Raw genomic sequence first — 277555 nt, 5'->3', positions numbered from 1 at the left:
TGCCTTGGGCTTTGGTATTTAGTCCAGATGAGATAAACAGTCACCTCACTGTGCCCAGGGCCTCAGAAGGCAGAGGGACAATGCTCAGGGATGGAGCCGCTCCTGCCTCCAGTTTCCTGCCCTTATCTGTGTGTGAATGCTTTGTGTCAGTTGGAAGGGCAATGGCTACTCGGCTTAGGGCTCAAAGCAGACAGCCTGTGGGGAAAGCTAAGCTGCTCTTTGTGGGGAAAAGGAGAAAGTGTTAAGTTTCACGGAGAAAGGCAACTGGCTTGGGAAAGCAACATAGCTTCTCTAAACATTTCTGTAAGCAGCTTCCATTTTAACTTTGTAGCAAGTCATATATAAAAAAACAAAGGAAATTAAAATGTTTTTATTCATTTGGGTTTTCTTGAGGCAGGGATTCATGTAGTCTAGACTTGGCTTAGAAGTTTCTCAATAGTCAAAGATGACCTTTAACCCTCATGCTAGGATTACAGACCTGTAATCCCCACACGGGACTGGATATTAAATATTGCCAGTTGTGGTGTTATAGTCCTTTAATCCCAGCACTCAGGAGGCAGAAGCAAGCAAATCTGAGTTCAAGGCCAGCCTGGTCCACAGAGTGGGTTTCGGGACAGCCAGGGCCACACAGAGAGACCCTGTCTTTAAAAAGTGAGGTACAGCGGTATAGTAAGAGACGAGCAATAATTTATAGTGAAACAGAATCCATGTTTGTTTGTTTTTGTGTTTTTCAAGACAGGAGTTCTCTGTGTATAACAGTCCTGGCTGTCCTGGAACTCTGTAGATTAGGTTGGCCTTGAACTCACAGGCACCTGCCTCGCCTCTTGAGTGCTGGGATTAAAGGCATGAGCCATCATGCCCAGCAAGAACCCAGGTTCTATTCCCAGCATCCACATGGCATCTCAAACCATCAGTAAATACAGTTCCAAGGGATCCAATACTCCCCTTCTGGATGTGTGCTACATGGACATACATGCAGGCAAAATACCCATACACATAAAAGGAAAATAAATCTCAAAAGAATTTTTAAAAATAGAATTATAACTCTATTCTGTACTAGCCTTGTGAATCATTGTGTCTCAGGTGCCAGCTCAGTTAACTGCTGCTATCCCAATGTTCTTTTCCGTGACATTATGCTTACTTAGTCACAGTTGTAAAGAGCAAGACAGGCAGGGAATGCAGTCAGATCTAAGAAGCTACTGGGTGTTTCCTTTAAGTGATGGAACACTCTTGCCTTAAGAGAGGAATCACATGCTAAGGTTGCTAAGACCCACAGTAAAAATAATTCTTCCATATGCAAAATTGCAAAGAAGGAGAAAGTCATACAAATTTTCTGTTTGGAGGCTTTGTGTGTGGGTATGGAGGCCAGAGGTCAGTGCTGGGTGTCTTCTGTCCTCTGTCTTCGGAGACAAGATCTTCCACTGAACCTGGAGCTTCCGATTAAGCTGCACCTGCTATCCAGGAGCTCCAGGGACCCACCTGTTTCTGAACTTGCTCCAGCTTTGTTATTACAGGTGTGGGCCACGGAGCCTGGCTCTCCACACAGATGGCTGGGGTTGGAATTCAGGTCCTTCAGGCTTGCACAACAAGTACTTTACTGTCTGAACCATCTCCCCAAATCCTGGTTTGTTTGTCTTTTTGTTGTTGTTTTGTTTTTCTTTTTTCAAGATAGTTTCTTTGTGTAGCCCTGGATATCTTGAAACTCAATGTGTAGAACAGGCTGACTTTAAAATTGGAGATCTGCCTGCCTCTGCCTCCTGAGTGCTAGGATTAAAGGTGTGTCCACCACTACCTGGTCTTGGGGGGGGGGGTGGAATCAGTCTAACTATGAAGTTCTGGTTGTCCTGGAACTCAGTACATAGCTTAGGCTGGCCTCTAACAGTGGTCTCCTGCAGTGCTGAGATTACAGTGTTTCCTTCCACCTTTAATTGATGCCAACTTTGCTACTTTACTGACTTGAGGTCCCTAAAACTGAAGAAAGCCAAACTGTGGATAAAGAGGACAACAGAGTTACCTAACACTGTTGTTGGGGTGTATTCTCTGCAACACATAAAGTACATGTGATGGCTCACACCTGTAATCCCAGCATTTGTGGAGTGGAGGCAAAGATCAGAAGTGCAAGGTTGTCTTTGGTTGCACGGTGATTTCAGGGCCAGTCTGGGAATATATGAGACCCTATGCTTTAAAGGGGAAGTGGAGCTGGAGAGATGTTTCACAGTGAGGAGCACTTGCTGCTTTTTCAGAGGATGTGAGATTGGTTCACAGCACCCATATCAGGTGGCTCACAACCACATGAAACTCCAGGTCTAGGGGATCCAATGCCGCCTTCTGGCTCCTGAGGACACCCGCAGACACTTGGCACATACCCACACAGAATATGCATAAATAACATTTTTTTTTCTCTTAGGCCAGGCAGTGGTGGTGCACACCTTTAGTCCCATCACTCAGGAGGCAGAGGCAGGCAGATCTCTGTGAGTTCGAGACGAGCCTGATCTGCAAGAGCTAGTTCCAGGACAGCCTCCCAAGTCACAGAGAAACTCTGTCTTGAAAAAACAACAAACACCCAAAACAAAACAAAAATGTTTTTTCTTTTGAAGGGGGAATCACTGTATTAGTTAATTTTTTTGGTTAATAAGACCAGTATTATTTATGTCTATCAAGAGAGCAAGATTTAAAACATTATGTGGTACAGGAGTTTGACCTGTCTTTGTACAGTGTGTGTACAGTGCCTGCAGAGGCCAGGAGAGGGTGTTGGGCCCCCTAGAATTGGAGTCACTAATGGTTGTGAGCCACCATGTGGGTGCTGGGAATCAAACCCAGGTCCTCTGGAAGAGCAGTAAGTGCTCTTAACCATGGAGACATCGCTCCAGACCCCTGAAAGAGCACGATTTTTATGGATGGCCCAACACAGTATTTCTTTGTCCTACTTTAAGGCATAATGCCATTTTGGTCAAGTAACTGAATAAATTAGATGTGAAGACCAGGATCAGCTGTGTGTTTTAGGCATCTATTGCTTTAAGAATAAGAACTTTGTGAATGGCTTAGCCATATATAAATCCCGTTGGTATTGGTGTCTCTCCACGTCCAACTGCTATAACAGGAAGTATTACAAGTTCTTTACAGCCTGTGCTTGGCTGGCATCTTGGCTCTCTCAGAAACAATGACCCCATTGAATAAATATTTATTGAACACTGACTACCAGTTAGGCACCATGTACGGTGAAGAACAGAGTCCAATGTTCTCAGCTCCAATAAAACCATGCCACCTTTCCTTTGTCGTCCCAAGTCCCTTCAGCAGAGGAATATCCATGGTGTGATCCTACATGAGCAGGCTGAAGGAAGGATTAGATTTTTTTCTAAAAGCTAAACTTAGAGATGATGTAGGTTTATAGGTATTTGTGAGCAATAATGCAGAGCTGAACATGGTGGTGCACACCTTTAATCCCATCACTAGGGAGGGAGGCAGAGGTTTAAGATCTGAGTTACATGGTAGAAACCCTGTGTCAAAAAACAGATAATACAGAAAGGTCCCATGAATTCTCTGTGCAGTCCTTTGATAAGATCCTGTGTAAAGCTGTACCAGAAGCCTGGGAAAGTGCTCAGCAATTAAAGCACTTGTCTTGAAAACATGAGTCCAATCCCCAGAACCAAGATTAAAAAAAGAAGAAGAAGAAGAAAAGGTCAGGATGGATGGCACTCACTTGTAATCCGACTCCGGGGAGAAGGAGATGGGTGGACCTCTGGCAGCCTAGCCCCCTTGGTGAGTTCCTTACCAGGAGAAGGTTCTGTCTCAAGAAGAGGGGCACCTGAAAAATGACAGCCAAGGTTGTCTTCTGCACACAACACTCATGTACACATATGTGCGGGCACACAGCTGTGACATTAGAGGACAGCCAGGAGACTGGCACTGCTGGAATGCGGTCTTCTAGACTGAAACCCACCAGGAGGCTGGAGGTGTAGTTCGGGGATCTAGTGTCTGCCTAGCATGCACAAAGCACCGGGCTCCATCTCTAGCACTGCATAAATTGGGTGTGATGGTGCATGCATGTGCCATCATCTTAGTACTGTCATCCTTACCTACCCCCACCCAACCTGTTGATCTTAACATGAATAGAGTGCTATAGTCTTTGCAGGAATTTACAAAATTATTCACTATTTTTCTTGTATATACACAACTTTACCTGTGAACTTTCAGCCTTTTAATCTCTTGTCTTTCTAATGTTCTCACCTTAAGGAATGATAAATATTTGAGGGATGATATAAGCTTAACCTGATCTGAACATTATACAATTTATTATCAATACATTATTCAAAACAATTAATTTTGTGTCAAAACATCATATACCAGGGCTGGCGAGGTGACTCAGTGGGCCAAGGGGCCTGCCACCAAAACCCAACAACTTGAGTCCCATCTCTGAAACCCATGTAGTAGGAAATAAATGACTCCCCCAGATTGTATTTGACCTCCACACACATGCTGTGGTGCACGCACACTCACAAAAAAAAATGTAAAAATAATGAAATAGTACCCATAAACAGATACAGTTTTCAAGCACATGTTAAAATAAATTTAACTTTAAAAATAAAATCTTGAGCTGGGCAGGGGTGGTGCACACCTTTGATCTCCAGGAAGACAGAAGAAAGCAAGTTCCAGGACAGCCAACCTTGTCTTGAAAAACCATAAAATAAAATTTTGAGCTGGAGATGGTGGTACACACCTTTAATCCCAACATTTGGGTGGCAGGGGCAGGTAGATCTCTGAGTCTGAGGCCAGCTTGGTTTACAGAGGGAGTTCTAAGACAGGGCTATACTCAGAGAAACCCTATCTTTTGTTTTGTTTTGTTTTTCAAGTCAGAGTTTCTCTGTGTAATGTCTCTGGCTTTCCTGGAACTCCTTCTGTAAACCAAGCTATCTCAGTACTCAAAGTGCTTGTCATGCAAGATTGAAGACCAGAGTTTGGATCCCCAGAAACCTACATAAAATCCTGAGAAAGCAGTAGCCATGACTCCAGCCTTAGAAGGCAGAGACAAGGGATCCCCTGTGCAAGCTGGCTAGTAAGACTGGCCATATACTCAAGTTCTGGCTTTGACTGAGAGATCCTGCCTCAGTGAATAAGGTAAAAGCGATTGAGGATAGCTCTTGACATTAATCTCCAGGCCTGTACGTGCACTAGATCATACATACTCTTACTCATGTTCTCTGACACATGAGCATGGACGTGCATATCACATACACACACACAGAGAGAGGGGGGGTGGAAAGCAGAGAGAAACAAAAAAACAGAAGTAGGTTTAACAGTTTGTTGATCAGAGGGGAGGCTGCTGCCCAGCTCCCTCATCATTCTCCAGAAACGTCTGTGCATCAGAAGTTTGCATTGCATCCCACCCTTGACCAGTGCCTGTGCAGTATGTGTAAAGGGCTGAAGGAGACCAAGGCGAGTAGGGATTGACTGAGTGCACGTCAAGCACTTCCAGAGCCTGAAGGGCCCATGACACCACTTCATCAGCAAAAATGACTCCCAGAAGAGCAAGGCTTACTCTCTTACCACACACACACAGTCACATGATGAGTTCAGCAGTAGGACAGGTCCCAGGGAGGAGGTGAGCTAAAGGCACCAGCTTTGGGAACCCTGGTTGTAATTTGGGACATACGAATTAACCTCTCTGAACTCTTTCACCTTTCATAAGATGGGACATGTTAATGTCTGTTTCATGGGGTTGTATGAGGATTTAATGAGCCTTTGCACATAAAGTGTGCAAAGCAGCAGGGCCTGTAAATCCCAGTCACTTAGGACACTGAGGCGGGAGGGTGGCAAGTTCATGGCCTGCCTGGCCAACTTATCAAGACCTTGTTTTAGAGAGTTATTTTTTTCTTTTCCCTTTTTAATCTCTTTGTCCCCTCCATTAAAAAGTTTTTGTTTTTATTTGTGTATATATGTGTGTGAGACACTGTATGTGCACTGTGTGCATGCAGACATTCAGCTTTGCTCCAGCCCATTGTAAGTATTTCCCAGGCACCCGGTCAGGGGAGCACAAGCACAGAGCAAACACAGTGTGAGGCGGTGCTGGTGGTTTGTGCAATCATGCCCTGATTTGCCAAGTTGCAGCACAGAATTTCCCGCACAGAAGCAAGAAGGCAGAGTCAGAACCAACAGAGCTGGAGTTACAGGTAGCGAGTGAGCTGTCCTGTGTGGATGCTAGGAAATGAGTCTTAGTCTTCTGTCAGAGTAGGCAATGTTTTTAACTGCTGAGCTGTCTCTCCAGACATCTGTCATGTATTTTGTCACAGCAAGGAGAATAAGCTAACATGATGTGGATGTGTTTTATATACGGCCTCAAACTCTCCATGCAGCTGAGGATGACCTTGAACTTCAGATCCTCCTGTCTCCATTTCTTAAGTGCTGGGATACTGGCATGTGCTATCATGTCCAGTTTTATGTTATGCTGGGGATCAAACCCAGGATCTTGTGTATGCTAAACAGGCACTCTAACAACTGAGCTATAGCTTCAGCTCTTGATACATTGAAATGAATTTTACCTGGGGTGTGTGTGTGTGTGTGTCGCTATGGACTAAGCCCAGAACAATAGATAAGCATTGAGTTACATCCCCAATCCTTTACTTTTTCAAATATTCCTATTAGTTCATTGTATATACATATATAGCCCCACTATATTTCACTAAGACTACACAATATCACATTTCCATCTGATTCACTCTAAACTCCACCCTGCTGATCCCATGGTAGAGCTGACAGCACCTTCTAAGGTGTGCACATTCTACATTCTTTGTTATCTCAGTACATTCCCCTCCTCTTGCATCATAGCTTTCCTTATCAAATAAAAATACTCAAATATGGAACCAGGCAGATAGATCTCTGTGAGCCCCAGGTCAGCCAATGCTACATAGTGAGACCCTTGTCTCGAAAGTCAACCAACAGTGGGTTGCTGGCCAGCTCAGCTAGTTGGATCAGTAGGCTCTTCCAGAGGTTTTGAGTTTGCTTTCCTGGTACCACACGGTGCCCTCTGCAGCCTGAAACTCCAGTTCCACGGGATCCAGCTCTCTCTTCAGGCTTCTCTGGGCACCAGTCATGCATGTAGTACATACATTCATGGAGGCAAAACACTCATACACGTATAATAGAATCAATTCATCGTTGAAATATAAGGTAGAGAATGCTTGAAGAAGACACCAGATTTTGACCTCTGGCCTTTGCCCACACATGCACATGCAGACCTACACACACACACACACCAAGGAATAAGAAAAACCTTAAAACAAACAAATAAAAAACTTCAATTGAAAGAGGAATCCTAGCAGCTGGGGTTGGTGGCTGCACACACCTTTAATCCCAGCACTTGGGAGGCAGAGGCAGGTAGATCTCTGTGAGTTTGAAGCCAGCCTGGTCTACAGAGCTAGTTCCAGGACAGGCTCCAAATCAATACAGAGAAACCCTGTCTCAAGAAACCAAAACAAAAACAAAAACAAAAAAAAAAACCCAAAAAACAAAACAAACAAACAAAAACTAAAAAAACAAAAAGAGAAAGAAAGAAAAGAAAGAGGAACAGTGGGTACCTGAAGTAAATAGCCAACCCATGACCAAATGTTGTGTTAAGTTTGTTCCCAGGGCTGAAGGGATGGCTCAACAATTAAGAGCACTGGCTACTTTTCCAGAGGATGTGTGTTCAATACCAAGCACCCAAGTGGTGACTCACAAGCCATCTTTAACTCCAGTTCCAGGGGATCTGATGCCTTTCTCTGACCTCCAAGGGCACCAGGCAGATATATGTGGTGTAGGCACACGTGCAGGCAAAGCACCTATACACATAAAATAAGATAAACATTTTAAAAATGGGATCCCAGACGGGTATACTGGTGCACACCTTTAATCCTAGCAAGGGGTAGGCAGAGGCAGGCAGGTCTCTGAGAGTTCAAAGCCAGCTTGGTCTACACAGTGAGTTCCAGGACAGCTGGGGCTACATAGTGAGATCCTGTCTCAAAATAATAGATACATAGATGATGGATGGATAGATAGATAGATAGATGGATGGATGGATGGATGGATGGATGGATAGATGGAACCATCAAGGCATGGTGGTGTATGACTTTAATCCCAGCACTTGAGAGGTAGAAGCAGGTCAATTTCCACTACTCCAAAGCTAGCCTGATCTACAGGTTAAGTTCCAGGCCACCCAAGGCTTCATAGTGAGACCCTATCTTAACAATAATAATAATACTAATAACTAATTTTTAAAAGCATGTTCCCCCTTGGGAGCTGAGGAGTCTGTCCATCATGGGTGGAGCCAGGAGGCTCTTCATAGTGGCTAGTGCCAGGGCTTACTGGTGAGGGTGCCCAGTGGAGAGAAAGCTGATGCTGATGTTTTGGGGGGACTGATGAGACATATGTCTTCTGCTTCTCACATTCACTATCAGTTCATGGCCCTTGATAGTTGCTTGCTGGTTAAATAGTTCATATGTCCAATCCATTCTTGTCTCCTTGGTGAACTCACACCATACATGTGTTCCATACATGTTCATGCAACAAGCACTGATCCAATTTCTAAGCCTGTTCCTGTCAGACATGTCTGTTGTCCTTTGAAGTGTTTTCCAACAAGACAGACAACTGAATGGATGACTATGTGGTCTCCAATGTGGCAGTATTACTTCCTTTCTTATTACTACAATAAAATACCTGACAAAGGGAACTAGAGAGATGGCTCAGCAATTAAGAGCACTGACTGCTCTTCCAGAGGACCTGGATTCAATTCCCAGCACCCACATGGCAGCTCACAACTATCTGTAACTCCAGTTCTAGGGGATCTGACACCCTCACACAGAATATATCCAGGCAAAATACCAGAGTACATTAAATAAATAAGTCTTAAAAGATACCTGATAAAAGCAATATCAGAAAGAATTTATTCTGCCTTATAGTTCAAGGGTATCCAGTCCATGCTGGCCAGGAAGCATGGTGGCAGGAGCAGGAAGTGGTTTATCACATTTCCTCCCCAGTCAAGAATCAGAGAGAGATTAGGAAGTAGGGGCTGGGCCATAAAAGCTCAAAAGGTACCCCATGACCTACTACCTCCAGTAAGGCTCCACCCCTATGGGTCCCACAATCTTCCCCAGCAGCACCACCAGCCTGGGAGCAAGTGCTCAAATACCTGAGCCTGTGGAGAGTTCACATTTAAACCATAGAGGAGTCAAGGGGAACAGTGAGCAGAGGCTCCTACTTAGGCATCTGGAGAAAGAGTCCACTGAGGAGGGAAAGCTTGGCTGTGGGGATTGTGTAACTCCGAGTGATTGGTCAGTACCAGCATCATTTGCGATAGAGGACAGAAGGAAAAAGGAAGTTTAGCCCACAGCCAGCTATGGGATGGGAGCCTGTCATGCTGAGTCTCTGGACAGGCCCCACCCTTGGCCAACACCAGTTTAGTCTCTAGGCTCACATTAGGGTGAGAAGAAAATGCAGAATCCAAGTTAACCTTCCTTGGTGCATGGGTAGGAAAAAGCAAGCACTGGCCACATTTTCTTGCCTTTGAATTTTGTGTTTATCAAGGGAAATCTTGTTTTCATTTTTTTATAGTAGGTATTTATGACTTTGAACCAGGAACTTGCCCTCCTGGTGTTCTGCTGGCCCCCTGCTTTATCCTGTTTCCCGAGTTGCATGTTTTGAGGTTGTGTAAGAACTGTTAAAGGGTTTGCAGCCACATCAAAGGACAGGAAACCTACCTGAACCCCAGGGCTGCTGGGGCACATTCCTCCCCCTCATGTGACTTCCCCCTGGGAATTCATAGCTCTGCACACCACAACCTGGCTCATGTTCCTCCTCCCAACGCAGGCATCAGAAGTCTTAATTTCACATAAGAAACATCATAGATCGAAGCACAGTGACCAGCTCTGCCAGCCTCAATTCCGGCGGAAGGAATATGTTGCCTGTATTCCGGTGGCTCACAGAACTGACCAAAGGGCTAGAGAGCCAGGCCATGAAAACAGCCAATGACCAAGGACAACTGTGCAGAAACAACAGGAGACCTACTCTGAGAGTGTCTTGCCTATCTATCGCCATGTCACCAAGAGGCCCTCATTCTGGCAGGAGCATCAGGTTGGCTAGACCTGGCTCTCAGAGTGGAAGGAGAGGCTCTGTACTATACATTCTACAATCCATCTCCCTAAAAAATGAGGTGCTCAGCCCTGTTGGGGACCAGGGTGTGAGCAAAGCTGGGCAGTACCCACAGAAGACCCTCTTGTTTAAACCAGTGTCCAGATAGGACACTGCTCTGGGACTGACGTTAGGCTGTGTAGGGAGTGCACAACACATTAACTGATGGCCTACTATGAGTGTAAAGCTGGAGACCTAGAGACCTGCAGACCTGGAGACCTGGCCGCCTATCCCAGTCCATCTTTGCCCAGCAGGTATGTAGCAGGCTCCCGATTTTACTAAGAAGGAAGTGGAGGTCAGGAATGCTGGGATATCTCCGGGGCCAGAGAGCTGCTGGCATTCTAATTACGTGTGCTTTTCTATGGCCCTGGCTTTCCTAGCCCTGGGACACTGAGTTGTAGACAAAATACTTGTTTGTCCCTGCTCTATCATGAGGAATCAAGGTTGAGCAGTGAACTTGTCTGGGGCTCCATGTCTGCATAGCAACGGGGGTCAATTGCCCTTTGTATCAGAATTCCCTCAGGGTTTCCCGGTTCATAGACACATTCCCCTTTTGTCTTGCTAGGTGATCTGCCAGGAGAGTCACCAGTGACTTGTGACCTTGATTTATTTTTTGCTTTTTTTCTGTGTGCACGAGGGGCTGGGGGGCTGTCTTTGAGACAGGGTCTCTATATAGCTCTGGTTGTCCCTGGAACTTGCTATGTAGACCAGGCTGACTTCAAACTCACAGAGATCCCTCTGCCTGTCTCCCAGTCTCTGGAATTAAATGTGTGTGCCAAGCCAACACCGGGATTATTTTTTGCTCTTCTTGGAGTTCAAAAGGTACTAATTAAACTCTTTCTCTGTGGTGTGTGTGTGTGTGTGTGTGTGTGTGTGTTGTTGTTGTTCACAATCATCCCTGGGATGGCAGAATCTTAAAGATATTACTTGGAATGTAGGTCTGCCGTAAAGTGCTTGCCTGGATTTATTTCCAGTTTAACATAAACTGGGCATGGTATCTCACACCTATAGTCCCAGCACTCAGAAGGTAGAGGCAGAAGGATCAGAATTTCAAAGTCATCTCTGGCTATATAGAAAGTTGAAGGTCTGCTGGGTGGTGGTGGCTCATGTCTTTAACCCCAACACTCAGGAGGCAGAGGCAGGCAGATCTGGTCTTTCCTGGTCTACAGAGAAAGTTCTAGTACAGACTGAGCTACACAGTGAGACACAGTCTCAAAAAACAAAAGCAAACAAAGAATAGAAAAAGAAAGCTCAAGGCCAGCCTGTGTTAGAGACCCTATCTTTAAAAAAGAAAAAAATAAATACATATGGACCATGATGGAAGCCAACATATTCACACCTATGTTTCAGAGTAAAGTCTGACTAACTGCAGACCCTTGGTTAAAAGCAGGAAGCTTTTCCCAGTGAGCCTAGGAACCTTTATTCACTGTTTCCAGAGCCAACAATCAAAATCCACCCCACGAGTACATGGCATGCTGTCACGAAGTTCTGTGCCAAAGTCCAGCACGAAGTTCTCATGTGCAGCCTCAGGTCGGAGCCTCAGAACTGGATCATTGTTCTGGGTCAGCTGGGTCCTCAGCAGACAGAGGTCTGGGAGTTTTAGCTGGAACAGTAGGATGCTCTTCAGCAGAAGGGCTTTGAAGACATGACCCCATCTTTTTGTAGGTAGGAGACTGCCTCTGAGTGAGTGTATAGATGCAGTGCAGTTCAGATTTAACTTCCTTTTCTTTTTTGGAGGGGTGGGAGGAGTGACATTGAGACAAGATCTTACCATGCAGCCTTGGCTGACCTAGGACTCAGTATGTAAACCAGGTTGGCCTTGAACTCACAGAAGTCCACTTGCCTCTGCCTCCTGATGTTCTATGAGTGACGGTGACTTTTGGATTTCTTGCCTCCTCTTTCAGAATGCTGGGATTACAGGTGTGATCCACCATGCCTGACTTGATGGAATGCTGGGAATGGAACCCAGAACCTCGAGCACGCTAGTCAAGTACTCCACCTAGTGAACTACTTTTCCCAGCCCCTAAATTAGTTTCTAATTTTGAGAACCAAAATGAATTGAAGGGGATGTGAATTTCATCTTGGTGCCAAAAGACAAGAAAAACAAAGTTGGAGCCACTGGAGCTGACAGAAGACAGAGGCCCGTGTTCATCTACCTTGTGTGTCTCCTTTTGTGCAAAGGCCTGTGGATGATGCAAAAATGAGGACAGACCAGGAAGATCCCAGGCCTGGGGCTGTGGGCCTGGCTGGAAGAGGAAAGCTGACTCTTATGATCAAATCGAACAGCATCTGTAGGGAAAAGGCCATATGCATGTACTCAGCATGTACCCAGCACTCCTTTGGAACTGCCAACCATGCCTCACTCCGATCTTGGCTGTTGGGAAAACCATGGAGGATGACAAGCTCCATTCTTCCTCTACTCTCTTCTTAGGGCCAAAGCCCTATCTTTGGATAAATTTAGTGAACTGAGTGTGTAATTCAAAAGCAAAGAGATGGTTCAGTGGGTAAAGCACTTGCCATGTAAGCATGATCACCCAAATCTGATCACCAGCATCCACATATAAAGCTTGGTGTGGTGGTTCACACTGGTAATCCCAGCAGTGGAGGGGCAGGGGACAGCAGATTCCTGGGGTTTACTAGTCAGCCAGCCTGGCCTAGTCATTGAGTCCTGGGATCCAGAAAGAGGCCTTGTCTCAGAAAATAAGGAACCACATCCAAGATTGATCTCTGACCTCTATATGTACACACACACACACACACCCAAGTACATTTAAAAACATATAATAATTTATAAAGAGCAGAGCCGGGTGTGGTGGTGCCTTTGATCCCAGCACAAGGGATGGCTCAATAATTAATAACATGGCTGCTTTTCCAGAGGACCTGGGTTCAATTCCAAGCACCCACATGGTTGACTCACAAGCCATCTACAACTCCAGTTCCAGGGGATGTGATGCATTGTTCTGACCTCCATGTGCACCACGGCATATATATCAGAGACATACATGCAGGTAAAACACCTATATACAAAATAAAATTAAAATCTTAAAAATGTGTTTCCAGCCAGGTGTACTGGCCCATACCTTTAATCCCAGCACACAGGGGTGGGGGTGGGGGCAGAGGAAGCCAACCTGGTCTACACAGTGAGGACAGCCAGAGCTACACAGAGAAACCCCATCTTGAAAAAAAAACAAAAAACAAACAACAAGTGTGTGTGTGTGTGTGTGTGTGTGTGTGTGTGTGTGAGAGAGAGAGAGAGAGAGAGAGAGAGAGAGAGAGAGAGAGAGGTGGGGGAGGGGAGAGCAAACAGCTGGGTGTGGTGGCTCAGCACTTAGAAGCTTGTCTGGAGGTTCAAGTCTGTGAGTGCAGCTGCTCATAGCCTTGATCAAAGACTGCCCTCCACCTGTGTGAGGAAGGGCCAGACATGGAGGATGAGAACATCTGCTGCCTAAATCAGCTGAGTCAACTCTGTCGATCAATGGAGTGACAAATGTCATGGCCAATTGCCCTCACATCCTTGGCTTAGCACTTGGGAAGGTAAGGCATGAAAATTGTGAAATCAAGGCCAACAAGGTCCTGAGACTTTCTCAAACGAAACAAAAAGTAAACAAATTTGCCCTGAAGAAGTATTTACAGTTTAAGTAGATATTTGGATATAAACAATGAATCATGTTTTGTTAGAATTTCAAAAATAGACATTTGGCAGGAGAGACGGTTCAGAAGTTAAGATTATGTACTGTTGTTCTAGAGGACCCAGGTTCAGTTTGCAGCACCCACATCAATCAGTTTACACAGCTGCTTTCAACTCCAGCTCCTGGGGATCGGATGCCATCTTTTGGCATCTGTGGGCATTTGCCCTGGAGTGCATAAGCACACCATCTACACAAACATCCACATAGATACAAAATAAAAAATATAGACAACATGATTTTGTTGAATTATTTCTGGATTGCTTTTTGTTGTTTTTTTGTTTTGTGAGGCAGGGTTTCATGCAGCCCAGGTTGGCCTCAAATTCACTATGTAGCTGAGACTGGCCTTGAACTGGTTTTTTTTTTGTGGCTCAGCTGGAGAGAGAAAGAAGCCATTGGACAGATTTTAAACAGTGGGGTTTTTTATTAAGGGAAAAGGGTCATAAAAGGGAGAAAGGGGTGGGTGGGGGGAGAGACTGGCCTGGGTGGAAAGGCACAGCAGGAAAGGGGGAGTGGAAGGGCGGTAGGGCCCTTTTAAAGGGAAACATAATGAATGTGCACATCTTAGTGGCTGCAGCAGAGAGCACATCTCGTCAGAACTACAACAAGCCAGTACACCGCCATGCCTGTTATAAAGGTTTTTCTTTTGTCAGCGCAGATGACAAGTGCCCAATCCACAGGCTTCTCACTTTCTCTGTGTGTGATGTATGCATGTGAGTGTGTGTGTGTGTGTGTGTGTGTGTAGGACAGAGAACAACACTAGGCATTTTCTTCTATCACTTCTACACTTTATTTTTGGAGAGAAGGTTTCTCAGTGAATCTGGAGCTCATGAATTTGGCTAGACTAGCTGCCAACTCCAGGAATCTACCTACCTACACACACACACACACACACACACACACACACACACACACCACCACCACCACCACCACCACCATGTCCCGTGCACAGGGTAACAAGTGTGAGCTGTGTCATCTGGCTTTTTCCTTAGGTGCTAGAGACTCAGCTACTCATGCTTGTGTGCCAAGCACATTACCCCCTGATCATTGCTGCATTATCCACCCATCAGCTTTTTGGTCGGCAAGCTCTGTGACTCTAACCCTGGCTAAGTCACAAAACAGTAGAGACAACCAGACTTTCATTTTTATGAGACAGGGTCTCCTTACATAGCCCAGGCTGGCCTAGAACTAGAGTTACAGACAGTAGTGAGCGGGCATGTGGAAGCTGAAGTAAACCTAGGCCCTCTGTTAGGACAGCAAGCACTCCTAACCATCTCTCCAGCCATATATATGAGAGAGAGATTGGTTTGATTTCCAGGGATTAGATTCCTTGGCTGTTTCCCCTATCACTAGGAGACCCAGGGAACAAAACCCGCAGACTCTCTAGACCCAGGACTGGCAGCCCTGACTCCTAGACAGAGCTCTAGCTTCCAGTTATTATACAGGCAAGAGTTTTTGTTTTGTTTTTTATTTTGTTAGGATGCCAGATCAGGGAACACAGTCTTGTCCCTTGACATGCTCAGACCAAGTCAGAGCAAGTTGGGAGCTGGAGGGGTTCGACAAATGGCCGCAGCTACTCCCAGTGTAGAGCAGCTCTTGTCAGAGTGGGTACTCAGAATTCAGAAAGTTGGATAAGAGAGCACAGTGGGCAGATGAAGACAGTATTTTTTTAAATTTTATGTGTATGAATGTTTTACTTGCATGTATGTTCACCATATGCATACCCTCAGAGGTCGGGACAGGGTATTGGATCCTCTAGAACTGGAGTCACAAATGACTGTGAGTCACTGCTTTGGTGCTGGGAGTCGAACTTAGGTCCTCTGCAAAAGCAACAAGTAATCTAAACCACTGGGCCATCTCTCAAGGCCCAGCAGAACAGTCTTTGGGGGTGAGGTGGTCTCAGAAGGGGAAGGAGTATTATGCCCAGGGTTCTGTCTGGTTCGGGTCTGGTAGAGAGAGAAATGGGAAGCAAGGAGACAAAGACAGGAGGGAGAGCCTGTGGGTTGAACAGAGAGCTGACCAAGTAGCCATTGTCATCTAAAGCACTCGCAGAGGAAGAGCATGAGGCAAGAGCCTGGGGCGCATCTGTTTTCTCCACAGAGCTTAAGAAAACAGGCCAGGAGAGATGGTCTAGTGGATAAAGGTTCATGTCACCAAGCCAGATCATCTGAGTTGGATCCCAGGACTCCACAGGGTGGAAGGAAAGAACTGAAGTTGTTCTCTGACCTCTACATGGGAGCCTAGACACACAGACACACACGCACACACACCCATACACCCAGTAAGCAAGTAAATAAATGAAATTTTTTTTTTTTTTAAAGGAAAAAGTAAGAGGGAGGTGAGCTTTTGGTGCTCCAGGTCCAGTGGACGCTGAAGACTTGCCTGCAGATTCAACAGTGCTAGGAGTGAGTGCGATCGCCCTCCCGGGTTCTCTGCCTTGGTAAGAGATCGGGGCCTCGGATTGGGGCCACGCACAGACTCGCGCTAGGAAGGGGCGCGGCTCCCGAGCCCTGCCGCCACTCGAGGCTCCCTCCCCCCCCCCTTGGCCGGAGGTGGCGCCTCCCCTGTGGCGACCGGAGCCTGGAGTTGGCGTCGGGACCTGGAGCCCGGGGCTCGAATGTCACCGCGCGGCCGGTCGCGGGCGCCCTGGAGCGCGTCTCGGGCTAGAGCCACAGGTACGCGGCGGGGCCGGGTGAGGGGACGCGCAGAGCGTAATCCACAGGAAGAGGACCAGGACGGGAGGGTCCGGGCGGTGACAGTGGTGGCCGCGAAGCAGTCAGACTGTTATTCCCTCTGCGCCTTCCGACTTGAGTTCAGTCCGGCTGTGCCTGCGGAATAGAGCCCCTGTGCACCTTTACTCTTGTCCGGGCCTGGCAGGGGACAGAGCGGTCCAGCTGACCCAGCTGTTGCGGGGACTCAGCACATAGTGGCGTCCGCCCGGTGGCCCTCTGTTCTTGAGTTCGGTTGCTGGAGAATCCTGGTCCCTCTCAATCCTTGGACCAGGAGCCCCATAGGGAAGGCCCAGAAATACCCTGGTCAGAAGCTATCCACTCTCCTAGTGTCTCAGGGGCCTACTCTCTCGCCTCTCCATGTGACTCTGCCGCCTCAGCGCCTCAGCGTGATCCCCAGAGGTTGGCTCCAACCCCCTTTTGAGTCCATTTGCTTTGATTTTGAACCTGGGTATGTGCTCTGTCCTTGGCAGTGACTGTCTGTACCCAAGTGTCACAGGCATCCTGTGATTTTTGCACACCTCCTGGGAGTAGGGTCTCAGCAGGGGCCACCCCAGGGCTTTAGAGACTGGCATCTATGTCACAGAACAGTTGTTGCACAGGGGTACAAAGTCATCTACGGCCTTGGAGACTAGGAGGACAGAAAGAACCAAGAAGTTTGACAGAAACCTCACCCATCAGACCTAACTTGGGGTGGTAGGACTTAAGATCTAGGCTCTGACTCTAGGAGATTCATCAGGGTGCAGTTACAGCCCTCATAGCACTAAGGGGAGGCCAGAGGCAAGGAGTGGCTAGCACAGGTCCACACAGGAAGTCTGATGGGAGGTGGCCTTGAAAAGGCAGTTTTATTCTAGATGAGGGATGGTGGTGTTTTTTCTCCTGCATCTCTCCTGTCACCTACCCTGGACTTGCATGCATTGCTTTGGTATGGTTTTAATCCTCTGAAACCTGTCTTCATCCCCACAAGCCTTGACTGAAGTCTTGGGTCTGATTGCTTGCCTGGGTCCACCTTCCCTCTAGAGCACCCAACCTGTATCCCAACCACTGCTAGACTTGCCATGGCCATAGGAAAGCCCAGATCCCCCAGAATGAATGAGTGCTGCACAACTTGTCTGGTCTCCAATGCCAGTCTTGCCCAGTCTCTGGAGTTTCATCCTCGAGATGTGGTGTTTCCACCCTCAAAAGCCTGAGCTCTGAATCCTGAGCTCACTTACTCTTTGTTCTGGTGTTCTTCCTCCATCCCCAGGACCCTAGGCTACTTTTCTAGCTGGCTATGCAGCAATCCCTGCTCTAGGGACAATCATGAACATTCCTTATTGCTTGTGCTGAGGCTCCAAGGCCCTGGTGGCACACTGGGTACAATATGGGAGTCCTGTATGGATAGACACCTGCTTGGGCCACCAAGGCGACAGCATCCTTAAGACAAGTTACAGGCACTAAGAAAACACATATATGTACACATTTAACAGTTTACTTACTTTATTTAGTGTGTGTGTTAGTATGGGCATAAGTGTCACATTGCGCGGTTATAGAAATTAGAAGGGAACTTTCAATAGTCCGTCGTCACTTTCCACCTTGGTGAAGCAAGGTCTCTCCTATTTCTGCTGCTGTGTAGTGTATTTGAGGGTAGCTGGCCTGCAAGCTTCCAGACAGTTCTCCTGTTTCTACTTCCCATCTCATGGGAAATCTGAAATCACCAATATGCACCACAGCATCTGACTTTTAAAAAGCATTTTATGTTACGTATACGTGCCCAGGCACATGCAATAGCCTTTGGAGGGTGTTGGATCATCTGGAACTGGAGTTACAGTTCCCCTGTGGGCTACCATATGGGTGCTGGGCACCAAACCCAGATCCTTTATAAGAGCAGTCAGTGCTCTTAATTGCTAAGCCATCTCTCCAACCCCTAAATCTGAATTTTCATATGCATCTTGGCACCCAAACTCAAGTTGTCAGGCTTCCATAGTGAACAGTTTTGTCCAATGAGTTACCTTTCCATCCCTTAAGATGTTTTTGTTTATTTTTAAGATTTATTTTTATGTTTTTGTTTTTTATGTGTTTTGCTTACGTGTATGTACGTGTACCATAAGAATGTCTGGAGCTCATGGAGACCAGAAGAGGGCGTGGGATCCCCTGAAACTCTAGTTACAGATGATTGCTGGCTGCCATGGGGGGTGCTGGGAAAACAAACCTGGATCCTCTGCAAAAACAGGTTTTTTTCAAGACAGTGTTTTTCTGTGAAACAGTCCTGGCTATCCTGGAACTCACTCTGTAGACCAGCCTGGCCTCAAGCTCACAGGGATCTGCCTGCCTCAGCCTCCCAAGTGCTGGGATTAAAGGTGTGTACCACCATCACCTGGCTCTTCTTAAGGTATTTTTATCTGGTGACTAGATAATCCTTTGTTGTGGCAGAAACTTGCTAATATAAATTTTCATGGCTTTTTTTTTGTGTGTGTGTGGTGTTGTCCTAGAACTCACTCTGTAGCCCAGGCTACCCTCAAACTCAGAGGTTCACTTGCCTCTGCCTCCCAAATGCTGGAATCAAAGGTATGCAACACCCCCCCTACTTTATGTCTTCTTTCTTAAAAACATTTTCTTATTTATTTGTGTGTGTGTGTGTGTGTGTGTGTGTGTGTGTGTGTGTGTGTGTAGGATAGAGAGGGAGGGAGGGAGGGAAAAAGGGGGGGAGAGAGAATGAAATGTGTGTGTCACAATGACAATGAGCATGTGGAGTTAGTCCTCTTTTTCTCACATGTCCCCAGGATAAAACTCAAGTTGTCAGGCTTGGCAGCCACTTTACCCACCGAGTCATTTCCACAGCCTCAACACCTTCTTTAAGGAATTATCTTTGTACTTCATCACCTCTGTATTTCGGCATGCAAACATGGACAGACATGGATGGCATATGCCTGTCCATAGGTTTAGGAAGATTAAGGAAGTGGGAAGTTGGGGGGTGGCTTAGTAAAGTGCCTGCTAGACAAGCATGTGGGCCTGAGTTCGAATCCCCAACACCCAAGTAAAGAACAGGGCATTTTTGCTAGGTTTTGAGGGTGGAGTAGAGTTGGGAGGATTCCTGGAACTCATTGGCCAGTTAGCCTGGCCACGTAAGGTTTAGTAAAAGAGCCTATCTCTAGAAACGAGGCTTGGCAGCATACACTTTTAATCTCAGCACTTGGAAGGCAGAGGCAGGTGGATCTCCATGAGTTCAAGGGCATCCTAATTTACTTAAAGAACTCCAGGACAGCCAGGGCTACATAATTGAGAGACCCTGTCTTAAAAAAAAAAAAAGGAGGCTAAAGAGATTGAGGAAGATGAGGAAGACATCAAGTCATCAGACATCAACACACACACACACACACACACACCACTTCTTTTTGTTGTTTTGTTTCAAGTGCTCCATAAAAACCAAAACCAAAAACCAAATCAAAACAAAAACCTCTTTAAAGAAAAGAAAGGTTAGGAAGAGAGAACTGGTGACTGAGCAGCCAGCCAGGGTAGACCTTTTAGAAGAGCTGACTATCCTTTTAGGCAGCGGTTCTCAACCCTGTGGGCTTGTCTTGCTGGGTATGAATAGGCACCCAGCATGGCCACATCAAGATGTCTGGCCCTAGGTCTAGTGAAGGCTCACTTGCCTGTTGATTATAGGAAGGCTTTAATCTCCTGGACTCACTCCCAGCAATTATATTATCCTGCACCTCAGAGAGGTGGATGTAGGATGGCCTTGAATTCCAAGTGTCTGGGAAGCTCAAATGAACCCACTTTTGGATCCCTAATCTCTGCACCCCACTCCCCAAGCAGGTCAAGGAAGACAAATTTCCCCATAGATCCCCAAGCCTTAAAGCTGCTCTCAGCCAGACCCAACACAACTAAATAGTCCTTCCTTTTGTTCTGCCTCCTGGCACTGGGGAGGTATCAATTTCCAGCCAGTCCTGCTTGCATGCAGGCTCTGTTTCTTCCTGATAATGTATGAGTAACCCAGTTATATACATGGTGGCCAGAGCCTCCTTAACCATTCTATTGCCTTCCCCAAAAAAGACTAATAAGGATGGAAGAGAGGAGGCATAAAACATGAAGCCTTCTCCTTTCCTGCTAAGGCCACCCCTCCAACAACTCCCCACACCTCTGTCCCTTCCCTTGCCATTCAGTAACTATTTATTTAACATTGACTATGTGCCAGGGCTGGTGCCAGCCAGTGGGTGACAAATAAGGGCAGGACCTGGCCTTGGGAAGCTCAGGGGTGGGAATGAGAGGAGGAAATGGCAAACAATAGCAGAGTAGGTGGATGAATGACACTGGAGATCCCTAAGAACCCAAGACCTCCAACTCCTCTTGGCAAAGCATGAGGGAGGTGGGTGTCAGTTCATGGTTCCTACACAGAAGACAAGGTTGCAGAACCATCCAGTGCATTATTTTGGAATTTATAAATCTTAAAGGTGACTTATTTCCCATTTGGAGTTTGGGCTTTGTCGGGGAAGGGGGGCAGTGGCAAGGCCTTTGGGCAGGGTTTGCCTCTAGGGAATTGATTTTGGCTGCAGAGAGTTTGGAGGCATGCCTAGATTCCAACCAGGGCTCTGCCACTTAGGACCTGTGTGTGCCTCTGGGCCAATCACTTCCTCTTCAGAACTGCAGGGTTCTCATCTGTAAAAAGCACATAGGGGGAATGAAGATTGAGAAGAGCATTTATATGACGCATCTGGACAATTAAGGACTCAGACTAGGGGTGGATAGAGATTGTGAAGCTGCCCCTGTTCCTGTCTTGCCTCTTGTCCTCCTTCCCTGGGCTTCTCTGTGATCTCAGAACATTCTTGATCGTTGTTTATCAGGGAAAGATCACATGGAGAAGCCAACAGAATGGCCAGGAAACAGCCTGGGTGGGACTGGGGTTTCAGCATGTGCCTGTTCTCAGCAGAGATGCAGCTCATGAAGGTCCAATCCCCCCAAGGCAAGAGAATGAGCCAGTTGTGTCAGAACTGAGGATCCCAAACCCAGACTTGAATTCTACAAGTCCTATTGCCCAAGCCATCTCAACCTCCGAAGTTTTTCTACCATACTGAAGGGTTGGAGGAACATGAGAGAGCTAGAGATAGTCCAACCAGGAGGTGGATACGTTAAGTTCCCGGTTCTCTATGGTTTAGGAGCTAGCAGGCTGTCATAACCCTTACCTGAACTATTCACCCAACAGACAGCTCATCTATTTTTAATTTTACTCTCATTCATTTGTTTGTTTATTTTAGTTTTCCACCAGGCCTGCAGGCCCCAGTCTTCAACTGCACAACCATGGAGGCCCTGGGTACTGGGAGCGACCGCACCTCCCCAGCCTCGGCCACTGGAAGCCTGGACTTGAGGCGGCTGTCCACCTCGCGCACCGACTCGGCCTACAGCTCTTTCTCCGCAGCATCTGGTGGTCCGGAGATGCGCACACCGTCCCCTGGCACCGAGCTCCTCCCTTACCTAGACTGGGACTATGTGCGCGTGGTTTGGGGCAGCCAATCCCCTACCCCGCAGGACATTATCCTTCCAACTACCCAGCGGCCAGAGCCGGTAGTCGCTGAGCACAGTGGTCTGCTGCCCTCAGAGCTCCAAGGAAGCCCGGGATCCCTGAACAGACAGGATACCCCGCTCTTGTACGCGCTAGCCTCCGAGGCTGAGGCTACGGCTCGCACCACCGAGCCGCCCAGCCCTCCAGCCTCACGGGACGACTACCGTCAGCGGCTACAGGGTGCGCAGCGGCGAGTGCTGCGGGAGACGTCCTTCCAGCGAAAGGAGCTCCGCATGAGCCTGCCCGGCCGTCTGAGACCCCTGCTTCCCGCGCGGCCGCCCACGCTGCACGCGCGCTCCGCTTCCAGCAGCCACGAGGGAGGAGAAGTGGATCCGGCGCGCACCGTGGTCCCCGCGCTGGGTGTAGCTGGCCGGGGGCGTCTGGCCAGCCAGCAGCGAATGTGCTGTTTCTCCGAGCCAGGCAAACTGCATCGCGTGGGCTGGAGCGGCGGACCCACTGGCGAGGGCTTGAGGGAGGCTTGTTCCACCCAGGAGTTGCAGCGTGGGGAGCACGCAAAGTCCAAAGGGCTGCAGGAGACTCAATCCCTAAGCTCAGTGGAGCTGGACTTCCCGTCCGTGAATCTTGGCAATGGTTGTAGACCTGTGGGTCGGAGTCAGAGCGTTTCAGGTGTGGTCATGGGTCCCCGCAGGGGTTCAGGAAGGACGGTGGCTGCCTCTGTTCAGGTATGCAAGATAAAGGCTAGTTGGGGAGGGCAGTATCTGGGAGACCGCTGTATTTCAGGTTACTGTTCCCCTTTCTAGGCTGTTGCTCAAAGGACAGAAACCCCCAGACCATTACTTCAGATGAAGCTTTCCAGGTGAGAGACATGGGCCTCTCCCAGGACAGAGCTGTCAGAAGTCAACTTTCACAGCTCTTGCTTAAAAAAGGAATCATGGGTCCTGCATTCATTACTTTTGCTATTGTCGTGACCAGATTCCTAACAGAGGGGACTTAGAGAAGAAATACTTATTTTGGCTCTGGGTTGAAAAGAGTAGAGTCCATCATGGTGGGAAAGGTGTGAATTCAGCAAGCATGAGGCTTCTTGGGGAACAATTTCCTGCGGGTGCGCAGCTCTCTTTTTCCTTTCAACTTTTTGTTCAGTGTAGACCCCAGTCCATGGGATGGTACTGCCCACATTCAGGGTGGGTCTCCCCTCCTCAGTGACACCTCTCTGGAAACCCCCTCACAGTCAACCACAGGTGTCTCCTAGGTGGTTCCAAATCCAGTCAATGGATTGACCTCTAGGAGATAGTCTACCTGCCTCAGCTGGTGACTTGTGTCTTGAAACTGCATGCTATTATTGCTATGGTGCAGTGGGACGACTCTCTTTCCTGATCACTGTAGGGTTCCTGCCTCAAGGGTCTTGACTCAGAAAGAGACTGCGGTGGTGTGTCCTGCAGAGGTCCTCCAGGGCAGCCCAGCTGGCTCTGGTCAGGGGGTCCCTGAGACCTTCAGGGTGTCTACTCCATGCCCCTCCCTCCCCGAGGACCATGTGTTCCTGGAAGAAGCAGAGATACCACCGCCTCAGGATTCCTGTACCCTCCAGAGGCTCCCAACCAGGTGAATCCCCACTGTGTCCAAGCTCAGAGAGACACTCTCCACACATATATGCATCTAGAAAGTGCTACAGGGGCGGGAACTCTCTCTTATAATGCCCATGTGATGGGGGATGGGGGGAAGGCAGGCCTTGAGAAGCCAGCTGTTGTCTGAGCATTTTCTGATTCAGTAGTTCTTCTAGGGAACTTCATGCCTCTGACCAACGGAATGAAAGTGACTTAAGCAAAAAAGCTAGCCAGATTACAGTCTCAGCAGAGAGTCCCTTTCACGAGGAGGGCTCAGGGACCACAGGAGCTGATGACAATTCGGAAGAAGGGATAAACAGTTCTGTGGGTTTCTCAGGACCTACAAACTGTAGCCCTCCTGGGACTACAAATGATGACATTCCAACCGCTCACACTACGGGACCGCTGACCACCGATCCCTCTACAGCTACAGAAGATAACCCCCAAGAGCCTCCCTCAGTCGATGGACTGCAACCTTTAGTCTCTGAGACCCCAGGACCCCCTCACTACACTTCTCTGACCTGGGGCCAGCCTGCTCCTAAGCCAACCTGGCCTAATCGGCATTTTGAGGAGCTGGTTCAGCAGCTGGCCAGACTGGATCCTTCTTTGAGTGACACTTTTGCTGCCCAGCCTGGTCCAGAGCTACCTCTTGGTCTGCTGGATGGGCTCTTTCCTGCCACAGAGGTCTGGGCTGCAATGAGGCCAGCCTGTGAGGCCGCTGGAGAGGAGGCCCCTGGAGCCTCAGAGGCTGGAGCTTCGGATTCAGGGTGAGCGACAGCCACTAGGGACTCTCTCCTGACTCTGAGTCTGCAGTCTACAGCAGAAAAACTCAGAGAACTCTGGTTTTGTCCTCAGGTCCTCTGGAAGCCACTTTGCCCAGGAACCACCTACTGCTATGGAGGCAAGAAGATCGGAAAACACCACCTCTCACTCTGTGCCTGACCAATCAAAGGGCCAGGGACTCCCAAAACCAAACAGCACTCAGGCCAAGAAAGTGAGTCAGGAGTGGGGGGGGGGGCACCTAGGGGAAGGGGGAAGGTGGGGGATAGAGGAAGCTTACTGTCTAGGAGAACTCCCGAGCTTGGCCAAGTTCTTGAATACCTAGGCCCTCCCTGCAGGTGGAGCTAGCCCGCCTCCTCCAAAAGATGCTCCACGTTCTTCACGCTGAGCAGGAACGACTGCGGGGTAAGTCTGCAGACTGGACCCGATGTCACGGAGCTCTGGAGGCTGCAGTGAGCCAAGCCTGTACACCCCGGGAGCTGGAGCGATTCCGTCGGTTCATGACTGATTTGGAGCGCGTGCTTGGTCTTCTTCTGCTGCTGGGTAGCCGCCTGGCCCGTGTGAACCTCGCCTTGGCTAAGGCAGGCTCAGATAGCGACCCCGATGAGAGGGTAAAAGAGGTTGAGGTTGGGGGAAGAGCTGGGTTTGTAAGGGTCTGCGGTCTACAGCCAGGACTACCCCAGGAGACTCGGTGCTCACTGCGCCCTCTCCCGGTGCTTCCAGGCCTCGCTATTGCAGCGACTCCGGCTTCTGCAGCGACAGCAGGAGGACGCCAAAGAGCTGAAGGAGCACGTGGCTAGGCGGGAACAAGCCCTGCGCCAGGTGTTGGAGCGGGAGCTGCCCACAGAGCATCTGCACTCCTATTGTGTGCTGCTGGCCGCCAAGGCTAAGATCCTGTCCCAACAGCGCAGCCTGGATGACCGAATCCGGTTCCTTAAGGACCAGCTGGATACCATCTGGAGCGACCTCAGTCATCATCATCCCCTTTCTCCCAGACTGTCCTGGGCCCCAGGAATCCGTCCTCTGGACAAACCACTTTTTCCTGCTACCCCTATCTAGTTACAGGTAGTGGAGGTGAGGAGTATTGTCCTAGCCTCATCCTCAACTGGGGTCAAGCTTTATAGAGAGAGAGCTTTCCCTTGAGAGAAAAGGGAGGCCTCAGACCAGGCTTTCCCAGGATACATTTTCCCACAGTGCTCTGCCGCCTTACTCAAGCTTTCAATTATTTGGGAATTAATTTATGGGACTTAAAAACTGCAGTTTTCAGCCATGTGGTGGCACACACCTTTATTCCCAGCACTCTGGAGGCAGAGGCAGGCAGATCTCTGTGAGTTCCAGGCCAGCCTGGTCTACAGAGTGAATTCTAGGACAACCAGGACTGTTACACAAAGAAACCTTGTCTAGAAAAACCAAAAACAAACAAAACAAAACAACAACAAAAAAACCCCAAGAACAAAACAACAACAAAAACCACAACAAAACAAAACTACAATATTCGTGGAACCCAGTGTGCTGTTATAGCTATAATCCCAGCTACATGGGAGGCTGAGACAGGAAGATTTAGAGTTCAAGGCCTTACCTGGGCTACAGATGGAGCTAAAAGCTAGCCTGGGTAACTTAGGAGACTCTACCTCTTAATAAAATGTAAAAAGAAAGCTGTAGGGGGCTGGAGAGATGGTGGCTCCATAGTTAAAACCACTTGCCATTCTTCCAAAGGATCTGGGTTCGATTTGCAGCATCCTGTTGTATGGCTCACACCCACTTGTGACTCAAATCCCAGGGGATCTGATGCCCTCTGGCTTTCACACAGGTGGTATGAACACATACAAAACATCCTCAAATAAATAAAATTTAAAAATAATTTAAAGAGGAGGCTGCAGATATAGCCGAGTGATTGCTTGACATATGTGAGACCCTAGGTTCAATCCCTGATACAGCATCAACAAAAATAAAGCAGGACGAATGAGTACAAACCCTTGGCACATCTCTTGTGGTGGCGAGCCCCTCTGCTGAAGTTGGTGGGAGGCAGAGGGGTCAAGACAGAACACTGCAGCTTATAATGCAAAACAGTATTGTGTTTTATTTTCTAATAAATTTTCTGGGAGAGGCGTGTGTGGGATATTCCTTCACACTGTGAATATGAGTCACCGTGATTGAATTAATAAAGAAATTGGCAGTGGTGGCACACCCCTTTAATCCTAGCACTAGGGAGGCAGAGGCAGATGGATCTCAGTGAGTTTGAGCCCAGCCTGGTCTACAAAGTAAGTTCCAGGACAGCCAAGATTATTACACAGAGGAACCCTGTCTCAACAAAAACCAAACCAAATAAAATGATAAAATAAAATGTGGAGCTAGTAACAAGCCCGAGCTATTGCCTGAGCATTTATAATTAATATGAAGCCTCTTTGTGTTTATTTTGGAGCCAGTGGTCAGACAAAAATTCCTCCTGTGACAAAAAACTCCATCTACAGAGCATGTTACCTGCCAGGGTTGGGGAGGAAGGGGGAGGGTTCTCCTTGACAAACTCCAGCAGCAGTCCTGGCTGACTAGAGTTGAAGAGGAAGTTGGCAGAATAGAGGCACTCCACCAACTACTAGCAACTGCTAACTGCCCTGATCACTGGATCACCACCACAAAAGTTTAGGTCTTGGACTAATGAGAAGACTCCGATGGTAAAAGGGCTTGCTGTCTAAGCCTGATAATATGAGATCAAACTCCAGATTTCAAAGGAGAGAGTCCACTCCCAGAAGTTGTCCTTTGACCCAACACTAGTGCCATGGTATTCATATACCCATACTCATACACATGTTTTTTTTCCCAACCATCACCAACAAACGATAACACACACACACACACACACACACACACACACGCTCCAAAAAATAATAATAAAGCCCACTGAGTTTAGGTGCTCTCATTACAGCACCTGCAGAGATGGGAGGTTTTTCTTAAGAGCCATGAGTTACAGGCCAGCACAGCAATGGATTGAGAGCCCCCAACACAACTCAAAACACAAACAAAACTGACCTCACCCAGCTGTTGGTCTGAGACCAGCTCTGGACCAGCCAGGCCAGAAGGGAGCAGAGGATGGGAGCTGAAGATGAGGAATGGGACATCCAGGAATAGTGGGTGTGAGGCCCAGAAAGGCAGTGAGGGCTTGTACTATATTCAGCCAACCTCGGTGTGGCCCACGGTGGTCCAAAACACAGAACAAATCCCTCTCCATTTGGACAGGAGCCCTGAGCACACAGAACCAGTTTTGCAGATTAACATGAGACCAGCTTCAGTATCCAAGCTTCGAACACTAGGGATAAGAATATTTTCTCAAAAAAGCTCAGAGTGTTTTTGGAAGTTGGACACATTTAAAGGCTCGCGTGCGTGCGTGCGTGCGTGCGTGTGTGTGTGTGTGTGTGTTTAATACCACTGACCCCAAGGTGAGAGATCTCTGTTTTTGGGCTTGTTGTGTGATGTGTATTGTCACTCAGTGCAATGGTTGGGAATGTTAAATGGTCGTATTCATACTAAAAGCATTACTTGCAACAGTTGAGCTACTGAGCACAGAACAATGTTCATATTGTTTCATTTTGTAAAAAAAAACATATGGGGATCCAGCTGATGCCATCGCGGGTTCTAACAATATGCTTTGCTTTTGTTGCTTTGAACCCTGTGGGGTGGGCCTGGGCTCCAAGGCCATGGTGGAGCCAGCTGTCTTGGAGGAGCCTTCTGCATGGAAGTTGCTAATTTCTGCCCATTGCCCTACACAGTGCCCATTGCATGCTTCCGTTGTGATATTAGAAATACATCTAACACCGTCCACTAAACCAGTGGAAAATTGTGTATTTCAAAGCACTTCGAGTTTAGGGGTGGGTATAGTGACGACTGTCATCTTCCGGCTAAAAGAAACTTGGCTCTATGTTGGATTTTTCGAAGGGGTGCTCAACTCTGCCAGTTAGCGAGAGCTCCCACAAACAGAGACACACTTTCAGAGTTCGCCCTTATGTCTATCATGGTCTTGTCTCCTTCTTGCCTCAGTTTTTCTCTGGCCCTATTAATGATTTCTTCTGAAGATACTCAGGAGTTCACGACAGAGATTCTGTATTGACATCCCAGACTTCAAAATTTTGGGGATACCTGTATTGACCCTGTGGTGCGCCGCCACCAGAGGGCACTGTTCCCTTACCATGGAAGCTTCCACCCACACTGTGGCCGCCCACAACCTGGCGAGCTTGCAAACGCTCCAGGCTCGCCATGGGGGCTTGGCCTGGCTTTAATGAGCAAAATCCCTCTTGGGCTTGAAAGCTGGAACTGAGCCTTTTGCTTCTCTGTCGGAAAGAAATTCTGGCTAATTAAGAAGGAAAAGGCTGGCTCGATTTTCACTGCCACCAGGCCTATGTTGGAAAATTGTTGAGTGAATGAGATGTGGTGGGGAGGGAAGCTGGGGATGTGGACCCAGAGCCTACATCCTAGAGTGTATCTGTCCGCCGCCTCCGCAGTTTGACTCGGCATCACACACGCCTTCGGCTACTGGAGGCGGCGCCCTGGGCTTTGCTAGATATTTGGCTTGAGCTGTTGTTGCTGGGCAACAGGCATCACAGCGGCCTCCCGCACATCCCGCCCCCGCTGCTCCTCCTAAGAATTTAATTGCTGTACTTTTTACTTTCATACTGTAAATTGGAAATGGGAAGCTGTGTTGCTTGGCTCCCCAAGCTGTCGAGAACATTCTGCTCGTTACAAAACGTACCTAGGCCAGCCACTAGCGGAGACTCTGAGGGTCCTCGCTGAGGCTGTTGGAGGCGCTGGCCATTCAGATGGCAGAGGCTCCAGGGAGGTTAGGGCAAATGCTCTGTACCCACGAGAGGTGAATGGTGGGGGTTGAGAAGGAGAGGACACTTACTGTGAAGAAATTCTCTCGAGACACCTACCACCACTGTCATAGCCCTGCCACACTCCTGTTAGCTTTGGTATTTACATCACTCTGCATTTCCCATCAAGAGAATTTGTCTTTCTTCCGTGGGAGAGTGATGGATTAAGGCACCTTTTCCCTCTCCCTCTACCCCTCCCTTCCTCTGCTATGCCTTGCTTGCTCTCTTCTTTATCTTCTTTTCCTCCCTTTTCACTTTCTACATCCTCTCCTCCATGGCTCCCTTCCGCTTTCCTCTCAAGAGGTTCAAGTCCAGAGGTGTGGCAGTTCCCCCACGGTGAGGCCAGTCCCTAAGAGGCCAGTTCCTGAAGACAAAAGGCCATCTGAATAATGAGTCTATTTATGAAGCCATTACAGAAGATTTGTTTATGTCTGTCTATGCACTACACACATGCTTGGTGGTGCCTTTAAAGGAGAGAAGGAATCAGATTCCCTGGATCTAAAGTTATAGATGGATGCTGGAAACAGAACCCAGGTCCTCTGCAAGAGCAACCAGTGCTCTTAACCACTGAGCCACCTCTCTAACCCCTGGGAGCATCTTTAAAAAGATTGGCAGATGCTTTCAGCTCATGTAACAAGCAGTTTGGGTGGATAAAATAAGGCTAGTTGATGAATGTGAGTTAAGAAAGACAGTGCTCATTTGGGGGGCAGAAGCAGGCAGATATTTGTGAGTTCGAGGCCAGCCTGGTCTACAAGGCAAGTTCCAGGACAGCCAGGGTGACACAGAGAAACCCTGGCTTGAACCATCCCCCAAAAGGAAGAAAGATAGCTAAATGGATAAAGGCACCAGTTGCCAAGGCTGACAACCCTTGCTTCATCTCTGGGACCAGCACAGCAGAAGGAAAGATTCCTAAAAGTCATTATCCGACCTCCACCCCTGTGCCATGTCACATGCATGCCCACACACATACACATAAAATAAATTAAAATACTAAAAGGATGAGGCTGCTGATTCTGAAGATACTAGTTGTTATTTTGAGACAGGGCCTCAAGTAGTCCAGGCTTGCCTTGAACTCCATATGTTGCAACACTCAGGACATTGAATGCCCATCTTTTGTCTTCAGCTCTTGGGATTACAGGTATGTACCACCAGACCCACCTTCTGTTGATTCTGTTCTCTTACTACATAGCCCTGGTTGACCTGGAACTTGCAATGTAGACCAGGCTGTACCAGGACGCGGGGATACTTCTGCGTCTGCCTTCTGAGTGCTGGGGTTGAAGACAGACACCATCATGTCAAGCTTAGATTAAAAAAAATTTTTTTTTAGTATGTAGTGAGTGTATCAACTGACTACATGACGACTCCAAGGTACGGTTAAGTGGAAAGTTTCTATTGCAGACACAAGGGAGAGTACAACCAGAGGCATCTGGAAGAGTCTAGAGCAGAGAGAGAGAGTAGTAGACTGAGCATGGCCAGCAGACTGGGCCTGCCATAAGAGGCGGGAGAGGGGGAGAGGGGGACGTGAAGACAAAGAGAGTGTCAGCAAAGGACACCAAGACAGTGCACCGTTGAAAATAGGGTTATGAGAAGAATGAGAGGGTGGGGTGGGGAAGCCCATGAGCTGGGGAGGTTCAGGGTAGGGTGGGGTGAGAAGAGCCAGGATGCCAGCGTGGACCTGGAAATGTGTAACAGGTATTCGTGATACTATAGGAGCCTGGAGGCCAGCATGCTTGTTATTATATTATGCTTGTAGCCACCACAGATAGCCATCTGTCCCTTTTGACAGTGAGAAGGGACTGGCTCCTTCTGTAGTTTGTGAGGAATGCTGAATTTGTCTAATTACCAGAATTTGGCCCTGACAGTGAGACCCCGTCTCAAACAAACAAACAAAAACAACCCCCCCCAAAAAAAAACAAAAATAAAACTCTATTTTTGTATGGGTGTTTTGCCTGCTTATATGTCTGTGCCTGGTACCTGCAGAGTTGAAAGAGGTTGTCAGACCCCATGGAACTCAAGTCACAGATGGCTGTGAACAACCACATGAGTGCTGGGAATAGAACCCAGGTCCTCTGGAAAAACAGCCTGCTCTTAACTGCTGAGCCCCCTCTCCAGCCCCGTTGACTCTCTTTTAATTAAAGTGCTGTCTGTCATACAAAGAACTCAGGATAATTTCCCTTCAGTGGGAATCATTTTTTCCTGGTAGCATGAAGCATATTCATTTGAAAACATGAATTTGGTAAAAGGATGCTGACCATGTTAAGCAAATCCAAATGTCAGTGCAGTATGGTCTGGGGAGCAGTCTCACACCCACAGAAGCAACTCAGCGCCTCTGGCTCCACACTGGTGCACTGATGATCTTCAAGTTCTAATTATTCTCCCCGAGTGCCTCCTCCTCACAGCCCGTGTGATGAGTACTGCCAGTCTTATGCCCCAGAGAGTAAGGAGATGGAGTGTGGAGAGTAGCCCAGAATCACTGTGGGTTTTTGTTCATATGATAAAATGTTCTGACAAAAGTGCTGTAAGGAAGTGAGGATTTCATCAGACTGGCAGTTCCAGGGTACAGTCCATCTTGGCAGAGTATTCAAAGGCCACGGGAGGCTCAAGTAGCACGCTGTGTGTACAATCAGGAAACGGAGAGAGATGGAAAGCACAAATGTTGCTGCTCAGCTCCCTTTTCCCATTTCACTCAGTCCAGGATTCCCTGCCCAAGGAGTGGTTCCACCCACAATTAAGATCAATTAATACAATCAAGGTAATCCCACAGGCACGCCCAGGGATCCATCTCTCAGTTGATACTAGGTTCTTACAAGCTGCTAGCACTAACCATCACAGTCAATAGGTATCTTCCGGATGAGGCCAAGATGCTACTCTGCCACTTACTGGAAGTGAGCCTGGACAAGATCTTCCGATGTTTGCAGCCTTCACTTTGCTAACTTAAAATCTAGACACTGATGGGCTGGGGACATGCATGGCTCAGTACTTAAGAGTTTGCTGAGCAAGCACAAAGACTAGAGTTCAGATCTCCAGAGCCCATATTAATGCCAGGTGGGCATGGTGGCCCACATGTAATTCCAGCCTCGGAAGGCAGAGACAGAGGATCCTGAGGGCTAGCTGGCTAGGGTGAGACTAGCCACATCCATGAATTCTCGGTTGACTGAGAGACCCTGACTCACTGCACAAGGTGAGAGAATGACGGAAAATTATTTCAGCTGTCAACCCCAGGCCTCCACATGTATGTGCACCTACATGTATCACCCATATATGTGCCTATACACATGCAAATATGTATGTACATGCATGTGCACAAACACACACACAAATGGGGTGAGGAAAACATATAGAGACTATACCATACACAAGGCTTGCTTAATAACTGTGACATATTAAAACTGTGCCTGGGACATACTTAACAGACACAGCTTACACATGCATTACATGTGCCTGAATCTTCATCAGGCATGGGAGGCTTGTTCAAGAATAAGCTCCACCCCCATCAAAGGCAATGTAAAACACATTAGCAAGTTTGCTGTGGTGTGACTCACATACATCTACAACAATTAACTTGTCTTCCACTAAAAGGGCTCATTTTCCTCCTCTGACAACTTTTACCACCTAAATTTCCTTAAAAATTCATTTTTCTGTTACATTTATTTATTTATGAGCATCTGGGTATACTTCATGGTGGGTGTGTGTTATGTGCATGTAGGTACAAATGTGTGTATACATGCACATGTTTTCCCATGTATATGGTTGCCAAAAGACAATCTCGGATGCTTTTCCTTAGATGTTGTCCACTTGTGTTTTTTCATTTGTTTTGCTTTTTATTCCCTGTGGATTTTTGTTTTGTTAGTCAGGGTCGCTCAGTAGCCTGGAACTCACCAGAGGCTAGGCTGGCAAGCCAGTGAGTTTCAGGTTCCCCAGCACCGAGATTACAAAGGCATGCTACCACAGCTGGCCTTTAAAATTTATTCAGATTGGGACTGGAGAGATGGCTCAGCAGTTAAGAGCACTGGCTGCTCTTCCAGAGGTCCTGAGTTCAATTCCCAGTACCCACATGGTGACTCACAATCATGTTATGAGTTCTGGCTCCCTCTAATGGTCTGCAGACATGCATGCAGGCCTAACACTATACAAAATGAAAAAATAAGCTTAAAATTATTCAGATTTTATTTATTTATTTAGTGCATGAGCATTTTGCCTGTATGCATTTGAGTGTCTGGTGCCTATGGAAGTCAGAAAAGATGTCTGATCTCTTGAACTGAAGCCACCATATAGGTGCTGGGAACCAAAGCTGGGTCCTCTGGAAGAGCAGTCAGTGCTCTTAACCCCCGAGCCACCTCTCCCACTCCGGCACCGAGACTTTGTTTTGTTTTTTGCAACAGGGTCCCTCTATGTTGCCCTGACTCCTGTAATTCACTCTGTAGACCAGGTTGACCTGAACTCACAGAGATCTACCTGCCTCTGCCTCCCAAGTGATGGGATTAAAGGCAGGTGCCACTATACCGAACTACCTTGATTTTTTTTAATGTGTATTCTTAATCTAATTTAGGCTCATCTGTGTACAAAGCAAGCATGTTACCAACGCAGTGCTCTCTCCCATCCCCAACTTATGATTTTCTTTTAAAAAATAAATAAGCCAGGTGGTGGTGGCACATGCCTTTAATCCCAGCACTTGGGAGGCAGAGGCAAGCAGATCTTTGTGAGTTTGAGGCCAGCATGGGCTACAGAGGGAGTGCCAGGATAGGTTCCAAAGCTACACAGAAAAACCCAGTCTTGAAAAACCAATAATAAATAAATAAATAAATAAATGGTTCTTTGAAAACTTCCCACATGCTGTCATTCTCACTGACTTCCCTCACAGTTCCAGAATAGTCTTGGCCTGTAAGGAAACAGTAATGGTTCCTAACACCTGAGCTGTGGGTTTATTCATTCTTAACTGTTAGCAAATGATTTATTTCACTTGGAGGTTTGCAGAAATATGAAGGTTCTTATGGCAGCTAAAATAGCTCTCCTGGGAGGCAAATTCTCAGTAATTGCTGCTTCTTTTTACTGGGATCTTGTCTCTCAAGGTCTCTATGCCTGGGACCTTTGTCAACCCATCCCAGTCAGGCTTTTCCTTCACCACAGAAAATCTCTAATGTCTCATTCTGTCTCCTGGAACTTCAGCTATGCAAATTGCTATGATTATTGCCTCCCCACAATTTTTCTGCAAAGGCAGAAGATTTCATTTGCATTTTAAAATAATTCATGCCAACTAGTGTTCCAGGTGGGGGAAGTAGAATGGATCAACCAAGGGCCTGCATTTATCCATGATTTGTGGCTCTAATGCCTGTGTGATTGAGTCTTTTGCAGAGAAATCTGAGCTCTTTAGATGAAGAATGCTTGATAGTGGCAGGGGAAAGTTAAGGGAAAGGGAAGGCATTACACAGACAAAACAGGATCAGGATGTGGCTAGTGGGTAATGCTTGCCTAGTAAGGGAGACAATCTCTAGCCCCAGGTAGCCAGGGTGGGGTGGGGTGGAGGGTGGAGGTGCTGTGTGTGGTGCATCATGGTCTACAAGGTAAAGTGCTTGCCCTGCAAGCCTGACAACTTGCATTGGATCCTGGATCTCACAGTGGAAGGAGAGAACCCACCAGTGGAAGTTGTCTTCTGACTTCAACAGGCACTCTGTGACACATGAGTGTCCACAGTTCCTCCTTCTCACATACAATAAGACAATAACATTTTAAAGGATAACATTATTTTTGTATGTGTGTATGGGTGGGTGTGTGTGCCTATGTAGAAGTATGAAGTCCAGAGTTACAGAAGGTTGGAGATGCCTTACATGGATGCTGGGAACCAAACCAGAGCCTATTGCTAGAGCATTATATGCTTTTAATTGCTGAGCCAGTTCTCCAGGCCCAATAATAACATCTTTTAAAATAAGGAAAAGCAACTGTAGCTAAGAGAAGTGCACCTCACACAAGCAGAAATAAAAACAGGAACTGTTTATTTCATTGCTTAAAATCATTCTTTGAATGATTGCTGGACTATCTTTAATGATTTCAAAGGTCTCACTAACGAATATTGGTAGGGATGAAGCCACACGCCCCTGTGCCACAAGAACCATTCAGTATGACTGATAGCATGCAAATATAATTTTCAAAAACAGAGCAATATCATGATAGGATACAAAAAGTTGACTGAGCAAATAGGTTTCACATTTTTAAAAAAAAAAGGGGGGGACAGGGTACTAATAGGATTCTACTATGCCCAACCAGAAATCTTGGGAATACCCACAAGCCTGCCCCATTTATAGGAAGGAACAACGGTCCAGAAGTCACACTGCTCATTCTAGATCACTGGACTAAGCTTCTGCATTTGCTATTTCAAATGTTGTTGGTTTTTTTTTTTAAAAGACATCATACACTTATTTATTCAGCACTTTTATATAAAAGAGTAACAATTACTATTAACCAGATTTTTTTCTGTAATAATTTTTTTGAATAGTCACCCATTGCACTAAAAATCACAGATTCAAAATTCACAATTAAATCACAGTTAAAAAAATTAAAATTTCATGCCAAATCAAAGTAGCCACCAGTTAGTGGGAAACACATTTACATTTCATAGTAGTTTACCATTATTTACCAAAATGTCTCTTTTCTCTGTTAAAGCATGTTTACCCTCAAGATGTAATTCTTTCAGGGTTTTTTGTTTGTTTGTTTTTTATTTTGTTTTGTTTTGTTCTGGGAGAGATGGGGGGTTATTTGTTTTGGTTTGAGACAGTTCTCTGTATAGCCCTGGTTGTCCTGGAACTCAGTCTGTACACCAGGCTGGTCTAGAACTCACAGAGATCTGCCTGCCTCTGCCTCCGAAGTGCTAGGATGAAGATGTGGCCACCACGCCCAATCGCACACTTGTTTTTTAATATTTGACATTCACAGTACATTCATTAGGGCCATGATGGTTATTTTGGGTTCAATCTGTACTGCCTACAATGAGGTAGATAAACTTAATTCGTGCTGTTGGCTAGAATTAAATTTCCTTTAGACTCAACCATCTCTTTTTAAAAGATAGATTTCCCAAATAGTCAGCAAAAGACTGAAAATGTCTTTCTACTTTGCTTAAAAGTAGAAAGAAAAAAAAAAAAGAACTTCAAGAAGGTATTATCAAAGTTTCTGTACCTCATTTCAATTTAAAAACAGAATAAAAGTAGCAAGCCATTATAGACCTTAAACTCGTCATCTTTGAACATCTAGAGAGCCTGGTCCTAATTCTGATTTAGGAATCTGTCCACGCAGAGGCCTCTGGTTAACACCTCCAGGGGCCAGACCAGCTGCTGCCCCTTAACCTTTGACCCTAAACTTCAAGTCTCCTCCCAAGTTCAGGCCTGACTGCTTGGTTTCTTCAAAGGGACCTCTCCCAGGGGACTAGAATCCCATCTGTAGGCACATCAAAGTTCAGACAGACATTAGAGCCTCATCTGGGTACAATAGGCTGCACTGGGTAAAGTTGGAAGTGAGACAGGCTGCAGGTGCTGGGCCTGTCTTGGACGGGCTTAGATGGTATGGCACAGGCCCTGGTAGGTCAACCAAGGCATTGATAGCTACAAGGCCATTCAGGTTGGAGGGGGCAGACTGGGCACTAAACCAGCTAAAGGCCCCGGGGTATGTCGACGAGAGATTTCAGTGAAGGATGGTAGGCCACCACGGATCTTGGTTTTTTTGCGGGGAGCCATGGGCGAGGCACCCAAGAACTTGCTGAAGGAGCTTGACTTCTTCAAGCCACGGGCCAGGTCCTGGAGTATCAAGTCGTCAGCCAGGACGCCCAGAAACGCGCTAGTAGTGGAGCCCAGGATGGTGGCAGCCACCTGCACAGGGTGCCGCGACACAAGACTCCCACTGCCACCACTGGCTGCTTCAAGCTCGGTGGTAGCTCTCAGGCGGGGATCACCAAGTAAACGCCGCAGCGCGTAGGAGGAGCCAGGCCGCAGATACTGGTAGGCGCGACGGCCGCTGTGGTCGCGGACGTTCACTTGGGCGCCCAGACGCACCACTAACAGCACGGCTGCATCCTCGTGGCCGTGCAGGGCCGCCAGGTGCAGCGGCGTGTAGCCACCGTGCGAGCGCGCGTTCACGTCCACGGGCGCGCCCCCACGCCGGGCGACCTCCACCAACTGCAGAGCCATCTCCCGGTCGCCGCTCTTAGCTGCCCAGTGTAGGGCGGTGAAGCCCGACATGAAGTCACGCTTGGCAGCCAGGCCGCGGTCCCGCAAGAGCAGCCCGTGCAGATGGTGGCTCCAATGGCCGCTGGCCGTGCGCACCAGCCACTCATGCTCCGTGGGCTCCAGGGGCACCGCGGGCGGCGGCGGCGGCGCGGCAGGCACCTCCTCCATGTCCGGGCTCAGCAGGCGCGGGCCCGCGCGCGACAGGCGCCTGAGATGAGGTGAGCGACCAGGTCCCAGGTGGAGGCCCAGACCCGACTCCTCTACCGAGAGCCGCCGCAGAAGCATCGGGGAGGCCCGCGGGCTCGGCTCCTCCGACCGCTGCCGGCGTAGGCCTTGCTCCTCCGCGCGGATCCTCAGCGCCGCGGGGCCGGGGACCACGCAGCGCACCGGTAGCATGCAGGGCTTCTGCGGTGGCACTTGCGCCAAGGGAGGTGCAGGCTCTGGGTTCGGCGACTCTGTGCTCGGCGAGATTGCCCCGGATGGCACATTGGCCGGTGCGGCTACCTCGGAGGCTACCTCCGAGGGCGAGGGTAGCTCCTGATCCTCGGGTCCCCCGGGCTGTGGCGCTGAGCCTGATGGAGCCCCAAGCTGGGTGACCCCTGAGGGTGGGGTCCCTGAGGGATTCGGTAGCTCCGATGGTGCGGACAAGTCCTCCAGCTGTTCCTCGGACGGCTGTGGGGAGAGGGGAGCTTCAGGAACGCAGTTGTCCTCCGCTGGGACGGCAGTGCACGCTACCTGCGTGGCTGGCACCCCAAGGCTGGAGGGGTGCGGGGGCTCTGGTTCTTCCGGCGGCCGCGGCTTCTTTCTCAGCACCACGAATTTGACCCCGTCCAGCTCCTTCACCACCGCCACGTTGTTGACGAACTTCTTGAAGCGGTCCCTGCGGGCTGCGCGGCCGCGCGGGTCCCCAGCGTCCAGCAGCGGCTTGAAGCGGCTCAGCAGCTCGGAGTTGCGCACCTGCCCGCCGCGCTCTAAAAGGAAGCCCAGCACCGCCGCCTGGCTCACCCCTGCTGCTGCGGCGGCGGCAGCGGCTGCGGCTGCCAGCGCCATGCTTGGTTCCTGCGGCTCCGGGGTCGCCCCAGTCGCCTCGCCAGGCTCACCTGAGGCTCTGATCCCCGAAGCTGGACTGCAGTCACGCCCTCCCTGCTTCACTGGGATGTCTCCGGGCGAAGGGCACTTGGGACTCCTGCCCTCTGCCTGCTCCTGGCCGGGCACCCAGCCTGGGGGGTAGGTTGCTGCCCAGAGGTCCTGTCCAATGGGTGCTGGGCTCCATGCCCCTGAGCGGCGCTCGGCTTACAGGTGACAGCTGCCACTGGAGGTGCGGAAGGAATGGGGGAGCGGAACCTCTCCGGGCTGCCCCCACCCCAGCCACGGAATTAAAGGCGCAGAGCTGCTCTTCTGCTCTGCTCCTGGTTGCTAGGTGGGTGTGTTCCCTGGGGATGTTGCCTTGGATGGGCGAGGCATGGATATTTATTCCTTTCAGCAATGTTTACCACAAAATAAAAGCAATATTTTTCACAGTATGTCCTTGCAATATACATTGCATCAATACCGCTCCAATTTCTGATGCGCTTCATCCAGGAAAACGGATTTATAAAATTCACAGGAAGAACGATTCGCTCTGTGATGTTGAATACAAAAGGTTTAGAAAGCAGTTCTCATGATAAAATAATACTGTTTTAAATGTGGAGCTTTGCAATTTGCATTTTTCTTTATTATTCACTAAGTGGTGTGTGTGTGTGTGTGTGTGTGTGTGTGTGTGTGTGTGTTGTAGATCAGAAGACAACATGAGACAGTCGGTTCCTGCTCTCTATGGTATGGGCCTCCGCAGCTCGAACTCAGGTCATCTGTAGTGGTGGTGACGGGCACTCAGTTACTCACTGAACTATTTCAAACACGCTCCTTGTATTTTGTCTCTATTATGTACCTCAAGTTGGTATGGAAATTGCGATGCTGAGTGCTAGACTATAGGTGTGCACTAGCATGCTTCCCAAAAAACAGCCCGTTTTTTGACATAGGATTTCAGGAATAAATCCACAGGAAAACACAAAGAAGGGGGAAAAAACCGGAAATGACCATTAACATTTTGAAATATTTTCTTCTACTGTGTATGCATATGTCTGTTATACTTTAAAATAAAAAGGCAAAGTAGGAATTGTATTGAGGCGTTAAGCATGGAACCCAAGGTCTCCCAAATGCCTGACTACACCACCACATCTCCAGCCCAAGCTGTTTTTAAAACTTCAGTTATTTCACAAATATTTATTGAGGACATAGCTTGTGCTGGGACCTTTTCGGGCTCTGATATATGTTAGCATAGATAAAAGCGTTGTCCTAGCAGAGTTCATTTATCAGGAGGAAACAGATGTGAGAAAGCTGCTTAATATGCAATGGGAGCTATAGCATATACTACAAACACTTTAGGAAATCCAGCGTGGTCAAACTCAATGGGGACAGGTTGGGAGTTTGAGCCAGGTAGTCAGGGCAGGACTCATGGTGATGGTAAAACTTAAACAAGAGCTTCAGGTTAGGGAGTTGTGCAGGTACGAAAGAGCTTTAGCCCTCCAGGAAGCCAGTAGTGCAGGGGCAGGGCTGCCAGTTTCTCTTTTGTTGTTTTCAACTTTTATTTATGTGTGTGAGCCTGGGGAGCACAGGCATGCCAGGGTGCAGGAATGGAGGCTAGAGACTTCATCCAGGAGCTATTTTACCATGTGGGTTTTGAGAGGACAGATCTCAGTTCACACACTTCGGTGTCTTGTTTGTTTTCTGAGAAAGTCTCTCCTAGGACTCATTAAGGCCTCAAACTCCTGCAGAGGCTGTCCTTAAACTCCTGACCATCCTGTCTTCACTTAAATGCTGAGATTGCAGGCTTTGACACCATACCAGCCGTGTGTGTGTGTGTGTGTGTGTGTGTGTGTGTGTGTGTGTGAGAGAGAGAGAGAGAGAGAGAGAGAGAGAGAGAGAGAGAGAGAATCCAACTAGAATATATGTATTTCCAAGCTGTCCTGGAACTCACTGTCCTTCTGCTTTCCTCTTCTAGTGCGGGGAACTCAGGTGTGTACCATCGGGCTGAGGGGTTCTTGTTGTTTTTATTTGTTTCTGTTTTTGAGACTAGGTCTTACTGTGTAACCCTAACTGAAACTTACTATGTAGACCAAGCTAGCCCAAATGTATAGAGCTCTATAAGCCTCTGCCAATGCCTGAATGCTGGGAATTAAAGGTATGTGCCTTCAGGCCTGGCCAACTATGCTGGGGGTTTGAGTATGTTTTGCTGAGACAGGCTGTCTCTGTGCCTTGGCAGTCCTGGAACTCACTTTGTAGACCAGGATGGCTTTGAACAGAGATATATGTCTGGTTCTGCCTCCAGAGTGCTGGGATTAAAGGCATACACCATCATGCTAGGCTAGGTTTTGGAGTTTGTTGTTTTTCTTTTTTGTTGTTGTTTTTTGCTTTTTTTGTTTGTTTCCTTTTTTTTTTTTTAATGTGCACTGATGTTTTGCCTGCATGTATGTCTGTGTGAGGGTGTCATATCCCTTGGAACTGGAACTACAGACAGTTGTGAGCTGCCATGTGGGAGCTAGGAATTGAACCTGGGTCCTCTGGAAGAGCAGTCAATGCTTTTAACTGCAGAGCCATCTCTCCAGCCCGTTGTTTTTTAACTTAAAAAATTAATCTAATTTTATGTATATGAGTGTTTTGACTGCACTACACACATGCTTGGTGCCAACAGAGGCATCAGATCCCCAGGAACTGGACTTATGGAAGGTTATGAGCTGTGTGGTGTGGGTGCTGGGGACTGAACTGAGGAAGAACAGCAAATGTTCTTAACCACCAAGCCCCATCATCTCCTAATTCTCTGTTATAAATATTTTTCCAGCTGTCATTTGTCTTTTAATTTGTTTTCTGATGATACTCATTTTAGACAACTAGATTTCTTAGTAATTATTGCATTTTTTTCCACTGAAAGATAAATACAAACAGGAAGACATCTCTATGATGTAAAAGAACATTTAGGACCAATTGTCTTCTGTATTGTCAAGCAATCAAATAAGAGTGATACCAACATGCTGGGAAGAAAGTTTTGTGTCTCAACAGAACATTTGTTTTATCTGTTTTGTTTGTACATATGTGTGAGTGCAGGCACCTTCATGCCTCTGCATGTGTGTGGAGGTCAGAAGGTAATTCTCAGGAGACATCGATCCCCTGGGGGACAACTCTCAGGAATCAGTCTCTCCTGCTACCATGTGGATCCCAGTAACTGAAGCTGGTTCTGTAGGCTTAGTGACAAGCACTTTTATTCATTTGGCCATCTTGCTAGCTGGGTCTATATGGTTTTTGCAGTCATTTTTACCTTTTAAAACATGTTATGATCCTGGGACAGGAAAATTATGAGGACAAACAAAGGAAAAGAAACTTATCACCCTGAAGTCTGGCTGAGGTCTCTTACTGGTTAAGAATCAATAATTCCTATACAAATAATATTTGATATGAAGATTGAGGACAAAGAGCTAATATTATTTTCATTTATATGTATTTTGCTTTACAATAATAATGAAAAACCAGGTGTGATGGCAAACACACCTTTAATCTTAGCGCTCAGGAGGCAGAGGCAGGAGGATCTCTGAGTTTGAGGCCAGCCTGATCTACAGAGCAAGTTCTAGGACAGCCAGGGCTACACAGAGAAACCCTGTCTCAAAAAAAAAAAAAAAAAAAAAAAAAAAAAAAAAAAACCCAAAAAATGATAACAATAAATAATAATAGTGAACCAGTAGGGCCTTGTTCCTCTCCTCTCCAGGACATTTTCTGGGATTCTCACCAGTCAGGTTTTGCTTACAGTAGAAACATCCTGTTTCACTACATTCCTGTGACCCAGGTGCCCCTCAGGAACCACCTGTGACTTCACTTAGGTTTCTGACAAACTCATTAAAGACAATAACTTCAGAAGTCACCAGAATGGTGTACCTGACTATTGTAAAGACAATAAAATGCTATTTTTTTTAAACTTTTATTGATTTTTTTTTTTTTGTGGATTTCACATCATGCATTCTGATCCCACTTATCTCCCCATCCCCTCTAATCTACCCTCTCTGCTCATGCAACCTCCCCCCAAAACAAAACCAAATGTGAAAGAAAATCCCAAAACCAAACAAAACAAAGAAATGAGGGGGGGGAGGAAGGAGAGAGAGGGAGAGGGGAGAGAGACAGGGAGAGGGAGAGGAAGAGAGAGGGAGAGAGAGGGAGAAACAGAGCGAGAGAGGGAGAGGGAGAGAGAGAGTGGTGGGCGAAGGAGAGAGAGAAGGAAAGAGAGGGAGAGAGAGAGGAAGACAGAGAGAGAGGGGGAGAGAAACAAGGAGAAGGAGAGAGAGAAGAAAGGGAAAGAGAGGAAGAGAGAGAGAGAGGAGGGAGACAGAGGGAGGGAAAGAGAGAGAGGAAGACAGAGAGGGAGAGACAGGGAGGGAGGGAGGGAGGAGAGACTCTTGTCATGGAAGCTATAGTGTGGCCCTTTGAGTCACACAGTTAGTTACTCTTTAGTCCATTCATCTTGAAAGTATTCATCACCACAAGTCATTGGTCTGGCTGGAAGCCTCTGGTTTCTGCTATGCTACCAATAATGGGCTCTCACTGGGGTTTCTCTTGGCTATCCTGTTGTTTGTTGTCCTTTGTCATGGAGATCCTGCTGTTTTGTCCCCTTAAATGCCCCTGCAGTTCACAGTTGAGGTGGATGCTGGGGTGGGCCAACTCTTAGCCCTGGTTCTGGGCCCCGGGTGGTAGCTGGGTTGGTCAGCCCACCAGCTTTCCCTCATCATTATTACCAGGGCGAGCTCTCCAGCACTACCTCCATTAGCTCACCCAAAGCGGGCTGGCTGCATCGCGGAGCGGGCCAGTTCTCAGGCTCTCAGGTCCTCAGATCCGAGTTATCCACACTCTCACCACCAGGGCCAGCTCTACTTTTCTTTTGAGAGGCCCTGTCTTAGTTTTTTGTTCTGTTTTGTTTTGCTTTTCCACCTTGACACAAGCCAGGGGAATCTGGGGAGAGGGAACTTCAGCTGAGAGACCGCCTCCATCAGATTGACTGTAGGAAAGTCTGTGGGGGTTTATCTTGATTGGTGGTTGATTCTGGAGGGCTCAGCCCACTGTGGGTGGAACTGCCCCTGGGCAGGTGGTCCTGGCTTATATAAGAAAGCAGGCTGAGCAAGCTTGTAAAGCTTACATGGGAGCAATCCAAGTAAGCAGCATCCCTCCTTGGCTTGTGCATCAGTTCCTGTCTCCAGGATCCTATCCTGAGTTCCTGCCCCGACTTCTCTCAAAGAGTGTGTACCCTTAGACATGAAAAGCAAGCAAACCCTTTCCTCCCCAAATTCCTTTTGACCGTGATCTTTATCACAGCAGTAGAAAGCAGATTAAGAGAGACCCACACCCATGCTCTTGGTTGGGCCTTACTTTCTCTCTGAATGTGACACTATTCTAAACTTCCTGCTTAAAAGCTATATGAAAACAACTTCAACAAATCCACACTCTGCCTCATCCTGGAATTCTTTCCTACATTGAAGCCAAGGATCTGGCTTTACTGAGTTGAGGTCCCTGAAAGATTAAGGGACTCTTCAGACTGCCATGGTGACCCTGTGCAACCGTGCTGCTGACAATAGTGTGATCAGCTGTCACTCTTGTTTCAATATTACCAATTTTTTTTATCTTATTCTATGTGTTTGTTTGTTTCTATGTGTTTGCTTGTTTCTATGCGTGTATGCATCACTTGGTGCCCACAAAACCAGAAGAGAACCAGTAACTTCTGAGCCATCACTCCCTTCCCACATTACTTTTTCTTAAAATCTACCCCTTATTAAGTCACACCTTAATAAAGCCTGCTGTGCCTTCCCTGCATCTATGGCACTCTGCTTTTGTCTGCAGTGGACTCTATCTGTGGGTGTGAAGCTGTGAGCCAGGGCTCTGTGAAGGGGATATAATCTGCCTTGAGGAGCTCACCACTCAGTGCAGCAGAGGCAAGCTGCCAAGCCATTCTGCTACCTAGTTCAGGTGCCCTCTCCAGGTGCTTGCTGGAATAGTGACTCTAGGGCAGCAGATGGGGAATGTGGGAAGTCCTGGAGGACAGATGAAGACTTGGAAGGAGGACTGAAGGCCAAGGCAAGGCGTACGGAGTCTGTTAGCAGTTTAGGGTGTGTCACTGCTCCAGGAGGAGATAATACTGGGTGAGCCCTCCAACCGTGGGCGAGAAGCCCGGGGTGTTAGTTTGGACTTTATCCTGTGTATAATAGAATTCCAAGGAGAATGTTCTTTCTTTCTTTCTTTCTTTTTTTTTTTTTGTTTTTTTTGTTTTTTTTTTTTGTTTTTTTGTTTACTGAGTTGGAGAGTGTTTAAGAGTACATACTGCCAGAAGGGGCCATCAGGTCCCTTGGAACTGGAGTTAACAAGTGGCTAGGAGCCACCATGTGGGTTGTGGGATCTGAATCCGGGTCCCTAGAAGAGCAGCCAGTGCTCTTAACCATGGAGCCATCTCTCCAGCCCTGCTGCTTCTTTTTTCTTTATTTCTTAAAATATTTTGTATTTATTTATTTCAGTGTGTGTGTGTGTGTGTGTGTGTGTGTGTGTGTGTGTGTAAGAACCTCAGTATGTGTGTAGAGTGCTGAAGACTCGTAGGAGTTGATCCTCTGCCTCTACTATGTGGGTCTGGAGATGGCAATCAGGCCCTCAGTCTTGGCTGCAAGCCCCTGTGCCTGTTGAGCCATCTCACTAGCCCCACATACCACTTCCTAACCCAATCTTCATCATAGACTGGTTTGATCAATGCTGGGATATATGACAGATAAGTTGGTGTATGACAGCAGGTCCTGATGAGAAACTATGAGGGCAGTGGTATAGGAGCCAAGAACATGTCAGAAGCAAATGTGGATTACTTTGCTTTGCTTTCATTTTTAAAGTTAATCCTTTTTTTTCTTCTTCTTCTTCTTCTTCTTCTTCTTCTTCTTTGATTTTTGTTTCAGAAGCTACTTGGAATAATTTTCTTGGTCACTCTCCACCCCCTCTCCAAGTTAAATTGCTAAATTGCTAGAGTCCTTGGAAAATCTTTCCCATGATCTCATATGTAGGAAAGCCCCAGTCAACTTGGATAGTTGTTAAACTGGGGGTGCAATTCATTTGGTAGAGAGCCTGCCTTATATGCACAGGACCTGGCTTCCATCCCAGCCCTACATAAGCCAGGCATAGTAGCGCATGCCTATAATCCTAGCATTCAGGAGGAGGGGCAAGAAAAGTCAGAAGTTCAAGGTTATCTTAGGCCGAATAGGAAGAGACTCTAGCCAACTCGAACACAGCAAACATGGCTCTAGCAGCCCTTGCCTTTCTCTCCCAATCCCTCTGCCTTGCTAAACCATTAGATTACATCCCTAAAGCTAGTCCCCAAGAACTATTCATTATTGGGCCACTTCCTCCTCCTCCTGAGGCTGACCACCAAGGTCCAGCTATCAAAGCATTGACTCCAGCAATCAAAACCCCCCTTTGGCTCACCTAATTAACATGCCCAAATTAAAATTAAACATCTCATCCTAATGCAGGATTACCCCTTTACCTTTATAAGCTACCATCTTCCTATGGGTCACATCTGACTCCTCTCTATCCAGAGGCAGTCCTTTGTTCCTTCCCCTCCAGGACAAATATCCCTCCACAGCCTGGTGTGACTTAATCAGACAGGTGGATCACTGAGTTTGAGGCCAGCCTGGTCTACAGCCAGGGCTACACAGAGAAACCCTATCTCAAAACAAACAAACAAAACCAATACAGATATACACACACCTTCCCACTCTCTCTTGCTCCCTTCCTCTTCAATCTCCTGTCTCTATATTGTATTCCCTGACCTTTGTCCCTCTGGGACAAATAAATCTCCTTTGTGTTGAGAAGAACCTGGTCTTGGGGGTCTGAGTTGATATTGTTCTCTTTCAATATAGCTAGTTCAAAGCCAGCCTAGTCTGCTTGAAATCCCGTTACAAAACAAAACAAAACAAAACAAAACAAAACCTTAGATATTTGTTACAGTCCCCTGCCCTCAAATGCTGGAGGGAAGCAGGGAGGGCCACTGCTAAATCCCATCAGCATTGATGTGTTTTGAACTCATTTTGACAGAGTCCACCAAGAAGAGACAGGGGATTAAGTACTGATTGAACAGGAATTGCTGCCTCAGGCAAAGTGAAATGACATCGATCAGCAGATGCCAGACTTTGAGCTACACAAAGAAGCTCACCCAAGGTCACAGATCATAACTGAATGAGTGTGACTTGAACCTCAGACTGCCCTTGCTTGTTTACCATGAAGCGTTAGATCACCAAGTCTTTAAAATTGTCCTTCTGAATGTTCAGTAAGTAAATTTAGGGAAAGCTCCAAAGAATTAGCTTCCGCCTTCCCAGGCATCTGAATATACTCAGCTTCAATATTTGAAATAATTTGTTTCTAATTTGGGTAAGTATCAGGGTGAGGAGGCTCATGGTATCATGTTCCCCAGGCTGCTTTTGAATTTTGGTGCCATTGCCAATAAGGCCACTGAATCAATTCATTGAGTGACTCAGCAGCTTGCCCACAGGCATTAGGAAAATCAGATACCAAATGTGTATTTATGGCAAGAGTAAAATTCCACACTGTGCCTTGAACATGGTAGAGGCAATAAAGAAAGCATTGTCTTCAACTCAGTGGTTTAAGCTTGAAGCCATCCAGTTGTAACTGTCAAGAGAGGAGATACTCAACATGTAGATTGCCAACCCTCTCACAGGGGTCACAGATCAGATATCCTGCATATAAGATATTTATATTTGATTCATAACAGTAGCAAAATTACAGTTATGAAATAGCAATGAAAATTATTTTATGGTTGGGGTCACCACAATATGAGGAACTGTATTAAAGGGTCAAAGCACGAGGAAGGTTGAGGACCACTGCACTAAAGAGATATTTGTGCCCCTCTTTTTGGCTATCAGACTAGTGTAGAAAAAGAAGGAAGGGAGGGAGGAAGGAAGACAGGGAGGGAAGGAGGGAAGAAGGAAGGAAGGGAGGGAGGGAGGGAGGGAGAGTGTTCCAAAGAATTAAAATGTCCCCAGGAATCCCAAGCTGGGGGAAAGGAAAGGCTCAAGGCCTGATGCCATCTGGGTGAGGACCCTGTCTCCCAGGAGGAGCTTCTGATAACTTATCAGACTACCTTGGAGACACACTGGAGCCCAGACAATGATGGGTCACTAATGGGAGGGACCACGCCCTGGTTAGGGCTGTTTAATTATGTGTGCATATACCTCTTTATTGTGTGGGAAATAAGATTCCGGAACACAATATAGGCTGATGATGTTTATTTGGGGAGAAATCACTTACACCAGAAACAGATGACAGCCTTGGGTTCTCACTCCAAGGATGCTCCCTGAAGCTGTCTGTCTCCGACCAGGAAGCAAGAGAGTGAGCTCAAGTCCGGGACCCCAGACCTAGCCCCCACAGGTCATGTCCACACCTGTTTCCACGCCCAAATGGGCATGGTCAATGCACCAGGTCTGGTTGGGGTGGATATATCACTATACCTCTTGCCTTCAGTTTAAAACTGTCAGTATCAGAAACGTGAACTCGGGAGGAATAGGCACTGAACCTATTTAGTTGCTCCCTTGCCAGTGTTGACACGTGGAATAAACCTCTTTCCCTATACTTCACTATTTCTTGTCTCTTTAATTGGTAAAGTGAGGCTAGGTGGGTGATCTCTGTTTGGGGGGTCTGCCAAGGCCCAGGCTTACACCCTAAAATTTCCAGCAAGTGTAGAAGGCTCTTTGTAGTTGCTAAGGTTATTTAGTTAAATAAACAAATAAATAAATAAATAAATGTAAAGATAGGGGCTGGAGAGGTGGCTCAGCAGTTAAGAGCACTGGCTGTTCCTCCAGAGGACCTGAGTTCAATTCCCAGCACCACATGGCAGCTCATAACTTTCTGTAGCTCCAGTTTCTGGGCATCTGACACCATCACACAAATATACACATGCAAGCAAAACACTAGTGCATATAAAATAAAAATAAATAAAATGGTAAAGTTTAGAAGTTTGTACTAAGCAGAGTGTTATGATGTCCACCCAGCACTCAGGAGGCAGAGAGGCAGGTGAATCTATGAGTTTGAGGCCAGCCTGGTCTACAGTGCAAGTTCTAGGACAGCCAGGGTTACTCAGACAAACCCTGTTTCAACAAACATCTACTTTTCTTTTCAAACATCTTCAGGGATTAGTAACATAGATCCACAGTGGATAACCTGAACCTGATTACGAAAGTTAAATTTCCAGGACCCACATGGTAGAAGGAAAGAACTGATCTCCACAGTTCTTCTCTGACCTCCACAATCACACTGTTACACACACATACAAAATAAATAAATGTAATATAAAAGCTCTTCTTAATTCAAATACATACCCACACTGGCCTCTGAATTCTGCGCCTACACTCCGTTGAGCGGTGTGGGCGCTTTATGTTTTTGACTATTCTGTTCCTGTCTCCGGAATATCTTGTGGTCTCTCATTATGGGTCCCTTCTGCCCTCTTGTGTCTCACCAACAGGGGGAGTCTCAAGCTAAAAGCAAGAACTCCAGGGACTTGAGGGGGATGGGTGCCCAGCAGTTGCTGCAAAGGGATTTTGCCCAGATAGCAAGCTGTTTTAGTCATGACTTGCTTCCGGAACAAATCATGTTTTGTTCTTGCTTACTAGCCCGGGGGAATGGAGAGGGCTGCAGCCTGTTGCCTGGTCTTCATTGAGGTCCTAGTTCTAAATCCTAGCAACAAACATCAGGTCACATGCCCGTGAGGAAAACTCAGTGTTTGCATCTTCGATTCATTTTTTTCCAGGCTGTTTCTCTGATTGGTCAGACTGGTTGCTTGGTTGCTAGGTAGGAAAGCAGCAAGCTTGATCCTCAGAGACTTGGAAAGCCGGGTACCATGACTCTGGAGAAGCTGTCCTCTGCTTGCTACCTTCCCCTCCTCCCCCAGTCCTTTTCTGCCCGGTTAATTCTACTATATGAGGTATTTTGTTGTTGTTTTAAAACAGGGTTTTATATGGTTCAGGCTAGCCTCAAACTTATGATGCAGCTAAGGATGACCTTGAATTCTGTATTTCCTGTTTCTCCTATCCAGTGCTGGGGTTATAGGTATGCAGCATTATACTTTATTTATGGGGTGCTGGATATTGAACTTAGGATTCTTTACATGCTGGGCAAATGCTACATCCCCAGGCTTAATGTATATGCTTTATTTAGTGTGTGTGTGTGTGTGTGTGTGTGTGTGTGTGTGTGTGTGTGTGTGTGCAGGTACCCAAAGAAGCCAAAAGAGGGCATCAAGTCCCCTGGAGCTTGAGCAGGTGGATTGTCAGCAACCCGATGTGGGTGTTGTAAACTCAGCTGTAGTGTTCTGTAAGAGCAGCAACTGCCCTTAAATGCTGTGCCAATTTCCCAGCCCGGTGCACCATATGAGCGCCAAAAGTAGATCCTTCTGCCCATACTCCCTCCCATCTGAGGGAGGCCTAGTTTTTCTTTCTCATGAGGCTATGTCTGAGTTAGGACAGGCCTCATTTGAGAGGCCTGAAGAAACCTTGATTGTGAAGTGGTGCCCCTGCCTGGCCAGGCTGGATGATCCAGAGGCCAGACTTCATGCTGTGCCGATAAATACCAATTCAAATGGGCCCTGAGATTATAGAGACCTACCAATGGCATTTGCCCTTGGGACAGAGTTATCCTGGTTTTAAAGACAGACTGGTAGACACAGTTCAATTTGTCCCTAACCTCTTTCATAGCCATAATTAACTTGCCTTCTACTTAGATGAAAGACACCAGCTTGTCTTGATTTCTCTCTGTAATTCTAAGTGCTTATTAACAAAGAGGCCCCCGCCAATCATTTGAAGTAAGTGGTAGCAAAAGTCTGTGTCAGGTGTTGATGGAGACTGTCTAGAAGTAGTGTGTTTGAGAGAGGGGTCAGGCTGAGCTCTGTGGGGTGGGGGATTGGGTGGAGGTTAGACTAGCAGCAGTTTAGTTCCAGGTCCTTCCTCCTTCAGACTGTGAGCTAAGTAAATACTGGACAGATTTATTAAGAGCCTTTAGAGTATCTGTGATGTTGAACAATGAATGAGAACTAGAAAGATGAACTCCACCCCTGAGGTTGTGCAGTCTGCAGATGAAGTCCTCAATGACAGTGCTTTCATTTACGTAACAATGTATACCAAGGGAAGTCTATCAGTGCATGGATACAAGGGTGCAAGCTGCCAATGTAGCTCAGTATAAGTGGTGTATACTACAGGGGTGGGGTGGGGTGGGGTGGGGTGGGGTGGGGTGGGGGGTGACATACACCTTTAATCCCAGTACTTGGGAGGCAGAGGCAGGCAGATCTCTGTGAGTTCAAGGCCAACCTGGTCTTTAAAGAGAGTTCTAGGACATCTTCAAAACCTACAGAGAAACACTGTCTCAAAAACCAAAAAATCAAAAACAACAAAAGTGGTATTACATAGTATACTAATATAGCTCAGTTTTAGTATAACTGATATATTACATAGTATAGTAATAATATAGTATACTTTATAGTATACTAATGTAGCTCAGTATAACTGGAGTACTATATAATATACTAATATAGTATACTACATAGTATACTTATGTGGCTCATTATAACTTTTGCCTAGTGTTCCCAAAGTCCTGGCTTGAGCCCCAACACTGCATAAACCAGGTGTACTGTTGAATGCTTACAACCTCAGCTTTCAGGGTGGTGGTAGAGGCAGGAGGAACAGAAGTTTAACGTTTTGACTGACACAAAGAAAGGTAGTAGAACTTGTGGGGGCCTGGAGACTGGTGTTTTAGATCATGGAGACACAACTTCTTCAAGGGAGTCTATCTTCCGCTTTTGCTATGTTGTTACTGGTTAAAGGGGTCTTCACCAGGACTCTGGCTTGCTGTTTGGGCCCTCTAGCTACCAGAATAGTGGACCTAATAAAGCTCTTTAGGAAGTGCCTACCGAGGCTCATGCACTTTGTATTAACAACAGAAACTAATACATACAGTATCCCACAACTACCTCTAGTGATAAAGTGGTAAGGATTTGGCACATGGAAGTAAATTTCATCATTCTGACTTTTCATTTCAAAATGAGGTCAGGGAAAGCATCTTTGGCTGAGTCAGTAGTAGGTTATGTCACAATAGGTGAAAATGGTCTAGTCTCATTCCTTTAGGATCTAGGAGTAGGTTCTTCAAGAGGAATATTTCTCTGAAACTTTTGCTTTGTTTGAATTTTATTTATTTATCTATTTATTTGTTTTTTAGAGACAGAGTTTCCTGTAGAACAATCTGGCCTCAAACTCACAGAGATCTGACTGCCTCTGCCTCTTGAGTGCTGGGATTAAAGGCACGTGCCACTATGCTGGGCTTGTTGTGTCATGGAGCCCAGGCTGGTCTTGAAATCTCTATAGCCAAAACTGGCTCCCAACTCCTGACCCTCCCTCCAGAACATGAGTGCTGGGATTACAAATCAGCTCTACCAACGATATACTCTGAGGATGGCTTTGAACTCCTAATCCTCCTGCTTCAACTTCCCAATTTTTTCTGCAGGCAAATTTCAAATTGTCAATTGAACATAGACTTCTTAGCAACACAAAAACTCATTAGGCCAGATATGGCAGCTTACACAGTACTCAGCATTCAGAGAGCTGCGGCTGGAGGATCTCCATTGGTTGGAGGCCAGCCTGGGCTACAGAATGAAATCCTGTCCCAACATCTGTTCCTCTTCAAAAAAAAAAAAAAAACCAAAAAACAAAACCCCACCACATTAGCCTTTCAGGGCCTCAATTCTAGACAGAATGGCAGAAGCCAGAGCAGGAAACAAAAAAAGAAAATAGTGTTGAGGGAGCTTGGAAAGAGTAAAGCCTCATTTCATCTTGGGAATGTGCTCCCGAGAGAGGCCGGGCTGTGCTGGGTTATCTGTGTGTGGCACTGTTTTCTTTTTCCTTGTCCAGTCTTTCCCTTCATCAGCAGCAATCATAGAATTTCCCCGGAAAAAGAATCTTTTCTTTTTCTTTTCTTTTCTTTTCTTTTTTTTTCTTTTTTTTTAGACTGGAAAAAATTTGGCAAAATGTCACAATGTTCTCGTGTCCCAGGAACTCAACATCACTGGATCTCAGAAGCTCTCCAGGGGACAGACAATAAGACCACAGTCTGCACAGAGCCTTCTGTGTGGCTTCGACAGCTGGGACAGAAACAATCAGATTAATGTTTGCTAGAACTGGCCTCCCCCCCCATCTCTCCTTCTTTCTTTCTCTCTTTTAAACAGCTGCTTCTTGGTGATTTTTTCCACTCCAGTGTTTCATCTAAAAATTTTTTTAACCAATATTGTTTATGTTTCCCATTAACAGAGATTGTTTATTGAACTGGAGAGATGGCTCAGTGGATCTGGTAAAGACATTGCCACTCAAGTTGTGGACTGGGGTTTAATCTCCATAACTAACAGTTATCCTCTGACCCTACACACACACACACACACACACACACACACACACACACACACTGTGGCATTTGAATGCACACCAATAATAACAAGTAAACCTGAAATTTAAAAAGACAAATTGTTTTTTTTTTTAATCTCAAATACATCTATGTCCATTGTGCACTCAGAAGTTATAGCACCCCAACTGTCAACCTTCTAAAAGATACATATCACCAGATTCATGAAGGTGATGTTGCTTGAAAAATCTTTGCAGATATAATTAAATAGAGGATTTAGCACAAGACCATCTTTCCTTTGGGGTCATTCTGGTAGATTCTGAATACAATGAGTGTCCGTGTATGAGAGAGTGAGCCTGGAGGTGTGCACAGATACAAGGGACGAAGAGGAGACAAAGCAAGAGAAAAGGAGGAAGCAATTGACACAGGAGAGATGCTGCCATTGGCTGCCTGGGGTGTCTGAGGGCTGATAGGGGCAATGAAAGATGCTCATGTAGGAGATATTGCCTTTCTGGTCTTAGGAACTGTGGAAAATAAATTTTAGTTGTTTTAAGATACCCAGTGCTGGGTGTGGTGGTACACACTTGTCACCCCAGCCCTCAGGAAGTAGAGCTAGGAAGATTTTGAGGTCAAGGCCAGCTTCAGCTACATATTGAGCTTGAGATTGGGCTGCATTATGTAAGACTCTAACTCAAAAATAAAATTAAGGTATCCAGATTGCAAGAAAAGTTTTTCTCTCTATCCTTGTGTTGAGCCTGTAGGCCAGGAGTGGCGTTAGACAGTTGGCTGAACTGGTCTCTATCGTCTCTACTTGTGATGCCCTCACAGTTCCAACCCCTACCTTACATTGCCTGCATTCTTCTGGAATGGTCCACAAGTTAGCATCCAGGAAGTGTGACTATCCAGAGTAAAATGTGGTACCCGGTCCTTCTCCTTTACAAGAAAGCATATAAAGGGGGTAATTCATGACACTTCTGCCTTCTGTATTTTCAGCAGCCATATAAGCAAATATACGGGAGGGTGTATTCAGGATGGGGAAGCAGCCTGTGAGCCAGCTGGGTAGGAAGGAGGGAGAAGGCATATCAGAGCTGCTTGTGACCAGGACCTCACAGGGCCTGAGAAGGGAGAAGTGTGTACTGTGGGCAAAGTCCCGTGGGTGATTGTGCCTTGAACTAATGGTGGATGTCCTTCTGTATGCTGTGAATTTATGTTTCTCTTATTGGTTGATGAATAAAGCTGTTTTGGCCAATGGACCGGCAGAATGTAGCCAAGCAGGAAGAGTAGGTGGGGCTACCAGACTAGGAGAATTCTGGGAAGAGGAAGGCAGAGAATGAATTAGGAGAGATGCTATGTAGCTACGGGGAAGGTAGGACACCTGGGCATTCTCTGGTAAGCTTGGAGATACATAGAAATAATTAAGAGAGAGCTAGTCAATAAGAAGCCTGAGCCATCAGCCAAACAATTTATAATTAATATTAGCCTCTGTGTATTTATTTGGAACTAAATGGCTGTGGGACTGAGCAGGACAGAAACATCCATCCACATGTGGTACCCAACTTGGGGCACCAAAATGTAAATGGAGTTCTTAATTGATCTAATTAGTAAAAACTCAGAGTCAGATATAGAGGAAAATGCTGAGAGATCAGAGAGAAGGAGCAAACCACAGACACACCTTACCTCCTTAGTGTCTCAGCAGACAAGAGAATGAGTTCCTGTTTCTGCCCGTTTATATCCTCTCTCCACTAGCCATCTCCTTCCTGTCTGTCTGTATAGATCTCCAGAGCTCTATTGTTAGTTAGTGGCAAGCTCCATTCTCTGACCTTCAGACAGGCTTTATTTGTACAAGCTAGATATCACCACATTGAACAGCAGGGCACTCAGATTGACAGCTCAGGGTAGTTGAGCACAGAAATAGGTTAAAGAAGGTGCATGGTACCAGGCTGCTCGGGGCAGTACACATACTCCATGACTAATTGTCCAAACTAATTGTCCAAACCAACTAGCCATATTCTCTCTGCCCCTGCCCCAGGCTTCCCCAGTTCATGGAAGGCATCACTGCGACCCGCCCAGTTCCTGCAGACCAGGCCCTATGGCATGATTCTATACCTCCTGAAACCACCCAACTTCCCTGCTCCTACGCCAACCAGTCTCCAATTTCCTGGCACATCTACCCTGGGCCTTCCTTTCCTTTGTGCCTGGCAACTTGCCCTGGCCCTCTGCCTTGTCTGGTACCTAATAGCAGAGGGCTCCACTTAGAAAGCCATCTAATCCAGATGTCTGTGCAAAACACTATGAACTGGAGGGCCACAGGCCCTGAGTAACGCAGCTTTTGATGGAAAATGATACAAGCAGCAGCAAGAAGCCCATAGTAGAAGGTGGAATGTCCTGGTGTGGCCGTCCCTGGGGATTCAAGATACCTTTTTTCCTGAAACACTCTACAGTTGACTCTAAGATCTAGTGCTGAGCAGCTGTCAGCTGTGATTGTTTACCTTTATGTCCCCAGAGCCCCAGAGGAAATGTTGGCTTTTTTTTTTCCCCCAAAGACAAGTTCTCATGACCTTAAACTCACTATGTAGGTGTGGATGGAGGAGAGAGAAAGTTGCTTAGGTGGTCTTTTGGTTAATTTCCTCTGGTCTCTCACTTCAACAATGAACACAAAAGACTTTGTAATTGCAAATGGTGTGTGGATTTCTTCCCACCAACGAGCAAGCTGGGCTGGTTAGTCCTTTGTCATCTCACTACAAGCCAGGCTCCTAGGAAGAGAGGCATTAGACTGAGAAAATGCCTCTATAAAATTGGACTAAAGGCCTGTCTGTGGGGCATTTTCTCTCTTTTTTCCTTTCCATCCCTATTTCCTTCCTTCCTTCTTTCCTTTCTTCCTTCCTTCCTCCCTCTCTCCCTTCCCTACTTTCTTTCTTTCTGTTTGTTTTTTTGAGACAGGGTTTCTCTGTAGCTTTGGAGCCTGTCCTGGAACTAGCTGGTCTCGATCTTACAGAGATCCATCTGTCTCTGCTTCCCCAGTGCTGGAATTAAAGGCATGCTCCACCACCACCCAGCTCTTGGAACATTTTCTTAATGATTGATGTAGGAGAGCCCAGAGCATTGTGGGAAGTGCACACCACTGGTCCTGTGTGGTATAAGAAAGCAAACTGAAGACGGCTGTGGTGGTGTATGCCTTTAACCCCATCACTTGGGAGGCAGAGGCAGTTGGATCTCTGTGAGTTTGAGTCCAGCCTGGTCTACAGAGCGAGTTCCAGGACAGGCTCCAAAGCCACACAGAGAAACCCTGTCTTGAAAAATAAACAAAGAGAGAGAGAGAGAATAAAAGTTGAGCAAGCTACAAGGAGCTAGTCTTGTTCCTCTGCTCTCTGCTTCATGTCTCCAGAGTTTTTTGTTTGTTTTTGTTTTTCAAGACAGGGTTTCTCTGTGGCTTTGGAGCCTGTCCTGGAACTAGCTCTTTGGAGACCAGGCTGATCTCGGACTCACAGAGATCCGACTGCCTCTGCCTCCCAAGTGCTGGGATCAAAGGCGTGTGCTACCACTGCCTGGTGCCTGCAGGTTTCTGCCTGGCTTCCCTCAGTGGTGGACTGTGATCTGGAAGCTAATGGCAAGTTAACTTTCTTTCCCAGGTTGCTTTTGGTCAATGTTTTAACATGGCAGCATAGATGCAAATTAGAACAGAGCAGAAGTTCTGCATCAGGCACTGGCCAAGTGTCCTTAGTACAGTTAAGTTCTGATGCAACTGGTCTACCTGAGAGATCATCATATCCCAGAAATCAAGGGTCAGTCCTAGGACAGTTCCTATTTTATTTTAAGATCTATTTATTTTTATTTTATGGATGTGGGTGTTTTGCCTGCATATACTTCTGTGTATGTGTATACCTGGTTCCCTAGCAGGCCAGAAGAGGGAGTTGGATCCCCTGAAACTGGAGTTAGAGATGCATGTGAGCCACCCTATGGGTGCTAGGAATTAAATCTGTGTCCTCTGAAAGAACAAGTGCTCTTAACTATGGAGCCATCTCTCCAGCTCCCCCCACTCCCCTTCTTAATCTTTGCTTCTGACCTACTCACCAGCTGTAATGGAGTCCTGGGAAACAGGCTTACCTATTTATTATGAAGGATATTACAAAGAACACACGAAGATGAATGGCTTGAGGTTCAGAAGACAGGGTACAAAGCTTCCTTATCCTCTCTGAGTGTTCTGTCCTGCAGGGATCTCTGCCTGCCAGCTGTCCAAAAGCTCTCTGAATCCTGCCCATTGGGTTTTTACGAAGAATGCATTCCACAGGCAAGATGTGAACATGGACAATTAAGTACAAAGGTGATTGGGCAAAAAGTATGTCATCATATGCAAATAGGCTGGGTGGGGAGACCCTGCAGGGCCTGTCAGTTCAGATTCTTTAGTATTTGGGGTTGAGTGGGCTGTCACTCAGTGGTGGAGTGTTTCCCTAATGTGAAGCCCTGGCTGGGTGGGGGTGGGGTGGGGGATGGGGGTGGGGGTGTGGGAGGTGGGGTGGGGGATGTGAAACCCTGGATTCCAAATCCTGGAATTGAAAACACAGTATTGTTTATCCTCACAGGCAGTGGGCAGAACCTTCTGGGACGTGGGAAGCTCACTATTATCACACAGGAATGGGGTGTAAAATTTTCTTATAGCCTCTTCAAGCCAGGAGCTGGGGGGGGGGGGGTAGGGGGGGTAGAAGTCTGAGGATTATAGTTTCTGTAATATAGTCATGTCCAGAACCATGAATGAAAATCATGAAAAGAAATGATAATATTTGGGTCAGGCTAGTAGTGGCACACAGTTTTAATCCCAGCACTCAGGAGGCAGAAGCAGGCAGATCTCTGAGTTCAAGGCCAACCTGACCTACAGAGTGAGTTCCAGGGCAGCCAGGACTACACAGAGAAACCCTGTTTTGAAAACTGAAGGAGAATATATATATATATATATATATATATATAGAGAGAGAGAGAGAGAGAGTAATGTTTTCATGTAAGAAATTTTAATAATTTTCTTTATTCATTGTGGATGTGGGTGTGCACACGTGCATGCTGTAGTGTGCATGTGGATGTCAGAGAATAACTTGATAGGATCTGGTTCTCTTCCCCACTACGTGAAAGGTATGTGCCACCTTGGCCAGCTTGTGTGTGACAGGCCCTGGCTATCCTGAAACTCACTCTGAAGACCAAGCTGGCCTTGAACTCAGAGATCTGCCTGCCTCTGCCTACTGAATACTGGAATTAAAGGTGTGTGTGCCACCACTACTCAGCTTTGGTGTACATATTTCTTTCCTTTTTTTTTTTTTTTTTTTTTTTTGTTGTTGTTTTTTGAGATGGGTTTCTCTGTAGTTCTGGCTGTCCTGGAACTTACTCTGTAGAGCAGGCTGGCCTCAAACTCACAGAGATCCTCCTGCCTCTGCCTCTCATGTGCTGGAATTAAAGGTGCGTGCCACCACAGCATGACTGGTGTGTGTGTTTCTTAAAAATACAAAAAAGAAAGGAGAAGAAACCGAAAAAGGAAAAAAATTCATTAATCCAAGTGCAAATGAAGGATTTTAATTGTTTTCATTTAATTTCTTAGAGCTTATTTCTCCTTTCTTCCACACCTAATGTGAGACAAACTTAGCTATTCTATTTAAATTTTAAAAATTACATTTACCATTCATTCATTCATTCATTCATTCATCCATCCATTCATTCAATCCATGTGCTTCCCACCCTCTTTTTAAGAAAAGATTTACATGTGCACTTGCCTTCACATCTGTGTAGCTGCACTCGGAAGCCAGAAGAGGGCATCAGATCCTCTGGAAATGGAGTTACTGGCACTTGGAGTCACCTGATATAGGTGCTAGCAACACATGCTCTCTTTTGCTTGCTTGCTTGCTTGTTTGCTTGCTTGCTTGCTTGCTTGTTTTTTTGAGGGAGGGTTTCCCTGTGTAGCTTTGAAGTCTGTCCTGGAACTCTCTCTGTAGACCAGGCTGGCCTCAAACTCAGAGATCCTGCCTCTGCCTCCGGAGTGCTGGGACTAAAGGTGTGTTCTACCAAAGCCCAGCTGCAACAAATGCTCTTAACTGCTGAGCCATCTCTCCAGCTCCCACAGGCACCCATCTCTTGTGACGAATTGTCGGTGTGGCTTATTACAGAATTCTGGGTTAAAAATATTTTCCCCTGAGAACTTTGATGCATTTTCTTCTAAGCAATCAGTGTTCTTAATGAGAAATTTAAAGCCATTCTGGGTTTTGTTTTTCTTGTTATGTGGTCTACATTCTATATTTTGGTCTGTGGGTAGGTGGTTGTGTGGGGGTGGCTATGTGGTATATGCATGTGTGCTGTGTGCCTGTCTGATGTCTGAATCATTTTTTTCCAAGATTTTTTTTCTTTTTATTCATGTGTTCATGCTAGAGCCTTTGGAGGCCAGAAGAAAGAGTTGGATCCCCTGGAGCTGAAGTTACAGATGGTTGTGAGCCATCCTACTTGGGTTCTAAGAATCAAACCTAGATAGTCTGCAAGAGAGGTAAGTGTTCTTAGTGCTGAGCCATCTCTCCTGATGTCCATCTTATTTTCTGAGACAGGGTCTTGCTCAATCTGAAGGGTCAGCTCACTGATTCATCTAACTGGTGAGCCAGCATTATCTGCCTCTGTCTGTCTCCTGCATTGAAGTTGCAGTTTTTGCTGCACCGGAGTGTTTGCCTTGTGGTTGCTGGGCATTTGACTCAGGCCTTTATGCCTACACAGCAATACTTTACCCACCGAGCCACCTCCCTACCCCTTTTTTCTTTAAAAATTAAAAAAAAAAAAGTTTACTTCTCTTTTTCTAAGCCTTTATTTTTATTTTATGTGTATGAGTGTTCTGCCTGCATACATGCTTACACACCACATTTGTGCAGTGCCTGTGGAGGAACAGATAGATTTCACTTCTGCAAGTTATCCTCCGACCTCTATTTGAGTGCTGTGGCGCGCACGCACACACACGCATGCGTCTACTCACAAGAAATCAGTATAAGAAAAAAAAAGAAAAAAGAAAAAATTGTGTCAACCCAGAACATGGAGTGAGGTGATGGGGTTCCCCTCTCTTTCCTTTGTAGTATTTCTGATATAGCTGACTCCTTTTTTAATAGGTATATCAGATTACTGAGAAAGTGACAGAAGGGTCCTTCTTCAAGGTTGGAGTAGGATCAGATACTATAGGAAGCCATTGGACTTGGTTATTAAGGGGTCATTGATGGTTGTAACACAAAGTTTTCTTAAGGCTGTGACTCAGGTCAGAGATAAAGCCTTTGCTTTATGTGCTCCAAGCTCTGAAAGGACACATAAATACACACAGCTTCCTTTAAGGTATGTGACAAAAGACCAAAGACCCAAGACTCAAGTGCTCTGAAGAGCAGAATACCCAGAGGAATCACTGTCCTGAATTTGAGGCTAGCCAGGGACACACAGCAAGACCCCGTTGAATAGATCATTTCTTCAGGAGCTTGTCATCAAAAGGCAAAAGAATGATGAGAAGGGCTCAAAGAAGTTGGGGTCAACCCAAGGCTTTTTAGATGGTAGAGTCTTGGGGGGCATAAGTGTGATAAGAGGGTAGATGAAGGAGGGAAGAGAAAGAAGTAATTGCTGAGGCCACAGAAAGGAACAGATAACCCAAGAAGGACTGGGGAGATGGCTTACCAGAGTTTGGATCCCACAAATGCAAAGCAAATAAATTCATAAATCCTGGTTGGGTGTTTCGGCCCACCTGAAAGTCCAGTCTTAGAAGGTGGAGACAGGATCTCCCTGAGCAACACTGGCTAGCAACGCTAGCCATCTTGGCAAGTTTGGGGTTTGATTGACAGACCAGGCTTCTACAAATAAGATAGGAGAATGGTTGGGGATGGTTTTCACATCAGCCTTGGGTCTCTATATGCAAGTGCACACATGAAAAAACATTTGTGTAAATGCAGGTACATCACTCCCACACACGAACATGGAAAAAGAAAAAGAAGTAAACAATACTTTGAGGAGGAGTTGGGACACAGCTTTCATGGGGCCCAGGCACGGAGGCACAGTCCTAGGATGGGTGCTCAGTGCTAGAGGGGCTGAGGGGAAGGGGTCAGAGGTTAGCCTGGAGTGGCAGCTTGTTACAGCACAGCTGGCCCTCCTGGGCTTCCTGGGTTGTATTTTCCTGGCCCCCATTACCCTGTGAGGACAGAAACAAGGCTTGATTCATCCCTGTGTCTCCAGGGCCAAGTAGGGCCCTTTCTCATATTTGTTGACTAGATTTCAAGCCTAGGCTAAGTGCAAAGAGATGGAATGGTGGGTAACAAGGGTGGGGGCAGGATTAATCCTTGGGGCAGCCGGGTTGGGGAGTGTGGCCTGCTGGGCATAGATGTGAAGCTGTAGCATAGTCGGGAACCAGGCTGTGGTCCTTTTTCTCTTCATGCCACTCTGAGCAGCTCAGAGCATGCAGAGAAAGCAGATGGGTTTTTTTGTACTGCGATTTGACCTGCTGTCACATTCTCAGTGGGGACCTGGAAGAGCTGTGTAGCTCCCCAAGGCCCTGGCTACATTCCTGGAGTCTGTTTTTGCCTTGGGTGGGCTCATATTTTCTACTGGAAGCTGCTGCTGACCGCAGCAAATTAGTGTTGAAACCTCAGCTCAGCTGTCATGGCCAAGGGAACCTTTGGCCTCCCTATCCTTCCTTGTGTTGGCCTCTGGATGCTGGCAGGGGACACTGAGCCAGGGCACTTCCTGATCTGTGTGTGCCCCTGTCCCCTCAGGACACCTGGGCAGGCTGGAGGGAAGAAGTCTTTGCATGGTGGTCTCCTCAGATGTCTGCCTGTGGGCTTCCTGCAGCACAGCCCAGATAACAGGAACAGGGGCAAGGGTTCTGGAAGCATCACCTGAGGCAGGGTAGGTGAGTGAGACATAAAAGGACAAGTAAAGGTTGGTAGTGAGAAATGTAAACAGGCTGTTAGCACAAGGCAACTAGGGCTTCAGGCTTCATAATGCTGGTTAATAGTGCCCAGTGAGCTTAACACTTGGGGGGAAAACACTCCTTAAAATTCAAAACTAAGCTGGATGTTGGTGGTACACGCCTTTAATCCCAGCACTAGGGAGGCAGAGGCAGGCAGATCTCTGTGAGTTCGAGATCAGCTTGGTCTGCAGAGCTAGTTCCAGGACAGGCTCCAAAACAATACAGAGAGAAACCCTATCTCGAAAACCAAAACCAAAACAAAACAAAACAAAGTTTAAAAAGTACTTATGTAGCGTGTGCATCACAGAAGACAACTTGTGGGAGTTCGTTCTCTTCTTCCACCATGTGGGTTGCAGGGATTAAACTCAGGCAGCAAGCCACTTTACCCACCGAGCCATTTCACTAATCCACGAGAAAAGACTCTTAAAGGAACTGGGTGCACAGTATTTATTTATCTAACATTGTTTTGAGGCAGGGTCTCTCTTTGTAGTCCTGGCTATCCTGTAACTGCATATTTGGACCAGGCTGACCTGGAACTCAACAGAGATCTGCCTGCTTCTGCTGCTTGGATGTCGGGTTTACATGATGCTGTGTTCACATTGAAGTCTGAACTGTGACAACCAGTAGCCATGCCTTAACCATCTTTTTTTCTCACAGCATACAATAGGTGTTCAGTAAATCTATTTTTTACTTTTTATTTTTGTTTTAAAGGCAGGCTTCCACACTGTAGCTCAGTGCTGGACACAATCAGCAACCCTCTCATCTCAGCCTCTTGAATGCTGTGACCACAGTTGTGAGCCATCTCTTCTGGTTTATAAGGAAATGGTTGTGTAATGACTAAGTGACCTCAGTGTTCAGGCTGCCGTTTGGAGCTGGACTGTCTGCCTTAGGCCATGTGTTCAAGGCTTGGGACTATCCTATGAATCTTTTGAAAGATGATAGAACCTTTGGGAGATGGGACCTGGTAGAATTGGGTCACTGGGTGCATGCCCTTGAAGGGGATAGATATCAGGACTCTAGTTCCCGTCCCACTCCATACCCCCACTCCCAGGCCTCCTCTTACACATGCTCCATGACACAATGTACAGTGCCATCACAGGTCCCAAACAAGACCACGTGACGGCAGGCTGAAATTGTGAGCCCAAATAAACCTTTCTTCCCTGTAAGCCGGTCACCTCAGGCATTTGTGTTGTCACAGTTATGGAAAACAAACACAGTTCAGAAGCATCTATGGTCAGAAAGATCCAGAGAAGCCTGGCTGTCTCCTCCCCTACAGGACCTTCACTGATGACAACAAATTCTGAAGGCTCTATGCTGTCAGAGAGAAGAGTTCTTCCCTTTATCTAAAATGAAGTCAGGGTATCTAGCTTGGAGCTCTGGAGCCTTCAAACCTTTGCCCAACAGTCATTCTCCCTTTCGCCTGGTGAACAGGGCTCTGTTTTGTTTAGATAACCGTTCCCAGCCTTAGGGGATAGCCATTATTGTTTGTCACCAGTGGAATTATCTTGGTGTAGAATAGCCATGGAGTCCTCTCTCAGGCAAGCTGTCTAGAGGTCATGAAATACTCACTGACCAATTTCAGCTGCTTAAAAATTGCTAGTTTCCTCTTCAGACTCTCAGTGAGGGGCTATAGGCATGCTTCAGGTGATAGAGTGTTTGCAGACACGAAGCTCTTCAGTTCCCAGCACTGTAAAATCCTGGTGTGGTAGAAGTGCATGCCTGGGAGGTGGAGGCAGGGAGATAGGAGGTTCAAGATCATCCTTGCTTAAAAGGTGAGTTCCAAGCCAGTCTTGGACAGGCTGTGCTGCAGTATACCTACCTATAGATGATGAGTACCAGAGACCCACCTAGGGAGGAGACACAGCTAGGGAGGAGCTAGTAAGGAGCTAGTGAGAGCATATGGGGTCTCTGTGGAGTCAGAGGGGAGGATAACAATTGTCAGTCTAGAGTTGGCAGAGTTTTACCTCATCTTTTGGAGTTTCAGTGCCTTTCTTTTTTAAAAAAAAATTATTTAATGTGCTAGGCGGTGGTGGCGCACGCCTTTAATCCCAGCACTCAGAGGCAGAGGCAGGTGGATCTCTGTGAGTTCAAGGCCAGCCTGGTCTACAGAGTGAATTCCAGGACAGCCAGGACTCTTACACAGAGAAACCCTGTCTCAAAGCACCCCCCTAAATTATTTAATGCATATGGGTGTTTTGACTGCATGTATGTGTGTGATAAATATGTACTAGAAGAGGGGTGTTACAGATGGTTGTGAGCTGCCATGTGGATGCTGGGAATCCAACCTGGGTCCTCTGGAAGAGTATCAAGTGCTCTTAACCACTGAGCCATCTCTCCAGCTCCCCCCACTCCCCCCCTCCTGTGCCTTTCTACAAGTAAGCCTTCTCTGTACCGTATCTTCTTATCCATTTGACACCTGGGTTTCATTTATTTAGCGTCTAGTGGGTCTCACAAGTTGCCATCTTGCTGCCTGTACCAAACACAAATTAGCAACCTTGCCTGCTGTTAGCTGTTATTTGTTAGTTTATTTTTCTTGTCTTCTCCCTCAGACTTAAATATGCTCATCAGCACAGCTGGCAAGTATTGCATCAGCCTGGGCCTGCCTTTTGTAATCCTGGGACGTATTGTAGTCACATGGCTCAGCTCTGGTCTGGGAGGCCCCGTGGGACCTGGCTTGTTGCTGTGACAGAATGCTTGCCATACACAACTCTCTTGGTTTACTTTCAATTTTTGTGATAAACAGCATGGCCAAAAACAACTTGGGGAGGAAAGGGTTTATTTCAGCTTACAACTCCCATGCCACACTCCATCACTGAGGGAAGTCAGAGCAGGAACTGAAGCAGAGGCCAATGGAGGGATGGTACTTATTGGCTTACTCTCCATGTCTTGCTTTTTTTTTTTTTTTTTTGAAACAGGGTTTCTCTGTGAAACAGCTCTGGCTGTCCTGGAACTCTGTAGATCAGGCTGGCCTCAAACTCACAGAGATCCACCTGTCTTTGCCTCCCGAGTGCTGGGATTAATAAAGGTGTGCACCACCACACAACTGCTCTCCATGGTTTGTTCGGGTTGTTTTCTAATACAACTCAGGACCACCTGCCTAGGGGTGGCACCACTTCAGGGGCTTGGGCTCTGATGCATCAATCACAAATCAAGACAAATGTCCCACAGACAGGTTTATAGGCCAATCTGACAGAGGCATGTTCTCAACTGAGGTTCTGTCTTCCAGGATGGCTCTAGCTTGTGTCAGAACAACTCCAGGGAGCGGTTCACTTTGGTTCTAAGTTTCAGAGGTCTCAGCCAGTTGAGGCATGGAAGGCAGTGATGTAGTGGGAGGGGCTCTGAGGAAGTGACAGTAGATGGCAGAGCTCCTGCAGTGGCCAGCTGAGCAAGCAGAACAAGCTGAATTGGGACACTCCCAGTGACCCACCCCAGTCAGCTAGGCCAATGTCCTCCAGGCTCCATAACTCCCTCAATGACACCCCCAGCTGGGGATCAAGTCTTAAGACACACAGGAGTCTGCTGGATACATTTTACATTAAAAATTGTACCAGGAGGCATCTGGAAAAGCTTTCTTCTTCAATCATAGGAAGAGCAGGGGACTGGGGAGGAAGCTCAGTTGGTAATAATGCTTAGTGGTCAAGCCTCTGAAACCATGCAAGAAACACCAGCCATGGTAGTGGACTCTTGTCGTCCCAGCGCTGGGGAGGTAGAGACGGGCGGATCCTTGGAGCTCCTGACCCACCAACCTAAAATTTTAGGTGAGTTCCAGGCCAATGACAGACCCTGCTTTTGCTTTTGTTGTTGCGTTTTAAATAGACAGTGCCCAAAGAATGACACCTGAGTTCCTCTGTTCTCCACTGGTACACAAACACAAATGTACATAAGTGTGCATGCACATGTGTGTGCACACACACCACACAGACAAGAGCGATGCAAAGGAGAAGTCCTTGGCTCCTCTCCGTCTATGTTTAGCATCCAGCTTCCAGGCCTGAGGTTGGGTCCCCAGAACCCAAGGCCAGCCAGGTACAGTAGTTCACATCTGTAACCCTAGCATTCCTGTGGCAAAACAGAAGGTAGAGAATCCCTGAAAGCTCACAGGCCAGGAGGCCTGGTGTGCTTCATGGATGAGCAATAAGAGATCCTGTCTCAAACAAGGAACAAGGTTGTGTCTGACTTCCTCATTTGTGCTGGGTACATTCCTACTCATAGTCACATAGTCACATACACACACAGCAAACACACACACACCACAAACCACACACACACACACCACACACACACACCATACATACACACACACATACATACACACGGAGATGGGTGTTTAGTTTTAGTTCTAGTTTTTTTTTTGAGACACAGTCTCACTATGTAGCCATAGTTGGTCTGGAACTTGCTATGTAGACCAGGCTGGCCTGGAACTCACAGGGATCCACCTGCCTCTGCCATCCAAAACACCTGAAATCAGTAGTATAAACCAGACAGATGTACTATGGGGCTTTAGCTCCTGCTCCTCTGGCTGTCTAGGTGGGTCTTGTGCAGTAGTCAGATCCTCAGTTTTCTCCTAGGTCCTGTGCTGTCTCTTTATTGCCTATTGATTATTATTTCCTCTCCTACTTAGACTAATTCCTCCCCATCTTCCTGACCAACCCATGGGTGTCAGGTGAAACTCCTCCGGTTCACTCTCCTAACTCTGGCTCAGAAGTTCCTCCCAGATCCCTCCCTACAGCAGCCTTTTCCGGACTCACGTTGTCTCTGAATAACTTCCCAGGAGTCGCGGTTTCTGGCATATTTTTAGCTGTAGAAGAAGCCTTTGTTGAAGTGTGAGCCTGATGTATAAAGCAGATGGAGTAGTTATTTGGGGGAAGGGGAGGGCTCCACCTGCTGGGCCCTTTCTCTTTGCCTTTTGGCCTCTCTGGGCCCAGCTGGATGGCTTTGCAGGGCCTTCCATGTTGAAAGTGGTCCCACAGATGTACCTGCTCTCTTTTGAGCTCTTTCTTTGACATGACAGCGGCATGAAGCACTAGCTCTCTTGAAGGTCACATTTTCCCCCACGAAGAAAAACATTTTAACTTTCTCATCTCTGCCTAGGAGTGTCACTCTGTTGGGCAGCTTGTTGCCAGCTCACCTGTTTGTGCTGCAGGGTTGGAAGCTACACTCCAAGTCCTCTGTGCTATAGATTGCACTTCCTTGGCTGGACAGTTGGCTCTTCCCCACCCCACCCCACCCCACCCCAATCTAAAAGTTCTTTTTGGTCATAGTTAAAACAGGAGAAAGTGCCCACCTTGTGTTGGCCCAGAGTTCTAGTGAGCCCCAGGGCAGGGCAGGCCACAGACAGAGAATATGGACAAATTACACATGCCTTATAAAGTTCAAGGCTTCTGATGGGGCAGGCAGATCTCTGTGAGTTCAAGGTCAGCCTGGTCTACAGAGCAAGTTCCAGGATAGCCAAAGCTATACTGAGAAACCCTATCTCAAAACAAAACAAAACAATTTGAGGGCTTCTCTTAGACAGGCCTAGTTCGATGTTTCCTCCCTGCTGGGCTGCTGTGAACCATAGAGATGCTTCATCAGGATCCTCCGGAGCTGGAGGTCAGGGCCTTCTTTATGGTTCCTGGCTTTCTGGACCTAGGTAAAAGAAGGAGACTTCCATTTACAGGCTTCTCACTAGCAGGTGCCCCTTCCAGACCCTGTTCTATAGACCTAAGTTTTAAGTAAGTAGCTAATTTCATATTAGACTCTCTGCTGAGTTCTCCCTCCTTTCAGATGAGTGAGGGGTACACAGCTCTAAAGAGGGAGCTGCCCTCAGGGGAAAACAGGCTGGGAGGCAGTGGGAGGGTGGTCAAAAAAGCAGTCTCTCCTAACATAGGTAAGAAGTGGTGCTCACCTGTCCTCCCACATCCCAGCATGTAGGAGGTGGAGGCAGGAGGATCAGAAGTTCAAGGTCACTTTTGGGTACATAGAGATTTGAAGCTAGCCTGGGCTACATGAGAGATACTATCTCAAGCTCACACACATACGTACACAGAAAGAGAGAGACACGGACAGAGAGAAACACACACACAGAAACACAGATACAGACATAGAAAGAAATAGACACACAGAGAGAAAGAGAGAGATACCACACCAAACCAAAACAGGGCACATGGCAATAAAGAACAAATTACTAATGATTAATAATAGGGAAACAGAGGGCAAAAGGGTTCCTCCCCTTCCCTAAAAATCCTAATAGAAGGAGTTCCTTTTAATGACTTCATGCTATGAAGTCAGTTAATAAGAACATAAGGGCTGGCAAGATGGCTCAGCAGGTAAAGGTGTTTACCTCCAAGCCTGATGACCAGAGTTCAATCCCCAGGACCCAAGGTGGAAAGAGAGAACTGACTCTCACCTCAAGACACACACATATTGCGCACACATGCTCGCTCTCTCTCTCTCTCACACACACACACACATATAATAATAATTATAAAAATGTTTTTAAAATAAATAAATCAAAGAATTTAATAAGTAGAAGGCTCAAAGAGGGGGAAATGAGACAAAAAGGATACAAACTGATGACAAAAATCATTACAGAACAAATAGATCAGTTAGAACTAATAGAGCAGTTACCAAAAGAGTGGAGCCCACTGAAGTCAAATTACCAAAGCAGGTGAAGATATGCAAGTAGTTCTATAGAGATGAAGGGTAATGAAAATGACACAATGGACATTCTAGAAGAAACTAAAGTCAGGACCAAGGGAGGCTTCCTCTAATGGAGAAAACAAAAACACAACAAAATCTTCTACCACGACAGACTGAGAACAGATGATGTTCCAGAAAATGAGATTTGGAATATTGAATATTAAGACATCCCACGATTATCAAATTTTAAAAATGAGCCAAGAAAATGATGAGTCAAGAATGATGGCATACACCTTTAGTCCCAGTGCTTGAGAGGCAGGCAGATCTCTGTGAATCCCAGGCCAGTCTGGTCTACAGAGTTCCAGGCCAGCCAGCTCTATATAGAAAGACCCTGTCTTTAAAAAAACAAACAAGGGGAAGAGTAATTTTTTTTTTCTTCCAAAGAGAAAAGCATCAACTCTAAGGGAAAAAAATTAGGTTGGCTTCAGACTCTTCCTAGAAGGAAAAAGAGCCAACCAACCACATTCTGGCCTGGGAATAAAGTCATGCCTAACCTTACTGGCTAACTGACATTCTTTAAAGCAACTTTTCTTTATTACATGGGTGGGGGGCAGGACAAGCTTGTACTGTGGCACACACACACCTGTGGAGGTCAGAGATAACGTGTGATTGGTTCTCTTTCTGCTGGCATTGAAGGCATGTGCCACTCTGCCCAGCATACTTGACATTCTTAGGCATCCTAAACCTTCTTGGAAAAACAACTACATAGATTCCTCCCATTAAGAGCGGAATTGAGATTTTTTTTTTTAAAAAATTGCAAATGGAAACACATTGTGAAAGGACAGTTGATGAGCATCAAATTAATTAATTTAAACTTTATGCTGAGTTATAGAATTCTGTTTCCAGAATAGAATGTGATTGTTCCTAGTCCAGACACTGTAAGAATAACAATTAACAAAGCCAAGAAGATGAGGAAAAACAAGACAGCAATGGCAGCACATATTACAGGCGTGAACTTTAATCTCAGCACTCTGGAGGCAGAGGCAGGAGGATCTCTGAGTTCTTGGCCAGCCTGGTCTACAGAGTGAGTTCCAGGCCAGCCAGAGCTACACAGAGAAACCCTGTCTTGAAAAAGAAAGGAAGGAATGGAGGGAGGGAGGAAAAGAGGAAGAGGGAGAGAGAGAGACAGAGAGAGAGAGAGAGAGAGAGAGAGAGGTGAACTTGAAGAAAATGACAAGTCTCCAGTAGTGTTGCAATTTTTTTGTTTAACCTCGGTGGTGTCTTTTAGGAAGTAATATCTCCTGAGGTTAGGAAACACTCTTTGCAGTCTGATTCTTCCTTAAGATTTCACTTCAACTTTCTTTTCTATTAAGTTCGTATACCATTAAACAATGTTTCATATCAGTAGTGTCTGTGTTGCAGATCAAATATTTATTTACTTGGTTTTATTCTTTTTTTTCTTTTTTTGAGATAAGGTCTCACCATGTAGACCAGGTTGACCTCGAACTCATAGAGTTAAATGTATGTAACACTATACCTGGTTTACATTTGTTTATTTTATCTCTGGTATGTATGTGTGTATTTGTTCAGACCACAGTGCCTGCAGAGTTGGAAACAACTTTCAAGGGTCAGTTTTCCCCTTTTACCATGTGAGCTCTGGGGAATCATCAGACTTGGCTGCAAGCACCTCTTACCTGCTGAGCCATCTCACTGGCCCATGGTGGACACTTTCCTCCTGTCTGTAAACAATCACGTAAACCTTGTAAACCTTTCTAGAATAATACAATGATGCTTGTCATTCTTATAAAGTCTAGTGCGCTGACACTCACAGCACTGGAGCCACAGATGTGTGCTGCCACACTGGGCTTTTCATGTGGGTGTGGAGAATCTGAATTCAGATCCTCATGCTTGCACAGCAGGCACCTTGCAGACTGAGCCTGTTCCCAAGCCCTTTTCTAGAATTTCATAGAATGTTTAGCTATCTGTGTGCTGGGCAGAATAAAGTCCTCATGTCCCAGCTCTGGCTACTGCGGTGTCAGCAGAAGTACTAGAGGTACGCTGTGGCAGCCTCTGTAATCATTTGAGAGTGTTTGCTCATTTCCTCTATCATCTCCATTCCTGTTTGCTGCCTGGAACTCAGACACACCCAGTGTCACCACACTGGACGAGAGGGCAAAGCCTTGGGTACCTATAGTGGGGGCACTTCTGGGAGAGGAGTCAGCAAAGCACTAGGCTACTTCCCCGGACAACATGGGAAGGCAGGAATGAGGAGGGAAAAAACTTTAATGTGGTTGAAGTGACTGATCTAATTCTAACTGGTATGTGACCTACACACATATAGAAGTGTAGTTCCATTTGCATTGTTTATCAGTGGAGAATATAATGCAACTGGCTTGGCATACTCTTAGACACATCACCTACATTTGACAAAAGGAGATTTTTGAGACAGGATTATTCTGTGTGGTCCAGGATATCTTGGAACTCACTGTATAGACCAGGCTAGCCTGGAACTCAGAGTTCCACCTGCCTTTGCCTCTCAGGTGCTGGGATTAAAGGTGTGGGTCACATGGGGGACCACTCCTGTAACCCAGCAATTGAGGGATTGGCCCACAAAAGAAAAGGTCAGAGAGATGGCTCATCTGTACAAACACAAGAAAATGTGTTCAGGCCCCCAACACCCATGTGAGAAGCCTGGCATGTCGGTGTGCATCTGTAATTCTAGTGCTGGTGGTAAGGCAGGTGGGATCCCATAGGCTCTCTGGGTAGTCAGATCTGGTGGAAAATGGAGCTCCAGGTTCAGGAGAAGAACACACACACACACACACACACACACACACACACACACACACACACAAAGAGATCAAATCTCTGGAGTATGCCTGTACACACACACACACACATCTGTAACATGCACACACAGAGACAGCATGCAGAGAGAGAGGAAGAAGCAGAGGAAGTAGCAGCAGCTACACCTGTAATCCAAGCACTTAAGAGACAGAGGCAGGAGGATCACTACAACTTTAAGCCTAGTTGTTCTACAAAGGCAGGAGCAACGTGGTAAGGCCCGCCTCAACCCCTCCCTCAAATATATAATGAAAACAACAACAAAGTACAAATAGAACTTTAAAAAGAGACTTAGCAAGCCCACTGCAAAGCTGTGGGCTCGACAGTAACTACAGTACAACTGCTCCTCAGTGGTGCTGGGGATCAAACACAGGGCCCTGCTCCTGCTAGGCAAGTGTCACTCAGCCACCCCAGCCTCCCATCCTTTGAACATTTTATGAAATTGAAAGAAATATCAAAACCTTCTCCCCCTCACCCCCTGGGCTGTTGAGCAAACCCAAGGGCTTGTGTCTAGTCTTCAGCCCCCCACCCCAGCTACATCCCAGGCTTTTTATTAAAGAAGAAAAATGAAAGTCATAAACAAAAATAACAGGGGAACCATGAAAAATTTGAACCTGTAATGCAACACAAGAAATGACAAACTCTAGACAGACACAAGAGAGGCAGAGGCCAGGAAGGCCCTATTTCCTGGAGGGAGGTTGGTCTTGTTTAGATTCCTGCTGGTTTTGCATGTGGGTGGGGATGGATGGGGTGGGGGTGGGGTAGTCTGGTTTCTCTGTGACAATGCACCTCAGGCAACAAAGCTCTGATTGAAACAGGAAAGTTTCCCGTTGACCTGCCTCTCCAATCTAACCACTGTACTGCAACCCTCACTTTGTTTGTTTGTTTGTACAGCCTTCTCCTGTATTCTAGGTTAGCCTCAAATTTGTTATACAGTGAAGGATGGCCTTGAACTCTGAGTTGTCCTGCTTCTACCTCCCAAATGCTAGGACAATAGTTGTGCCCTCTCACATATGGCTTTTGCAGCTTTGGCGACAGAACTCAGGACTTCCCCAATGCTAGGCAAGCAAGCACTCTATCAACTGAGCTACTTGCCTGCCCCATTTCTTGTCAGAGAAATGTACAAGAAATAACAGCACGAAAGAGCATACAACAAAATAAAACATTGTTAAGTCCAGCTGGGTGAGATGCCAGTTCACCTTGGAGACAAGCTATGGTTTGCCAAGAAAGAAGGGAAAAGCCACTTCAGGGACAGAAGGTGAATGGTACCACAGCTATGGGGTGGGTGGGGTGGTAGGAAGTGTTCTGCAGCATGGGGGTGTGCCAAGTCCAGATGTGGTCTCCAGATACCTCCAGCAGGCACAAGTTTCCAATGAGTAAAAGGACAGAGTTGTTTCTCAAGAGGATTTGGAGGTGGGAGTGGATATTCGTGGGAAGTAGAGGGGCAGAGGTACTTTGCCTTATTATCAGGAAGACCAAAGTCTTGGGGAAGATCAAGGACTTGGGGAGAGCTGGATCTTGTATGGTCACTGGAAAAGATTACCAAGCCTGCTGTGCACTTTTTTGAGTGGTAAGATTTGAAAAGATGAGCATGCTGTGGGAAACAAGGTCCTCTCTGTATGACATAATTCCAAACTCGTGGGACAGGCAGGGTGAGGGTGGCCAGCAATATGCTATGTAGATGGTGGAGCTCCGCTTTCCAAACTGCATCTTTCTCCGGTTCTTCATTGCGCAAGGAGCCAAAGGCTGACTGGCCGGACGCACCGGTCCAGCCTGGGGTTCCCGCCCTAGCTCCTGCTTAGAGCATCAGGTGGGACACACCAGGCATAGGCAGAAGAGGCTGAGGGGACCTCTCACGGATCTGCAGAGCATGAACCCTTAGCCTGGTGGTCCCAGTGCATTTGCAGGTTCCAGCAGGGACAGTCAGCTTGGAGGCGGAGCCCCAGGGCGTATGCAGCACCCCTCAGTGCTGTGCACTGACCTAGCTTCCCAGGGACACGCAGCAGGCCTCGGGAAGCACTCCAGGTACCCCAGACGTGGCAGTCTGGGCCCCCCCACCTCGCGGACTACAAGTCCCAGCAGCACCCGCAGTTGCTACCTCCCGCCAGGCCGCGGAGACCCCCGGCCGGTCCTAGCCGTGGGGAGCGTGCTGCGCTGGGGCTGAGCCGGGTAGGGAGGCCGGTCCCGCGGGCGGGGGCGGGGCCCGCTCCGCGGCTTCTCCCGCCGCCGCCGCCAAGGGGAGTTTCCAGGAAGTGGCCATATTGGATCCATTCAGCCGCAGCCGCCCGGGCGGAGCGCGTCCCGCAGCCGGCTCGTCCCCGCCACGGCCCCGGCGCTCCCCGCAGCCCGCCCGCCCGGTGCGCAACTCGCCATGGCGGCCACCGACCTGGAACGCATCTCGGTGAGGCCCGCGGCGCGTGGGGACGCGGGAGGGGGCGCGAGGCGGGCTGTCAGCACCGCGCGGCGGGGCCTCGAACCCCGGGACCCGGAGCCAACCCCGGGAGGGGGTCTTGGATTTCTGGCTTCGCGCGACGCAAGCTCCTATCCGCGGGAAGAAGCCAAGACTTGGGCGGCTCTGGGCAGGTGTGAAGACAGACTCGTGTCCAAAGGGGAGGATCCCGGACACCCCTGACTCTCCTTCCCCACAGTGTTCCTGCACCTCTGGGGACTTGACTTAGGCGCACAGGTGCTGTTAGCTGGGTGCAAGGAGTGAGGATGGAGCCCCAGGGGTCCAGGGACTTTTCCCCTACCCCCTACCTCCAACACACACACACACACACACACAGAGAGAGAGAGAGAGAGAGAGAGAGAGAGAGAGAGAGAGAGAGAGAGAGAGAGAGAGAGAGAGAGAGAGAGAGAGAGACAGGGGAGTTGTAGTTGTAGACTTTAGTCCTGAAGAACCCAGGCCTGCCCCTCATCTCCCTCACTGTCCCCCAGAAGCCTGGATCCTGGGTGCTCCAGACAGGTCCAGGGCTTCAGTGGTAGGCTCTGGGTCTGCGGCAGCCATTCTCAGGAGCTGAAGTGATTCCAGAACCAAACCATTGAATGTTTGTTTGGGCTCCAGGCAGGGAATGCCTTCCTCTGGGCTAAAGGCTCTTGGTGGTCCTAACAGTGGTATCTGTTGACCTGAGCCAGGGTATTGCATGCAATCAGAGGGAGGCCTTTTGGGGGTTGTCTGCACTCTCTTAGTGTCTAAGGCTGGATTTGGGTGTGTCTGGGAGGCTAGGCTGTGACAGTGAAGGAAGCTGTGTCCTCTTGCCAGCATGTGAGGCCCTGGTCGGCTGGAAGGGGAGGAGGGGTAGGGAGGGAGGAGGTGGAGGAGAGCCCAGGGCTGTTGGAGGGAGGGAGAATTCTGAATGTGTGACCGATAACGAATTGGTTCTGGGGCTAAATAAGGGAGCCAGGACTTATATAATTATGCTATAAATACTGTCATCTGAATTTATATATGCAAATTTCTTCTTTAATCTGAAAATACATTTGTTGGTCTTTGGGACTATGCATGATAAAACAGGAGCTCTTGGTTTCATAATGTGTAGATTGGTGTGTTCTGTGCCCCTTGGGGAGGGGGGACTGTGTATCTGTTAAGTAAGTTTGACTACATGGGGAATCTGCAGAGGCTGAGCCAAACCAAGATCCACTTCACTCCCATGGCTGTAAAATGGAATTTATGTACTCCAGGAAAACAGCCGCATTCTTATAAACCTGCCGAGTCAATGGAGACCAAAAGATGTGTGTGTGTGTGTCTGCATGCTGCATTTTTTTGTGCCTAGCTGACCGGAAGGTTATGTCTGGGTTTGTTTTGAGGTCAGAGGCTTGTCTAACGGTTGATCTTGCACAGATGAGAGTGTGCGTAGAGCAACTGGAACCAGTGACCTGAGAGGGTTTCTTGAAATGCTACTTGTTGGTCATGGGACCTCTGGCGAACACCCTCAGTGTTCTCATCCCTCACAGAGCTGTGTGGCTTCTGTGAAGGAATGCAGGTGAGGTACTTAAGTAGTGTCAGGGACATGATAAGGACTCAGTAAATACCATGTGTGAGATGGCAGCAGGGAGTGTGTGTGCCTGGTTGCGCCTCCTCCCTTCCTTCATCACTAAGTGGCCAGAGACATCCTCAGAGGGTCAGCTGAGTGTCTATGCTGTACAGCTGTGCCTCTGTTTACTTTTGGGTCATTTCTGTGGGAATTTCTTCACATTATCCCCATAGCGAGCCAGAGCATAGGGAGGGGACAGACTCAGTGCAGCTGGAATGCTAGAATTCTGGGACCTTGCTTAGTATGATGGTTACGCTAGAGGGATGGATGCCTTCCCCTGCCCTCTGCACTCTGGGCCATCAGCCTCCTGGGAGGACTTGGATGGGATTGAATTTGGGTGTAGTTTGGCCGGAATTTAGAAGTCTGGTCTTTTTCCTCCCTTCCTTGTTATCCTGGGAAGGTAATGTCTTCCCTTATCTTGCTTGTAACCATACTGTGTCCTTAAAGAACTTTTTGAAGGTTAACTGTAGTCTTTGGATTATTGGAGACGCTTGGATATTTTGTCAGCTGCAAGGTTTGGTGATGCTGTGGCAGGTATCCATTGCCCCTGTGGCTTGTGCAAAGGTGGTCAGAGCAGCCCTTCAGGACCTGAAAACTGTCTTAGTCAGGAGCCTACAAGACCATATAGAAGGGTTTGGGCTATAAATCAGGGGTGGAGAGCTTACTGACTTGTGTAGGAAGCCCCCAGTGCTACCCGAGAGAAAATATGAACACTCAGCGATGTACTTTGAGATAGAGGTGTGTTGGTGTCTTGATCCACTCTTCCTGTCATGCTGTACACGCCATAGGCCTATCTTTATTATATTTTACTTATGTGTGTCTGTGTATGTATGTATGATGTGCATGTGAAGGTTGGAGGACAACTTTCAGAGTCTCTCTTTCACTATCTGTGTCTTGGGAATGGAATTCAGGCTGTCAGGTTCCTTTACCCACAGCCATCTTGCTGGCCCTACATCTTTGACCTCTGACTGGGTCCTGCTCAGCTATAGTCAGCTTGGACTTAGGTTGATGGCTGTTGTGTAGGTATGTGGGGGCATCCCTCAGCAGGTTCTGTCATCTCTTGCTCTCCTTGGGTAGTCAGGCTCCTGCCACACTCTTGGGATCCCTCTCTTGCTCTGAGGCTTACCCCCCTCCTCCCCTGACCAGCTCCTATGACTCTCCTGTCCGCATCTCATGGAGCAAGGTTCAGACTCCTAGGCAAAGGACCCAGTAGGTCCCAGGCAGAGTGAAGATGTGCGGGGGAGAAGAGAGAAACGTGAGGCCGCCTCATACTTGGCATTCTTCCCAGTCAGTCACTTACCCTCCATCTCCGCTTTATCCCCGGCACCATCTGTTACATCCGTTGTCACCCCTGTAATCTTGACACTTCCCCAACAAGCATGCTATCCAAGGAGTGCCTATTTTGTCCTAAAGCTAGGGATGTGGGAGGCAGGCTTCTCACCCAAATGTGGCTCAAGGCCCCTGTCCCCAGGATCTCCGTGCAACCCGTGTAAATGATCAGTAGGTGTGCCAAGCCTTTCTGGGCAGAAATGATAGCAGAGCAAACGATTATCTGTGTAGCTAGCTCCCACTGGCTAACATTGAGGGGTCACATGTGAATGCCACAGGCAAAGCCACAATTCTGTACCTTTCTCTAGGAGGTGGGGTTGCCCTATCCTTCCTTCCTTCTCTATTTACCATACTAGGGAACCAACCTTATGGTTGGACCTTATGGGATGGATCAGAGCTATGAGTCTGAGAAGGTGTTGAGGACCCAAGGGAGCATTTGACTATGGACTGCTTGGGGCAGGAAGAGAGAGGATGGCAAGAACAGCCTGACCATAGTACCAAAGAGGAGGGAGGATGGGTGGAGGTGGGGCACTCAGGGTCCAAAAGCTTTGGATGGTGGGAATGGGGGCAGGGGCAATGGATGTTTTGAGCTCATGTCTTTTAATGTCAGCAGGCTAAGGTTGGGTGAGGAAGCAAATTTTGGTTGCTGGTCCATCAAAGATGGGTCCAATACCCAGATGTTAGCTTCCACCTGATGGACCCCTTGAGGTGATAGACTTTTGAACCCTAGGATGAACTAGGTAGTGGTGTGTGTTTGGGACAGTAACTATCCCAGATGCCTTTATGGCTGAAACCCAGCTTCCTTGGGGCCATGCCCCAACTGCAGGATGACAGAGCAAAGAAGCAAGGACCACTGGCCTCCAGGTATCTCTCAGGACCTCTTCAGCTTCCTGCTTCCGTGCTGCCTGTAGGGTCTTGGGACTCCCAGCTGTGTTCTACAGTGCACTAGCTTTGTGAACAGCCAGGCGTGGAGCTGGTTATGTAGGACAGAGACATCTGCTTGGGGATGTCTCCCAGAATCAGAATGCCCTGTTGTGGGGCTGGGATGTTCTCTATTAGCTTCTATAGGAGTTTGTGCATCCTTGGGGCTAATGTAGGAAAGCCTGGCTGGGAAGAGGCAGCAGAGGACAGGGCAGAGAGCTTCTTGGCAATACCTACAGTTGTCCTGTTTTCCTGGGGGGCAAATTCTTGGGACTAGTAGCTTTGTTATAGAGCCAAGTTAGAGGTACAGAACCAGAGGAAGAGAAGTGAGTCCATCTCTGGTCATGCTGTCTGGCTGTTCTCTGTGGGGCCTTCTGGGTGTGGGCCTCCCAAGATCTTGGCTTCAGCAGGGCTGGGCCCAGGATTCTCTCTTCAGAGACAAAGCTGACCCTCAGCTGGGGTGGATGGGCAACAGAGATGCATAGCTGTATCTACACAGGTATCTCTGGCCATGTTGGTGCTAGAGCACCCCTCTGGTCCTCACCAGCACGACTATCCATCCTGTGGTGGTAAATAAGGCGGGGACATTTTGGAACCCACATTCCCCATTCCAGGACTGGTGTTTGGTTTATGAGGAAATGCAGTCTTCTCCCTTGAGTGAGGTTGGACCACTTGTGGCTTTCCCTATTAACAAATAGTGGTGGCTGCCTCTAGAGTCTCCAGCTGTACCTTCTGCAGGAGAGCGCCTCTTATGTGCATTGGCAGGATGGGACATTTCCTCTTCCTCCCTGTAACACATCAAAGCCTAAGAATGTGTCTGTCCCAGGCCTTGTGGGTGGCAGGGACAGGCATGGGCCCAGGAACTGTTCTTTTTGGTTTCTTGGAAACCTGCTTTTGGTAGAACTATGGATTGAACCATACTTAGTTGATGACCTGCAGCTTGACTGTAGGAAAGGGGAGAAAAATATCTTGAACGGAGAAGTAGATGTCCAAGTACTGGGGCCTAGGGAGAATTGGGGTGGTGGTGGGGTAGTTATGCTACCAGTTCCTGGTCTTCCTACAGGAGGGTGGGGAATGACTGGTTTAGTGAGAGTAGAGTAACTGGTGGCCCAGCAGCCATCTCCCCATTGTTAACCCTGTGGGTCACCAATGTCACACTATGAAGGTTGATCTGGCATTGAATCTTCCTCCCAGATGTTCAGTTGCTGCTGTCTAGGTGTCCTATGCATTGAGAACAGTGTGTCCTTCATCTGTTCTCTGTAGGTCCAGGATGACACCTTCTCTATCTTTGCCTTCCCACATACAACCTTTTAGTTATTTCTCGTAACCTCTGACCTGGGTTTAGAAGCTTGCTTGGAATCCTGGGACCAGAGCCTAAGCCTTTCCTGGGAAAATTCCTAGGATTCCTCTTGGGCTCAAGGACAGTTGTGTTTAACACCACAGTTCTGGCTGGAGGCCTCTGCTCTGGCTATTTTTAAGGCCCAGGCTACTTGGAAGTAGCTGAAGCTACTTTATGCCAGGAATATGGGTAGAGAAAGCTCAGTGTCCTGGGTCCATTGCTTAGGGCCTTCTTCCCCAGCCAGGGCTAATGTTCTCCTGGGGAGTGGGCTTCCTGTCTAACTGGCAGGGTGTACCCAAGATGCCTTGAGAGGAACAAGAGGGCAAAGCCTTCTGAATTTTAAGCCCTAAGATAGCCTGGGACACTAGTGGGTACAAGGTATAGGAGCCAGGGAACAGATATGTTCAGAGACCAAGGCATAGAGAAGTCTGTGGAAGGCCTGGCATTAGGGAGATATTCTTGATTCAGGGTTTAGAAACCACATTTCTTCGATTGAAAATCTGCTCTGATTCCCTCCCAGGTTTTTTTTTTTTTTTAAATTAGTTTATTTATTTTATGTGCATTGGTGTTTTGCCTACATCTATGTCTGTGTGAGGGTGCCGAATCCTCTGGAAACAGAGTCATAGACAGTTGTAAGCTGCCATGTGGGTACTGGGAATTGAACCCAGGTCCTTTAGAAGAGCAGCCAGTGCTCAACCCTCTGAGCCATCTCTCCAGCTATCACACCCCCTACTCGCTTCCCCCCCCCCCCACCCCTTGGGGTTTTTCATTCACCCATAGCTTCGCCAGTCTTGTTAGTATGGATCCTTGAGCTGATGATTTACAGGCTCTGAGTATTGTCTGCTTTTGTGTGGGGACAAACTCCGAGACCTGATTTGTCCCTAGATGCCACTTTAACTCTTGGTAAAATGGGCAGTTTTTCGTGTCTGTCAATTAGGGCTGATCCTGAGGGTTCAGACAACCATTCTGGACCAGGAGAGGATGTCCCAGTTACCCACTGGGCTGTATAGTAAACAGGCTCCTCTGGTTTGTTCTGGATGGTCAGGCATGCGGGACTGCACCTCTTGGGTTGTTTTCTCTGATGTACCAAAGAAAGGATGATGTGGAAATCCGAGGTTTGGCTCAGGATCCAGGAGCTTGTTAGTGATTAAAGAAGGGATCTTGGCCCATGGAGTTTCTTATTGTGTGCAGATCTCAAAGCTGCCAACTTTCTCTCTCTCTCTCTCTCTGCCAAGGGAGGGTCTTTGAAGATGTTTAGAGCCTCTAGTGAGCACCCTAGTTTTCTGGATACAAAAAGGGCTAGAGTGGGCAAGATCTGTGCCTGTCTAGGGCCAACCAATCTAAAGGTTTATCCTCCTGGAACAGTCTCCCATGGCCTCCATGACCCCAGAATGGAGTGGACACAATCTTCTCAGGTCATCCTACCAGACTACTTGTACAGTAATGTCTTTGCTCTAGATCCATTGTCTAAAATGCCAAAATACCATCTTTGACCCAGTATTTTCTTCCTTCCATTCTTTTGTTTTTATTTCCTTTTTTCCTTTTCAGACTCTTTTTGAGACAAGATCACATGTAGCCCAGGCTGTCCTCAAGCTTGCTAAATACCTGAAGATGGCCTTGAACTCCTGATTCTCCTGTCTTTTGCATCCCAGTGCACCCCAGAGATTACATGTGTTTCTACCATACCTGACATATATTAATGGGCTACACCTCTTGTTTCCTTTTCACCTTTTTGTTTGTTTGTTTGGGGAGGTAATAAGGATAGAAATTGGGGCCTTATAGATTGTTAAGCAAGTGCTTTACTATTGAGCTACATCCCTAACCCTAGGTAGTCCAGGTTGGCCTTGAAGTCATGACCCTCCTGTCCTAACCTCTTCAGCATTTGCTCATGGCACGTGCCACCATTGCTTATGTTTTGTATTTTTGCTTTGAGATAGGGTCTCTCTATGTCATTCAGACTGGCTTTGAATTCCTGATCCTCCTGCCTTAGCCTCTCTGAGACTGGGATTGCACACAGGTGTTGCTATACCCTGCTTGGATCTCTTGGGGTGGGGCAGGAGAGGGGGAGAATTGGATGTCTAAACAGACCTGCATTCCCACAGTTGACTGGAACCACAGACCTGTGGCCACCCTGGACCACATCTGAGCATGGGCTCTGCTATTTCCACCTCTTCCTGGAAGGGTTCTACACTTGACCATGTCAGTTGCTGTCAGGAGCCAGCAGAGGAATGTGGCCCAGAAGTATGAGTTCCCAGTCACATTGTCTCCATTCAGATCCTGAGCAGCATGGCCTCTTGTAAATGACTGTCTCACAGTACTCCAGTGGTCCTCATGGGGCTACCGTGTGGAGTAAGTAAGATGGAACTCATAAATAGTAGCTGTAACTGTGGTGGTCATCAGCATTACTTTATTGACCCTCTGTCCATTTATAGTGCCTCCTTGACCTCGGTGGCACTTGAGTTTAGAACAAGCCTGGGGTCAAGATGTGGTGGCCTCACCTCACTGGGGCTGTCCCAGTGCTTGGTGCACGACAGATGTGTCCAGTGACTACTGACTGTGATGGATTGGGAGCCTTCCAATACAGAGCAGAGTGCTTTGGCTAAGGGCTTGTTCTGTTTGCCATTCCTGCTGGGCTGGGCCGGGCCCTGGTTAGTAGCTCACCAGGTGGGAAACATTACATGAAAGACTATAGCTCTTTTGGTTTATTTCACACAGGCTTTTACAAAAATTATTTATTTATTAGATTTATTTTTTTAAGATTAATTTATTATATATGCCTACATGCCAGAGGAGGGTACCAGATCTCATTATAAATGGTTGTGAGCCACTATGTGATAGCTGGGAATTGAACTCAGGACCTCTGGAGTGCTCTTAACCTTTGAGCCATCTCTCCAGTCTCACAAGATAGTTCTTTTTTGTTGTTGTTGTTGTTTGGTTGGTTTTTCTTTTTTTGAGACAGGGTTTTTCTGGGTAGCCCTGGCTGTCCTGGAACTTGCTTTGTAGCAGCAGGCTGGCCTCAAACTCACAGTGATCTGCCTCCCTCTGTCTCGGATTAAAGATGTGCATCACCACGTTCAGCTTTTCACAAGGCTGTTTTTGGTTTTTGTTTGTTTGTTTGTTTTGTTGTTGTTGTTTTTGAGACAGGGTTTCTCTGTTTAGCTTTGGAGCCTATCCAGTCTGGCCTTGAACTCACAGATATCCTCCTGCCTCTACCTCTTAAGTGCTGGGATTAAAGTCATGAGCCACCACTGTCCACCTCCCCACAAGGTTGTTCTTAATGAGTGACTGCTATCGTCTTGTGAGCTCCATTCCTCTCTGAGGCTATAAACTCAAGTGACACCTTGGCCTTCCTTGCCTCCTCATAAGAGTTTCTCCACTCTCTCCTGTCCTGTGCATGCTCATTCTGTGGAGACCAACTGTCACGGTGCTAAGGTCCTATCCAGTTAGGGATATAAGCCAGACTCAGAAAAGACCAGAGGTAGGGCAGGCAGAGCTCTGTAACTGCTCTGCTGTTTTCTTGGCCCTGCTGCCTTTTCTGAGAAGGCTTTAGTCTTAGGCTGGGGCCACAAATGCCCACAAGGTTGTCACAAAGGCTCCCAGGCCACTTGGCTCTGCATCATGCTGACTGGCTACCGCCAGATGACAGGGCTGTTCCCCAGCTGAGTACCTGATATTCTGTCTGAGTTTTGATCACTGTATCCATCATGTAGGGGATACTGGTATTACTGGTTCTTTCTGTGCTATGACTGCTCAGGCTAGTGAACATCTGAGGGGAGGGTGACAATTTGCAGTAAGTAGGACACTTTGGGTCATGAGTTATTGATGCCAAATGTATGATCAGGAAGGCTGGCATTGATGAGAGTCATCCCTCAGTAGAGCCAGAAGGTCACATCAGTTTCCTGAGGACAGGGAAGGACACTGTTTCTGTAAAGGCAGTAGCCATTATTCTGTGTGTGTAGGTATACCAGAGATGAACATCCACTCTGGTCCCTGATATTCCTGAGTAGACACAGTGCAGCCTGGGCAATAACTTGGGGGTGATGACCTCCTTGTCCTCCACACACTTCCACAGAGAGAGCTGCATTGTGCGAGGGAAGAAGCAGCAAGGGCTGCTAAGTCTGGGTAGGTGGGCTTCTGCAGTCCTCTGTCCTCTTTTAGCCTCTAGAGCCCAGAACTGTCATTGTCAGAAAGTTGGGGAAGTGAGGCATGGGCTGGCCTGTTCTTTCTTCTCCTCCTTCAAGTGTTTTGCTGTGGAGTGAGTGAGTGGTGTGTGTGTGCGCGTGTGCGTGTGTGTGTGTGTGTGTGTGTGTGTGTGTTTGTGGTTTGTGTGTGTGGTATGTATGTGGGTGGTGTGGTTTGACACAGCTGACTTGGTCAGCTTTGGAGGCAGTCTCTAGGATGTTGGATTACATCCTGATTGTGTCACCCTTGGAAGGAGAGCATGAATAAATACGCAGCCTCCTCAGCAAGCACAGCATGCCCTCAACTTTGGAGATTTTCAGTTTCACCTAAAAATAAGCTCCAGACTATTCTGTCTGTCCTGCATTTGATCCTCATGCTGTCATAAGCAGGAAGGTAGATTGAATAATGAAGTTCTGTGAACAGTGGACAGGTGGCACCAATGTGGTAGCATTTGAAGATGGTGTTCGTGAACTTAAAAATGAGCAGGTTGGGTTTTTGTGCCAGAAGCCAAACTGGCTAGAGAGGTAGCCAAGGCAATAGGGTGTGGCTGCAGAGAGCTGATGTCTAGGTGCTGAGGAAGCTCTTGTGTAGCAGCAGCCACAGGGTCTCCTGTCTACCCCCTCCCCACTCCTTTGCCCACTGTGCTGAGTCCACATGTGCTAAAGGGTTGCCATGACACTGCTCAGAGCTCCACTGTGGAGCTGAAGACAGGAGAGATTCCTGTGTGCCTTTCTGTCCCTGATGGTGGTTAGGTCATAGATACAGAGGAAGAAAGAGGTATGGTTCTGCCCAACACGGAGCTCTGTGGACCTGCAAACCTGCCCTCAGGGTGGTATCTTACTCCCATTCCCAGGGAAGCCAGAGAAATTGTCTGTACAAAGTTGAGTCCAGCCTTGACTCCCTCTTTGGGCCTTATTGTTTCTCTTAACAGTTCTATAGACCAACTTCAGTGGTCCCCGAACACTTGGGGCCTGCACATTTCTGCTGAGGTCAGGTTTCCACATTCTCTCCCAGAATCTTCTTTCTAAATAGTAATTGCTCGGGTAGGATTGGAGACCCCTGCAGATCCTGAGGTCTCCAGAGACTACCACTGAGGAGGAAGCAAACTCCTCCTCTGAGTCCTAGACCTGGATCCATCTTCAGGAGTCTTGACTCTTCTAGCAAGGTCCCTGCAGGGACTCTATGTGATACACAAGCCATGGAATGTGGATGTGGAGGACCACCAGCCCAGCCTGACAAGGAGGGCCCTCTGATGGACTCAAGGAGGGGCTGGGAAAGGCCAATGAGGGAGTAGCAGCATTTCCACCTTCCTCAACTGGCTGCATGAATATACACTCTCCAACCTGTGCCTTTTGGGCTTTTGAAGATCCAGGGAGGGGCTGGGGATATAGCTCACTTGGCAGAGTTTCTGCCTATCATGCATTACACTTGGAGTGTCCAGCACCTCATAAACCTGGCACAGAGTGCATGCCTGTAATGTCAGCACACAGGCAGTGGAAGCAGAGATTAGAAACTGAATATTATTCTTGGCTATGTAGCAAATTAAGGTTATCTTGGACTACATGAGACTCTGTTTAATGAAAAGATCCAGGGAACTGGGTGGGGTGGCACACACTCATCATCTTAAACATTTTGGAGACTGAAGCAGTGGGATAGCAAGTTCAAGACCAGCCAGTCTCTAAAGTGTGGGGGTGGGGGTGGGGGGAAACAGGACTTGGGGCCCTCTGTGGGAGTGTAGCGGGAACCCTGGTGACTTGCAGTTGTGTCCTGGGTGGTGCTGAGAACTCAGGCACCAGCATCAGGGCTGGTCTGACAGCGATACATCTTTTCCCAGGGGGCTCACTGTCTTGCTGTGCTTTTCTTGGCAGAATGCAGAGCCTGAACCTCGGAGCCTGTCCCTGGGCGGCCATGTGGGGTTTGACAGCCTCCCTGACCAACTGGTCAGCAAGTCAGTCACACAGGGCTTCAGCTTCAACATTCTTTGTGTGGGTAAGTGGTGGCCTTGGCGGGGCAGAAGAAAGGTGAGGCTTCTAGAAGATGGTGCTCTGCTGTGCTGGCCACCTGTCAAGCTGGGGTGGGGGCTTCCCAAGAGCAGGAAGATCTTTAGTTCAGGTTTTTGCCTTGCCTCTGCCAGGATCAAGAGCAGGATTAGAGCCAGGACCTGACTCAGAGTCACCACAAAGAGGGAACAGAAGTGGTTCCATGAAAGTGCTGCCTAAACCACTGTGGGTGTCCATCACAGAAATTCCACAGTTACTAGTTCCTTCATTCATTTAAACGAAGTCACAGGCTGGAGAGGCAGCCCAGTGGTTAAGAGCACTTGCTGCTCTTCCAGAGGACAGGGCATCCATTCCCAGTACTGATAGATGTCAGATGGCTCACAACTACTTGTAACTCAAGTTCCAGGGTCTGGACTTCTCGCTTCCATAGGTATTCATACATACACAAACATTCACATACACATATAAATAAAAAAAAAAAACCCTTTTAAAAAATTCCTTCTTACTCTGTGACAAGGATACATTGATGAATGATACCCTGCTTTGTCACCAGATCACAGGGTAAAGCTCTAGTCCACTTTGGAACAAGCTCATCCTGACCAGGGAGACTCCATGTGTCCAAGGCCTAGGGACTGTCAGAGGCGTAAAGACTGTGCAGGACCCTCTGCAGATATCCCTAGGAAAGGAGACCAGAAAAAGCTGAGGCTGCTCAGACTCCAGCTCCTGGTGGTTTCAGGTCTTGTTCCTGTGGACCCATGGCCGCCTTGACCTAAGAAGGGTGATGCTCAGAGCAGGCTGTGTGTTTTGTGATTAGGTCCCTTTGAAGCCAGCATACGGTGGTATCTCTATAGCCTGCCTGGTACTGCCTTTTTCCCACTCCCTGGGGAAATGTCACATGCCCTGCATAACCACGTCTTACATCAAAGGCTTCCTTTATTTATGATTCTTTCTTCTGGATATTGTTTTCTTTCTTTTCTTTTTCTTTTCCTTTTCCTCCCCCCCCCTTAAAAATGTATTCATTTTATTTGAGGGGGCACATGACAGCGGAAGTCAGGGGACAACTTGGAGTCACTTTTCTCCTCCCAGGAATTAAACTTGGGTTGTTAGGCTTGACAGCAAGTGCCTTTACCCCTTGAGCCATTTCACAGACCTTTTTAGGGGTTGGGGTTGGGAGGTAGGAGTTGGTGTTGGGATGGAACCCAGGAACCTTATGCATGCCAGGCAAGTACTCTAAAACTGAGCAACAGGCCAAGCCCCCACACTTTTCAGAGACCACCAAGGATGGGCAGTGAGGAATGGAGTAGGCAGCTTCCTTCCCCTTTCTCATTCTGCAGCTGAGGGCCATTGACCCTCACCTCATCTAGCTGAACAGCCCTGGTTCTACCCTTTGATAGTTACTTCTCTCTCTGTTGTTCCCATTCACCAGGAGAGACTGGGATTGGCAAGTCCACACTAATGAATACACTATTCAACACAACCTTTGAGACCGAGGAAGCCAGTCATCATGAGGAGAGTGTACGCCTGCGGCCTCAGACCTATGACCTCCAAGAGAGTAACGTTCATCTCAAACTGACCATCGTGGATGCTGTGGGCTTTGGGGATCAGATCAATAAGGATGACAGGCAAGAGGCGGGAAGGGCGGCTCCACCCCGAACTGGTTGACCCCCATCCTAAAACTTCTCAAACACTTCCTGCTTCAAACTGCCCCATACATACAGCTCTAAGATGACCTGGGAAGGCTGCTGGCTGAGGTCTTGGGCCATTGACAGAGCACTTCTTCCTCTAGGAGGGTAGAGAAGAAGGGGTCACTCTGCCTCCTGTACCAGATAGGGCAAAGCTGTTCCCTGGGAGGAGGTGGGGATAGCCTGGCTTGGGCTCTGGGCTGCCCTTGCTGCAGCCAGTGTCTGCCTCCCAGGTGATGAATCTGTCTGTAGTTACAGGCCCATAGTTGACTACATCGACGCGCAGTTTGAAAACTATCTACAGGAAGAGTTGAAGATCCGCCGTTCCCTCTTTGACTACCATGACACAAGGATCCATGTTTGCCTCTACTTTATCACTCCCACCGGGCACTCCCTGAAGTCCCTGGATCTGGTAACCATGAAGAAACTAGATAGCAAGGTATGTGCCCTTGCTTGTCATCTGACCTCTGCCTTACACCTCTGGAAGGAGGTGTGGTGACTGCAGCTGGTTATCCTATGGTCAGCTTGGTCCTCTCCGGCTATTTCAGTGGCCCTTACTGAGTTTTCAGAGCCCTGTTCTCAGCAGCTTCCTTCTCATTTGGAGCCTAGCTTTCTTTTTTCCTTCTAACTAACCTCTCCAGCTGACTGTCTGCCCAGAGTGTCCCACTTCCATCCCAGCCTCTTAATCTCTAGTTCCTCCCGACATTTCTTTCCTGCCTGACGTGGCTCCCCCTTGGCTCTCTTCTGAGCCCACTAGGAGAGGAGAATGACTCAGAATTGGATTGTGAATGAGAGTAGAGGACAGTTTCATAGGGTATCAGAAAGGATTGGGGTCCTGGAGGACATGTGCCCCCCTTAGTTATATCTCAGCCCTTGTGACTGCCTTTACATCTCAGGAGTTAATTTTTACCATGAAAAATGGGGTGACCTTGGCCTGGGAGAGTTCTAGCATTTTTCCATGGCTGCTGCTCCCGGGTGATCTTACTTGCTTACTGTTTCTGTAAGACCCCAGGCCAGAGCATCCTGGGTCCAATTTGAATATGCCTAGGGTTCTGGATATCACAGTGGCCACAGATGGCTGGGTTTGGACTGTGACTGCTCATTGGAGCCACTCACTGTCTTCCTGATTTTCCACTCTTAGTGCGTGTCCATGGTCAGTGACCATTACTCAAAATAGCCAACCAACCCACTGCCCCCCTCCCCTGACCTTCACAGGTGAATATAATTCCCATCATTGCCAAGGCTGACACCATCTCCAAGAGCGAGCTCCACAAGTTCAAGATCAAGATCATGGGTGAGCTGGTGAGCAATGGAGTGCAGATCTACCAGTTTCCCACGGATGATGAGGCTGTTGCAGAGATCAATGCTGTCATGAATGTGAGTGTTGGGCAAGAGCCTCAGGGCTCCAGAGCCAGAAGGCTTGGAGACACCACTCTGAGACACAGCCCCTGGGGACTCAGCTTCCCAGAATGTTATCCTTCATGTCTCCAGCACAGGGTGGCGGGCGTTCCACACCTCCAAGGCCTGAATTCTGGGGGCACCAGACTAGAGGATTTGGATGTTGGTTTGCTCTAAGGATCCACTAGATCTGAGGGTCACAGGTTCTAGACTCAGGGTGGGAAAGTGATGCTTGAAGGAGCAAGTACATGCATGGTCAGGTTACAGGTCCTGTTAGCGAGCTCTACTGGCCCTTGAGAAGAATACCCCACAGGCAGGAAAACCCAAGCATGAGTATAGAATAGTTCTCTGAGAGATGGAAAGTGAGCCTCTAACCCCAGAGCCTTGTAAATGATTAGTGGCCCCTCCCTAGCGTGCAGGGGTGGTGAGAGAGTCTGTCCCCTCATTCCAGCACAGTGCTCACATGTATACCTGGGCCCCTTTTCAGGCACACTTGCCTTTTGCTGTGGTGGGCAGCACAGAGGAGGTGAAGGTGGGCAACAAGCTGGTTCGAGCACGACAGTACCCTTGGGGAGTGGTGCAGGGTGAGTGTGGGGCGAGTACTTCCCCAACTGGGGCCTCAACTCAGTCTCCTCTTGTCCTGCCAACTGAGGCCCTAACCACTGTCCTGCTGCCCCTCTGCCCATCTCATGGCCACCTCACACTGTGGATCTCCCTGAGACACCTGGCCACTTTCCTGCTGTTCCTCTGCCCATCTCCATGCCTAATTCATGCTGTGGAACCATGAGGCATCCAACCACTGTCCTGCTGTAGCCCCAACCATCTGCATGTTTGTTTTGCTCTGTGGACCACCAAGGCCCTCTAACCATTGTTTTACCTTTCCCCTGCTGATCTGAACACTTGCCTCATGATGCGTTGGAGCCACCAAGGTACCCAACTACCACCCAGCCATTTCCCCACCTACCTGCATGCCTGCCTCACGCCTCTCGCACCCCTGCTTTCAGTGGAGAACGAGAATCACTGTGACTTTGTGAAGCTGCGGGAGATGTTGATTCGGGTGAACATGGAGGACCTGCGGGAGCAGACCCACAGTCGGCACTATGAGCTCTACCGGCGCTGCAAGTTAGAGGAGATGGGCTTCCAGGACAGTGATGGTGACAGCCAGCCCTTCAGGTGACAGCCTGCCCTGTGCTGCCTCAGCCCCTCTTGTCATGCCAGCACTTGCTCTCTCAGGCCTTGTAAGCCAGACGGCAGAGGCTGGTGGGAGCCCTGCATCCTCTTGCCCCGGCTTCTTCCTGACCTCGTTGCTCTGATGGCCTCAGTTCTACCTTTGGCCTCTCCCTTGGGTCTCCACAGCCTCCAAGAGACATACGAGGCCAAGAGGAAGGAGTTCCTGAGCGAGCTACAGAGGAAGGAGGAAGAAATGAGACAGATGTTCGTCAACAAAGTGAAGGAGACGGAACTAGAGTTGAAGGAGAAGGAACGGGAGGTGTGTGCCAGGCTGGGGAGCTGTGGGGAGGGAGTCAGGGCAGGCTGGCTGATGTGGAGGTGGGGGACCGATACCGCCCATGCCCAGGTGCCTCCCTTCTCCCTTCCCCAGCTCCATGAGAAGTTCGAGCACCTGAAGCGAATCCACCAGGAGGAGAAGCGCAAGGTGGAGGAGAAGCGCAGGGAGCTGGAGGAGGAGACCAACGCCTTCAACTGCAGGAAGGCCGCCATGGAGGCCCTGCAGTCTCAGGCCTTGCATGCCACTTCACAGCAGCCCTTGAGGAAAGACAAGGACAAGAAGAAGTAAGTGGCATCTCTCTCCCTGGGCTCAGTCATTCCTGTTCTCGGCTTCTCCTTCCCTCTGGGTCACTGCTCACCTGTGCTCAGCCTCACGCTCACTGAAGTTTGCCCTCAACTCCTCACTTGCTCTCTGCCTGTGACCTCCATCTTGCTTTTGCGCTAGTCTTCTTTCTCCATGTCTCACCATCTGGATCTCTCTCTCTCTCACAGCTGTTTACTCTCCATCCAGCCTGCGCCCTACGCTCACCCTCTCCCCCTTGATCTCTCTCCTCCCTCATGCTCCCACAGCATCTTCATCCCCCCACAGCATCCTCAGCACCTGGTCCTCTTCACTGCTGTAGTGAAGGAGCTGGGTCACATGGAACGGCCAAGCAGGTGTAGCCACAGGAGACTGGGACAAGTCTGTCAGGCCAGGAGAGGGACCGATGTGGTACTGTCCTCATTTCCCGCCAGATTCCAAAAGAACCATCGCTTCTGCTTGAGTGGCTGTGGCACATGTCCCCTGGGCCCCTGGGGCCGGGGCTGTGGAACTTACATTAGCTGACAGATGATGATGACACATAACAGCAGGGACTCATAATGGCGGGCCGGTCAGCACTGCCCCAGACTGTCAGCTATCTCTACACAGCTACTTTGGAAGGCCTGCAGGGGTGAAAGCATGGCAGCTCCCTGCAGGCCTCCAGGGCTGTGGGAGGAAGCAGGGCCGCTCCTCTTACAGGGCTGGAGCAGATCCTACGGAGTAGAGAGTGACAGATGGACACGAAAGAATTCCTAACCATGTTTCCTCAGCATTTTCTTTGCTTGCCCCTCCTCCCACCCCGCTGCCTCCTTCTTTTCTTTGCCTTCTTTTAAACAAACAAGCAAAAACGCAACTATTTATTATTTATTGTTGTGGTTTTAGTAATAGAACCCAGGGCCTTGCACATGCTAGGTAAGTTCTGTACCATTGGTCTGCATCCCCAGCCATATTGGTGTTCTCCATTATTGTGGTTTAATAAGGATCAGGGGAAACAAATAGGCCGAATAGATGTTTATTCAAGGAGAAATAACTCACAACATAGACAGATGAACACCAGCAGGTTCCTGGTCCCAAGGATGCCTCCGGATGCTTGTCTGTCCCTGTGCTGCAAGCAAAAGAGAGCTCCTGGCCCCTTCTCCAGACCTAGTTCCCCCAAGTAATGTCAGCCCCTGTCCCCACGCCCCAATGGACGTGGTCAGTGCCACAGGTTCCGACAAAGTGAATATCTCACTGTACTCCATAGCCCTTTCCCACATTCTTTTGTTTGTTTGTTTTGTTTTTGTTTTTTGAGACAGGGTTTCCCTGTGTAGCTTTGGAGACTGTCCTAGAACTCGCTCTTTAGACCAGGCTGGCCTCAAATTCACAGAGATCCTCCTGCCTCTGCCTCCTGAGTGCTGGGATTAAAGGTATCTGGAGTCTGATACCCTGTCTTCAGTGGCTCTCAGTGTCCCACTCTACTTCATTCAGAGACTCAGACCCCCATCATACCATGGTGTTCCCATCTGCCTCAGCATCTGCAGCCTCTTCACTGATGTAGTAGCGAACGAGGCTGGGTTCCCTGGGCCTTGGCTTATATTTGGTCTCATTGTTTTCTTGCCAACCCCCAAAATAAGCAAGCATCCATTCTAACCCCCCATTCCTGGGCTCCTATTTTCCCTTGTATTGTTTAAGGAGACACGTACCTGGGTCTTCCATTCTTGGGGTCATGGAGTCTAGTGGTCAGGCCCACACAGTGGGCTGTTAACTGTCACCCTGGGATACATCTTGATGCATGAATTTGACTATGGTCCTGCCCCATCCCTAGGTAGCATTTACTGATGCATGTGTGTGCGCGGGCACGCGCGCGCGCGCGCGCGCACACACACACACACACACACACACACACACACACACCTCTCTCTCTCTCCCCCTCCTGCCTCAAACTTAAAGTGCTTCTCCCTGGGGGCAGATTGTGGTTCCCAAGGTTTGCTCTCTGCTTTGGGACAGTTGTTTCCCCTTCTTCTAATCTTCCCCCATCCTGATGCCTGACAGCTCACCCCAGCTTCCTATTCCCAGAGGACCCCAGGCCCAGCTCCCCCAAGCCAGGAGAATTTACAGTTTGTTTCAACCCTGGTCCCATGCCCCCCTCGGTTTTGAGTGTGGAGGTTGAGGTGCAACCAGTGTGGGCTTTAAGCTCCCAGCTCAGAAGTTTGCCTCCTGGTGAGGGGGATGAGGGGGCGGAGTCTCTATATTCACAGTGACTTTGCCCTGCTTCCTGCTGCTGTGGCCTAGGCAATCTTGTGGAAGTAGAGGTTAGTAGGCGGTGTCCCCAAATAAGAAACTGGGAGAAACCCCAGGGCCAGCCAGGTTCCCAGCACTGGGGAGGCAAATGCAGGGGGCTTGCTCTTAACTTTGAGGTCAACCCGAGCTACATAGTGAGTTGTTAGACTACCTGGGCCACATAACAAGGGCCCCGACTCAAAAAAAGAAATAAGTAAATAAAAAAGGAAAAAGAGACTGCAGATGGGTTGTGGTTGAGGGTGGAACTGTGCTGCACAGAAAGACAGCTCTCAGGAGAGGCCTGCCCCAGCTATCTGGTCTCCTGAAATATTGTTTCCCAGCTCTGGGTCTGGAAAGCCAGCCCTTTCTGTGGGGGGTTACACTAGAGAGCTTCAGTCCATTTGACTGAGAGAGAGGATGTACCTGTGGAGCTAGAGTTGGGGTTCACGGGTGGGCCAGGCATGCATTTGGGAAGTGGATTTTTTTCATGGCCATTTAGTTAAATGGCTTTAGTTGGTTTGTATTCATTCTTTAAATTTTAATCAATTTTTGCGAAATTACTTCCCAATCAGATTTTGACCCTCAGCCCGGGACACCACAAACTGAAGCGAGTTCCCTGCTTTGCTCATCACAAATGCCAGACTGACTGCCCTTTCCCAGTGTCCACCTTGATGTCTTTTGTTTCTGTTTGGTTTGGTCTGCGTATCTTTTAATGTGTCTGTTTTTGTTTTGTTTGTTTTATTTTTATTTTTCAGTTAAAGCACGCACAGACTTACATGTCAAGAGCGGACTTTAGACTTTCATGTGTTAAGTTGCTTGCGTTACACCTTGTGACCCTTCTCCCATAACATGGTGTGAGGATGGACTGGGAGCCGGTACAGACTCCAGTGTTTACAGCCTTGCCTTGTCCCCACCTGCTGGCCCCGGGCTGCCTGGGCCTGGCCAGCTACCCCTCTCTATGCAAATGTGTCAAAGCCATGAATGCTGGAATCCAAAACTGACAAGGTTTATTTTTTCCAGAGCCGGTGGCTGGTCTTCCATTTACAGTGTCACTATTCCTTGACGGAGCAGTTATGTGCCGCTCTAGTGATGGCCCCAGCCAGTGATGCTAGGCCTAATTGTTCATCGTCAAGCCAGCGACTCATATGGTGCCTAGGCGTGGCCTGTGGTCTGGTGTATACACGCTGCAGAATTCTCCTATTTCCCCTTCATTTTAATTTTTCTAACCTAGAGCTTAATTTCAATAACATTTGAAACACTTCTAAATTTTTATTTTGGCACCAGTGTCAAGACAAATAATATCTATCTTTCCCGTTATTTTTGTAAGTAACACAGATTGCCTGATTTTTTTTTTTTTTAAACTAAAAAGATCTCTAAACCTTCTTACGTAGAAAACACCCTATGATATCTAGGGAGAGGTGGAAATAAAGTTCCTATTCTGTCAGTGTTTGGGACTTCTTTACAGACTGAAGTGGACCCCAACAAGACCACGCCCAGCCTTTTTTCTGTGAATGTAAATGGAACAGCAGCCCAAAGCCCTTGTCTCTGCCCTAGAGGTGCTGCCCACAGTGACAGGGACCAAGTGCATGTGTGTGAAGTGTTTGACTCCAAATAAGCTGCCTGCTCCCGACCAGTGTGCTCAGTGGGGAGAAGGCTGTCATGTCATGGTCATTGTTACTTCTTTCCTGGCCGAGGCAAGGAAATAAAGGTGTCTGAAGTATTAGCAAAATTTGAGGTTGGGGTAGGGAGGAGAAAAAAAAAAAAAAAAAAAAAAAAGAAAGAAAACAAAAGCCTAGCGGCTAAGAGCTTCCTCTCCAGCCACTTAAAGTGGCTTCCAGGTGTGATGGTGCAGGCCTGTAATGCCAGTGCTTGGGAGGTAGGAAGCCAGAGACTGGCCTCAGTTACATAGTGAGGTAGAGGCCAGCTTGGTTTACATGAGACCCTGTCTCAAAAAATAAGATAAAAACAAGAAAAGTACTGCCAAATCCAATCTGCTCTGCTCCTGGTGGTTTGCAAGCCTCAGGGCTGAAAATGGGTGACACTAATGTCCTTGGTGTTGGTGCAGCTCCAGGCTGGACACCAGGCTCCCCAGAAACATAGACTTCATCCTGAGGAGCTGATCACCCAGTGGGCCACTCGCTGAGAACCTGAGGGGACCATACCTTCCTCCCAACACCATTTACCCCGTTCTGCCAGGCCTGCTTCTCTTTGTCCAGGACCAGTCTGGCTTCTTCTGTCTTTCTAAGATGGTAGTTGATTCAGAGTGAGCTTCGGGGGAAGGTTGTTGTGAATCCACTGAGGCACAACGCCCCTAAGGCCGCTGTACCTGTGAGAGGCCCCACACAGCCGGAGAATAGCATTTGTTGATGCTCTGAGGAAAAAAATCCTCCATGTCCAGGGTGGATCCTTGCTGCAAGACTGCAAGGCTGGACTCTGAACTATTTACCATGACTGTTTTAAGCAAAAGAATATAAAATTCGGTTCAGGTCTTGGAAGCCCTGTGAGCTTCATAGCTAGTCCACCTTTGGTCATGGCAGAACTCATGTTAGACTTTGGTGTCTGAGACAGAGGTGAACTGCAGGCCAGTAGCTCCTCTTAGGGAAACTATATCTGAAGGTATATTCACTTAGGTTCAAGCCTGACCTTTGGAGCAGCCTCCTAGCCAATATATTTAGAGACTAGGATGACCTAACAGGTCTACCAGTTGTATAAAATAGGACTGCTGGCTCCATGCTGGGCATTCTGGAGGCAGCAAATAATAACATTGTCTCCTGCATACTGGAAGACTATTATGGTCAGTGCCTATCTTTTGACCCAAAGCTTGCTAGCATTCCTGGGGAGACCTGACTTTTATTTTCTGGGTCTAAGTTGCCCCCCATGGATCCTGTCAGCCACAGCAAGCTTTTCTTCTGTTTTGTGGAATTTAGTTATCTGTAGCTGAGGTTAAATTAATCCTAGATGTGCAAGAAAAACAGGAAACTTGCCCCTTGGGGGATGTGACTCCCATGTACAGCTGGGATTTTCTCCTCTTCCCTGTCATCTGTTGGCTTCATGGGAACTGTCATAGGATCATGTTGACATTTGCTGTTATATTTTCCTTTAGTCATTTTGTGTTGTGGTAGAATCACCATATAAATAATGGTTCAAACCTGGACTTTGAGAGAAAAAAAGATTCTGTTAATAATCATGCCAAATCCCTAGGCCCTCAGGAGGCTGAGGCAAGAGAATCAAAAATTCAAAGATCCTGTATCAAATTTTTTAAAAATGCTGGGCATGTGACGACTCTTTGCTAGAGAACTTGCCTAGCATGCCTGAGGACTGAGTTCTCTCCCCAGCACTAAGAAAAGAAACCCAAGTCAACAGCCATCAAGCAGATGTATTCCAGGCCAACCAAGATGTGTGTTCTCCCTCATACTGGGTGGCCTGAAAATCCAGGCATTTTGTGATTGTGCACACTGACCCCATATATGTTCCTGTGTGTGTGTGTGTGTGTGTGTGTGTGTGTGTGTGTGTGTGTGTGTACTCCCCTTGTTTGGAGCTCATACTGGGTAAGAGACCCAGGAAAGCCAGCTTGCTTGTCTGTTATGTTACCATGCATTTCTAAAATCACTTCAGTTGTTAATCCATTTACTCTCTATCCATTGACTTGTTTCGGTTCCTTTCCTTCCACTTTGTACTCATTTGTTTTCATTAAATTTTGCATTTATTTTGAGTTTTTTATGGTGTCATTTTTGGGCAGTAGCTTTTCAAGTTTCTTGAGCATATTAATATTCTGTAGCTGTAGCAAAATACAGCCTGCTTCTGCTGTGTCCTTTGTGGGGACAGATCTCCTGAAAGAATTTCATTTCCTGGTGAATCCTGATGCTGGCACCTGTGAGTGCTTGTGGTATGAAGGAGTCACAGGAAGGAGATTCTGCAGTCTGTGGCTCTTGAGGAGTTAAAGGGTCCACGACAAAGAGAAGGCATGCCTGCCCTCAAAGTTTACATCTTTACTGAGGAAGCTTGGCTTAGGACAGCTAACACTTATGTGTCCTCAGCTCTTGTAATGACATGCTCTAACATCTCTAAGCCTCATCATCCTGTGATTAGATACTATTACCCCATTTTATAGGGGAAGTCCCAAAGAGGTTTCATAATTATCTAAGGCAGCACAGCAAATGATTTGAAGAGCTACGATTTGAATATTGGTTATCTGCGTCCTTAATGTCTGAGCTAAAGCTTGACATCCCATGGGGATCACAGGAGAAGAGTGGAAATGTGGGCACTGTTACAGTATAGGGTGGTGGTGTGGGATGTGGGCCTGAGATGGTTTGTGGAGGTGGGAAGCCTCGGGAGAGGGAAATGTTTGGAAGGAAGGGTGGACTGGTGGTTGAAAACAGCAAGCTACCTCCGGTCTTTCTCCATCTTCATTTCCTCTGGCCTCAGTCCTTCACTAGCCCCTCACCCTTTCAGGTGGGGACAGAGGAAGATGGATTGTGTTCATATTATCCAATCATAGGGATTCCTATTGTATGTTGAGGTGAGGTAAGTTCCTAGTAAAAAACTGAAGAGACCCCAGGCCCTGATGCAGTCTTTTAGCAATGCTCAGTGGTACATTGTTAGTGGGAGCGTTCACCACCCAAGAAGAGTTATAGGTGGCATAGGCCACCTCCTCATTCTGGTATGATACTCTCAGGGCTTCCTTCTTTCTCCATGAGCTTGAGAATAGGATCAGTGCAGGGGACATTTTACAGCTGCAGCCACCTGGTTCACAGGCCCAGGTGCTATGCATGCATACAGCAGACACCCAGTGCCACAGATACTGGTGTGAACCCTTGAGATAAACTCCCATCCCAACCAGTGTCTGCTCACACATGTTGGCCTCTGGATGGGAGCAGCAAGAGGCTGGTCAGCATGTCTACCTTGCCAGCCTGGTGTAAGTAACTGGAGATGTATGAATGTCAGGTTTCTGCACACTGCCAGCTCCCTACCCTTATCCCCATTCTTTCCTGGTCTTTCAGGACCTACCTGGAGGACAGTTATTGACAGGACAGAGCTCCAGGTATATATGACTCTAGTAAGAGATGTGCAAGAGTTCTATTAATGGAAAGTAGGTCTCCTGCGGCACTGAAATCCATTCCAAGTGTATTTTTACAGAAACCTCCAACAGCCAGGTGTGGTGCCATGTGCCTGTGATCCCAGTACTCCAAAGGCTGAAGCAGGAAGATTTTAGGTTTGAGGTCGGGCTGGGCTGCTATTTGGGCTGGGAAAAAAAGGTGGTGGGGGCTGCTAAAATGACTCATCAGGTAAAGACACTTGCTGCTAAGCCTGCCAAGACCATGTAGTGGAAAGAGAGAACTATCTCCCACAAATTGTCCTCTGATCTCCACATAATACAAAAATAAATAAATGTGTGGAGGGAAGCTCCAATAATCAAAAGGTAAAATGGTACCTTGGGCTCACAATGTGGCTCGTCTGGTCCCTGACCACATAGTGAGCATCTGGCAACAGACGGTACCCACTCCCCCATCCCCCACCCTATGGCTTAGCACATTTATATAATTGCTTCTCATGGTGACAAAGCTTCATGGACCACCTCTAAATTTATGACCTGGTCATTCAAGTTCCCTATTTGGGGACTGACACGGGTCCTGCTGGCATCTTAGCCAACTTGACTCCACGGTGTTGAGAGAGGCAGCTGACCTCTTGTCATGTGTGCAGGTCTCTTCATGGCAGCATGGCAGGCAGGGCAGGCTGGGCTCACACCCAGCCAGCAGCATGGGACTCTGCATCCTCTTCATATGTGTCACAGAAGCATCCTTAGCATGAAGTTCTCTGTGTGAGGACACTGTGGGGCTTCTGAGTCCACCAGGGAAATCACTAGCAAGTGGGGACACTCAGGTCCAGAAAGACTTCCATCTTGCTGGGACTGAAGTGCTGCTCTTGTGCTTGTGACAAGTCTAAGAAACTGGAAGGACCTGGCCAAGCCTGGCAGGTAGAACAGCAAGAATTGGTCTGTGAGGGAGCCAGCCATGGTGCACACACCTTTAATCCCAGCACTGGGGGTGCAGAGGCAGGTGGATCTCTGAGTTCTGAGCCAGCCCTGACCACACAGTGAGACCCTGCCTCAGAAAATGAAAAACACCGGAGGGGCAGCCCCATCCTTCAGGAGGAGAAGGTCTCACGCTAGCTCTTACCCAGCTCTGAGGGATAGAGCCAGCCCTAACTGAGGAAGGGAAAGTAAGAGTGAGCCTTTTCCCTGGCTTCCTGATTCCAGAGGCCAGAGGGGAAACAGGATCACAGCTTCAGGCCACCTTACCTCTTCTGGTCCTGATATAACTTATGAGGACAGAGGAGCTCCCCCGGTGGTTCTAGAACTTTCTCCCAGTCTCATGATGAGACACTTAAAGCCAAAGAGCTCACAGGTCCTGGAGGTCTCGGTGGTAGCAGAGGCTGACTGGGAGGTGAGACAGTATTGGTCTAGGAGGGTAACTACAGACTTCTCTAGTGTGGCTTCACGAGCACCTCACAGCCAGGTGTCAGCACAGAGTAGTGACAGCCATCAGGCTCAGGAATGGACAGTCAAGTGCCAAGACAATCACGTGAGGCACTTTGAGCACTGTGTAACTACCCTTCTTCATAGCATTAACTCTACCATCCTAGGAACCTTCACCTCCAACCTCAGTAACTATCATTAATCTATCATTCCATCTTAATCTGTCATGAGGGCTGCTGACACGGCCCCACCCTATGTCACCATACACTCCTGTAGAACGAAGGACTGAACATTATAATCCTCAATTTAAGCACTCAGATCCCCTGCCCATTCCACACCTTGGCCATCAAACTGCCTGCATTCTTATTCTTCATTGCCAAAAACCCTTCCTCGTGATTTCAAGGTTTGCCATACTGGGGAACACAAAGCATGACCACACACAGGAAGCATGAACTACAGTCAGACTCTTGCCGTAGCTGTCATGCTCAGTGCATCTTCTGGAGCCCACAAAGGAACAAGAAGGGCCATGGGTACTCCTTTCAGCACAGGACATGTCAACCAGAAGGACCAAGTTGATGTCTACCTGTGCTTTCTTTAGCAGATCAGATATAGGAGCACAGCAGTCGGGCATGAGCCTCTCCAACTCTAAGGTGATGATGACCAAAACCAATGTGGAACCTTTGAACTGCAGCAGCTGGTGGCCCGCCTTACAGTGTTGTGGCTGCCTGGTCAGGGATGCGACGTGGAGGGAAGGATTCCTCTGAGGCAGCAGTTCCGCCATATGGGGGCCAGCTCAGGACCATCAGGGCGTGGAACTGGAGACCATGGTTTTTAATGTTAGAACAGAGCCCCACCATCATCCCCTAGTTTTCACATATCAATAACCAAAAGTGCAAACGGTTTCAATTACCATCAGGGAGCATCCGGGGTAGCCCAACCCTTTTCATTCCCAGATAGTTTGATATGTGACATGGTCACTCTGAGGCTAAAGCGTATAGATGGCCATGTTTGGATTCTGAGAAATGTGATCCTACTGTTCAAGCTAAAGGGAGCGGGGAAGTTACCTGTAATCGCTTGACCTGAGGAGAAACCTGCATCCTTATCAACAGCACCAGTTTTCCATAATGAAACTGCCCTTAGTGATTTAATCTTCATGCTTCATAACAGACCAAAACACCATGCCATTTCCTCATTTGCATAATTTTGCCTTACTAACAGAAGCACATCCTGAAGGATGGCCTCCATCCCCCCAACTAAAACCAACACGAACCGGTGTCTGATATTTTTTAAGTGCCAGATCAGTACGGTCTAATGCCTCAATAAGGATTGTGTGTAGGTGAATAAAGACAGCTAAGTGAATGTGTGTAAAGTATAGCAAAGGCAGACAGATATTTATATACAATATTCATAGAATGGAAAGTTAAAATATTTTTGCAGTGTGTATTTAAGAGAGAAACTGACCATAATAGTGCCGTCCAAATGTCTTTGTCAAGTGACTTCGGTGTCCTTTAGACGTGAGAGTCTGGTGGAATGGTGTGGGATATAAAGATAACACTTCTTTCACTCTTCTGTATGTTGTGAGCCTTTGTGGATCACCTCGCCGTGGTGCATGTGCAAGGACGTGTTGCACGCCTGTGCCTTGCCTGTTCTGTGTTGTAAACAGCTGTTCCAAAGGCACAGATGAGTCTCAGGGAGACTCTATCAACTCCTGCTTATTATAACCAAGAAGCCCAGCAGTGTTCCCATGTTGGGGTCCTAGTGAAGTCTGTCCAGAGTAGCCAGCCCCTTCCTCCGCAGCTCACCCGGGGTCCAGCGAGAGCCATGATGCTCTGTGAAGTCTTTTACACGTGGAATTGACTGTAAAAAGAAAATAAAAGGGGCCAAAGCCCAATATCAATCACAGTAGCTTTTGTTTTCTTGTCCATGGGGACTGGGGCATCCACAAACTAACTGGATTTGTCTTCTAGTGGGCTGCCACTGAAAAAGCTTCTGGAAGAACAACCAGACCACATCTTGTGTGTCCGGCAAGTCACTAGGAAGTGGGGACTTATAATGGACTCCCTTTGCAAAAGGCCTCAAGCCCCCACTGCCTGCCAGCTCAGACTCAGAGGTGCTCCCTAAGGCTGGGCCCTCTGGGGTCAGGCCAAGGCCTCAGCCCAAGTTTCCCAGGAGCTGTGGGTTTTGCTCACTCCTCCCAGTCCCAGTGTGGCTACTTGGAGAAAGAAAAAAGATGGCTTCCAGCTTCCTGAACAGGCTGTAACAAACTACCCATGGTCTTCACTGTCCTGCAGCTTCGTGTCTTCCTTCAACCTTATTTTCCCGTGTGTGTGTGTGTGTGTGTGTGTGTGTGTGTGTGTGTGTGTGTGTGTGTGTGTGTACACTACACAAGCATGTGGAGGCCAGAGGATATCCTCCAGTGTCATTCTTTAGGCAAACGACCACCTGTTTTTTGTTTTTTTGGTTTTTTTGTTTTTTTTTTTTTTGAGACAGGGTCTCTTATCTCTTCGGGCCTGAAACTTGCCAAGTGAGGCTAGTTATCCAGCAATCCCTAGGGATGTATCTGTCTCCACTCTACCACCCCACGGTACCTGGCTTTCTTTTACAAAGTGGGTACTGGGAATCCAACTCAGGTGCTTACTTGCACAGCAAGCACTTTACCAACTGATCCATAGCCCCACCCCCTCCCTGCCTTCAGCCTTTACTGAAGATGGTTCAGTTCTGAGAAAACGGTCTCTGACAGGTGTGGTGCCTGTACACAGACCATCCTGGCACTTCAAAGGTGAAGGCAGGAGGATCAGGAGTTCAAAGTCATCTTTGGCTACCCAGTGAATTAGAGTGTAGTCTGGCAAGACCTGTCTCAGAAAGTCAAATCAAAATCAAACACAAACAACTATGCTTTGTCCTCAGAAGCCTTTGTAAACTTCTAATTGCTAAGGGCATTAATGACAGTCCTACACTTTTAGAGAAACAAAATATTACGATAACCTCCAGAAGTACTTGTTTTAAAGGTCATTCACTTGAGGTTTAGTTGGACAAAAACAAATTTTAGAGGACACAAAGTGTATCTTTTTAAACATTTTAAAAAGTGTGTGTGTGTGTGTGTGTGTGTGTGTGTGTGTGTGTGTGTGTGTTTATGTAGGGGTTTATGTACAGGAGTACAGGTAACCCTGGAAGCCAGAGGAAGAAGACAGATGCCCTATAACTGGAGTTACAGATGGTTGTGAGCCATCATGTGGGTGCTGGGAAAGAAACCCAGGTCCTCTGCAAAAGCAGCTTGTGTTCCTAACCTCTGAGCCATCTCTCCAACTCACAAAGGCTGTTATTATAAACATTGTATTGAAGATTTGGAACTAGACATACAAGCCATAGTTTTCTGCTTTCTTGGAGACTGAGATCAGCCAAGGAAGGCACCGGAGAAATGGCACCAGTGTCCCCATTCTCACCTTGGACAAGGTCAGAGGGTGTGTGAAGATCTGGGGAGTTGAGTGGGAAACCATCTCCCAACAGAGATCCATAGTAAATCTCTAATGGCCAAGCAAACCTGCAGCAAATCTGTAGATTCTGTTCTTCCTCCAGCATCTGGGCCTCCTGCTTCTCTCAGAGAAGGGGCTCAGAGTCACTAAGCACCAATTTCCTAGGCGCAACCTGGTCACAATTCTGGGAGTACACTTGAAATCACTTGTTCTAGCAACTGTCACCATCCCACCAAGGCCTTTCTACCTTCCTGAAACCACATGAGTGTGGGAAAATAGGAAGAACTAGGTTGAATGCAGCCTTCAAGGAAGGGCTGGAGAGATGGCTCAGCGGTCAAGAGTGCACATTGCTCTTGCAGAGGACCAGGGTTTGGTTGCCAGCGCCCACACGGGGGTGCGCACAGCTGCCTATAACTGCAGCTTCCATGTGATCCAACATCTCTGGCTTTCACAGGCACCTGCACTTACATGCACAAACCCACACTCAGTCACACACCTATATAATTAAAAATAGTCAAGAAATGGAAGTCATTCTTAGCTTTAGGAGCCTGGAAAGGATTTCCAGCAAGGTGTGGCACATTTCGACTTGTTGGAGAAAGAATGGATGAGAGTGACACAGAGGTCTGGGGAAGTCTTGGTCCAGCAGTGTCAGGAGTCTCCTGATTCAGGTGACCAAAGGGGCTGTGAAATCTTAAACCCAGATGAAATTTAACACCTGAGTGGTAGCCTGTTCTAAGGCAGAAACACCTGCTTAGCTATGTGAGGGAAACCGCTCCCTGGAGCATAGGGTCCTGGGTCCCTGAGAAGAGGTTGTAGTGAGATATGCACTCTGTGGGCACCTGTTGCACTGACCATGCCCATTGGGGGTGGGGACAGGTGCGGATGTGACCTGAGAGAACTAAGTCTGAGGTAGGGGATTCCCGGAACGTTCTCTTGCAAAGAGGTGATGGATTGTTATCAAGGTACAGGTGTGCATCATGTCTCCATGCAGGATGCTCATCAGTAGGGAAAGCTTTGGGCACTATGGAAGGAGAGACCAGAGATGCAGCATAGGCCACTGGCTGCTGGAGTCTGGCCAACAGGGGTCCGCCAACCAGAGGTGCCAGGAGAGCAAAGGTAATACAGGCCTCAGAGATAGCTAACACCTCTTACCCTAGGCACCAGCATGGTGGAGCCTACATCCAGGCTGTGACCTAGCCTAGCTTTTCACAGATGCATGCTGTGACCCTACAGTTGGGGGCACCAACGAGGAAGAGGTGGGGTAGGTGGGCGTGGGCTTGGTGGGCTCACTTGCCACTCCTGGCTGGCTGCATCTTAAGACTCAGCTGTGAAACTGGGTGTTAGGCACCTAGGACTGTGAAAGTCTGAACCTGATAGTGAGTGAGAGACTCCTCCCCCTCTTCTTCCCGTATACCCATGCTTCACACCTCTTCCCTAAACAGGCCTGTGCTCCAGACAAAATCCCTGTCTTCATGGGATATCTGGTGTGTCTGACCAGTCAACCTTCTCAAAGTACTGATCTGGGGGCATGAGACCAGATGGAGGAACATCTAAAAACTGCTCCTTGGTCTTGGGGTATGGCGCCTGACCTACAGTCTGCACTTCTACTGAGCCTTCTGGTTTCTACTTATCCAGAAGGGTGATAATCCCAGCTGTGGATGTAGCTCAGTTGGTAGAGTGTTTGCCTACAATTCACGACACTCTGGATTTGATTCTCAAGACCACATAAACCCAGTGTGGTGGTGCATGCCTGTAATCCCAGCACTTGGGAGGTGGAGGCAAGAGGATCACAAATTTAAGGTCATCCTCGGCTACATAGTGGATCTGAGGGCAGACTGGGCTACACGAGACCCTGTCTGGAAAAAGTGATAATCCCTTCCTCTAAGGGCAATTCAGTCAGTCACTTCTGCATTTATCCAGTTACATACTAGTTGTCTGAGTCAATGTTCCATTGCTGTGAAGGGACACCACGACCGTAACAATTCTAATAAAGGAAAACATTTCATTGGAGCTGCCTTACAGTTTCAGAGGATTAGCCCATTATCATCATGATGGGAAGCATAGTGACATACAGGCTGGAGAAGTAGCTGAGAGTTCTACATTAATATCTTAATGGCAGTAGAAAGAGAAAGAGACATTGGGGCTGGCTTGTGCTTTTGAAATCTCAAAGCCCACCCCCAGTGACACACCTCCTCTAGCAAAACCACACCTACTCCAACAAGGCTACACCTCCTAACAGTGCTTCTCCTTTGTGATCAAGTATTCAAATCTATGAGCCTATGGAGGTCATTCTTATTCAAACCACCACAGGTTTATTCAAACCTTACGGGTGTTACAGAAACAAGTTCTCAGTGTAGCAATACACGTGAGAGACCATAGTAATGGTGGTGGTAAGAATGCAATTCTGGTTTTACTTTAAGGCAGATGCTAAGCAGGCTGTATTGAAGGATTGGATATGGAGCCGGAGAAAGAGTCTGGGATTTGAGGCTGGGAATTCTGCTTCTATTTGTTGAGGTGAAGGAAGTCTGAGAAGGAGCCTTTTTGTGTATATGTGAAAGGGACAGCATTGAGTAAGGGATGCAAACTGGTCTGGGGAATCTGGGGAATGGGATTTAAATTTTGACATGATAAAATGTATGTTACATGGGGCTGGAGAGATGGCTCAGAGGTAAATAGCCCTGGCTGCTCTTCCAAAGGTCCTGAGTTCATTCCCAGTCACCACATGGTGGCTCACAACCATCTATAATGAGATCTGGTGCCCTCTTCTGGCATGCTGGGATACATGCAGTCAGAACACTGTATACATAATAAGTAAATAAATGAGTAAATAAATCTTTAAAAAAATATCTGCAACACATCCAAGTGGACTGATGCTGGGCTGAAAGGGGTGGATAACTGGGTCTTCTGGGCCAGGTTCTGTGTTAACTGTGGCAAGAAAGATGAGAATCTGAGCTAGCTCCCAAGGAGCCTCCTTTTTGCTGGTGGTACATGAACAAATTAACAAGCAAGGTCATAAGCAAGGTGAAGCATTTAACTAATAGTTCTTTACCAATAAAAAATTGGGAATCAGATATCGGGATAAGAACTTGAATGATCTGAGAAGCTGCAGAGCAGCCACCAGTGGCCTCCTATCTCTTCTCTTCCTCCAGTCAAAAAGGCCTCTCTAAGGCCTGCTTTACTACTTCCTCACTCTTCCAAAACCTCTAATTTTGGTTGGCTAATAGCAAACTCCACCCTCTGATTCAAAACAAACTTCATTGTCAGAATGTAATCAAAGTAGCTCACAGCATGAAAGGTCTTTTGCTCACCAGGTGGGACACAGTGTGCAATGGCAATTTTTCTTTCAGTTTTACTTTTGTATAGTATTAATAATTTGATTTTACACAATTAAGAACCTCTAAGTTAGTAGAAGGTATTTGAATGCAAAGCAATGCATTCAAAACAGATTGTTGCAGCAAACACTTTAATAGCATTTCAGAGAAGTAACACATCTAATCTCTAGCTTCCAGATGTTTATAGTGGCCTCTATATGTATGTAGTATGATGTAATATAACATGCATTTGAATGCAGGATTATACAAGGTAAAATAGACATAGCTAGGAAACTGTATTCATTTAGGATAAAGACATCGTTTAAAAACTTTAGGGGCCAGCATGTTTGCTCAGTGGATAGAGGTACTTGCCACTAAGCCTGTCTATCTTAGTTCCATTGGTGAGATCTCATAGTGAAATAAGAGAATAATTCTTGAAAGTTGTCCTCTGACCTCCCCACATACGAGTCTCAGAGCACACACTCACATGAATAAATATAAAACTTTAATAAAATAATGAGGGATTATCAACTATTAGCAACAGTTGTACAATGGTGGTCTACATTATCATAAAAAAAAATGGGCCTCTCCTACTCAGCATATTTGAAAATACAGAACATGTTACTAATATCCATGGCCAATTGTGTGATGTATTGAAGAGAAACATTTTTAAAAGATTTATTTGTTGTTATTATTTTTATAGTGGTTTTTTTTTTATTTTTATTTCTTATTTTACATATCAATCCCAGTTCCCTTTCCCTTCCTCCCTTCCTCTCTCCTATTTATTTTTTGAGACAGGGTTTCTATGTGTAGCCCTAGCTGTGTTGGAACTCACCATGTAGACCAGGCTGGCTTCGAACTCAGAGATCCACTTGCCTCTGCCTCCAAGTGCTGTGATTAAAGGCGTGTGCCACCCCCATCAGGCTTTTTTTTTTTTTTTTGGTTTATTTATTACATATACAATGTTCTGCTTGCACGTGTACCTACAGGCCAGAAGAGGGCACCAGATATCATTATTATAGATGGTTACGAGCCACCAAGTGGTGGCTGGGAATTGAACTTAGGACCTCTGGAAGAGCAGACAGTGCTCTTAACTGCTGACCCATCTCTCCAGCCCCCAGACAATTTTTAAAAAATTTTTAACTAAGTGTGTGTGTGTACCTGTGAGTAAATATATGCATGTGAGTATAGTGCCCACAGAGACCAGAGGGCATAGGATCCCCTAGAGCTGGAGTTGTGAATGCCTGACTTGGGTACTGGGCCCCTAGCTCCAGTCTTATGCAAGAACAATATGTACTCTTAACTGCTGAGCCATCTTTCCAGCCCCAAGATGAACTTTTGTTTTTTGTTTTTTTTTTTTTTTTGTTTTGTTTTGTTTTTTTGAGACAGAGTTTCTCTGTATTGCTTTGGAGCCTGTTCCTGGAAGTAGCTCTGTAGACCAGGCTGGCCTTGAACTCAGAGATCTGCCTGCCTCTGCCTCCCAAGTGCTGGGACTAAAGTAGTGCGCCACCAACACGTAGCCCAAGATGAACATTTTGAATGTTAACACAAAGCACACTTTATAATTATTTGCAACTTAAACTCTCCCATATCTTCTGGGCATGATGGAGATGCCTTTAATGCCAGCACTGGGGAGTCAAAGGTCTCCGAGTTCACAGTCAACATAGTCTACACAGTGAGACCCTGTATCACACCAAAACCAAAACAATTCTCCCATAATTGAAAAATCCAAACCAGTTCTGTTGAGCAAGTGGCTATTTAGAAGGAACTTTGGCTTTTTTTTTTTTTTTTTTTTTTTTTTTTGAGACAGGGTTTCTCTGTGGGTTTGGAGGCTGTCCTGGAGCTAGCTCTTGTAGGCCAGGCAGGCCTCGAACTCACAGAAATCTGCCTGTCTCTGCCTCCCTAGTGTTGTGACTAAAGGTGTGCGTCACGAATGACTGTCTGGAGCTTTGACTTTGGATACTGTTAGGGTTAGATCTCAAACCCAGGGACTAACAGCTGAGGTGCCCACTTAACATATCAAAGTGGACCTGGACATCAGGTTCTCCCAGCATCCCTCAGTCCCTACCTGTCATAGGGTATGGCTGACTACTCTACCCCCTACCCTAAACTTCTATAGCGCTGGGGCTTGGCTGCTGAAATTCCCACAGCTGCTCTTCCCCATATAATCTAGCCCAGTCTCTTGGTCCATGATACCCCTCTTGGTCAGCAATTCCTCTCTCCATTCCCCTCTTCTTACATGGCCCAGCTCAGTCTGGTCATGTCCACTCAGGACCTCTGGAAGGGCAGTCAAGTGCTGTTAATCTCTGAGCCATCTCTCCAGCTCCCACGTCATTATTATTATTATTACTATTACTATTATTTTCATTCAGATACGTCAGGCCAGAAATAAACCTCTGTCTTCAAAGGGTTACGTTTGAAAAAGGAGCATAGATCAGTAGTAGGGCTATTGCCCAGCATTCCTGAGGCTTAAGGTTCAATTCATGGCACCGCCCCCAAACAAAAGCCCTCACCTATCTAATGGAGCGCTGGACACTCAATTTAACGGTTGAGGAATGCACAGATGCACACGTGTGCGTACACACAAAGAGACGTGAAGGTCGTGTATCACAACTTTTTATTCCAAGTCTCAAACTGCCGGTGCAGGCAGATAGCAGAGATAAAGAGAACCCAACATCTGATATTCCTCATGAAATAGGATTAATCAGGATCTGATGCGCTACTATCCACTATTATTTTTAACACTTGGGATAGTGCCTGCGCCAGGAGCCCCTCGCAATCTGAGCGAGCCAGGTGTCCCCAGGGCTTTGGAGCATTGAGGACCTGCAGAACCGCGCAGGCGCTACCTCGGTCTGGCGTCCGTGGAGATGAACGCGAAAGCCCTTGCGCATGCGTACTTCAAGAAGCCGAGGGCACCCGAGATTGGGCGGGGCTAGCTCAGAGTGCGCCTGCGCACTACCCTCTGCCGCTGAGTGAGCCGCAGTCTCTAGAGCACCAAGGTGTTTCGGTCGCCTGCAGGCTACGTCGCCCGCAAACGCGGTGTTGTTGGGCTGCATCCCGAGCGGGGACATCGATAGATCACGGGACGCGGCCACCATGCCGGTGAGGACCGCCGCTGGGGCTCCTACTCATCGTGGCGGCCCAGCTCGGGGGCGCGGCCGTTGCCATAGAAGCGAGCGGCGGGCGGGCGGGCGGGGCAGGGCGGCGGGGCCGCGAGGCCTGGGCGGGGAAGGGCGGCGGGGCTGGGTCCTCCGCGCACGGGGTGGGGTGGGGGGCACCCGGGACCCGCCCTGTCGTCCCACTGCTTGCTGCATCCCGCCGGGCTCGCGCTGTCTGACTGACAGAAAAGCTCCGCCCGGCGGGGACTTGGTGGCTGCGCGCGGCCGCGAGGGTCGTGAGAATGCCCGAGACCCCAGAGTCCACTCTCGGTCCCCGACTCCCCTGGGTGCAAGCTGTCATTCCTCTCGGGTGCCTTAGCTCATGGTGCAAAATGTAACCTGTAGGGTGTCAGTACGCAGTGGTGATTTGGTTACCTTCTAAAATTTCATGGATTGTTATCGTGCTATATATATATAATAAGGGGGTGGTTGTAAGTCTCATTGGAGACGGCTTGAGCCCTGGAAGGTTATTTATTGGTTATGAGGCCGCCGACAGATATTCAAATTGTCAGGATCCTTAGTTTCTGCACAAACTTCTTGTGGTTTTTATCAACGCGAAATAAAATAATGCACAGGACACTTGAAGGACAGGGGTTGGCATTCTGCACAAAATGGTCAGCGTTTCTTTTTCTTTTCTTCCTTTTTTTCTTTTCTTTACTTTTCTTTTTTTTTTTCTTTTTGGTTTTTCGAGATGGGGTTTCTCTGTGTAGCCTTGGCTGTCCTGGAACTTGCTCGGTAGACAAGAGATTCCCTTGCCTCTGCCTCCTGAGTGCTGGGATTAAAGATGTGCACCACCAGCGCCTGGCTCAATGTTTGCTTCTGTTTATTGCTTTTACGACATTTGTAGTACGAATCAATAAAAGACCCAAAGACCCTGATCTTCAACTTGAAGATCAGGGAAGCAAAGAAGGCAAGCTGCCACAGAGCTCCTACCTCTAAAAGGGCTGGGGCATTCCTATTCTCAATGAGGCTGGAGAATGAATGCCTGATACTGAGACCTTGCTCCTGTCTTCTATACGTCCTTAATGCTGGGATTAAAGGCATGTGGTTCCAGGTGCTTATATCATCTTTGTGTGAGCTATTTCTCTTTAGGATTGGATCAATCTTGTATAGATCTGGGTGGCCTTGGACTCTTAATCCTGAGTACTAGGATTAAAGGTGTGTACCACCACCTTCTGGCTTCTGGTTGCTGGAATTAAAAGTGTGTGCCTGGCTTCTGTTGGCTTGTGGCTGACTTTGCTTTCTGAATCCTCAGGCATATCCACCATAAATAATGTATTGCCAAGGTATTAATTCAATAAATACTGGACATCAGCTGTATATATGCTAACCGTGTAAGTGGTAGTGTTGGTTGAACAAAACTTGCCAGGCATCTTTAAAATTTAATTTTATGTGTATAAGTGTTTGCCTGAATGCATATATGTGCAATCACATGCCAGGGGAAGGCAGAAGAGGGCATGTGACTCTTGGAACTGGAGTTATAAGCAGTGATGAACTGCCATGTGTGTGTTGAAAACTCCAACCCAGGTCCTCTGCAAGAGTACCAAATGCTCTTAACCACTGAGCCATGTCTCCAGCCCCATTTGCCAAGTTTTTTTTTTCCCCCTGTGGAGAAAGAGAAGCTTGCCTTCTGAGGCAGAGGTGAAAACCATACACACTAACAGAGAACAGACAGTCTTAATAAATGAAGTGGATGAGTGGAATATGATAGAAATAGGCTCCAGTGACTTGGAAGATGTTGCCATGGAAGAATGTTGGCTTACAGATACTTTTGTTTTCAAAAGACTTAAATTGCAGCCTAGTTGTGGTGGCACATGCCTTTAATCCCAGCAATGAAGAGGCATAGACAGGCAGATCTCTGTGAGTTCAAGGCCAGCCTGGACTACAGAGCAAATCAAGAATAGCCATGGCTGTTACACAGAGAAAGCCTGTCTCAAAACACCAAAAATAAAATGAAATAACAAATAAATAGTACATTAAAATAAAAAATAAGAGAGAATTCAAGACTATCTTTGGCATTTAGTGAGTTCCAGGCTGCCCTGTATCATGAGGCCCTGTATCAGAACAAAATGAAAACACTTTGAGCCAAATAAAAGAATTTTATGGGCTGAATTCTTGTTGGAACTCAGGTGAAAACAGAATATCAGACATCAATCAAGGAGCAAACAAGAGTAAAACTGTATCCTTAAAAAGCAGGATGTGCTCTCAGAGAAAAGAAAAAAAGCATTTGACCTAGTCAGAGAAGTGTTCCCAAAGGAAGTGGCTGCTGAGCTGAAAACGGAAGGATAAATAGATATTATCTAAGTGAAGAAGGACTCCAGGCAAAGATCATGAAACCCAGGCTGTTGTGGCTGAGAAGAGCTGGAGTATTTTGTGAAACCTAGAGACCTTTCTATACTGCCATAATGTTTTTTATTTTGGGCTTGTCATCTGTGGAAGAGTTTTCCATTGGAGAGTATCATGATTTGATTTGTGTTAACACGATCACGTAGGAGGACAGATTGAAAGGCAGCTTAATTAGATGCAGGAGCACAGGAGACAGTAATGCCAGGCCCAGGTGATGTGACTTAGCTTAAGGTGATGAAGGCTGAGTTGGAGAGAAGCATATTGATAGTTTTGACTTAGTTCCTTAGTCATGTAAGATTGTGAACATCAAAACTTTATACAAACATTCATTAGACTTTTTTCCTTGTATGCCATTGGCCTTCTCTGTGCTTAACTGTTATCTTCTGTAGAGATGGTAAGTCATGTATGGGTGTTTTATATGATAAGAATTTTACAAATGCATCCTAGGAAATGAAACTGGATGCCGTGGGAGAGCAAAGGACCTCATACATTGTTGGTTTGTTTTGAGACAGGGTCTCACATATAGGCTCGTCTCAAACTCACAGAGATCCACCTACCTCTGCCTCCTGAAGTGCACCATAGTGTCTATAATGACCTTTCACATTCTTGATAAAGCTTGTCAACCATGTTCACTTGTGCTTTTTTTGCAGGCAGGAAATTCAGAAGATGTCGGGGACTGTTGAGCACATGTCATATATACTAGTTAATTTTCTGCATTCAAAGCATTTACTACAGATGTAAACAAGGTCTCCTCTCTTGTATTGCAAAAGAAATTTCCTTTTGGCATCCTTTCTGTATATGTATAGATCTTTAATTGCATTTAACAAAGACTTGTGGCATCTTGGCACATTCAGGATGCTGAGGTAGAAAAGTAGCCTTTTTCAGTGATAAGTTTAGGGCAATATGAATGTTCATTTCATTCTTTGTAAACATTGTCTCCACCAGATCAATAAATCCGAGAAGCCAGAGAGCTGTGATAATGTGAAGGTTGTTGTTAGGTGCCGGCCCCTCAATGAAAGAGAGAAATCAATGTGCTATAGACAGGCCGTCAGCGTGGATGAGATGAGGGGAACTATCACCGTCCATAAGACTGATTCTTCCAACGAACCTCCAAAGACATTTACTTTTGATACTGTTTTTGGACCAGAAAGTAAACAACTTGATGTATATAACTTAACTGCAAGACCTATTATTGATTCTGTTCTGGAAGGCTACAATGGTGAGTGAATATGCGGCTTGCTTAAAAAAATAAAATTTTATTCTTGTAAAAGTAATACCTAGTAAGATAAGTTTACCTATTGCAACGACAGCTTGATGAGTTTTGGTAAACATACAGCTGTGAGAGCTCAGCACAGTACTGTTTAGAACCCTAATGTCATCCTCAAGAATTCCTTTCCAGTGTTTTTTCAACCTCCCACCTTGCATCCTTTGATCTGCCGTCACACACCATAGTTTTCTCTTTTTGAAATTTCATTTAAGTGACATCATAATATCGATCTTTTTATTTTTTTGTTTTTATTTTATGTGTGTAGTTATTTTGCCTATGTGTAGGTCTGTGCTTGAACTACATGTGTGCAGTGCTTATGGAAGTCAGAAAAGAACAGTCAGTCCTTGGGACTGAAGTTAAAGATGGTTGTAAGCCACTGTTTGGGTGCTGAGAATCCAGCCTGGTTGCAGCCAGGGTTTCTCTGTGTAATAATAATGCTGGCTGTCCTGTAACTGGATAGCCAGTTTGTAGGCCAGGTTAGCCCCTCCCCAGTGCTAGGATTAAAGGCTTTTGCTGCCATGCCTGACTTATTTTGTGATTTTTTTTTAATACTACTGTGTTTCTCAATTGAGACAGGGTCTCATATAGTCCAGGTTGACCTTGAATTTTTTTGTGGTTGAGGCTAGAATGGAACACCTTCCTGATTCTCCAGCCTCCACCTCTCTGAATTGCATTCTATTTTATGTAACACATTCTGCCCATTTACCAGTTGATGGAAGTATAGCCTTTTTGCTAAGACAAGTAATGCTGCTATATGTTTTTGTAAAGACGTAAAGTTTGTCTTGGATAGATCCCTGAAATTGGATTGCCAATGGTAAGCACACATATAGATATAGATATGTTAGATACCCCATTACTCCAGCATTGTTTGATGGTGGTGGTGTGTACCTTCAATCCTGGCAGATTGGGGGCAGAAGCAGGCAGATCTCTGAGTTTGAGGCCAGTCTGGCTACAAAGCAAGTTCCAGGAAAGTCGGGGGTACACAGAGAAACCTTGCTTCCCTCCCCCCACCAAAAACACCCAAAACAAAGCCAACAAGAAGTTCCTTCTTTTGCTGTTGAATTGGTTTTGGGGGATTGGGGGAATGTCAAAAAGCAATCTTCATGAATATGTGTACTTACTTTTGCACTACTTGTCCTATTCCATGGCCTGTCTGCCTTGATAGCAGTAGCTTTGTAGTGCTGTTGTAGTTAGGTAGCAACTACATCCTCCAACTTGGCTGAGTTTGTTTGTTTGTTTGTTTTGTCTTTTTGTTGGTTTTCAAACTTGGTTTTGCCCTTTGTATTTTCATGTAGATTTTATAAACACCTTAGCAGTTTCTGTAAAATAGCCTTTGCAATATTGATCCAGTTGTGTTGAACTGCTGTGTTGAACTGCTGTATTGACACTAAGGAGTCTTCAGTTTCTTTAACATGACTATCTATTTATGTTTTGCTTAATTAAGCTCTCACTTCTTCTAATAGTTTTCATGTTATTATTAGAAGCTTAAAAATTATGTTTACTTACTTGTGTGAGCACATGTGTATAGCAACCAGAAGACAACTTGGGGGAGTCATTTCTTGCCTTCTACAATGCAAATCCCAGGGATCAAACTTGGTTGTTAGGTTTGGTGGCAAGTGTCTTACCCATTCAGCCTCTCTCTTGCCCACTTCTCAGTATTCTATTGTAAATAGAATTATGTGCATAATTTTATCTTGTGATTAAGTATTGTTGATATACAGAAATGTGACGGGCAGTGGCACCCCTTTAATCCCAGCACTCAGGAGGCAGAGGCAGGTGGATCTCAGTGAGTTTGAGGCCAGCCTGGTCTACAGAGCTAGTTCCAGGACAGCCAAAGCTGTGAAAAGAAACACTGTCTCAGGAAAAAACAAAACAAAAACAGAACAACAACATACATGTGTATATACCTGTATGTATGTATGAATGTATATGAATATATATGTATATATATACAGAAATGCATTTTTTAAATATTTTTTCTTATTAAGATAAAATTGAAGTAAATCCATTCATCATTTTACAGCATAGGTTTTCAGTGGATCACAGTGTTCTTAGACTGTTTACAGCCACCCAGGAGGACTCTGGACCTCAGTCTCCGCCACTTTGGTCCTCTTAGTGCCACTGCTCTGTTGCAGTTTTCCTGCCCTGGCATAGTCTTTATCTGGCTTCTTTCATTAGCACAGAATCTTCTAGGTTCATTCTTATTGTAGAATGTATCAGCATTCATTCATTTTGTGAGCAAATAATATTCCATTGTATGGATGCATTTTATTTCTACATTTATCAGTTGAACATTTGAGTGTTAGGGATAATGTTGTTATGGATATTCTTGTACATGCTTTGAACTTTTCTGAACATACACACCTAGGAGTAGGAATCCCGAGTAATGGGGTAACTTTATTTGACCTTTGAAGACCTGCCAAATGGTATTGCATAGTGACATCACCATTTCGTATTCCTACCAGCAATGTGAGCATTCCAGTGCCTTCGTGTCCTTGCCAGCATCTGTTACTGTCATTTTGGTAATGTTGGTCTCTAATGGCACAAAGTGCTGTCGCATGACTTGCAGTTGATTTTATATATTTAGCAACGTTGTGTCCTGCAACCTTGCTAAACTTAGTAATTCTAGTTGATTTTTAGTATTGGCCCCTGAGTTGGGGGATGGAGATCAAATGCATACCCTTATACTTAAAAAAAAAAAAAAAAAAAAAAAACTACCATACTGGGCTTCTTACTTTTTGTTCTTTCTTTTTTATATATTTTGGAGCTCTGTGAGAAGGTGCATTAATGCTTAGAATTTGCCATCTTGGTGACGTGTGTGTGTGTGTGTGTGTGTGTGTGTGTGTGTGTGTGTGTGTGTGTAATTGTTCTTTCTGTTTTGGGTTTTTGTTCTTTTCTGCCCCAGGGCTTCTTGCTTGCTAGGAAGTGCTCTATGACTAAGCTACATCCTTAACCCTGTGAAATCATCCCCCTTACTCTTTGCTCTGGAACTGGCTGTGTCTGGTATTGATACAGACACACTGTGTCCTTTCTCTGTCCTTTTAATCCATTTGTGTTTTGATATTGAAAGCACATTTCTTTTCTAAAAAGTGTACGTCTCTCTCTCTCTCTCTCTCTCTGTGTGTGTGTGTGTGTGTATGTGTGGGTGATTGTGAGAGAGAGAGAGAGAGAGAGAGAAAGAGAGAGAAATAGGAGGAGAATGGCGTGTACATGGCCGCAGGGCTTGAGTGGAAGCCAGAGGACATCTCTGTGGAGTTGGTTCTCTTCTTGCGCCATCACAGTGGCTCCAGGGTTCAGGCTCAGGTGGCCAGATTAGCATGGCAAGTGCCTCTGCACAGAAGCGTCTCAGTGCCCTGAAAGTGCAGTCCTACTGGGGTGCCGCCCCACCATCATCCCAAGTATGTCTTTCTCCACAGTTGCCTTGAAGACTTTTTGCTTTGTTGTTGGTTTCACTTTATTTGATTGTCCTGTGCTTTGTCGGGTCTTTCTTTGTATTGTGGTATTAAACTTTTTGGATTTGTAGATTACAGATTGCATCCATTGTGGGAAATTTTCTGCTGTTCTTTCTTCAAATATTTTTAGTCCTCGTCCTCATTTCTTTTGAAAACTCCAGAGATATGTAGAAGCGTTGAAACTGTCCTGTGGCTGCCCGGTGCTCTGCTCCAGTTTTGTTTTCTGTCTTCTCGGTTTTTGCTTGTGTGATTATGTTTTCTGATGCACTGATCCCCTTTATGAGGCCTCGTTTGCCTGTAGCACTCTCACTGCGTTCCTGTCCCCCACACTGTGGGCTGTGTGGTCTGTGTGTCTAGATGCCTGGGGTCTTCATGCCTCACATTTGTGTCTCTAGCCCTGTTGATTGCTTGGGCACCAATTCTGGCTGCTCTTACTTTGACTTGGTTTTAGTTGACTGTTGTCTTTTTCTTTTTTTCTTTTATTATAAAATATTCTTTTTTTAAAAAAAAAAAGATTTATTTCTTTTATGTATGAGTGCTGTATCTGCATGTACAATTTTATGCCAGAAGAGGGCAATCAGATCCCCCTATAGGTGGTGGTGAGCTACCATGTAGTTGCTGGAAATTGAACTCAGGTCCTCTGGAAGAGCAGCCAGTGCTCGTTCTCAACTTCTGATCATCTCTCCAGCCCTGACTGATTTCTTTAATAGACATATCATTTTGCTTTTTTGTAGACGTGGCAATTTCTGGCTGGATGCTAGACATTGTGAATTTTACCATAATTCTTGGTCTTTTTTAGTTCCTATAAACATTTGTTCTCAGAGCAGTTACTTGAAAACCAGTTTGATCCTTTTAGGGAGACATATTCTCATTCTCTCTTATTTTTCCCTCACCCACCCCCTCCTTTTTCTTCCTTTCTTTCTTGTTGGTTTGGAGTCAGGGTTTCATGTAGCCTAGGTTGACCTCAAACTTGCCATATAGCCCAAGTTAGCCTCAGACTCACATGTAGCCTAGGATGATCTTGAATCCTCCTTTTCCTGCCCCTTAACTTCTGGTATCATAGACATGTGTCACCATGCCTAGTTTCAGATCTCTTTCAAGACCAGCACAGTGGTTCATCCTTCCCCACTATTTAGGTAAGATCCTTTTGTGTATTATACTAAACATCCTGTACATTGTGGGGTTTTCCAGTCTGTCTGTTCTTGGCTAGTGTGAATAGTGGCTGTCCTTTCCAATCTCTAAATGTGCTTCTCCCCACTCCCATTAGATGGCTTCCTTCCTCCAACTTGTATTCTGGTGGGTACTCATACTTGAGCATCCTCTGCTAATGTCCAGAGCTCTCCCTGAATCTCTTTCCCCAGGATGTTGCCTCCTCCAGACTTAGGTCACTCGAGCCTCATTTTGGAGTTCTCACTGTAAGTCTGCTGGCCTCTCTTTTTGTGGCCTTCTCTTGTTCTGTGACTTGGATTTGTTGGTCTTTCTTAAGCTCTGTGTTTGACCATATTCAACAAGCATTTTCCTGTGTCTGCTGTAGGCTAAGGAACTGGGATGAATGAGACCCACTCAGTCCTTAGGTGAGGTTGAAGAGGTGGCTAGCATACACCTCCCACTGTAAGCCCACCCAGGCCTGGCCAGTTTCTGGTTTTCAGCATAAGGAAGTTTCCTTGGGGCTTTAGTTAAGGGCAGGAGTATGGAAACCAGAATTTTGTTTGGCTTTTGAGGCAGGGTCTTCTCTATGTAGCTCTAACTGTCCTGGAACTCACTATGTAGACCCGTCTGGCCTCAAACTCAGACATCTATCTGCCTCTGCCTCCTGAGTGCTGAGCTAAAGGTGTATGACACCACAACTGGATTAGATTGTTTTTTAATTAATTGTTTTGAAAACTATTGCTTTCATTTTTTTTTTCTACTTTCAATTCTAGCCAGGGTGTTTGGTTAGTTTAATCTTTATTACTCCATCTTGGTCGGTTTCTTTGTGTAGCTTTGGAGCCTGTCCTGCTACTCACTCTGTAGATCAGGCTGGCCTCAAACTCACAATCTACCTGCCTCTGCCTCCTGAGTGCTGGGATCAAAGGTGTGCTGCCACCACCTGGCTAATACTTGACACCTATTGTACAATTTGATATTAAAGGTTGCATGTGTATTAGAATATGTTTTTGTTTTTGAGACAGGGTTTCTCTGTGTAACTTTGGCTGTCCTGAAACTTTAATGCCTCTGAGTGCTAGCTGGCATTAAAGGTATGCCACCACCATTTGGCTTTTGTTGTTGTTGTTTTGGAGACAGGTTTACTACGTAGCCCAGGCTGCCCTTGCAATGATCCTCTCACCACTTCCTTTCCAGTGCTGGGATTAAAGATGCGTTCCATTGTGTCCAGTTTTAGAATGAAGTTTTAGTTTAGAGAGTATCTTATGTAACAGCTTAATTTAGGATTCATTGTCCTGGATCATCAGACTCTGGAAATAACAGACTTTCTGCACCATTCTCAGGGACCATTTTTGCATATGGACAGACTGGGACAGGCAAAACTTTCACTATGGAAGGTGTCCGTGCCGTGCCGGGGCTCAGAGGAGTCATCCCAAACTCATTTGCTCACATATTTGGTCACATCGCAAAAGCAGAGGGTGACACAAGGTGAGAAAGTGCTTCCATTTCCTAATATTGAGAGGTACAGACCTGAGAAAGAGCTCAAGGCATCAAATTTATAAACTTATTTAAGAATCGAATATTCCTTTGTTCTTGCAGGTTTTTAGTTCGAGTGTCATACTTGGAGATATATAATGAAGAAGTTCGAGACCTTTTGGGCAAGGATCAGACACAACGGTTGGAGGTAAGGATGGAATTGGAGTTAAGATAAAAATTGGAGTTCATGTGGTGGTGGTGCATGCCTTTAATCCCAGCATTCAGGAGGCAGAGGCAGGTGGAGCTCTGAGTTCAAGGCCAGCCTAGTCTACAGAGTGAGTCCCAAGACAACCAGAGCTATACAGAGAAATCCTGTTTTGAAAAAAAAAAATTAGAATAGACTGCTGTACTTATAGACCAGTGCCTAGCCCAATTGTCATCAGAGAGGCCTCTCCTGGCAGCTGATGGGAACAGATACAGAGACCCACACCCAAACATTAGTCAGTGCTTGAGGAACCCTGCAGAAGCTGGGAAGGATTGTAGAAGCCAGAGGGGTTGAGAACATGGCCCACAGAATCGAGTAAGCTGGACTCAAAGGGGCTCACAGAGACTACAGCAGTAGTCATGGAGTCTGCATGAGTCTGCGCTAGGTCCTTTGCACACATGCTGTGTGCAAAGCTTGGGGTGTTTGTGGGACTCCTAACAGTGGGAGTGGAGGTGCCTTTGACTCTTTTATCTGTTCTTAGTACCCTTTTCCTCATACTGGGTTACCTCATCCAGCTTGGATATAAGGGTTTGTGTCTAGTTTTACTGCATGACTAGACATCATGACCATGGCATCTCTCTCTTTTGGTTTTTTGAGGCAGGGTTTTCCTATGTAACAGTTCTGGCTATCCTGGAACTCAGTTTATGAATCAGGCTGGCCTCGAACAGAGCTCCACCTGCCTCTGACTCCTGAGTGCTGGGACTAAAGGCAAATGTTACCACGCCCATCTGACCACAGCAACTCTTACAAAGGAAACATTTAATTGGGGTGGTTCACTTACAGTTTCAGAGGTTCAGTCCATAATCATCACTTTTGGGGAGCATGGTAGAATGCAGGCAGATGTGGTACTGGCTATGCCTTGGCTTGCAGGCAACAGGAAGTCAACTGACAGTTACATGAGGGAAGCTTGATCAAAAGAGACCTAAAGCCCTCCCCCACAGTGATATAACTTCCTTCAACAAGGCCACACCTCCTGCTAGTGCCACTCCCCCTTGGGGGGCATTTTCTTTCAAACCACCATAGTTGTTAATGCTGTGTTCAGTTGATATCACTGGGAGGCCTGCTCTTTTCTGAAGGGCCTGGGGAAAGAGGGGAGGTTCAGGGGCAGAGGGAAATGGGGACTGGGAGGAGTGGAGGAAAGGGAGGCTGTGGTCGGGATGTTCTGTGTGAGAAAAGAATAAATAAAAAGAAATATGAAAAAATTGGAATAGAGTGCTTACCAAATTAAGGTCCTTTTTGTACAAGGTACTTTAAAAAACTACCGCCATGTATCATTTATAAGTACAAACTCATTTGAGCATAGCTGCTGAGTTCGGGTGCTAAATTTGGGAGATATTGTCGTCTTAAAAATATTTTAAGCTACAAGACAAACAAGAAAAGATGAGCCTTTTAAACATTAGTATTGGAATGTTTTTATTTTTGTAAGTGCCCAGTTTGATTTTTCTATTTAAAGATCCTTGCCGGTGTTCTACACCAAATCAGTCTGCCTTCTATTTTTGTAAGTTTTAGGTTAAATATCACATGGCAGAAATTTGCCCTGTTCCTTTGGCTAGCTTGTCCTTGAATACATTCCCAGGACTGGCAAGATGGTTCAACAGGTAAAGGGACTTTGACACTAAGCCTGAGGACCTGAGTTTAATCTTTGGTATTCACATGTGGAAGGGGAGAACCAGTTCCCACATGTCTTCTGACTTCGTGTGTGCCCTGGCATGCACAAAACACACACATGCACGCACGCCACACACACACACACACACACACACACAGTGAACTATCCTCTCATACTGTCTTGTATATTATTCATGGCATCATCACAAACAATTTTGTGTGCAGTATTAATTTGTACTGATTTATTATCACCTTTGAGATTATGGGCATTGTTTACAACCATGTTCAACTATCTTCCCACATATAACAATAGATGCTCAATAAGTAACTGGGAAACTTATTGTTACAAATATAAAGCCATAGCATGATTTTTGTTTGCTTTTTAGGTTAAAGAAAGACCTGATGTGGGAGTATATATCAAAGATTTATCAGCTTATGTGGTCAATAATGCTGATGACATGGATAGAATCATGACATTAGGTCACAAAAATCGTAAGTGTGGTATATAATTGTGATGAAATGCCTATATTCAAATGCTGATTGAGAAGCAAATAAATAATGGCTTTTGCACCATAGAGGTTGAATTTTTTGTTAATCTTTATTATATATACAGTGTTCTGTATGCATGCCTGCAGGCCAGGAAAAGACACCAGATCTTATTATAAATGATTGTGAGCCACGAAGTGGTTGCTGGGAATTGAACTCAGGACTTCTGGAAGAGCAGCCAGTGCTCTTAACCTCTGAGCCACCTCTCCAGCCCCAAGGTTGAACTTTTGTTTGTTTCTTTTGTTTTGTTTTGTTTTGTTTTTAGAGACAGGGTTTCTCTGTATTACAGAATTTTTCTTTCTCTCTTTTTGGTTTTTCAAGACAGGGTTTCTCTTATTGTGGAGCCTGTCCTGGAATTAGCTCTGTAGACTTGGCTGGCCTCGAACTCACAGAGATTCGCTTGCCTCTGCCTCTTGAGTGCTGGGATGAAAGGCATGGTTCACCAACCCCTGTCTGCTGAATTTCTTTTTAAAGTTCACTTATTTACTATCTAGGGAACATATATAAGTGAACAATAACATAGATTGTTTTTCATTATGACTGAAATTTTCTTTTTATTAGTACTAATTAATCCTTCCTCCCTTTCAAGACAGTGTCTTACTATCCTAGTAAGACTTTTTATTTTATTTGTATGAGACTTTTGAGTTTTGCCGGCATGCATGTAAGTGCTGCATCACATGTATGCAATACCCACAAATGTCAGAAGAAGGAGTAAGATTTCCTGGCACTGGAGTTACAAATGTGATCAGTCAAGAGTGCCAGGAACCAAACCCTGGTCCTCTGAAGAACAGTAGACATGTAGACACTCCTAACTTCATGGCCACCTGTCCAGTCTCTTTGTTTGTTTGTTTTTGTTTTCTTGATGCAGGATCTCTCTACATAGTCTTGGCTGTCCTGGAACTTACTATATATACCAGGTGGGCCTGATACTCACAGAGATATGCCTGTTTTACCTTCTAAGTGCTGGTATTAAAAGTGTATGCCACCAAAATCCTCTCCAGCCTCTTAGTAGTGCCAGTCTTTGACACTGTCATACTGTTATGGCTTGCTCATTAAAATTGGTAACATTTTGATTGCCTACTTAGTTTAATGAGTGGGAGGTATTTTGTGCTGTATGCTTTATGGGGATGGTCAATTAGTCTTCAGTGTAGTCTATAGGGATATGAAGTTCCTACTTCATAAATAAGGACACAGATGTAGTTTAAATACCATGTCTAAGGTAATACAATTGCTAAGTGGTAGGGTGAGTGTTTGAACCTAGGCTATTAGTCTGAGTTAGCCAGAATATATACTGCTTCCCTTCTGGAAAAGAAAAGCAAAATTACATTTTCTCTTTCTAGTAATTGTTACTAGATTTTTAATCTAAAGGATACAAATCTTGCCAGGTGTGATAGCATATATCTTTAATCCTAGTATTCAGGAGGCAGAGGCAGATGAACCTCTGAGTTTGAGGCCAGCTTTGTCTACATAAAGTTTTAAGCCAGACAGAACTATCTTGCCCATGCTGTCCTCAAACTTGTGATCCTCCTGCCTTAGCCTCCTAAGTACTAGGATTACAAAAAATGAATTCCACACTGATTGTTTAGCATGAGTTAAAATTTGTTTGTTTTTGTTTTTAGCAAAGTCTCACATGTAGCCCTGGTTGGCCTGGAACTTGATGTATAAATGAAGTTGCCTCAGAGTTCCACCTGCTTCTGCCTCCTGAGCTCTGAGATTAAATACTCAAACCATCTATGCCCAGCTCTTCATGTTTTAACAAAGTTCCTGTGGGATAGGCATCTTTTGATGTTACTGGATATGGATCCACCTCATGTTTTTAATGGCTCTGTAGTGACTTAGCTGATTAACCAGTGTTGGGTTGGATCTTTCTGATCCTCTCTATTTCAGTGTGTGTAACCCTGATTCCTCCTGCATCATCTAATGTGTGTGTGCAAATCATTCTGTAGTTTGGAGTCCCAAACATAACTCTCTAGAGAAAGTTGTCAGCATTTTTTTCCCAGTTATTCAGCATGTGTTTCTTCTTGTGATATAATAGTTTTTGAAGAGAGGAGATCTTGCTATGTTGCCAAGGCTGGCCTAGGTTACCTAGCTTGATGTGTTCTCCTGCCTTGGTCTCCTAAGTACACACTACCACGTCCAGCTTCGTAGATAGTTATAATCTTTACATAGTAATATTTGGGAGTCAAGTGAAGAATATTATTATGTGATTATACTTTAATATTTGAGGATGAAGTGAAGAATGTTATGCTATGATTATGTTTTAATGTGAGTACAGATTCTTTAATTATAGTGTGAATTATAAAAGAACTGTACAGTGACCAAACATACCTGTCACTTATAGTTAGTCATAGTCAGTGGCTTTGACCGTGATGTTTTAAATGTTTCAGGTGTTTAATTAACAAAGGCACTCTCTGGGCTGAGAGTAGATCAATTGGTAGAGTGCTTATCTAGCATGCATCAAGGCCTGGGTCAATCCCCAGCACTCTAAACTGTGGGTGGTGGTACTCCAGAGGTAAAGATAGGAGATCAAAGTTCAAGGATAGCCTGGGCTACAGGACACCCCATTGAAACAAAAAACAAACAAACAAAGAAAACACACACACACACACACACAAATAAGCATAAGGGCATTCTGTTATTCTGTTACAGTTTTTAAGGATTTTTTCTTTTTTTTTAAGGTTCTGTTGGTGCAACTAACATGAATGAGCATAGTTCAAGATCCCATGCCATCTTTACAATTACTATAGAATGTAGTGAGAAAGGCGTCGATGGAAACATGCATGTCAGGATGGGGAAGCTGCATCTCGTGGATCTTGCAGTAAGTAGCAGGATGCTACTTAAGGGAAAGTTTGTCCCTGTGGTTTGTTTATCTGTTAATAAAAATTAAAGCCAAAAGGTGTGGTGCATGTGATTTAAAATTACTTGTTATTGTGGGGTAGCTGACAGTAGATCTAGTAGTAGTATCTGTACTGTTTCATCTCCTGCCTGGGCTCTTTGCCTGTTCCTACTTCTCCCCTCATTATTTTGAAGTGAATTCCAGACGTTACATGAATTTGCTTAAATTACTTTAAAACCCAGATTTTAGAAGTGTATTCTTGATTTTAAAAAACTTTTAGTTTATTTTTGTCTTTTTCTTGCCAGGGGTCAGAAAGACAAGCAAAGACTGGAGCCACAGGACAACGTCTCAAGGAAGCTACAAAAATCAATCTTTCACTCTCCACCCTGGGCAATGTCATTTCTGCCTTGGTGGATGGAAAAAGCACGCATGTGCCGTATCGAAACTCTAAACTGACACGTCTCCTGCAGGATTCTTTAGGAGGGAACTCAAAAACCATGATGGTAAGACTTCAGTCATGGCCAATTTAAGATTCTAATTTATGTCCATAGTTGATGTGAATAGCATTTTACAAATCAATTCCTTTTCTTTGTGTAATACAACATGTAATTAATTGCCCATGGTTGTACTGTTTCCATACCTGTATGATTGATTCTGGTTTTTAGAAGACCAGTCTGCATATGTGGTTTGAATGTTTGTTGATGGTGGTATTAGTGGTGTAGAATGATTTATGTTTCTAATTCAACAGTGTGCAAATATTGGGCCAGCAGATTATAATTACGATGAAACCATCAGTACCTTGCGGTATGCCAACCGTGCCAAGAACATTAAAAACAAAGCGAGAATTAACGAAGACCCTAAGGATGCTCTGCTCCGCCAGTTCCAGAAGGAAATAGAAGAGCTGAAGAAAAAGCTCGAGGAAGGTAACTTCTCAAAGATTACTGTCAGCTGAGGCATGTTGGTGACCACTGCATTTGCTTCCAAAACGACCTGCCAAGCAATAGCCTCTAGCGTTGGTATTTAAAGGATCTATGTGTGTACCTCTGTGTGTGTTGGACATGTGTGGGTGCAAACACACACATGCCATGGTGTATGTATGAAGATCAGAGGACACCTGTGGGAACTGGTTCTGTCCTTGCACTCTGGTTCTGGAGATTGAACTCATGTCAGGCTTAGAGGGCAAATATTTTACCTGTTGAGCCCTTTGTTGGACCCTAACATCGACATTTAAAAATATTTCTGAGGAATATGTGTCTTCTAAGAAAATGTTTTCTAAGACCATCTAGAAGGTTACAAATTTTGAAGTCCCAACCAATGATGGTGGTCCACGCTTTTAATCCCAGCACTTGGGAGGCAGAGGCAGGACAGTCTGAGTTTGAGGCTAGCCTGGTCTACAGAATGAATTCCAGGACAGCTAAGGCTACACAGAGAAACCCCATCTTGAAAAACCAAAACAATAGCAAAAGAAAGTTTGAAGTCCTGACGAATGGTGGTTCTGAACCCTCTATGACTGACGGAGAGCTCCCTGTGCAGCAGGTGACAGGCCAGGAGTCCAAGCCATTGGAGTCTCTGGAGAAAACCCAGAGGTGCCAACTGCCACTAGTGTGGGGAAAGCCAGGTTCTGAAAAAAGCAGTAGAGAACCACTTCACAGATAATAAAGTTGGCGTTTTTTTTAAAAAATGGCCACTAGGTGGCATTTGTAGTCAGTTTGTGCTCTAAGATCTTTCATTTCCCAGTTATTGCTGAACTGCATGCCTTCATTTTGATATTTCATTTATCTCTCTCTTTCTCCTCTCCCCCCATCTCCTCTCTTTCTTCAAGACAGGGTGGCTTTCTGTAGCCCTGACTGTCCTGGAACTCATTATGTAGGCCAGGCTGGCTTCGAACTTAGAGATTTGCCTGCCTTGCCTCCCAAGTGCTGGAATTAAAGGTGTGCGCCACCACAGCCAGGTGTTGCTGCACTTCTTGGTCCTTGTGAGTGGTGTGGCTGTGTGCATTGGATGCACATGTTCGAGTCCTTATGCATACTGTGCTGGCAGAGTCTTAAGTCATTACATTCTTTGTAATATGTTTCACTTTATTTGTGTCCTTCTGACTCTATGTTCTGTAGGCAAAGGCCTGCCTCTGCCTCCCCAGTGCTGAGAACAAAGGCATACAACACCAACCAGCTAATTATCGAATTTTTAAAAATGCAAATGCAAAAAAATGCAAATGCTAGCACATAAGACCTGCGTATGCTTACACCTGTACTCACAGTGGGTCAGATTTTAACTTCTCTTTTAGGGCTATAAAAATAAAATTTAAAGCTAGCATGAAGGTATACATCTTTAACCCCAGCACTCAGGAGACAAATGTAGGCAGAGTGCTATGAGTTCCAGGCCAGCCGGAGCTACATAGGTAGAACCTATCTCAAAAATTACTTTTTCTAAAAAAGGAAAATAAAATTTCTGTGTACATTGTACATGTGGTTGTATGTAATTATATGCATGTGCACATGCTTAGAGATGAGGACAGAAGGGGTGTTGTTCCTCAGATACTGTCCACTTTTTTGCTGAGCTAGGGGAAGACAGGCTTTCTCACTGACCTGGAACTCCCCAAGTAGGCTGGGCTGGCTTGTCAGCAAACCTCAGGGATCCTCAGTCTTCACCCGCTTGTCAGATACACTGTCTGTGACCATTTAAATAGATTTTCTATTTGTGTTTGAGCAACGCAAGCTTAAGAGAATGGATATAGACATTTTCTAAATAGCTGCTGACTTGGTACAGACTAAAATTGTTGTTAAATTTCTGTCCAAGGTGAAGAAGTTTCAGGCTCTGACATCAGTGGGTCAGAGGAGGATGACAATGAGGAGGGTGAGCTTGGAGAAGATGGAGAAAAAAGGAAGAAGAGAAGGGGTAAGTGCTGTTCACTTCTAACCGGTCACAACAGGTTAGAATTGCTCCCTGATGGTGCCCACTGTATGTTTGGTATTTTTAATTGTAGTAGTGGTTCCAGCAGGGAACTAATGCTGTGTGTGGTTAACTTTTACACACTCTTGTTTCTCTTACGGACTGACACAGGATGCCATATTGTCACTTGTAAAATTTTAAGTTGTAAAACTCTGTGGTGGTAGCTATACTGTCTTACAGTTTTGCATCTGTGTTAGGTCCCTACCAGCTTTTGAAGTTAGGATAATGTGGGCTTTTTCTTCAAGGGTTGTTAGCCTTTAAAAATCATTTGCCGCTGGTAGGTGTGAATGAGGATCATAGTTTTTCACTGAAGTCCTTTGTAAGCTGTGTATCATTCTCACCCTTCGGGGCAACCTCCAGCATGAACTAAGACTGCTGATGGCAGATGGCATGGAGAAAAGATGTCCCTACCTCATTTCAAACTCAGAGCTCTGCCCAGCTCCTGCAGGCTGCTGCAGTCATAGTTAATCCATCTTGTTGAAAACAAACCCATCACTGCTGTATAGGGAACTCAAATTAAAGACTGAAGATTCTATAGGGCAGGAGTTGGCAGAGTACAGTGTGCTGGCCAAGTCCATATGGAACCTGTTTTTGTAAATAAAGTGTTCTTAAAGCAGCTACGATCATGTGTTTACATGTGGTCTGGGGCTCTCACATCAAGTGGCCTAGTTGTTGGTCCTTTGACAGAAACTGTTTATCAGTCCCTGACTTAAAAATGCTTTTATTCATAGCTAGATTTTCAGAGTAAATTATTGTTTTCTGACTTGAAGCAGATAGTAGACTTATTAAAATTAATTTCATGTAGAAAAAAGTACCACTGTTTAATATGTTACAGTGTTTTAACTATGTCTTAACCCTGTGCTGAGAAGCTTAACATTTTTTTCTGAGCCTTATCAATTATCAATTATGCTGTCACTCTTTAGATATAAGCCATTAAGTCTGGCAATGTAATGTCTTGAGGGGATGGGGAATTGGAGACAGTACTTTGTCTATAATGAAAGGCAACTGATTTCTGTAACGTGAATTGTGTGATTTTTTTTTAAAAATACGTTTTAAAGCTGTTTCTTTTTTCTTAGCAGCTTAAATAGACTTGCATGTCATCAGATGACTTTTTTGTTATTTCAGCCCTCAGAATAATTATGTTTAGATGAGTAGTGGGGTTTACCACTACTGCAGATCTGTAAAGAAATGCAGTTTTGAGTCCCTGCATGGCTTTGTGACAAGGAAGCAGCTAAAGTACTTAATTTTAAAGTAGAGTGAGTTGCTCTTGAGTGCAGAGCTTGATTGTCCTCTAACTTCTTCCTGCAGAACTCAAGTTTTCTTCGTGTATTTTTGTTCATTTCCTGTCCCTCTCTCTGGTTCCGTGGGCTCGTTTCTTTGTCTTGCAGGCAGTAGCAGCAGCAGTAGCTCAGACTCCACATGTTCTGTCATAGAGAAGCCTCTGGATGAGTTCTTGCCTCGTGAGTGGCGGCCCTCACCTTCTCTAACAGAGCTCTGGCTTCTCCATCACTCATGGGCTTCATTTGGGAGATGGCTGCCTCACTCCCTGTCATGACTGGTCCATGTTGGGGTCCCAGTAGAAAAGCATGTTGGTCCCACCCTGCCATGGCTTCAGTTAACTGTGAAACATAGGCTGGAGCCTATGTTTGAGACAGTGGAAGAGAGAATCATGCTTTTGCTGCTGAGATAATGTAAAGAGAGCTAGTAAGCTGTAGGAAAAAATAATTCTCAGAGTTCTTTTTTATGCCTCATTATACGTTTTAAAACTCTGGTCAGTGTAAGAGATGTAAACAACAAATCTTGAATCTCTGTAAGTCCAAATTAATGTTGTATTGGTGCAGCAGCACCCGATGTAACAGGCCATACTGCTCCAAATAAAGAGATGAGTGAGGCCTAGGCAAGGGAAGGAGACTGAGTAGTGTTTGGCTCCGACTGGAAGCTTTCCCACCTCTAAGTTACCGGGTTGACTTTAAGACTATCCACAATGTGGTGAGAAAATTCAGAGTCACACAGAGTTCCTAAAGTCTGTCGACTTCTGCAGTCTTAATTGTTTTGTAAACTGTAAGTTGAAAAGCAATTTTAAATTTTGTCTATTTCTACATTGAGAAGAAAATGGGAGTGATGCTTGCTTCCTCCAGCTTACAGCTTGCTGTCTCTTAGAGCATTATCTGTGTCCTTACCTTTTCCAGACTAATGGCAGAAACCATTGCTTCTAGCTCTCTTAGGGGGAAATCTCAAGGGTCTCAAGACCCTGTCTGTTGACACTGTGAAGCAAGTTCCCAGAGCAGCTGACCTCACTGGGTAACTTATAAAATATATGACATTGTCCAGACACCACATGTGAAATGAGAGAGAATATCTGAGAGGAAGTATTGTAATTTAATTTTCTGTTCTAAAACTTAACCATTCTTAGAGAGTAGTTATATGAAAGTAGGTTATGAAATGAGTTGTTCATTATTCAATTCAAGACTTTTTTTTTTCCAATTCAACAAGCTTTAATTGCTGTTTTCATACTTAGCACCTAACTTTTGTTGTCATAACATGGATGTGTTGGGGAGGTGGAGAGGTGACTGTCCCAGCATGTGATTGCTGTGTGTAACTTGTGTGTATGTCCCCTCCCATTAAAAAAATATGAATGGCCGTTCAATGTCCCTTGCTTGAACCATCAGTTGTCATTGATTTCTCTAGTCATTATTTAATACCCAGAACTGTCAACCCATAGGCTGAATGTAATAAATTTGCCACTATACAGGTGTACTTCATTTTACGTAATTAGAGAAAGCTGCTTAAAAAATCAGGTTGGAAAATAAAATATTGTGAACTTACTGCCTTTAAAATTCATTAACCCTTTTGTTAATCACATCAGTATAAAGTATTGTGAAATAGTTTATCTGTTTGGTTGCTTCAGGTCTACCTGGTGGATTTTCTTAAAATGGGGGACACCTGTAATGGGTCTTTATACAGAAGAAACATTGAATTGGGAAATTTTGCAATGGACAATGAGAGCTTTGTTACTTTTAATTTAGTAATTTTAAAAATTGACTTCATTTTTGGTTTTGCTGTTTTAACATATTTTCCAGGTCTTGGTAGGTTCCCAATTCCATGTCTGTAATCCATCAGCATATGCACTGAGCTGTTCCACTTGCAGGGGGCATTGTGGGCATCTGGGGTTTCCAGGGCAACACAGAGTGGATGGAGTCTAGCATTCATGATTGTCTTCTTAGGGAACATGCTTTCTTTTTCTGTGGACTCTATTTCAGTTTTGATTATTTGATTCATGTCTTTGCTCATGCTAAATGAATGCTGTTACACATCTTCTCTGTTTTACAAAGGAAATAATGTTTTCCTTTCTTCCCTCCTCATCTCTGTGCACATGTTTCCTGTCTGCGACTCGCTTACCGCTTCTTTGCAAGACCAAGCAGGTTGGTGTGATTGGCTTGCACTCCACGTGGTGCAGTTACTCATTTCTCAAGACCTTTTATTTAAGTTCTTCACAGTTTTTTAATTTAATAATTTTTATAAGGTAAGTATGTCTTTTTTTTAAAAAATTCTCCATTTTAGCTACTTTAAAAAAACTTTTTCCCTAAATTCTTAAAGATTCACTAAGCCAGTTTTTGAAAATATACATTCAGACATTTTCCTTTTTTGAAGGCCAAGAGTCAGTTCCTGTTGCCCACACCATAGGTGCTTGAGATACAGATAACATGAATCTAGTTGGCCCTTGCTACAGAGTTACCCTTACCTGCCCTGCCAGGCCACCTTCATTCAGGGAGCACCTGGCCAAAGGGAACAGAAGGGCTCACTACTTCTCTTTGGCTAAGCTAAATACCTTTTATAATATCAATATGCCGTTTTAGATTTTTTGTTTGTTTGTTTGTTTTTTATTTTGAGACAGGGTTTCTCTGAGTAACAACCCTGACTGTCCTGGAACTCGATTTGTAGAGCAGGCTGGCCTCGAACTCACTGAGATCTCTTGTCTCTGTCTCCCAAGTGCTGGGGCTAAAGCCATGCACCACCACCACCTGGCTGCCTTTTTAGATTTATTTACTTAAAATATTTGTGCAAAATTTTATCATGGAAAACTAGAAAAGTTTCTGAGGTTGGGTTTTTATTTTTGTTGTGATTTTAAAATTGATTTGGTTGAGGAGACTGTGTATGTGTGTATTGTTCTGGGAATGCCCCCAGGGTGGCCAACCCCATCTCCTTTTTAAGATCTCTTCAGAAGTGTATGTAGTCTCTTACCCATGGAGGGATCAAAGTGCTCACTGACTGCACAGGTGGCAGGTCTCTTCGGCTTCTACAGGAGGCTGAGGCTTGTATCCAGGGAAGCACAGGGTAAAACTTCATTCCTTAAAGATCTATGTCCAGGTTACTCTTAGTCACCAAGGCTTTTACAAAGTCATATGTAGTTTCAAGTGTTATGTGAAGAAAATACCATGGCTTGTCCCGGTGATTCTGGCTAGAGCCACATGGACTTGAATGTGTGTACTTTTGAACTGAAACCCTCTTGAGCACAGTGAGACGCTTGCTTCTTTCCAATCAGTTCACCAAGAAACAGTGCTTATACACTTTTATACACAAACCCTTTCTGTAATCCTCCCTCCTGATGGGGTTTTGGAACTTTTTATAACTCTCAGCAAAACAAAACACTACAAGTCCACAATTCATACATTGATCCAATCATTTAGTCTGTCCCCTTAGTACCCATGCCTTCTACACACACTATTTTGGTTTTAATGTATTTGCAATTTTTCTCTAAACATTTGTGATCCTGAGTTGGAAGTTACATATTTTATTGTACATGTACTTCCTATAAACCTCAATTTAGACTTTTCTCCTCAAAATTTTAATGACTATTATTATGGATAGAAAATCTTCTCAAGTGATTCATTGGGGATAGGCATTAACTTATTTGTGAAAATTATTCTACAGTGTAATCCAGAATGTTCAAAGTAGGTGGCTGTGCCAATAGGCCCAGGCCCACCTCCAACACGGAGTGCAGTGAATCACACCACACCAGCCGCCTGGATCACAGCTCTTAGTTCCTATTTGGTTTTGTGCCTGAGATTTTGTTTTAGACTTTGGTTCTGTAGAAGGAAGGATGCCGTTAGACCCTTGAGTTTCTAATGAGGTTTTATCTCAAGAGTTGAAAAGGCTATGGATGATTCTGCCTTTCATGGTTCCTACAAGAATATACTCAGATCTGTAGTGCTGTCTTGATTGATTTTCAGTTCCTTTTCCTTATTAGCAGGAGAGGCTGGGATTGGGGTGGAGACATTAATCTACAATTCTCTGTCCTTGTCCCTTGGGAAGGAAGTTGAGAATGACAAACTCTCGGGAGAGCCTCAGGTCTGACAGTTCTATGAAACGCTTGTTGTTCTGAGTGAGCACGTTTCTAAGAATTTGCATCAACCAGAAATGAACTGCCATTGGCTCAGTTTCGGAACCATTTTAATAACCTAGCGCTTGTTTTCTCTTTTTTATTTTTTTCATATCGCTTCATGGTTTTGAGGTTCATTGGTAAACTTTGTGTAAACAGACTGCATATATATTTATCTCCATTCACGTGCTTGGACATTGCAGTCAGTTGGAAGCTGCATTCCAGCCTTATTAGTTGGTTCTTAGCATGTGTGATCTGAGTTAAGGACTTTGATGATCTAGTCTGACATAGTAAGTTACTTTGGTGGCTCATTTATGATTTGCCTGGGCAGCTTATCAGTGTAAAGCACCTGCTGCCTTAAATGAGTGACTTACATAACGAGTGTGGAAGTGATTGAAGAGTCACTTTCCTTTTTTGCCCCTGTATGCCATTTGGGGATCCACAAGCTCTGCTTTTTTTATTTGCCTTTCCTATTACTTTTCTTTCCCTTTTTTCTGCTCATCTGTTTTGTTCCTCTTTCATTTCCGCCCTTACATATCATTACACAGTTGGACAACAGTTTTAATTCATGTATTAACGAATTAAATAGTTCTAGGATCTACAAAGTAGAAATGGAAGTTTAACATGTGCTGTTGTATGACTGGGTGTGGACAGTGCTGTACTGAGATAATTCTTATGTCTGAAACATTGACTGCTTTTAGTGACTGCTGCAATTAAATGACTCAAATAGGTAAAAAGAAAGTTTCCCCAGATAAGATGGTGGAAATGCAAGCGAAAATTGATGAGGAGAGAAAAGCACTGGAAACAAAACTTGACATGGAAGAAGAAGAAAGAAACAAGGCTAGAGCTGAACTGGAGAGACGGGAGAAGGACCTGCTGAAAGCCCAGTGAGTGCGGTGGGGTCCAGATGGGCTCATGGCTGCAGTTCCTAGTGTTCTTCATAGGATTGTCTATCAGGGAAAAACAAAAGCTGTTCTAGAGTAGAGGGTCTACTGTGTGTGATATATTTTTAAAGTTTGGGTATTTCTGATCATTTAATCTCTGTGTAGGGAAAATATTGGCCAATGTGAATTACACTTTAGTGGATGAGTTAATGCCATTTAGTGGTGTGATTTGGAGAGATATCACATGACTGAATTTTTCTAAGTGTGTGTATATTCAGTTCTGATTCAATTAGGGGAGTGAGATTAGAGCAGCAGATGACAGGGATTTAGAACATTCTCCTTTTCCTTATAGACAAGAGCATCAGTCTTTGCTGGAAAAACTGTCTGCTTTGGAGAAGAAAGTCATTGTCGGTGGTGTGGACTTGTTGGCCAAAGCTGAGGAGCAAGAGAAACTTCTCGAGGAGTCCAATATGGAGCTGGAGGAGAGGAGGAAGAGAGCTGAGCAACTTCGGAAAGAACTTGAGGAAAAAGAGGTGATGCCGTGTTGAGTGTGGTGTTTGCAGCTTGCTCACCTTTCCCAATGAGAAACTAAATACCGAAAATAAAATGGAAAGCAGGTTATGGATCATTTTGAAAACAGTAGTTACTAAACATGTAGATCATTTGTTACATTGAATTTGTAACTTAAAGAAAATTGTTCTGAAGTTAACCTGTTTTTATCATAGCAAGAACGCTTGGACATTGAGGAAAAATATACCAGTCTGCAAGAGGAGGCACAGGGAAAGACCAAGAAATTAAAGAAAGTCTGGACCATGCTGATGGCTGCAAAGTCAGAGGTTGGTGTCTTAGAAATTGACCGTAGTACAGGTTAGAATCTTAATGTATGCTTATAGGTGTTTTGTTTTTGTTACTAAGACAGGGTTTCTCTCTGTAGCCCTAGCTGTCCTGGAATTTACTCTGTAGACCAGGCTGGCCTCAAACTCATAGAGATTTGCCTATCTCTGACTCCTGAATGCTGGGATTAAAGGCGTGTGCCACCACCGCCCCGCTTGTGTGCCTATACATTTAAAGAATTAAAACACACACTTCTTTCTGTGTATTTTAAATTTTACTTAATAAAACCCTACCCCCAGCTATAAGTAATAATCTGAACTAGCTAGTGATGGTGTCAATCTGTCCAAAAACTGGGCCAGTTCTTATCAGGCCTCATAGATCAGTGTCCTAGGCCAGGTGCAATATTTGAGCTTAAAATTGTGTTTGCTTTAAACTGTCATGTGTTCTCTGGTAGATGGCCGATCTCCAGCAAGAGCATCAGAGGGAAATTGAAGGTCTCTTAGAGAACATTCGGCAGCTCAGCCGTGAGCTTCGGCTTCAGATGCTCATTATTGATAACTTCATACCTCAGGATTACCAGGTGAGGGGAGAGTCTGATCTATACATTAGTTCATTGACGAGGGCTAAAGAATGAGCCAGCATAACTAATTAAGATGTTACATGTTTGCATCACAGCTATCCTCTATAAAGCTTTCTTGAACTAATGCTATCATATAAAAGTGTTTTTGTTAGGGTTACTATTGCTGTTCTCAAACACAATGACCAAAGCGACTTGGAAACAAAAAGATTTATTCAGCTTACACTTCCACATTAAGTTCATCAGTGAAGGAAGTTAGGACAGGAACCTAGAGGCAGGAGCTGACGCAGAAGCCATGGAGGGGTGCTGCTTACTGGCTTGCTCAGCAAGCCTATTTTCTTAGAGAATCCAGGACCACCACTCACAATGGACTGGACCCTTCCCCATCAATCACTAAGAAAAAGCCTGCCAGGCAGTGGTGGCACACACCTTTAGTCCCAGGACACAGGAGAAAAAGGCAGGCGGATTTCTGTGATTTTGAGGCCATCCTGGTCTACAGAAAGTTCCAGGACAGCCAGGGCTACACAGTGAAACCCTGCCTCGATAGATAGATAGAGAAAGGAAGGAATGCCTTACCACTGTATCTTTGTATCTTATGCAGGCATTTTTTCACATGAAGTTCCCCCCTTTCAGATAACTTTACCTTGAATCAAGTTGGCATAAGATAAGCCAGCACAAAAGGTGTTAGCTTTTTTAGAATATAATTCTCTTTTTGAGTATTTAAGTATCTAAATAAGGATGTGCCAGCCTGTGGAAGGGAAGGACTGTGGTTCATGTAAATGCATGCAGAATCAAGGCAAAGCACCTGTTAACTCATTGACATGCTTTATTAGAAAGCTAGAGAGGTGGCCCAGTGACTAAGAGCTCTGGCTGCTGCTTTTAGAGAACCCAGCTCCAATTCCCAGCACCCACATGGCAGCTCATAACCATCTGTAATTCCAATCCTGAGGGATCCAAACCCCTCTTCTGTCCTTCACAGGCATCAGGCAGACAAAACATTTATATCCATTAAATACATATATAAATACTCTTTAAATAATAAAGGAATAAGCAGAATGTGCAGCTGTCCTCTCCCTTGATGTATGCACTGTGTGTGTGTATGTATAAAAACAGAACATGAAATTGCCCATTCTAGTCATCTTTACATATACAGTTCAATAATACTTAAATATATTCACTTGGTTGTACAACCAGCCATCATTACTAGTAATTTTCAGACAGGTAGTAATTGTTATCACCAGCATAATTTTAAAGTCTTATCTTTTTTTTTTAGCAAAATTTTATTTTTTTAAGTATGTGTGTATATAGGAATGTGAGTTTATACATGAAGTCTAGGCTAGAGTATTAGGTCCCCTAGAACTGGAGTTAGAGGAGATTGTGAGCTGCTTGATTTGGATGGTAGGAACTTAACGCTCAGGTGTCTGCAAGAGCAGTGAACACTCTTAACCACAGAGCCACATCTTCGCTCACCTTCTAGTATATTCTTAATAAACCTAAATGTGTAATTAAAAAAAAATAATGTTGTGAATCTCAGAATAGGTATGAGACTTTTTTCGGAAATTTTCCTTTCAGACCTCAGGTACCCAGACTCAATCCTGGATTTCTGGTACACTCCAGGGTGTCCTAGTTCCATGTTGTAACTCGTTACCCAGAATTGGAGCTGAAATATATACTGTAACCTATTTCTAGCTGAATGGTTTCCCAGCTTTTCTGCCTTTTTCAGCCCAGCCTGTCCGTCCTCCTGATTGTCAGGATTCCAACTTTTGCTTTTTGTTTTTATGTAGTTGAATAGTATCCGCATGTGTTCTTAAAGAATGTTTGTATGTGTGTGTGGATGTTTTCCTTGTATGTATATGTGTGTACCATGTGCATGCCTGGTGCTCAGTGACCAGTAGAGGTATCATATACCCTGGAATTAGTTACATACTGTTGTGAGCCACCATGTAGGTGCTGGGAACTGAACCTGTGTCCTCTGTAAGAACAGTTGATCTTAACCACTGAGCCAACTCTCCAGCCCAAGGAGTATAGATTTTTAAATGCTTGATGCAGTCAGTATATAATGTTCAGAAACAACTTTTCCCGCTTAACATTGATGAAAGTGTAGGTCTAATGGGTCAAATGGTTCAGCAAGTAAAGTCTTATTATTATGTAAACTTTATGACTTGAGTTTGATCCCTGGAACCCACAAGAGGTATAAAAAGAGAACTGATTCCACAAAGTTGTTCTCTGTCCTCACATAAGCACCATGACATGTCCCTCCCCCAGCACACACAATAGTGGTCAAATGCAGGGCCCTTAAAAGCTTAGTTCAGGGAAGACATGGGGGAATCAAAGGGGTCATTATGAGCAATATATAGTGATAGATTCAGGCAAATGCCATGTTCTATTGTCCCAGTTCTATTCATATTTTTCAATATTTTAACTATTGACTAAAAATAGACTTTGACTCTTTCTAAAGGAAATGATTGAAAACTATGTCCATTGGAATGAAGACATAGGAGAATGGCAGCTAGTGAGTATTCCTTTCGCCCTTCATGAAATGGAGTGGGCCTGGTGTTGGCTGCTATGGGAGCAGGGTGGATCAGATTAGAACTCAGTGGACCAGATATGATATTTTTCTGATAATAGCAAAGTGGAGACTATTTGTGGCAATGGGTTAGGCCTGGAACTTCTGAGTACTAGATGGCCTCTTGGATCCTTTCTGCTCCGGGATCCACATTGGGTTTACTAGTGAGCCAGAATGGCAATGGCAGCATGTCTTACAGCCTTCCTAGTTCACAGTATTGATCGAGACATTTCTCTTCCCTCTTTTCCCTTTTTGAGAAATGTGTGGCCTACACAGGAAATAACATGAGGAAACAGACCCCAGTGCCTGACAAGAAGGAGAGAGATGTAAGAGCACTTTACACTCCGGGTAGTCTTATCAGAATTGGGGTGGGTGGGTTGTTCCAGCATGGTGGCTGAGCAACCTGGTTCTCTTTTGTGAGTAGAGGCTCTTGGGTGGGACTGTTAGGACAGGTCTGCTCTCTGGCACACACTTAGCAAAAAGTCCTCTTTTCACTCCAGCCATAAGTACAGCCTTCTGCCACTCTTTTTTTTTTTTTTTTTTCCTGGCACCAGAGTTTAGGACTTTTAATTAATTTGTCCTAAAGTCACTGAAGCAAAAAAAAAAAAAAAAAAAAAAAAAAAACATGGTAAACATTCTTTTACAACCCCCAACACACACACACACACACACACACACACACACACACACACACACACACACACACAAACTATTTGTAGGAAAAAAAAATATATCTCTTGAAATGTCCTTAAAAGGCTCTGTCATATAACAGGTAACAGTGTAAAACCCCAGAGTCCTTTCTTTAAAATGAAGTGGGAAAGATTGGGAAGGAATTATTTAAACTTCGTTTGTCTCCCTTGTGGCTTGAAGTCTCCTCTTCCTCGGCCACCTCAGAAGCCTCCTTGACCTCCAAAGCCTCCCCGGCCTCTGCCGTCAAATCTGCCTCCTCTTTCTCTACTACCACCTTGGCCCCTGAAACCTCCTCTGCCTCCACCTCGGCCACCAAAGCCACCTTCACCCTTAGGTTTGGCCCAGTTCAAAGTAACTTTGTTCCCATCAATCTCTCCATCTTCCATGGCCTCCTTGGGAGCTTTGGCATCTTCCTCAGTATTGAAGTCTACAAAACCAAACCCTTTAGAGGAATCAGTTTCCTGATCCGTGACTATTCTTGCACAAACAGAGCCCTCAAATGATTCTTTTAAGGTCTCTTCAGTGGTATCCAAAAATATGGAACGCTTCACAAATTTGCATGTCATCCTTGTGCAGGGGCCATGCTAATCTTCTCTGTATCGTTCCAATCCAATCCACTCTGTGTTCTTTTCACCATTCTGGGCTGTGGGCTGTGGCAGGAGACTAAGATGCTTTGCTTCCCTCAGTCCTAGATCAACCAGTATGCTGGTTTTAGAGAAAGGAAGACAGTTTTTCTTTATGTCTGGGGAACTTATGGCGTGTCTGGGCTCTAGTTCTCCAGCTTTGAGTGCATTTCATAGTAGGGGAGAAGACATCTTTAGAAGGTTATTTGGTTTGTCTTCAGTGGTTGTTTTTGATCAGTGTCAATCTGTCTTTTAAATCTTCCCCAAATATGATTTAACTTTGTGTGTGTGTGTGTGTTCGTTCGTTTTCTTGTAGCCTTTTGAAGTAGACCTTTCCCACGTGTACCTCGCCTATACAGAAGAAAGTCTGCGTCAATCTTTGATGAAATTAGAAAGGCCACGGACCTCCAAGGGGAAAGCAAGGCCAAAGACTGGGAGACGGTGAGGACAGCCCCAAATCCCTGAAGTGACAATGTTGTGATACTATATTTAGATATGTCTAAAGGAAGTCACACTTTAGTTACATAACATGTGGTTTGAAATTATATTCTCTATTCGATTACAACTTGATAAGCAAAATAGGGATAAAGAATTGTACTCTGTGAGTTCGAGGCCAGCCTGATCTACAGAGCAAATTCCAAGGCAGCCAGAGAGCTGTTATGCAGAAAGACCCTGTGTTGGAGTTGGGGGGTGGGGGGAAAAAAGGTTGGATTTCATTCTAAGACAGTTGGGTGGAAAACCCTTTATCCCAGGACTTGAGAGGCAGAAGCAGGCCTCTCAGATTTCTCAAATCTCTGTGAGTTACAGGCAAGCCTGATCTGCATTACAAATTTCAAGACAGCCAGGGCTACATAATGAGACCTTTTCCCAAAACAAAACAGAAAAAGAACTGCAATCTTTTAGCCTCTGCCCACAGGAGAACTCACTTTGTTCTTTCCTAGTGTTTACCCATCACCTACTGTCTTGTTTAGGGTCTTAGTTTTTATACTAATTCTCCTAATAAGATACTAATTAATTTGCCTAGTTTGGCTCCCAAAATACTGTATTCACCTGGTCAGTTTGCCCCAAGGACAAGAGAAACTTGTATGACTCTCTAGCACCAGTTTTGACAATTGTATAGCCTCTGTGCTTCATCGCATAAGCTCAGTGGGAAGCCAGGGCTGGCACTAATGCTCCTTGAGCTAATCTGAACCAGTTACAAGACTTTTGCTTTACATATAAGGTGAAGTGAATGGGTGTTAGTTACATCTTTGTGTTACATAGTCTTTTAGATATATGGTAACACTAAAAATGTTGGGTTCATTAAACTAGGGCTAGAAAGAATCAGCTACATGTTAAAATGTATAAGATTTTTTGCATTTTTTTAGCATTTAGATGAAGGATTTAAAGATTTTCGTATGCTAACTGAATCTTCACATGGGCTCTTTAAGGATATATAATTATTTATTTTATCTGTATGTGAGTGTTTTGCCTGCATATTTATATGTCAGATTTCCTGGAATAGTTGGTTATAAGCCACCAATGTGGCTTATATTGGGATGTGTACTCAGGACCTCTGGAAGAGCAACACATGCTCTTAAGTGCTGTTGTAAAACACAGCTCTTGAACTACCCCTTTCTGTTACAAGGTTAGTAAATGCCATCCTTTGAGCTCTGTGGTCACTAGGAAGATGCATTTCGTATGTGGCAAATGGTAGAGACAGTCAACTTCACAAAGACAGGCAGCGGAGGATAGTGGAGCAAGCCTGTGGTTCTGTCCCTTGTTAGTGTAGAACAGGCCATATTATTGCTGGACAGTTATCTTTATAAAGAGAATCCAGATTACTTACATGAGTTCTCTCAAGTTCAGCTAAAACAAACTTTGATAAGCTATTTTGATATAGTTTCTATAATGCACCACTGTAAAAATATGCTTTTTGTTTAGCTTAAGTTAAAGAAAATCCTTGCCTGGCGTTGGTGGCCCACACCTTTAATCACAACACTCAGGAGGCAGAGACAGGCGGTTCTCTGTGGACCAAGGCCAGCCTGGTCCACAGAGCTAGTTCCATGACAGGCTCCAAAGCAATACAGAGAAACCCTATCTCAAAAAGAAAAAAACTTGTGGGCCAACATGTGATCCAGACTCTATAACAGAATCAAAAACTATAGTTTTCCTAGGAAATAAGCAATTCTTTGCAATAAGACATGTTTGTGTTCTGTTGTGAGTACCCCATGCTTCTTGAGAGACATGCAGTCTGTTGTGCTGGACAAAGACAGCCCATGAGAGTACTCGTGCAGGTGCAGACACTGTGTCCTGGTTCTCTGAGGCTTCTCCGTAGTTGGCTTCTCCGTAGTTAGCCTCACAGAGGAAATGACCACTGGGCATCCCTGATAAGCTCAGCCAACAGCTTTCTGCACCTTGTCTGACCCTGTGCTCAGATCCTCACACTAGAACACTGTACTGTGGTGATATGTTTGCTTATGGTGACCTTACCTACTCTGAAAAACTGGGTATCACTCAGAACTGCTGTGGTCAAGCATGGCCAGTGTTGGTCCATCTGGCTACATAATGTGTTGATTGTCTCTTACGGAAAAGCACTCATCTTGGATGTTTTCTTCTCTTAACAGAAAGCGTTCTGCAAAGCCCGAGACCGTAATTGATTCTTTACTTCAGTAAATGTTACAGAATTAAGGTTACAATAAAAAAGAGTGATATTCCCATGCCTGAACAGAAATCCTTAATTGAGACGCTGAGGACACCTATGTAAATCACATAATGAAAGCTGTAAATTATGGAGTGAGACTGGAAATAGCAATTTTCCTGATAACTTTTAGACTCTTAAGCTTCTGTAACATGTAAGTGTGCATAACTGGTGACTGCAGGAATGTCACGCTGTCGGCAATGCTTTGTGGAAGTAGGGGCACCATTCTTATTGAGCGTTGTGGTTGTATGTGAGTGTGCATCTCTTAGCTATGTACTTACTCAACTATTGCATATTTAGATAAGCGGAATCTCAGAGTGGAGGGAAGTCTGTCCTGTTTGCACAGTGCATAGCAGAAGGCCTTATCCTATGTCCTGTGTTCTGTGTCAGTACCCGGGCAGCTTATCTAAGCAGTAACTTGTCCTGACAGCCGACAGGCCTGTCTAAATGCATTCCAACTTTATACTAATGTTCATTGCATTTAGATATGAGATGACTGATTTTATGGCTCTCCTATGGAAAATTGTATAATTTGACAACTTTGCAGGTTTACATTTTAAGGTACAGTTTGAACATGTGCTTCTTCTGGCCACTCTCCACCAGTTTCTGTCACCCTGACATACATTTGGCCTTTGTTGTTGTTGCTGCTGGTTCGACTTTCCCACCAATGCCAGCATTGGCCACTTACCTTTGCTGTCACACATATTTTTGTTTTTGTTTTTTGATTTTGTATTTCAAGACAAGGTTTCTCTGTGTAACAGCTCTGGCTATCCTGGAACTAGCTCTGTAGGCCAGGCTGGCCTCAAACTCAGAGATCTGTCTGCCTCTACCTCCCAAGTGCTAGGATTAGAGGTGTGTACCACCACCTCTCAGCCACACACACATTTTAAAAAAATTCTCTTGGACATAAGGCTTACAGATACTCCATTGTCTGAATTTTAAGTTTTGATGGAAATGACTGTATACAAATTGAAACCAGTCTCATTTTATAGAAAATGAAGCTAAGCCAGAAAAATACCTTTTAATTTCCTTTATAAATAAATATATATATACACACATATAATACTGCTCTCTGAATTTCTTCTATTGATTAATCCAGTTAGGCCATATTCCTCTCTTAAAAAGTTATATTCAATATATAGTTAAATAAGTTTTTTATAATAAATGGTTGGGGTTTTTTTTGGTGTCTACTTAGAAAATTATTTTGAAGGTTATGTGCTTCTAAAACCTATCATGCTTTCTAAGTTTGAAATTACACAATCAACTCTAGGCTCTTGATTGCAAAGATTTTGAGATTTCCCAAGTTAGAATTAGTTGGGTTACTGTGATTTTTTAACACGTTTGGGTAAATACTGACTTATAATTACAGAGCTGTATGTAGGCTGTAGATGACTGAGTAGAGGTAGAGCCCTAGTGAAGTGATGGAAAGTGTGGCCATACATTTGTGGAGCCTTCCAGAAGGAGCACTGGGTGTCCCATCTGTGCAGCATGTGCTGATATGAACATGGCCACTGTGGCAGTGTCTCAAGGTAGTGGATGTGGCCTGGGTGCTATGGCACCCTGAGCGAGTGTGTGTCTTGTGAGACTCCTGTGAGCCAAGCATCTTGGTGATCTCAAATTTCTTGCTGGTGTAATTTTAACTGTTGGTAATTACAGAATCTTACTTTTACCAGTAAGAAAAAAGAATCTATATGCCTTCATTTTAAAAGTCTGTGTTTCTATCATTTAACAGTTGGCCTGGAAGGAATATCTGCTGTGAATTAAACTAAAACATTAGAAACATTGAATCTAATGTGTTAAAGCCTATAACAGCAACAAAATAACGCCATAAGTACTGAAAATATTGAGAAAATTCTCTATGCATCTTGACATAGTAATTTTGTTGCTTGCTTGCTTGATGTTTTGAGACAGGATCTTTCTGTGTTAGCCCAGGCTGGCCTGGGACTCAAGATCCCTCTGCCTCAGCCTGGCATGTGCTGAGGTTGCAAGTGATGTCATCACGCTAAGCAGTGTGTTCATTAAAGCGTTTGTGTTAAAACTCTAATAAGGTGGACAATGTTCATTTCTTGAAAGCTAAATTAGATCCTTGACAGGTTGGGAGATCTGTTTGAGGATGGTAGGACCCCTGCTGGGGCTGCTTCTCATTCACTGTGTCTTTGTCCACAAAAGATGAATAGTTCGTATTTTCAGTGTTAATTTTATGATTGGATCGAGATAAAGACAGACTTGCTTAATGTTTAAAATAAATGTACAGATTTTAAATGAGTGGGGCAGATCTATAAATGATGAGTATCCTTTTCATTAATTTAAAAAGTAATATTTATTTATTTGAAAGGAGCTCTAGTAGGAAGTTAGGCTGACTCTGCACTTGCTGACAGCCAGGCTCCACTCAGTGTCTGTCCGCTCTTGTGATGTTCAGGCTCAGCGAGTGGAATGTGGTGCAGCCAGTGCTTGCCTGACAGCGAAGTCCTCTCACAAGCTGTCTCGTGTATATTCTGGAAAAGGTGATTTTCTACTTTATGTTTTTGGCATCCAGAACATCGGGGTTATTTTGGAGGGGAAAGTGTTGCTTCATCTGCAACATGTTTTTAAAGTTATGATTATAGTTGTAGCATTTCTATTTTCACTTTAGGTTTAGGATGTGTCTTAAGTCATAATGCAAGGAACACCCTCTATCCAGTAGAGCTGTGAATTAAGGAATGGGCAAAGTTTACATTTATATACACCTGTGTCTGTCCAGTTTCTCCCCTCCCCCTTTCCATTTTGAAATAGAGTTCCACGTAGCCTAGTATGTAGCTCAGGTTGGTCTTAAACCCCTGAGCCTCCTCTACCTCCACCTCATGGTTGCTGGGATTATACTTATGCAACACTGCACCCAGGCGCCCCCCTCATCCATAGATATATATCAGTCATTGTTTTCCTCCCTCTTTTTTTTAACTACTAGAAAACATAGTTCTTCCTAGTGCCTTTGAACTGACCCTGCAGTTTTGACTAATTAGAATCAGCGCAAACCTGAGTAGCATTACTGTAATGCTGTTACTGACCAGGATACAAACTGTATAGTAAGTTTGCTGTGTTAATTCAAAAACCACACTTTCTTTGTATTTATGTATAAATTGTATTTGTTCGAGCTGTATATATCAATGATGTTGTGTGTACATCCAGCATGGTAAGATGAGAAATAAAATTCCTTTCCAATGCCTACTGTCTCTTAAGACATTTTTATTCATTTTGCTGTGTCTTCCTACATGTGTGTACACCATTTGTGTGCCATGTGCCTTTGTTGGCCAGAGAGTGTTGGACCCCCTGGAACTGGAGTTACCAGTGGTAGAGCAGGCAGGCTAAAAAAAATTCAAAGTGGGCTTTGAGAAGTTTTGATTTAATGACTAGTTTAAAGGACTTTTTTTTTTTTTTCAAGTTAACATACAAAGTGACTGAGGTTCGTTATGTCATTTTCAGACATCCATTTCACTAGACTGTGTTCCTGTTCATCCTCCTTGTTTGCCTTGGTCCCCTTCCTCTACCCCAAACTCTTCCCTCTGCTCTCATGCAAAGGACTAATTGTTTAAAGCCGGGGTTTGCTCCCTTTCCAACTGCTAGTTTCTATAGAACTCCTGTGGAGATGCTACCTACACTGTCCTCTGAGCCAGACTACAACCATCTTTGGGAGTCCAGCTGAGCTTGAGGACTGTCCACAGCCCTTGGAAGGAAGGTGCAGGGAACATCAACCCTGGCTGGGATGATGGCTTCTCTGTGGCTTTGTAGATGGGGCCATCTCCCTCATCCTTCCCCACTTAGATTCTCTAGTCCCTCTCAGAGACCCTGAGGCCATATACAATTAGGCAGAAATGCAACTGTTTGGCAGGGGGATGGCTGGACACTCAGGGGGTTCCCGGACAGCCCAAAGCAGTCTTCTCTAAAGGCTGATGGCCTCTAGAAATGGATGCCTTCATGGTTTTCTTTTCTTTTTAAAGACAGTAATTATGAGTCTGCATGTTTTGACTGCATCTATGTGTATAAGTGCACTGCAAATGTGCCTCATGCCTGCAATGGTCAGGAGAGGACATCACATCCCTCAGAACTGGAGTTATGAACAGTTGAGAGCCACCATGTGGGTCCTGGATTCCAGTCCTGCAAGAGCAGCCAGTGCTCTTAACTGCTGAGCTGTTCCCTGTTCCCTCCAGAATGGCTTTGATTGAACTATATGGTCTAATGGCTTCCTTACCTCTTATGGTTGACTCTGGGTCACCATTTCTTAGACCCTTCCTTCCCTTTCTTCTTAAGACTGATAGCATTAGTTTGGGGGGTGCAGGTGCAGTGTTCTTACGGCTTTAGGGCTGGCAGACAAGTCCTAGGTATGCTTGGTTCTTTTGCCACCCCGCCCCCCCCATACTGCTAAGCTCTGCTTTTTGCATGGTTGCTGGGTCAAACTTAGCACTTTATTGCTGAGCCATCTCCTCAGCCATGACCCTTCCCTGCTTCGAAGATTTTATTTTATTTATATTGATTGGTGGGAGTCAGAGTCGGGAGGTATTTGCACATGAGTGAAATTGCCAGTGGAAGCCAGAAGGGGGAGTCAGCTCCTCTTAAGATGGGGTTACAGTTGGTCATGAGTCATACAGCATAGGTGCTAGGAACTAAATTCCAGTCCTCTGGAAAAATAGTATGTGCTCTTATCCTCTGAGCCATCTCTATAATGTCCCCTCCCTTCTCTGCATGCCTTTTGTTTGTTTGTTTGTTTAATGAGATTGTCTTACTTAGCCCAGACTGGTCTCCAACTATGTGTGTAACCAAGGATGACCTTCAGTTTCTGATCATCTTGACCCTGCCCCCTGAGTTCTGACATCACAGGCAGGAGCCTCCAAGGCTAGCCATCATTGCTGTTTCCTGCCTTCATCTTTTCCAGTGAATCACTCAATTCATTTGTACAACTATGTAGTATCTTAATGAATGATGGTCACTGGCAGCCCAAGTCCAGCAGGAGCAATCCAGGAGCTCTGAAGCCGGGGCCTGACCTTCAGGTTGAGGGGCGGAGCCTCCAGACATATTTGTTAGTGGATTAGCAGAATTGCTCCTTCTTAAGCCATTTCATTTGCAAAGCAAATCAGGTACTCTGTCTTCCTTCGGAAGCTGAGCCCTTGTGTGGGAAAGTGATGGTGAAGAGGCTACTTCAAAAACAACCTGTTTCCTCTCAGCATTTATCTTGGGCTTCCTGCGAGCCAACCTCCAGGTTACTTTTATCAGTGTTATCAGAACATCAGGTCGCCTTACCCAAACACAGTTATGGCTCTCTGAAGCATGGGACAGAAAGGATGTTCTCCCACACCTGCTCCCCTCCCCCTGGCCTCTCAGAAGGCTGGGGAAATTTGAGTTGTAATCAAAGGCTGCATTTCTCCATTTGTAGCTAAGAATTTAACTGGGACTTTACAACCGAATAAAATTTTCTCAGAGTCCGATACCAATCTTAACAAAGAGGATATTGCTTAACCCAACCTAAAAGTACCAGAGACGCTGCAGATGTCCTACACTGGCCTCAGCTTCTGATCTCCACCTAGAGTTTTGCCCCCCACTGGCCAGACAGCCTTCCTTCTGTTGCCAATTCTTTTAAGTTAGTATGCAAAATGACCGGTGGGCTTCGTTGTGGCAGCCTCGCACACAAACACCATCATAAAGTGTTTATAATTAGTGCCCTTCTCCCTCTCTCCTTCCCATCCTTCCTCCAAATAGTGCCAGCTTCTGCTTCTCTCAGATCACATGGCATCCCATCCACTCCATCCATGAAGATCCCTTCCTTCTCCCTCAATTCCCTTTCACTTTACCCATGTGCACACGCCCTGATTACACGCAGATTTAAATCCAGATTCTGCAGAAAACGGAAAAAAACTGTCTTTCTCAGTCTGGCTTTATTTTGTTTAACATAATCTCCAGCTATATCTACTTTCTGTGAGCATCATGATTTCATTCTCCATGCCTAAGCATGAGTCCATTGTGTATATGAACAACACTTTGTTTTTTTGTTTTTCGAGACAGGGTTTCTCTGTGTAGCTTTGTAGGCCAGGCTGGCTTCGAACTCACAGAGATCCCCCTGCCTCTGCCTCCCAAGTGCTGGGACTAAAATCGTGCGCCACCACTGCCTGGCTATGAACGACATATTTTTATCTGTTTATCTATCGATAGATTCTTGGTTCCATATCTTTGTGATTGTGCAGTGCTACAATGATTGTGAATGTGCAAGCTTCTCTGTGGTGCACTCAATTACAGTCCTTCTGGTTTATAGTAACTGAATCATACAGCAGGTCTGTGTTCAGGTTTTTGGGAACCTCCACACTGGTTTCCACAGTAGCTGCCCCAGCATACTTTTCCACCAGCAGTGTGTGTGTCCTGGTGCCTCTTTTAAGTGTGTCTTGGGATTGTGGAGATGGCTCAGTGAGTAAGGACACTTAACTGAGTAGACATGCAGACCTGAGCATAGATCACCAGCACCCACTTAGAAGCTGGGTATGGCAGCCCAAACTGCCTAAGGTAGGCAGAGACAGGTGGATCCAGGACACTCACTAGCCAGTCTATCTGATATGGTGAGCTCCAGGTTACATAAGATCCTGTGTCAAGAAGCAAGAAGGAGAGTTGGAGAGATGACTCAGAGGGTAAAGGGACTTGCTGCGCAAACCTAACAACCTGAAGGAGGGAGAGAGAACTGACTGCACATAATCACTTGTGCCGTGACACACACACTCACACACACACACACACACACCCTCGCATACTCATATGTGCATGCATACACTCATGCACACAAACATAGACTCATATACACTCACATGCCCACACACATATAATCTAACATTCAGTAAAAGGAAGTAAGATAGTGATTGAGAAAGACATATGGAATTGCCTGGCCCTCACGTTGTAATGTAAAGTCACATGCTTGTGCACATACATACAAAGGCCGTCTGGAGAGCTAAGCTGGGAATGTCATAGTCTCAGGGTGGGGGACCCAGAGCTGAGGGTGCACCTCACAGTAAAGTGCTTCCCCATGTGCACAGGCCCTGGGTTCGACCCCTAGGACAGTGGGGGGGGGTCTTTTTTAAGCTATTGTTTTGTTTTAAGAGAAGTCAGTTCAAGAGACATCAGCCACAACCGCTACCCAAGTGACCATAGTGCCCAAGAGTGGAACTCTACCTTGTGTTGAATAAATTTTAAAAATGACCCAGTCGGCACCCCACAGTTAACAAGACATTGGCCCCAAAGCTAGAGCAAGCCCCTGCCTCGCCTTGGGTGGAGATTGACAGAGCTGAGACCTGGCCTGAATGTTGATGGGCCACACTGTGACTCTCCCACAAGGAAGCTGTGTGCTGCGTTTTGCCTCTGAGGATGTTGATACTGTGGGGGTGGGGTGCCACCTGAGAGGACAGGTGCAAGGGGACAAGAAAAACTGAGGTCACAGGCCATGGTGCAGACCCCTGGGTCATTTTAAAATTACATTTACTTACTTGAAAGTGCACACGTGTGTGCATGAGCACTTAGGAATACGTGTGTGTGTGTAACAGCCAGTGTGGTAACTAGAGGGCAGCTTCTGGAAGTCAGTTCTCTCCTACCATGTAGGTCCTGGGGACCAAACTCAGGTCTTCACAAGCTTGGTAATGACCCTCTTTATTTGCTGAGCCATTTTGGCTGGCATTCTCAGTAGAGGCCAACATTTCTTAATGCATCCCCCCCCCAAAAAAAGTTACACACATGACACAGCTATATGGTTTTGTCATTCACTTATCTAGTAGATACTTACTACATTGCCAAATGCCAGTTAAAGATAACCTATCCAGTGGCTGAGGGCAAAGGCAGTGACAATATGAATGAATCATGGAAGAGAGAGCCGATGATGCCACCTTTGCTGTCAGTGACCGAGCGGGCACTGGCTGTGGCTTAGGTGGCCTCCATAACTGCTCCAATCACAAGCCTCATGCCTTTCACTTAATCCTGGTTTCTGCACTCACGTGCTTTATATCTTTCCTTAACCTGTGTTCTCTTCTTCTCTTGATCCAATTGGAGGCTGGTGGTTAGATGTTTAAATCCAGGTCCAGGACCCCCTGCCTGAATGCAAACAAGAATGTTAGTATATCCTGACCATCTGAGCTTCTTGTGACTGACTGACCTAGAACTTGTGTATGTGCTGTGGTCTTTTCTAGGTCTTTCTTTTTGACAGCCTTTCCTTTATCATCCTGGCCTCACATACCAAGTGCAAACCCACAACTCATATCCTGTGGCAGACACAGCTCACATTAGCCAGCACATGCAAATAAGCTTCAATCAAAGGAGAGAGGAAATTAAATTTTTCACTGTGTATCTTCCCCAATTGGCCTTAAAAGCTTTTATTGCCCTTGGCACACTGGTATTTTATGTGGGCAGGGTGAAACTGGCTGTGGTCAGGGTGAGATTTTAAGCTTTTGATTTGTTTCCCCTTGTTTTGAAGGGGTTAAAAAGTTGATATATATTTTTGGTGTGATTTTAGTATTGGTGTTAATTTTCGTCACATGCATGTGATTGAGGGTCAAAGGAATGCCAAGTCACTGTTACTAGATTCATCCTCCTTCACAAAGTAGCTTCTGAGGGGCAAGTGTGATGCCATGGGGCTTGGTTAGTTTTCTCCTCTCACTACCATCCCTTTTAGATAACAGTGTTATTAAGATATAACTCTTGCCCTTTAAAAAAAATATGTTTTGCTGGGTGGTGACAGCGCACACTTTTAATCCCAGCACTTGGGAGGCTGAGGTGGGTAGATCTCTGTGAGTTCATGAGTTTCAGGATAGCCAGGGCTACACAGAGAAATCCTGTCTTTGAGAGAGAGAGAGAGAGAGAGAGAGAGAGAGAGAGAGAGAGAGAGACTAATTTCATGCATGTTTTGCCTTCATATATGACTGCACAATGTGGGTGCAGTGCCTGTGGATCCCTTAAAACTAAAATTTCAGATGGTTGTATGTTGCCACATAGGTGCTAGGAATCAAACCTGGATCACCAAAACAAAACAAAAATTTATCTCTTATGCACATGGACAGGGGTGCATGGACACACACACACATACACACACACACACACACACACACACACACACTGGACTGACTACCAACATGAACAGGGGCATGTGTGTACTGACTGTCCACCAATAGCCACCTCCAGCTTTGCTTCATTCCTCCTTAGCCCAAGTACCATCGTATTACCCCCTTTTGTTTTTATGTGTATTGGGGTTTGACTTGCATGTCTGCATGAGGGAATCAGATCCCCTGGAACTGGAGTTGCAGACAGTTGTGAGCTGCCATGTGGGTGCTGGGAATTGAACCCCGGTCCTCTGGAAGAGCAGTCAGTGCTGTTGACCACTGAGCCATCTTTCCAGCCCCTTCTCTTTGTTTTTTATTTCTCCAGTGGCTGTCGTCATACTTTCAAAGATTTCTTAATTCATTCTTTACTTTTCTTCGCTTTTTATTAAGAAAACTTTAAAATGTGGGTAAACAAAGCCGTTCACCCTGTGACCTGTCCACAGCCATAGTCATCAGTAACTCATGTCTACTCTCTCAATTCTTTTGAGATTTACTCATTTTGTGTGTGTGTGTGTGTGTGTGTGTGTGTGTGTGTGTGTGTGTGAATTGCCTACATGCATGCCTGTGTTCTGCATGTAGTGGCCCAAAGGTCAGGAGAGGGTGTCAGGTGCCTCAGAACCCAGAACTGGAGTTTCAGACAGCTGTGAGCTACCATGTGCTTCTGGAACTTGAACCTAGGCCCTTTGGAAATGGAGCCAATGCTCTCACCCAATGAGTTGTTTCACAAACCCTAACTCATGACTACAAGGAACTGTTTTCTTAGTTATCAATTTTAGATATTACATATTGATTTCCTTATTGAAAAATTAAAGATTTACTTCATGTTTTTCTGGAGGTCACAGAGAGTTGAGGCAAAATCTCATTTATTAAAGTTGAGTATAACTCACATTCTTTTTAAATGTACTTTTATTCTTTTAAATTGTATGTACATGTGTGTCTGTGTGTGGATGTTTGCTGGTGAGGTCAGTGTCCTCAGAGGCCAGAGGTGTCAAATCCCCTGGAGTTACAGCTAATTACAGATGTGGGCGCTGGGAACCAAGTTGGTCCCTTTATCGGGAACAGCAAATGCCTGTGCCTCCCAAGTGCTGGAATTAAAGGTGTGCGCCAACAAGCCTAACCAGTGCCGCCTGCTCCTAAATAGTCTGTCTGTCCATCTTGGTCACTGTCTTAGTTCCTGCTCTTGCTGTGATGACACCGTGACCAGGGCAACTCAGAAAAGAAAGTATTTAATTTGGAGCTTAAAGTTCCTGGGGGTTGGAGTCCATGATGGTTGAGCAGAAGCCTGGTGGCATGATGGGAATGGCCTGGGCTTTTGAAACCTCAGAGCCTGTCCCCAGTGACACCTCCAACAAGGCCACAGCTCCTAGCCCTTCTCAAACAGTTCTGCCATTCTTGCTCCCACCACCACAGTCTCCCGTGGGCCTAAGGCAACACCCCACGCCTGGCTTCCCTGTGCAATTTTTTTTTGGTAAAGTTTTCATAGGTCTATTATGTTAACAGTTTTAAACACTTAAATTTCTTGTTTTTCCTTAATATACTGTGGTTGTATGTACATATGATGCACATATGGAGGTCAGAGGGTAACTTTGCAGAGTTGGTTGTCTTTTATGTGGGTTCTGGGGACCACGCTGGCCTGCCTCAAACTGGATTGTAGGTGTGTGCCACCAATTCCCTGCCCTTTACAAAAATATTTCAAAACATTTCTGGCTCTTGTTTGGTCAACTGCAGCCTCTGCTGACTGAGTGACTCCTGCCCATGGGAGGTGCCATGTTTCTTTGCTCCTGCTTATTGTGTGTGTGTGCATGTATGAGTGTGTGTGGGGTGTGTATTGGGGATTTGAGTGTGTGTGGGTTGGGGGTGTCAGAGGATAACCGCATGGAGTCAGTTCTCTCCTACCTACAGATTCATCTCCCTGCCTCTTCTGCACTTGTTTTTATGCCTACATGCATGTTGTGTGTGTGCCATGCATCCATAGGAGGCCAGAAGAGGGCATCAGATCCCCTGAAACTAAAGTTACTGCTTTAAGCTTCCATGTAGGTGCTGGAGATCAAACCTGGGTCCTTTGGGAGAGCAACGAGTACTCTTAGTCACCAAACCATCTCTCTAGCCCCCTTCTAATAATTTATTTTTATTTTATGTGCATCCGTGTTTTGCCTGTTTGTATGTCTGTATCAGATCTTGGAGTTACAGACAGTTGTGAGCTTCCATGTGGGTGCTGGGAATTGAATGTGGGTCTTACAGAAGAGCAGTCAGTGCTCTTAACCACTGTGCCATCTCTCCAGCCCCCCCTTCTGTCCTTTGGTGACCTTGTGCATTATGTCTTTAATGAGAAGTGGGACTCCTTGAGGAGGAAGCCAGCTTTCTGTTGTACCCTCACACCACTTGTAGCCACTGTAAATTAAACTGGTTTCTGTAACAGCATAAACTATGACCTTATTGCCAAGTGAAGTGTCATTAATTGTCATTGCTGTTAGATTACACAAATATTTTATTTTATGAATTATAAATATATAAATATTTAAAAAATAAACCATTAAAAAGTCATAAGTTAAAACGTGGAACTTCCACACTGCCAGTATTTCTTTTGCATGATCCATCTTAGGCTTTCCAAGAAGTCTTTCAGGGTTGTGTACGTGGACACATTCACACTGCAGCTCTTCTACAAAAGAAACCGTTCATTGTGTGAGTACATGTTTGGATCTCTCTACTGGGCCCGTGTGCTCGCTCAAGCCGACTCTGGTAGCCTCCAAAGCCGTGTGCAAACCCAGGCTTCCAGAATGAGGCTAGCAAGATTTGGCCTGCTTTTTGGCATGTGTTCTGGTCTGCCTTCAGGATGCCACTCATCTGTGGAGCAAGATAGAAGTCTCACTGCCCTCCTGCCCAGGAAGCAGACATACTTCAGAGCGCGGACACTGCATGTAACAAGGCGTCTAGGAACCACCCTCCATGCTGATGCTGCAGTGTGGGTCTCAGTGCCATGTTATGTGTTACGTAGCTTAGACCAGCCACCTTGCTTACAGAAGCTTCTGTTTCTTTCCTTGGGGACCCCTGTGGAGTGGCAGTGCCTAGTTTATCTATCAGTGACAATCCAGCCACCTCCTTGTTCCTACCCTGTACAAGCCACTGCCATCACTGTCGTGGTCCTGTGGTGATGGCCCTCCATCTTTTTCCCCACCCAGGGGCCAATGAGAACAAATAACACTCCGAGCACCCATGGGCTCCACCCTGTCAGTAACTCTAGGTATTTCCTTCCATCCTTGGGACAGCTTCCGAAGGCTCATGTGAACCCAGATGCTGAACCTACTTCTCTGTTTTTGGAGACAGGCTTTCTCTGTGCAGCCTTGGCTGTCCTGGAACTAACTATGTAGATCAGGCTGGCCTCAAAATCAGAAATCCACCTGTCTCTGCCTCCCTGGTGCTGGGATTAAAGGCTTGCACCATTACCTCCTGGCTTAAATCTTAACTGATCCATCCACACCAGAACACATGCATTTCATCCAGGCATTTGTGAGTTTCATGGCCTGCTTCCTTACTTAATACAAATACCTGCTTAAAGAATCAGCTCCTTCCCAGCCACCCACTCTCTTCATTCCTACGTCTTTCTTCATAGCACGGACACAACGGGGCATTGCATTGTTGTTTATCTGCTCCACTGGAACAGTCCATGAGAGCAAGAGTTCTGTCTGCTTGCTGGTCTTTACTACTGCCCCTACAGTGCCAAGTCTTTTGCAAGCTGTTGTTCTGCCCTGCTTACCAGTGGAGAGAATTTGCTGATGCCCCTGTAGAGTTTTTTCAGCTCTTTGAGAATCTCAGAATTGTTCTTCAAGCACAGAGTCACCTCACGTGGGAAATAAAACTTGCGAAGCACCTGGGAAGCCCTGCAGATGAGGTCCTTCTCCGTGGAGTTCTGCAAGGAAAAATGATGTAGGAAGCTTGGGTTTGGACTTGAGCAGGGGATTTTCCTACCCCAAAGGCAGATCTGCTACACTTGGAATCTATATGAAAGTGTTTCTGTACAATCTCCCAGCTTCTTTTCCGTGGAGGGTTTTATTTAGTAAAGTCACCCGCCTAGGTAAATGGCAAAGTGGGGAGCACCTGTCTGCATCCTTGGTCCCCATCTTTCTACTGTGTGGGCTTTCCTTTCTGGCCGAGGTGCCCACATGAGCTCTAAGCTAGCAGTAGCTCTTGATCCTGCATGGTTCTTAATGTTTGCTGATGGCTGAGTGTCTGCTGTCAAGAACAGTGTAGTGTTTAAAGATGCTTATAGTCCCATGGAGAATTAAAGCATGTCCCTCAGGAAGTCAGAGATAGGAATGCAGTGTGGGCAAGGTGTCCAGGAGCCTGGCCTAGGGGTCAGGAAGAGCTCCTGAGAGGGCGCTATTGCCCTGGGCCTTGGCTGGGGCTTCTGAGAGAGGCCTCTGCTTGTCTTTGGTAGAAATAAGAGCTCTTCGCTTTCCCCCAAGGACTCAGGTCTCAGAAGACAGCTGAGAACTGCCTCTGTCTATACCCTGATGTGTGCATGACCCTGCCTACTTTGCAGCCTGCACACGGAAAGTCTGACGTCATCAGGAGCTTGTTAGTGACTCTCATGGCCCACCCTTGGCCAGCTGAGCCAGGATGTGCTCTGACGACACCAGGGGAGCCGAGAGGGAATGTGTTGCCCAAGCAGTTGCTAGCTGTTTTCACTTTTCACAGTTGCCTTATTTCCCCCTATTACAGATTACTTAACAAAAATGAAATCACTTATCCCACCAGCCAGCGGTAACTCTTAACTCTTATTCTGCAATTATTCAGGTAAATATCAGGATTGGGGGCAAACTCAAAGAACTCAATGGTAAAGCACTTGCCTAGCATGCGTGAGGGCCCATGTTCAAACTCTAATACAGAAGAGAGAGGGAGAGAGAGAGGGAGAGAGAGAGAGAGGGAAGGAGAGAGACAGAAACCAAACATCTTACTAGAGTTTTGTTGGTTTGAGACAGGGTCTCTCTGTGCATCCCTGGCTGGCCCAGAACTCACAAAGATCTGCCTGCCTCTCCCTCCTGTGCTGGGATTAAAAGTTTGTGCCACCACACCTGGCTTATCACTATGTAACCTCTAAAAATAATGAGGTTAAAGATGGAATAGAAAAGAGACTTTACCAAGTGGGGACTCTTCCAAAGAATTTGTCTCAAAGGCAGCTTCAGCAGGGACCTTCAAGTTTTAGTTCCATTGACTTTGCCTCCAAGGATGACATGCCCCCCACTCACTTGACTGTGTCTGCCTGAGGAAGCCCTGCCAGGTGGGTCTAGCCGCAGCTCTGTGAACAAGCACACAGTCAGCCAAGCTTGCACCTCTGGCCTCACCACAAGCAAGCCTGTGGCTCACAAGGGTGCAGGAAATGGCTACCTAGGAGGTATCTTCTGTGGCAGCAACTGTTTCAGGTCCCCAGCGGTCTCCACCAGCCTCACTGAGGCCCAAGAGAATTTAGTCCTATCCCCACTGCATTTCTTTATCTCTGACTGGGCCCAAATCTAATCAGCCAGTGCTTTAGATGAGGTAATCTTTTAAAATAAATAAACCAGGCAGGCCACGGTGGCCTATGCCTTAATCCCAACACTTGGGAGGCAGAGGCAGAGGCAGACAGATCTCTGAGTTTGAGGCCAGCCTTGTCTATCTACAGAGTGAGTTCAAGAACAGACTACAAAACTACACAGAAACCCTGTATTGAAAAACAAAACAAACAAACAAATAAATGGGGCCAGAGGAGATGGCCCAGTGGCTAGAGTGTTTGCCTTACAAGCGTGAGGACCTGAGTTCAAACCTCAGAGCCCAGGCTGGATGTGGTGTTGTATCTTAGTCATCCCTGGGCTGGAGAGGCAGGGACAGGAGGGTCCCTGAGGCTCAGTGACCAGCCAGCTCAGCCTATTTGCCAGTGAGAGACTGTCTTCAAAAAAGTAAAAAGGCAACAATATAGAGGGTGCCAGTGTGTGAATGAACACATATATGCATGCACATACATACATGTGAACATACATTCAAGCATGAACATACACACACACACACACACACCCTCAGAGCATCAGGGACTTCCATCTTTAATTCTCTCTAGTAAAGAGTAATTACCCCACAATGGCCACCCAGAAGCCCTTCACAGAACAGCCAGCTTGGTGCTTGCCACACGCTTTTCCTAGGTCACCGTCAACTTCCTGGCCACTGTAGTCTGTGACGCCAGGGATTTATCTCAGAGCACTGTTCCTGCCGCCACCTGGGTGCTTTCATCCCCCAAAGGTAAAGTAAATGGATAAATGTACTAGATGTTGGAAAGGTAGTCTCTTGGGAACCCAAAGAAGTAGTCCCCGTCAAGGCAAGCTTGTGGGCTCTATAGAATACCCTTTCCCTGGTCAGAAATTCCACACTGGGAAAGTAAGCTATGCTGAGCCTTGGGTGGACAGACAAGAATGGGGGGCGGGGGGCAAAACCAGGAGGCGCTGAAGCATTCTGTGGAGAGCCCAGGAAACAGGAGTGACAGCAGCCACGGAAGGCTTGTTCTCAAGCGCACGTCAGTGTTGGGGCACACACTGACTAAGAGCAAAGCCAGCATGAGGGTAGGGGGTGGGAGTGGGGCACGCACTGTGGTCTAGATACAGGCTGCACGGCCCTCCCTAGGCTCATTGCTTCCCTGCAGCTGGGTTATACACTTGGTCAGACTCCTAGAGTCTTACACAAACACTTTCAATTACATTCCTAGAACGGGCCTCCATCCAGCCCTCTCATGACCTCCAGAATCAACCTTTCTATCTCTAAATGTGGACACCGAGGCTCCAAGATATATGAAGATCTGCCAAAAGCCAGAATGGCCAGTGAATGGCAGAATTGCAGCCAAAACCAAAGGCTGTCACCCAGGCCTGGCACTTCTCTAGGCCCAGTTCCCAGGAGCTGGTCCCTGCCCTGGGCTTGCTAGGACAGCACAGTAGACTCAGCTTCCGGTAGCTGCCATCTGAGTTGGAAGGACTCAGAGAATCAGTAGATACTTAAGGCTACATAGATATAAAACAGTGAGGTATATATACATATATAGGCACACATACATATGTGGATAGGCATATATGTACACACACCTGTGAATGTGTACATATATACATACATGTACATTTGTCCTTCAGAAACTCACCCTGGAGTAACCCTGAACAAAGTGAGACCATTCAGATGGCAGTCATGTGGCAGTTCCCCTGTGAATCAGGAGGAACGTCTTCCTGGCCTGGGTGCCAGGCTATGACCCCAACTACCCCACAGAGCTTCGTTCCTGACCTCACTCCGTCCAGCACACGTGGGAAGCAAGCAGTCGGGAGAGCACTAGTAAATCAAGGCTGGGGGCTTTTCATTCTCACTTGTGTGTTTCCATGAAAACAGGAACTGAAGTGCACAGAGCTATTGATACAGAGGTAGCCAGTCATGTGTTTGTCAGAGAAAATGCACTATCAGCTGTCACATCTGTCCCCTCCCACTACAGATGGAGGGGTGGGGGTGAGGCAGTGCAGAAGCAGGGTCAGATTCCAGCCAGAGGACAGTTCTAAACTAGGCTGAAGGGGGCTGGGGTGGGACAGTGGGAGCTGAGGGTCCACACACAGGGCCGCCATCCCTGCTGGCTGTTCGGTGACCAGGCTGAGAAAGGGGAGACCTGCCGGGACCATAGGAAGTCTCTTAGACAAAGTGAAAGCCCTTCTCAACCTGTAATCTCCATATCTGTTTCTGAAAGAGTATTTGGTTTTTCAGAAATGCATGGGCCAAAGGAAGAGAAAGAGAGAGGAGAGAGAGAGGAGAGATAATTCTCTCATTCAACAGGTACAAATTATATATATATATCTATGTTCCAGATACTGCGCCAAGACTGGGTGGGTAGGGACCCCTGCACCCTGGGTTAGTCTGAACAGATCCAGGTGTTTTTTGACATATCTTCTAAGTCTAGTGAAATCCAAAACTGCAAACAACACTGGAGTGTAACTCAGTCTCCACAGTGTATAAAAATGCCTCTTTGGGGCCCGCTAGTTTTCTGCCGCAGAAGTTTCTCGTTCAGACACTCGTGGGGAGGCCTCCTCTGCCACCTCTCCCATATGCCGAAGCAGACCCCAGGGCTCCACTTACCTCCCTTGCTGTAAGGACGTCTGGGACGACCATCTCCGTGCATGGTGTCTTGACACGAACAAAATGGAAAGATAAGAATTAAATCCAGGCAGGACAGAGAAATCGTCAATACACCTCTCATTCCCTTGTCCCAAGAAAACTCCCTTCAGCCTCTCAGTCGAAAGTATCGGGGTCTCATGAAGTCTGCCTATGTCCCTAGTCCTGCTCGAACCATGAGCCACCGACCTCTCCATCAACTCAGATCTTCTAGCCTAGAACCGCTGGCGGCAACATCACCTGAGCATCTGAGGAGATGGTGCCAGATAGCGTGCTCACCCCTTTTTCTGTGACCTGGTTCAAAGTGTGGATGATCTCTTTCAAGGCTCCCCTGTAGCATCCATGGGTCCAGTTCCCAGTACATGCTAGAAGGCAGAGCAGGATGGCAGCTAGCTGGGGCCTGAGACCCATCAATAGATCTCTACCGTCAGTGATGGGAGACAATTAAGTTTATCAAGAGACGCTAACAATGCAATTCTGACAGAGATATCTCTATATATAGAGTTAAAATTGCTGAAACCAAGGGAAAGTGAGTTTACATTGGAAATTTTTGTTACACCAGATTGTCAGTTATTTTGGGCCAATCAGCACCTCTCTTCCAGGAGAAAAAATGCCTCAGAGAAGCAGGTAAATTTTCCTGTGAAATCAGACCAATTGGAAAATGAAACCCTTTTTTAAAAAAAATCTACAAAGTTTCAGCATAGGAAATTACACCATAATCAGCCCCGCAGATTAATCTTATCAGCATTGGGGTTGCCACTGGCTTTGCTTTTGCACAGAAGGAAGAGGTAGCAGGTGTCCGAGTGTGTTGGTGCATCCTGGGGAAAGACAGAGTAATATCAGGAAAGACAGCCGTGCATAGCATCTGGGCTTGGCTACTTCCTGCCATGGGGGCACCTTGGAAACTCTGGTGTCTTGGGAAACCCGACTCTGTGTTCTTCACTGATAGAAGGATAATGGAGGCAGACCTTCTCCCGACCTAGCCCAGCTGTTCTTACAAGTTTGAGGTCTTTGGAGACAGATAGGTGACATCAGGTGGGATGAGCAGGACCATGAGGTCTTTACCAATAAAGATATCTTGGGGAGGGTTGATGATTACCCCTTCCAAGGTAGAAGCCTGAGGAATGGCTGCTTTAAAAAAAAAAAAAAGTTTTAAGGAGCTTTAGAGACTGACTGTTCTTCCAGAGGACCTGGGTCCAAGTCCCAGGACCCACATGGTAGCTCACAAGCATCTGTAACTTTACATTAGAACAAAACCAAAAAACAGTGATTGTTAAAAACATAAATGTTAGCTGGGCGGTGCTGGCGCACTCCTTTAATCCCAGCACTCAGGAGGCAGGGGCAAGCGGATCTCTGTGAGTTCGAGAACAGCCTGGTCTACAAGAACTAGTTCCAGGACAGGCTCCAAAACCAAAGAGAAACCCTGTCTCAAAACAGAAAAAAAAAAAGTTTAAGATATAAAAGCAAAAATAAAAAATTTAAACACAGAGACCCCGCCTCAAAAAAAAAAGTTTTGAAAATTAAGCATTTATTTTGTGTGTATCTGTGCATGTTACAACCTGAGTATGGAGATTAGAGGACAATCTGCATTGGTTAGTTCTCTCCATCCACTTTGTAGATCCTGGGAATTGAACTCAGGTTTGCAGGCTTGACAGCAAGCACCTTGCCCCACTGAGCCATCTCCCTGGGCCCAAGAATGGTTGGCTGCTTTTAAGGGAACTTAAACACATCCTCAGCCAATCAGGAAACAGCCACATCTCAGCGATTCCCCAGTTGTCATCCACCCCACTGTCCTCATCCAATGCATCACCTCACACCAGCAATAAGCCCACTGGCCCTGCCATCCGCCTGGAAAGCAAGGTCTTTGTGCAGTGACCCCTTCACTCCCATCCTCTGTACAAAGGGCTGTTCTTCCTATCCCCACCCTTCCTTCTTCCCTTCTTCCTCCCTCCCTCCTTTCTCTTCTTTTCTTTTCTTTTCTTTTTTTTTTTTTTTTTTTGAGACAGTTTCTCTGTCTGTCCTGTCTTCATGTCTTAGCTGTCCTGGAACTCACTCTAAGGCCAGGCTGGCCTCAGACTCACAGAGATCTGCCTCCCAAGTGCTGGGATTAAAGGCACGTGTTTTAAAATAAAAATATTTGAAGGTTCTTCCACTGAAGCCCAGATGAACTTGGAAGTCATGTAGCTGAGACTGGCCTCCAATTTATATCAATTCTGCTTCTGCCTCCCGAGCGCTGGGATTATAGGTTTAAACCACCACATCTGGCTTTCAAAGGTGTGTGTGTGGTGTGTGGTGTGTGTGTGTGTGTGTGTGTGGTGTGGTGTGTGTGTGTGTGTGTGTGTGTGTGTGTGTGTGTGTGTATGGTGTGTTTTGGTTTTTCGAGTCAGGGTTTCTGTGCATTGCTTTGGAGCCTGTCCTGGAACTCACTCTGTAGACCAGGCTGGCCTTGAACTCACAGAGATCCTCCTGCTTCTGACTCCCGAGTGCTGGAATTAAAAGCAAGTGCCACCAACTCCTGGCCAGATATTTTTTTTAAAAAAATGTGCCTGTTGTAAAGTTGTACACAGTGGCATGTTCCTGTAGTACTAGAGACACAGTCAACGCTTGGGAAACGCTTACGGATCAGGCACTGGTGACAAACAACAGGCAAATTCCAGGTCTGTACTCCTTGGCCAGAATAAAGGCCAGATCTCTTTTTGGGCGAAGGAGATTCAGTAAGAAAAATAAATCAATAAAGCTGGGTGGTGGTGGTGAGTGCCTTTAATCCCAACCCTGGGGAGGCAGAGACAGGTGGATCTCTGAGTTCGAGGCCAGCCTGGTGTACTGAGTGAATTCCAGGACAGCCTCCAAAGTTACAGAGAAACCCTGTCTTAAAAAACCACAAAAATAAAATAAAATAAAACTGCCAGGCAGTGTTGTCACTCTCCTTTAATCCCAGTTTTCAGTGAAGAGGCAGGCAGATCTCTGAGTTTGAAGCCAGCCTATTCTATAGAGTGAGTTCCAGGACAGCCAGGGCTACACAGAGAAACCCAGTCTCAAAAGACCCCAAGTAAATAAATAAATCATTACTCGGAGTTGGAGTTTTCTTCCACTTCTCTGTGGATCCTAAGCTCTCACTCAGCCTTCATGGCAAGCCTTTCCCTGCTCAGCATCTTGATGGCTCTGAAGTTGATCCTGCACTATGCAGATGGAGGAGAGGTAATTTCTGTTTTGTTTTGTTTTGTCTTTAGAATTATTTGTTATGTGTCTGAGAATTTTTGCTTTCATGTGTGTACCAAATGCACACCTAGTGCCTGTTGAGGCTTGAAGAGGGTGTTTGAACTCTTGGAACTGAAATTCCAGATGGTTGTGAGCCCCTTGTGGGTGGCAGGAACTGAATCAGGGGTCCTCTGGAAGAGCAGCCAGTGCTCTTAACCAGGGAGCCATCCCAAAAGGGGTGACATCTGTTTTGTTTTGCTTTGCTTTGTTTTTCTAGACAGAGTTTCTCTGTGTAATAGTCAGAGGTGTCCTGGAACTCACCTTGTAGACTAGATTGGCCTTGAACTCACAGAGATCCACCTGCCTCTGCCTTGAGTGCTGGAATTATAGGTGTGTACAACCACTGCCAGGCCAAGGGTAGAGTTTTTGAGAAGAGCATTTGGTAGGTTGCCTCTAGGACAAGCAACTATTCAGCTTGGGTTGAAGAGTTTGACTGGGGTTGAGTTTGCAAGTGGGCAGGGCTGGGTCATTGGAGTTTATCCTCCATGGCTGGAGGAACCGTGCAAAGAAGGGACACAGGACAGCTAGGGGAGAGCTGGATCCCTCTGAACACTTAACTGCTGTGACCCTGTGGGGACGACAAGGGTGAGTCAGAAAGGAGTGTAATATGGGAACTCTTTGCTCAGGAGCGAAGTTTGGTTTGTCTTACTTATTTCATTGGTTGGATGTGGCCAGAGAAAAGAGGGTGAACTTCCCAGACAGCGGCAAGTTTTCCCAAAGGGAAGAAGGGATGGTCCACCCTGCCCCACAGTGACAGATGGCTGTGAACAGAGCTGATGAGGCAGAGGTTGGGAAAGTTAGTGCTTGCCCTGTCTGGGATGAAGGAGAGAGGAAGGCAGGTGACTGTCACAAACCCTCCCCCACCCTTCCTGTGAGCTGAGGGCCACAGGAGCAGTTATGTACACCAACACGGACAGCTCCTTGTCACTGTGACCACGGGAGGATCATTAGCCCTGGGCCTCAGATTCCTCAGAGTAAAGGGGAAGCTGTGTGCCTCCTCCCTCGAGGGCTCCTGTGAGCAGTCGGAAAGCCATGGAAGGCACTTAGCCCTTGTCATCCCATGAAGAGGTTGCCACAAGGGACATGACTAAGAAAGAAGACTCAGCCCCAGCAGCATGCTAGGCCTTCCCTTGTGACCTTGGGCCCATGTGACCTTGGCCATACCCTCAAACTGCAGACGATAGCTGTACTTGTTTTCTGAGGTTGTCGGGACTACTGAGTTCAGGTACTTAGACAAGCACCCAGCACACAGGGTGTTCTGTGTCAGGTGCTTGATGATTTAATATGCTGGTTGTGTGAATGACTGAAGTACTCTATAACCCACATCTGGACATTCCAGCTTTGACACCTGGATGCTGTCCACACCTGCCCCTCCCATATGTATCACTTTGGGACCCATGCTTGTTTCTGAAGAGTTGGAGTGTTGTCTCTTCAACCCTAAGATTTATGGACCTGCATAGTGGAGGAAGCTGACTCTCTCTTGCCATGGGCACTTTATTCGGTAAAGGGAGGTGGGAGCAGATGGAGCATTGATGGGGCGGCCCGAGTGGGCATAGACTGGGCCGTGGACCCTGACCTGGGCCTGGAACTTGGGTGGTGCAATGCTGAGATGCAGCCATAATGGACTTCTAACACCTGATAAGTCACTCCAGGAGAAAACTTGGCATCCTCACAGCCCATGGGACGAAGAGGACAGTGTCACCTTCCTTCTGCCATGCATCAGTCTTTGGAGAAACCAGGTCCATGCAGACTCACTTCAGTGGATGCTCAGATCTGCCAGTAGGAACAGTCAAGCCGCATTGTCATATGCACTGTTAAAGGGGGAAAGAAATAGAACTGAGCAAAACAGTTATGTCCTTAGAGCTGGTGTCCCCCACAGTCTGCTCACCTAGGTGGAGGCTTGCCTTCCCTTCTGTCCCTGTGGCTGAGGAAGAAGTCCCTTCCAGCTCTTCACAGGTGAAGAGCTGGGGCTGGTATTGTGGGGCCAAGTGCCAGGACGGCAAGATGCAGCATGTGGGAGGCCCAGTGTGCTGTCTGTGAAACCCTGGAGTCAGTGAAGGGACAACAGACAGAGGGGACAGTCAGAATCTGCAGCTGTCCTGAGAGTCACCAGTGTGAGAGTGGGAGGAGCCTGTGACTTAAGTGACTCAGCAATATCATGTCAGAGTTAAGACCCGGGGTCGGACCAGGCGGTGGTGGCACACGACTTTAGTTCCAGCACTCAGGAAGCAGAGGCAGGGGGATCTCTGCGAGTATGAGGCCAGCCTGGTCTACAAAGTGAATTCCAAGGCAGTCTGGGCTGTTACACAGGGAAATCCTGACTCCAAAAACAAAAACAAGAAACAAAAAAGACCGAGAGTTGGGGGCTAATAAGATGACTCAGTGGATCAAAGCCTGACAACCTGAGTTTAATTCCCAGGCCCACACAGAGGAAGGAATAAACTGACTCCCTGCAAGTTACCCTCAGCTTCCACACACATCTATACACACAAGTATGCATATACATGTGTACACTCATGCACATATATCAATACACACATGTATATACACACACATCTATACACACTTGTATACACACATACTTGCACACACATCTATACTCATGTATATGTCCATATACGTATACACACACGTATACACATCTATATACATACATATGCACACACATATATACACATATATATGTATAGATATACATACACATACACATGCACATGCACATGCGCGCACACAAAGAAAGATGTTACCCGCCTTTGAATCCAGCTCCAGATGACTTTCTGAGTGACACTGGGTAAGTTATTCCATCTGGGTTTCCCAGTAAAGCCAGGCTGACAATAGAATAGGGTTGTGGGAAAACGACATGTGATATGTGGTATAAGTACCTGGCACATTAGGAAAAAAAGCATAAGCATAAACACATTTGAAAAAACATGAAACAATCCCCAAACCCAGCTGTAGTCATCAGCCGCAGTGGTAGGGGTAACATCACTCGAGTTGAATGCACTTGGGGGTGAGTGAGGACACAGCTGCAGGTGACCTGGGTTTCTGGCCCGGGAGCTGCCCTTCTGGGAGATAGGGTCTCAGGTTGGCAATGCTGAGCTGAGTGGCCACTGTGGCTCTGAGCATGGAGGAGTTTCTGCAAAGTTTTACTGGTTTGAGAGATGTGGAAGCATAAGAGGTGACCCAGTAGGAGTAGGTGGGCTGACCAGGGGCCCTGCACAGGCAGGGGCAGAACCCCAGGCACTGAGAGTCTCATGGCAGGTGGGAGGTGAGTGGAGATAAGAGTGATTGAATTGATAAAATGGTGACATCAGCACAGTGGCTCTTGTGCAGTGGGGACAGAGGTACAATTGAAGGACCTAGATGACACAGAGTCTGTGGTGTGGCCTCACACTATGGAGGGCAGGCTTCAGGAGGCATATGGTGTCCATAACTCAGCTTTGAAGGTGCACACCCAAGCTCAGGCTTCTCCTACACAGGACAAACAGACCTCACCTGCTGCGTCCAGCCGGTCCCAGCCTCTACTCTCACTTGGGTTAGTCCTTGTCAGTAGGGGAGTAAGGAGAGCAGATATGAGACAAAATTGGCACTCACGTGCTAACCACTGGGATTGGGTAACTGATACCAGAGCAGTTCTTTTGTAAATATTTGAAATTTTCTATGATAATTTTGTTTTTCAAGACAGGGCTCCTCTGTGTAACTCTGGCTGTCCTAGAACTTTCTCTGAAGACCAGGCTGGCCTCAAACTTACAGAGATCTGTGTGATATATTGTTTAGGTGATATATTGTTTATGATCTAATAAAGCTGGCCTGAAGGATCAGAATGCAAAGCCAACCACAGCCATAGAAGCTGGGCAGTGGTGGCCACACCTCCAATCCCAGCACTCGGGAGGTAGAGGCAGGCAGATCTCAGTGAGTTTGAGGCCAGCCTGGTCTACAAAGCAAGTTCCAGGACAGCCAGGACAGGAGCAGGGTCTCAGACCTGGTAATCAGTCTCCAGCCACATTGAAGACAGGAAGTTAGATCTTAGTTTCAAGTCACTGGGAAGACAAGAGCTCCACTTCTGCTTGGCAGAGGTAAGAGCCACTGGCTGGCTGCTTTGCTTCTCTGATCTTAAGCTTGAATTCCAATCAATGTCTGTCTCTGGTTTTATTATTCATGTTTCAGAGATCTGCCTGCCTCTGCCTCTCAAGTGCTGAGATTAAAGGCATGCACCAGCACCCACTCAATTTATGATAAATTTCTTAGAGGCTGGAGACATGACTCAGCAGTTGGTGACTCAAAGGTGACTCAGCAGTTAAGAGTATTTGCTATGTTTGTGAAGGACCCAGTTAAGTTCCCAGCACCCACCCACATCAGGTAACTTACAAGTACCTGCATGTAACTTCAGCTCCAGGGATGGGATGCCCTCTTCTGGCCTCCTGGGAACAATGCATACACACACACACACACACACACACACACACACACACTTTTTTTAAACTTAAACTGGTATGGGGGCTGGACATGGTGGCTTACACCTTTAATACCAATACTTGGGCAGCAGAGGCAGGAGGATCTCTGTGAGTTCAAGGCTGCCTTGGTCTATACAGCAAGCTTCAGGATAGCCAGAACTACCTTGCCTCAAAAAACAAAACAAGCACAAACAAAACATTGGTATGGGGCTCGGAGGTGTAGCTCCATGGTAGAACACTCTAGTATGTAAAGTACTTGTCTTCATCTCTAGCTCTGTAGAAAAATGTGTATGGAGAATGAATTTAAATATATGAGGCTGGGAAGATGTCTCAAGGGTAATAGAGCTTGCCGAGCAGGCATCAGGACCTGAGTTCAGCTCCCCAGAAGGCCTTTACCCCACACACAAATAGAAAAATCACAAAAACCTTATGTGTGTATGATATGCAGTACATATTTTATGCATGTTTACTTTATATAATAGAGTATAAATATATAATGTGCACATGTGTTGCTCACACACCACTCTCCAGGACTAGGCCGTCTCACCCTCCACTGCTGTCTGCCCGCCTCTCCCACCTCCACCTGGGTCTCTGCAGGAGCCAGGTGAGCAATCTTCCTAGCCCTGCCCTTGTGCCCCACTTTGCACAGCTGCAGGAATGTCTCTGTTAAAACCAGAATCAAAAAAAACAAAAAACAAAAAACTGAGTCAGGCTGGGCAATCCCAACCCTTGGGAGGGAGAGGCAGGCAGAGTTCTTTAAGTTTGAGGCTAACCTGGTCTACAGAGCAGGTTCCAGGACAGCCAGGACTATTGCAGAGAAACCCTGTTTCAAACAACAAACAAGCAAACAAATAAAACAAAATCTGAACAGGTATGGCCTGGCCTCAAGCCCTTCCTCACAGCCCTCAAATGCTGATCTCTACCTACACCTCCTGAGTGCCAGAGTTAGGCCTCAGCTGTGTCTGGCCAGGTCTTGGGCCCTTACAGTATTCTCACCTGCTGCTCTTCTCCTCCTAATGCCAAGACTTTCCTCACATGAGTTCTGTCCAGCCAGACCTCTGCTCTCATCCTATCTCCTGAATGAGTGCTCTCGGATTCCTGTGCTCTACTCCTACTGCAGGCCAGCTTCTCTGTGAAGTTGCAGAGCTGCCTGACACCCCTGTGCTGTATGCTCTGCTGTTGCACTAGATTTGACCTTGCTGTGCTCAGAAACCAGATCAGTGGTAGCTGGTAAGGCTGCAGGGAATCCTTGCTGGCTGGCTGGATGGATGGATGGATTGGATGGTGGATATGTGTGTGTGTGTGAATGGTTGGATGATTGTTTGTATGTATGTATGTATGTATGTATGTATGTATGTATGTATGTGTGCATTATGAATGGTTGGATGATTGTATGTATGTATGTATGTGTGCATTATGAATGGTTGGATGATTGGATGGGTGTATGTATATATGTATTTGTGTATGTGAGAATGATTGGATGGGTGGTTGGTTGGATGGTTGGATGATTGTATGTATTTATGTATGTATGTGTGTATGTGTATATATGAATGGTTGGATGACTGGATGGGTGTATATATGTGTATATGTATGAATGATTGGATGATTGTATGTGTGTATGTATGTATGTATGGATGGATGGATGGTGGGATGGGTGGTTGGTTCACTACCCACCACAGATCTGAAGCCCTGGAGACCCAGGAGAGCAGAAGGCTCATCTGGCCAGGCTACAGCCATGCCTTCCCAGACATGAGCCCTTCCTGAAAGAGCTGGGGCTCCCAGGATGCTGTTAATCCCTTCTCCAGCCCCAGTCCTGACTTGTCCCTTCCATGAACTTCAGGAGTGTCCTGCTTTCTATATTAAATTTGCCTTTGCTCCTAGCACAGCTGGGGAATGGATGTATGCTCATGATAGGAAATGTACTGGCAGAAGTGAGAAAGCAGTGAGAAGTTGATTTTTCTTCCTTGATGTCCCTTGAACGCCTCCAGTGTGGGCCTGAATAGGGCCAGAGATCACAGACCTACAGGCCCGGGGAGCCAGTAGCCAGGCTGCTTCCCCAGGAGGGCTTCAGGAAGAGCTGTGCAGCCCCCACACACCGGTCCCCTGTGATGCTCAGAGCGGAGGTGACGAGATCTGCTATATTTAATTTTGGTGCCTGCGTCACCTCTGACCACACAACAGCCCAGACAGGGCAGGACTGGGGGTGTTTCTCAAGCACTCACTCTGTGAGGGGATCACTTTCCACTCGAGATGGCACTGAGGAGGGGAAGGGAGAGAGAGCAACAGAAAGTGAGGTCGTAAGTAGAAAATTGGTTCTGGGATTTCGAATGGCTTCGTCATGGGGGCCCTCCCTGGCTGCCGAGAAATCAGTTGATCTGGGAAAGTTCGTTGCAAGCCATGCGCTCTGTCACTTTTGGGTGGAGCTGAGAAATGAATGAAGATAATGAGGCCTCGTGACTTTTAGTTTTCAGAGTTAAGAGAGGGCAGTGTGGGGGAGGGTGACTGTGGACACAGCCCTAGTCCCAAGGAGCCTAAAGCATGGGACCACACAACCAGGGAGCCTGCAGCCGAGACACACGACCTGTCACCATCTCAGTATGGAGAGGCAGGGCTGAGGTTGGTTCCCACTGACCAGCTGACTGCAGGGGCAAAGCACTGGCCGTGGTGTAAATGCGACAGTGATGGCTTCATCAGCCCCATCTCCCTCAGCACTGGGGGACAAACACAGGAGTTTTGCCCAACTCCTTTTTGTCCTGAACACCTCAGAGACTGGCCTCAGAGAAACCCTTGAAGTGACTGTGTTTTCAACACCTTGCCTGAGTGGTAGAAGTCCTTGCTGTTGAGTTCAACTGAAACTGCATGTGTCTCACTTCTCACCTGAGCCCCCGCCCCTCCCTCCCTCCAGTGAAACCTCCCGGGCCTGGGGTACTGAGGGGCCGCTCACACCATGCCCTGACCAGCTCTGCGTCCCCCACTCCTCAGGGGCCCTCAGCTCTTCTCTGCTCCCTTGTCTTCTGGGCGCAGCTGACAGTTGCCCTTGTGTATGGGAGAAAGGTCATGTGGTTTCTCTAGGACCTCTAGGTGATGCTCCCAAACTTACATTCCTCCTGTTTCTTCCTCCTCCTCTTGTCCCTGACTGGGCCACCTCCTTGTTGTGGGCTATACCAGCTTTGTTCCATGGAATGTAAGTTATCCTTTGTTCCTGAAGGGCCCAAAGGTTCGCCCCTGCCTGAGTAGCAGTTGGTGTGAAGGGTTGTGGCATGGTGGTGGAGGATGCAGCTAGCTGCGGACCCCTAGTGGCCAGATATGGCATGGCTCCATATGCACCTTGTATCAGGAAGGGTTCCTTTGGAATTGTTCTGGGGTGGGAGAGGGGAGAGGGAGAGAGGGGGAGGGAGAGAGAGAGAGAAAAGAGGAGGAGAGGGAGAGCTTGGTGTGTGTGTGAGTGTGTGTGAGTGTGTGAGTATGAGTGTGTGTGAGTGTGTGTGTGTGTGTGTGTGTGTGTGTGTGTGTGTGTATACACATTTTTAAGTGCATATGCACCTGTGCCACTGTGTACATGTGGAGACCATCTTTTGGTTCTCCCTTTCAGCCTTAAAAAAAAATTTTTTTTTAAAGCTGGGCAGCAGTGATGCGTGATGCACATCCTTAGGAGTCAGAGGCCAGCCTGGTCTACAAAGTGAGTTCCAGGACAGCTAGGACTGTTGCACAGAGAAACCCTGTCTCAAAAAACCGAAAAAGGAATTGTTTTGTTTTAGTTTTAGTTTTGTTTTTCAGAGACAGGGTTTCTCTGTAGCTCTGGAGCCTGTCTTGGAACTCACTTTGTAGACCAGGTTGGCCTTGAACTCATAGAGATACCTTTGCCTCCTGAGTGCTGATTATAAAGATGCATCACCATGCCCAGCTGAGAGTTTATGTTTTTTTCTTTTGTATGTAGGATTTGCCTGAATGCTTGAATACCATGTGTGAGCAGTGCCCATGGGGGCCAGAAGAGGCCATCAGATCCCCTGGGACTAGAGTTACAGTTTGGTTGTAAGCCACCACTTGGGTGAGGGCTGGGAATTAAACCTGGAGCCTCTGGGAGATTAGCCAGTGTTCTTAACCTCAGAGCCATCTCTCCAGCCTTGCCATTCTGTCCTTTCAGGGAGTTAGCTGACCCATGAGCTTCTGGGCAGTTCTCCAGCTTTCACCTCCCATATTACCTCAGAGTGCTGGGATGACAGAGGCCACCACTGTGTCTGACCTTCTGTACTGGTCCCACAGGTGGGATTTAGGTCGGTGGGATTGCACAGCAAGTGTTTCTATCCCCAAGCCATCTCCCTTATTTAGGATAGACAGGTGACATCTTGGTCAGATAGAGGGCACCTGGGTAAAGATGGAGCTTTATAGATGAGAGAATGCCCAGAAAATGATTCTGTTTTTAAGATAATCACCATTCTTGGAGCCAGCAGGGGGAGATGGCTCAGTGGGTAAATCATTTGGCTTGAAAGCATGAGAAAGAGGGTAGGATGGTGCACACGTCTAACTCCAGCAACGGGGACACAGAGACCAGAGCATCTCTGGGGATTGTTCACTAACCAGCATAGATAGCCTAGTAGGCCAGTTCTAGAGCAGTGAGTGAGAGACCTATATAGAAAAACAAGGTTCAGCCAGCAGTGGTGGTGCACGCCTTTAATTCCAGCATGCAGAAGCAGAAGCAGGTGGAGCCAGGACATCCAAGGCTACACAGAGAAATCCTGTCTTGAAAAACCAAAAATCAAACAAACAAAAATTCCAAGGTGAGCCTGGAAGTGGTGGCAAGTTCCAGGACAGTCAGGACTGTTACACAGAGAAACCCTGTCCTGAAAAACAAAACAAAAAACAAACAAAAATTCCAGGTGGACTGCTCCTGAGGAACAATACCCAAGGTTGACCTCTAGCTTCTTACACACACACACACACACACACACACACACTCATATACACACACACCCATACACCCATACACACACACACACACTCATATACACAGATACATGTACATGCCCAGACACATACACATTCATACATGTACATACATGTGTATACACACACAATCATTTTTTGGTTGTTGTTGTAGTTTTTAGAGACAAGGTTTCTCTGTGTATCTTTGGTACTCATTCTGTAGACCAGGCTGGCCTCCAACTCACAGAGGTGTGCCTGCCTCTGCCTCTGCCTCTCAAGTGCTAGGATTAAAGGCATGCAGCATCACTGCCCAGCACATAATCCTTTTCTTAAACAACCAACCAAGTTGGCTAGTGGTGGCACATGACTTTAATCTCAGCACTTGGAAGGCTGAAGCAGGTGAATCTCTTGAGTTCAAAGCCAGCCTGATCTACAGGGCTAGTTCCAAGATAGCCAGGGCTACACAGAGAAATCCTGTCTTGAAAAACCAGCAAAACAAAGCAATCCATGTAGTCTTTGATTCTAGGCTATAGGTGAGGAAGGATGTCAAGATCATTGCCCAACCCCGATTCCCACAGAGCCCCAGCAGGGAGGATGGAGGAGAACATCCTCCTCTCCACCTTTGTAAGTTCTGTCTGGTACCACATCTTGCAGTCCCTAGTCTAGGTGGCTGGTGTTGTGCCAGCCACAGATGGTCCTCAGCAAAGGTGGCCCCTTTGGCACCCCTGGAAGCCAGTCCTGCTCGCCCTTTTTCCCTCTCTCCCTTGGCAGTGAGGCAAGGAGGGAACACTGATTCCCCGGGAACTGGCGAGTTCCTGCCGCGGCCTCAGGTGTCACACGGCGGGCTGACGTGTAGCTTTGGGTGCTGGAGTCTCAGGTTCTGGCCTGCCCGGAGGGTGCCTGCCTGTCATTGAGTGGTCTCTGAACCCCCTTCACAGCTGCTGCAGAGGTTCCCTGTCCTTCTAGGTCCCTTTCTGCTCTGGGGAGCACCTTCCAAGGATGTTAACCAGGGCTTACTGATGCAGACACTTTAACCACTCTAGCTTCTGGGCCAGCAAGGGGGAGGCAGGCCACCAGCCCCGAGGTGCCATCTTCCATGGCCTTTGTCGGTCTAAACCCCCCCCCCCATGTCAACTGATTCATCCTGGCTTCCAAAGCAGTGATGAGTGGGATCCAGAAAGAATTGAACAGGCTGTCCCTAGAAGGTAAGTAGTGAATGGCCCATCAACAGGGGACACCCAAGCCGGCAGTATAGTGGGAGAGCAGTGCATTTAAGCCCATGCATGACTTTTGAAAAGAGGCAGTGTGGGCTTTGCTCCTTCCCAGCAGGTGCCGTGGGCAAAGCCTCCTGCCCTCACTGTGTCTCAGGCTCTTCTGTGCTTCCCACTGTGGCAAGGGAGACCTGAGACTGTGTGGGTGGTGCAGACACAGCTGGCCAGTCATCAGGAGATACCCAAGAGGCTCCCGCCTGCTGCAGACATCCCCCTTGTGCCCCAACTTCCTGGACCAAGCTCCCTCCGTTCACCAACGGTAGACGGGGTGTAGCTCTACTCATCCCCTCCCCACAGCCCAGAGGGTTTGCTTTCACTCCTTCTAGGTTCTTTGAGCAGCCTGTGTCACACTGGGCTCCTCAGTTTGGAGCCCACAGACCAGCATCCCCAGGGACCAAAAGAGAAGGCACGAGCAGGCAGGCCTATCTGTCACCATCTTTATTTCCGGTTTCTTGTTTGACAGTCAATGAAAAAAACTTGTTCAGTGACAACCCTCCCCACCCCATTCCCCACATATAACCTTAAGTGTAACAGGCCATTCTTCCATATATTATTAACTCTTTGCTAACCTAGGTAATATTTTAAATATAAGGATAAAACAATAAGTTACTTCACGGCTGAGGGCTGGTTGCTGCTGGCTGGCAGACAGGAGCGTGGCTCTGGCCTTGCCTCCTGTACCCTGCCTGAGGTGAGACCTGGAGGCCCCAGTGAGGTAGCAGAATTGTGTATACAGTAACTATTGCCAGGGACCCCAGAGTCCACTGCTTCAGGGCTGGAGCCCCAAGTCTCAGGGCATAAGCAGCAAACCATTCCCCCGCCCCAATACTGACAGACTCATTTAAATAACATACAACCATAATAAATAAGATCAAGAAGAGATGTGCCCAAGCTGCTCCCTGCCTCAGCTGGCCTGTGTGAAGTGGGCCACAGGCATAGGGTGACACAGGAGGTTGCCAGGCTGAGCCCGCTGGCACTAGGCAGACAGTACAGGCTGAGGTCAAAGCTAAGGCAATCTCATCCGTTCCCAACCCTCCTCCCCACCTCCCCAAGAAATGTCTGACATGGGAAAGAAAAATGGCTCCACAACTGAGATGACCAGGGCCTGTCTCTGTTTTTCTCTGTCTTCAGTGGAAGGTGCCGTGGCGATAGCGTTGCTTTGAGTAGCTGAGCAGTGTCATAATAAACTGGGCCACTTCAACTTTGGTATCTGGGAGGCTGGAAACCTGTAAAACAATGGAGAGGCCCATCCATTAGAGGGACGCCAACATCAAGGACAGACAGCCAGCGCGCACCAGGGGCTTTCCAGGGACTGTCCCATACAACGCAAAGTCCCTGCCAGGTGGATTTTTTTTTTTTTTCTCTTGCCTTTACTTTACAAATGTGGAAACCGAGACTCAGGTAAAAGTTGGGAGCCCTTGAGTCTAGGACCTGTAACCCCTTAAATCTGGGTTCCTGCTGCCACAATGGGCCTACTCTTGGGGGGACACATACATGGGACACTCAGCCAGGCTAGCAGTAATGGGTGTAGTAGGGATGGAGCAAGCCTTACCCCAGCTGATGCCTTCCGGGCGCACAGTCCATTCAGTATCCTCTGAGTCTTGTAGATGGGTTTGCAACTGGAGATGTTGGTCAGGGAATCCAGGGCTGCACAGAACTGTGGGAGAAGAGGGCAGGTGTTAAGCCTGGAAGGAAATTGGAATAGCCAGATGGGTATGGGCGGCAGGAGGAGCCTAAATTGTGAGGAGTGAATGCGTAGCTTCTCGGGCAGTGGTCCTCAACCTGTGAGCCACGATGCCTTTGGGGTTGTATATCAGATACCCTGCATGTCAGATAATTACATTACGTTCAGAACAGCAGCAAAATTACAGTTGTGAAGTAGCAATGAAAATAATTTTATGGTTAGGGGTCAGTACAACATGAGGAACTGTATTAAAGGTTTGCAGGATCAGGAAGGTTGAGAAGCACTGAGCTAGAATTTGCTTTTACAGTTCATTTCTGTGAGGCAGGATGTCATTCTGTAGCCCAGGCCAGCCTAGAACTTACTATATACTCCACACTGGCCTCAAATTCATGGTAATCCTCAGGCCTCAACCTCTGAAATTTTGATATTTAGGCATGCCTGGCTCTGAAGGTGGCTTGCAAAGCCCTAGCTGCATGAGCAGGGCCCAGAGAGAAGAAGCCCAAGGCCTACAGCCACCACCACATCCCGAAGCCCAGGCTCCTTACCCCGCCAGCTGTCAGATCCACACTCCATACCATGCTGCCATTGCACAGGGGAGCCTGAGGAGGCAAAGAGACCATGACATGAGCAGAATGGTAGCAGGAGTCACAGGCTGCCCCGGCAGGCCAGGCCCACAGGCACCCCTCAACACCCTAAGTTCCAGTGTTACTCTGCAGGAGGGGCTTGGGCAGGAATGAGTCCCTGGAGCTGAGGGAGGAACAGTAAGTGGCTTTAGCAAGGAAAATGCCTATCTGAAGCTTGCCACTGTCTGGGCAAGAGGGCGGAGGCTTATAGAGAAGGCCAGAGTGGGGTTTGGTAGAGGGGTGGGCAGGGATGCTGTTGTCCTGGTCAAGTCAGACTTGAGGCAGTAGGAGCCCGATGTATCTACCATTAGTCTGTTGTCTGAATGGGAGGCTATGTTAGAAACACACACACAAAGCCACTTATGACTCTGGCAAGGCTTGAGTCTAGACTCTGACATTAACCTCCCTGAACCTTACAAAATGAAGCCACTGTGCCCACCTCTGGAGGTATCAGTAGGGACAACACAGCATACCACCAGGCTTAGCAATATACAGTGGTCAGACATGGTGAGCTGATATGCCAGTGGGGAGGGAGTCTAGGCTGCAGGGTCATCCTGTCCGACTGCCTGGCCTCATGGCTGGGACATGTGGGATCCAGTTGGTAGATGGCAAATGGTTTTAAGGAGCTGCCGGGCCTGGCCTGCTTTCCTCTGGAAGAGTGCTGAACTGGTAGGAGTGGGGCCAGGCCACCAGCGCCTTTGCCAGCCACTTCAAGGTCCATTTGCTAGCCATGGCCCCACCATTTTGAGACAGTCCTCCACTTCAGTTCAACAGTGGCAGTTTCTGGAAACCACAGTAATCAGCATTCCGAAGCTAAAGATTTCCCAGATTCTGGCCATCCCCCAGCCCCACCCTCACCCTTCCTCCTGCAGACCCCTGATAAGGACTGGCCATCACAGAGCTGTAAGGGTCACCCGGCACTCTTTCACTCACCAGTCTTTGATTACCCACATCCCAACCCTTTCCTGTCCCCATCCAGAAACCTCTCTTCCACAGGTTTTCTTGGAGTAAACCTGTCCAGTTGTAAAGGTCTTTCCTTTAGCAGACCCCTCACTGGCCACACTGCCCCTCCCACAGCTAGCTTCCCACCTCCCTCACTTTTGAGCCTGGGGGCTGGGGGCTTCTTCTGTCATACATACATACAGGGCCAGACCCAGCCTGCTCGTGACATCTTCAAGGGGAGGGGGGTGTTACTCACCCTCTGGTCTTGTGTGATGTTGCTCAGCTCCTCAATAAGCTCCCTGAGGGCCACAGGGGGAGACACGGATCTTGGCACTGGGCCTGGGGCGGCAAGACCACCAAAGCAGGCGAGAGCCAGGACTACGGTCACCCAGAGCGCCATGAAGCCCAGAGCAAACGAGAGAACCAAGGTGCAGAAGAGCCGTAGGCTGGACTAAGCTAGTGGCTTGTGGCCTTAGCCTGTTGCAGCAGCTTTTATAAGCCCAAGTGGTGACGCCTCGCCCCTGGCCGCTGCTTTGTTGGGCATTATCTGAAAACCACATCTTTACTCATCTTGATTTTTTTTTTTTTTTTTTTTTTTTTTTTGCTCTTTTGGAAAATCCATTGCCGTCTAAAGGAAAGAGTCTGATTTAGTGGATTTATTGAGAAGGGTCTGGGATACAGTTCCCAAGATAGTGGTGGCTTATTTCCCAGGTGGGCATCAGCAAAGCCAGCTTCCACCCTAGTGATTCTACCCCTCCCCGTGACTGCCCCAAGCTCCTGGGCAGTCAGTCCAATACTGACCCCTTTGGGTCACTAAGTACCTGGCAGTATCAATCTACTGTGAGAATCGGGGAAGTTCTCTTCCTCTCTTTCCTTGTGTCTCCCTTCTTAATTTCAATGAACATATAAATCATCAAAGATACAGAATTCAAGCAGGATAAAGAGAGTAAGGAAAATTCGCTTCTGCCCCCCCCCCCACTGCTCCTTCCTCAGCATCACAAGTGGGAGGGATTAGAGAAGTTCATACTGTACAAAGGTTTACTGCGATGGAGCCAGCTCAGGTATTCCCCTGACCTTATATGGGTCCTGATGCTAATTCTGCCGATGAGCGGCCTTCTGTCCTGGCCATTCTGCTAGGACACTACTGTTAGCGGGGTTGGGTGGGCAACAGGCTGCTTAAACTCCAGCCCAATCAGAGAGTATGGCTGTATTGATATGGCTGAGACTGAGCTACCACGCTTGCCTCCCGCAGGGGCAGTACAGGCCCCTTAGAGCCTCAGATTTCCCAGAATGTTCAGGATGAGCCCCCCCCCCCCCCCCGGGCCTGTCTCCTGCAGGCAGCCTTCAGCTGCAGGGGTGCCAGAACACAGCCTTTTCCCTACTCTTTCCTCATTTCAACTACCCACCCTCTGCAGAGGCCACAGCATTTGCCTATTGAGTAGTGATGGCAAGATGCACCCTCACCCACTTCCTCCCTTAGGCCAACAGCGGTCCCTTTATGCCCCTCTCTTCTTTCTCAGACTGTCCCTGACCCACTTCTTCTCCTCTGCCAGACTCCAACTTCTCACAAGCTTTCTCAAGTGACTCTGGCTCTCTCACGCCTGCAGGACCTAGCTTTGCCCAGCTCTCTCCTCATTGGGAAACAGCATTGGCAGCTTGTGACCACAGTGGAGGCTACAGACCTGGGAACTGGAAACTAGTCTCTACCCCTGGCGGCCCCACAGGACTTGGGAGTGCTTTGCCTAGACAAGTGACCCCCATGGGGCCTCAGTTTCTCAATTTGGAGGACAGGGAGGTGGCAGATCCCTTGGAGGTCTCCTTGGTGGGGGAAGGCTAGGGGAAACACCTCGGGTGGTGCATGGATGAGTCAACGTGCCCCTGCCCCTCAAGACAAGCAGAAGGCGTGCGGGGAGCAGCGGGGAGCGGGTAGGAGCCCTTCGCGCGTGGGAGAAGGCGCGCTGGCGCGGCGATGGCCCGCGAAGATAGGGGCGCGGCCTTATGTAATGGGAGATGAGGTCGATAAGTGCGCGCCTCCTCCTCCATGGTCTCCGGGAAGGCGCGGCTAGAGCTGCCCCGCGGGGAAGAGGCCACCACCCGACCCCCTGCGAGGCAGGACCGGCCCAGACGGACCAATGTCTCCAGCGCCCTTGCGCACCCTGGAACATCGCGCACCTGCCCCTGCCCCTGCCCCTGCCACCACCACTACCAAGAGAGCGGCCACCGCCCCCAGGACCGCTGCAGAGGGAGATCTGAGAACTTTTCTCTTTCTCTCTTTTTTTCCTTCGAGGCAGGGTTTTCCTGTGTAACCCTGGCTGTCCTGGAACTCACTGTGTAGACCAGGCTGGCCTCAAACTTGGAGATCCTCCTGCCTCTGACTCCTAAATGCTGGGGATTAAAGGCATGTGCCACCATTGCCCAACACTTTTTCTTTTTTTTTTGAGACAAGGTTTCTCTGTGTAGTCTTGGCCATTCCGGAACTTACTCTGTAGACCAGGCTGACCTCGAACTCACAGAGATCCACCTGCCTCTACTTCCTGAGTGCTGGGATTAAAGGTGTGCGCCACCACTGCCCACCTGTTTTGTTTTTAAATCTTTTTTTTTTTTTCAGCAAATTTAGCTAGCTTTCGAGCTAGCTGCAAGTTGGATACACCTGCCCAGACTCCAGGCCAGCCAAGGCTGCAGAGCTGGACCTTGTCTCAAAAACCGAAATCAAAAAGAAAAAAAGAAGCTAGATGGTGATGACACACACTTTAATTCCAGCACTTGGGAGGCAGAAGCAAGCAGATCTCTGAGTTCGAGGTCAGCGTGGTCTACTGAAGAGTTCCAGGATAACCAGGGCTACACAGAGAAACCAATAACCAAACAAATGCAAAAACTGTGTGTGTAACTTCATTGCTGTTCTTGAGTGTGAACTTTGTAGATGACAATGTGAGAAGGTTGGATACATCTTAGACCAAGATGTCCTTGAAGTTGTGGCAATTCTCCTCTGTCTCTGGTATGCTAGGAAAAGTTCCAGAATTGTGTTTCTTATCCAACCCAGTTAAATCACCAATTACACCATGAGAAACCAGTTTACACTAACTATCAGAGGGTGTGGCCTCCGCTTAGGGTACTTATGGGCCTATGGCCTGTAGCTGGGCAGTTTTTTGGGTTTCCAGACCACTCTAGCTCTTTCTGGATTGCCCCAGGCTCTGGGTCTATTTTGCAAAGAATAGGCGACAAATTGGGAGGAGTGTGCGACTATGAGGATTGTTCTGTTAAGTACAAAGTTATACTTACCAGGAATTTCAGGAAAGATACGGGTAGTGTGGCTCTCGATTCTCAACAGGGTCTCCCACACCTATCTTGTGTGAGCCAACTGGGCTTAGCTTTTAAAGGTGTCTGCACAACCCAATATACAGGGTGGGATTCCATTGTCCTTGGAGAAGAAGGCCAGGTCCCTAACCCTGGGCCTCCCCTTTCCTACTCCAGCCTTTCCAGATGGTCTGGCTCCCTGCACCATGCTAGGAAAACTGGGATTCTACCACCAAGAATGCCTCTTCTGGTATCTGTTAAACTGTGGCAGTGGACTTCCGGAATTCGTAAGTAGGATACAAAGTTGGATGCTACAGGGTTTGTTGTTATTTTGTGGCTTGGGAGTCAGGGTCTCCTTATGTACACCCTGCTCAGTGCCAGCTTCTGCCTCTGCGCTGACTCCAGGTGTAGGCCACCAGGTAGTTTTCTCTATTTTTTTTTTTTTTTCCAGTGACTTGAGCCTAAATTCTCCCATGGGGGAACCACTCTCTCTATCCTTTCAGGCCACCTAGGGAGTTTGCTGTGCACCAACCCCATCCTCACTCCAGGCTCCCCTAGTCCTTTCTCCAAGTGTTTCCTCCTTCTCAAGGAGATATCTGCAGTAACTTTCTTTTAGGCTGTGTGTTTATAGTTAATTTTAACTGATGTCCACAACCACAGGAATTGTGCATATTAATGGAGGAGCCATGTAATGTCCCATGTAGACACTGGGATGCTTGTATCAGGTTAAGCATTCATCATCTGATGGTTTTGTCTTTTGATGTCTATGTGTGTGAGTGTAGAGTATACATGGGTGTGCACTTGCTTGTCTCTGTGTACATATATGTACACATGCACAAGCTGGTTGACTATGGATACCTACTCCTATCACTCTCCATTTTTGTTTTTGTTTTTTGGGTTTTGTTTTTTGAGACAGGGTCTCCTGTTGAAATTGGAGCTTGTTGTTTTAGCTAGTTTGGCTGGCCAGTAAACCTGGGGCCATGGGTGTGCTTCACCACACCTAGCCTTTATATGTGGATGTGGAGGGTTCAAAGTCAGACCCTTATGCCTTGCGTGGCAAGCATTTAACCCACATTGAGCCATCTCCCAAGCTTCTTCTGAGAGCTTTCTAATTAAAGGCCTGAAGAGGTAGTTTGTGTTTGTTTGTTTGTTTGTTTGTTTGTTTGTTTTTCGAGACAGGGTTTCTCTGTATTGCTTTGGAGCCTATCCTGGAACTCACTCTGTAGACCAGGCTGGCCTTGAACTCATAGAGATCTATCTGCCTCTGTGTCCCCCCCTTCCCACTCCCCCAGTGCTGGAATTAAAGGCATACACCATCACTGTCTGGCAAGAGATAAGGTTTTTGAGAACTTGTGTATCTAAATAGTTTAATCTCAAATAAGCACACAGTTTAGCCAAGTATAAAACTTTAGATGGGAAACAATTTCTTCCAGAATTTTAAAGGTCTGTCTTTCCAAGGCTTCAGAGCCCAAGTCCTTTTGAATTTATGTCTTCCCCCAGCCTTTCTTTGGAAGGTGGATGATTTTCCTAGTCTTCATGCTCCAATTTCCAGTGCTTTGGACCATGCCCCCTTTGTCTTCCTCTTTGCCATTCATGTTACATATAAATTAGAACCATCGTGTGCATATAAACACATACACACACACACAGAACACAGGCACATACACAGAGGCACACACAGACACACAGAGGCACAAACAGGCACAGACACAGAGGTGCACAGACACACAGTCACACCTAGGGAAGGGATACTTTTTCCTAATTGGAACTGTTGTAGGTTTTGTTTGTGTTTTATGTTCTTGGATTCTGGTCTTCAACTTTTCTTCTCATTTCTCCTCTGCTTTCCATTGGGAAAATTTCCCTCTGCTGGTATATTTTCATAGCTTTGCTCGTTTATGCCAAGAGTATTTTAATCTTTGGAGCTGGAGGGAGGTGTGTGACATGTTCTTTTTTTCTTTGGTATCTTCTCTTGATAATTGAAGAATTTGTTCCTTCTAAGAATTCATTTCCTTCTCCATACTTAGTCTTTATTTCCTCCAGTATTGCTTGCTTGCTTACTAGTACTGGCCTTTTGCATGACAGGTATGCGCTTTGCCATTGAGCTGCACCCCAGCCCTCCTTTGCTTTGTTGTATTACAGGTTTCCCTTGGGTTGTAGGTGAGCATGTGCTACCAGTTCCAATTGTTTCCCCACACACCCCCGTGTGTGTGTGTGTGTGTGTGTGTGTGTGTGTGTGTGTGTGTATGTGTGTGTGAGAGACAGAGAGACAGACAGAATCAGCAGCCATCCTAACAGCTCTGAAAGTGCCGTGTTGTGGCTTTGCCATCATGTATGCATGTGTACCATGGCATGGCTGGTTCCTAGAAAGCTCAGAAGAGGGCATCAGACCTCATAAAACTGGAGTTACACACAGTTGTGAGCCAGCTTGTGGGTGCTGGGAATCAAACCTGGGCCTTCTGGGAGAGCAGCCTGTGCTGCTGACCACTGAGCCATCTCTTCAACCCCATCTTGTGGCTTGGATTTGCACTTCCCTAGTATTTAAAGATGTTGAAAATCACTTGTGGTTTATTTGCTTATTTATTTAGACAAGGTAATCCAGGTTGCCTCTGAAGTTACCATGTAGTCCATTTTGAAATACATTTTTAAGGATTGCTGCATTGTGGAGGCTAGAGATGACTAAGCGGTTAAGAACACTAGTGTTCCTGCAGAGGACCCAGCCCCCACATGGAGGATTACAATGGTCTGTAATTTTAGTTCCAATAGATCCAGCACCTCCTCCTGGTCTCCATGGGCACTGCATGCACAGAGTGTACACAGGAAGGTTAACACCCATATCCATAAAGCAAAAATTCACTTTAAAATTTTGCAGCATTGGGAGGGAGGAAGGGAGGGAAGGAGAGGGAACTGGTATCAATATGTAAAATAAGAAAAAAAATTGCAGCATTGTAAGAGTTCTCTATCTATTTGGGCTATCATGTCATATCATGTAGATGATCCAGTGATATTTCTCTCTGTTGCACATTCCCTTTCTGCTCTATTGACTTTCAATGCACTTACGTGCTTCCAAGTAGCTGTATTTTCTTAGGCTGTCCATGCTTCTGGCATGTGTGATATATATATATATATGAGAATGAATGATAGATATTTGGCTTGCTGGCATCTTTTCTTTTCATAAGAGACTGCTCCGGAGGAGAAGGGTAATGGAATCGATGAGATAAGAAAGCAGAAGTATAGGGGGAAGGAAGGGGACCCTACAGAGGGGAAGGGATCCATTGAGTGAGGTATAATGCCACATACATATGCAAATGTCCCGATGACACCTGTTACTGTTGGCCAGCCTAAAACATTAACAAAGAGTGATTGCTTTCTGGCCTCCTGGCTGCTGTCAGTGTAATACTGACCTTGTACAATGAACTCCGCTAAATTCCTTTCTACCTTCCTGGATTATTCTAAATGTCAGACAGACATCACTAATGAAGACACTGGCCCTGGGCCTTTCTTTGTGGGAAGCACTTAACTTTACTTTGATCCCAGTCTGCCCTGGAACTATGTAGCTGACTTTGCATTTCTGACCTTCCTACCTCCACCTCCAGAGTATGCGTGCGCATGCGCGTGTGCACACACACACACACACACACACACACACACACACACACTCTGTCATGCCTGGTTTATTTATGGTGTTGAGGATGGAACCCAGGGCTCTATGCATGCTGGGTAAGCAGTCTACTGAGGGAGCTCCCCCCACCCAGCCCTTTCACTGATAGTTACATCATTACATGTATAGGCTGTTCTCTCTGCAGTGTGCTTGGCTTTAGCATACATAGCTGAGCACTGCCTCAGGTTTCATAATTTTCTGACTTAGTGACTGACAGTGCAAAAGCACTATGAGAATGGGGAATGCAAGCTGTCCCTTTTAGGTTTTATACTTACTGTGTGTGCATGCACACGCACGTGCCCACACACAGCTCAGAGGATAACACTGTGGGGTTGTTTTCCCCATCTACCTTATGTGGGTCTCGGGACTGAACTCAGGTTGTCAGGCTTGTTGCCAAGTGCTATTGTCCACTGAGTCATCTCACTGGCCCTAGAAAATATTCCTAATCTCAAATTCTCAAGTTTTCCTAGGCCAGTTGTGCTATAAAATGTTACAGTGCTAGGCATGGCTCTGAGCCCAGTCGGCTGCATGTCTGGATTTGGAAACAGCCTTCCCTTCATTGCTGAACAGGACAGCCAGTAGGGCAGGGGTAATTGCCTCTCTGACTCTTGTTTTCAGCTGACAATGTGCTTACAGAGCTATAACTGCAGTTAGTTCAGGAGCATTTGCATATAAATGAGTTTCAGAGCTGAGGCAACGCATACCAGGTCATTGACTGCCCCTGTGAGAATGGAACAGAGCCAGGCTCAGTGAATGTTCGAGCTAGGTGGTTACTCAAATTATCCAGTTAGTGATGCCGACACATGGACCTGCACTGCTGGCTTTGATGGCAAGGCATGGCCAGATTATAGATGATTTTTTTGTTTTGTTTTGTTTTTTCAAGACGGTTTCTCTGTGTAGCCTTGGCTGTCCTGGAACTCACTCTGAGTTCCAGGCTGGCCTCAAACTCAGAAATCCACATGCCTCTGCTTCCCAAGTGCTGGGATGACTTTTACAAGCATTTAAAAATTACATTTTCTTTAACCAACTTGTGGGAGTTAGTTTTCTCTTTCTGCCACATGGGGCCCGGGGCTTGGCAGTAAGTACTTTCACCTCCTATGACATTGTAATGGTCCTCTGGATGTCTTCTATGTTGTTTTAAACTGAGGGGATGTATGTGAACTGTTAAACAGGTGCTGGACTTGTAGCAGGAATTGGAAGAATGCATTGTCATTATTTGGAGTTTCTGGAGAAGTGGCACGGGCCGTTTTAAGTTTTCAGATGTCCGTTAGATAGTCGAGCGTGCTTGGATGTCCAGCTGTCCGCAGGCTTCTGGGTGAGTCAGTTTAGAAGAGATCTGGGCTGCAGACAAACATTGGGGAGGATCAGCAAATGGGTCCCTGGAACAGGAGTTCTGTGCCTGCCCACCTGTGAGGACTTGCCCTGTGCCTGCCACTACCCAGCTGTTACCTTGTTAGGCTTCTTGTTTGTAGTTTTTAACTGTGGATGCAGCTTTAGGGGTCCACAGCCAGTTCCCCCTCTTCAGACAGTCTATTAATGTGTATTTTACCACCTTGTAGTCCCCGTGGGATTCAAGGTCCCACTGCCCACTATAGTGGCTGGTTTACCAGTTGGCTGCCATCTCTCTCTCTCCAAGCTCCCTACCCTGCTTGACTTTCACTTGAAGCAGTTTCAGATTCTGCTGGGGGAACACACATCAAGAGACTAGGTCTAAAACTAGGAATGAGTGCAGAGAGGAGATGTAGATAGGCTGAAGGCAGCAACAGAAGGTCTAGGAAACAAATAGCAAAGGAGATCACATGTTAGGGAGAGAGCTGGGCTTACCCAGGGCTAGGAATCCAGGGGACTATGGTCATGGAGGACAGGCAGTGGGCCATGGAATTTAAGCTGTAAAGGAGGAAGGCATGAAGAAAAGAGTGTAGAAAGGTGGTAGAATCAGTGGAACAAAACTGCACTAGGATCCAGGACCAATGTGATTTCAGGGCACTTAACGGAAGTTAAAGTCTTCAATGATCAGAGAGGGGTGCTTTATTTGGTCTTTGTTAACTTTGCACAGCTGAAACAATCTAGCACCTGGAAGAGAGGGCCTTAGTTGAGAAACTGCCTCCATCAGACTGGTCTATGGAGTATTGTCTTGATTGACATGGGAGCGTCCAGCCCACTGTGGGTCATGCTACCCCTGGGTAGGGGGTCCTAGGCAGTATAAGAAAGCAAAGTGAGGAAACCAGTAAGCAGCACTCTGGTCTGTTTTAGTTCTTGCCTCAGGTTCGTGCCTTGCAGCTTCCTTTGATGGACAGTAATGTGGAAGGTCAAGCTAAGGCAGAAATTGGCACTGATGGTATAGTATTGCCCTGACAGAACGAACTGGCCAAGAGGGCATCTGGAATGTTGGGCCAGAAAAGTCATTGAATGTGTGGAGCTTTAGTGAGCCAAGAGCTTGGAAAACAGAAATGTCAGAGGTTCAGATGATGGAAGCCTGGCTTGTGAAGTCAGAGAGAAGCAAAGACTACTGAGCTGCTCAGGTGCTACTGTGAATCAAGAATCTGTTGTTTCAGCTGAAGTTGAAGAACCTGCTGTGATGAGTAAGATACCAACATTGTCAAAGCAAAATCTTCTGGGTTCAACTGTACTTCAAAGGGGGCCAAGGTAGCAGCCAAATTTGGTGATGTGTAAGAGACTCTCATGTGGCATTGGCATTGTTTTGAAGGCAAGAAGGGATAATGGAGAGATGCCAAGGCTCGGCACTATGTTGAAGAGTTGGAAAACCTGCAGAGGTCTGGAGGCCATTTGTGAAGGTGTAGCCTCAGCTGCAGGAGAACCCGGCATACTGGAGATGCCAGGGCTGTGGAACTTTTTAAAAGTTGGACTATTTATGTCGTGATATTATTGTGAGATCATAGGAATAAAAAGAAAGAGTTATAGTTTAATAGTGTCAAGGGACGTTGACAAGGGATCTATTGTGCCTCTTGGTCCCCACCTCCCCCAACACAAACCAGAGTCATGTAGGAAGACAGTGCCTCGGTTGAGGAACTGCCTCCATCAGACTGGCCTGTGGGCAAGTCTGTGAGAGGCATTTTCTTGACTGATGACTGAGGTTAAGAATCCAGCTCACCGTGGGTGGTTCGATCCTTGGTGGGCGGGCCCTGAGCTGAGAGCAACCTGCGAAAGTCATGGGCACAAGGCAGTAAGCAGTGTTCATTCTTCCATGGCCTCTGCCTCAGCTCCTACCTTGAGCTTCTGTTTCAGTTCCTCTCAGTGACAGGCTGTGACTGAAGAGTAAGCAAAAAAAAAAAAAAAAAAAAAAAAAAAAATCCTTTCTTCTCCAAGTTGGTTTTAGTGTTTTATCGCAACAAAAAAGGAACTAGGATGGAGGGTATGAGCAGTCCGAAGCCGAGGCTAAGGAAAATACTGCCCGACCAGACTGATGAATGAGGGCTTCCATGTGCCAATGCCCAGCTGGCACTACCTACTTGTCGAGCGTGTGTTTTTGAATATGAAGTCACTTACCCTCGGAAACAATCCCACAATGCAAGTTGTTTCCCCCTTTCTTAGGTAAGTTACTTTCACCAGGGTCCCTCCCCAGCAAACAGTGATGTTGGGATTTAAACCCAGTCTGCCCCACTGTAACACATGTGTGGGGAAGGGTAGCAATTAGTGAAAAATGTCTCAAAGTAGTGAGTGACGAGAAAGGCATTATCCCACTTCAAAGCATACTCGTCTGGGGGTTGAGTGAATGCGGCTGTAAGGGAGGCTGCGTCCTGGGCGTGCTGACTAGATCTGAAACTGGGGGTACTTCTCCCATTTCTGACTTAGCCTGTACTGCCTTGTTTCTTTCTTTTTAAGACAGGGTCTCTTTCTCTGTAGCCCTGGCTGTCCTGGAACTCACTATGTACAACAAGCTGTCCTCGAACTCAGAGACCTGCTTGCATCTGCCTCCCGAGTACGGGGATTAAAGCTGTGTATCACCACATCTGGCTATTGCCCTTTTCCCAATCACTGCAGATGGGCTCCTATAGCTTACTGGTAGACACTATCTGCTTTGTGTGTTCTATTATATGCTTTTGTCTTTAAATTCCAACTTCATGACAAGTAAGAGATTTGTGCTAGGTATCTGCCTAGTATATCTGTCTTCGGCTTTGCTATGGTGGTTAATGGGCAGGCTGACTTTCTGAACCCTCTTGTGTTCTTGGGATAGACAGTCCGGCCAGTGATTAGTCTAACATGCAACTAGAATCTGTGTGCTCTGGAATTCAGGAAGTAAATCTTCACCCTGTGAGCATGGCCTGCCGCCCTTTCCTTCTAAAGCCTCTGTTAGTGTTAGCAATTGAGTGATTGAAACTTGTCATGGGGAGGGGTGTCTTGGAACAGAGAGGACTCAGACAGCTAGAGGGATGGCCTTGTTGGTTGGCTCTTCAGTGCCTGCTCTAAGTCAGGTGTCATCAGGGCCCATTCTTTCTACAGGTACTGAGGGACAAAATGTTTCTTTGCATTTTTTGACTTTTAGCAGCTGCCTGTATTACTTGGCTTGGAACCCTTTCTAATTTTCCAAGGATACTGTTGCAGCCTGCACCCATATACACCTTCCCTCCAACATCTTATCAGGGTACTTAAAACTACACCTGGGGCGTTCCAGGGCAGTCTCCCTAAGTTAGAATGTTTAGCTTTCTTCATTTCTGCAGACTCCTTTGCCATGAAACTCAGTTCTAAGAATGATGGTCTGGGTGTCCTGGGGGCTGAGCAGACCCTGGGACCTTACAGAAGGCTGTCTATACCTCAGCTTCCTCCTCTTTTTGTTTTTCAAAACAGTTTCAATGTGTAGTTCTGGCTGCCTAGAATTTGCTCTGTAGATCAGGCTGGCCTGGAATTCAGAGATCCACCTGCCTTTGCCTCCCAGGTGCTGGGATTAAACATGTGCCACCATGCCTAGTTTATAGCCCAGCTTCTTAAATGTGGGCCACAACCCTAGAATATGAAGGTCACCAAAAATCTGACAACAGCAAAAGGATTTTGGACATGCAACAATCAAAAATCCAGAATCTAATGTCTAACAAGTCCAGGCTGTTTCCAGCAGTGCTAGCCCACACACACAACACCAACAGGGGCTGCATAAAGCACACTGGCTATGATTCAAGGCCACTGTATGCATGGATTAGTGTTCCTACTCTACATACTTGCACTTTTAGTAGCATGTCATTGAATTATAGAAAACAAAGATGTTTCTGCCATCATTCTCCAGGTGCCTCAAAGCTCTCCCACTGTCCCCAGTGTTCTCTCTGCCTCCGGATTGAGATGTGAGCTCTCAGCTGTCCCTGCTGCCACGCCTTTGCTCCAAAACCACGGACTCTAATCTCCTGGAACCGGTAAGTCCAAGTAAATGCTTTCTAAATCCAAGTTGCCTTAGACATGGTGTCTTATATCACAGCAATAGAAAAGTAACCAAGGCAGCAAATAGTAAATTAACTGATTTTGGTTATGCTGTGTTAGAATACTTATCTTTTAAATTTCTGAGTTGTTGATTTGAGTTTCATAGAGTAATCAATCATTAAATGATTTGGGATAAAGGATGTAGCCCAGTCCATAGTGCTTGCCTATCATGTATGAAACTGTGGGTTCAAGCACATAAACCAGGCACAGTACATGCCTGTAATCTAAGCACTTGGGAGGCAGAGGAATCAGACGCTCAAGGCCATCCTTGTCTACACTGTGGGTTCAAGACCAGCCCTTTCCTCACACAGTAAATGAATTTTAGTTTAGGAGAGACAGAATTTGCAAAAACTTTAAAAATGGATATAAACATTCCCCTGCATTTTATATATGTATTTGTGAAAAGTATTTGTTTTCTGAAACAAGGTCTTGCTATGTATACACAGCTGGCCTTCACAGAGATCCACCTGCCTCTGCTGGGATATCATACCTGTCTATGTGAAGCAACTTTAAAAGCTGATTTGATTTAAAAAAATCAAACTACCAATCAACTCTCAAAAACATTGAAGATGTTTTATGCCCTCCTGAAATTTCAAATAGTTCATTAAGATTTAACTTTATATGCAAAACAAACAAGTACACACATGCCATTAGTACACAAATATTTGCTTTTGTCTTTAATAAATGATAAGGTGATGGTGTGTATATATATATATATATGCCAAAGAAATGTTTTAAGATAAGTTTCCTTATCTATTTTCAGTATACATTTGATTTATGTATCTATTTTATATACCCGAAGGAAAAGGTTATGAGTGGAAAAAATGACCCTGTTTAGAGCTGCTGCCCATCAGATCTGCAGATGGCTCAGAGCAGGCCTGACCAGCTCATTGACAGAACTGGAAAGTGACATCTGCAAGCATGTGACTTTGATATACCCTATCTACACAGAATACCCACAGAAGGCTTTAGCTGGCAATTACATTGGAAATATGTAGGATTGGCCTCTGGTATGAAAATGAGGTTTGCCCTTGCAGGTCTGATCATGGGGAGCAGGTTCCAGCTGTGGGTGAGCCTAGCTTGGGAACCTGCAGTGGAGACTAATTGGGATCAATGGCCAGGCCAAGTGGATACACAGGACAGAGCAGAGAGTGGCAGGCTTCTGCATAATGAGCAGATCAGGCCAGGAGTGGAGAATGTTCTCTCTAACAAACGAGGAAGGAAAACTATCTGGCAGGGCTGCATTGGGAGGGAACTTGGTGTTCCATCCGATGACCATCTAGGGCTTCTGTCACACTGCCAGCCTCATTCAGTGACTGTGGTTTTAGTTGGGGAGACCTAGGCTCACACAGACAGGTTATATGCATGGGTTTATGTTAAAGAAGAACCAGTTATTAAATCCTATTTTTAAAAATGCCCACTCCATAAGTCACCATTGCAGCAGCTCTCACTTCCCAAGTCAGCATTGCTCTGAGAAGTGTCATTCATTTGGATGACCTTCAATTGGCAGGAGGAAGAAAAGTTGAGCAGAACTGGGAGGCTGCTAGGCCTGTGGGGACTGTGTTCAGGGCATCAGTTCAGCCTTCAACAGAGGCAGCCTAAGGATCTTATACCCTCTCAAACCCTCCAAACATGGTTCCCTACCAAGTCAAGTTAGTGAACATAAGAGACCAAGGAGTTAATATTGCATGTCAAAATCTCTGAGCACTGGTCCATGTTCTTCCTCACCCTGTAGAATTTCTCCACATACTCAGATCGCCCCAAAAGCTCCACGAAATCTTCATCGTGAGTGATTACCAAAAGCTGGAAGTTACGCTGCTGTGAACGACTTTTTATGATCCTGAAACAATACATTGAGAACACATTTTTTTACTAATGGACATACATTTGGAAGAACCGCTGGAAATCTTGTCAGATACAAGAAACAACTGTGTGGCAACCATGCTTTTCCTGTGGCATGTGTGACAGGAAATGGGGGAGGGCTGGGGCCTTCAACCTAGGCAGGTAGGAGTCCTAGCTCCTTCACATACAGTGGGATGCAGGGAGATGAACAGCTTCATTCCCCACCCATATGCCTAAGAACCAGGTCAAGAATTTGGACAGTTCCCCAAGTTCCTAAGTTGCTATCCATGTAGGGAAAGTCTTCTAGGAAGACCTAAACCATTCAACCACAAAAGCACAGCTTGCTCCTCTGCCTAGACTCCCCTGACCTGTTGCTAGACTTCTCTGAAAGCTTAAAAGTAATTCAGGCAGACAACAGGTAGGGGAATAACACTGCCTTCTGAAAAGCTGGGTCTACTTAGAATTTTGCCACCACCAGTCACTAGATGCATCAGTGCTGTGTGACACAGAGGGCCTGAGTGGGTGTACTGGGGACATTTTTGCTCATCATCGACATGCTGAGGTATCAGCTATGAGTGAGATGCAACAAGAGTTTTAACTCACACTTGTTTATCACCTGCCTGGGGCTGGATGCACTTCATGTTTCCATACTACAACCCCCTCCTTCCTTGCTGGTCCCCCAGGACTATGAAGAGCTGGAAGAAGACACCTATGTTGTCAGAGCACTTCTGGAGCAGGGGATATGCAAAAGTAAAAGTTTCCCTACCCTTAAGCCTTTCTGACATGAAGGGATGGGGTACACAATGACTACAATTAGCCTCTGGCATCATCTACCTATTTACCAGTATGCTGTTTCCATAAAAGCTCTCATTCTTCACAGTACACGTGACATGTGACAGTCCTGGCTCCATTACTACCAGCTCTAAGTGTCTCGGCCAGGGCACAAACCGATTCCTGTGCTTGATACGGTGGGGGTGAGGTGGAGGAGTGGGGGGTCACAGGAAATCCAGAGAAAGCCCAGAACTACTCACCCTTACTTGCCCTATGGATACTTGGGGAGAGACAGGGTTTGCCTATGTCTCAATACTTCCTTTTATTTTGTGTGCATTGATGTTTTGTCTGCATGTGTGTCTGTGTGAGGGCATCAGATCCCCTAGAACTGGAGTTAGAGACAGCTGTGAGCTGTCAAGTGGGTGCTGAGAATTTAACTCTGGTCCTCTGGAAAAGCAGCCAGTGTTCTTATCCATTGAGCTATCTCTCCAGACCCTTTAGTTCCTTTTCAAGGAAATCTGGAGAATTAGTATAAAGCCTGGCCTCAATTTTTTTTTTTTTTTTTTTGTTTTTGTTTTTTAGACAGGGTCTCACTAGCTGGCCTGGAATTCACTATGTGGACATGGATGACCCTGAACTCACAAGAGTTCTGCCTGCCTCTGTCTCCAGTTGCCAGGATTAAAGGTATGCACCATCACACTCAGCTCTGCTATTTGTATTAAACAAACAAACAAACAAAAAAACCAAACAAACCCATTAAAATCTGCCCGAACTTGAAATACTTACTCAACCAAAGCATGTGCAAGAGATTCAATGTTTTCTCGGTCAAGATTTGTGGTGGGCTCATCCAAGGCAAGGATGCCACAATTCAGACAGAAGGTTTCAGCCAGTGCCAAACGGATGATGAGAGAGGCTAGCACCTGGAGAAAAGTTGCATAGCAGATTTTTAGAAGGGGATAGTGAAATGAACTGCCTATGATGGTGCACATCTTTTTCTCAGCACTCAAGAGACAAAAGCAGGTGGATATCTGAGTTTTAGCCCAACCCAAGCTATGCAGTAAGACCCTATCTCCAAAAACAAAAATGGATAGTGGAAGGTGGGAAATGTCCTAGGTCACTGATGTTAGGGATAGTTCAATGGAGACTCATGCTTTTCTGGAAGTTGGACAATAAGCCACATTCTCTCAGCCTATCATTTGTACTGAATAAAACACTGAGAAACAGCCCTGCCAGCATTTCAGTTCTATTAAAAATTGACACCACAGGCTAAGGGGTAATGCATTACAATTTACCAGTAGAAGTCTAGAATTCAGCTGGAACTCACTATGTAGACCAGGCTGGCGGCAAACTCAAGAGATCTGCCTGCCTCTGTCTTCTGAGCACTGGGACTAAAAGGTGTGTGTAATCACACCTAGCCTTAAAACTTTCACCTGGCCCTTATAGCTTCTCAATGATGGAACTTGTTGGAAAATGCAAACACATTACATTTCTTCCTGACCCTCACAGGGCTTTAATTTCCATCCATGTTCTCTGCTCCAAAAGAGGAACCAGGTAGTGTGTTCTGAATCACACCATTGTGTCTGCTTGTGTAATTGTGACAATGAGATAAAAAAAGTTAACAGAGTATGGCTCTTTTGTACTTACTTCTAGGAGTCCATTAAGTCCATTCATGGTTACTAAAAATCAAACACTGAAACCCTCAGACTTGGCCCTCAGGGCTGAAGGGACACAGGAAAAACTCAGACTGTTCTGGTCAGGGCAGAATGCTCTTATGTGAGCTATAATCTCACCGTCTGCTGATTCCTGGCTTCTGACCGCAGGGCATTGTGCACCTTCCCTCTGATGATCAGGGGCAGGCCAGCAGATTGCAGAAGCCTACTGCCCCTTTGGGGGACAGACACTTCCTTCCTGCCTTTGAACCCTACTGCTGCCAATCTACCACCACCTGCTTACATGCAGGCTGCTGGTTGGCCCACACTTCTTCCTACACCAGGAAGCAAGTACTGCCAGTTTTCACAGTGTAAGAGCAGCTACAGGAAACTGATTTTTGCTCACAGACCATGTTTCAAACTCATTTATAATGAATATTAGACATCATCAAACAAAGCAATTAGGGATACTGTTTATAGATCACAAATTAGTAATTTCTTCAAAGAGAGTATGATTGCAACAGTAATCTGCATTGCCTAAAATTGATGTTAGCTGTCAGGGACAATAACTGAGATAATTATATGAATAATGTGGCATCCTTTCCTAAGCCTGCAAAATTTTTTATGAAAAGTCTGCTTTAATATGAAAGCTCAGAATCTGCACCCTTGTTAACAGAAGTCAACATTCAGGATCCCCCTGTGTTCATGTTCCCAGCCTTATTGAAATATCACTTCTCATTCTGATTTTCTCCAATGTTCCAAATCTATCCGCTGTTCTCCTCCGGGAGCCTCAGGTAGGGCCAGTGGCCTGATCTAGACATTGGTCTAAGGCCCAGCCCAAAGGCTGGGCTGAGGTGCTGATGATGGGGATTGAGTGCTGTGCAAGGGCCCTATTCTCAATGACATAGATCAGACCCTCTCTTTGGTTCAACTCAGGCTCCAGTTTGCTAGTGTTCTTTGCTCATTTGAGAGAGGGTCTTGTGTAGCTCAGGCTGACTTCTAGCTTACTCTATAAGCAAGGATGACTTTGAATTTCTGATTCTCTTGCCTCTACCTCCCTAGTGCTGGGATTATAGACATGTTTAGGTAGTGGTGGGGGTCAAGTCAAAGCCTGTTCATAATGGGCAAGCACTCTACCAATTAAGCCATATCTTTCCACTGCTAGTATCATTTATGACTGGCAGTATATTAACTGTTAAATGGTCTTGCTGATTTTGATACCAGAATATATCTTTGGGGGTCCATAACGCAGTGACCTTTCTCTGAGAAGGAATGTTGTTGAAGTGGAATGTTGTTGAAGTGAAAATGGGTTTGAGTAACTTTGACCCTTTTTCCTATGTTATCTTCAGAGTGCTACAAGGCATGTGAGCTGGCAGAGGGATGGTGCCGGGATGAGACTGTCTACTTTACCAGGTGGCAAGGAGGCTGTAAGGAGCTTCTCCTTCATTTAAGGGTAGTCTAGGACTTCCACAACACTTGGACCATCTTTCAGTTCTCTAAGTTGGCTCCCTAGATTGCTGATACCTGCCTTTTGTCCAGCACTGCATCGTCCCCGCATGTCCAAGGCTGTATCCCCTTTCAGCATCACCACTCGGTAGTTGTAATTCCGCCTTTTATCAGAAGCCGATACATTTTCATCAGCATCTGACCGAATTTCTATGTATTCAATATCTGATATAGAAAACAGAATATTTTAGAGAACCCACATTGCACCTCTGTCCCTTATAGGCATAGTCCAGGAAGTCTGGGGACAGTGAGTCTGATGGCTTTGGAAACACTGGTTGCCTTGCAAACTCTCTGGCCAGGAGGACCCACATGGTCTGCAAAGATGCAGTCTGGATGGCCTGCCCCCAGCCTGGGCCCAGCTCCTTTTCTAAGAGTTTCCTTTGGGTACTTTTCTTATCATATTTGGGCCTATCCCTATCTGCGCTTTCACAGAAACCATTATGTCATCAGCTCATTGTGTCTGCTACAGACATATGAGTCCTACAGGGCTTTGGAACAGGAACTTTGCATTTTCTTTTTGTTATAAGATATTGCAAAGATAAGAATTCTTAGAAAAATCTCAAAGAAATGCTCAGGAAGGGGTTTGAGAAGGTACCGCTGGATTGGTAAGGTCACACAGGAGGATGTGGACAGGGCTTTGGAACAAGCATTTGGAACACACCATCTTAACTACCTTGTCCACGATAGGTACTCCGCCAAAGATCACGAATAATTTTGTTGATTTCTTCCATTTTCATACTGTGAAATTTCATTATTGCTCTGGAAAAAGGAAGCCACTTTTACTTGGTACAATATGCACTATTTATATGAAAGACATACAATAACTATGCAATAGTTTATGCTAAATTGTATGAATATATAACATATGTAATAAAAACTACTGCCCCAGTACTTTCAATTATAAAAGTTGAATATGAAAAGGGCTAGAAAAAAAATTAAACAGGACCAAGCAGTGCTTTTTCCCTCATACTAAAACTGCTAGGCATATGCCAGGCCCCAGGTCTTCACATGTCCCCATTTTCACTCTAGGATCCAAGTACTTTTTCAAGTACTCAGAAACTGCAGAGTTGAGTGTGGTGGTGCACGACTTTAATCCTAGCACTCAGAGGCAGAGGCAGGCAGATATCCATAAATTTGAGGTCAACCTGATCTACATAGCAAGTTCTCCAAAGCTACATGGTGAGACCCTATCTCACAAGAAACAAACCTCCAAAACCATTCAGAAAATAAGTCTTCAACAGGCTTCTTTCCTAGGCCTTGAGAGCACACTGGAGGAGTAGCCTCCTTGGTGCCAGCAAGCCTGCTATAAGTAGGCAGACCTATGTGTTAAAGCTGAGGGTGCAGCTAGCCAGGGGTGCCTGTCACAGAGCAGAAGCAAGTTTCTGAAATTGTTGTCTGGTCCATCTAGAACTTTTTAATTTTTATTTTTTTAAAACAGTGTCTCTACACAAACCTGAGCTGTCCTGTAGACCATGCTGGCCTCAAAGTCAGAGATCCACCTGCCTCTCCTCTCTAATGCTACGACTACAAGCGTGTGCCACCACACTCAGCTCCTTCTAAAATTGCTTAAAATCAGCCCTTCATGCTTTTATTCCTCAGATCTGTGAGAACTTTATCTCCCCAAAGGCAGCTTTGCCTCAAGGATGACTTAACTTAGGAGCCTGACCCTTCACTCAGTCACAAGTCCTATCCCAGTGAGCACTGACTTCCCTAGGCACACCCCTACTTCCAATTCTCTTTAAAAGCAGCAGTCTCTAGGCACTGAACCAAGAAATGTTGGCAAAAGCCAAAGCTGCCAAAAGTTGCAGCTGAATGCCCTGGCCTCCGTAGATTTGAAGGCAGGACTGTCAGTTACAAAACTGGCTGCCGTGGTGAGAAGGCAGGTTTCACGGCTATCACCAGCAAAGGATGTGAGCGGACTCCCTTCCATTTGCAAGCCTCTTATCTGATATATACAAAAAAAGAAACTAAACGTAATGCTGCTGGCCTCTTTACAATCATCCTGTGATCTTCTGATCATCAGCTAAAGAGAAAGAAATGACTCAACATAAATACGTCTAACGATCAGATGGAGAGCGCCTGAAGTGGTAAGGCCTGGAAGAGGCCACTCTGCCTCACCACATCTCCATTTTCTAACTCCAGTTCACCTCAGCCTAATATTCATGCCTCTTCTGTAAAAAATAGACAAACCAGCTATTATTTTCTTCAAAAAGGAAACCAGAATAAAAATACCTCACATAATGTTCTGGGACCAATCATGTGTGAAGACTACCCTTCCATAGCTTTATACGCTATGGTCCTAATTTTATAAATGACTTTTAAAAAATGTTATTTTTTTTCCCAAATTGATAACTAACATAGAAAGCATGTCCACCAGGTAGGGCAGGAGTGTCTCTGCTGAGGCTTAGACCAGTGGGGAGGAAGCTCCAGGACAGAGGCCAGCCTGCTCAGGATGTCAGAGCTGACTCTTGCTACCATTGGCTGGCCCAGCAGCTAAGATCTGATCTCTTGGGGTTTACAGCACATTCGGCAACCTTTGGCGATGACAAAGGTCACTGCAGTAGCCCATCTGAGGGAGTAGTAATGACACAGGTCATTACTACTGAAAGACAAGCCACACTCAGAGTTACACATTATCTTCACAACCTCCAGTTACCATGCAAGGAGAAACTGAAAAGACAGCAAAAACTTCTGGGGGCTGTTTTGCCTATCATGACAGAAACAGGCATCCTATAACTAAACTGAGTTTAGTTATAACTAAACTGAGTTTAGTTATAAGGGTACTGAATAGGACACATTGCTGCTGGGCATGGAACATCCTAGGCAAGCACACCATCTACCTCTGCTCACCATCACAGTTTACTAAGTGGTATTTATCCCTAGAAAGAAGAGCACAACAGGAAGAAAGTTGTCCAAGATAAGTTACTGCACACAACTGCACCCCAGACTAAAGAAAAACAGATGAATGCCCTGGGGATGGTGGGTTGTGGTAGCACTGCATGCCTTTCATCCCAGCAGGAGGATCTGTGAGTTCAAGGCTGGCCTAGTCTACGGGGTGAGTTCCAGAGCAGCCAGGGCTTTGCAGAGAAACCCTGTCTCGAAAATCCAAATACAACAATAGAAAACTTGATGAGCCAATGGATATAAAAAGAACATTTGATGCACTAACACTGAGTTTTGGTAAAAATCACATATACGTGACAAATGGGAAAATTCTTTTCTTTTACACAATGTCTCAGTCAGGCATCTATAACAATAACAAATACAATCTAAGACAGGCACAATCATTTCCCCCCACAATAACCAAGAGAGATACTGCCTAACATGGGGCTCTGAAACAGCAGCTTGGTAAAACATGAGAGGGAAAGGAGGAAATGACAAGCAATAGAAGGGAGTCTGCCATTGTTTCTGCAGGTAAGGTTTGACTGTATACCTAAACATTCAAGAAAACCAGCTGAAGTATTAAGATTATCTAGTTCTTGACATGAGCCTAGGTATGGTGGTTCAAGCTTCCAATCCCAGCACTCGGGAGGGTGAAGTTTGTGGACAGCCTGTACTACATATTGAGCTTCAGGACAGCCAAGGGCCACAAACATAGTGACCCTGTCTCAAAACAGACAATTTATATAGTATTACTATCTCGTTTCTAACAATGTTAGGAAAGCCAATGGTGGGGCGGGGAGAGGGTCCTATAGCTGGAGAGATAGGTCAGTCAACAAAGCACTTGCAGCAAAAGTCTTAATTCAGAACCCCAGAAACTCTCATAAAAAGCCAATCTCTGGGAAGGTGGGTACAGGAGGACCCTCTCAAGCTCAATGGCCAGCTGAAGTGATGGACCCCAGAAACCCTCTTCCAAAAAACTTTGTCTCAAAAAGAAGGGAAGGGGGGAAAAGATGGATAGGTGATCCCTGCCCCCTTCACACACAGAGATCCTATTAACAATGGCAATAAAAAGCATAAAATATGTAAAAATTAAAAAATATCCAGCACTAGAGAAAAAAGCCGTACATTTTCCTTTTTTCTTTTTTTGTTTTTTTTGGAGACAAGGTTTCTCTGTATTATTTTGGAGGCTGCCCTGGAACTCACTCTGTAGACCAGGCTGGCCTTGAACTCATAGAGATCTGCCTGCCTCTGCCTCCCTTGAGTGCTGGGATTAAAGGCGTGTGCCACCACCTCCCGGCTAAAGCCATACATTTTTCAATAGGACCAAAGGAAATGACTGAACAGGAAACACACTCTAAAGGGTCCACAAGGGAAGATTCATTGTTGCGAAGACAGATTCTTCCCAAGTACTCAATAAACAGCAGCAACCAAAGCAAAAACATGTCGGCAGGAATTAAAAAGAGAATTCAACGAAATCTGTATACAGACTCTAACATTTTGAGAGAGAAAACACAAGAACAAAACTGTGGTACAGAGACAGGAAGAAATATTAAAAACTTTGTGGACACAGAAGAAAATCTAGAAGTTAACACAAATAAAAAACCTCTGATAATAATGTAACTGACATTTCAAATCAATTGGAAAAATTTCAATACTGTTGGAAAGAAGAAAAAATAGCATTATTACTTTGTATCAAACTCCAAAATAAAATTCAAATTAAGGGTTAAAGTGGGAAGTCGTCTTAGTGAGTAAAGCATTTGCCAGGCCAAGTGTCAGGCACTAAGTTCAGACTCCCAGAACCCACCTCAAAGCTGGACGCAGTAATGTGCCTGTAGAGCCAGCTCTCCTACAGAGGGATGGCAAGTAGTGGAAACAGCAGAACCCTGCAACCTCGGGGGCTGGTTGTACGTAAAAGACCCCGCATCAAAGCAATATGCAACACTCCAAGTGACCTTTGCATGAACACGCATGCATGCACGCACACACACACCCAGTGATACAGTAACCAGTGTGGTGGCACACACCTGCGACTCAGGAGAGGCTGGTCAGGAAGACCACTGGAGAATACCCAGAAGAAAAGCACTTCTGTAATCTTTGGACTGAGAAGATCTGATTAAGGCACAGATGCCATGAAGAGAGTTAAAGGATATGTGATGAACCAGATACTTAAAAATGACAGAAAAATGTCAATTGTAACCAGAGTGTTTTTATACAATGGGTCATAATGACACAAACATGGAATTTGTCATGTTCATACACTACAAGTGGAAACACATGCTTTATAAGTGCTTTGGGAGTCAATCTAGCATTAACAAGTTAAAAATGGTCACACCCTCTGACCTAGTAGCTTCATTTTTAAGGAGCTATCTTTCTTGCCTATCTAAGCATGCAAAGCCATACATGCAACAGCATCAAGAGTGATCAAATTTTAAAGATTCCTAATGTCAATGGTTAAAATAGGCAAAATCTATTTTATGGATTATAAAGATATTAAAAGTAATGAAGCACACAAATCTATGAACATAATAAAATAACTGCACAGTTACATGAAAAAAAAAAATAAAAAAGAAGCAAAGTGAAAACCTGGCAGTGGTGGCTTACACCTTTAATCCCAGCACTTTGAAGGCAGAGGCAGGTGGATCTCTGTGAGTTCAAGACCACCCTGGTCTACAGGGAAAGATCCAAGATAGCCAGGGCTGTACATAGGGTTAGTGATGCAGCAACACTTTGTTGAATATTAGGCAATGTCATGTCACCAAGTGAGTCTCTGCCCACCCTGACTTGTAGATGTGAGAAGCACAAATTACCTGTATCACATGTGGTACAATAATATGGAGTAAAAGGGAGGGACAATTGTGTCTATTTGGGAAGGGCTTAAGGGAACATTCCAAGGAGGAAAAACAGCATAGGAAAACATGAGTGTTAAGGAAATAAAACTATTCAGCTTGGTGAGGGGTACTGTGAGTAGAGATCAAATGGGGAAGGCAAGGATGGGAGTTTTTGTGTAGTGACAACAGGAACCACCTATTAACCCAGCAGGAGAACAATGGGGCATGTGGGAGGGAGCACAAGCGGGGACAGCTGCCACAGTGATAGGTGAGTGGCAGGCCAGCTGGTGGAAGGAAAGCAGCCCTGAAGCAGGACCATGCAAAGTACAGCTGTCAATGGACAGAGTCACATTACTCTTTAGCACTTGTGATAGGTACTAGAGTTGTTCAATTGGAAGAGTACTTGCCTACCATGCACAAAACCCTGGGTTTGATTGTCAGTACTACATAAAACCATGTGCCTGTAATCCTGGCATGGGGGGGGGCAGTGTGTGTGTGTGTGTGTGTGTGTGTGTGTGTGTGTGTGTGTGTGTGTGTGAGATCAGAAGTTCAAGGCCAGCCTTGGCCACACAGCAGGTTGAAGGCCAGCCAGATTACACACTGAGCAAAACACTAACCCTAAAAAAAAAAAAAATCTCTGCTGAGATAACAATTTAAATGTCATGGGCTTGAGACAGTTGAGGACAGTGGTTATCTGGCTATAGTCCTGCTGTGGTCTACAGTGTTGTCTGTCAGCTAAATGATTACATTAACATACATGAATTGGTATGCTTTCCTAATAAAAATTGGTTCTCAAAAGAATAAGAGTTTCTAAGATCTAAGAAAACAGCATTTTATAAACTTATTTAGTTTTATAACTAAATATTCACTACCAGCTTGAAGTGAGTTTTGTGCCGATGAATGGTAATCCTGTGTCCTGGGCCTTCAAATGTGATCTTCCAAATGACAAAGGTTCCCATCAGAAAGGTAGCATCATGTGGCCATATATGAGTAAAAAGTAAAGAAGCTACTGTGGTGGAAGGACTATCTTAAACACCGCTTCATGCTACAGAAGGTAGAGCATCAACTGTGAATGAATGCACACTGCACTCTGGATGGCAGTGGCATCAACAGAGGCTCGCTTCTAAGCTTTAGTGCAGGAAGCAGATTGTGGGAGCAGCTGTGCCTGTATGGGAGCGGTGGGGATGTAGGAAATTTCTGTACGTTCTTTCTACTCGATTTTGTTACAGACCGAAAACTGCTCTAAAAAATAAATTATTAAGAGAGAAAGCAAAGCAGATCCAGAGGTGTCAATGTAATTTGTGCGGCTGCTGCAGTGCACAGCCTCTGCTTCTTCACAAAAGCACCCTTTGGTGCTGGGGCTTGTACTGCCCCTTCAGCACATCTGCACCAGTGCTCCCACCCCAGCAGGAGCAGCTCTGCCCTCTGCTTCCAAGCCAGCCAACTGCCTCCACACTTGCTCTGTAAACGAGAAGCTTCTGTGAGCCTGAGCTCCCTACCCTCTTCCTAAGCACACACAGTTTACAGCCTGAGGGACAAAGGGAGCAGCACATCAGGCCTCCTGTTATTGCTTTAAAGGCTACTTTCCACCTCAGCATCTGACAAACAGTGCAGAACAGATGCTTACGATGTAGCCACAGACAGCAGGTGCCTAAGAGGTTAGAACAGCAGCACTTGAAGAGACCCAAGCTTCTTCCTCAAAGCCTGCTTTCTTCCCTCCTCAAAGCATCAACAGAACTCAAGCAGAGAAGACAAGCAATCAATGCCAAATCTGTATTACTGCTCAAAATAGCAAGTGTACAAACAAAGGCAAGCCTTGACCCAGATTTCCCCATACCTCAAGATGTCTTGCTGACTAATAACTGGAAAGACCAAATACATATGGACTTTTTGGGTCATTATTATTTTAATCTGGAAGCATAAAAACTAAGTTAATTCAAATCAAATTTGAAAAAAAAAAGCAGTAAAGATACTTTGAAAGGCATTTTTCAAAATACACTATTTTCATCTTTGCATTTAAAACTGCCAAACTTGATGTATAGGTTGCCCCCCCCCAAAAAAAACAAACGGCTATGATTTATTAGGCTTAAAATACTTTTATGTTTCTGTGTATATGTCTTTGTGAGCATATGTACATGAGTATAGATGTCCAAGGAGTCCAGAAACAAAGGATCCCCTGGAACTGGAGTTATAGGCAGTTGTGAGTCTCCTGATATGGGTGCAGGCTGCAGGGCGCAGGGAATTGAACTCAGTTCTTTAGGAGCAATACATGCTCTTAACTGCTGAACCATTTCTCCAGTTCCCATGATTAGCTTTTTTGATGCTAACTGATATTCCTACTGCTCCAGAACACCATACCAGGAAAACGTCCTGCATCCTTACAGTTGGGTCAGCAGAAGTCTTCCTGCCCTACAGAAATGGTGTTTTGAGTACCATGTTCCAAATGTATTAGGATTTCTTCTCTCCGAGTTCAAAATCCTTAATTTGGCAAATTTAAGTGACTTTTTTTCAAGCTAAAACTATTATGACTTCATTAACTCATTCCCTTTAGCCAGCCTCCTGAATATCAGCTTTTAACATTTGACAATAATTTAACCATTATTACAAGGTAACATTTGCTTAAAACAAAACAACAATCCTGTAGTAGATGTGAAATGCCATTGGCTATCCTTAGTTTTGTAATCAACCCCCTACAGGATGCTACTGTAGCAAACCATAATGCACTGTGGTCAGCATAGAATCAGTCCTGAATAAAGTTCTCAACTAGAGCTCCCCTTGAAGGCTGAGACCTATGCTCTGCACAGCCTGGCAGAGAGCTGGCTGCCTCAGATACAAAACTGTGGGAGTTTCACAGATACAAAGCTGTGGGAGTTGCATGTTTCCTGAGTCTCAAAAGCAATATGATGTAACACACGATGTTTTACATCTGGGAAACAAAATACAAGAGCATTTTGGGCAAGTGACATATTCCAATTTTATTTAAACTGTGGTGCTGAGTGTGAAGTCATGTATCCTAAGCCATGCATGCCCCCCCACTAGGGTTTTTGCCAGTGCTTCTGCTTACTGCTGTTTCAGATGATTACTAATAACAGATGCTAATCAGCTCTTCTCGAAAACGCATTGCTAATTTCCTGTGTTACCTTAAATAGACCACTGTGCAACAATGACACCAACAGCATTCTTTATTCTAAGAGGTGGGGAAAAAAAATGGGGGCAACTTTAGACACTTTATCTTTTGGCAAGGGGAGAAGGCAAATTTAAGGTTCAAAATATAAATCTTGAGATATCCACTGTTTGCAGAAGAAACCCTACAGACTCTGTTTAAAGGAAATTTCACTACTATTTTACTTAAAGGCCTCACTGAAAAGTCTGGCTTTGCTCCGTAAGCAAGCTAAATTTCTAGATGGAAAGCACCTCTGCATCTCCTCACTTCCGCCCACTCCTGGCTGGCTCCTCCTTGCATACTCAGTGCAATACCTCAAGTTCCTCAGAGGAAATACTCTTCCTTCCCCAGACCAGACAGCCTGGCAAACCTACCAGGGCATTCATTCCCCTGTCTGACTCAGCAGTGGTGTCTCACTGAATGGCAGCTGTATGGCTCCTGGACATAGCATACTCACATAAAAACCCAGGTCTACAGAGCCATGTACTGTAAGTAAGGACTGAATTCACAGCAGACCTTCCCACCCTATCACTGATTCCAAAGTTCCCTCTAGACATGATCACAAAGTCTGGTACCATTTCTCTCCTCACCCAACTCCAACTAGACTTTAGTTTCAGTTGTTGGCTTTCCAGTCATAAACCTCCAATTGTCAAACTCAAGGTCATCTTTCAGCTTGTCTTATTCAACATCTCAGGAGTTAATGACTCTTGAAATGTTTGCTTCACTTGGTCTACAAGTTACAACAACCTTTAACAACTTGCCCACCAGCCCAGCTTCTGACACACTTGTTAACTAGTCTCTGTACCTTTCGCTTCTGTAGGCATACTCTTTCTATATGCAACAAATGCTACAAGCCCTGGAGTCTGTATTAAACTCCCTGCTTGAATTCTTTATTTGGAAGTCTACACATGCATTAAAGTACTCAAAGCCTTCCCATTTCAGGAATAGCACCTTGTTCCCTGAGAGCCTGCTACATAAGCAAGAATATGCAGAAATACTCCTTAACCCTTCCCTTCCCTCATCTTAGAAGTGAGGTGTGTCAACTCCATCACCATCACAGCTCCCCATTGCCATGGCTACTCTTGTCTTCCACCACTATCTCTCTGGCCACCATGTCAGTCTTTCTCACTGGCCTTATAGCTTCTGATCCCATTACAATCCATTCTCCACCCAGAAGGAAGTAGACTGCCATGCTTTGCAAAGTACTTTGAGTAAAACCAAAATGTTTACCAGGGCTACTCAGCACAGCATACTCAGTCTGCCATCTTTTTCACCAAATACCCTGCTTCTTCTGCAGCTTCTGAACTCACTGCTGTGCACCTGGCATGGCTGTGTCTCCCCACCATGCACACCTTGCTCCCACTTATCATTCAGGCCCTAGCTTACATGCTTTGTGCCTGGAAGAGGCCAGGCAGCCTCTGGCAGCCCCTCAGTTAATCTTCATTGTAGCGCCCACCAATAGTTGCTATTTTCCTGCCTTCTTTTTGTTTTTTCTTTTTTTAGATAGGGTCTCTCTACATAACCTTGGCTGTCCTGGAACTCATTTTATAGATTAGACCAGCTTGAACTCACAGAGATCCAGCTGCCTCTGCCTCCCAAGTGCTGGGATTGAGGATGTATGCTACCACATACACCTTCTTAATTTGTTTCTTCATTTATATAAACTTCTTCTAGAACAGTGTCAAACAAATCAGCACTCAAAAAGCTTAATATAAATGACAATTTCATATTTCATGTAGACATCCACCTGAGGAGTTATAAGATAAAGTAAAATTAGTCAATTATCATGGCTATAAGAAAGTTGAGCTAGGCCACATTTACACAACATAAACTTATAGACGTAAGTATAGATTATTTAAGTAAAGGCTTTTCCTTTAAAGGTTATAACAGAGGCTATTATGGTAGCAGCTTGGCATATAAGAATAGAAAATCCCTGCTCTGAAATCTAATCTTATCTCTGTTAGTTACTTAGGTAAGCTTGGGAAGGCTGCTTAATCTCTCCAGTAAATATAGTATGTGATACCTGTCTTTTTACAGATGGACAGAAATAATTTGATTATGGCTAACATAATAAGTACTCAGAATTTGTTCTCTCTCTCTCTCTCTCTCTCTCTCTCTCTCTCTCTGTGTGTGTGTGTGTGTGTGTGTGTGTGTGTGTGTGCGCGCAAAGATCTAAACTTTGGAACATTTACTCTCCAAGAATATTTAACAGAAACCTGTGTTTCCTTCACAGAGTTAGTTCTTTAGAGTGAGTAGAGAACAGAAGAGTTTAGGAACTTAATACTGGAGCATGGAGCCAGGAACAGCTCAGACCCAGAATTCTAGCACTTGAGGGGGTGGGAGGGGGCTAATCAGTGGAAAGGAACAGAGAGTTTAGGAGCATACGCATGTCTCTACTATTAACTGGTCTTCAATGAAAGTGCTAACAACAGACAGCGGACAAAACGCAGGAAAAGCTGAGAATCTAGACTCAAGAGTATGAACCAGACCTGTCTCTTCTATACACAATAATCTTGGACTGCAGAAGAAAGCACAGTGCCATTGCTTTACAACTCAGCAATAGCCAAGGATTTCTTTTTTGGGGGAAAAGATAGTAAAAGTACCAAGAGCAAAGACAAAAATTACATCAAATTAAAAAGCTTCTGCCCAGCAAAGTAAACAATTTACTGAGTAAAGACTATGGGGGGAAATATGTAACCTACTCATCTGGCAGGGTAGACATCCAGACCATATATGGAACTTAAAAATGAGTAGTCTGCTGAGTGGTGGGGGGCACATGGCTTTAATGCCAGACTTAGGAAGCAGAGCCAGGCAGATCTCTGAGTTCAAGGCCATCCTGGTCTACAGTTCCAGGACAGCAAGGACTAAGTAGAGAAACCCTGTCTTGAAAAACCAACCAAACAACAACAAAGTGGTTCAATAAATTAAAGGAGGGACAAATGTGCTGCATAGGTACCTGTCAAAATACACATAATTAGCCAACAGGAACACACACTCCCATCAGTGAAATGCACACTATCCATATATGACAGACCATCTCACTCCAATTAGAATGACTACTATAAAACAAAAGCTGACAAGGATTCAGGAGAAGGAGCTCTCATATACTCTGGAGATCAGTTTGAAGATTCTGCAAAAAACAAATAGCTGGACACGGTGGCCCACACCTTTAATTCCAGAGGCAGAAGCAGACAGATCTGTTAGTCTGAGGCTAGCTTGAGGTACACAGTAAGACCCTGACTCAAATAAGGAAAAAAAAAAAAAAAAAAAAAAAAATCAGAGAGAGAGAGAGAGAGAGAAAGAAACAGGGCTAGATAGCTCAGTAAATCTCATACACTTGCCGCACAAGCCCAATGACCTGCACTCAATCACAGGAACCTGTGTAAAGATAGGCGACAACCAACTCCACAAAGTTGTTCTTTGACCTCCACAGAGGTACTGTGGCATGTACAGAGAAACACACACACCCTCTTACATTTATATAATACATTTTTTGAAGTTTAAACAATATAAAACACACCAAGAAATAGACTGATAGTGCTACCCAGCTATCCCACTGCCAGGTACACAGCCAAAAGATCAGCACCAAAGACAGCTGCAGAAAGGGAAGTGTTACATTTCTCCTCCTATACACACCCTGAAAACGCTCTGAAGAGGTTGAGTGGTGGCACACGCATTTAATCCCAGATCTTGGAAGGCAGAGGCAGACAGTTCTCTGTAAGTCTGAGACTAGCCTGGTTTATATATCAAAGTCTCAGGTTAGCCAGGGCTTCAGGGAACATCCTCTCCCCACCAAATCCTGGAAATAGAACACTCATAGAGAAGTGGGTGGTGAGACCTAATCCATGCATACCATATGTATATGTGGAAATATTATACTGACCCCATATAATATGAATGATTGAGAATCTTGTCTTGAAAACAAAAACAAAACAAAACAAAATAAATCAATAATTTTAAAATACTATTTTCTGGGTGAGAGGGGGTTAAAACAGGGTTTCTCTGTGTAGCCCTGACCATCTTGACAAGGCTGGCCTCAAATTCAGAGATCTACCTGCCTCAGCATCCTAAGTGTGGGATTAAAGTCCCGGCTACAAAAATATTCTATTCTTAAAAATAATAATAATAATAAATCTGAGGACTATACACAAAGGTTACAACTATTTCTCATTTTAAACCCATTATATTAAACTCATAGAAAGTCACTTGCTTCAGCCTCTTAACTACTGGGATTATAGATACTAACTACCATATTTGGCTAGTAAAGCCATTAAAAAAAAATCCAGGGTTCTATAAAATCAAGCATATCCCACAACCCACTGCCACATGTATAGCTTCAGTCCATCTCTTTGTCAGAAGATGTCGTAAGAGTGTCCTACAGCAAGGTTTGTGTTAGCAAAGACCCCAAGGTGTAAGCCCAGGATATAGGAAATGACAGTGATTGACGGCAGGATTCTGTACGTGAGAATATGGATGACCTACAGCCATAGCCAATGGAAAACCAAATAGCGGCTCCTAGAAGGGCACCTGAAAGGTGATGCCACTTTAAAGGCCTGAAAACTACATGGGTTAAACTTGATTTTTAAGAACGCAGAAAGCAAACATTTTTGTTCCTGACATAGGGAGCAGAGATGGCTGGAGGAAAATATCTAAGTGGATACCAGCTCTTGGACTGGCTAGGGGAGTATGCTGTATCATGTAAGCACACATGCATATATACGTAAGTATTTTTTTCAGTCCACGATATATATGAAATGTCATATACTGAAAAGACAAAAACAGAAAAAAAAAAAAAAAAAAAAAATAAAAAAAAATAACCACTGCAGTGAGCAAAAACACAGAGGTACTTACTGGTCAAGAGTCTTATAGTAGATGTCCAGGTCCTTGTTCACCAGCTCTGTGGTTCTCATGACAATCATCATTTCTCTGTATTTCTCCTCAGCATCCCGAAACTGAGGTTCTCGGAGTTCCTTCTTAAAGTGAAGAATTTCTTCTTCATAGCCCTTCTGTCGCCCCAATGCCAAACTGTGATTTCTTTTTATAGTGTCTATGTTCTCTTCCAATTTCTGATGTTCGCTAGAAAAGGGTAAATGATTGGTGAGGACCACTGTTCAGCTTCTGGCGACCTAAGACAGGTGTCACCCTCCTCGGTGATGAGCACACGACAGAGGCGCTCCTTGCTTTCTAAGGCTTTTGAGCTAGTGCTCTTCCTTCCAAACTTTTGCAGTATTCAGGTTTCTGAAGCAGTTAACTTTTGTGCACTACAAAATGAATCCTCACAATGCGTAAGCATCATAAAAGCCCCTGGCTTTTAAATACTGCTAGTGTAAAGGGTTCAAGCAACAAAGTAATATACTGCTGCTTTAGAACTAAGAATGCAACATCACCAACTGCCAACAATGAGAAGTTACAGGATAACAGGTTTCAGTCAGTTTTATTTACAAGTGTCAAAGACACAGTACAATTTTATCTGCAGTAAACTAAATAGTTATTTTCTTCAGTAAAATTCATTAAAAATTCTGTTTCTGTTGCAAAAGTATAAAAGTCAAACTTCTGACCAAAAGGAAGTACTCAAAATTCTCTGGTACCCTAGTAAATTATACAGACTTCAATGTAAGCCTTAAATTTTTCTCATTTTCACTGGGCAGTGGGGGCACATGCCCTTTAATACCAGCACTAGGGAAGCAGAGGCAGGCTGATCTCAGTGAGTTCAAGGCCAGCTAGGGCGAGTTCCAGGACAGGCTCCAAAGCAACAGAGAAACTCTGTCTCAGGGGGAGGGAAGGGATTCTTTTTTTTTTTTTTTTTTTTTTAAACTTATCGACCTATTTATTAAGCATATGTTATGTGTTAGAAATTGGTCATACATTTATGGACATTATTATATAGCTGTCCTGATTATCTACTTGGTTAATACTTCTGTTATTTCCTAGTAGTGGAAGGTTTGTTAAGGAATAGATGCATTATTATGCAATCTGAAGCATGTTTAAGCAGGCATAGTGGCACATATCTTTAATCCCAGCACTTGGGAGGCAAAGGTAGGTGAACCTCTAAATTCAAGGTCAGCTAGGTCTACACAGTGAGTTCCAGGAGTCAGGGCTACTAGGGAGACCATCTTTAAAAATTGCTAAATTTTAATCACAAAAGCAATTACTTAAAAAAAAAAAAAAATCTAGCTTGGGCTGGAGAGATGGCTCAGCAATTCAGAGCATTCAGAGCATTGGCTGCTCTTCCAGGGGATCCTGGGATCCTGGTTCAACTTCTGGCACCCCACATGGTGGCTCGCAACCACCTAATGCCAGTTCTGGGGACCCAACACCACCTACTCACCTCTACATGCACTATATGAATGTGGTGCACATACAAACACATGTGGGCAAAATACTCATACAATAAATAAATTAAAAAGAAAATCTGAGTTAAGGTCCCAGCCCTGAGAAAAGAAAATGGACACAAATGGACACCAGGTTCCACTCTTAACCAAGAAGCTATTTGCAATAGATACCTGCTGGCAAAAGGAGAATCAGTTTTCTACATGGAGTGTCCCTGGGGATACCAATCACATTCCGGGACAGGCCCCATGCACAGGAGTAGTTGGCTAACCCAAAATGAACTTCATGACTTTTTGTTGTTGCTGTTGTTTTGAGATAGGGTCTCTTTATGTAGACCATACTGCCATACTGGTTGCTGTTGTTTTCAGATAGGATCTCTTTATGTAGACCATACTGCCATACTGGCCTTGAATTCACAGAGATCTGCCTGCCTCTGCTTCTCAAATGCTGGGATTACAGATGTGCGCCACTACAGCCAGCCTCCATGCTTGTCTTTCTTTCCTTTTTATTTATTTATTTATTTATTTTTTGGTTTTTCGAGATAGTTTCTCTGTGTAGCTTTGTAGACCAGACTGGCCTTGAACTCACAGAGATCCACCTGCCTCTGCCTCTAGAGTGCTGGGATTAAAGGCATCCGCCACCACAGTCAGGCGTTTTTTAAAATAATTTATTTAACTTTATTTTACTTGCATGGGTGTGAAGGTATCAGATCCCCTGGAACTGGAGTTGTAGAGAGTTGTGAGCTGTCATGTTGGTGCTGGGAATTGAATCTGGATCCTCTGGAAGAACAGCCAGGGCTCTTTGGCTGAGCCATCTCTCTAGCCTGTTTTTTTTTTTTTTTTGTTTGTTTGTTTTTTTTTTTTTTTTGTTTTGATTTTCTGTTTCATTTGGTTTACTGATCTTTTGTTTTTATTTTCTTTGTTTGTATATGTGTTGGCTTTTAAAATTTTTTTTTTTTTTTTTTTTTTTTTTTTTGCAAGAGGAAGAACACATAATGATGGGTGCAAAGGATCTACACTCCAGTGTAGAAAACTGGGTGCTGGGAACCCAACCTGGGTCCTCTGGAAGAGCAATCAGTATTTTTAACTACTGAGTCATCTCTCTAGTCCCTGGCTTCTTTATGACAGTAAAGACCTTCACTGAAGTGAAACACTATCTCCTGTCAAGTATGGCAATCATGCATGTAAGTAGCTTCAGTCCCCAAGGGGTAGAGGCAGGGACACCAAGAGTTTCAGTCTGGGCTGTTTAAGGAAACCTCAAAAATAAAAATAAACACTATTTACTAAACATACCTTTTCATTTGTAAAACTTGCATTTGTCCCATCTCCTTCAAATGTTGTTTTCTTTCTTCTTCAACTTCTTTTAGTTCCTCTCTTCTTTTTCTTAGTGTAAGGTTATCCTGTAGCCACCTTTCTTGTATCTAGATGTAAATATTGTGTGTCAGTTGACAAAAATAAAAAAGCTACTAACATGAGCTCCCTAACTGGCACATGCAGACAAGTAGTGATAACAATGCCTTCTTCACAGTCATGTTAAACTTACTAGACGAAATTCAGCCAGTGGGACAGGAGAGCAGGAAGTACAGAGCAGCTTGCACTGCCCCTTCATGACCATGATGTAAGAGCTCTTCTTTGGCAGGGGTAAGCCTCTTAATAAATGACTACATCATGTATTCTTGTGTACTCACTTAAAGTCATTAAATGTAATCATTTTATATACACACAAAATAATTATCTAAAATGGAAAAACTAACCAGATGTTATTTTTAATTATTATGTACTTTTAAAACAGGGTCTCACCTTGAAGTCCAGGCTGGCTTAGAAACTCATAGAGATCTGCCTGCCTCAGCTTGCTAAGGTAAAGGTATGTACCACCACACCAGGCCCAGACATATTTCATACCTACAACCTGGTGGACCATCTTCCCAGGAACCCTGCTACATAGCCTGCTGATCTGAGAGTATAAGATCTCATTAATATGTATAGTATTTATGTTCTTATAGCATAAAAACATTTTTAACAAATCAAGAGATCAATATAAACTGCTGAAGACCTCCCCTACTTTATTCCCTAGTCTTATTCAACTCCTAATGTGTGCCCAGACTATTATATACTTTACAGTACATGTCAGGTACAATCTCTGCCTTCAGGCTGGCAAATACAAGTTGAGTGTTCCTACTCAGAACATCCAGAACCCTCAATATGTTTGGCATATGTAATTATTACAAAATCCAAAGAATTACAAGACAGAAAATATTGCTAATGCCAACCACTTTGGATGAGGGTTACTTCACCCACAATCTCACAAGGGAGTGGGATGCAACACAGAACTGTGAATTTGAGATTATTCTGCCTGTTGACCTGCAATATTAAGAAACTGGCTATTGGCTGATGGCCCACACCTTTAAGCCCAGAACTTGGGAGGATGGATCTCTGTGAGTTTGAATAGTCTTATCCTTAAAAAGATATTCAGTTACTTGGCAAGAATGACAAACAACTATCTAGTTTTCCTGGTGATTATAATGAATTACAAGGGACAAATGCTAAGAGACAATTTAGAAGCAGATAGACACTGGAATTTAGGGGGAAAAGCCTTGCAGAAACTCAGTGCTGTCGGAGTAGGAGGGAGGAGCAGAGTTTTCACAATACCTTGCTTCTGTCAGTGAAGTATCTGGGTGGTAGGAGACAAGGCTTTCTCTTTACATGCTAAAGGTTCATATCTAACTATGTTCCACCAAATCACTATTTTTAGTTTTTTTTTTTTTTAAAAATATATCAAAAAGCATGTTAAAGCTGAGTGTGGTGGTGCACACCTTTAATCCCAGCACTTGGGAGGCAGAGGCAAGAGCATTTCTGTGAGTTCAAGGCCAATTTGATCTGCATCATGAGTTTCAGGTCAGCCAGAGTTACAGAGTAAGACTTTCCAGAAGAAATGAAAAAAGTTAAGCTATCACTGTGTAAACTCTATTCTAAACAGCTAAAGATAGCCAAAGTGGCATGGTTGTGAATGCTCAATGGCTAAGACAACTCAGACATACTGATGACAGCTGAGCTCTCAGAAACCTTGCCATGGAGAACCTAGCTTGCAATATTTCCTTATTAGGAACATGGAAAGGCTGCTTTCATCAGGTGTGACCTAACATTTGAATTGATTTTTATGACAACATGAAAGGGCTCTTTATAGAAGGCCACCACACTGTAGTTAAGACTGACTTATGCAACATTCCTAATCTAATTGCACCCAATCATCAGAAAGACAGGTATTTCTTTTACGTTAGTTTCTGATACTTTAGTTTGAAAGTACAGTAGGTAAAAGGCAACAGCTTTGAAGTCAGGCATATGTATTTCAAATCATAATGTTCTCATTTTTAAACTGGGCAATTTTAGGCAAACCAATTTAAATTCTCTAAGTCTTAATTTGCATGGAATATGGTGATTAACCACCTACTGTGAAGTGTTATTGTGAAGGTTAACTTTAGGACTCAGTAACTGGTTGTAAAAAGCTTTGGGGTCCAATTTTCCTTTGGAATTCAAATTGTAGCTCACAAAATATACAGAATAAGATAAAGAAAGGAAAACAACAGGTTAACACAAGTTTATCTTTGTTAGGTTAATACTAAAGTTTCTTTGATGACTTTTATGTGTGCATCAGACACCTATGCATGTGTGGCAGCCAAGAAACCCTTAAGCATCACTCCTCACAATATATTTCAGTATTTTTCATTTGCTTGTTTTTGAGGCATGGTCTCTCAGGGACACTGGAACTCACCAGTAAGCACTATGCACAGGCAGTCTCTGACTCCCCAGCTCTGTGACTGTGTGCCACTATGCTTGCCTTTCACCAGCGTTGTTCTGTACTGCCCCTTGAGTAAGTCAGATCATTTCTACTTCCCTTTATATGTATTCCTTCACTGAAAAAAAGGGAGGCTCATTTCAAATCACTTCTTTAGGATAAAACTTGACTGGACTTAAATGAGCACATAAACCAGTGAGTTCCTAGCCACAGAACTCAGCTGACATAGCAATACACACAGTTGGCAAGTGACTTCTAGAGAGACAGAGCCAATAGGATACAGATATATGGGGGTAATTTGTTAGGACAGTTGACTCATACAATTGCAGAGGGTAATGAAGCTCACTACAAGGGGTCTGCAAACTCAACATTTCAAGGATGCCAGAAACAGCTCAGGGATAAGCCTGAGAACCTGAGAGGTCACTAATCTAAGTCCTGACTCCTTCTTCCTCCTGATTCTACCACTCTAGTGCAGGGATTACAATACATTTCCATCAAAATTTTCTTCTAATAAAACTTACTATAGAAGTATTGTTGTGGCCGGGCGGTGGTGGCGCATGCCTTTAGTTCCAGCACTCAGGAGGCAGAGGCAGGTGGATCTTTGTGAGTCCGAGGGCAGCCTGGTCTACAAGAGCTAGCTAGTTCCAGGACACCTCCAAAGCCACAGAAAAACTGTCTCAAACCCACCCTCCACCCTCCCCCAAAAAAGTAATGTTGTGATTCCATGAGTAGAAAGCCCTACCTTTTGTGTGTCAATATCTTGCCTCATGGTTCCCATTTCCTTATTTATTTTTTCTTTGTGTTTGTCACATTCATTTAGTTGAGCCACAACTTCATTAAGTTCAGTTTCCTTTTGCTAAAAAAGAAAAAAAAAATCATTAAGTGCATGAAAATAAAATAAACAAGTAATTTTGTTTTCGATTACCTTCTTTACAACTAACCATTGAGGAGAACTCCTGGAGTACAAAGTGAGGGAGGAGCGATAACATGAACAAAGGAGTCAAGACCATGACGGGGAAACCCACAGAATCAGCTGACCTGAGCTAATGAGAGATCACTGACTCAGGTCTGACCAATGGGGAACCTGCATAAGAACGAACTAGACTCCCTTAATGTAAGTGACAGTGGTGTGACTGGGACAATATATGAGGCCACTGGCAGTGTATCCAAGGTCTAACACTAATGCACAAATTGACTTAGTGGAGCCTATTCTATATGGAGAGATTCCTTGCTCAGCCTAGGTTGTAAATATGGGGGGGGGGGGGAACAGGATGGGACTGGATACGACTTGGTCCTGCCTCAAGGAGATGATGCGATAGACTACTATTAATAGACTTCTTAGGGGAGGCCTTACTCTCTTCATGGGGCAGATGGGAGGTTGGGGTGGGGGAAACAGTAGAAGGAAGAGGAGTAACTGGGATTAGAATGTAAAAAATAAATTAATAAATTTAAAAAAATTACCTTCTTATAGTCATCTTTTCCATCTTGAATATAATTTTCTATTTCTTTCATGTAACCATGAATATTTTTAACCTTCTCTTTGATATCACTGATCTGTGGGAAAACATTTATTAAATTTACATACATATACTCAAAACCAAAAGAATTTTACCATAGATGACCTGGCTATAGTGGCATATGTCTGTAATCTTGTGCCAGGGCTACATACTGAGACTCTGCCTCAAGAAAACAAACAAGTAAATAAATTTTAAAAAATCACCAGGATGGGACTAGGGCATCAGCGGAGAGCCTATGAGAAGGCCGGTTTAGAAGAAACCAGAGACAGTTGGTTTCCTTTCAGGGTGTGGCCCTGGCAGGTCAGCTATACCTGACCTGACCCACACGCATCAGCACATGACTGGTGTAAACTGCACTTGGTATGAGTCACAAAGAAAAGAAAAGCAGGACATGAAGTTTGAAGAGAGACGGGAAGGTATGGACCTAGGATTAATCTTAGTGGGAGGAATGAGAAGGTAAATATGATCAAAATGATTACATGATACAGAAATTATCAAAGAATAAAATTTACTTAAAAAAAATTGAAACCAAGTGTTCCACCACTATCAAATCTTAGGTCAGATAATCTCTTATCAAAGGGAATGGATTAGTCTCAATTTTATTTATTTGTTTTGAGTAGCTAGTCTCAATTCTTTTTTTTTTTTTTCCAATGTTCAGTTTCCTTTAATAACCCCCATCTCCCTTGAAGGGTAGGTGCAGGCAGCTAGGCGATGGCAAGACATGTTCACTTGAAGATCTTGCCTTGATTAACAGCTTTGCCCACATGCTGGAAGGCCCCCTCCCAGGAAAAGTACTCTCGAACCAGCGTCTGGGTCTCCTCGCTACCAGGATCCAGTTTCCGCCATGTATATGATTCATAGTCCACCTGCCAGTCTGGACTCAGCGGAAAGGCAAGCTCTTGGCCTTGGAAGACCCAAACGCCAGATATGGAGCTGCTGTTGTTGGTTCCAAAGAGGATGACACTAGCAAAGGCATTCTTCCTCAGTTTGTCCAATCGCTGAAACATTCCAGTGATAAGGTTGCAACTCATGAAGGTCTGGGTGAACTCTTCAGGGAAACGGTACTCAGCATACCACAGAGACCAGCCATCCTTATCAAAGTGCTCCCAAAAATATGGCAGCGCCACAGAGAGTGTGTCCTCATTGGAGTACTTTCGCTTAAACTCATCCAACACAAAGGTACTCTTGGGCAGGTGAGCGAAGGGGTCCTTGACCTTGGGCTCAGCAGCTAGAGCCTGCTCACACTCGTCCATCTCCTCCTCAGGAGCTGGGGCAGCTGCCTTTTTTTCTTCTTTCCGCTCAGCCTGGGGCTTCTGTTTCTCTTCTCGTGAACCCTTTTCTTTACTTGGAGTATCTTTTTTAGGCTGGCTCTCTGCAAACTTCTTAGCATCAAATTGGGCCATCTTCTCACACAGCTTCACCTCCCCCAAGACTGCCCTGAACTGGGGCTGGTTAATGCAGGTAAGGGACCATCGGTTGGTATTGGGGAAGCCCTGGCGAAAAGAAGGCTCTAAGACCTGTTTGTAGAGCCACAGAAGGGTGCAGACAACTGTGATATCAGCCAGTGTCACTCGCTCACCCACCAAAAAAGTCCTTGTCTTCAAATGAGCGTCCAGCAGCCCCAGGATTCACCTCACCTCTTTTGCATTTTCAGTGGCCTGTTTGTTGTGGTGCATGATGCCCAAAGTGGGGAATACCCAGGTGCTGGCTGGAGGAACGATGTCACTGTCAGCAAAGCTCACCCACTGTACCACCTGAGCTGCTGCCTCTGGAGTACTTCCACGAAGATCCTCGTTGCTTACGTAATAGGCGATGGCATTGCTCTCAAACACACAGAATCCATCATCACCCTCAAATGCTGGGACCTTGCCAGCAGGAAATTTTCTGAGAAACTCAGGGGTGCGGTTGGTTTGGTCAAAGTGGAAGTGGGGTGGTGCGGAGAGCATGCGGACCTGAGCCCCACTGTACTGAGCAGTGATGAGGGCCTTGAAGGCTCTCCAGTTTTCAGGATATGTGTACAGGGTCCCAGCCGCCATGTTGATTCCGCAGAGAAAGGGGGTGGGGCTGTTGGGGCTCGCTAGTCTCAATTCTTAATTTATGTTTTTTTTTTGTTGTTGTTGGTTTTATTTTTTTTTTTTTCTAGACAGGGTTTCTCTGTGTAATAGCCTAAGCTATCCTGGAACTAGCTCTGTAGACCAGGCTGGCCTTGAACTCAGTGAGATCTGCCTGCCTTTGCCTTCCCAGTGCTGGGATTAAAGGTGTACACCACCACCTCCTGGCCTAAGAGACAAAAATATTTACTCTTTACTCAAGAACTGTTCAAAACCAAAATTAAGCATGTCTCAGTGGGTAAGAGTACTTGCTATAATAGCCTGAGGACCTGACTTCAAATTCCCAGCAATCACGTGAAAACAAGCAAACAAACAAAAACAACTGGGCATGGTTGTATGTGCCTATAACCTCAGCACTGGGCGGGGACAGCAGACCCTGGAAGCTCATCAGGCAGTGCCAGTGAGACTCTGGTTCAGTAAGAGTGCCTCAAGTAGACAAGCTGGAGAGCGACAGAGGAAGACCTCCAGCTCTGGTCTGTTTACACATGCATGGGCATGCATACCTGAAATATGTACCCCCTTCTCACATACACACATGCAATGTCATGAGGGCTAGGGATGTAGCTTGGTGAAAGAATGCTACTCTAGGATCCACAAGGGCCTGAGTTTAATGTCCAGCACTGCAAAGACAAAAATAGTACCACAGACCTTATCTTATCAAGTTATTTGATTTATGTTAAATAATAGTGCTATAAATGCGTAACACAGGCATTGGGTAAGGGAAACATAAACAAGAACTTACTTTATCCTGAGCCATTTTGTTGCTTGTATGTTTTCTGTGGATTAATTCTTCTTTTTCCTGCTGGAACTTTTCCAGTGCTGTCTCCAAAGGATTTATTTGCTCTTTAGCATCCTGAACACACACACACACAAAGCCAGACCAATCACATTAACACTCTATTACCTTATTTCAGCCTTAAGTAAAACATGCCACAGTTGTCAGGATTTAATGTTAACTTATTTGCAACTCTAGACAGGGCCCCTGAAGATGGCATCATTATTTTCATTCATAGATTTCAGAGAAGCAAACAAACAGTAACTTGTGTTGTAATTTAAGAAAGCAGTTCACAAGAGAAAGATGCCATTTGACAGAGTTCAAGCAGAGGGTTTTTTTTTTTTTTTTTTTTTTTTTTTTTTTTTAATTAGGGGAAAAGGATCATAGGAAAGGGGAGGGGGGAGACTGACCTCCAGGGACAGGAGCAGCAGGAGAGAGGAAAGAGGAATGGGGGTGGTGATAGGACATGGACAGAGAGAGAGGATGGGAGGTATGCCAGGCCCCTTTTTAAAAGGGAACATAGTGAATATGCACAGGTGGTGTTCTTAGTGGCTACAACTGAGGGTGTATCCTGTCAGAACCCCAAGGACAGGCCAGTACAAATTACTGACTACAAACATCTTGTTCAAGGTCACAAAAGTCTAACCTAGACTAGTGCAAGGCAATACTATTTTGTATTGTAAGCCCAAATTACTTTACCCAAAATTATTTAAGAAATAAGGAACATTTATAGCAATACTGCTAAATAGACTGGGTAACTTGTGAGGTGGTTACTTTAGGAGTGCTGTAATTATGAAACCCTGAAAACCTGGAGTAAAATCGAACCTTTGCTTCGATTCACTGATATAAAGCCAGCATATGCATGTCAGTGCCTGTGGCACCCCATGCCCACTCACTGTACCGGCAAGCAGTCTCATACCACATGTGGGACTGAATGGGAGCAGTGCCAACACATAGGTGTCTGACACAGATACAACACTTGGTGACAAGAATTCATTATGTAGTTATCCATCTGATAACATGAAATTCACTACCTAACCAGACACTTGGTTCTTCATTACATGACCCAACTCTTTCTTCCCAAATCTTCACTTAATACCCATTCTTGTCACTCAAAATCACATGAAGAATTATCATAAGACTTTTACGTGAGTCTCACAATAACTGTAGTCACGTCTCTTAACACCTATAAAGAGAATTTTGTGTCTGGAATAACTTACAAAACAGCATGTATGCATATTTCTACCTTTATCTCTCTGTACAAAGACTGAACTTCAGTGGATAATTCCACAGTCTGCTCCTCCATTTGCTGACGACGTTGCAAATTCGTAGATATCTGCAGTTTCTCTGATTTCAGCTCATTTGTTTTACTTTTCAGGTGTTGAATTTGCTCCTGTTGGTCCTGTATAAGCTTACGGTTCAACTCAATCTTACTAGAAACTGGAAAGAAACATACAGATACAGTGGCTTATGGATTGGGGCAGAAAACACTGCTGTCATCCTTTGTAGTGAATTCCAGTGGGCTCCAGGTTACTATCCCCACCCAGTCACTCTCACAGAGCAGTTATAACCAAGAAAGAGCACAGCGCCTCTGACCCTCTACCACGCCAAGTCTGTCGCACAAGGCAAAGAAATAGAGAAATGGTACTGAGAAGGAGAGAGAATGAATGTACTGTGAGCTGGTCCACAGAGTAGGTACAAAAGGCATGCTGAGGGGCACTGAAGTCCTAGTGGGGTATGAGCAAACAGACACATTACCTGTATCCAGTTTGTGTTGCTTTTCTTGTTTTTCCTGGTTAACCTGCTGGACAGTTCGATCCAAGTCTACCCCCTGCAGCTTAGCTGCCTGCTGTGCAATTTTCCTTTCAACATCTTTCAGCTCCATCTTTAGAACAGAACAGTTACTTCTAAGAGACTTACTGCGTTATCATGATTCAAACCTGTTTAAAGCCATGTTTAATAGGATAAAATGTGAAATTAAGTTTTGGTACTTCAAATAAGCTAAATGAATTATGCCTCAATTTCCATATTTTATAAATATTTTAAGGCTACGAATGTATACAAACCAGTTGTTTGCACCTGAAAATTAGCTACTCTCTCTTTCTCTCTCTCTCTGTGTGTGTTTGTGTGACACAGAGAAAGAAAGAGGAGTGTGTGTGTCTCACTGTGTAGCTCTGGCTGGCCTGGCACTTGCTATGTAGACCAGGTTGGTTCTGAACTTAAGATTCACCTGCCTCTGCCTCCCCAGTCCTGGAATTAAAGGTGTGAGCCATCATAACTAGCTACTGGTTTGTTTTGTTTTTTCAAGACAAGAGTTTCTCTGTGTAGACCTCCTGGCTGTCCTGGAACTCACTCTGCTGACCAGAATGGCCTTGACATCACAGAGATCTGCCAGCTTCTGCTTCCTAAGTGTGAGCCACCACTACCAGGCTCCAGCTACCATTTTTCAATACACTCACATTTCACATTCAAACCCCACAGACCAATTTTATTCTACTTTAAACTGCAGGGCTGGAAGGATAGCTCAGCCGTTAAAGGCTAGGCTCACAACCATAAAAATAAACTGCAGTAAGCTTACCTGGAACCTCTCCATAATTGTAACATCTGTCAGGCATACTTTAGCACTTTCTTCTTCAGGCATTATTGTACCCAAGAGTGTTTCCTGTTCTTCTATGTCAGTCTTTAGGCGCTGTATGTCTCTATTGACACTCTGCAGTTTGTTTCTTAATTCTGGTATTTCCTTCTCCTTCAAATCAATTATGTTTTGCCTTAAGAAAAAAAAAAAACACAATGAAAATCAATCTAGCTGACATTTCCTCATAATTAAAGTGAGGTTACTATGTATTTTTAGCAAGACCAGCTAGCCCTTTCCAGGTCAGTAGCTCAATGACATCAACATGTCTTAGTATTTGTGATGCCCACTTTATTCACTTGGTTACAGTGATGTTAGCCATGTTTCTCCACTGTAAAATGCCCACTTTTTTCTTTGTATTTTAAAAATATCTCTTAAGAGGGATACAATGAGAATGTGAATATTCTATTTTTCAAATATCTGCCTACTGATGCTAGTAGCCATTGATAACTGTTTGCAATATTATTATGGGGGTGGTGCAAACAGATACTTTATAAATTGACTGATTGTACTCATCAAAAGCTTCAAGGCCAAGAAAGAGACAAAATGTCTGATGCACACAGACTGCAGGAGCCTATGGAGAAAGCGTAAGATGCAGTGTGGGATCCTGAAGACAGTGACGAGAAGACTGGCGGAATAGCATTGTGGTTTGTAGTCAGTTAGTAGCACTGTGCCTGTGTTATTCTCCTGGTCTCCGTAACTGTATGTGGTCACATAAACTGCTGATATCAGCGCAAGAATGTACATGAAGTCTCTGTACTAGTTTTCTAACTTTTTTCTAAGTAGAAAATCATTTCAAAACTTAAAAGACTTTAAATTACAGAAAGGAAGGGAAGAAGACAGACACAGCCAAGTGCTACAGAGGCTCAAAGTACAAATACATCATCTTCTTTACTATCACTGCTTGAACTTGTTTGACTGTCTCTAAGACTAGGACTGGCTCCATACCTGTTTTTGATGACAGAGGAAAACATGGCCTGGGTGTGCTAAGTAGCATTTCTAAGGGCATATAGCAGAGTCAGAATTAGAATCTTAGGCACAGCTTTTCCTCATTTAAAAGAAGTCTTCCTGGGTTATTAGACCTTTTACTTGCTGATTTATGTAAAATTAATGTGTTATAGAATGCTTTCTCCTCTTCTGGGTGAGACTTCCCTCTCACCCTTCCTTCCTCACTTCTCCAAGACAGTGTTCCGTCAGTGCTTGGAAAGCCATCTGGAGCTCAGCCTGCATTCTGAGTTTTGGTTGCTTTTAGTAGATATAGTCTCCTCTCACACGTGTCCTCACTTAGCAACCTGATCAGCAACATGGCCCACTTTCAGTGCCTCCTAGGGACCTGTCCTGGCTTCAGCCTCTATTTTAAGTAATAGAATGTATGGTAGAAATACTAGCACACAGGTACCACTTCAGAACAGGGGCCATTAATGATATACATTAAGGTCAGCCTTAGCCAGATGTGGTGGTGCAGGCCTTTAATTCTAGTGAGTTGGAGAACAGCCTGGTATACAAAGTAAGTTCCAGGACAGCCAGGACTACGTTGTTTCAAAAAAGCAGCCTTAACAGTTTGACTCTGCCTCCTCAGAGATCTGAGTAGTTTTTTTTTGAATACTGGCATGCTGTGACTATCACCAACAGAGGTACCACTGTGACAGTTTTTGTGTCTAAGTCGTAAGAGACTTGGCTGGGTCTGGAGAGATGGCCTAGCAGTTAAGAGTATGTTGCTGAGAACTTGAGTACAGTTCCCAGCACTGACATCGGGTGGCTCACAAACATCTGTAACTCCAGCTCCCAAGGTAGTTCATGCCTATGGCCTCTATGGGTGTATCCACATGCCCCCTCAACATGTATCCCGAATTAAAAATAATGAAAATGCAAATCTTTAAAAATGAGAGAGACTTTACAAAGCATCAGCTTCCTGTCTCTTGGGATAATTGTACTTGGGTAACCCAGCCACTCTGCTGACCAAAGCCCAGAACACATGCAGAGGCCATGTGAAAGCACGCTGTATGACATCTCTCAACCGGGTTCCCAGCCAGCAGTCAGTAACAGCCATCCTAAATGTTCTGCCCAAAAAAGAACCTTAGGATTACTGCTGCTTCCTTCAAGACCCAGATGACAGTCATCCTACAGAACAGTGAGGAATGAGGGTAAGTCCTTACTGTTACTTAGTTGCACAGCAGTGACATATTTCAGTATGATAAAAACAATTTCATGCTTTCTGTGTGCACTTTCTATCAACTTTAAATTTTATCTTTTATTTGATCTTTTTTTCTAGATATTACCCTATTCCTCCTTTTCAATCTCAAGCTACTGCTGTATGTTCTTATCACCTCTGTGGCTCTAACAGTCTGGTTTTCTCTCTCCAGATGCAGAGTAGTTATCTATTGTTGCATAATAAAATATCCCCAAACCAAGCAGCTTAAAAAAAAAAAAAAAAGAGTACCAGTTATTGCTCACAGATATGAGGGTCAGGAGGTATGCTTCTGATACAGTCTCTTAGGGAGACGGAGTCCACCTATTTGACCAGGACTACAGTCATCTCAACTGCTACAAATTCTGCTTCCAAACTCACTATTCAGTAGGAAGGCTTCCAGTCCCCCACAGTCTCCACAGTCCCCATCATGGAGACTTCTCTAGAGCTACTTGGACATGGTAGACTAGAATGGTTGACAGCCACAGTACCTTAGGTCACATAATCTCAGAAGGACAGACTATCACTTCTGTCTTCTTTTGATTGATTGACTGTGACAAGTCCCTTGTAGCCCAATTTGGCACTGACCTTGGTATGCAGGAGAGGATGACCCTGAATTTTGCTGCCTCCACCTCTGCAGTGCTGAGACTACAGGAATGCATCACCAGGTAAAGCTAATTCTGGCCTATTTCAGTTCACACAGACCAATCCTGCCACAGTATGAGGCAACTACACATGAGCACAGAGACTATGGGGCCCACTTTAGAAGCTGGCTGCCATAAAGCAATCTCCTTATTTCCTCATTTTCCTGAAACTTTTCTGCAATTATCCTGAAAAACAGATTTTGGTTTCTCTGCTTTCACAGATTTTCTCATTCTGATCTATTAATAAGAGGTTAAGTTTCCTAAAACACAATCAAGACTTTAGGATGACTCCTTATCACCTAGCAAGAGTTACACTAGGTGTGAACATAATATAGCCTTATCTTCCCAACTTATGGTAACCAAGCATAAAAATCATGCCTCAAACCTGAGATAACTTTTTGGATAGCAGTCTAGGGTAAATGCCTCTCCTCTTTGTACATGGTTCTAATTCCCCTGTTGCCCTTATAACTAAATCACACAATCTTCTTGAGGCTTTACACCCCCTTTCCTGCCACATTCATAAAATGCTTCTCATTTTTATACCCCTGGGCTCCTTTCTTCTTAACTATTTTCAAGTACTTCCATTAAGCCCAGCTTTCTGTCTAATTCCGAGAGCTTGTCTCCTTGATTAGCTTGTCTCCTGTGTACACGTCTTATCGGTCTTGAACTCTATGTTCTAGGAGACACGAGGATAGGAATCATGTATTTCTTCATGTGATTGTACTTATTAACAGACTAATATCTAAATTTCTTGTATATATGAAAGAGACAGTAACAACAGAAATAATCTGTGCTTCTTCAAAAGTGGGAACAACATAAACATACTCTAAAGTTGTCTTTTGGGTATGACGAGATTGCTTAGTGAATAAAGTGCTAGCACCAAGCCTAGTAGTCTAAGATTCTCCCCCCCCCCTTTGCCCCCAGGTGAAAATCTGAAGAGACTTCCCAAAGTTGTCCCCTGACCACCACACGAATGGCATGGAACGCCCACACCCACACCAAATAACTAAAATGTAATGTAAAAAGTTGGGTTTTGGAGAGTGCGGTGGGGAAATGGCTCAGCAGTAAGAGCACTGGCTGCTCTTCCAGGATTTAGTTCCCAGCCCTCATATGACAGCTCATATGACAACCATATGTAACTACAGTCCAAGGGGATCAATAACGCCCTCTCCTGGCTTCTGTGGCACCAGGCACACATGTGGTGCACAGGCACACATGCAGACAAAATACCTACACACACTTAAAGGTTACCTTCTGGAAGAACTTTTCATATTTTGTTTGTGGGGTTTGGAAAATGCCATCGATGACCAGTCTAAAACCGATTACAACTTATATCTCAAGCCAAGTCTCAGGAAATACACCTAGTAAAGGCAATACCAACTCCATGCTACTTTAGGCTTACCTCATGGGCACAAGCCCAAGCATTTCATCACGGCGCCTTTCTTTTTTCTTTAGTTCTGATTCTGTTGACTTGAGTTTATCTGGAGCAAGCCTCAGCTTGGACTGCAAGTCACTGATGACTTCTTGCAATTCAGCCTCTGTCTGAAATACTCTCTGACAGACTGGGCAACAAGACTGGTTTTCATCTGTCAGCTGAGTAATGAACTGGGAGTAAACAGCTGTGGCTCCAGCCAGCATGGCTATTTAAAAAATAAAGAAATCTCCAGTCAGACATACATGTATTTTCTCATATAATCATTATTCTTGCAATTTCTTTGTATCATATAAAAAGCGTAACATTTTACTGAGCTCTATATGTCAGGCATTTCTTACACACATAATTTTATTTACTTTTTAAACATCCTACATAGTATATAGCTTTATTTTTGTTTTATAGATAAATCTGAAACACAGAAAGGGTTCAGCAAGTCCAAAAGCCACAACTCACAGTGAGCTGCACAGCCAGGAATGAGCTCAAGCCAGGATCCATAACAAGGTTTTAAAATCTCCTATCCTTGTCAGGCAATGGTGGTAGTAGCACACGCCTTTAGTCCCAGCATTCAGGAGGCAGAGAGTATGGTCTACAGAGGGAGTTCATCCCTAGGACAGCCAGGGATACACAGGGAAACCCTGTCTCAAAGAACCAAAAAATGTAGAATAAAATAAAATCTCCTATCCTAGGGCTGCAGGGGTGACGTCAGCAGTTAAGAGCACTTGCTGCTCTGGCAGATGATCAGTTAGTCCTTAACACCTACTTTGGACTGCTCACAAGCATTTACAACTCTACCTCCAGGGGAGATCTGGCCCTGGTAGATACCCGACTCATGCACAAACACACAACTAAAAATAATTTAAAAAATAAGTCTTAAAACCTCTGACCCTCAGCAGTTACCTGTGAATGAAATTTCAAAAGGCAGCATGCCATGCCTTGATAATATATAAACTGTAACTTACCTCGCTGTTTTGAGGACTTTTCAATTTCTTCTTTAAGTCTGTCTAAATCACTTTCAAAATCCTGGCTACCACAAACGTCAAACAGCTTATCTTCATAACTGGACAACTGTTCTTCCTTTTTCTTCAGCTCATTATTTATATGGCTTTTATTCTGCTCGGCTGAAGCTAGTTCTTTGCTAAAATAAAAACAAATGAAGGATATAGATGGTTGTGAGCCAACATGCGGTTGCTGGAAATTGAACTCAGGACCTCTGGAAGAGCAGACAGAGCTCTTAACCTGTGAGCCATCTCTCTAGCCTTAGTACTCCAACTCTTAATCCTAGCAAATCTCAATGCTCATGTATTGGAGAGTTTAGATAAATTAAGATGCACCAGTCTTGAAATTCAATGTGTTGTATACAGCATATTCTTTAAAACCAAGCAGGAAATAACACAACAGAACAGATGGAATGTAGTACTGTCCTCTGTGAGTCACTGTACTAAAAGGCCTACAGAAGATGCTTCCATCACACTGGGCAACCTAAGGGCCAAGTCTAGCCTTCATCCTATCTGGTCTCCAGGAAGTACCAAACACTATACCTTATAATTACAGTAGTTCAAAGCTAAGACTAGAGGGTCTCAAGCTGGAAATCAGCCTGGGCTACATTGTGAGACCCTGTTCAAACAAACAAAAAAGGAAACACCATAAATTTAATACAGCTGAAGCCAAATCTGCCATCTCCCTAGGAATCTTATGAGAAATACTGCACTCTTACCCAATAAGCACTTAAGGTTACACCTGAGAAAGTCTGAGCAATGCACTGTCTCTAAACAACACAACTTTCAGGTGCCAATCCTTTCCTACAGTTTTAAGAGACCCAAGAGGTCCCAACCACTCCCATTACATTTTATTTAGACTGCTAGAAGAGGAAAAAGTCAACTGAATATGACATATCATTTCATGGTAATCAATGTTCAAAACAATTAAAAATAAAAGCATGAAATATGGAGATTTATATAGTGGCAATGTTTTAGCAACTCACTTCAGTTTGGCAAGTCTGTCTCTGGTCTGATTGATTTCTTTGGATTTAGAATGAAGCCAGTCTTCTAACTGTTTTTTGTTAGGAAAATACCCCAAGAGTGAAGTCAGTTCATCACTGTGTCTAGACTTTATTTTTCTGATTTGTTCATCTTTGTCAGTCTATAATGAAAATATAAAACAACAACAACAAAAAAATCAACTTTAAAAAGTCAAGTCTGTATCTCCATATTTTATTATAAACAAACATAAATTTTGGGGATTGGTGCAATGGCTCAGCAGGTCAGAGCATTTGCCACAAAAGACTGACAACCTGAGTTCACCCCTGAAGCCCACATGAAGGTAGAAGAGAGCCAATTTCAAATATTCTCTCTCTCTCTTTAACTTTTTTGAGACAAAGTCTCACGCAGTAGTCCCAACTGGTCTGGAACCCATTATGTAGATCAGGTTGGCCAGCAATTCACAGAGATCTGTCTATCTCTGCCACTCAAATGCTGGGGTTAAAGGTGTGTACCACTGTAGGGAGCTATGAAGCATGTGTGTGCTCATAAACACACACTAAATGATAAGTAGACTTTAAAAAAATGAATTCAATTGAATAAATAAATTCTGGAATGACCAAGGTTCCTGGTTTAAAAATGAAAAGTATAAAAATTCAAGCAAAAAAAATGTAACATTTCTTAAAGACCAGGAATGATATCTGCCTTTAAAAATTTTTTTGTGTGTATACTCTGACCATGGCATACACATGTGGAGGTCAGAGGGCAACTTTGGAGTCAGCTTTTTCCTTCTATTGTGTGAGTTCCAGGATTAAATTCAGGTGGGCAGGCTTGGTAGCAAGTGTCTTTACCTTCAAGACATCTCCCAGGTCCCAGGATGGTCTTTCAAAAGTTCTATTTCTGGGCTTTCTATTATTAAAATATATATAGGCAATGGCATATGCTATATGCCCAGTTAGGAGGCTGAGGCAGGAGAGTCACTTGAGTCCACAGAGTCAGAAGCCAGCAAAGACAGGATAGGGCTACAGCTTATCTCACAAATAGTGACAACAACTAAAAAGCAAAACAAAATTTTAAAGTTCAAACATCTATTTTTATAAGCCTATCTTCAATACTAAGTTCTTATAACCGCTAAACATAAACCCAGTATCAAATCAATACTTCACAGTCTACTACAATGGAAGAGGAGCTATTTTAAATACCAACCAGTATAGCAAACACAGAAGGAAAATCATACTTTGTCTTTGGTCAGCATCTCCATCTGTGTGCGGGTTGTTGTGTGATGATTTAACTGCTCCATCTCCTGGTCCAGCTTCCGCAAGTTCCTGTCCAGGTCAGCTTTCTCGTTCTGGAGGCTTATTACCTCTGCTTTTAGGGTTTCTACAGTGCTATTTTTCTCAGCCTTGTTTAGTTCACGTTCCTAATCAATAGATAAAACAAATGAACATTTATATATTCTGTGGCAGAATTAGGATAATGTCAGAGTGTAATGGAAATCACCTCTCAGGATCACCTACTTTGAAGCAGCTCTGTCCACTTTTGGGGAATGTATTGTTCTTTCTTTTAAAATACCTTCAGTTTTGCTATGAAAACCAAGAATCATTCCTAGGTGAATCAAAATACTACTTTTTACTCATTACCAAAAGAGGAAAGAAATAAACTTAAAGATGCTTTGGGAAAACTCTATTCAGGTTACTGTACTAACTCTAACAATGGAGAATTAGTAAATAAAATTAGAAGGGTCAAACAGAAAGGAGAAATGAAAATTAGAAAAAAAAAATTAGGAGGGGCTGGAGAGATAGTTCAATGGTTAAGAATACATACTCCTTTTCTAGAGGATCTAGGTTCAATTGCCAGAACTTAGATTAGGCAGCTCACAGCTATAGATCCAATGCCTTTAGTCTCTTTCAGCACCTGAACTCCCTTGCACATACCCACACAGACATATTTATGGATAGTTAAAAATCAATCTTTAAAAAAAGAGAAAAAAGAATTAGGAGAAATGCATCCATGTAGAAGGATTAGTAACTTAGTCAACCTTTAGGTATTTATTAAGTCCCCGTGTAACTCACTATATTGCTTGGCATGTAGAAACCACAGAAGCTCTGTGATGTGTTCCCTTACTGGCACTTCCTCATCCTGACAACACTGTGATAAACTGCAAACTGATGGAAATATACATACCAACAGTTTACTCAAGTCATGGAGGTGGGACAGAGGCTCCGACATGCATTAGGATGTTTACTCTGAAAGGGAATGGAGATGTGGAAGAGGAAGACAGAAGCCAGGAGGAAAACTCAAAACTCCTGAAGAAAACGGCCAAGAAAGTTTGTTTACCGCAGAAAAAGTGGTAACAAGTCAATCATATAAAATCTCAGTGTGGAACGGAAAAAAATACTCGTTTTTTTAACTTAGGTCAAACACTGAAGTACTGGTAATAATCACATACATCACTTTGTTGTGTTTGGGACATACATCTGTGAGCCACACGATGGAGACTTAGAGAATCTAAACTGAAGTCTGAACACAAGTATTTTCCAAGTTTTCTTGGTGATCCTGATTTTTAATCCACCTGTTTCTAGAATCAAAGAGCTGATGACTAAGACATTTAAATAAGCTCATTTATGTGCATTACTAACTGAAGTGCCACATTCCCCGGGTGAATGATAAAACAGAAGACCCTTCAGAAAGGAAGATCCCAGGAGTCTTAGGCGTGAGACCGCTCAGTGGCCACTTAGACAGCTTACGGCTTTTGTGAGCTCCTGGTCCAGCTCCAGGATCCTGTCCGATGAGCCCTCCAGCCGCTGTAGCTCATTCTTCACGTTCCTCAGCTCGCTCTGCTTCTTAGTGAGGAGTTCTGTTTTCAGCTCAATCATTCCTCCCAGTCCACTTTTCTTGTCCCTTATCTCATCAATCTGCTTTTGTTTCAGAGTTTCTTTCTCTGTAAGGTCGTTCTAAATGCAAAGAAAACACATTAATAAGTCTTTCTCTAAGCAACTAAGGAAACTTCCCTTTAACATAGCATAAAGAATGAGGGAAATAATTTCTAAAACTGTGAGAAGCACTGCCCAGAGGTGACCATCAGTAACTGTGAGCCAGTGTTTTTGCAATTATGCTCAAAAATGAATTTTACTTAAAAACCCATAGATCTATATGTTGCTCCTATTTTTTTTGCTTATGAATTAATTAAATGTTTCTAAAAGTTTTCTGTTTTACTTAATAGCCAAACACTCACATAAAAATGTGATAAAGTCAAAAGTGAACACAGGGTATGGTGGTGCACGCCTTTAGTCCCAGCACTGGAGGCAGAGGCAGATGGATCTCTGTGAGTTCAAGGCCAGCCTGGTCTACAGAGTGAGTTCCAGGACAGCTAGGACTACACAGAAAAATCCTGTCTCCAAAAACAAACAACAACAAAAGTTTATCAAATCACCTAGTGAACCTGGATTTTGAGATATTTACCAAGAGCTGGCTGGCAGTTTTAGCTTCCCTTTCTTGTCTCTCTCTCACAAGTTCATGAAAATTTTTAATCTGTCTTTCACTAAATGGTCCACGCTCAAAACCGTCCAATTCGAGATGTGCTGCCAAAGACTGAATTAATGAATCTCTGGCTCGGATATGCTCTTGATGGCGATCTGCCTGCAGTTGTAGACGACCTTTATTTAAAAAAAAAAAAAAATCTTTTAAAGTTGTAGATTCAAATACAATTGTAGAAAATAACACAGTATAACCTCATATATAGTCTGCCCACTTTGCTCTACTGGAAACTGTAAAATTGTTGTATAAAGTCTAAACTGGTATACTGACATTGTAGACCCCATCAGGTCTATCCAAATTCTCCAGTGTTATTTGTACTCCTTTGTGTGTATGCATTAGGTCTCATGCAACTTTTTTTTTAAAGATTTAAAATTTTTGTTTATATGTCTATGTGTGGTGTGTGTGTGTGCCACATGGTGTGAGTGCCCATGGAGACAAGACAGCATTAGATCATTGGAACTGGAGTTGTAGGTGACTGTAAGCCACCCAATGTGGGAACCAAACTCAAGTTCTCTGGAAGAGCAGCAATTGCTCTTAACCACTAAGCCATCTCTCCAAGGCCAATCCTATATATAATTTGATCCCGTGTAATTTATATATCCAAACAGCTCTGCAGATACCAAATGGTTTTCAACACCTTCTATTCCTAGTAGCCACATGTTTCGGCAGCTGTGTCCTATGTCTTCAATTTTGACATTGCAGAATACTATAGAAATGAAAGCAGCCTTTGAGACTGAATGTTCTCAGTGTTGATCCTGTGGAGACGCCTTACCCTGCTCCACCAGCAGCTCTGCTTTTTCTTGGTTGAGGAGTCTTGCTTCTTTGTTCAGCTTCTCCAGTTCACGCTGACAGTCTACTAAGCGCCGTTCTTTCTCCCTCACTGTTCTCTGGTGATTGTGGTACAAGTCATTCAGTTGCTCATCAGTCCCTTGAAAAACCTGTGTCAAACCGAAATAGACGGCTTTAATGTATTAATATGACAACCACTCTTACACATCAAATATAAATAAAATTTTACTCAACATCCATTTTAATAGAGATGGCACAAAAATCAAGATTCAGGTTTACTTTTTCCCCAAAATGTGGAGACGAGTTTAAATGCAATTCATTATGATAATCATTCAATTTTCAAACAGAACAAACCTTTTCCATTTTCTGTTCTAATTCACTGTTATCTTTCTCCATTTGTTTCTTTCGACTATCCAAAGCTTTAATTTCATTGTCCAGTCTCATTATTTTAGAGAGGTTTTGTTCAATTTCTTTCAGACGATTCTGAAAGTAAAGATGAATTCTACATGAATGAAATCCTTGTGGTTTCCATCACAGAGAAAGAGACATAAGTTATGCCAGGACCATTTAATAAGGCACCACCATTTACTGCAAACAGCAGCCTATGAAAGAGGCACTAGAAACACTATGTAAAGTGCTCAGGACACCATAAAGCCCAACCCTGCTTTCAACAACCCCCACAGGAGTAATTTGTTCCTAAGGTACTGACAGCTACAGTCTGTGAAATGCCACACTTTAACTATTTTTGTTAAACTGCTTGCTCTTAGTGATTTGTTGTTATTTATGTATACATGTATATGTGTTTGTGTATATGTCCAAGGAGGTCAGACAGGTGTTATAGATTCCCTGGGGCTAACGTTACAGGCAATTGTGAGCCACTGATTTGAATGTTGGGAACTGAACTTGGATCTTCTACAAGAACAATGAGCCCTCTTATTGCTGACCCTTCTTCAATCCAGCCTGTGAAATGCCACATTTTAAGAACAGAATTCTTAAATGGCTAGTGATGACGATAATGATAATGATGATGTGCTGAGGCTTGGTCCTAGGACTTTATACATAATAGGCAAGCTTTTTAACACCAAGCTATAGTTCCCAGGCCTAACTTCTTGTTGTTCTAGTTTACATAGGATCTCATGTAGCCAAAGACAAACTTAAAATTTCAATCTTTCTGCCTCCACTCATCAAGTACACCAGGCATAAATGTGATGCAAAGATATACATGTAAGCAAAATACTCACACACAAAATAAAAATAAGGGAAAAATAAAATAAATCACACTAGTAATATATCTTACATTCCATACACTAATGGATAGTATGTAATCACTATACAAACAGGAACTTCCTTTATTTTGTTGCTAAGTGAAAGATTTGAACAAAGTAATCTTACAAATAATAATGGTCCCATCACTGTTTAAAGCTTACTGTGTTCCAGACACTACTAGGTAAAAACCCATGCTAAGCAGCTCAGTCAGAAGGACCTGACCAGCTTGGACAGAGCTGCAGGTACCACGCTGGGAACAGATATGGTGGTGCACACCTTTAACCCCAGGGCTCAGAAGGGGAGAACAGAGAATTACGAATCAAGTCGCATTTATCCTAGCTTACAAAGTGACAAGACTGGGAGGTAAGACTAGAATGCAGGTCCTCCTTGAGCTTACAGACTAAAGCATAGCCATTTGGCACACAGGAAGTACTGAGAAAATGCTACCAAATGTATGCATTTCTTATAAATCACAGGGTTCAGCTGCTGCCCTCATCCAGGCTCTAAAAGGACATAGGGAAAAGGATCCCTCGATCCTAACCCAGAAGTCTAAGGTCAGCCTTAATGGCTAAGATCCTGTCTTATACATAAATAATAAAACCCAGAAGAGGATAGAAGAAGGAACAACCAAAGCCAAGTTATGCATGAAAAATGCCATAAGGAAATCTGCTAATGTGTAAGCTGCTTAAAACAACGACAGGGCTTGACAAATGGCTCAGTGGTTAAAAGCACTGGCTGCTCTTCCAGAGGTCTTGAGTTCAATTCCCAGCAACTACATAACTACATGGTGGCTCACAACCATCTATAATAAGATCTGGTGACCTCTTCTGGCAGGTAGGCGTACATCCTGGCACTGTACACAAAATAAAGTTAAAAAACAACGCAGGGCTTAGAAAGCTATACTAATTTGCATATATGTTATGGATGAATTCCAAATTTTGTACAAATGTCAAGAACACCTTTAAAATGATAACAATTCTCTACAAAGACCTGTTAATTTGAAAATCTCAAAAAAAAGAAAACAACCATAAAGTCAGGTCTAGCATAGCAGTGCTTAACAGCTAGGACTAGTGCCAACCACTCACAATCTACTTATTCTCAAATCCAACCTCATCAGGCAATTTAAAGACCAACTGTCTAAGCTGGGCGTGGTAGCGCACACCTTTAAACCTAGCACTGAGAGGCTGAGGCAGGTGGAGGCTATCACAGGCCAGCCTGATCTACAGTTCTAGGACTGCTAGGGCTACAACGAAAGAGCCTGTGCTGAAAAACCCAAATAAATAAACAAACAAACAAATAAGAATGGCTGTCTAATACAGACCTAAGACTTTAGACAAAATTGAGTTTCTGGTAATTCTAAAGAAATGTACATGCTCCCAAAGTTCATATAAAAATAAGATTCTTTATGGGGATGGAGACATGACATAGTGGTTAAGAGCAGCTTGACTCCCACCACTCACACAGGGACTCACAATTCTGTAACTCCTGTTCCAGAAGATCAGACACCTTTTCTGGCTTCCATAGGCACTGCATACATATGGTATACTGTGGTGGTATCTTGCTTGTACAAATAAGCCTGTCTGAAGGTCATAGAATGGAGCTTGCCACTAGCTAACCATAGACACACATGCAGGCAAAACACTGACATACATAAAATAAAAATAAATGGTTTTTAAAAGGTATTTTAGGCTGGAAGTTGGTGGTGCACAACTTTAATCTCAGTTGAGATGCAGAGGTAGGCAGATCCCTGAGTTGGAGACCAGCCTAACCTACAGAGTAAATTCCAGGAGAGTCAGGGCTACACAAAGAAACCCTACCTTGAAAAACCAAAACAAACAAATAAATAGTGCTTTAGGGGTAAATGATACCATGGTGGGGATAGTGGAGGAATTCTTCTTAAAATGATAGTTAACAGCTACTGCCTCCATGGTAAATCTGTGGACTTGTAAAATGCTGAGAAAATAAATCTTAAGTACACCTACCAATACAAAAAAAGAGATATGACATAACACAAATGTTAATTAGCTGGCTTTAACCATCCCTACTGCAAATACTTACATGAAATCATATTACACGTCACAAATATACATAATTTTAATTTTCCCATAAGAAAAAAAAATCAATTACCTTCAATGGCTCAAGTTCATTCTCATAGGACTTGACAATTTCCTGTGAAGATACTAACTGAGCTTCCTTACTAGTAATTTGGTCACGAATCTCACAAGCTTTCTCCTTATTTTGCTTCAGATATTTCAATTCTGTTTGACACTCTTTTACCTTCTGGCCTTGTGTCTGACGTACCTGTCGAAGTGTATCTAAGGCTTTAATGTACCTTTGAAGATACGAAATAAAAGTAAATTTTCTGGCTGAGTAAGTTACAGTAGAACATTATGCAAACATTGATATTACACTGAGAGTTAATACCCTGGGAAATGTTTATGATATCATGGCATTTATTCTATCAGAGAAACATGCATAGCAAGAAAACTGAAAGGAAGTATGCCCTATGGTTGCTACTCGGTGCAGTAGTGAGTGCTGACCCTTTTAGCTTAATTTTTTCTTTTATAAATGAGTATCAAGGTGGCCATGGTGATGTGTACCTAAAGCTTCAGATGTTGGGTGAGGACAGACATTTGAGGGCAGCCTGGGCAATAAAACCAACAGAAACACCCATCCCAAACTGGGGACTCTAACTCCAGTGAAACACAGGTACTTTGGCATGATGCATGGTTCAAGCGCAGCCTCACAAAACACAACATGACTAAATAATTTCACAGCTATAAAGTTCAGTTACAAACCTTGTTGCTGAAAAAATCTCATCAAACTTTTGCTTCAGAGCCTTTCCTTCACTTAAAGGCCAGTTGGAGTCTTCTTGGTGACAGAAAATGACATTATTTAGCACAGCCTTGGAAACCCCAAGACAGCTTATCATTTCTCGGTCGATTTCTGCACATTTGGAGCTGAGACTGACTGTTTCACCATTCCTACAAAGGTGAGAATCAAGGCTATCAGAGAAGTGACCTTTGGAGGTACCTACTCTGCTGTTTAATCTTACAAACCCTTTTCTTAAGGTCTCATCTCCCTGAGACTGGCCTCAAACTCACCATGGAGCCAAGAACAATCTAAGAACTATCCCCAACCCCCAAGTGCTAAGATTACCAGTCTATGTGGTGCTGGGCATCAAACTGTATATTTGGCAAATACTCTACCAACTGAGCCACATATTCAAAACATGCTATTCTTCATAAGCAAACAAACAAAAACAAAATGGCCCTTTACCTATTCCATTAAAACAGTGTCCTCATACTAAGAAAACTTTTGGAGCTTGCCACCCAAGCATCATCACACCTGGAGTTCAATCCCCAGCTCCACAGAAAGCACAGGTGGTGGCATGCACTTGCACTTGTAGTCTTAGTGCCAAGGAGGCAGAGACAGGAGGACTCCTGGGACTCACAGGCCATTAGCCTAGTTAAATTAGCAAGCTCCAGGTCAATAAATGAGGTGAATGGCTCCTGAAGAACCATATCCAAGGCTGAATTCTGGCTCTGGCTTCTTCAAACACAAGCACACCTGCAGATATACCCACAGGAATATACACACATACATACATACATACATACATACATACATACATATATATATATATATATATACACACACACACACACACAGAGTGGGAAAAAGACTAACTCTTGCAGGTAGTGCAAGAAAGAAGTTAAGAATTTTAAAAAATATAGCAGGTTGTTTTTAGATCTGTGTTTGTTTTTTGTGTATAATGTCTGTGTACATATTCATGTGGAGGCCACAGGACAATGCAAGGTGTCTTTCTCAATTTCCACCTTTCTTCTGAGAAGGGCATCTTACCACTAACTCTGGAGTTCACTGATTCAGCTAAGGACCCAGCAAGTCCCAAGATCTTCATGTCTCTGTCTCCCCAGAGCTAGAATCACAAGCACACATGACCACATCTGGCCTTTACACATGGGGTCCTCATCCTGGTCTTCCTATCTGAGTACACACTTGGTATCCGATTCTCTGGAACTGGAGTTATAGGTGATCATGAGTGGCCTGATACAGGTGCTGAGAACTGAATTTGGGTCCTCTGGATATTAACCACTGAATCATCTTTCTAGGCTTATTAACAATTTTCCATTCTTGATCTTAGCCAAAAGGCTGAGAAGTGATGAAACCCATTTCCTAACCCACATTATTTGTGTTTCTGTTTATTCACCTTTTCCTGTTGTCTTCCTTTGATGATCATATTCTATTTAAGTCTCTTGTGTTTTTAGTTCTGAGAATAGAAGAATGAATACTTCCTATTATATAAAAATATTTCAAATTAGCATATTTAAAAGTCCAAGTATTGATCTGGGAGTGGATGCTCACATCTGTAATGCTAGCATTGGGGAAGCTAGCACAGATGGACTGCTGTGAGTTTGAAGCCAGCCTGGGCTGTCACAAACTGTACTAGTTGTAGTAGTGCAGGTCTATAATCTCTTCTTGGGAGGAGGAAGCAGGAAGACCAGGAGTTCAAGTCATCCTTGGCTACATACGAAGTTTCAAACCAACCTACATTACATAAGACCTTTAACAACACAAATCAAAACCAACCCCCAAAACATAAGGCAAACTTCTGGCATTCTTTTCTGATTAAAGGCTACCTCTAAAATCCATACCCATTACAAGGTAGTATCAACTCTAACACACTGATAATGGTCAAATGGGATAAATTATTAGTCTTTCCTCCTTATCTACTTTTCAACTGACCCATCTCTGTATATGAAAGTAGTATTTATCCAACCTGTACTTGAAGAGTTATAGACTATCAATTACAAAAACTATTCATAGATGACATAAGACAAAGGAATATTATTGCTAAATCTTTAATAAGGTCATTCTATTTCTGGGCTAGAGACAGCTCAGTGGTTTAGACCATTTGTTGCTCTTGCAGAGGACCTGGGTTTGATTCCCAGCACCCACATGGTGGCTCACAACCATCTACAACTCCAACTCCAGCATATCTGATGTTTTCTTCTAACCTACTGTACATATATGCTTGGAGACAAAACATTCATAAATATATAAATGTTAAAAAGAAATTGAAAAAAATCTATTTCAAAGATATGTTGATAGTGGCTAAGACGCTAAACATATAGAGGCAATGGAATATATAGAGTTCTACTCTGTATTTAATTATACTGTGAATACAAAATTACTCTAAAAAGTAAAGCCTAAGGTCAAGTGTGGAGATGTATGCTTGTAATCCCAGCACTCATGAGGCTGAGGCAGAAACAACCCTTTGACTTTGAGGCCATTCTGGGCAACACAGTGAGTGAATTCCAAGCCATGCTGAACTTTAGTATAAACCCTTGTCTCAAAAAGAAAAAAGATATATCAAAAAGGAAAACAAAATCCTGTTGAAAGAAAATTAATACACCCTCCAAAAATAAAACAGTAGTTAAAAAGCCTGCTAGGCCCAGAAGACCAATGTGAGCAGCTCTCCAAGTGCAAGGTGAATACCTACTTTGTTCTAATAATGACTCCTTCCAGGGTTTTAAATTCTGTTTTTTTGCTTTTCTGACTGCAAAGCATAGACCTCTGCACAGCCACCACTTCTCCATTGACATCTCGAAATTGTAGGCGAATCTGGGCTCGCACATCTGTTTCTTGAGCCACCTTTGATGGTAAACAGAAAAAGTCATAAGCAGTGTCAGCATGTCCCTATCAAGAAAGGAAAGAGCATCAACACTTTGTTTATCCAAAAATGAGGAAGGAGGAAGCCACTGAAGACCTCATTCAAAATGAGCTATTTTTACACATTTTCAAAATACTGGAAGTATACTGTTTATTTTTTCAAGATCATACAGCATTAGCTTCCTCTTTTGCTCAGTGTTCATTTCCCCTCTAGCCAGTCATTCTCATTGGTCGTCATACACTGTAGTATATCACTTTTATAAACACTAACAATAACCAACAAACAGCCCCCACCCCATCAAGATAAACCCTTGCTGGGTAATTTGGCACATGCCTTTAATCCCGGCACTCTGGAGGCAGAGGCAGGTGGATCTCTGATTTCAAGGCCATCCTGGTCTACAAACTGAGTTCCAAGATAGCCAGGGATACTCAGAGAAACCCTATCTTGAAGGAAAAAAAAAAAAAAAAAAAATCATAAAATGATTGTTTTTTCTGACCCACTTTGTCAAGAGAAGCGAATGGCTCCACATATCCAAACACCCTTTCACTAACTGTTAACATAGTGAAGTTGATGGTACGCTTCTTAATTAACTGTCAAACTCTCCTCTTTGTCTATTAACAGCTTTAGTGCTCTATCTTCAGGCCTTGAAGCCCCTCTCTTTTACTTACTTCCCACTTGATATCCTCACGATTTAAATATAACTGTACTGCACTATGTGTCTATCAATAATTCCTAATTTTCTTTTGTAACTTCTCAATGGTACATTTTTTTCCCCTCTTTTTTGCAACTGGATATCTACTTGGGGGTTTACCTAATACCTCAAACATATATGTAAACCAGACCCACCCAAATTCCCTTTTTTGAGTACCTCTATGACAATTAAAGGCATTTTTAATTTTCTGAAGGGGGGGGGGTGTCTCACTGTGTAGCTCTGGCTATCCTGGAGCTCTTTCTCTTTAGGACCAGGCTGGTCTCAAACTTAGAAATTTACCAACCTCTGCCTCAAACGGAAGTGTTGGATCAAAGGTATGCACTAACATAGACCTGGTGGGAAATGATCTTAACAAGCTGTTCAAGGATAAAGCCTGAGGCTATGCTTCTGCTTCTCTCAGCATCATTATCCAAAACATTAGCTAATCTGTTGGTGCTACTCTCAGGTCACACCCCAAATCTGTCACCACTTCTACCACCTTAACTAGACCACCGATATGACCGCAGGCCTCTCAGTCTGTCTCCTACCTTTGCCACTTACAGTCTTCTGTCAGCAACAGAATGGGCCCTTAACACATAGCTCAAACACATTTCTCTGCTCAAAATCTTCTAAATGTCTACTTAACATTTAGTTAAGAATCTAGTGTCTTCTAACTTTGACTTGGCTTTCTATGGTTTGTCTTCACCACTTTGCTCCTCAGAGTCCTTGAATACACTTGGCATGTTTTCATTTCAGGGACTCTGCACTCAGTATTAACACTGGATGGAACAATCTTCCCCAGACTTTAAGCAACTCTCTTCCTCTTGAACAAATATTTACAGGGGTTGCTTGCTCTGTGAAAGAAAAAAAAAATGTTTTGCTTGCTTTTTTTTGAGATGAGGTCTCTATATAGCCTTGGATGGTCTAGACTTACTTCAAGAGTACAAGCAAGTAAACAACTTAGAGGATCACTGACAGCTCAAACCACAGTTGGTGGTGGCTTGTACTTAAGCAGTGGTGGCAACAGAACTGAAAGGACAAATCCTGGATACATTTTAAGGAGTAGCAAAGACTAGCTTGTGAATTAGAAATGGGGTAAAATATAGGAATCAATTAAGGCCAACCCACAGGTTTTTGTTTGTCTGATTGGTTTTTTGAGACAGGGTTTCTTTGTGCAACAGCTCTGGCTGGCCTTGAACTCACAGAAGTCCACCTGCCTCTGCTTCCTGAGTGCTGGATTAAAAGTATGTGCCACTATGCCTGGCCTCAACCCACAAGTTTTGGCATGGAAAAAAAAAAATGTGTATGATGCTCTCATTTACTAAACGGGAGTTCTGGAGGTAGAACCAAGACTGAATACAAGGGAAGGATGTGAGTATAGGGAATTACTTATAAGATAATTTATACCAACACAATGAACAGTAGGGACACACATGAAGGATAGCTTGGTAGATTTTTATTAAAAACTGGAGGAATTTTCACCTGATCCCTCCCTCCTATTTCTCAATAAAGTACAAACCAAAAGCAATAACTGAGCAGAGGAGATTAAAGATTTAGGAAAGAGAAAGTATGAAGCAGTCATTTTAGAGGGCTTAGTAAAAATTTACTAAGCAGTACACTATTTATTTACAAGATAAAATTCATAAATATTTTAATAATTCCAGCATTATCTTTAGTTACATGAAAATTTAAAGTCACATTAGGAGTTTTTTGAGGTTTGGTTTGTGTACTAGTTAAGTTTTGTTGCTATAACACTGGCTAACAACAATGTGGGGAGGTTCATTTGGCTTACAAGTTAGTTTCTTCTAGGGAAGCCAGGGTAGGAGCTCGAGGCAGGAACTGAAGCAGAGACCATGGAGGAGTACTGCTCACTGGCTTGTTTCTCTGGCTTGCTCAGCTTCCTTTCTTACACAGCTCAGGCCCACCTGCCCAAGGAAGATACTACCCACAACGAGTTGGGCCCTCCCATATAAATCAGCAATCAAGAAAATGCTGCACAGACAGGCTCACAGGCCAATCTGATGGAGGCAATTCCTCAATTGAGGTTCCCTCACTTCCAGGGATGTCTAGGTTGTATCAGCTTGACAAAAACTTGGTTTTATTCATTTGAGACAAGGTCTCATGTAGCCCCATCTGGTCTTGAGCTCCTGACCCTCCTGCCTCCACTTCCAGAGTGTGGGATTATAGGCATGTGGCAGCATACCAGGTGTACATTAAAAGTTATATTTAAAGATACAACTTAAATAACTCTCAGGTGGTTGGTTAAATAAACTAGGGCTGGCAGTAGTGGCAAGTGCCTTTAATTCAGGAGGCAAAGGCAGGTTAATCTCTATTAAATTCAAGGCCACACTGGTTTAAATAGCTAGTCTCAGGTCAGTCAGGACCATATAATGAGACTTCGTCCTAAAGTAAACAAACAACAATAACCCTACAGGACATGAGTATATAGTAGAATCTAAAACCAGCAAGTGTGTATGTGTATTAACAAATGCATAGCACACCACTAACCTAACTTGTATAATAAATTTCTAGGGATACACTAAAATATAAATGTACAAGTGTATTTATAGATGTACAAAGACATGGTTTTATAAGCACAGAAAGAATTTAACAATAAACCCTTAACTTACTGAAACTTAATGGCACTAAATAAATTCATATTCTTGTGTACAGATATGCAGTAAGAAAAACCTACAAGCCAAACTCAATGCTCTGTATACAAACTAGTAGCAAAAACATTGCAATTCAAGCAAAGCTTCACTAAGATTTGGTAGACTACAGGGAAAAACTGAAAGCAATCTAAATGCAAATAATAATGCAATTATTAACAATATTATACAGCACCACAAATTTTAAATAAAGGCCAGCTTTATAAAAGTATAAGACTAGCCGGGCGTTTGCAGAGGCAGGTGGATCTCTGTGAGTTCGAGTCCAGCCTGGTCTATAGATCGAGTTCTAGGACAACCTCCAAAGCAATACAGAGACCCTGCCTCGAAAAACTAAAAGTATAGAGGCTGAAAAGATATCCCAAACAGCAAGATTAAAAATTCATTATAGTGGTTTTTAAAATTATTTTTCATTAGTTTTTGTGTGTGTGCTCGAGGGCACATATGCACACACGTGCATGTTTGTATATGGGCACACTGTAATGGCATATGTATAGAGGTCAGGGGACAACTCTGTGGCATCAAATCTCTCCTTCCACCTTTCCCAGGTCCAAACCCTGGCTGGCACAGCAAGTGCATTACCCGCTGAACCACCTTGTCAGCCCTACAGTGTTTTAGTAATCTCACACTGTATGACAATGCTTAGTGGAGGAAAAAACCTGAACGTATCATTAGGAAGGGCTATGATCTCCGCTCTGTAAAACAGTACCTATGGGGAGAAAAACTAATAAAACCAACTGGTTATTACAGGGTGCTTAGACTGCAGATGGCCTTCCTCTCTTCACACTTTCCATTGTTAGGTCCTCTACAATAAGCAACTAGCACTTTTATAATTATAAAAATTTCATTTTTTAAATATTAAACTTTACAAACACCATTACCTTGGGATCATGAACAAATGTATTTCCTTTGGTTCCAGGAGGGAAATCTCCAGTACAAATATACTTTAGACATTCAATGATGGTCTAAAGAAATAGAAAATTGTGTTATTTAGCTATAAGAGAACCACAGAAGCTTATGACAAATATGAATTCACAGCCAGGTGTTGTGGTGCATGTCTACAATTCCAGCACTTGGGTGGAAGACAGGAAGATCAGGAGTTCAAGGTCAGCATAAGCCACATGGGATGCTGTCTACAAAATAAATAATAACAAAAATATGTATTTATACAGCTAGTGATTACAAACACTTTATTAGGCCTTTCTTCCAAGAGACAAATGCTATGGCTTGCACCTACTACGATATATTATAGACATTCACCACATAACGTTTCCACATAAAGGTCCACCTCCTGGCATTCAACACCCAACATGGCATTCCTGGCTAGCCTGCAACTCCGTATGTAGACAAGGTTGGCCTCGAACTCACAAAAATGGGCATGCTTCTGCCAATTTAGGATTAATGTGTGTGACAATGCATAGCCCAAATTTTTAGCAGCTGGAGGCTCACTCCATCTGCTCATCTTGCCATTGAGTCATTTATTTTTCATTCACTGTGCTTTACCAGTAGACATGTTTTAAAACTCTGGGTTATGTATTCCTCACTTTTTATACCTTTGGGGAGGGTGACTGCTATGTTAAGGAGACATGGGGGCGGGGATGGAGAGCACAGGCATAGATGGCCTTCCGCGGAAACAAGAGCCAAGCCCAAAAGTGTCTCTCTCCTAGGTGGCTGAGGTCTACGTGCCATGCCAGGCGACACCCCCAAGCACCTTCCGGGGCCCTCGCCTCAGGACTTACCGTCTTCCCCGCCCCATTGGGTCCAACCAAAATTGTGAGGGGGCTGAAGAAAGAGATAATTTGCTTATCTTTATCCTCTATCCCAAAACTCCGCACGCCCATAATGCTCATCTTTTCGATCCGGGACATGTTTGCACCACGTTTCGTATCTCAGTGCCAGGAGCAAGATTAACCTCAGGCGGAAGCTGGGCAAGCCGGGAAGTGGACGCCACGAGAGGCTCGGAAAATTGGGGACACACGCTGCTAGCTGCCGGCGGGAGCTCTTCCGGTCTCGCTGGCTTCTGTTTCTCCGGGAGGGTGCGGGCCGGTTCAGAGATGCAGACCCACGGCTGGAGAGCCAAGAGACCCAGCAAACTCCGATTCCCGCCTCGCAGGACCTGGGGTCACGTGGGACGCGTGCGCCCCTGCAGTCCACGCCTCTCGCGCGCCCGGGGCATGCCGGGAAGTGGGAGGCGTATGGTTAGCGAGCAGGTCTTCCCGGTGCTGCCTCTTAGAGGCTGGGCAGTGGCTTCTGACTTCTTGCTCCTTACTGGCTCAAGGCAGCAGCTGCCTCGGGCTTAACTGGTTTGTTTTGGTGTTTTGAGAGATTGACTCTATCTCTGTAGGTCAAGTTGGCCTTGAACTCGCGATTCTCCTGCCTCAGCATTCCGGGTGTTACTTTTACAGTCACCTAGCCCGGTTTGAAAAGAATAATTTTTTAAGTAGGAAAGACCAAGACTTGGGTCTCTGCACTTGGATCCCTGGACTGCAAGAATGGGGTGGGCTGAGGTGCATTTGGAAACCCATGAAGTAGTTTTTTAATGACATCTACTTTACTGACAATAGTTTATTTGTATTTTCACTGTCACTTTCTAATAGCTAGTAGTTTTCTCTTGATCACACGATTGTCATGTTGCTTCACAGCAGACTGTGCTCTATATATTTGTGCTTTAGAATAAATCAGTTTTAATTCCTAGTAAGATGTACATATTGGTCACACAGATTTGTGTTGAAACCCTTGTAAGGGCCTTGTGTGTACTGGGCAAAGGCTTTGTGGCTTGGAGAGATGGCTCAGCCATTAAGAGCACTTGTTCTGGCAGGGGACCTCGGTTCAATTCCCAGCATCCACGTGGTGGCTCCCAACCATCTGTAACTCCAGTTCAAGGGTATCTGACACCCTCTTCTGACCTCCCTGGGTTTCAGGTCTAGACAGGCTGCACAAACATGCCGGCAAAACTCACATAAAATGTTTACTAAGTAATATCTATGATTATAATGTTTATAATTTTAAAAAGTGAATTTTGAGACTCATATGTGAGTACTAGTGATAGTGCCATGCTATTTAGAAATATCTTATTAACCTTATATGTATGTGTGTGGGCATGTCTGAAGAATGTGTTGAGTGCCTTGAAGCTGGGTGCCTGATGGTGCTAGGAACTGAATTCTGGTCCACTTTAGTACTCTGGAAGAGCAGTGTGTGAACCTCACATAACCATCCACTAAAACACACACACACACACACACACTTTGAAAATCATCTCAGGAAAAATAATTAACTGAATAAAATAGTGGATACATCATGGTAGTTACATTCCATTACACACACAAACTCAACTTTGTAATAATGGGAACTAAATCTAAGAAGAAATTTGGTGATTTCTTGTTTGTACTCTAATAAACTTGAAGATCAGAGGGCAGAGCTAGTCACTAGTTAACCATAGAGGTCTGTACAGACAGGTAGGAAGTGATATGGCTGGGTGGAGAGAGGAATATAAGGCAATTTCATAGAGGTAAGAACTCTAGTGGCTGCTCTGCTCTGCTTCTCTGGCCTTTCAGCTTTCACCCACTAATAACTGACTCCAATTAGAACTAGTGTTACAAAGAAAGGCTGAGGGACTAGGACAAATAAAAAACAAAACAACAACAGCAAAACTGTAAGTTTCAATGGATCGATCAATCAAATCCCCAGTTCTCAGTAAAGTGCTGCTGGGAAACAGTTTGTTTTACTTGAACCAAAATTAATGTGATAAAAGCCCAAACTACCATGAGATGCTATCTTATGTACACCTTTGCATCCTTCTAATATTTTCTGATATCTTCATTGATACTGGTAACTGAGCTCTCTTGGCTAGTATTCAGGGATTCTGTTGTTGTTGTTTTGTCATTTGCATTGTGTATCCCTTGAAAACATCTGGTAAATTACTTTAATTCAGTTTTATACTGTGTGTCTTTTAGCAAGTAAGTTTAACTTGTCTGAGATTAGATCCCCTGGCTTTTGGTCAATTTGGACTGTTCCTGTCTCATTCTGTGCTTTGTGTCTCTTTTACTCTTAGTGGTTTTTCTAGACTGGTTGAATGTTCTTATTCTTTTGTTTTAGTACTTGAATTAGAAAACCTTTTTTTATTTTTCTATTATTTTAGAAATTCTATTTGAAATTTTTTTCATGGCTATTTTGAGGTTCAAAGTTAATCATTTTAGGACCTTTGTGAGCACTGAAAAAACTTTGATGTACTGATTCCTATCACTTCCTCTATCACCATGTAATCCTTTGTAATTCTTGTTTGAGTGTCTTCAATATGGAGCACAGTGAGCTAACTTTGCACACCGCTACTTGTGTTTTCCAACAGTTACCACACTCTAGTCACTACTTCTGCTTTCATCACTCCTCCTTTGGAGATCTTTCCCTCATTACATGAGCAAAACTCTTTAAAAATTGATGTTGGGGACTAGGGATGTTTCAAAGTTGCTTGTTTCACGTTCCCAAAACCCTAGGTTCAATTCTCATCACCACATAAACCAGATGTGGTATGCACACCTGTAATTCCAGCACTCAGGAGGCAAAGGTGGGGGATCAGGAGTGGCTTGACTACATAACGAGTAACTTTCCTGGGTACATGAAGCCTTGTCTTAAGATAACAAAACAAAAACCCTAGTGCTGGTTGACTTGGCATTAAAAAAAAAATCTCTCTCAGTGCTGATACTATAATTACTGTTACTTCTGGAAATGCTTTATGAATTGTAAAATATTGAGAATATAAGAGAGGAGAATGAATAAAACCAGTCAAAACAGCCAAGACAACTTGTATCTGCTAACTTTAAAAGCATTAAAGATACAAGAGATTTCTTCTTTGTGCACTGGACGTTTTCAGAAGCCAATGTGGTAAAAATGCATCAGCAGTTATAAAAATGATCTTGTCCATTTGTCAACATAAAGGAGTGGTTTTCAAAAATTCTACAGAGGATTGCAGGGTATGATGTTAAAACTTAACACTGGGGAAGCAGAGTCAGGGGGATTGCCTTTAGAGGCCAGCCTAGGTTTTATAAGGGGATTCTGCCTCAAAACAAACAGCTGAACATAGTAGGATAGTGATGCTTGTGATCCTAGCACTCCGGGACACACACACACACACACACACACACACACACACACACACACACGCAGGAGGATTGCTGCATGTTTGGGGCCAGCCTGGTCTACATAGCAAATTCCAGGCCATCAAGGCCACATCTCAAAACACCCTTGCCACATAGAAAGTTTGTCTTGTATATCCATCTTGGGCTATATGAGACACAGACTCAAAAACAGAAACATCAAAACAAACAAGCACAAATTCTACAAGGAAATTTCCAATGGTATTATTTGAAATTGTGAAATCCTAGAGGCAAGAGTAATGGACGAAAGTTGGGAAACAGTGAGGTAAGTGGAGATACCACTTTCATAACAGGTGAACACTAAAATATTAAGAAAATGACACAGATATGTAAATAAGAAATAATAGGTAGGAAAGATAAAAATAAATGTCACATTGATTACCACCCCTTTAAATTGTCCAGAAGTTAGTAAAGATCAGGGGAAATTGGCAAAAAATTCATAGTTGCTATGCCAAGGGAAGTTCAGTGTTGATTTTCCTATAGTGTTTTTTATTCAATTAAAAACACACACAACCTTATCTTAAAGATAGGTGTAAAGCTGTAAGGCTAGAGGTTAAAGTAGAGTCAAGAGGAAATTTGCATTTAGTCAGTATGAAAACTTCAGAGGATCATGCCCAGTTGATTGATTAGAATCAGCTCATGGAAAAGTCATCTGACTAAAATGGTATCATAGTGAAAAACCACAGCTATTGAAACAACTGTTGTCGATCTATAACCCATTAAAGGAGATAAAGGGCTCAGGGCAGAAAGGATGAATGCCATCTTCGAGTGTGCCCTTTCAAGTGCATGTTACTACACAATACACATTTAAATGACTGTTACTTTGTTCCTTTTTATTTCAGTTTATAACATTATTATGATAATAACATTCATTGTCTTTTTTTTTTTTTTTTTTTTTTGCTAAATTGTATAGTCACCAATCCTTAAAGATTCAGATTACTGACTGGTAATTGGTTTATGTTCACCTAAAATATTGTAGATTATAAACTGGACATGATAGAGAACATTTTTGGTCAAAACCTTGAGAGACAAAGGCAGGTGAATCTCTGTGAGATTGAGGCCAGCCTAGTTTATACATCAAGTTCCAGAACAGCCAAGGCTACATAGCATCAAAAATAAAATAGATTATCTTGTGGGATTTTGCTTTGTTTTTGGCCTCAAACTTACTCTGTAGCTGAGTTTGGCCTTGAATTTCTGCCTCCACCTCTCAAATGGTAGGATTACAGGTGTGCATCACTATGGTTCGGTCAATAACTCAGACTTTAAACATTTTCTCAGCTCCCTCTGGCATGGTCTTGATACCTGATCCTAAAAACTCCACTTTACCTTTTTGCCAGGACTCGTCCCAAAGTTGTTTTTGTTCAGTCTCCCAAAATACAGGCATAAGACACTATGAATATCTACATCATTCATACTAATTTGTCCAACAAATACCATCTACAATCAAGAGCCTGTTATTTTCAGTTATTTATTCAATAAATATTGAGAGCTGCTAAGTAGCCCTCGCTGGCCTAGACCCAGCTGGCCTCAGACTCATAGAGAATCAACTGCTTCTGCCTCTGGAGTGCCAAGGTTAAAGGCGTGTGCTTACCATGCCTGACCCTCAACCCTCCATTTTATTTTGAGGCAGGACCTCATTAAACAGTTCAGGGAAGCCTTGAAATTATGTCCTCCTGCCTTGGTCTCCCAATTAACTGGCATTTAATTTTGTTTGTGTCATTAAACCTCTCCTTTTTTATTTAATTACATTTATCCATTTAATTCTGCTGTGCATGTGGATGTAGACATGCACATGGTATGGAGCATGTATGCAGGTCAGAGGACAACTTTCAGGAGTAGACTCTCCCTCCGCTATTCCAGGGATAGAACTTGGATGGTCAGGTTTGGCAGCAAGGGTCTTTACCTCCAGAGCCAGCTCACTGTCCCACATAAATCTTCTTAGCAGTAAAAGTAAAGAGGTTCATTAATTTTTTTCAATTGACACATAATTCATATATATATATATATAAAATTCATATATATATGTATATATATATATATGAATGTCTTAGATGTACAGAAAAGGGATAGGGGGATTGTGGAGAATCTGCAGGACTGCCCTGTGCACAGTTCCTTGTTGTACTATGATCCATCCATCCATCGCAAGAAGAGAACCGAGGCTGGTACAGTGCTGAACTCTGGTGTTTTCTGGATGTGATTTTGCTCACATTCCTGGATCTGAAGCAGGGGAGCACACCCTTAGCACTTGGTGTATCTGTCTGATGCCTCCAGGCTGTGACTAGGTCTGAGTCTGTCCTTGTATATGATGGATGACTGTAATGGCTTTGGGTGAGCACTGGCCAGGTATGTGACTTTCCATTCAGCCATGTGTGGTATCTTGCTCATGGTTAGGCAGAAGTTATGGTTTGGAGGAGGAAGACCACAGAGATAATATGTCATTCTTATCATGTCATATCAGAGGTTCATGTTGTAACATGACTGATTACTGTCGGGTTGGTCATCAGCCAAGGCTGCCTTCATCAGACTTCTTTATGGTAGTTTTCCCTCTTTCTAGGCTAATCTTTATTTTGTTTTAGGACCCTTAGTATTTTAAGAAAGGGTCTCATGTAGGCCAGGCTAAACTAGAACTTTCTGTATACCTTCTGCCTTCCTAGTGCAAGACAGTCTCATTTCATATCCTACTCTGGCTTAGAACTCACTACATAGCCTAGGCTGGCCTTAAACTTATAGAAATCTTCTTGAGTGCTAGGATTATAGGCATGTGCCACTGCCTTTGGCTCCCATATCAACCTTATAAATAAAAGCAATGTGTCCAATCAGCACTTAAGGAAAAGGATCACAGGCCATCTCTTTGAGAATGGAGTCCCTAGATAACTTATTTAAAAGGAGATTAAAATAACTAATCAGGATACTGGTGAGATGGTTCAATAGCTAGAGGTGCTTGCCTCCAAGCCTGATGACCTGAGTTTAACCCCAGAGATGCATATGGTGGAGGGAAGGAACCAGCTCCTAAAATCTCTGACCTTCTGTCATGTGCTCGGGTACAGTATACAAATAAACAACATGTACTTTTAAAATTTAAAAAAAGCACTAACTTTTGTTTGGAAACTTCTATTAATAAAGCTCTTTCAAATGTTTTGAAATTCCCACTCCAAACATCCATGTGAGATGGCTCACCTACTAAGGTGCTTGCTATCTGAATCCACACAGTAGAAGGAAAGAATTGCCTCCCACAAGCTGCTTTGATTTCCACCTGTATACTCAAGTCTACATACCTACACACACACACACACACACACACACACACACACACACACACTACTATCCATACTCTAAGAAAGCTTGCAATCATGTTGAGGATATTAAACTCAAAGTTTGTAACATAGCTTTGATAGATGTTATTCTCATCTGTGGTGGTTCACACTTGCAATCTGTACTCCCAATATTTGAGATGCTAAAGCTGGGAGATTGAGAGTTTGAGGCCACTCTGTTCTGTTTTTGCCAGAGTACTCATCTCAAAAGAAAAGAAAGGAGAGGAGAAAGGTGGGAAGTGGGAAGGAACTTGGTACATCACTGTACACCTGTAATCCTAGCACTTGGAAGGTAGAGGCAGGATGATCAGATCAAGACCATCCTTAACTATGTAATGAGTTAAAAGCCAGCTTAGCATATACAGGACCCTATATCCAAAAAAGAAAAGAAAAATACTTATACAGCATTATCCACAACAATCAAAAGAAGAAAGGGGGCTGGTGAGATGGCTCAGTGGTTTAGAGCATTTGCTGTTCTTGAGAAGGACCCAGGTTCAATTCCCAGCACATAAGTAAATCAGATGACAACTTCCTGTAATTCCAGTTCCAGGGAAGCTGATCTCCTCTTCCAGGCTCTATGAGAACCTGCAAACATGTGGTACACAACACATATTCAGGCACACACAGTATACACATAAATAAAACTTAAAAAAAGAGAAGAGAAGCCTGAGCATCCATCAACAGAAAGGTGGACAAACAACAGGTTCTGTGATCAGATAGATGAGTATTATTCAGCAGGGCAGAAAATTCTCACACATGCTGGAACACCGATGGACTCTGAAGATGGATGCAGTAAACAAGTCACAAAGACAATAGTGTATGATCTGGCTGTAGCGGAACCCACAGAATCAGAAAGCAGAAGGGTGGCTGGTGGGGCTGGAGGGGATTTCTGACAATGCATAAAGGGTTTGTTCTGTTTTACAAGGGGACAAGTCTGCAATTTTTTTTTTTTGCATATAATGTTACTGAATCCAATACTTACTGGCTAAGATGAAACATTTCATGTTACAGTGTATTTCTTTACAATTAAAAACATTGAAGAAATACAGTGTTGAGCCCACAAGACAGCACACACCACCTGTCATTCAAACACTTGGCAGCCTGAGTCAGAGGGATCAGGAATTCAAGGAATGCATAACAAGTTCATGACTAGTCTTGGTTATTACAAACAAACAAGAAATATAATTTTGAACAGGAATTTTTTTTCTAAGTAGGGAAATAGCATATGTATAGTAAGTGAGGTTTTGGTTTTGGGTTTTTTTTTTTTTTTCTTTGTTTGGTTGGTTTTTAGTTTTTCAGGACAGGGTTTCTTTGTGTAATGGTTTTGGCTGTCCTGGAACTCATTTTGTAGAACAGACTGGCCTCAAACTCACAGTCATCCACCTGCCTCTGCCTCTTGACTGCTGGAATTAAAGATGTGAGCCACTACCACCTGGCTCGAGTTTTCTTTTTAAACTGTGTGTCTGGAAACCTGAGCCCTAGAAGTCATATGATGGTAGTTGAGCTACAGCTAAATGTCCACTTTGAGATAGATGATTTGTGTTAAGTATAGTCTTTCCCACACCATCCTTTTCATAGCCGGCTAATGTTAACTTCCCTAAAAATAGTGAGCTGTTGCTGCGTTTTCCCTGCTTAGTAAAGGCTGGCACATGGACTCTTCAATCTTCTACCTTCCTCCATGGCCTGTGCAGCGCTATCATGGGGCTGAATCACTTAGAAACCTTGTTAAAGTTGCTAAAATTACAAATTATTTGGCAATTCCCCCGAAGCCTTCATCTAAGCCCACACTTTCTCAGTGTAGCCAGAAGACGTCAGAAGGGAAGTAGTATTGTTTTCTCATGACCTCTGGGGGAAGCTAGGTCCCAAGAGAGCTAAGCTTGGGTTTTGAGGTCATCATTTTAGGCTTGCTGTTGTTCCTACTTCACTGCTAACAGGTTCAATGAAGTGAGACAGCATCTTTCCCACAAGACAAGGAAAATGCCTCTTAAGTGTTCAACTCAGACATGTCTAGTCAAGGGCCCAAACCTCAGTATATACATGATGTATATGAAAAATGCATCCCTAAGAGAGAGAGAGAGGGAGAGGGAGCAGGTGGCTGCATGCTAAAGGTGTGTCTGTTCTTCAGTGCCCTCTGCCTGTCATGCAAAACTATACACAGCTTTGAGAAAAAATTCTTCACAAGAATTTGTGTTTGATTCTAGGATTACAGATCTGAGCCTAAGGAACAAAAGACTGGTTCCCCTGATGCACAGCCAACCCTCAATATGAAGGGACCTCTCAGCCTTAGGGGACATACAGGAGAGGTTATGCCCACACGCTACCTGTCTGTAATGTATTTGTTTCTTTCCCAGCATCTACATAACTCTTATAACTACCATGGAACTCAGCTACCACAATGCCTCAGCTGTGTGGACAGGATGATGTCCACTTTTAGCTCAGGAAAAGCAAGTGGTATAACCCATAAGCTTAGCCACAGGTCCATGGTGAACACATAATCCTCCTTTCCAAGTTGCCTTTTCCTTCATTTCATTGGTGTATGTTAATTATATAAAATATTGTGATATTTTCTTACATGTTTATAATGTTATTTGATCCTATTTTCTCCTACTGTTTCCTTCCTTCTTTCCACTATCTCCTCCTCTTTCCAAGTAGAGGCTGGGTTGTTTGAATGTTATGGTTATTTGGGGTTTGGGCTTTTGGTTTTTAGACAGAGCCTCTTGTAACCTACACTGGCCTCAAATTCACTATGTAGCTAAGGTTGGCCTTGAATTCCTGATTCTCCTGCTTTAACTTCCTAAATGCCAGGATTATAGACCATAGGCACCATGTTTTACTAGAATCTGAACTGTTTTTGTTTTGTTTTGAATCCATTTTTCTATTAGTATTGGTCAGGTATACACAGTAATGGGTTTCATTCTGACATTTTTATACATGTAGATGATGTATCAGCCATATCCACTCCATTTCCCTTTCTTGCTCCCTTCCTACTCCTGCTAATCTTTTCTAAACTAACACTCTTTCCCACCTTCTGTTTCCCTTCTGGTGAAAGTGTTTCTTTAGGGCTCTTTACAGGACCACGGGCACCTTGCCAGAGGCAATATTACCCATCAGCCACTAACTACAGCTGCATCTAAATCTTCAGGTGGGCCCATGAGTCTCTCTTTCCTCCATGGCAGGCTGTTAATGAACCCAGCCTTGTGCGGGTGATCACAATAGCTACCTAATACCCAGATGCCATCATTCCACACAGCTTCTTTCTACCACTTCCTAAAGGGCTCACATTCTGTATATCCCTCTTCCCACAATGTTTCCCAAGCATTGGAGGGGGTGCTATAGATTCCCCCTTTGGGGGCTGAGCATTCAATAGTCATACATTCTTAGCACCTTGACCAGTTATGAGTCTCTACATTTATAACTTGCCACTTTAAAAAGAAGTGTCCCTGACCAAAGCTGACAGCAGCACTGATCTATGAGCATACACATAGTTACTTAGAAGACAGCTCGTCAGGTACATCATGTCCATTTAGCAAAACAACAGCAACACTTTTCCTTGCTCGGGCCTATGACCCAGCTGTGAATTTTAGATCAGGCTTCCTGTGTATTCCTTCCTGTAGAGTGTGCCTCAAATCTACTCGCAAAGCAGTTGGTTGCCTCTCTAACAGACTTAACCACTAGTGCACAGGGCAACCCTCCCTCAGCAGCCAACACTACCTTCCAGCACTGCGAGCGCTGTCCAGCGGGGGAAAGTTTTCAGCTTGGTTCCAGCTTGATTTCTTTGCACCTTGAAACTAGGGAGTGTAGTTGACACTGAATTATTTTGATTGAACAAGGAAAAAAGAAAAACTGGAGGCAGGTGCAGTGGGATAGACGGGACACAGTTGCTTTTTTGTTTGTTTGGTTTTGGTTTTGTTTTTGAGACAAAGTTTCTCTTTGTAACAGCTCTGACTGTCCTGGAACTCGCTTTGTAAACCAGGCTGACCTCAAACTCACAGAGATCCGCCTGCCTCTGCCTCCCAAGTGCTGGGATTATAGGCATGAGGCACCACTGTCTGCTGACACAGTTATTAGGAGGCTAAGGCAGAAGGAGCAGATGTTCATGAACAAATTAGGCCACATAATCAGACTTTGTCTCAATAAATGCACACCACAAACAAAAGAAAGAAAAGAAAGGAAGAAGGGAAAGGAAAGGAAATGCAAACCTTGATTCTTCCTGTTTCATGTGACAAGAGAAAGCCAGAAGTCCTGATGTCACCCTAGGCTCCCCACAGAGAGCTGCTTGAAAACTGGGTCAGCTACCTCCCTGTCCCCTCCCCACATGCTCTCAATTTACTCAGAAGATCTTGTCCCTTTCCCCTTGGGGGAGGTGGGGTCAGTCCATGTATGTCTCTCATGTCTCTCTTAAGGTCCTCCTTGTTTCCTAGATTCTCTGGGGTTGTGGATTGTAGGCTGGTTATTTTTTGCTCTGTGTCTAATATCCACTTATGAGTGAGTACACACCATGATTGTCTTTCTGTGTCTGGGTTACCTCACTCAGGATGGTTTCTTCTAGTTGATTCCATTTGCCTGTGAATTTCAAGATGTCATTGTTTTTTTATAGCTGAGAGGGGGAGAGAAGAGGAGAGGGAGGAGAACATGAGGGACCAGGAAAGTCGTGTTAGGGGAGGAATAGAGGAGAGCAAGGAAAGATATGCCTTCGTAGAAGGAGCTGTTATGGGCTTAACCAGAAACCTGGCACTAGGAATCCACAAGGATGACCCCTACTAAGAATGTAAGCAATGGTGGAGAGACTACCTGAAATGCCCTTCACTACCTTAAATGCTATCATAGAGCCTTCATCCAGTAGCTGATGGAAGCAGAAGATCCACAGCTAAGCACTGAGCAAAACTCCTGGAATCCAGTTATGGAGAGGGAGGAGGGAAGAACAAAGGGGTCAAGATCATGCTGGTGAAACCCACAGAAACTGCTGACCTGAGCAAGTGAGAGCTCAGGGACCTAGTCTGACTGATGGGGATCCTACATAAGACCAAGGCAGGCCCCCCAACCTGTGTGGCAGGTAGGGGGCTTGGGCAATCTATGAGGCCACTGGCAGTGCAACCAGTGTTTATCCCTAGTGCGCAAATGGACTTTGGGAGCCCAGATACACAGGGGAGGGCCTAGGTCCTGCCCCAAATGTGACAGACTTTGATCATCCCCCTATGGGAGGCCTCACCCTCCCAGAGGAGTGGATGAGGGAAGGGATAGGGAAATGGGGGGGGGGGCTAGGAGGACTGGAGGGAAAGGGAACTGTAATTGGTATGTAAAATAAGATTGTTTTTCATTTAAATAAAAATTAATTAAAAAAAGAAAAGAAAATTGGGTCAAGGCTGGGCCCCTGAGGCAGCACAGGAAGGAGTTCCTACCCTGCTCTGCTTTTATATGAACCAACAAGCCCTCTGCTTATCTTCACCCAGTCCGAGTTCGGCTTTTGGTTATTGAGAGCAGACAGAATGTTTATCAAAAACCTACCCTGCGTCACTGAGCTCCACTGGACTCTCTAATCAGTGTCCTCCCCAGAGTATTTTCAATTCCTTTCTGAAGCCCAGATAACTCTAGCTTCAGCCACTGTAGAGTTAGTTCAACTGAGAAGATACAATCTTTCCCTTTGCTCTTTGATTGTTTGAAATAGGCTGTCATGTGTTCCAGGCTGACCTCACATTTACTGTGACCCTCACTCTTGATCCTCGGATTGTATTTCCCACATCTGCTAGTGTGCGCGCAGGAAGACATAAAATATTTATATATTGTAGCATAACAGTCTGTCTTGAGGTATATTTTTGAATGAATGCATCTTTTTTTTCTTTGTTAGGAATTATGTTGGAGCAGGGGGTTGGTTAAAAAAAAGATGCTTAGGAAAAGGAGAGTATATACCCAAGAGTGTGAGTGTAGGCATCTCTAGAGAGACTTGCCGTACTTGCACATCTTCCAAAGAGAAATTCAATATTCTGAATGGAATGTCAATGTGGATTAAGGTTTTAGAAACAAATTTTCTTTTGTTATAGAAAATGCTTTTTAAACAGTGGTGGGGGTAGAGATGTTTACTATTATGAGGGGAAAATGCATTTTTTTTTTTGAAGACCCAAGGAAGGCATTGGAAATACTGAGTTTCACTACTTGCCTTTATTAGGTGTCCTCTATCTGATTGTTAGAAATTATTCATTTCCTCAAAGAGAGAATAAATTGGTTGGGGATGCACCTGCCCTGTGCTCTTCCTTTGCTAAAGGCCAACACTGAAGACTTCAGAATCATGAGACTGCTTCTGCACTTGAGCGTCCTAACTGTTGCCTGTGTTTGGGCCATGGCTATAGAGATTCCCATGAGCATGGTGGTGAAAGAGACCTTGATACAGCTGTCCACTCACCGAGCTCTACTGACAAGCAATGAGGTAAAGTACAATTTTTATTTCTACAGTTTGGTTTTGTTTTCAAGATAGGATCTTGCTACGAAGCCCTGACTGGCCTCAAACTTGCTGTGTAGACCAAGCTGTCACAATTCCTAGGAGATCTTCTTGCCTCTGTCTCCCAAATACTAGGACTGCAGACATAGTTTACCTCACCTGCCTCAACAGCTCTTTAAAATACATAAATAGCTGGATGTGGTGGCACATGCCTTTAATACTAGTACTCAGAGGCAGAGACAGGTGGATTTCTGTGAGTTCAAGGTCATCTTGGTCTATACAGCAAGTTCCTGGCCAGCCAGAGCTACACAGTGAGACCCTGACTCAAAAAAAATTTTTTTAAAACATTAATAATCTATGACAGTTCATTCCCACACATAAAGATCTGCCATGAATAATGCAATTATGAATGTGTTAGTGTTAGTGCACAGGTGACCATAACCAGCAAACAATGTATTAAAACAACCACAAATACTTTGGAAATGACCCTTTGCTTTTTCATTTGCAGACGGTGAGGCTTCCTGTTCCTACTCATAAAAATGTAAGTTAAGTTATGCTTCAAATGCCATGATTGCATGAATAAGTCCACTTCACACACTGAGCTATGGGTCATTTGCTTCTTGCTTTGTGGTGTTGTGTTTGGAGTGGGCATCTCATCAGGTCCCAAGCTCCTGTGTTTGAGTGATCCTTTTGTCTCAGTGCAAGTAGCTGGGACACAAGCCTGTGACACCACAGCTAGCTAATTTGTTTTCCGTCAAAACTGTTTGATTTCCTTTTCAGTAAAAATTGAATTCATTTGAAATTTTTTATGTGGGTGGATGTGAAAGTATGTGCTTTCACATATGAAGAATAAAGAACAGAATGGCAAATGATGTAATCCCAGTATTTGGGAGCCCGAGGCAGGGACAGCATGAGTCTGAAGCCAGCTTAGGCTACATATAAATTCAAAGCCTTCCTGGATTACACAACCTGTATCAACAAACAAACATGAGAGGGCTGGAGATGTAGCTCCATTGAAGAACACCTGATATGCACAAAGCTTTGGGTTCCTTACTCTGTACTCCATAAACTAGGCATGGCAGTACGTGTGTGTAATCTCAGCAATGGGAAAATGAAAGCAGGAGGAGCAGAGATTCAAGGTCATTCTTAGCCACATACTGAGCTAGAGGCCAGCCTGGGCTACGTGACACTCAAAAGCCACCAACCAATCAATGTAAGGATTGACTAGCAGAATCTGTTATATAAGTGGTCAATCGACACTGACAGCCCTCCATCTAACTAAGCCTCACATCAAAGATGCTTTGCACTACACATGGTGAGAGCTCCTGCTAGGCTCCGTTTGGTTCTGCCTACGGTTTTCTTCTCCTAGTGCATTTCTTTTCCTTTTCTTGTTTTGTATTTGAGGATCAAGCCCAGGGCCTTGCATGTACAGGATAAGCACTCTAACAGTGAGTTCCAGACCCAGCCCACTCTCTTATCTTTCTGAAAGTACTGATAACTTAGGGTTGTATCCTTTTATTTATTTTTATTTTATGTGTATGAGTATTTTGCCTGCACGTATGTTTGAGTTCAATATATGTGTTTGGTGTCCCCGAAAGCTAAAAGAGGGCATCAGATCATCTGGGACTGGAGCTCCAGATGGTTCTGAGTTGTCATGTGGGGGCTGGGAACTGAACCTGTGTCCTCAGCAAGAGCATCAAGTGCTCTTAACCACTGAGCCACCTGTCCAGCTCAGAGGGCTATATTCTTAGGTAATGATTGGTAGACACACAAAAAATATAATGAATGCCCTCTATTAGCAACTTCTACATGGTTAAATGAATATGACTATATAATGATATTACATACACTTACAATATATTTTATTCTAGTGTAAAGTACATGATTTCATTATTATAAATAGAAAAAATCATTAGCCTAATTTTTAAAGAAATATTGGGCTGGGGCTAGTGCTACTCACCTTTAACCGCAGGACTCAGACGGTTGTGAGCCACCACAAGGGTGCTGGGAACTGAACCCAGGTCCTCTGGGAGAGCAGCCAGTGATCTTAACCTTCCAGCCATCTTTCTAGTCTAAAGCCTAACTTTGGTTTTGATTTTTTTTTAAACAGTTTCATGTGGCACTGGCTGGCTTCAAACTCTATGTATCAGAAGCTGGCCTTGAAGTCTTGTTTCTTAGCTCTACCTCCTGAATACTGGCATTACAGATAAGCCCCACCATGTCTCCATTGGTCTGGGTTGTTTTTTACACTGATGCATTTAAATTTCACATTTATTACATATAGCGTGCTATTTTGAAATGTGTACTTTGTGGGCTGGCTTTATCTTGTTCTACTTGGTTTTTAATTAGTCTTCCCCTTTCAGCACCAGCTGTGCATCGGAGAAATCTTTCAGGGGCTAGACATACTGAAGAATCAAACTGTCCGTGGGGGTGCCGTGGAAACTCTATTCCAAAACTTGTCGTTAATAAAGAAATACATTGACAGCCAAAAAGTAAGTTCCCTGGGAGCCCTGCAAGTCTGGCCGCCCCTCTTTCTCCAGCAGTCAATGACAGTCTGTTCTTTTCACAGGAGCAATGTGGCCAGGAGAGGCGGAGAACTAGGCAGTTCCTGGATTACCTGCAAGAGTTCCTGGGTGTGATGAGTACAGAGTGGACAATGGAAGACTGAGGCTGAGCTGGTGCAGTGAAGATATGACCTCAGATTTTATTTGAAGTTGATTTTTAAACTGATGCATACCCCCCCCAAAAAAAGCACAAATTAAGGGTTACCATACACTGTTCCCACTCATATTTACATCATGTAGTTAAGTTAAACCTATCTATCTCCTCAAATGTTGATCATTTACATATGACAAAATATTTAACATCCTTTTTGTGTTATTCTCTCCAGCCTCTGGTAACCCCACCTCTACTCTCAATTCCCATGAGGCTAACTTTCTTATGTTCTTATGTATGAATCCGATTGTGTCATGATGGTCTTTCTGTGCCTGGAGTAGCCAGAGTTTGGAGAAGGAAAGGGATATCCCATTGCAGTGAGAATTCATGTATCAGGGTCATTGAAGATGTCTCTTCCAGGTTACTCTAGGAAAAAAATAGATATATGCTTTTATTTAATTCTGTAAGATATCCATATTATTTATGATGTGTTTAAAGATTCAGTAAATTATTATTTATTGCAATGTGTGCAATATTATAATAAAGCTAAAGGTACTACTCTCATTCAGTTCATTGCTGGTCTCTTCTAATGCTGGAGGTGTGCCGTGTCCCTGCATGGTGTTCAGAAGAGGGTCTGAGTTGGTGCTGGCTGAACACCCCAGCTCCTTAGAGTTTCTGGGCATACCAAGGGTGGAAATGACCCAGAAGGGCTTGGGAGAGATATTGAGAGCAGGGACAGGGGCTGAGACTGAGCCTGGATCTCCCTGTGCAGCAATATGACCAGATGAGTTAAGTCAAACAGCAGAAGAATGAATGAGAGGAATGGGGAGATGACTCCATTGTGAAGGCTTGCTGTGCACGTATGAAGACCTGAGCTCAAGCTCCAAAACCCACTGGGGAAAGCTGGGCATGGTGGGGACACACAAGTGATCCTAGCACTGGGAGGCAGAGACAGATGCATCCCTGGATTCTGTAATCACCCAATCTAGATGACAGATCCTGTTTCAAAAAGCAAGGTGGATAGTGTCCTGCAGAAGGACATCTGAGGTTGGCCTTTGGTCTCCACTTGAGACAGAGAGAGAGAGAGAGAGAGAGAGAGAGAGAGAGAGAGAGAGAGAGAGAGTAAATATGGGCCCTTTCTCCAGGACTAGATCTAGAATTGAAAAAATGTGTGTTAAGTGTTAAGGTTTCCACTGAGAGGGGCCCAGTGTGGAAATATGTAGTTTAATTTCTCCCAACTAATGAGAATTTAGCTAATCAGGCACAAGCCCCATTCATGAAGGAAGCTAGAAATGTTCATTTTTGTTCCCGGGGGAAGGTCTTCCTCCCGGAATCTGGGTGCCATGTCTCCCCAACCCTCTGTGACCTAAAATTGTTCAGGCTCTTTCACAGGTCACATGATGGTCACTTCTGCCCAGGGCTACATTCTTTTTAGTGTATCTCAGCTCCAGCTCTTCATCCCATTTCTTGAAATATAAAGCACCACGAAATGTCTGTATACACAAGTTGCATGTGCATGGGCTGTAGAGGCCAGAGCAAGATGCTGGGTGTGGTCCTCCATCTCTCTCCACCTCACTCCTTTGAATCAGGCTCTCTTGCTGAACATGGACTTTCCCATTGTTTTATTTTTGACTAGGCTGGTATCCAGCAAGCACCAATGATCCTCTGTTTCTATCAGTTCCAGTGTTGGAGTTATAGGCATTAATGGCCATGTGTGGCTTTTTATGAGTGCTAGAGACTCAAACTCCAGTCCCCCTGCTTACACAACAAGCATCCTTACCCATGGAAGCATCTCCTAGCTCCTTAGTATTTTTTTTTAAACGGCACTTGGCTTTTTAAAGTGTAATAAAATAAGGTATACTTATTTATATGCTTACGTATTCATTTTTATTTTTCAGTATAGTATTTTTTCCTTGAGAGTCTCATATCTCTATGTAATATATCTTGGTCATATCTACTCCTGTTGAAACTCCTCCAGGGCTCCCCAGTATGTCTTCCTCCCCATTTCAAATCTCCCCCCTCTTCTTTTTAACCCACCGAGTCTGATTAGTGCTGCCCCTATGCACATGGGTATGGAGCCATTCATGAAAGCATGGGCAACCTACCTGTAGCAACAACCCCAAAGAAAATTCACTCTCCCTCCCCAACAGACCCTCGTCTAGGCGAGGCCCCTTATGATTTTTCCCTCCCCATTCATGCTGAAACTTTGGCTTGATGGTGTGTAGATAACTGCCTCTGGGAGTTCATGAGGACAAGGGCCATGTCATATCCAGAAAAGAACATTTCATGGTATTTCTCCTATTCTTTGGCTCTCACATTCTTTCCACCCTCTCTTTCATCTTCTTACTTGCGCTTTGGGATCTGTGTATGTTACATTTAGAAGGTTCCCTGGAGGTTCTGTGACTTCTGGGATCCATGGGATTCTGACCAGATTTGCAGTACCAAACATATATTCCCTCCTGTGGAGCATGACTTAAACATGATAAGAAACCATGGTTGGTTATTGTTCTTTTGATGCAACTAATGCCTAAGAAACACAAACACGAGACTCAGTGCCCACGTGGAGTTTATTGAGAGAAGGGAGAGAAAGAGGGGGTAGTTGGTGGCCAACCGAAAGCAGGAGAGAGAGAGGGAGAGAGAGAGAGAGAGAGAAGAGAGAGAGAGAGCAGGGGGCAGAGAGAGAGCAAGAGGGGGCAAGAAAAGGCAAAAGGGGGAAGCAAGAGAGAGAGAGGTGCACTTGCTTTAAAAGGGGGGCTTGCGCATGCGTAACTGAGTCCTTTGGCAGCCAGGTAAGGCTGATGTAGCGATGATACGGCCATGAGAGTCTCGCCCATTGTTGGGGGCAGGGGTCAGCTGGCTGCTAGTTCTTAACAGTTATCACTGCCCCCCTCAAAAAAAAAGTCATGCCACTATTACATCAATGGGGCCGCTTGCCTGGTAGGTCTGTATTTTAGTATGTTGGGTCTGACATATTTTTTGGACCTAGTCTCAAACTCATGATTCTCCTGCCTTGGTTTCCCAAGTGTTGGGATTATAACATGAACCACCATCCTCCATTAAGGATGTGTGTACTCCATGCATTCCTGGTGCCTGCCAAGGACAGAAAATGTGGTGATCCAGTATTATGAAGACATCTCTTACATTCTAAGAGACTGGAACTTTTGCTGCACCTCACAGCTGAGTTAATAATGCATCCTGAGGTCACTTAAGACTAAGACTGCTAGAAGGCATGGTGGCACACACCTTTAATCCTGGCACTTGAGAAGCAGAGGCAGCAAGGACAACCAGGGCTACAGAGAGAAAGCTTGTCTGCGGGGGTGGGGGGTATGGAGTGAAGCCCTTTGTTAGGCACAGACTCACAAGCCAGTCCTTAGGCAGGCAGTTTCAGACTCATGCAACAGACAGACAGAAGATGGAAGATGCAGGGGTCAAAATTTGAATGTGGACTCACTCTTGGTTGTATGTCTTCAAGGAGAAGTTCTTTTGTTTCTTTCATTAAAGCCACACTGATGCATAATGGGTGGCTTGTAATTAATCACTAATGTGTCTAATCGTTGCAAGGAAAGGATTTCTTTTGAAACCTCCAGACCTGAAGTTAGGGATGGTCGTGAGCCACCATGTGAGTATTAGGACCTGCACTCGGGTCCTCTGCCAGCACAAATGTCCTTAACCACTGAGCCATCACTTCAGACTCTGGGCTTATATCTTTGAGATGGGTCTCCTTATACATTTTAGGCTGCTTTGAACTTGACGTCATCTTCCTATCTCAGCTTTCCAAGTGTGCACCGTCATACCTCGCTAACAGTTTGCTTTTTTAGATGAAATAATGATGGAGAAAAGTTGCTATAGTTTAGACTTGAAATGTCCACCCAGAGGCTCCAGTAGAAGGCTCATTCCATGGCCTATGGTGCTATTAGGACATTTTGGGACTTTTCAAGGGTGGAGCCTAGTATGAGGAAGTTAGATCATGGGAGGCTTGCCTTTGAGGGGATTATAGAAGCCCACCCCTTCCTCTTCTTTCTATTTCTATGTCATCATGAGACGAACAGTTTCTTCTTCTATGCACCTGCCACCATTATGTACCTCACTACAGATCCAAATACAGGGTCAATCAACCAAGGACTAACACTCACAAAACTGTGACCCCCAGGTAAATGTTTCCATTGTAAAGTTAGTTACCTCTGTTATTTTGTTACAGTAACAACAGAAAACCAACCTCAAGTCTTTAGGTCCATTATCAATACAATCCCCCCTCTTGTATGACAGGCCTGTAACCCACTTATCAGAAGCCTGATACAGAAGGATGGTGATTTCTTTTCTTTTCTTTTTTTAATTTAAATTAGAAACAAGTTTTTTTTTTTCTTGTCAGACCCAGTTCCCTCTCCCCTCCTCCCCTGCCCTCCACCAACTCCTTATCCCATCCCCTTTCTGCTCCCAGGGAGGGTGAGGCCTTCCATGGGGTATCTTCAAAGTCTACACAGAGAAAACCTGTCTTGAAAAGCAAACAAACAAAAACAACAAAAAGAAAACAGTTACTGAAGAAGTATTACCCAATAGGAATAATGACACTTGTTCTTTCTAGAACACCACATAATTTTTATACCTCTGCTTTTTTTTGACTCAAATTCTTTTTTAAATTTTTTATTTATTTATATTTTATGTATGAGAACTCTGCATGTACACCTGCAGGTCAGAAGAGGACATCAGATCCTATTACAGATGGTTGTGAGCCACCATATGGTTGCTGGAAATTGAACTTAGGACCTCTGGAAGAGCAGCCAGTGCTCTTAACTGCTGAGCCATCTCTCCAGCCCTCAAATATTGGGGACCATCACCATCCTCACAACCTCGGGTCTCTGAGATAGAAAATTACTGCCTCTTAAAGAAATAAACAGAATGTTCAGCAGAACTTTCCAAGGTACAGGCTTGCAGTTTCACAACCAGTTAAAAAATAGCTCAGGGCTCTCTCTCCTGCTGCAATTTAGAGCCAATTACAGGTTAGCTAAACAGCTTAGGGCATTTCTTCTACCGATCTTCTCACTCTGCCTACATGCCAGTGCCCATGCCCTGGCTACGTGCAAACCCTGCTGACATCCTGCCCATGGTCCTATATAAGCCTCCCTGAGAAAATAAAATTTGTCAGCTTGATCAGTATACTGTCTTGCTGTCCATTCTTCGTGTCCCTTGCCCCCTCTCCCTTCTAGGTGTTCCCCATCATTGACTGCCCCAAGAGTCGGAGCACTCGAATTCTCAATATAGCTAAGGATAACCTTGAATTCCTGATCCACCTTCTGGGCGCTGAGATTGCAGGCAGTGCTGTCACACCTGGTTCATACCATACTAGGACTTGAACCCAGGGTTTCAGGCATGCTAGGCAAACACTCTACCAACTACACTACACCCTCAGAATCCCTTATGCCTTTTTGTATACTATTCTACCTGTTTTGATCTTTTTTTAAAAAATGTGCATTTTATTTTATTTATATGTGTATGAGTGCTTTGCCTACTTGTATGTCTGCGTACCACATGCTTGCCTGATGCCCACAGAGACCAGAAGAGGGTTGTTAGATCCCCCTGGGCCATCTCTGCAGTTCCAAGCTTTGTTTTGTACTTATGTGTACATTATATGTCTGTGTACGGATATGTGAACTTCAGTGCAGGTGCTAACAGAGGCTGGAAGAAGCTTAGGTGGTTGTGAAACACCTGATGTGGGTGCAGGATGCCAGACTTGGGCCCTGGTGAGAGCAGTAAGCACTCTCAACTGCTGAGCCATCACCCCAGTCCTGGTAGGTGCCTATTGTCACCCTGTTGACCCAACATTGATCTATGATCATCACTCTAAGTTCATTGTTTACTACATTCACTCTTGGTGCTGTACATTTCATGGGTAGAGAGACTCACAAAACACAGTGGCCCATAATGTGTAATAACACATTACCACCACTGTAGTTGTACCCAGTGATTTCACTGACCTCGAAACCTCCTGTGCTCTGCCTATCCATTCCTGCCTATCTCCAAGATTGACAACTACTGCTATTGTATTGTGTCAACAGTTTTAATGTTTCCAGAATGATGCAAATGTAGACTTTTCAGGTTGGTTCCTTTCACTAGTAATTCATATGTGGGCTTCCAGTGTGTGTGTGGGGTGTGTGTGGGTGTGTGTGTTTAAACAGGGTTTTTCTATATAGCCTACCTAGGCTGGCCTTGAACTTGGACTCACAATCTTCCTGCCTTACCCACCAGGCATGACCTTTCATAATGAACCTTGCCCACCCCCCTTTGTCCCCTGCCCATCCCCCTTTGTCCCCTTCTCTGTCTTCTCAGGTTAAGAACTCAGGTCAACACTCTACCACAGAGATACAGCTCCAATGTCTCATTTCTTCTGTGTATGGTGTGTGTGTGTGTGTGTGTGTGTGTGTGTGTGTGTGTGTGTACAAGCACATGTGTGTGAGTATGTGCAGAGGCCAGAGCTCAACACTGAGTGCCTTCCTCTACTGCTCTCCATCTTAGTTTTTGGAGTCAAGGTCGCTCACTGAACTCACTAATTAGAGCTCACCATTGAGCTAAATTTGCTGCCCAGCAGTCCCTGACTGCCCCCAGCCACCCCACTCCCTCAGGTGTGTGCCAACATTGCCTGGCTTTTGCATGTGGGTGCTCAGTTCCTTGTGCTTTTGAGACAGGCGCTTTACATGACGAGCTTGTCCCAGCCCTAGTCATTTCTTTCTTTTTAAATTTTTTATTTGTTTTACATACCAACCAAATTTCTCTCTCCCTCTCTCCTCCCCCTCCCCACAGCCCATCCCCATCCTCTCCTCCAAAGGGTAAGGCCTCCCATGGGGAATCAACAAAGCCTGATGCATTAAGTTGAGGCAGGACAAGCTCCTCCCTTCTGTATCATGATTGAGCAAGGCATCCCACCATAGGGAATGGACTCCCAAAAAGCTAGCTCACGCATCGGGGATAGATCCTGGTATTACTGCCGGGGCCCCTCAGACAGACCAAGCTACACAACTGTGGCCCACATGCACAGTACCTAGTTTGGTCCTATGCAGGCTTCCTAGCTGTTGGTCTAGAGTCCATGAGCTCCCATTAGCTCAAGTCAGTTGTTTCTGTGGGATTCCCTATCATGATTTTGACCTCCCCTTGCTCATATAATCCTTCCTCACTCTCTTTGACTGGACTCCTAGAGCTCAGCCTGGTGCTTGGCTGTGGATCCCTGCAACTACTTCCATCAGTTACTGGATGAAGGTTCTGTGGTGATAATTAAAGTAGTCGCCAATTTGATTACAGGGGAAGGCCTATTCAGGCACCCTCTCCACTATTGCTAGGAGTCTTAGCTGGGAATTTCCCTAGCACCAGGTTTCTCCCCAACCCCATAATGGGTTTCTCTATCAAAATCTCTCTTCTCTCTCTCTCTCTCTCTCTCTCTCTCTCTCTCTCTCTTTCTCTCTCTCTCACTCTCTCTCTCTCTCTCTGTTTTTTGAGGCAGAGTTTCTCTATATTGTTTTGGAGCCTGTCCTGGAACTTGCTCTGTATACCAGGCTAGCCTTGAACTCACAGAGATCTGCCTGCTTCTTCACAATACCTCTTTCATTGCTCTCCCGCTCTGTTCCTCCCCTAACTTGACCATCCCATTCCCTCATGTTCTCATCCCCCATCCCCTCCCCTTTATAGCCCCTTCTTACCTCCAGGAGATCCATGTGTCTCTCTTAGGGTCCTTTTTACCTAGCTTCTCTGGAGCTGTGGATTGTAGTCTGGTTATCCTTTGCTTTATATCTAGTTTTCACTTATGAGTGAGTACATACCATATTTGTTTTTCTGGGTCTGGGTGCTTATTTTTCTAGTTCCATCCATTTGCCTGCAAATTTCATGATGTCATTAGATTTTATAGCTGAGTAGTACTCCATTGTGTAAACGTACCACATTTTCTTTGTCCATTCTTCCGTTGAGGGGCATTTAGGTTGTTTCCAGGTTCTGACTACTATGAATAATGCTGCTATGAACATAGTTGAGCAGGTGTTCTTTTTAACACTGAACTTAATATTCTACTGCCTGGATGGCCCACAGTGTGTATTTATCCCCCGAGAAGACATCGTGATTGCTTCCAGGTTTGGCTATTATAAATGAGGCCTCTATGAATATCCACATGTAGGTTTTTTTTGACTAATGTACGTTTCCCCCTCATTTGGATAGAGGGCAAAGAGCACACTCTGTGAAGTCTGGTGAAAACCTGTTCAGTTCTGTAGGAAGCTGCCCACTGTTTCCTGCACCATGCTGCATCCCCACCAGTAATGAATAAGACTTTCTGTTGTCACACATTGTCACCAGCATCTGGTGTTGGCAGGACTTTGGATCTGGGCCATTCTAATAAGTGTGTAGTGGCATCCGGCTTTAGCTTGAAATTCCCTGATGACATATGATGTCCTTTTATAGTCTTACTTCCTGTGTCAGGGTTTTCTAGAGAAATAGAACCACTAGAATGACTATATGTTACAAGGGAGATTTGGGCGGGTGATATGGCTCAGGGACTGGCCACCAAGCTTGATGAGTGACATTCAATCCTTGGATCCCACATGGGAGAGAGAGAGAGATCCCACAAAGTTGCCCTCTGGGTGAGCATTCCTGGTAAGACATGGCTAGAACCTTTATGCTCAGTGTCTCAGTATCATTTCTGCTGCTATGATAAAACAATCTGACAAAAAGCAATTCAAGGAGAAAGGGTTTATTTAAGCTCACAGTTAAGGTGGCAGGAATAGCTCATCATGTCATATCCAGTCAAGAGGAAAGACAGCCAGTTTAATAATACGATATCTATTTAGCAGAATAATAGTAGGGACTAAGCTCCATCTGTCCCCAAACTTGGCATTAAACTGACTCTCTCAGCTCTCATCAGAGAAACTTCTATTGGCAATCATTGATGATTAACACACAGATCCACAGGTCATTGTATACAAAATGAGAGACCATGGGATGCTCTGCCTTAAATGGGAAGTCTACATCATACACCCCCTCCCAAGGTTCAGGGATCATCACAGGAAAGGGAGTGGAAAGAGCATAAGGCCCAGAGGTAGTGGATGCCTACAAGGAAGCTGTCTTCCAGACACAGCAGGACAGCTACACATGTGAACTCAATAGCAGTTGTGACAGCATGCACCAGACCTGTGCAAACCTAAACATGGCCAACCTTTGCCGTGGAGAGGAGTAATGGGCACCAAGTCCCACCTCTAACAGAGGACTATTGGCAATTGATAGGTGTTGGGAGATGAAGAATCAATATTCTGCAGGAGTGTAGCCCCTGTAGGTCCACCCTGCTCCAATGGAAGGCCACCAAGCCAAGAATATATGGACAGCACAAACTAGACTTGGTGGGTAAAAAAAAAAAAAAGACACAAATCTGGGTGGAAAGGCAAGGGGGTAGATCTGGAAGGGGTTGGGGAGGGTTAAATATGATCAAAATACATTGTTTGAAATTCTCAAAGAACCATTTTTTTTTCTTTTAGAGCCAAGAGAGATGAATGTATGCATGCTTAGTACTCAGCTAACCTCCACTCTAAAGTGAAGGGTTCAAAACCAGGGGCTGGTGCTGCCACTTTCAGGCTGGGTCTTCCCACATCAGTGAAGTTGATTGGGATACCCCCCCACCCCACCCCCACCCCACCTCCCCACCCCACCCCCCACCCCCCACCCCGCTCCATGCCAGCATGGCCACAGGCCAGGCACTAGACAATTCCACATTGAGCCTTCTTTTTCAGGTGATTCTAGTTTGTGTCAAGTTGACAATCAGAATGATCCATCACACTGAATACCTTGAGGAGAGTAGTTAATGAGGGGACTACTAAAAATGAGAACAGGACATAGGGAAAGAGACCTATCTGGAGCTAATAGCCACAGGAGCGGTACCAGAACAGGCACTTACTTCTGAGACACAGGGGTGCAGAGCATTATGTGTGGAGGGACACTTTGTGAACACTGGCACTTCCAATTAAGACAGCTGCCCAGCCTGCAGTGATTTCTCGAGGAGGAGTCAGAGTCAAGATGAGCATCCTGACTCCATGTTCCTCCCACCCTTTAACCGCTGCTCAGTGCTTGCCAACCCAGTGCAGAACCTGTGGACAAAGAACTCAGTAATGGGCCAGTGAACTAAGGCATTTGCTGTGAACCTGATGACCCTGGTACCCCATGGCAGAGCGGGTGAACCAACTGTGGGCCTCCAGTCTCTATTTGTGTGCTGTGGCGCAAGTGCCCTCCAACTCCAGGCTAAATAAATGCTTAAAAAGGAATCTAAAGGGGACTGAAGAGGTGGCTCATCAGTTAAGAGCACTGGCTGTTCTTCCAGAGGACCCAGGGTTCAATTCCCAGCACCCACATGATGGCTCAACCATCTATAATAGGTGGTTATTATGATGCCTTCTTCTGGCATGCAGGCATACATGTAGCACACTCAGATGTAAAACACAAATGAATACATTTTAAAGAAGGGAATCTAAAAAGAGAAAGAGCTCATTAATGTTATCTCCTGAGGTCCAATGACCCAGGAAAGGCTAAAGGAGAGCTGAGGCAGGTGAGGAAGCAGGCTCGCCCACCCAGAAAGGAAGGATTAATAGGGGGAAGCCCTCCCGGCACAAAGTATGAAAGAAAAGATCACCCTATTCAACATCACCCAGTTTGGCATTTGTAAAGATGTGCCACAAACCAGTGACAATATTAAAGACAATGGATACATCTCCAGAAAGTGTCACAAAGTTCTCTTAACTAGTCAGAAAAAGATAAATAACCCACTCAAAAAAAGAAAAGAAAAAAAGTAAAAAGACATGAATCAGCATTGCCCAGAACAGGAAATGCAAATGGTCAATAAACACAGGAAGAGATGCACACTGAGTTAGTTGCCAGGGAAATGCAAAATTAAACCACAGGGAGATAACACTTCCCACCCACCTGACTGGCAGAAATCAAAAAGTCAGATATTACACATCTGCCCAGGACATGAAGTAAAAGGAATTCTGAGACATCACCCAAGGGAATAAATGGGTACTTTTGAAAAGCAGCAGTTCCTAGTAGCAAACATTTCAGGTATGTGTACCCTATGACCCAGAACTTCAGTCCAGCATATGCTCTAAAGGAATCTTAGCCAGGAAGTTATGGCCTTGCCTTAAATAGACAACTTCTTCTTTTCCTAATCATCTGCCATCCCATCTCCTCAAAACAGAGTCTCATGTAACCTGTACTGGTCTTGAACACTATGTTGGTTGGCCTTGAAATATCTGGCTCTTCCTGCTTTTATCTCCCAAATGCTGGGATATATAGATAGATGCCATCATTTCCCACTTAAATGAAACTTTTTAATTTATCATTTTATATATAAGAATTATTTACTTCTTTATTTATTTTTTGGCCTGCATGTATGACTGTGAACCACATGCATGCCTGGTACCAGAGAAGACCAGAAGAGGGTATTGGATCACCTGGAAGTGGAATTTACAGACAATAGTAAATCAACATGTGGGTGCTAAGAATAAAACCCGGGTCCTCTGGAAGAGCAGCCAATGCTCTTAACCATCCCTCCAGGCCTAAGTAAAGCTTTTAAGTTCAGGGGTGGTTTTAGATTAAAACACAATTTAATTCAGCTAGAATAGAATCACCTATGCCATCTTCCCTGCACTGTGTGGTGCATAGATATTGATTATTATTAACTAAAAGCTATACCTTATTCCGATTTCCCCTGTCTATCTAATATTCTCTCAGCAGCAATCTTTTTGGATGCTTGGGTTTAAACCCAGTACTTCTTACATGTGCACTAACTACCACCATACACCTCCAAGCCCTGATTACTACATTTAATTCTATCACATGAAAGGTATGTTGGGTGTGGGAGGGTAGGGGAGGCCGAGGTTTCAAAGATTTCAGTTCAGTTGATTAAAACAATGTGTTCTATGTTGTTAAGCAATGGCTCTCCTGGAACCACTGGTGTGATTACTTGAGAATATCTGCTCAGTTCGATGTGCTTAGCAGGGCGGTGGAGCAGTTTGGGGGAAGGGGGATGTAATGGAGATGTAGTCGATTTTCTTTTTTGTTGCCAGCCCCAAATAATGACACAGAAACTTATTATTAATTACTAAACCTTGGCCTTAGCCTAGGTTTTTTTTCTTCTTTTCTAACTAGCTCTTATAACTTAACTTGTTTCTATTAATCTACTTCCTAACTCACGGCCTGGTTACCTTTCCTCTGTCCTGTATGTCTGACTTGTTCTGCATCCCATTGGCATCTCTCCTGTGCTTAAATTCATCCCTCTGACTTCCCTTTTTTTCTGCCTAGAAGTCCTGCCTTTTCACCCCTACCTAGCTATTGGTCATTCAGCTTTTTAATTAAACCAATCAGAAGGCAACTTGGTAAACAAATATTCCACAACTTTCCCTCTTTTGTCTAAATAAAAAAAGGGGGGGTGTTTAACTCTGATACAGTAAAACTATATATAACAATTATGAGGTAAGAATTACATTTACACTATCTAATCCATTTGCAATCAGCAAATTTGGAGAAATTACTCCATTATCTGTCCTATCTTGGTGAGTACAGAGTTTTATACTTTTTTTTAAATACTGAAAAATTAACAGTTTATTATAATTTATTTTATCTAACAATCTAGGAAGTTGGCAGCAGTTCCAGTGCAATCTCAGGCGCAATTGGGAATTCAGGAATCTCCGTGGAGCTGTTAGCATAGCGGACCTTGTAGGTGAAATACATGCATACTTCGGAGAGCACATGCGAAGGGATCTCTCTAAAATTGACCTCATTGGTTTCATTCTCAGCAAACTGCCCTGGTCCACTCAACATGGCTTTTATTGTTCCTGATGTTAAAGCATGTTCTCTTTTTACAATAAACTCATGGCCATCAGAGGATATTAACTTGACATACATGGCATCAGGCCCCTCACAGCCTCCACAGGTTTTCTCCTCTCCATCCATTATGTTCTTTCAAAATCCTACTTGATCCCACAGGAATTTAGTAGTTTCCAGCCAGCCCTGCAGCCGCCGCAGCCGCGTCCCCACGCACTGCCACACCCCCTCAGAGTTTTATACTTAAACCATTTTTATCCTAACTTGTATTACCAACCCACAATTATTTTTTAGACCTCAAAACATTTTCTTAGATAAACAATTTAAACTTCAATGTCTCTCAGCCTTATACATTTTACACCACTTGTATCAGTTTCTTTTTCTGAATTTGGTAACAAGGGAAACTGTACTATAACTATCTAAAATCTTCAATCAAATCAGAGACCGAGGAGAACATAATATTACTTAAGTAAACAAGAACTGCAGAGCAAACAACTTCCAGAAGTATAGAAACAACAGAGACATCTGGGTGCTTGGACAGTTACCCAAGGTTCCTCTGCAATGTTGGGGCATCTATCTTCAACATGCAGGCCTAGGATATCTGACAGACTTTTCTGTGAAGCAGGAATTTTGAAGGACTGTTATACCTTGTCTAGGCAAAGTTCGGCAGTCACTTTCTTTTGTGTCTTGCTTGTTTGTACAGCATACTGTCAGCATTCGAGGCAAGAGCAGTTTCTTGCCTAGTGGTAAAAAAAAAAGCAAACTGCATATGGCGGTTCTTCAATGCCCATCATCCTTTTTTGAGGTAAATTGAATTGGTGCTGCCAGGAGCAGACATGTCTCATTGTCATTAAAAGCTTCATGTTATTAAAGTATATTAAATGCCATAATCTGTAGGTCTCTGAAATGTTTAAAGACCATCCATCTAAAATATATCTCTGTTTAACCTTGAAAATATACCTAACATGGCCACAAATTTGATTGTAATAGATGACTTACTACTAACCTACATTTCTTAATTATCTTAAACAATTTGTAATAATAACCTTTAAGTACTAGAACTTTACATTATATTCTAAAATGAGCTCCATAGGTACAATACCTTAAGCAAGAGTAGAAACATATATACAGTATAACAAAAATAAATTAAGTTTATATCAATATATAAAAACTCATACCAATGAAGACCCAGGAGCAGCATCAGCGGTAGGCCTGAACTTCAAGCCTGGAGCAGCAGCAACAGAGCAAGGCCTTCAGGCCCATAGTAGCCTCAGTGAGAGGCCGGAATCCCAGCCCTGAAGCAGCATTAGAGGAAGTCCAGAGATTCAGGGCCCAAGCAGCAGCAAGGGAGCCACGAGCCTCAGACCTGGGAGCAGTGTCAGAGGAGGTCCAGCCTTAGGCCCAGGAGTGAGGAGTGATCGCTGGATGAGATGACAGCATCAGTTTCCAGCTTCCAGAAACTATCGCAAAAAATTTCCTCTGGGAAAGAGCACCTGTGTCCCAGCCAGCATCCATTGCCATTTCTCTGTTGGAGATACTCTGCTACTACATCGACCACTGGACCCTCAGCCCCATGTACACCTCCAATGGGGAGTCTGTCCACTGGAGCTGGAGCCCCACCTTCACCTCAAGGAGTGACCACCTGAGCATTGACCCACTTCCACCAGGAGGAGTGTTCACCAGAAGCTCTGCTCTGCTTGCTCCTGAAGGAGTGGTCAACAGAGCCACAGCCCCCAACTATACCAATTGAAGAAAGACCCCCCTGAAGCACAAGCTCCACCTATAGTGATTAGAGTAAGAAATGGATAGAAGCAAGGTAAGAACACACTCAGCAATATAAAGAACAATACAGCACTACTAGAAACTAGTGGTGCCACAACAGCAAGACCTGAACATCCCAACACGGATGAAACAGAAAAAATGACCTAAAAATAACTTTATGAGGATGACTGAGGTTCTTAAAGAGGAAATGAAAAATTCCCTTAAAGAAATGGAGGAAAAGACAAACAAAAAAAAAATTGGAAGATATTGGCAAATCCCTTAAAGAAAACCAAGAAAAAGCAATCAAACAAGCGAAGGAAATGATTCAAGACCTCAAATAGAGGCAATAAGGAAAACACAAACTTAGGGAATTCTGGAAATGGAAAATCTGGGTAAACGATCAGGAATCACAAATGCAAGCATAAACAACAGAATGCAAGAGATGAAACAGAATTTCAGGCATTGAGTATACGACAGAGGAAATAGATTCACCTGTCAAAGAAAAATTTAAATCCAACAAATTCTTAACAAAAAACATGCAGAAAATCTGGGACACCATGAAAAGATTGAACCTAAGAATAATAGGGATAGAAGAAGGAGAAGAAGTCCAACTCAAAGGCACAGAAAATATATTCAACAACAACAACAAAAAAAAAATCATAGAAGAAAACTTCCCCTAAAGAAAGACATGCCTATGAAAATACAAGAGTCTATGAAAATAGACAGGACCAAAAGAAAAAAAGAAAAAGAAAAAGTCCCCTTGGTACATAATAATCAAAACAAACATACAGAATAAAAGAAAGACTATTAAGAGCTGCAAAGGAAAAAGGCCAGGTAACTAAGGGACCATGGATGTCAGCCCAGACTACTTTATCCAGCAAAGTTTTCAATAACCATAGATGGAGAAAACAAGATATTCCATGATAAAACCAAATTTAAACAATACCTATCCACAAACCCAGCCCTACAGGAAGTACTAGAAGGAAAACACCAACCCAAGGAAATCACCTATGCCCACAAGAACACAGGAAATAGATGATCTTACAGCAGCAAATCCCAAAGAAGGAAATTGAATATACATACAATGCCATCACCACCAACAAAAACAAAAATAGCACTAACTAACAATCACTGGTCATTAATATCCATTAGTATAAATGTTCTCAATTCACCTATAAAAAGTCACAGGTTAACAGACTGGATACAAAAACAGAATCCATCCTTTCTGCTGCATACAAGAAAGACACCACAACCTCACAGACAGACATTACCTCAGAGTAAAGGGTTGGGAAAAATTTTCCAGTCAAATGGACCTAAGAAACAAGCTGGTGTAGCTATCCTAATATCTAACAAAATAGACTTCAAACTAAAATCAATCAAAAAAAGATAAAGAAGGACACTTCAGAGTCATCACAGGAAAAATCTATCAAGAAGAAATCTCAACTCTAAACATCTATGCCCCAAACACAAGGGCTACAGAATTTGTAAAAGAAACATTACTAAAGCTTAAATCACAAATCAAGCCCCACACACTAATAGTGGGAGACTTCAATACCCCACTCTCACCACTGGACAGATCTGCCAGACAGACGCTTAACAGAGAAATAAGGGTACTAACAGAGGTTATGACGCAAATGGATTTAGCAGACATCTATAGAACATTCCACCCAAACATAAAAGAACATACTTTCTTTTCAGCACCTCATGGAACCTTCTCAAAAATCAACCACATACTTGGTAACAAAGCAAACCTCAACAGATAAAAAAAAAAAAAATTGGAATAAACCCCTGTACCCTATGATAACACCACAGCTTAAAGTTAGAATTCAACAGCAATATTAATTTCAGAAAGTCCACAAACACACGGAAATTGAACAATGATCAACTGAACCATCACTGAGTTAAGGGAAAAAAAATAAAGAAATAAATAAAGATTTCCTAAGTTTAAGGAAAATGACCTCACAACATACCCAAACTTTTGGGACACAATGAAAGCAGTGCTGAGAGGAAAGTTCATAGCACTAAAGCCTACATGAAGAAGCTGGAAAATTCCCACACTACTGAATTAACAGAACACCTGAAAGCTCTAGAACAAAAAGAAGCAAACTCACCTAGAAGGAGTAGACAGCAAGAAATAGTCAAATTGAGGGCTGAAATCAATAGAATGGAAAAAAAGAAAACAATGCAAAGAATAAATGTGACAAAGAGTTGGTTCTTTGAGAAATTGAACAAAATAGACAAACCTTTATCTAAACTAACCAAGAGACACAGAGAGAATATCCAAATTAACAATATCAGAAATGAAAAGGGGGACAAAATGACAGACACTGAGGAAATCCAGAGAATCATACTTCAAAAACCTGTACTCCACAAAATTGGAAAACTTTAAGATGGACAATTTTCTAGATAAGTACCACATATAAAAATTAAATCAAGAACAGATACATAACACCCATAACCCCTAAGGAAATAGGAACAGTTATCAATAGTCTCCCAACCAAAAAAAGCCCAGACCCAGATGGATTCAGTGCAGAATTCTACCAGATATTCAAATAAGACCTACTACCCGTACTCCTCAAATTATTACACACAATAGAAACAGAAGGAACATTGCCAAACCCTTTTTTATGAGGCTACAGTTACCCTGATACCCAAATCACACAAAGACACAACTAAGAAAGAGAATTACAGACCAGTTTCCCTCATGAACATTTATGCAAGAATATTCAATAAAATACTAGCAAACCGAATTCAAGAACACATCAGAAAAATCATCCACCATGATCAAGTAGTATTCAGCCAAGAGATGCAGTAATGGTTCAACATACAAAAAAATTCATCAATGTAATCCACCATATAAACAAACTGAAAGAAAAAAAAAGACATGATCATCTCATTAAATGCTGAAAAAGCCTTGGACAAAATTCAACTCCACTTCATGGTAAAGACCTTAGAGAGAACAAGGATACAGAAAACATGCCTAAACATAATAAAGGCAATATGCAGTAATCCAACAGCCAACATCAAACTAAATGGAGAGGAACTTAAAGCAATCCCACTGAAATCAGGAACAAGACAAGGCTGTCCACTCTCTCCATATGTATTCAATATACTATTCGAAGTTCTAGCTATATCAATAAGACAACAAAAGGAGATCAAAGCTATACAAATTGGAAGTCAAACTCTTATTATTTGCTGATGATATGATAGTTTACATAAGTGACCCCCAAAAATTCTAACAGAAAACTCCTACAACTAATAAACACCTTCAGTAATGTGGCAGGATACAAGATTAACCCAAAATAATCAGTAGCTCTCCTATATATAGATGACAAACAGGCTAAGAAGGAAATCAGAGAAATATCACCCTTTATAATAGCCACAAATGACATAAAATATCTTGGGTTAACTCTAACCAAACAAGTGAAAGACCTGTATGACAAGAACTTCAAGTCTTTAAAGATATCAGAAAATAGAAAGATTTCTCATGCTCTTGGATAGGTAGGATCAACATAGCAAAAATGGCAATCTTACCAAAAGAAATCTACAGATTCAATGCAACCCCCATCAAAATCCCAGCATAATTCTTCACAGGCCTTGAAAGAACAATACTCAACTTCATATGGAAAAACAAAAAATACAGGATAGCCAAAACAACCCTGTACAACAAAGAATGATCTGGGGGACATCACCATCCCAGACTTCAGACTCTATTATAGACTTCAGACTCTATTATAGAGCTATAGTAATGGGAACAGCTTGGTATTGTCATAAAACAGACAGGTGGACCAATGAAATCGAATTGAAGACCCCGATGTCAACCCACACACCTATGAACACCTAATTTTTGACAAAGAAGCTAAAAATATAAAATGGAAAAAAGAAAACATATTCAACAAATGGTGCTGGTAGACCTAGCTGTCAACATGTAGAAGAATGCAAATAGATCCATCGCCATACACAAAACTCAAGTCCAAATGGATCAAAGACCTCAATATAAACCCATCAACTGATAGGGGTTGCCTTTCTGTACATATGTTTCTCTTATTGGTTAATGAATAAAGCACTGTGTAGCTAGTGGCCAGGCAGGAAGGATAGGCAGGGCTACCTGACAAGGAGAATGCTGGGAAGTGTAGGCAGGGAGGAGACACAATGTGATCCCAGAAGAGAGGATGCATGAGGCATTCTCTGGTAAGCTAAGACCCTGTAGAAATACTTAGTTGAATAGTAATTGATTAATAATTAAGACAGAGCTAGCCAATAAGAAGCCCTAGTCATTGGCCAACAGTGTCTGTGTGTTCATTTAGGGCAAGGCGGTTGGGGAACTGGGTGGGAAATCTCGTAACAATCCACACTGAATCACATCTTTTAAATACATCTGGGGTTCACAAGCTTAATTCCTAGTTACCTGATTCAGACTCAAGCCTAAAATCATATACAGGAAGCTAGATGAAGCCTATTTCTAAAATTAATTATTGCTCTATATGACCATTAATATCACAACAGGAATATATATATATATATATATATATATATATATATATATATATATATATATATATATATAAAGAAAAGGTTTAAAGAGCAAAATGAAACCAAAGGATTATGAGATTATTGGCAATAGAATAGTCCGTTAATTTTGTTTTTTCTTCTGTCCCATATCAGGTGGCTCTTCTGACATGAGAATTTTCCTTTAACTAGAATGCTTGGGTTTAGAGAAGGAGAGAGTCATGCTCTAACACCAAATCCTGCCTCAATTTTTAATTGAAGTGGTACTTAAAAAGACCGTATGACTTATGTGTTTGTAGAGAACAGCAGAAACAAATATTTGGGAAGATTTATGAATTTTTATTCTGTTGGAAATGTGCTATACCATTAGGCCAACTTATTCTTTTTCTTGGGACATTTTCTCTGGATGATTTTTCCTTTGTCTTCAGATGTTTCATTTGTCCAGTTGTCTCTGGATTCCTTAGTTGGTTACTTTTATTCTCCTGGTAAGACAAAAACAAAACCCTGCCCCAACCCTAATTTGGGGAG

At 44.8% G+C, this 277555-nt stretch overlaps 8 protein-coding genes, 1 non-coding gene and 1 pseudogene across 17 annotated transcripts; 4 read left to right on the top strand and 6 right to left on the bottom strand.

The window, feature by feature from the left end:
• Positions 1-21833: 21833 nt before the first annotated feature.
• Positions 21834-25653, top strand: Shroom1 (shroom family member 1). The gene is made up of 7 exons (XM_051180725.1): positions 21834-22795; positions 22874-22929; positions 23472-23672; positions 23839-24441; positions 24530-24668; positions 24793-25065; positions 25178-25653. The coding sequence occupies exons 1-7, from the start codon at positions 21851-21853 to the stop codon at positions 25511-25513; spliced, it is 2553 nt and encodes an 850-aa protein (XP_051036682.1). The 5' UTR covers positions 21834-21850; the 3' UTR covers positions 25514-25653.
• Positions 25654-36914: 11261 nt separating this feature from the next.
• On the bottom strand, positions 36915-38602 carry Sowaha (sosondowah ankyrin repeat domain family member A). Its single transcript, XM_051180704.1, has one exon. The coding sequence runs from the start codon at positions 38574-38576 to the stop codon at positions 36918-36920; it is 1659 nt and encodes a 552-aa protein (XP_051036661.1). The 5' UTR covers positions 38577-38602; the 3' UTR covers positions 36915-36917.
• Positions 38603-73511: 34909 nt separating this feature from the next.
• Positions 73512-100750, top strand: Septin8 (septin 8). 7 transcript variants are annotated; one of them, XM_051180707.1, is made up of 10 exons: positions 73512-73825; positions 85098-85218; positions 86656-86851; positions 87170-87350; positions 88127-88288; positions 88797-88893; positions 89314-89482; positions 89666-89798; positions 89910-90100; positions 99449-100750. In XM_051180707.1, the coding sequence occupies exons 1-10, from the start codon at positions 73796-73798 to the stop codon at positions 99612-99614; spliced, it is 1446 nt and encodes a 481-aa protein (XP_051036664.1). In that variant the 5' UTR covers positions 73512-73795; the 3' UTR covers positions 99615-100750. The 7 variants fall into 7 exon arrangements, with proteins under 7 accessions (XP_051036664.1, XP_051036663.1, XP_051036667.1 ...); XM_051180706.1 differs by having other exon boundaries at positions 87164-87350; positions 99452-100750; XM_051180710.1 differs by lacking the exon at positions 99449-100750 and adding an exon at positions 93396-93819 and having other exon boundaries at positions 73513-73825.
• A 7867-nt stretch (positions 100751-108617) lies between these two features.
• On the top strand, positions 108618-140933 carry Kif3a (kinesin family member 3A). 3 transcript variants are annotated; one of them, XM_051180703.1, is made up of 19 exons: positions 108618-108736; positions 112084-112357; positions 118344-118488; positions 118600-118684; positions 120736-120841; positions 123574-123713; positions 124037-124234; positions 124480-124654; positions 126528-126626; positions 128069-128140; positions 130094-130102; positions 132791-132947; positions 133297-133477; positions 133670-133780; positions 134233-134358; positions 136814-136867; positions 137179-137247; positions 138551-138675; positions 140841-140933. In XM_051180703.1, exons 1-19 carry the CDS (start codon positions 108731-108733, stop codon positions 140887-140889), a joined length of 2181 nt encoding a protein of 726 aa, XP_051036660.1. In that variant the 5' UTR covers positions 108618-108730; the 3' UTR covers positions 140890-140933. The 3 variants fall into 3 exon arrangements, with proteins under 3 accessions (XP_051036660.1, XP_051036658.1, XP_051036659.1); XM_051180701.1 differs by lacking the exon at positions 130094-130102 and having other exon boundaries at positions 108636-108736; XM_051180702.1 differs by lacking the exons at positions 128069-128140; positions 130094-130102 and having other exon boundaries at positions 108636-108736.
• On the bottom strand, positions 138143-138247 carry LOC127219899 (U6 spliceosomal RNA). Its single transcript, XR_007834326.1, has one exon. It is a non-coding gene; the product is annotated as a U6 spliceosomal RNA (small nuclear RNA).
• An 11618-nt stretch (positions 140934-152551) lies between the features above and the next one.
• Il4 (interleukin 4) lies at positions 152552-158571 on the bottom strand. The gene is made up of 4 exons (XM_051180721.1): positions 158440-158571; positions 158125-158172; positions 153758-153910; positions 152552-152662 (listed from the first exon to the last, which is right to left on the bottom strand). Exons 1-4 carry the CDS (start codon positions 158569-158571, stop codon positions 152552-152554), a joined length of 444 nt encoding a protein of 147 aa, XP_051036678.1.
• A 14493-nt stretch (positions 158572-173064) lies between these two features.
• Il13 (interleukin 13) lies at positions 173065-175778 on the bottom strand. The gene is made up of 4 exons (XM_051180720.1): positions 175569-175778; positions 174293-174346; positions 173616-173720; positions 173065-173289 (listed from the first exon to the last, which is right to left on the bottom strand). The coding sequence occupies exons 1-4, from the start codon at positions 175710-175712 to the stop codon at positions 173191-173193; spliced, it is 402 nt and encodes a 133-aa protein (XP_051036677.1). The 5' UTR covers positions 175713-175778; the 3' UTR covers positions 173065-173190.
• A 12560-nt stretch (positions 175779-188338) lies between these two features.
• Positions 188339-242436, bottom strand: Rad50 (RAD50 double strand break repair protein). Its single transcript, XM_051180695.1, has 25 exons — positions 242114-242436; positions 241256-241339; positions 236847-236998; positions 234121-234306; positions 233450-233654; positions 230411-230539; positions 230040-230205; positions 229193-229386; positions 228478-228684; positions 226968-227150; positions 225736-225893; positions 224714-224889; positions 223722-223959; positions 219434-219623; positions 218614-218740; positions 218102-218295; positions 216823-216933; positions 213914-214006; positions 213195-213308; positions 209953-210080; positions 207182-207406; positions 194130-194215; positions 193479-193621; positions 191088-191221; positions 188339-189528 (listed from the first exon to the last, which is right to left on the bottom strand). Exons 1-25 carry the CDS (start codon positions 242240-242242, stop codon positions 189342-189344), a joined length of 3939 nt encoding a protein of 1312 aa, XP_051036652.1. The 5' UTR covers positions 242243-242436; the 3' UTR covers positions 188339-189341.
• LOC127219297 (elongation factor 1-gamma-like) lies at positions 214591-216034 on the bottom strand (annotated as a pseudogene).
• Positions 242437-255099: 12663 nt separating the features above from the next.
• Positions 255100-257951, top strand: Il5 (interleukin 5). The gene is made up of 4 exons (XM_051181551.1): positions 255100-255256; positions 255777-255809; positions 257632-257760; positions 257838-257951. The coding sequence occupies exons 1-4, from the start codon at positions 255119-255121 to the stop codon at positions 257934-257936; spliced, it is 399 nt and encodes a 132-aa protein (XP_051037508.1). The 5' UTR covers positions 255100-255118; the 3' UTR covers positions 257937-257951.
• The last annotated feature ends 19604 nt before the right edge of the window (positions 257952-277555 follow it).

The sequence above is a fragment of the Phodopus roborovskii genome, unplaced genomic scaffold (genome assembly GCF_943737965.1).
Source record: "Phodopus roborovskii unplaced genomic scaffold, PHOROB, whole genome shotgun sequence".
Taxonomy (NCBI): Eukaryota; Metazoa; Chordata; class Mammalia; order Rodentia; family Cricetidae; genus Phodopus; species Phodopus roborovskii.
This window is presented reverse-complemented; position numbering and strand designations above follow the sequence as displayed.

What these genes read in the sequence shown, in the direction of transcription:
- Shroom1 (XM_051180725.1), top strand. Translation starts at nt 21,851, where the DNA reads ATGGAGGCCCTGGGTACTGGGAGCGACCGCACCTCCCCAGCCTCGGCC. An exon ending in ACAGCACTCAGGCCAAGAAA is followed by an intron (nt 24,669 to 24,792) that starts GTGAGTCAGGAG and finishes CCCTCCCTGCAG; the next exon opens with GTGGAGCTAGCCCGCCTCCT. An exon ending in ATAGCGACCCCGATGAGAGG is followed by an intron (nt 25,066 to 25,177) that starts GTAAAAGAGGTT and finishes CGGTGCTTCCAG; the next exon opens with GCCTCGCTATTGCAGCGACT.
- Sowaha (XM_051180704.1), bottom strand. Translation starts at nt 38,576, where the DNA reads ATGGCGCTGGCAGCCGCAGCCGCTGCCGCCGCCGCAGCAGCAGGGGTG.
- Septin8 (XM_051180705.1), top strand. Translation starts at nt 73,796, where the DNA reads ATGGCGGCCACCGACCTGGAACGCATCTCG. An exon ending in CAGATCAATAAGGATGACAG is followed by an intron (nt 86,852 to 87,163) that starts GCAAGAGGCGGG and finishes ATCTGTCTGTAG; the next exon opens with TTACAGGCCCATAGTTGACT. An exon ending in AAAGACAAGGACAAGAAGAA is followed by an intron (nt 90,101 to 99,448) that starts GTAAGTGGCATC and finishes TGCTTTCTTTAG; the next exon opens with CAGATCAGATATAGGAGCAC.
- Kif3a (XM_051180703.1), top strand. An exon ending in GACATTAGGTCACAAAAATC is followed by an intron (nt 120,842 to 123,573) that starts GTAAGTGTGGTA and finishes TTTTTTTTTAAG; the next exon opens with GTTCTGTTGGTGCAACTAAC. An exon ending in GGAACTCAAAAACCATGATG is followed by an intron (nt 124,235 to 124,479) that starts GTAAGACTTCAG and finishes CTAATTCAACAG; the next exon opens with TGTGCAAATATTGGGCCAGC.
- Il4 (XM_051180721.1), bottom strand. Translation starts at nt 158,571, where the DNA reads ATGGGTCTCAGGCCCCAGCTAGCTGCCATCCTGCTCTGCCTTCTAGCA. An exon ending in ACCAGGTCACAGAAAAAGGG is followed by an intron (nt 158,173 to 158,439) that starts GTGAGCACGCTA and finishes GTTCGTGTCAAG; the next exon opens with ACACCATGCACGGAGATGGT. An exon ending in TCAGCAAATTCTCTCCACTG is followed by an intron (nt 152,663 to 153,757) that starts GTAAGCAGGGCA and finishes TTTCTTTTGTAG; the next exon opens with AAGAGCTGCAGTGTGAATGT.
- Il13 (XM_051180720.1), bottom strand. Translation starts at nt 175,712, where the DNA reads ATGGCGCTCTGGGTGACCGTAGTCCTGGCTCTCGCCTGCTTTGGTGGT. An exon ending in ACATCACACAAGACCAGAGG is followed by an intron (nt 174,347 to 175,568) that starts GTGAGTAACACC and finishes TTGCCTCCTCAG; the next exon opens with GCTCCCCTGTGCAATGGCAG. An exon ending in TGGATCTGACAGCTGGCGGG is followed by an intron (nt 173,721 to 174,292) that starts GTAAGGAGCCTG and finishes CTTCTCCCACAG; the next exon opens with TTCTGTGCAGCCCTGGATTC.
- Rad50 (XM_051180695.1), bottom strand. Translation starts at nt 242,242, where the DNA reads ATGTCCCGGATCGAAAAGATGAGCATTATGGGCGTGCGGAGTTTTGGG. An exon ending in AAAGTCCTCAAAACAGCGAG is followed by an intron (nt 223,960 to 224,713) that starts GTAAGTTACAGT and finishes TTTTTTAAATAG; the next exon opens with CCATGCTGGCTGGAGCCACA. An exon ending in GATGCAGTGCTGGACAAAAG is followed by an intron (nt 191,222 to 193,478) that starts GCAGGTATCAGC and finishes ACTTTTCTCCAG; the next exon opens with GTGCTAGCCTCTCTCATCAT.
- Il5 (XM_051181551.1), top strand. Translation starts at nt 255,119, where the DNA reads ATGAGACTGCTTCTGCACTTGAGCGTCCTAACTGTTGCCTGTGTTTGG. An exon ending in CTCTACTGACAAGCAATGAG is followed by an intron (nt 255,257 to 255,776) that starts GTAAAGTACAAT and finishes TTTCATTTGCAG; the next exon opens with ACGGTGAGGCTTCCTGTTCC. An exon ending in AATACATTGACAGCCAAAAA is followed by an intron (nt 257,761 to 257,837) that starts GTAAGTTCCCTG and finishes TTCTTTTCACAG; the next exon opens with GAGCAATGTGGCCAGGAGAG.